This window comes from Podarcis gaigeae (genome assembly GCF_964106915.1).
Source record: "Podarcis gaigeae genome assembly, chromosome: 14".
Lineage (NCBI taxonomy): Eukaryota > Metazoa > Chordata > Lepidosauria > Squamata > Lacertidae > Podarcis > Podarcis gaigeae.
The window spans coordinates 4,955,382-5,241,129 of NC_139690.1; the positions used below are offsets into that span (position 1 = coordinate 4,955,382).

At 44.0% G+C, this 285,748-nt stretch overlaps 8 protein-coding genes and 3 long non-coding RNA genes across 87 annotated transcripts in view; 7 read left to right on the top strand and 4 right to left on the bottom strand.

The window, feature by feature from the left end:
* Positions 1-370: 370 nt before the first annotated feature.
* TPM1 (tropomyosin 1) lies at positions 371-34,236 on the top strand (the record flags this gene model as incomplete). Of its 22 annotated transcripts, none has more annotated exons than XM_083712876.1 (10): positions 1,372-1,909; positions 3,452-3,577; positions 16,692-16,825; positions 18,675-18,792; positions 19,284-19,354; positions 20,597-20,672; positions 22,091-22,153; positions 22,683-22,752; positions 24,804-24,882; positions 33,240-34,236. In XM_083712876.1, the coding sequence occupies exons 1-10, from the start codon at positions 1,796-1,798 to the stop codon at positions 33,364-33,366; spliced, it is 978 nt and encodes a 325-aa protein (XP_083569002.1). In that variant the 5' UTR covers positions 1,372-1,795. The 22 variants fall into 22 exon arrangements, 21 of the variants coding, with proteins under 21 accessions (XP_083569012.1, XP_083569002.1, XP_083569010.1 ...); XM_083712884.1 differs by lacking the exon at positions 33,240-34,236 and adding an exon at positions 27,355-27,619; XM_083712874.1 differs by lacking the exon at positions 24,804-24,882 and adding an exon at positions 3,156-3,281 and having other exon boundaries at positions 1,606-1,909.
* Positions 34,237-36,634: 2,398 nt separating this feature from the next.
* LOC310831828 lies at positions 36,635-37,765 on the top strand. Its single transcript, XR_014557999.1, has 2 exons — positions 36,635-37,060; positions 37,163-37,765. It is a non-coding gene; the product is annotated as an uncharacterized lncRNA (long non-coding RNA).
* Positions 37,766-39,606: 1,841 nt separating this feature from the next.
* LACTB (lactamase beta) lies at positions 39,607-50,704 on the top strand. 2 transcript variants are annotated; one of them, XR_014557932.1, is made up of 7 exons: positions 39,607-39,882; positions 41,022-41,088; positions 42,592-42,782; positions 43,118-43,448; positions 45,519-45,684; positions 47,934-49,009; positions 49,178-50,704. XR_014557932.1 is itself a non-coding variant. In XM_083712723.1 (6 exons), the coding sequence occupies exons 1-6, from the start codon at positions 39,622-39,624 to the stop codon at positions 48,496-48,498; spliced, it is 1,581 nt and encodes a 526-aa protein (XP_083568849.1). In that variant the 5' UTR covers positions 39,607-39,621; the 3' UTR covers positions 48,499-50,704. The 2 variants fall into 2 exon arrangements, 1 of the variants encoding a protein (XP_083568849.1); XM_083712723.1 differs by having other exon boundaries at positions 47,934-50,704.
* Positions 50,705-51,148: 444 nt separating this feature from the next.
* RPS27L (ribosomal protein S27 like) lies at positions 51,149-59,243 on the bottom strand. Its single transcript, XM_083712966.1, has 4 exons — positions 59,064-59,243; positions 56,689-56,797; positions 54,384-54,494; positions 51,149-53,062 (listed from the first exon to the last, which is right to left on the bottom strand). Exons 1-4 carry the CDS (start codon positions 59,226-59,228, stop codon positions 53,034-53,036), a joined length of 414 nt encoding a protein of 137 aa, XP_083569092.1. The 5' UTR covers positions 59,229-59,243; the 3' UTR covers positions 51,149-53,033.
* Positions 59,244-64,343: 5,100 nt separating this feature from the next.
* RAB8B (RAB8B, member RAS oncogene family) lies at positions 64,344-102,233 on the top strand. The gene is made up of 8 exons (XM_083712948.1): positions 64,344-64,594; positions 89,061-89,121; positions 90,292-90,352; positions 92,273-92,350; positions 93,148-93,237; positions 94,958-95,023; positions 95,687-95,737; positions 98,298-102,233. The coding sequence occupies exons 1-8, from the start codon at positions 64,471-64,473 to the stop codon at positions 98,388-98,390; spliced, it is 624 nt and encodes a 207-aa protein (XP_083569074.1). The 5' UTR covers positions 64,344-64,470; the 3' UTR covers positions 98,391-102,233.
* On the top strand, positions 73,654-80,377 carry LOC310831836. Its single transcript, XR_014558010.1, has 2 exons — positions 73,654-76,018; positions 76,159-80,377. It is a non-coding gene; the product is annotated as an uncharacterized lncRNA (long non-coding RNA).
* Positions 102,234-112,338: 10,105 nt separating the features above from the next.
* Positions 112,339-148,481, bottom strand: CA12 (carbonic anhydrase 12). Of its 4 annotated transcripts, XM_083712866.1 has the most exons (11): positions 148,413-148,481; positions 137,422-137,454; positions 132,020-132,040; positions 128,654-128,836; positions 127,303-127,445; positions 124,773-124,868; positions 123,754-123,817; positions 122,605-122,762; positions 120,339-120,465; positions 113,825-113,912; positions 112,339-113,441 (listed from the first exon to the last, which is right to left on the bottom strand). In XM_083712866.1, the coding sequence occupies exons 3-11, from the start codon at positions 132,021-132,023 to the stop codon at positions 113,363-113,365; spliced, it is 942 nt and encodes a 313-aa protein (XP_083568992.1). In that variant the 5' UTR covers positions 132,024-132,040; positions 137,422-137,454; positions 148,413-148,481; the 3' UTR covers positions 112,339-113,362. The 4 variants fall into 4 exon arrangements, with proteins under 4 accessions (XP_083568992.1, XP_083568993.1, XP_083568991.1 ...); XM_083712867.1 differs by lacking the exon at positions 137,422-137,454 and having other exon boundaries at positions 148,413-148,477; XM_083712865.1 differs by lacking the exon at positions 148,413-148,481 and having other exon boundaries at positions 137,422-138,047.
* Positions 148,482-169,066: 20,585 nt separating this feature from the next.
* On the bottom strand, positions 169,067-170,838 carry LOC310831826. Its single transcript, XR_014557997.1, has 2 exons — positions 170,300-170,838; positions 169,067-169,923 (listed from the first exon to the last, which is right to left on the bottom strand). It is a non-coding gene; the product is annotated as an uncharacterized lncRNA (long non-coding RNA).
* A 27-nt stretch (positions 170,839-170,865) lies between these two features.
* USP3 (ubiquitin specific peptidase 3) lies at positions 170,866-212,779 on the top strand. 3 transcript variants are annotated; one of them, XM_083712729.1, is made up of 15 exons: positions 170,866-171,781; positions 187,221-187,281; positions 188,014-188,145; positions 193,526-193,609; positions 194,482-194,563; positions 196,069-196,151; positions 196,873-196,986; positions 201,610-201,723; positions 205,478-205,624; positions 206,765-206,871; positions 206,961-207,038; positions 207,190-207,308; positions 208,282-208,343; positions 208,508-208,575; positions 210,026-212,779. In XM_083712729.1, exons 1-15 carry the CDS (start codon positions 171,691-171,693, stop codon positions 210,097-210,099), a joined length of 1,416 nt encoding a protein of 471 aa, XP_083568855.1. In that variant the 5' UTR covers positions 170,866-171,690; the 3' UTR covers positions 210,100-212,779. The 3 variants fall into 3 exon arrangements, with proteins under 3 accessions (XP_083568855.1, XP_083568853.1, XP_083568854.1); XM_083712727.1 differs by having other exon boundaries at positions 171,041-171,781; positions 208,282-208,395; XM_083712728.1 differs by lacking the exon at positions 170,866-171,781 and adding an exon at positions 186,816-186,911 and having other exon boundaries at positions 208,282-208,395.
* A 152-nt stretch (positions 212,780-212,931) lies between these two features.
* Positions 212,932-222,114, top strand: FBXL22 (F-box and leucine rich repeat protein 22). Its single transcript, XM_083712931.1, has 2 exons — positions 212,932-216,042; positions 220,756-222,114. Exons 1-2 carry the CDS (start codon positions 215,708-215,710, stop codon positions 221,099-221,101), a joined length of 681 nt encoding a protein of 226 aa, XP_083569057.1. The 5' UTR covers positions 212,932-215,707; the 3' UTR covers positions 221,102-222,114.
* HERC1 (HECT and RLD domain containing E3 ubiquitin protein ligase family member 1) overlaps positions 222,018-285,748 on the bottom strand; it is a 112,328-nt gene continuing 48,597 nt past the window's right edge. For 4 of the 50 annotated variants that reach the window (XM_083712312.1, XM_083712301.1, XM_083712291.1 and 1 more), the window contains 53 exons: positions 284,784-285,052; positions 283,995-284,210; positions 283,113-283,233; positions 282,720-282,957; positions 281,850-282,037; positions 280,255-280,410; positions 279,888-279,994; positions 277,176-277,286; positions 275,715-275,891; positions 274,687-274,926; positions 274,001-274,084; positions 272,420-272,943; positions 270,817-271,592; positions 268,290-268,488; positions 267,619-267,779; positions 265,294-265,410; positions 264,555-264,786; positions 262,693-262,817; positions 261,879-262,078; positions 259,271-259,539; positions 257,750-257,802; positions 257,450-257,650; positions 256,754-256,928; positions 255,507-255,777; positions 253,702-253,915; positions 252,172-252,431; positions 251,730-251,857; positions 249,784-249,911; positions 247,901-248,101; positions 247,011-247,141; positions 245,977-246,176; positions 244,542-244,656; positions 244,069-244,215; positions 243,744-243,845; positions 242,437-242,610; positions 241,208-241,501; positions 240,166-240,231; positions 238,709-238,834; positions 238,029-238,167; positions 237,223-237,404; positions 236,227-236,382; positions 235,379-235,501; positions 234,149-234,251; positions 232,711-232,880; positions 231,369-231,507; positions 230,808-230,977; positions 229,857-230,047; positions 229,423-229,588; positions 227,686-227,762; positions 226,521-226,773; positions 226,102-226,254; positions 224,841-225,146; positions 222,018-222,658 (listed from right to left, as the gene is read on the bottom strand). In XM_083712312.1, the coding sequence (XP_083568438.1) occupies positions 222,473-222,658; positions 224,841-225,146; positions 226,102-226,254; positions 226,521-226,773; positions 227,686-227,762; positions 229,423-229,588; positions 229,857-230,047; positions 230,808-230,977; positions 231,369-231,507; positions 232,711-232,880; positions 234,149-234,251; positions 235,379-235,501; positions 236,227-236,382; positions 237,223-237,404; positions 238,029-238,167; positions 238,709-238,834; positions 240,166-240,231; positions 241,208-241,501; positions 242,437-242,610; positions 243,744-243,845; positions 244,069-244,215; positions 244,542-244,656; positions 245,977-246,176; positions 247,011-247,141; positions 247,901-248,101; positions 249,784-249,911; positions 251,730-251,857; positions 252,172-252,431; positions 253,702-253,915; positions 255,507-255,777; positions 256,754-256,928; positions 257,450-257,650; positions 257,750-257,802; positions 259,271-259,539; positions 261,879-262,078; positions 262,693-262,817; positions 264,555-264,786; positions 265,294-265,410; positions 267,619-267,779; positions 268,290-268,488; positions 270,817-271,592; positions 272,420-272,943; positions 274,001-274,084; positions 274,687-274,926; positions 275,715-275,891; positions 277,176-277,286; positions 279,888-279,994; positions 280,255-280,410; positions 281,850-282,037; positions 282,720-282,957; positions 283,113-283,233; positions 283,995-284,210; positions 284,784-285,052 (10,010 nt within the window). In that variant the 3' untranslated portion in view covers positions 222,018-222,472. Of the gene's footprint in view, positions 222,659-224,840; positions 225,147-226,101; positions 226,255-226,520; positions 226,774-227,685; positions 227,763-229,422; positions 229,589-229,856; positions 230,048-230,807; positions 230,978-231,368; positions 231,508-232,710; positions 232,881-234,148; positions 234,252-235,378; positions 235,502-236,226; positions 236,383-237,222; positions 237,405-238,028; positions 238,168-238,708; positions 238,835-240,165; positions 240,232-241,207; positions 241,502-242,436; positions 242,611-243,743; positions 243,846-244,068; positions 244,216-244,541; positions 244,657-245,976; positions 246,177-247,010; positions 247,142-247,900; positions 248,102-249,783; positions 249,912-251,729; positions 251,858-252,171; positions 252,432-253,701; positions 253,916-255,506; positions 255,778-256,753; positions 256,929-257,449; positions 257,651-257,737; positions 257,803-259,270; positions 259,540-261,857; positions 262,079-262,692; positions 262,818-264,554; positions 264,787-265,293; positions 265,411-267,618; positions 267,780-268,289; positions 268,489-270,816; positions 271,593-272,419; positions 272,944-274,000; positions 274,085-274,686; positions 274,927-275,714; positions 275,892-277,175; positions 277,287-279,887; positions 279,995-280,254; positions 280,411-281,849; positions 282,038-282,719; positions 282,958-283,112; positions 283,234-283,994; positions 284,211-284,783; positions 285,053-285,748 lie in introns of all 50 variants that reach the window. The other 46 variants (XM_083712281.1, XM_083712319.1, XM_083712270.1 and 43 more) reach the window with 32 other exon arrangements.

A 285,748-nucleotide genomic window follows, 5' to 3' on the forward strand; every position in this document is an offset into this window, starting at 1 on the left:
TATTCATTTTAACCTTGTTGCTAAAACCACTTCGTTTCAATCTGACATCATTTTAACATTCATTAATTTTACAATATTTCTTCAAATAGTCTTTAAATTTCTTCCAGTCTTCTTCCACCGACTCTTCTCCCTGGTCCCGGATTCTGCCAGTCATTTCCGTCAATTCCATATAGTCTATTACTTTCATCTGCCATTCTTCCAGGGTGGGTAGATCTTGTGTCTTCCAGTACTTTGCGATGAGTATTCTTGCTGCTGTTGTGGCAAGCTGCAGAACTCTATAGCCGGGTCAAGCCTAGGCATTCTTACCAGAGGTAGTAGCCATGGTGGACATCAAAGCCAGGTTGTCCTGATTCCAGATCCGTTAATCCAGAACATTTTTGTCCCTGGCTTCGCCCACCATAGGCATGCAGCCTGTGGAAGGTTATGCCCAAGGGAGTGCAACCCTCAAAAAAAGAAATTGCCTTCCCTTCCTCTATAGAGCCCAGCTCTCTTACCTTCAGTGCCACCCTCCCAAGATGAGGTAGATCAGGCTGAGGGAGGAGCGGCCCAAAGATTCATGTTTTATAGGTTATAAATGCCATATATAATGACTTTTGTTGTAATTGTGATGCTTAGCTTGTTTTTCATTGCTGCTTTGTTAATAGTGTTCCATAGCTATTAACTGGTTTTTCAAAATTTTATTATAAGTATAATTTTATTGATTTCCAGTACATAACAATTACAAAAGGGTGGGGAAGGCAAAATCCCAGCTTGCCTCCCTCCCCACTCCAGGACCAATCAGTCTATTTGAGTTTGCCAAACTTCAAGCTTTGATTTCGGTGGCTGCCTTCTTCAGGGTTATCAGTAAAGAATTTTATAAAGAGATTGTAATTGTTTCACTGATGATTTGTTAATTATTTTATATGGTTTATGCTGTACTTGAGAGGTTCTGTTATGCTGTATTCTTTATTGTTTGCAAACCACTTTGGGATTCATTTGAATGAAAAGCATCTAGGAAATACAATCAATTAATCCAAGGGAGTTGGAGAGCTTAATGGCTTGAATCTGCCTTTGAACCCGCTTCCCCCTGAACTGTATAAAGGTAAAAAGAGCCTGGGAGGGGGGCGTCCATCGTTTCCATCACCCTCTTCTCACAAGATGCCCCAAAGGACGGGAAGGCGCAGGGCGCGCTGGCCACTTGCGCTCGGAGGAATCTCCCGCTTCCGACGGCGGAGGTGGAAGGCAGCAAGGGGCCAGGCAGAGCCCAACGGCCGTCCAAGGCGTGGTGGTCTTCCCTCGCCTCCTGGGAAAGCCGTCCAGGCTGCTGAGGGCCATCCTGGGCCGCGTCTTGGGGGAAGAAGCAGAAGCGCCGTCGGGCCGCGAGGTTGGACGGAGGCTCCCCGGCAGCAGCAGCGGCGGCTCCTGCCGTCTCGCCCCGTCCCTCTTTGCCCTTATATAGGCATCTCTGGGATCAAATGGCAGGGAGAAGAGAAAAGGATGCGGAGAAGGAGAGGAGGAGGGCTGGGGAGGCGGGCGGGCGGAGGAAGGGCGGCGCGAGCCCTTTCCCAAAAAAGTATTGGATGTCTCCAGGAATGCACTCGGCCCCCGGGGACGGCGGTACTTATCTGCCCGGCGCGACTGGGGAGGCGCTCGCACTTCAGCCCGGCCCTTCGTCTCCGCGCAGCCCAGCCTCCTCCAGGAAGGCAGCTCCAGACGCAGCAGCAGCCAGACGCACAGGTCCGCCGCCGCCGCCGCCTTCGAACCGGGACGTTCTTCTTCTTCTTGCCGCTGACCCCCGACCACCGCCGCCGCCGCCATGGATGCCATCAAGAAGAAGATGCAGATGCTCAAACTGGACAAGGAGAACGCCTTGGACCGGGCCGAGCAAGCCGAAGCCGACAAGAAGGCGGCCGAGGACAGGAGCAAGCAGGTGGGCGGACGCCCCGTCGGGGCCCCGCAGGGGAGTGGAGGGAGTTTGGAGTGGGGCTGGGGAATGTGGGGAACCACCCTCCGAGAAGGCGAGGGGGGCGCGCCAGCAAACGACCCTCCCGATTCTCGACGTGTTTCCTCCGGAGTAAGGTCCGTGGATCTCCAGGAGGTTCCAGACCGACGGGCTGCCTTCCCGGGTTTCTGGAGTGCTTTGTAAGAAAGAGGGCGCGCGGTGGGCCGTCGAGGAAATTTGCCCAAAGTTGGGGGTGTCTTTCTTTTTTGCCCCTGGAAGAAGCTGGGCTCACGGGAGAGAAGGGACCCGCACCTCCTCCTGAGGAAAGCACTTGGCTGAAGGGGAACACTTCCGGACGGTGGCTCGACAGTAGCAGGCCCCGCTCCGGCTCCCAGGTCGTGGAGGAAGAGAAGCAGGGTGTGCCCTGGGACTTTTTGACAAACGGAGTCACAGGCCAGCCTGCCAGCTTTCTGAGCGTCAAACTAGTTTCACTGCAATAAGAGGCGCAGAAGCCCTACAGCAGGACCAGAAGCCTCTTTTCCCAGAAGTAAAATCCCATGGGGGTGGGATTTTACTTCTGAGAAAAGATGCAGAAGGCCAGGCGGTGAGGCTGCCCATTGGGCTCAGGGGCCCTGATCCTGAGGAGGCATGCCTAGAGGACTGAGCCCACAACCTCCCTGTGGGAGGAAGCCCCAACGTTCCGTTCTGCTTGACTTCCAAGTGGGCATGAGGGTCCTTGCCATCAATCAGCCCAGGCCAGCTCAAGCTTGTCATGACTAAGCCCCACTGAAAATAGTTACTCACAAATAACTTGTTTTGTTGGTTTCAGCAAGATTTACTAGTGACTAAGTATAGCTGAATTGGGGTAGAGTTCAAATCAGGGACTGTCTCCCACCCCACTTTTTTAAAGTGATCTCCAGAGTGGGGTTAAAAAATAAAAAGAACAACCAAACCCTCTAAGTCAATAACTATAGCACAGGGTGTTGACTGGCCTGTGGATGGGGCTGAGTCCACAGCTCAGATCTCACATGCCACTTGGTTAATGCCTTTTCTCCTGCTTCTGGTCTTGTCTGCCCATGTGATGGAGACTTTTAAAAATATTGTGCCCGCTAATTCCGGGGTGGGTGGGAGGAATCCAAGAGGGTGGCTGAAGGCAGGGCAATGTCCCTGGACACAAATGCATCTGAGTGTGTTGTCTGTCTCCTCCTCTTTTGCCTCTAACATGCGTGGCTAGTTGGAGGAGGACATTCTGCAGTTGGAAAAGCAACTGCGGGCCTCTGAGGATGAGAGGGACCGGGTTCTGGAAGAGCAGCACAAAGCGGAAGAGAGCCTGCTGGCTGCGGATGAGAAGGCCACCAAGGTACCGTGCTGAGAGAATGCTAACGGTTCTCCTTCTCTCCCTCTTTCCTCCTTCTCTCCTCCTCTGTCCATCTGTCCTTCTGCACCTGCACCTCTCCTGTGCGCGATCACCTTGCCTGCTGCACCCCCTTCTCCCACACGTCCTCCCTGCTTTCCCCACGCCACAACCAGCTGGAGGATGAGCTGGTGTCTCTGCAAAAGAAGCTGAAGAGCACTGAAGATGAACTGGACAAATATTCTGAGTCCCTGAAAGATGCCCAGGAAAAGTTGGAGGTGGCAGAGAAAAAAGCTGCAGATGTGAGTACCCTTCCCTTTCCACCATCACACACACCACTAACATTTGGGCTGCCAACAGCCTATGCCATCTCTAAGGCCACCCAAGTCCATCTTCAGGGCCAGACATCTCTTGACATGGGCGGATGGGCAGGAACAGACCATTTTCCTTGCATGATGACAGTCACCCCATCACCAAAGAGCATGGGTACCATTTGTTCATTTTTGGTACCTCCAAGCGTGTGAAGTGCTACTGCTTCATAACCAAAGGGGAAAGATGTCTCTCGGGGGTCAATGTGTATTGATATACATAAAACAGAGAAGGGGTGTAAATAATTAGGGTTGTTGAGTTGAGGCTCCAATGCATATAATGGATACCCAGTAGGTTACCAAAAGATGTCTGTGCTTAAGGATTTGAGGGTACAGGTAGGCCAATGATTCTTAACTTCCAAGCCATCTTCTGGTTTTGAAAGTCAGAAGGTTTGTCAAGAAAACTACAGCTGTGAGAACTCAGCCCGGAAGGTGATACTTGCTGGGTCTGCAGTCTGCAGGAGATAGATCCAGAGAATAAGCATCGGGGTTATATATAGCTCAGCACTTTATATGGTATGGGTGAGAGCTGCACCCTTTGCAGCCTCTCATTCCGCCCACCTGTCTACCCCTTGATGAGTATTAAATAGTCCCATGCATGTAACTCTCAGACATTTGTAGCTCCCCGTCCATTACGGTGCAAGGGAAATTCTTTCCAAGTAAAGACGTCCTCCCAAGTTTAGAGCGAGTGATGCACATCCCAAGCAGATGATGTCACTTATATTTCTCTCATTTGAAAAATGGTAGCATAACTTCCATATACATAAGTGGTTTTAGAAAGAATGGGCAAAAGTGCGGTGTTAAATGAAGACGATCCAGTGCAAGTTGGAAGACAAACTTCTTTCTTATTTCTGCTCAGTCCATTGTGTAGGATTAAAAAAGAAAGTCTTGTGCCCAGGAATCTGTTTGACTTAATTTCAGCCATAGAACCACAGAATGACTCTTCGTCTCAGAGACAGGCTGCGTCTAATCTGCTTCAGATGTGTTTCCCCCGTATGTGGCATTCTATAGATGGAAGTCAGCATTCCAGCCAGCCGGTTTATTTAACTTGTTCAAAGGAACCGCATATAGATCCAGGGGAGATATTCCTTATAAGGAAAAGAATGCAGACTATTTTGAAATGGCTTGTCTCAGATGAAGGCTGGGGAGAGCTGAGAAATGCTACTGGATTCTCAGAAGGAGACTCTTGCCATTTGCCTTTAATTCAGAAAGCAGGCACATTGGCTTGCAAATGTTGAAAGGAAAGTGAGAGCTCCTTCCCCATCTTTTCCCATCCTGTACCTTTTAGGTGTGGGGTTTCTTTTTGTAGAAAGCAGCAAAAGGAGATCCAGTGCTGATTGATCTAGAAGGCCAACTTGCCTAGAGAGGAAATAATTTCCTGGATTGATTCAGAAAAATGCTTAGGGAAGGACGGATGTTAAATGAGTGTGCATGAGGAAGGGCTCCCTGGAGTGAGATCACCTTTACCGGCTGGGATTGGGCAACTGCGGGGACATTAGTCATGGGCAAAGCAGACGGCAGTCAGCCTCCAAATCACTTCCTTTGAGACACACTGGTTTGCCTGTAGTGGGAGGGAACGGCTTAATGAGTAACTTTAGGGTGTTGCTATCCTGTTCCTGCGTGGCCTCCTCCAGTCAGCAGAGTCTTGGCAGGTGCCCTTTTACTGTAAAGGTGTGCCCTACTGTTCTAAATTGTCACAGATCCTACTTTCAGAAGCCTTCACTGCCAGAAAGCTGTAGTACAGGCAGCCCCATCTGAACTTGCTCTGCTTTGAAAACTATGTTTGCTATCAGGAGAGAGAGAGACAGACAACACAGAGAGAGAGAGAGAAAGAGAGAGAGATCAGTACTACTCGTGCAGCATGTTGACTCAGGACGAGTCCCACTGAGTAGATTGAGTGGGGTGGGGCTTGCTGGCTGGTAAGTGTTTAGGGATTGCAGCCTTTCAGCCCAATCCTATACTATTATACTCAAAAGTAAGGTGAGTTGAGTAATCTGGGGCTTACTCCCCAGGTGCTTGAAATGGCAGCTGAAATCTGCCTGTTCTTCCATCCTCCACTTCTGCCCTGAGTGCCTGTGTGTGTTTTGAAGACTTCCTCAGGAGGTTTATGGTAATCCAAAATGGCCATCTGTGGGGAGGGGGGTTCCTCCCTCCCAGGAAGGTGAGCAGGCCAAGTTCCTTCTGGCTTCTGAACACAGCTTTCAACTAAAAATCCATTTGGATGACCAGAACAATATTTTTCATGTGCCGACCTCCGTAGGATATAATTCTGAACATGTTGAACATCCTGTCTTGTGGAAAGAAAATTGTTATAATGAAGAGGGCTAAGCAGCTTCTCTCTTTAAAAAAATACCCTCCTTGCAGACTTCTCCATTCATTTTTAAAGCAAACAATTGAAGCTCAGTTTAAATATGCAGCTGTATTTAAAAGCAGAAACATCTACATGTAGAAACAACTAGTGTGCCAGAGCCACATGTCACAGACTGGATTCCTGGCGTCCTCCTGTTGCTCACACAGTCACCAGAGACGACGCACCTGGTTGGGGCTGAAAACCTGGCAGAAGTTTCTGTAGATGCTAAGTGCTCAGTCCCAGCCAGGTAGGTTGTCGAATTACTGGGTTTTAAATATATATATATACCTGGTGTCATGCTTAAACCAGGGCTGAGGAGGAGCTGATTCTGCCATAGGCCAACACCCACCACACCCAACTTGGCGACTCATCTGACCAAGATTTGAAGCCAAAGTTTAACTGAAGTTGCAAATCCTAGTCAAATGGAAACCCTGGCTAGCCCTTGTCATAGCTCATATCAGGAGATAAGGCAGGAGGGAGGAAACCACTCCCTGTGGGCGAGCAGAAAAAGAGAAGCCCATAGCTCAATGGCAGACACCCCTGGCTTTTGCATGCACAGTAGTACCTCGGGTTAAGTACTTAATTCGTTCCGGAGGTCTGTTCTTAACCTGAAACTGTTCTTAACCTGAAGCACCACTTTAGCTAATGGGGCACCACCACAGCACGATTTGTTCTCATCCGGAAGCAAAGTTCTTAACCCGAGGTACTATTTCTGGGTTAGCGGAGTCTGTAACCTGAAGCGTATGTAACCTGAAGTGTATTTAACCCGAGGTACCACTGTAGAAGTTTGGTGATCTGGTGTCCCCCTCCCCCAGGTTTTGAACTAAAACTGCCATCAACTCCAGCCAGCTGGGCACCAGACTGGCAAAGCCTGCTTTAAAGGATCCTTGCCTGAGACCTTGACAAGCTGTTGCCAGTCAAAGACAGCACTACTGGACGAGATCAGGAATAGGCAGGCTTTAGGATCCACTTTCATTTTTTTACCAAACCCCCAAGACCAGCCAATTGGAGTCAGTTACAAGAGGCATCCTTTCGGTATTCTCCACTTGGTTCTGCAATCAGAAGGAAGGAATGGCGATGGCACAAGGCATCTCCTCTACTGCCCTTCGACTCTCCTCCACTGTGGTTTTTCTGGTGGTGCCAAGAATCCCCCTGTGCCTTGTTGCTATGAAACTCCTTGGAGATATCTGGAGTATTTTGGACAGCACTTTAGCATCCTGCTGTCACTAAGCCCCCCCTGTCCTAGAATGACTCTGGAATATGGAGTGTTCAACTCAAGGCGATTCTCTGGTTTGACATTCCCTGTGTTTCGGCCAGTATTCTTCCTAGTTTTCTCCAGCCCAGCAAGTCCTGCTCCTTCCCCCTTCCTATTTTCTCAGGGGGAGAAGCACAATTTTTCCATTCCATTTACATTATAACACAAGCATGTTCAGAGCCAATTTAAAACCTCTTTGCTCTTTCCCAAATAGAAGGTTGTAAAGTCCCCTTCCCCCACCGAACACACCTAGAGTTGCACAGAGGCCACAATTCTGTTTGCTGCTATCTTGAACAAGCATACTTGTCAGAATTCATGCAAGTTCTCTAAGCCTTCCCTGCAAACATAGACCAATATAGAGATGGTAATAATATTGGTCTACCTTGCAGGACTCTTGTGAGGACTGGTGAGATGAGGCATGTGAAATGATTTGAATGCCAGCAAATGCTAAGTGGCATTAAGGCCACAATCCTAAAAACCTAAGCAGCTTTGTACTGAATCAGACCCTTAGTGTAGAGACAATACTGAGGTAGATGAACTAACTGGCAACAGTTCTTGTGGGGTTTCAGACAATAGAAATCCCAAAGCTATACCTGGCGGTGCCAGAGATTGAACCTGGGGCCATCTGCATGCAAAGCCACTGAGCTCCACCCTTCCAGACTGAGGAGTAATATCCATCAGACACAACAGGATTTGCTTCTGAATAGACATGCATAAGATTGCACTGCATATCTCCCATAATGGTTTCCAGAAACGTAGACAAGCACCTTTCATTCTAATAATAATAATAATAATAATAATAATAATAATAATTATTATTATTATTATTATTTATTATTTGTACCCCGCCCATCTGGCTGGGTATCCCCAGCCACTCTAGGCGGCTTCCAACAAAGATGAAAGATACACTAAAATGTCACATATTAAAAACTTCCCTGAACAGGGCTGCCTTCAGATGTCTTCTGAATGTCAGGTAGATGTTTATCGCTTTGACATCTGATGGGAGGGCGTTCCATTTCATGTCCTCCCATTTCATTTGCATTGTTATGGTGGCCTTTTCGCAATCTCTGTTGGTGGGAGTCTGCCTTGTTTTTGCATATCTGGCTCTTGCTAGGTAGCCTGCTAAACAATTAATGCTGGGAATCTTTAGCAGGCTCAGTCCCTGGCAACTACTTCCTACAGTGCTATTGTGACAGCTGGCTCAACTCTTTAGATGGTTTAAAGCCAGGAAATGTTGCTGTAGTATCACTTTGAGCCAAAGCATCTGTCCCTGGGAGACAACACCTTCCACCTTGGAAGTGCTGTGAATCTTTGACCACCAGGTGGCACTTGTGCACCTTTTCTGGAAAGTCTCCATTCACTTCCACCCTCCCCCTTTTCTGCTGCAGCAAGCCCCCAAACCTCTCACCCATTCCTGCCCCAGGGCATTTTGCCTTAGTACAAAGAGGAGAGAGAGGCTGGGGCAGGGGCAGTTCCAGGAGAACAGGCCTGGGAAAAGCCGCTTAGTCCACCACAGCACAGGAACAGGGCCAGGTGACCCTTCCTTGCTACCCAAGCAAGAGTCATGTGGGTCAGGGGGCTGCATCTTGGGAAACGCGAGATCCGGCTGCATTCAATACCAAGTTCTCTCATCTCGTGTCAGAGATATTCCACTTCAGGTAGCAAGGGAGGGCTCACAGGACAGGATTGTTCCTCCATGTGCAAAAATGGTTAATATATTTACTTGGTTAATACATTCCACTACTGATACAAAAACATCTAGATAGCTAGTACGCCCATGAAAACAAGCTAAGGCATAACCCTGACATGCTAGATTTATTGAAGCAGGGATTAGAGGTGTTTCTGAAAGAGCATCCCTCATGCAAGCTTGACCTGTCCAGAGGTTGCCTGCCTCTTCAGGGCCATTCACTGGGGAAATATTTGGGTACTCTTATGCAGAGAGGCAGGGACGCGGGTGGCGCTGTGGGTTAAACCACAGAGCCTAGGGCTTGCCGATCAGAAGGTCGGCGGTTCGAATCCCCGCAACAGGGTGAACTCCCATTGCTCGGTCCCTGCTCCTGCCAACCTAGCAGTTCGAAAGCACATCAAAGTGCAAGTAGATAAATAGGTACGGCTCCAGCGGGAAGGAAAACAGTGTTTTCGTGCGCTGTTCTGGTTCGCCATAAGTGGCTTAGTCATGCTGGCCACATGACCCGGAAGCTGTACGCCGGCTCCCTCGGCCAATAAAGTGGGATGAGCGCCGCAACCCCAGAGTCGGCCACAACTGGACCTAATGGTCAGGGATCCCTTTACCAATGCAGAGAGGCAATCAAAAGCAGATAACGTAGCATGATCCCAGAAGTGTTTACTCCACTGTAAGATTTTGTGGGCCTTGCAAAAAAAGTATGTGAGGAACTGTGTCTGCATGCAAACTGATCATGGACATGCTTGTTGTTGTTGATTAGTCGTGTCTGACTCTTTGTGACCCCTTGGACCAGGTGTACTCAGTAGCAAATCCCACGGCTTTGAACTGGAGCTGGACTCACTCCCGAGGAATTCTAGGAAATGAATTCCACTGGTTTTACAATTCCACTTGTTACAATCAAGGCGGATATATATATATATTATTGATTTTTAAAAATTAATAAGGCGAGAGGTTTACTTCCAAACTAACAGTGTAAAAGGGGTGGAGGTCTCCACATATAACTTTGGCGAGGAATTACGCAGCGCGATCCGCAGCGCATTTCACCCGCAGGAAGTCCCGCAGATCTCGGTGATGCTGGTTGGGCTTGAGCGGTTCTTCAGGCGCTGAAGATGCGGCCTTGAAACGACTGCGGCTTACTTGCGAGTAAGTGTCCGCGCAGCCCACTGCAGGGCAGGGCGCGGCTCCGCGCCGAGACGCGGCGTCTCCTGGCGGCGCAGGTGGGCGCTGGCGGGGCCGGGAAGGCGGACTTCCGGAGGCGGCGAGGCGGGAGGAGCCGGGGTGGGCGCCGCCTTGCCTCCTGGCCCTGCGCCGCGCTGCTTGCCGGTCGGCCGCGGCCCGCTTCCCCTTCTGGCAGCCTCGCCTCCTTGCTCTCTCCTGCGGTGCCCATGGCGGCGGGGCTCAGCTCGCTGGAGGCCGTGCGCCGCAAGATCCGCAGCCTGCAAGAGCAGGCGGACGGCGCCGAGGAAAGGGCCGGCCGGCTCCAGCGGGAGCTGGACGAGGAGCGGGCGCTGCGCGAACAGGTAGGCGGCGGCGGCGGCGGCGGCGGCCATCCCCCGAGCATCGCGCCGGGCGCCGCATTCCCAAGGGCGGCGCCCGCCCTTCCTGCGCCTTTGCGCCTCTGGGGAGCCTCGCGCGCTTCGCCGGCAGCCCCCGATCCAGCTCGCCTGGGAACCGGGAAGACGCGGAGCGCGAAAGGGAGGGGTCTTTCTCTTTCCAGCTCCCGTCTCGGATTTCTAGCAAGGAGGGACTTGGGGAGCCCCGCTTGGAGTCGGGAGCCCTTCCATCCCGGAGACAAGAGGGAGCCCCGTTCCCCGCCGCGGGCCTCGTGCCCTTCGCGCTTTGCAAGGCGCGCCCCGTAGGAGCCTCCCCGAAGCTTCCTCGGGAGACAAAGGGGGCTGCCGGGGATGCTGCGATGGCCTCGCCTCGGCGAACAAAGGCGGCGCTTTGGGGAAGTTCCCCGCGAGAAGCGAGCTGGCCCTTGCAAGGGGAGCCTGGCGCGGCGCGGCTTCGACCGAGGCCGAGGAGAGCCTTGCAGGAGTCGCTTGGGGCTCAGGCTCGGAGAGGAAGTGAGTTACCGTTTAGGATTGCTTTGCGCGGGGTGGCGCAAGGGGCAAGTCTGCACCACATGCCCCTGAAAATCTGAATTCGGGGCAGCGCAAAACCCACCTTTACACCTCTGGGATGAAGAAGGCGGGGCTCTGGGCACAGCGAGGGGGTTCTAAGTGTTTGCTTTTTTAAACGGAGTAAAATCCATGCAAAACAGTATGGTTGTGAAGGACATGCATTAATGTGCACACTTTGATTCCGGTTTATCCGGACTTCCTTGTAAGCAGCAGAAATTGGCATGCCAGCCTCATAGCCTACCCAGAAATTTGCCTGATGCCAAGTGGGACCATTGGAGCATCTTGGCTACAAGGGCTCCCCAGGGATTTGCGCAGGAGGTTTTCCCAGCTCTGCCTGGGCCTGCTAAGGATCGAACTTGGAAGAAGGGGCTGAGCTGCTGTTCTTTCCCCCTCTGAGCTAGCGCCCTTCCCTAAACTTGGGGGGGGGGGGCTGGTAGGTGAGGCTCAGAGACTTAGTCAATGCAAACCAGAAATCGTTTAAAGCTAAGCAGAGACTTGAATTCCTCCCCAACTTAAACCCAGTGTCCAGCCTCTGCACCCTATTAACTTTTCTCTTTAAAATGTTGGGGGATTTGCTCCCATGGGTGTAACGAGGGGGGCTGCACACACCCCCCCAATCAAGTAAATAAATAAATAAATAGAAATAACTAACTGACCAATTTATTTGCAGATACCTTGGTTCTGCCCCTGCAACAAAAGCTTGCCCCCGCCAAAATAATTTCTGGCTCCACCCATGTTTGCTCCCAAAGTAGAAAGTGATGGTTCCTTCATGTGTGTGTGTGTCCCTCTCTGTGCCTTTCACAGCTGATGCCACTTAGAATCATAGAATGGGTTGTGGATTTGAGCCCCACGTTGGCCAAAAGATTCCTGCACTGCAGAGGGTTAGACTCTAGATGACCCTTGTGGTCATACAGTCCAACCGCCTACAACGCAGGACCCACAGCTAAAGAATCACTGATATAGGTGGCCCTCCATCCCCAATGAAGGAGAGACCACCCCCCTCTGTGCACATCTTGCACTGCACCCAGCCTCAAAAGGCAGCTGAACATTCATTTTGGAATGTTCCCAATACAGGGTCACAGTATTGGGTGCAAACCACATTGTGTGTTATACCTGTGCAAATTTGTTGACCAGGGGGGTGGGGACCCTTTGCCCCTCCTTAAGTTGTTGGATTCCATTCCCCCATCAGCTGCAGTCGTCAGCAAGGGCAGGGATGATGGGAGTTGTAGTCGGGCAACATTTGGAGGATGTTCCGCACTCCGGACTAGAGTTCTTTCCCAATGAACATCAGAAGAGTCCTGCTGCTGGATCAGATCAAAGAGCATAAGAATAGTTTTGCTGGATCAGGCCAAAGACCCTTCTGGCCCTGCATCTGTTTCTCACAATGGCCCATCGGATGGCCGCATCCTGCAGAATGGAAACATCATCTGCCCTACCAGTTCTCTTTGTAGGCTAGCAAAAAATAGCAATAGTAAGAAAAGACTTCTGCAGAGCAGATTGGCGCATGAGGGGTGCTGGTTATGGGAAAACATTTCCCTCCCTCCCCCCTTCTCCCTGGCCAATGTGGGAATGAAGGGGGCTGATGGGGGAGGGCCAGACCATTCATGCACCCCCATGGCATTCCTTGTTGCCTGCCAGGGGAGTTGCTCAGCCAAACTTTGGCGCTCCAGGTGTTGCTAGAATACTGCTCTCCACCTTCCCTGAACCCTGGCCATGCTGGCTGCCAGGTTTGCTGGGTGATGGCAACATCTGGGGGTCATTGCTCCTGCCCTGGCTCTCCTAATCTGGGAGAATATGCCCCCACCTTTTGTTGTGTCCTTTCTTGGTGTAAGTAATGGCTTTGCTACTCGACACCACAACTCCCTGTGGCAGATAATTCTGCAGGTTAACAGTGTACTTAAAATGACAAAACTCTCCAGAGATTCCACTTGGCCATCATTACTATTGAAAAAGACCCCAATTTGTGCACTTTCCTGCCCTGCTTTTGGTGCAACCTTCTCTTCAGGTTGTTAGTGTGTGGTTGTGCTGTCTGGGCTGCAAATTCTCAAGCGTGCTGTCTGAGATTCACCCACAAAAGAACTCCGCCTTGTGCAGGTGCAACTGGTGACTCAGACATCATGGAGGCCTGGGTGATGGGCAACTTCCCTGAGCACTGCTAACCAGTTTCCTTCAAGCTGTGATCCTGTGTTCATGGGAATAATCTCCCTTGACTTCTAAGTAAATATGCATATTGATGTTGGTGCCATTTTTTTTAGAAAAACCAATGTGAACATCTTTGAATCTGGTTTCCTTCGCTACAAGGCTGAGTTTCACATGGCTGCCATACGCAGGGTTGCCATACAGGTTTTCAGATCAGGACTTGGGTTTTTTTTGTGGGGGTTAAAACACAAGCTGGGGAAAAAGGGGCACCTGCAACAAAATCTTCAGGATGCCAGCAGCTCCCTCCCGCCTCCATTTCAAGCACTTCAAACACTTCAAACACTTCTCTCAATGGATCCTGGGAACTTGTAGTTTGCTAAGGCTACTGAGAGGTGTTAGGAGAGTGGTTTAACAATCTCTCTTCTTGGGGAACTCTGGGAGCTGTAGTTCTCTTGAGGGGAATGGGGGGTCTGCTCACAACTCTCAGCACCCTTAACAAACTACAGCTCCCATGGTTCTTTGGGGAAGCCATGGCCATGAAAAGGGATGTATAGTGCAGGTGGGGCCTTCATTGCTATTCCTGTTTGCCTGCTGGGATCCTGCCCTTTTCTCTGCAGCAAACATTTAGTTGGGCAGGTGCCGTGTGGGGAGGATGCTTGACTTAAGGGCACTTGACCCACTTGTTTGCTTGATCACCATGCAAAGCACAGGGAGGTGGGGATGAGAAGAGGAGGGGCAGGGGAAACCCGGAGCCAGGGCTGCTTGGGGATGTGGGCTCTAGATGGAGCAGGACTCCATCTCCTGCCGTCTCTGACCATTGGCCATGCTGCCTGCTGGGATTCCAGGTTTCCCCATCCCTGACGTAGATGGTTTTGCAATTCAGGCCACAGTCCTATGCCTGGGGGCTCATCTCAGCATCTGAAAAAACGTTGCTTGTTAAGGAAGCCTTGTATGTATATTTTACATTTTTCTTGCTTGCTTGTTTCTCCAAAGAGACTGGAGGCAGCAAATAGACAGTAGGAAAAACAGATTAAAGCAAACATGATTCATTTTTTTAAAATAAATAAATAAATCCCCCAAAGCACATGTTCAGATCAACCCATTTAACAAATTCCGGCAGCATGAAAATAATGTAGAAGCCATCCTGGGGTGGGGGTGGGGATATATAATCAACCCAAGGAGTTTTAAAGCCAAGGTCATTTAAGCAAGTCCACAAAAGTTGATAGTCTGTAAAAAATGTTGTTTAGCCTGCTGCAGAATGGCAGTGCCGGGCTGGAGAGCAGGCAAGCGCTTAAAGGCCAGGCTGTAAGAAATGGCCAGTGTATTGTGCAAATTCCAAATCCTGTGAGGATACTCCTTTAAAACACAGAGATCAGGTAACTAGCAGAGTTGTTGAAGGGTAGTCTCTGCAGGGTGGAGGGTGCCTTTCCCTTCCCATTCACTTCAGAATGACGACTGGAGGGGGAGGGAAATAGTTGCTGTCAAGCCCAGCAGCAATCATTAATCCCTGGTCTTCTCATAGTGAAACTATGAGCAAACACAGACCAGAAACTTGTGTTTATCGGCTAGCCCTGGGAGTGCCCCTCCGGTGTCATGGGTAGTTTTCTTTACCATATAAGGAAAATCCCTGCTTTGCAGAAAGAGGGGGGAAAGGCGGGGGGGGGGGGGAGAGAGCAAGGCCATAATTTTGGGACTTTCAAGGAAACTACAAGCAAGCCTCTGCTGACTTTCTGCTTTGGGAACAGGAAGTGGGATACTGACCTTTAATCACTGCAGACTGCAACTGGGTTGAGATCAGTTTTGATGTAATTATTAACTGGGCTGCCTAATCGGTTTTTTTCCACACTTGAGACCAGGGTTGTTTGCCAGTTTTCCCCTCCCCAGAGATGAAAGTGCTGTAACACTGAGAGCCTCAGAAAGCACACATGGACTCTGCTTTAGCCAAGCCAGCCCAGGAAGTAATTCTGTGCAGGCCCCACCCAAGTGAACAGGAGCTCAGTGCATTGAAATGTGGCGTCGCCCTTTTGACTTCCAGAAACTTGTATTTATTCCTGATCTTTTTGCAGTGGAGATCCTAAGCAATAGTGGGGCTTTTGCATCAAAAACCACAGCAACTGAGTTTGCAGAAGAGCATGAAAATGTGGCTTAGGTTGCAGTCCTAAACCCACTTCCTAGTGAGTAAGCTCTGTTGCACACAGTGGAGTTTCCATCAAAGTTGACACGTCGCTGTGAACTTGTGGAAGTATTTAAAATTAGGTAGTCTGGTTTGCTCATATTTCATGTTAGAATAAAAATTGTAGGGAATGACATTCCTTGTAAAATAAGGTGTCCCTTGACAAGTTGTATAAAAAGTATTGAACTCTTTCCCCCTCCCCGATAGGATGATATTTGGCACGTGGGCCACCACAAGTTGGGTTGGAGCTACTGACTGGTGCCCTTTCTGGCACAGAGGATCTGAGAGTGCAGGCCACTTCCCCATGCGCTGTGGTTTTTTCTCTTGCTGACTTAGCTGTGGATTCAGCATCAGCCCAGCCCTGGAGAATCAGCCAGGAGTCTGAGCTGTCTCTTTGGGTCGTGTCCAGGACTCCCAGAAACTCCCATGGCCTGCTTATGCCCTGCAGAGACCCCAAAGCTTTTCATGGGGGAAATGCATTTCCGTCCTTACTCCATGATTTGAGCAAAGAGTCTGGAAGTATGTCAGGCTGGTGTGAAGGAGAAGACAGCTCTCTGCCCCAAGAAGTTTGAAATCTGGAATGATGGTAGCCAACGTGGTGCCCTCTAGAAGCTGTTGGATCCCTAACTCCTATCTGCCCCAGCCAGCATGACCGGTCAATGAGGATGGTGGGAGTTGGGGGTCCAACAACATACAGAGGGTGCTGTGTTGGCCACTTTTGATCTAAATTTTGGAAGCAGGAGGAGTTGCATCCAGGGCAGCACACCTGTAAAGGGCAGTTGCTGGGCCTCGTCTCCCCACCCTTCGTGTTCTTGCCCTTGATCTATAAGACCCATGTAGTTCCTTCACGTTTTAACTCTAAAAGATGGGGGGTCCATTTCCTTTGACTGTCTATAAGTGAAAGTGGCTCTTGATCCCTCAGTGAGTGAAGGATCAGACTGCCTGAGGTGTATCATGAAGTAACTCGCATGAAAAGGAAAGAGTTGAGAAATATTCTAACAGATTAGGCAAGTGGTGATGGGGACACACATGGCCACAGTCTGCTTTTTTAAAGAATCCCCTACTTTAATAATTGGTTGCTTATTCTCTGCTAACCCCTCAAAACACCACTTTCCCCTATTTTGTTTCTGTCTGCTTCTCCCCAGCCTGGCACCCTCCAGATGTTCCAGACTTACAGCTCTGGGGGTTGTAGTCCAAAACACCTGAAGGACGCCATGTTGGGGGGGGGGGGAAGCTGGCTGAGGTCTCCTTTCCTCTTCACAGTGTGCTTCCCAACCACCTCTTGGGCTCCCTCAAAAGTGATGGTGTTTTCCTTTCTCCGCAGGCTGAGAGCGATGTGGCTTCTCTGAACAGGCGTATCCAACTGGTAGAGGAAGAGTTGGATCGTGCCCAGGAGCGCCTGGCAACAGCCTTGCAGAAACTGGAGGAGGCTGAGAAGGCGGCAGATGAGAGCGAAAGGTGGGGATAGCCCTCCAACTGTTGTCCAATCTCAAAAAAAACCACACCTCAGTTGGGAGGCAGGAGCATAGCAGCTGTTGTGGCCTGGCCTGCCTTTTAGCCTCGGCTGTGTTGGGCCACGCACCCTAATGCACAGCATATCTTGGCAAGAGGGCACCTGAATGGCATCTTCACACATCCATATCCTCCCAGAGTTCCCTGAGAAGAGGGATTGTAAAACCATTCTGGGAACTGTAGCTCTCTGAGGGGAACAGGGATCGCCAAAGTGCTCTCAGAACCCTTAACAAACTACAGCTCCCAGAATTCTAGGGGGGGGGGAGGCCATGACCTTTTAAAGTGGTATCATTGTGCTTCAACTCTATGGTGTGAATGTGGACACAAGCATACATACATGCACACACACTCTGACATGGGGCCCAGTCCACCAGGGTATTATTTTATTAAATTTCTCCAAATTTATACAGTTAACTCCCCCTTTGTGTGGCATGCATGACCACTGAGCCGCACACCATTTTCAGCCCCAGAAGCATGTGGGGCTGGCTTACACAGTCCTCTTGATGCATACAGTGCCTCAGAACGCCACCTCTGTGCAAACGGGAATTCCATGGACACTGGCTCTCCCCCCCCCCTTTTTTTAAAGCAAACTAGCAAATAGCCTGTTGCTGTAAGTAGCTGTGTGTTTTGTGAGCAGTTCAGACCGGTGGGTTTGGCCCCCTTGATTCTGAGGGATAACTTTAAATCTCCATGGGAAGGGGAGATAGTGGAGGAAGTGCAGAAGTGCGGGTTGTCCTCCCTTTATATAGAGTCCATGACGTATAGCCACGCAAAGGCGGTGATCGCCCAAAGATTAAGGGATATTGCGAGACAGGAGGACATAGCCCGTGTGAAACCTGGGCTGTTTCTGGGGGAGCAGATGTACCGAGCTGGTCCAGCTCGCTACCTGGCGGATATCCACTACGTGGAATACCGCAGACTATTTACCGCGGCTAGGCTGAATGTTCTTGACTCGGCGGTTCTGAAGGGAAGATATGGAGGAGTCCCATATGACCAGAGATTATGCCATTGTGCGTTGGGTGAGGTAGAATCCACAGAGCACATTTTAATGAGCTGTCCCTTCTACAACGATTTAAGACAGTATCTTATAACCCCATACTTACCCCAGCTTAGTCCCCGACAAAGAGGAAAGCAGACAGCATATCTGCTAAATAAGTCTTCTAGGAAAACAACTTTGTCAGTGGCTAAATTCCTTTTCCTGGCACTCAAACGTCGGAAACGTACAATTGAATGCCTTGATGTGGGTTATCTGTGAGAGGTTTAGTGCTGTGGCCCTACCTTATTCATGTACCCCTATGATGTTTTAGTTCATAATTCTGTATTGTGTTTTATTTCTGTGTTTTATTTCTGACTATCGGTCGAATAAAGGAAATTGATTGGTTTTGTGAGCAGAGGCACCAAATTGTTCTTTCCCATACGAGTGAGTGGCAGCCATACATGTACTAGATAGTTGGACTATCTCGAAGTTTAATTTTGGTACCCAAAAGTGCAATGAGCTAGAGGGGGAACCAAAATTTCAGCCCACCAGTGAGGAAGGTACTTGTGGGAAGTTTCTAGTCCTTAATAGTGTTTTAGAATTGTTGAAACTTCCCTAGCCAGAGCGATGGCTGCAGAAGATTTTGGAGGCAGGTACTTTATATCCCAGGACTATCCAGGGAAGCATAAGTTAGGCAAAATCAAAGAGGCCGTGCTGATTTGCCTACAGGTCACAGAAATAACTTTGGGGGGGGGTGAGGGGGAGCAGAATTGTTGAGACACAAATGGGCCTTCGACCCTTGTAATTTCTGCCTTCCAGAGGAATGAAGGTCATTGAGAGCAGAGCCCTGAAGGACGAGGAGAAGATGGAGATCCAGGAGATTCAACTCAAGGAGGCCAAACACATTGCAGAGGACGCCGACCGCAAGTATGAAGAGGTGGGTACTTGAGCGCAGCCGGGGGCCCTTGGGAGGTTATTTGGTTCGGCTGCTGTTTCCAAGGAGGATCAGTGAGTAGGGAGACTTGAGATGCTCTGCAGAAGGCATGGGGTGGCAGGGTGACCCACTGAGAGACAGCGAGGATCTGAGCGGAGAAGCTTTGTGGAGGAAGCCCACAAGAGCGGGGCGGAAAGTGATGCCTTTTGCCTAGCAAGCATTTGAGAGAGTGTGCTGAAATTTCACAAGGGCAGGATCGCTGGGAGTTGTACCCCACCTCCTGAAGCTGGAGACTTGACCTTGGCTTCCTGCCTTCTGAAATGGTCTCCCTCTCCACCTCCCTGTCTCAAGTATGAGCAGCACAGTTACTTGGGGCAACCTTCCCTGACCTGTTGCCCTCCAGATGTTGTTGGGAGATGATTCTCCATCACAGTCTCCATCTTGCTGCTGGGCCCTGAGCCTCCCCCCTCCTTCTGCTTTCCCCATTGCTATAGGTGGCTCGTAAGCTGGTGATCATTGAGAGCGACCTGGAGCGTGCGGAGGAGCGGGCTGAACTGTCAGAAAGGTAGGGGCCACCGCCTGGCCGATTAGAAAAGGGCTCTGGGGTCCATGCGGCAAGTGTGATGTATGTTGCAGTACATGAGTGTCTGGTGCGGGACGGCTATCTTCCAGCGCCAGCTGCGGGGGTCTGCTGCATGCCTTGGCACGCCTGAGTGTGTGTGTGCGCGTGTCGTTGCGCCTGCGTACGTCTGTGCGCTTCCGTGGTGTCTGAATCGTTTCCTCTGGGGGCCTCTCTTATTTGGTCTGGGTCACTGCATGCTTTTTTACTCGCACACGGATTGTTTTGTGAATGGCTCTTGTGCATTTTCATGTGTTCACTAACAGCCAAGCCCGACAGCTGGAGGAACAGTTAAGGATAATGGATCAAACGTTGAAAGCATTAATGGCTGCTGAGGAGAAGGTACTGGAGACAACATACCTCTGTATCTGTGAACCGAATGATCAGGTTTTTTTAGCTGCCACCCAAATCTCCTGGCTACCCTGACCTTCTAGTTAGATGCCTCTTAGCAGTAGTGGCTGGATCTCCCCTTTATCCTTCTCCTTCCTCTCCTGTGTTTGCTTTCTCTCGTCTCTGGTGTGGATGCCGGCGTGTGTGTGCACAGGTGTGTGCTTAACCTTTTTTGTAGCTGATCGAGCCCCAAGAAGAAGCTGAACCTCCTGGGCTGGTTGAAGAGTTTTGTATAAGTTAGCCCTCAGGTGTTCTGGACTACACCTGCCGCTTGGGCTGTTGGGAGCTTAGTCCAAAACATCTGGCATTGGCAGAATAAATAATTCTGAAGCAACCTGGCTATTTTAAAACCCACAGTAGTGCTTGTACAAGTCACATCTCCATTGGCTCCTGAGTGCAGAAAGAGAATTCCATGGAAAATCAAGACAAAAGATTGTTGCAGCTCTGCAAACAGTTTGAAACTTGCCATTTTGGCCCTGCTGAAATGTGGCAGCATTCGTTTGGGGGCCTTTCCACCAGGGACTCTTGGCTCACCCAACCCAGAGCAAGTGTGTGATGGCCCAGTAGCATAGCAGATTTGTGGACAATATTTTTGAGTCCTTCAAAGCAACTTTGGGTTCTGCGATTAATTTATCTCTTTGATCTCAAGTGGGTTCAGCTTCTTTCAAGGCCCTTTCTTAAGCTCTGAGATTCAGTTTTCATTTTTCTCTATCTTTTCTTCCCTCTCTTTCCCTCCCTCCTCCCCCAATGACTGTTCTTCCTCTTGGCCCCCTTCCTCCCTCCATTCCAAAATAATAGCAAATGTGCTGAACTTGAAGAGGAGTTGAAAACTGTGACCAACAACCTGAGGTCGCTGGAAGCTCAGGCAGAAAAGGTATGGTCTAGCTGTGAAAGGTGCAAATGTTACATGATGGGCTTTCCAAGCCACTTGTCAGAATGTTTATTCTGAAGTAAGTCCTGGCGCCTCCAGTGGGGAATTTACTTCCTGAGTACTCTTTTTAAAATATTTTACTTGCCACTTATTTCTGATGCTTCTAATCCCACATTCACACCATACAATTAAAAGTACTAGGGTACTACTTTAGACAGTTGTGGCTTCCCTCAGAGAAATCTGGGGGCTGCAGTTTCTTAAGGCTGCTGAGAGTGAGACCCCTGTTTCCCTCCTGAAACTACAATTCCTTGAGTGGCTTAATAATCCCTCTTCACAGGGAGCTCTGGCAATTGTAGCTCTCTGCAGGGGAATAGAAGTATCCTAGTAACTCTCAGCACCTTTAACAAACTATAGCTCCCAAAATTCCTTGGGAATTCCATGACCATTTAAAGTGGTATCATTGCACTTCTAATGTATGGTGTGAATGTAACCTTAATCACCCAAAGCTCCCAAGGTGATACTTGCAGTGAATACAATACAGATTGGATGGGTTTTGAAGCTACCTCAGATGACTCTTTCCTCTACTTAGCTGTGTCCAGAGGGCTGCTGTCAGGTCTTGGGCAAAGAAGCACATTTCCATGTCCTTCTGTTTTGAGATCTGTTTAACTGAGAAGTGTTGGGGATTGAACTTGAGATCTGCAAGCAAAGCACTGCTCTCTCTACTGAGGCCTACAGTAAAACAGAACTGTGAAAGCATTCTGTAATAAAACAGTATAATGACAGTTTTGTTTAGGGTTGCAAAGTGGATTTCTTATTACTATTCTAAAAAGAGAGAGAGCGCAACAGTCACTTGTTGCCAGATGAAAGCTGTGTGTCTTTGACCCTTTAACTAGATTTCTGAGAATCGGCAATGGATGCTTTCAAGAACAGACTGTGACTGTGGCTTGTAGCATTATGAAGCTGAACAAGGAACCCAATAGGCTATCTTTTAATCATCATGTGTCAGGAGTTCTGTGCTGTAGTGCAAACTTCTTTCAATATTCCCGCCCTCCCGGGCATGAGAGAGATTGTGCAGTCCTGCAGATACAGCTGGTTTGAGCCAGAGCTATAAGCCAGGGTGGGGAGCCAGTGACCCAGGCAGGGTGGCTAATGGTCAGTGGTGCTGGGATTTGGGAGTCCAGCAATATTTGAAGGGCCATTCCTGTTATAAGCTTTTCAACTGTTAATCACTTAGCTTACAACAGGCTATTGCTTGGGCTTGCACAATGAAACCTGAACACTTACTCCTGGCATTGCAGTTTTGCTGGTTTCCTCCCATGCAGTTATTTTTAGTGGTTTTTCAATTTGTGATTGTAAAGATATTGGATGTTGCCACCTCAGGTCTGCTCAGTTGACCTTCCTTTGGTCTGCTTAATCTACAGTACTCACAGAAGGAAGACAAGTATGAAGAGGAGATCAAGGTCCTTACTGACAAACTGAAAGAGGTAAAAATGCCGCTGTATCCTTGGGACAGAAGCCACCCCTCTTCTTTTCCCTGCAGCTTTTAAGAGATTTTGGCCAAACAGCATGAAGAATCTTATTTCTTGCCCAAGTGGAGGGCACGAGAGCTTTGCTCTGCTCTTGGGAAACTTCCATTCTGATCAGAAAATGTCCTTTGTGGTCTCCATGTACTAAAAAACAGAGGGCTGCATCCAGTTTTAGGCCATTGATTTTGGGTCCATAAATTTTAATAGTTCTACTCTGAGCATAATGTAATTGGATGTCACCTATAAATACAATTGTCGCCCTGGGCTCCCTACCTTCCTACCTTCCTTTGGTAGGAAGGGCAAGATACAACATGAATAAATAAAAATAATTGAAATGCTATATTGTTGTATTTGGAGCTGGTTTCCCACTCTGTTTTGGAAGATTCTCCTGCTGCCGCCACCCAGCCTTTTTGCACAATGCAGAAGCTTTCCTAGACCTTCCTTGTGCTTTTTGACCATTGCCTCTGTGTGTTTTCTTGACCTCCAGGCTGAGACCCGAGCTGAGTTTGCAGAGAGGTCGGTAACTAAGCTGGAGAAGAGCATTGATGACTTAGAAGGTACGTTTCTTTATTTGCATCCCTTGCTAACCTGAGACAGCAAACGCCATCTTTGAAGTAGGCACTTACAGTGGACAATTGCTAATTTTTGGTCAATACTGGTAAGCGTCTGCCGTGGATAAGTGCCAGGCAGCAGAGGTTGGGAGACCTCCCTAGCATCACTGTGTCTGGAACGGAAGGGACCACTAGGCAAGGGAGGCAAGGGAGGAAGAAGATTGCTGGCTGAACTTGCCTTTCATGAACAGGAGGGGACACAGGTGGCGCTGTGGTCTAAACCACTGAGCCTCTCAGGCTTGCTGATCGGAAGGTCAGCAGTTTGAAACCCCGTGACGGGGTGAGCTCCCGTTGCTCGGTCCCAGCTCCCGCCGACCTAGCAGTTCAAAAGCACACCAGCGCGAGTAAATAAAGAGGTACTGCTGTGGCAGGAAGGTAAATGGCGTTTCCACATAGTCAGATTTGACAGGACTTAACCTTTACCTTTAACGCATGAACAGGGCAGATGAATAACAATTGACTGAAAATGGGGTTTCAGAATGTTTGATAACTGGCTTTAGACAGAAAGTTTTGCTTTTGCCTCTTTCTCTTTTGTCTCTGTCCCTTTGGTGTCTCAAGACTTCATTCTCTTGAATATTGAACTCTACTTCCTCCTCCTCCTCCTCCTGGTCCTTCTGGAATATTCCACCGTAAAAAAAAATGAACAAGTCAGATAGGAAATACTATGAGTGCCTTAAGATCACTGGCTGAAAATGTCAGCCAAGAGAGGCATTGCAGTTGCTCCCATTAGGAATGTTGCAAGTTGACATAGTTTTCTGATGGAGATGATGAATGAAGGTCAAGACAGCCATTTGGTGGCACCTACTGACTCCACTGTCAGCGACATTTGAAGCCTTGCTTGTGTGTTAATGGGGAGCATCTGTTTAGCAGTTACATGACCGTTTGCTTCCAAGGTCTTCACAAGTCCTTGGAATTTTCTTCTGTGTTGGTTGAACACTTGGGGAAGTGGAAGTAGTTGCTGGAGAGCCTTCCCTCAAGTCTTCCTGTTCTTGTTGGGGTGTGAGGCCTGACCCTGTTCTCATTCTGTAGGGAACTGCTGCGTGGGAAGGGGTTGTCTGCTGTTATACTGGAAGAATGTTTTGGACTTGGACTTTGCCAGCTTGTGTGTTCTGGTGCTTCCAACAGGGAGAGGGTGGAAGGGGTCTTGAGGGGCCTACATCTCTGGGGGAAAGGAGGAGTTTGGTTTCAGAGCCCCTTGGGCCTCAGCGCTATTCTTTCTGCTGAGCCAATCTGCTGTCTGACCCTGTGACAGTGGCACCAGGTCCAAGAGTTCAAGCCCCATGATGCAATGACAGAATCGGAAGGAGCAGTAGGAGAGATAAGGACTTTGACAGGTCCTAGAGAAAAAAGTTCCCGCTGGTGAAATGCTGGTGCCCCAATGTGTTTCTGGTAGGAAAGCCTTCCTTAGGTGGGACTGTGCAACTTCTGCTTCAAGCTGTGTCTAGGCCACAGACTTCTCCAACCTGGTGCCCTCTAGATGCTTTGGACTACTTAATACCTCCCAAGCCAGCACAGTTGCATCATGCTGGAGCTGATATTGTAGTCCAGGCATCTGGAGGGCACTGGCTTGGAGAAGGCTGGTCTAAACTTTACAACTTTTGGCTGCAGAGATGGAACAGCTCAAATGCATGTAGAAAAATAGGAACAAGTTTTATCCAGGTTTAATGGAAAGCTAGCATCTAGGAGAGTTTTTGCAGTATCACTTCGGTGTTTATTTCCCACCATTTGCTTGCTGAGGAATGCTGTATTGTTGTTATTTCTACCCACATCTAGCAACTCCACCGCTTGAATTCTTTTTGAACCCATTTGACTCATCTGTTTTCTTTTGCTTTCTCTCACACCTCTCCTGTGCCACACGCTGCTGCCTTCCACACACCTCCAACTCTCCCCTCCTGGCTGCCGTGACTTCCGGACGGTGTTTTGCTTCCACATCACCCTTGGTCACTGCCTCCTCCTCCTCCTCCCACTTCTTCTGCCTTCCCCTTGGTGACTCTCAGATGAGTTGTATGCTCAGAAACTCAAGTACAAGGCCATCAGCGAGGAGCTGGATCACGCTCTCAACGACATGACTTCCATGTAATTGGCCTCTTGTTTCTGCCTGCCCCTCTGCCCCCAAGGCGCCTCGCTGCTGCAGCCTTGCAGGTTAAACTGGCTCACTCTTTAGTGCAGGGTTGACCTCTTAGCACACCTGGTGCTGGCATGGCTGTGGTCTGGTGGCAGCATCTAGGGTAGGGGAAAACATTTTAAATAAAAGTAAGCTTCCAACCTTTAAAATCTTGGAGAGTTTGTTAAATGTCTCCTAATAATTTCCATGCCAGTTTCGTGGTTTCATAGAGCACAAGGCATTCCTAGTCAGCAATAGATTGGCTGGCAGCCAAATTCATAACACAATTATTGGCAATCAGCTGTGAGGTCCCCCAGACACCCAGTGCAATTCCTTTTGCTGGGCAGCTTACCAGACTCTCTTAACGAGAGGGAAATTCAATGGTCTTTGAGCGTTTTCTATTGCAGTAAAGAGTGGGCAAGTTTCATGCTTGGATAGTTGAATTTATCTGACATTCCTACAAGGCTCATTTTTACCTAAGTGTGTGTCCATCCTGCTCTCTCCCTACACCCTTTTTGGAGTGTTTCTTCTTCAAGTTCTCTTCTGTTGCAGCATTTCTAAAGTTCTGTTCCCAAATTTAGTAAGTTTTTACGGTTGCATTCCTAACCTCCACTGCTAGGAGATGAACTCAGTTGAAATTAGTGGAATGTACTTCCTAGCAAACATACTTCAGGTTGGATAATCTATGCTACCTGCGGTCCACCTGCTTTTAAAAACAGCCACACAATTATTGGATCCTGCTTCTCAGTATCATTTTGCTTCACTCTTTCACGCATTCCTGCTATGCAAGAGGTTCAGTGTAGTTAACAGACTTTGGTGCATGTTGCTTTAAGAGAAATAGGGGCTGGAGATTCAGGACAGACATGCCTCTGAATACCAGTTGCTACAAATCACAAGTGGGGTGAGTTGCTGTCTTGCACTGGGATCCTGCTTTGCAGATTTCCCATAATAGGCCTCTGGTTGTACACTAGGAGAACAGTGACATTTTCCCATTTTTTCAGATTCTCAGAACATGGCAAGGAGTTTTAAAGTGAGAGATCAGGTGATCTTAGCTTCCTTCACCCCCCCCCCAAAAAAAAATTCAGCTCAGGATGAGTTTGCAGTTTATTGCAGTCCATATATCTTATTTCTGTGGAGAGATCTTGGGGGTTTAGGATTGGTGTAATCCAGCGGCCAAAGGGAGCTGCTGCTTTCACACTCTGCCTGCTTCCCACTGGTTGGGCATGGTCTAAAGTTGGAATGCAGGTTTCTTTTAAATAATTATTTCCTAGTTAGGGAAAGGAAACAAAGGCATAGAAATTGCTTAAATAATGTACCATCAGTGCTGAGTCTTAGAACACCTAAGTAGCCCATAAAACAAGTAGCCCATAGATAGTGGAAATTGCTGGGAGTTTGAGTCTGTGGGGTCGATTTGCTTTTTAATGTCTTAGAAATGCTGAGCAGAAGTCAACTGTCCTGTACTGAGAACTTGTAACAAGAAATTTGCTAACTTATTTAAAAACAGCAAAAGGGGAAATCTCAACCTACTTCCCAAATTGCATGGCTAGCTTCTTTGCAAAATTTCAGTACTTTTAAATTTCTGCATATTGGCTGAACATTGCACACTAACACAATAACCTTCTTGGCTAAAGAAAGTAGAGATTTTTTTCCAGGTCCTGCCTGAGAGGGAATTTGGAAAAGGCAGGTGAGGAAGTTGGATATGCCTGGCTTGAAATAGCAGGTGTGTGAATAAGGGTCTGCCAGCCTTCTCCACCCTGCTCTGGCCCCTGCGGTGTTCGGCTCTAGCTCCCCTTATTCCTGGCCGTTGGCCATTCTGGCCGGGGCAGATGGGAGTTGGAGACCAGCAACATCTGGAGAGCGCCAGGCTGCTTTTGACTCTTGGAATGGTGTGTGCCCAGAGTTACTCTGAATCAAGCTGCAGAAATAGATGTTTTTAAGACCGTTTTTTGTATATGTTTTGAAAGTGAATATTAATTGTGAATATTAAAAAGAAATACCTGCCAAGAGTGCTTGTGGAGGCAATTGGCTTTTTCCCTCCAACGAACCCTGCACCCCTTACACTGACGGTCATTTTCTTTGTCACCCCAGTCACTCTAAAGTGGGGGGGGGGGATGCAATTAAGACGTCCATGAGCTCAACGTCCCCTCCCTCCCAGGCTGATTGCATAAATTTGTCATGATGAGCAAGGCATGTTCTGAGTGCTGTGTTTGGAGGTACTGAAAAATGTTGGCTCTGGCAGCCCCCCACCCCACCCCAGTTTGGGAGGGCTGACAGCCCCAGCTGTGAAATGTGTCATTACAGCAGGAGCAGCCCTCTGATCAAAGCTGGCTTTGTTTCTCTGACCTGTTGCCTCTCTCCTGTCTTGCTCCTCCCCCTTGCTGCTGCCTCTTCCACGCCATCCATGATGCCATTTTTTTCATTTCCTTTCTTTTATCTCTGTGCAGATAAATGTCTTTGCTTCACTCCTCCAAAGACACCTTCATCACGCTGGACAACCCATCTTTTCCAAGCTGCTGGCTGTTTCTCAGTACACGGTCCTGTCCTTCTCGCCCAGTTTCCCTTTAACCTTTTCCTCCTAGCTCTCCCTTTGCTCGCAGGACGTGGGGTGAACACTGTCTCTTCCTCTCTCCTCCCTCTTCTGTGCCTTTTCGACTGTACAGAAACTGGCCAACCTTCAGTGTAAAATAAAAAAAGAATCCCACTGTGTAAGCTGTATCTCTTTTGCTATTTCTTTTATTTATTTCCATCATTTCAAGTATGAATAAAATAAAAAAAACCTGCTTTCTCGCCATTAGGGATTTATTCTTACTTTCTATTTTAGTTTGTTTGTTTTTTTTGCCTCTCTCTTCCACTCTACCCTCCCCCCTCATCCCATTTCACAAACCTCCTGTCTTTAATCCAAGAATGCAGCATCCGTAGTGTAACCTCCCATTGTTGGATGGAAAAAGGGTCTCCTTTTTAAAGCGAGTTTCCTTTTTCTTCCTTGACTTCTCCCTCCCTCTTAGCCAGGTGAGACAATATAAGCTGGATTCTTAAGAAGTATTTGTTTAAAAGTGTGGGCATTTGGAAGCCTGTCAGCTTAGAACTAAGGGTCTCTGCATATGGTGAAAGTCCACTGTAGTCAGGCTTCTGTGTGTGGACGCTCTCAGAACTGAGTGTTCGGAGAATCTCAGCTTCCACTTAAAAATAAACATGGTTCTAACCCTTATGATTCTGGAGGCGATCGAAGGGGAAGGTGGCAGAACCACATCCAACAAAGGAAGCTGAAAACCCAGATTGAGTAAAGAGCTGAGGCTGAGAAAAGTCCTCTTTAATAGGCTCTCTCCTCTCTTCCCAGCTGGTCAGTTACAAAGTGTTCATTAGAAGGTTTTTGAACATATATTTTTCACATGTCACAGGCTGAACTCATATTGGTTTGGACCATCGTGGATCAGTCTGTGGTTGGGGAATTGCCCAGTGTAGCTGTTGGCTGGAAATATTTCCCTACTGGTGAAGGTGTTGGCCAGTTGGTTGCCAGGGTGGTATTTGGCTTGCAAAACGGTTGTCTTCCTCTGAAGACCTAGGCAGACCAAGCAACTCCAAATCTGCAAGAGTGATCAAATGGAAATAAGTCATGATACGGACAGGACAATAAGAAAATGTGATGATACGTTCAATACAATAATTGTTTCATCTGTGAAAAATGGAAATGCTCCAGAATTAACTGGTGGCTAGCTGGCAAAATTTGATTTTATTTGAATCCTCATCATAAGCCATTCATGTAATGTGAAGATAAATGAGGAAAGCATAATCCTCATATGAGATGAAACATTGCTAACATTGCAGTCCTGTGAATGTCTGCTTGGAACTAGACCCAGCTGAATTCAGTGTTGCTTACTCCCAAGTAAGTGGGTGCATGCCCACTTATTTGAGAGTAATCCCATTAAACAAATTTGTAATCAAATTCTGAATAGCTATGTACAGTTGTTCCTTGGATCTCGAACGCCTTCGCTCCCGAAAGATTGAAACCTGGAAGTAAGTGTTATGGTTTTCAAACGTTCTTGTGGAATCCGAATGTCCGACAGGGCTTCCAATGGGCTACAGCCAATCATAAGCCACGCTTTGGTTTTTGAACGTTTTGGAAGCCGAACGGACTTCTGGAACGGATTCTGTTTGACTTCCAAGGTACAACTGTATATTGTGTTTCATGTCACCGGGCCAGTCTTATTTATTTATTTGTGACATTTACATATCATCAAGTAATGCACATCTTCTGAGATGCTTACAGTAGAAGTTTGCTAGCTGATGAAAACTTGCTTGAAGACCTGCATGCTTTCCCAGGGCCCCAGCTTAGAATAATAATAGATATTACTGGCTATGGTGGGTAGAATTCTACAGTGGTTTAATGTTTTTAAATACGTATTTTATTTAAAGTGTATTTAATTTGTTTGTTTTTTGTTTTTTTTGTAAGTGCTCTGAAATTATTTGGAGGGAAAGTATGTATAGAAATAAATGTGTATAGCAGTAAGACAAAAATATGAATACAAATAAAGTATATCTAAAAGGCATTCTCACATCAAGAATGCACCCTCTAGATGTTTTGGAATAGAACTCTATTAATCCCCAGCCAGCAGGGCCAGTTCTGGGGGCTGATGGGAGTTGTAGTTCAAAATATATGGAGAGCACCAAGTTTGGAAGGCTGCAACAGGCCTGCCCTTTCTATTAGCACCCCAACACTAAGCTGCTCATTGAGAGTCCCAGCAACCAAAGCAAGAGAAATTGAGGCTGGTGGCTTCCTCCATAGCTATTGGAAATAACTGGTCCATTGGAGCATCTGTACCTTGGTTTGAGAGAGCCACTTGGACACATATTTTACTCATGTACATGATACTTACAGATGTATGATCTCATTGATACACGCCAAAGGACCCAATGAGTTGGTGAAGTTTCTTGTGAGAATTGATTCTACTTCATAATACATGGATGGTTTCGTGGTAGCACAAATTAATTTCATCAATGAAAATGGACATGTTACCAGTTTTATTCTGTTGTTATCATGACTTATTTCACTTCTGTGTCACACTTTTGGTACTGGGCTTCTATGTTTGTTTAGTTCGCTGGTTAACCATAAATGTGTTAAATGTTATTATTTTTATATACTTGAAATATGTTGAGAAAACAATGTAAGGGCAAGCCTTAGCCTCTCCATGGTCATTTATGTATTTAGCTTGTTCATCGCCTTGTATCAAAATCTCAAAGCAACATGTTACGTAAAAGAATCAGGCCATACAGCTCAATGCCAATAAATTACATATAACAATTACATTACAAATTACCAATAAATTACTTAAAGAAATAAAAGAGCAGCTGAAGGACTGAAAGTCATCACATCAAACGTATCTCCCGGCAATGATTCCTGTGGTCATATTCTGTCCAGTGTAATATTACCCAGTTTATTTACAAAAATGCAGTCTCATAAACATACGCATATCTTATGGGATATTTGAGGTTGTTCTGGGGATAAAAGGAGGCAGTGAAGAGCTGTTCAAAAACTTCTTTTTGAATGATGCATTCAACACCCTGCCCTTTGGCTAGCCACTATAAAGAGACCATAATGGGATCTTTTCATACAAGCAGGAAAGCCTGTCTCACTTGGATCTTATCATAGAGGTTTCTGGGTGCTCTCTGTTCAACAATGGAGCTGGCATGGGTAGTGGTTAGAGTGTTGGACTTTCAGGGGTCAGCAAACTTTCAGCAGGGGGCCGGTCCACTGTCCCTCAGACCTTGTGGGGGGCAGGACTATATTTTGAAAAATATAATGAATTGAAAAAATAACGAGTTCCTATGCCCCACAAATAACCCAGAGATGCATTTTAAATAAAAGGACACATTCTACTCATGTGAAAACACGCTGATTCCCGGACCGCCCGCGGTCCGGATTTAGAAGGCGATTGGGCCGCATCCGGCCCCTGGATCTTAGTTTGACCAGGGTTCAAGTTGCTGCCTCTCAGCCTAACCTCACAGGGTTGCTGTGAGGATAAAATGGAAAGAGGGAGAACCCTGTACACCATTTCAAGCTCCTTGAAGAAGGTGGGAAAAATCGGTGGGGAAAAGTTCAGAGAAATGTGTCTAACGTGTGTAAAATGTGTTTGCGTTTGAAAAGGTGAGCCACAAATAAAGTCCGGCTGCAGCCTTTACATTGCCAGGAAAAGGCCACAGCCTCCTAGAACATCAGGAAGCTGCTATAGGGCAAGGCTTCTGTTCAAGGCTCTGGAACAGCTCAGAGGTGTGGAAAGCTGGGATGAATTATGGGACGGAAGATTTTGGTTGGCCAGTGTGGGAAAGACTGTCTTCTGAATGGTGCCCCAAACCCTGATACTTGGCCGTCTCCTGGCCTGCCACCCTTAATGGTGCTGCCGAGCCCCGATGCATGCTATGCCACCGTCCCCCACTGCAGAAAGGAGTGGTGGTTCTCCAGTTTATGAACAGTCATCTTCTAACGTGGTTATTGCCGGGGAGCGCATTGCCCACTTTTGACGGTAGACTGTTCTTCCTGGCTGGTGTTCTGCCATGCCTGTAACAAGAGCATGAGGAACCTCCAGCTGTTACTGGACTCCAGCTTCCATGTGTCCCAGCTGACTTGGCTAATGGTCAGGGCTGATGGGAGTTGTAGTCCAACAGCATCTGGGCCATCACTAACACTGGACGTGTTTGAGCTTTTGAAGTCTGTGTTTCCATCTCAGGATTGCTCGAAACTCGTGCACTTTTCCAATGCCTTTCTGGCTACTGAGCTGTCTGCATGGGGTGATTTTTCTGGTTAATTTTTTGGTCTGTCTCTAACCTTCTGTTCCTTCTGCCTCTTCCTCCTTCTTTTTTCTCCTGATTCGCTTGCTGACTTGCCCAGACCACCTCTACCAGCAGCTTGAGCAAAACCGCCGTCTAACTAACGAACTAAAGTTGGCCCTGAACGAGGATTAAGCTTTAGTAGGAACCAACCCTTTCTAACAAATGTGCTTGTGATTCAGTTGATATTGAAATATGCAAGAGACCTGTGCGAGTAAGAAATACTTTGGTGATTATTGGAGGTGAAACTGGCTTGACTTAGGAACATTTTAAAATTTCACCGATCAGTTGTGCTCTGTTTAGAATTTTTCCTTTATTGTTCAAAGGCCAGCTATACGCCTGGTGATAATTTTACAAACAAAGAGGAAACCAAGCAGCCTTCCTCTTAGAGTGGAGTAACACACAGAGGTGGGAGCGGAGAGAACTTGGAAACCTGAATCTTTTATTTAAAAGATCTCAAATCAAATGTACTCCCAGCTGCTTATTTGGAATCTGAACCCCATGAGTTTGAGTCCTGGTAAAAACAGCTTTTGTTTATGGGTTAAACTACCCACCTAAAGAAGAGGCCATTATTGAGAACCTCTGGTCAATTTAAAGGTACGCTTGCATCATAACAAGGTCACTGTTACTGTTGGGTTGTATGTGGTTCTGCAGTTTCTGTGCTTATGTCAGCATCACTGAAGCGTGTTTAGTGGCTGTCCTACAAAGTGTGCATGTAACAAAACTAAGAACTGTTGTAAAACTCTTTCTTTCTTTCTTTCTTTCTTTCTTTCTTTCTTTCTTTCTTTCTTTCTTTCTCTTTTGCGGGGGGAAGTTGGAAGGCTGCTGTAAAAATAAGTCAACTGGGGTTTTTTTCCATACAGTCAAACTGGTCCCCCCTCCCGGCTTTCATTTTCTGGTAGTTGCTAAATATCAAATGGGTAAAACTGCTTCTGAAGTCCTGTCATCAGCATTTTTAAGAACATGTTTGCATTTCCTCCTGGACTTTCCCTGGAACTGGCGGCCTGACATTCTTTTGTACCTTTCCCTATTACTATTTTTTAAAGAAAAATTAGAAAACTCATTGAATTGAGTTGGCAGCCGTCATGAGACATAAGGTTGATGGGTTTTTTGGTGCCACTAGGATTAAAACAAAAAACACTCCCCGAAGTTGTAGCTTAACTTACTCTGTTTAGTTCCCCCCCACCACCTGGTTCTTTAGTGTTATGTTTGATATGATATGATATGAGCCAGGTGTCTTTGTGCCAAAAACAAGTCCCGGGTCTTGGCTGCTGCCTCCTTTGATGATGGACCCAACAGATAACTGGCTTCTCATTTGGCAAAGGTGTTTTTGGGCTGCTGCCTGCTCTGAAGTGTGTTGCCTTTGTCACCGCCTAGTTTATGTTAATCCTAATATGTCGTGGTCATGCACCCTTCATGCTCATTTACAAATGATATTTGCCTGTGTACAATTAATATAAAGCAATGACATTTTTTTTCATAACTTGACTTTTCTAATCCAAAACAGAGAAAGTGGCACATGCCAAAGAAGAGAACCTCAATATGCATCAAATGCTGGATCAAACTTTACTGGAGCTAAACAACATGTGAAAACCACCATAGCTGCGGCCACACCACTGTCAGCTTTGTTTTGATTTATTTTTTCACCTGCTTGCCATGAAACCCTGAAATGTGTCTTTATTTTATTACTGTCCCCCCATGTTGCTATACTCACAGGTCCACTTGCTAAACCCCAGGCATGGAGTCAGGGAAAACAACATATATACACATGTATATGTATATGTATGGGGTTAGGCTCCATGTGGCTGTGAATCAGCTGTGCCATATTCCTGGCCCTAATGTTGCCTCCGTTTTGTAGAATTCAGTGCTGCAAATTGTGTGCAGCCTTTGCTGGGGGGGGAGGGGGCAGGTGATGGCAGAAATGTTCTCTTCCACCTGTCCAGCCAACTTAGATATTAAACAAAGATTGATGTTAGAAACTCCGGAGAGGAACAAGGAGGGGTGTGTGTGTTTGACATTCCTTGAAACTAAAGGTACTTGTGTGGTCCTTTGAATGGTATTTCTTTAATCTCAGCGGTTTGTCCAGCTCAGTAATTTGATTTCTTTGGAGATGCCTCAAGCTGCAAAGGTTTGGCCTTTGCATTTGAGAACAAAACAGGTCTGTAGGCTCCATTTTAAACTATTTAATGCCTGAGTTGAAAACGTGCAATTTACAGCTCACTACAAATGGTTAGGCAGCATTTTGGTCTGCAAAAAGTCATTCCATGGCAGTGTCTTAAGATCCGCTGCACTGGGGAACAAACCAAACATTTTTCATCAATGGATTCCAGTTGTTAACTCTGTTTTTGTCTGAAACTCAAGGGAATCAAATACATTTGGTATTTGCCACATGTTTGTTTGACACACTTTTTTTTAGCAGTTTTAAAAAAAACGTATCTGTATGTAAACATTGTATAATTGATAATAGAATAAAAGAACAAGCACTCTAGGACATTTTGTAAAAACATGCTGCCTTGTGATCTTTATTTTCCCATCTTACGGGTTTTGTGCATGCAGCTTTTCTGTTATCGTGATGGAAACGGGAGGAAGGGTGTCATCGTTCCAGCACTGGCAAGACGTAGGATGGAAAATGGGGGTTCCAGCAAACTTAATCCTCAACTTCAGATCCTTTTAAAGGTTCTATCAAAAATTGGGGGGGGGGGGAGGAGAGGTATAATGCCTAAGTGAAAAGTAATTTGGGGGTGGTGGTGAGGAGTCTGCATGAAGCATGGATGAGTGCCATGCACCACAGTTCACATATTCACCACAATCCAGCAGCTTTTTAGTCATGGAGAGGTGTCACCCATTTCATGCATGAGTCAAGGCAGATCTGGAGACCTTATTGTATGCTTCAAGTCCTCAGCAGTGAATTGGGGGTAGGGAAAGTAGAGAGCCTGCCTTTCCCCTGGAGTAAAGGTGGATGCTGCTGAAGCAAGTGTGTTAACAAGGACAGATGGAGAAACTAAAGGCTCAAAGTTGGGCAAGGGACCTGTGGTTCTCTAATTATTATTATTATTATTATTATTATTATTATTATTATTATTATTATTATTATTTATACCCTGCCCATCTGGCTGGGTTGCCCCAGCCACTCTATATGTTGCTGAACCAAAATTCTCTATCAACCCTGACCGTTGGCTGTGCTGCCTGGAGAATAATGGATGTTGGGAGTTGAGCAGCGTCTGGAGGGTCACTGGTTCCTCATGGATGATGGAGGATTCCTAAAGACAGGCACTCACAGTGTTGAGTTGCAATTCCGTGCGCACACATCACCCCAGAAAATGTCCTACCTCTGCACCCCTAGAAAATATTAGCTGTGTGTTTTCTATCATACTGCTAGAATTTCCAGGAAGCCTCCAGGAAAGGGAGCAGGAACATTTTGTTAACTTTTAAACCAAAGCACCTCAGCTTTCCATGGTGAATGTAGGCCTCCACCTAAGGAGGCGGCTGCTATCCTGCTGGCAAGTATGGGTGGTTTTTATTTTACTTTGGGCACTTCCTATCCTAAGCCTCTGACACCCCCTGAAACCCTACAATCCCAGAACACACTAAGCAGCAGCTTGGCATTGAGCCCGTAGGAAATCCTTATTGGATCGGTGATCCGATCAGCATATCAGTAACAACATGAAGAGTTTCTACGAAGCATATGGCTTTCTGTTCTATTACATTCTTTGGGGAACATTCTGAAGAAGCCCTTTCACAGAGGAAACCTGTAAAACTTTCTTCCTGAATTCATTGCATGAAGCAAATATTGAAAGTTGAAGAGTTTAAAGTCAGAAGTATTTCAACATGGGGCAGTTAATTTCTGGAATCAGTGAGGCTGTCAGCTCTTTGGGCAGTTTGGAAAGACAGCTTTTTGGGAAAAGGCTCTTTTCTTTCAGTACTGGAAATGCTGGCATCATCATGCCATTTTCTTACAGTAAGGAGTACAAGAGCAGGATTAGGAGTAGTCTACCCAGATCTGCCCCCCACCCCAGTGTTTTAGATGACACCTGCCTGTCTATAATTCTTAAGTGCCAACACACATTCCATTTTTGTATCTCTGAACAGCAGAATTCAGATGTTTTGAACTTAAGTTCCTCAGCCCTGACCACTGGTCATGCTGGCTGGACCTGATAGGATTTTGATTTAATATTTATATGCTGCTTTTCCAACAACAAATGTTGAGATCAAAGCGGCTCACAATAATCATAATAGCATTAAAAAACAACAAACTATGAAGGTAAAAAAGTATTGGAAAATGATTTATAATGAACTGAAAAAAATGTTTAAAATTACTCCCCCCCCCAAAAAAAAAAAACACAACCACCTGGAGTGCTTTCTGTTGCGGATAACTCGGACTGAAATCCCCAGGTGTCGGAAAAGTTTATTTTTGTATGCAACAACTGCAGCCCATGTTTTGTTAGTCCAAAAATGGAAAGTGAGCGAGGTCCCAACTAAAGAAGATTGGCAATTTAAGTTGACAGAATATGCACAACTTGCAGATTTAACATATAGAATAAGAGAGCATGAAAAACATACATTTAAATAAGATTGGAAAATGTTTATTGAATATAGGGAAAATAACTGTACAGCTGAAAATGCTGGCACCATTAAGATAAATTCAACAGAGTAAATAATTTTTCATAGATGTAATAGTGGAAAACCAATTGGAATAGTTATTGTAAAATATGCAGGGATGTAAGATATGCAAAATGAACCATGGAAAGAGAAGAAGGGAAGTCACTGGATACGTTAAAGTATGTAAAATGTTTATTTGAAATTGCAAAACAGAAAATTTAAAATAAAAATTACACACACACACTGCAATCACTATATTATCAAACACTAACATAAAGCAACAACAGATAATAACAGATAACATAAAGCAACAACACACAATAACATAAAGCAACAATATAAAGTCATAGTAATTCAAATTATTACGAAGAGCTGCTGAGCACCAACCCTGTGCAGATGAGATTCTCTCTCTGGGAAGGGGCTTCTCAGGGCACCAAACAGCATATTTTCAGGCATATCTGCCATATTTCTTAATCTTGACTTCTTTTTCACCTTGTACAGGTACACAGCAGTTGGTGTAGGCATTGCAGAAGGGGCTTTCTCAGTGGATTGTGTGCCTGTTATAGTGAGGGGGAAGTTGCCATTTGAAGTTTCGGTACCAAAAGGTATTGAACTGGGGCTTTCACAGACAGCTTAGGAACACAAATAAGGGCAAAACTCCCAGGAGACCAAACCAGCAGTACTAGTGGTCAGGGTTGATGAGAGTTGCAGGCCCAAAACATCCTGAACGTGCAACTTTGGCTACCCATGGCATAATGCAAATAGGGCAAAGGAAGAGTTATGCTTATTTCCATGCTGCTTGGAAACTGATCTCCCCAAAAAAGTCCAGAGCAAAGTCTGAGCCCAAGAAATCATTCCACCACGATTCAAATGGAAAGGACTATCAACACAATGCAGTCGCAGTGGCCTAGCGTGGAGGGGGGCACGTGGCCACAGGCGCATTTTGGGAGGGGTCGCAACGAGGTGCCCCCACGACGGAATCCCTCATTGAGGGAAGCATCGCCCAGCTTTCAGGGTTGGAAGGGCAGCAGGGCTGGCATCCGGCAGGTGAGTGCACTTCCCCACCTGGCTGACTGGAAGGGTGTGCGCCTCCCCTGCTGCGTCCTGCTCATTTCTCCCTTCTTTCTTGCGCTGGAAGAGCAACATGAGGATGCAAGAGGCAGGCGTGCTTCCAATTAGCCCAATCCGGTTGAGAAGGGTGTGCGCCTCTCCATCAGCGTCTTCCTCATGGTGCCCTCCAAGCCCTGGGCACTGGGAAGGCAGTCTCCACCGCTGTACATTCAATAATGTTGCTGTAAGTAATCTGCCAAAGTAAAATGCTCTTAAGTGAATCCAGACTTTCTCTGTGTTGGATATGAATTTGGCATTTGATAAATGACTCTGTTTTATTAGGAAAATAGTAATGAGAATTAAAACAACAAATGCTGAAATGAATCCCACCTGGTCTGCATTTGATTGCACATCTGAAAGTGGTTTGGTCTGGCTTGGAGCCCAGCTCCATAGTTCAAAACATCACTGGACACGGGAAAGGATGCAAGAATTTGTTACTCTATATTTCCTGGATTCTGCACTACTTTATGGTACAGAATAAATTGTTAATGGCCAAAATAATTTGCTCCCATCCTTGGTTTTCATCATTGCTCCACCTACTTGCCCACAGTGCGGCCTTATTTCAGTTGCTGAGTTTTAGACTTTAAAAGTAATGGGTATGATCCACCAGGATGTTCATTTCAATGGAGCTTGTTCAAAAAAGCATCCCAGTGAACAAAGTCCAAGATGGAGACAGTTCTGGACATTTTGGAGCAAGCCTGAGGCAGAAAATCCAAATGGTGGTTAGTATATAATAATAAATTTAAAAATGAACACTTAGCTGCCTTTTAATAGTACTCCAAAATCTGCTGCGGTAGGTTGCCTCGCTCTGCCTAATGGTAAGTGAAGTTTATCAGGCAGCAGGAAGAAAATGTGTACATACTCCGTTCTCCCAGCGTCTAGACATTGTATAATCCCTGACCTGCTGCCTAATGAGACTTGGAACCTAACAGCAACTGGAGGGCCACAGCCTCCCCTTCCCTGCTTTAAATTGCTATTTAATGATGGCTTAATAATAGCTGTCACTCCAGCTGTCACCCTCCAACATTTCTCAAATGAAAATAGAGACGTCCTACCATACCCTCCAATGAAAATAGGGATGTCCTAAGGAAAAGCAGGACATTCCAGGATCAAATCAGAAACCTGTATGGCTTCTGTAAATCTGGGACTGTCCCTGGAAAATAGGGACACTTGGAGGGTCTGAGCTGAACCTGCTTTTCAGGGTTGTGAGAGTAAAAGGTGGATGAAGAATTGATTGATTGAATTCATATTCCATAGCACCACACCTGCATTCTGTAAGATTCTAAAAAGTTTCAGTTAAAATAGTTACAAATAAAAATCAGACATGATTTCAAAACATTAATCCAACAAGATTTTTAAACATTAAGCAAACAAAAAGCCTGGGTGCTCCCTTGAGCTCATTGGAGGGTAGGTGGGATAAAAATATACAATACGATACAATAATCTTTATTGTCATTCTCCCTTGGAGAACAACGAAATTGAAAAATCTACACCAGATGTGGGTATGTGGCTGTCTGCACATATGAGTGTTTTTGTATGCAACGTTTGGGAGGAAATAAGATGGCAAATAACAAATTAAATATTGATGTATGTAATTTTTATTTCTTAATTATATTTAGTGGTAGTATGGCTCTACTGTTTTTTGTAACATAAAATCATTCAATAAAAAATATTTAAAAAAGAAAAGAAAAATCTACACCAGACATTCAAAGCAACAAGCCTGCTATCCCAGCTATCCCAGCCTGGTTAACCCCCTAAAAACTCTGTGATACCCCATAATTAAATACAATATACTCCCACAGAGACTACCTTACGCTGCGTTTAAAACCCAAATCGCATTTGGATAAAAACCTTAATAAATCTAAAACGTTGGATAATTCTAAACGTAATAGATGAATGGGACTGCACACTCAGGAGATATGTTGAGTATACTAAGCAGGAAATAAAGAATATAGAGGGGCGGCTGGCTGTTTGGCACAGTGAGAATCATATGCGACTCTCCGCAGGGATAAAACAAGCCCCGCAAGACTCCGCTCGATGCGCTCGATGGGCTCCTGCGCTGTCTGATTGCGGGCGGCTCCGCTCGATGCCCTCGGGGGACTCCTGCTCCTGCCTGGCGCGTCTCCTAGCAACGCGGGCCTAGGCCGGAGCCGGGCGAGCGAGGCAGCTCTTGGCCGGCCATGCTGCGAGGGCTGGCGGCAGCGCGGAGGGTCCTGCTGCCCGTGAGGCGCCCGGGGAGCGGCGGCCCGCGGGCGCCATGGAGTCCGCCCTCTCGCGGGAGCCGCTGGCGGCTGGGCCCCGTGGGGCTGGGGCTGGCCCTGACGGCGGCGGCGGCGGCGGCGGCGGCTGTGGGGAGCGAGGAAGAGCGGGAGGGCCCTCGGGCGGAGAAGGGCTTCGCCCGGGCCGTGGCCAGCAGCAGGGACCTTGTCCAGCGCCTGAAGGTGGGAAGGCGGGGAGGGGCCGAGGGCCAAAGTTTATGCCGCCGCCGCCGCCGCTCGGTTTTGTTTTGTTCTAAAGGACCGAACGGCAAAGTTCTGAATTTACATAACATAAACTATGATAAAAATTTAGTCTGTCTGCATGGGATGCCTTAAATGTGCAGTACAAGTCTATAGAATCAGAGAATTATAGAGATGGAAGGGAACCCAAGGGTCATCTAGTCCAGCCCCCCTGCAATGCAGGAATCACAGCAAAAGAATCTGGCAGATGGGAATCCAACCTCTGTTTAAAAACCTCCAATAATGGAGAATCCACTACCTTCTGAGGTAGTCCATTCCACTGTTGAACAGCTCTTACAATTATAAAGTTCTTCCTATGGTTCAGTCATAATCTCCTTTCTTGGCATTTGAATCCATTGGTTCAGGTTCCTGCTCTCTGGAGCAGCAGAAAACAAGCCTGCTCCATCTTCCAGCCTTTGAGATATTAGAAGATGGCTATCAGATCCCAACTCCCTCAACCTTTCTTCATAAGGCTTGGTTTCCACAGCTTTTATCATCTTGGTCACCCTCCTCTGCACCTGTTCCAGCTTGTCAATATCCTTAAATTGTGGTGCCCAGAACTGGACACTTACCCAGTTGGAGTCTGACCAAGACAGAATAGAGCATCCTCATGAGAATCTTCTGCTCACTTTGCATCCACCAAATTCTGATTAGTCTAATTCTAGACCACCCTTAATCTGAAGATTGCAGGGTCGTTTACAGCATACTATAAACCCCTTGCAATAAAAATAAATAAATCTTTAAAATCATATTGACGTTAAACTAAACTAGCACAAGAGAAAGGTCCTCAAGACTCTGAAGCATATGCAGCCCTGGTGGCTCCAAAGGCCTGAGTAAATATATCTGATAACTAACACAGAGAATAAAATTGTGATCCAGTTAGCAAAATTTTGGCTTGGGGAAGAAGGAAGAGGGTGGTTTCTTCTCCACCTCCATTGATGTGGGCAAGGGTATGTGGCTTTAATGGAATTAAATGAGATTTAAATGGTTGTTGTGGGGGGTTTTAAGACACACTCTTAGGATTGGCGCATCAGAAGGATTAGGAAAATTCAGAAAGTCAAAGTTGTATTTTATTCCAATAGGATGAAGTGGGAGCTCCTGGAATAGTAGCTGGAGTTTCTGTAGATGGCAAAGAAATTTGGTTAGAAGGTAAGTGAGGATTAATGTGTTTTTATTGTTTGTCAAAGACTTCTTGCATGCAGGGGCAGGGGTTGTCTTTATATTTAAAAAAATATATTTAAGATTATCATTCATTAATATAATTTCTATAGCTCTTTTGAGGATTCAGGAGGGAGGAAAGCTATCCAAATACAAAATTTGAGGAGAAACGTAAGTTTGTGATGGTTTGTGATGTAAGTCAGTAAGTCACACATACAGGTTTGTTATGTATAAGTCAGTAACGTTCACATGATGGCTGGCTGGCTGGCTAGCCATCTTCCTCATAGCTCTGGAGCAACAGTATTCTCCTGCCATGCCTGTCAGTTATAATTCTGCTATCATTTGGCTGCTAGCAGGAATGGGGTGGGATCGTGTGTATCTCAATTCTGGGCTGAGCTTTTAAAGTTTATGTGTAGTCTTGGCAAGGCCAAATTTATCAATTTTTTGAAATTTCAAACCCTCATAACCCAAAAACAGGATGAGATAAAAAATTAAAAACTTGAGTTATTGGACCTTCTCTTATACTACTTATAAGAAACTGAAACAGAAAGCAATATAAAATGGTAAGGTAAAAGTCATTGGATCACTTGACATGGAATACCCCCTCACAATCTGAGACCTTCATACCACTTGCATAAATATTTGATGTGAGAAAGGAGTCGCAAAGGTTTTTTTGTTCCCCTCACAAGAGTTGTAAAGTTGATGAGAGTCATAACAAATGTGCCCAATTAAGACTTGCTCAGAAAGTTCTAATAAACTGACTCAAAACATTCCCTCTTGAAGATGTTTGCTTGCCACAGGGAGGTGCCATCCCTTAATCCTGCTTGGGCAGGTCTAACTTGTACTGTGACCTGTATAATCACTTCTCAGGACAGCAAGCCTTTATTTGAACTCTGATACGTTGTCTCTTTTCAACTTTTCTCTTCCTCTCTCCAACTCCAATTAGGATCTTAAATGGCATCTATGTTTGTGTTAAAAAACATTTGTTTCCTTGGGTTCTTTCTAGCCCTCTCATGCAGCTTCAGAGCTCAATGTGGTAGCCATTCACCCTTCCTAGACTTGATAACTTTGTATTGATACTGGAACAAACATGTTTGCCACAAACAATATCTCTTATCATGGATGTTAATGAAGTGCTGCTATTCATTTGATGTGCAAACAGACCAAAGCTGCATATTATGCCAAACTCACATTTGTCTGTCTTGAGAAGAGGAAATTATCAAAAAGTCTTTGAGAAGTCTTAGGCTGCATACACACCAACCAGTAAAGCATGTTGCTTCCCTCAAAGAATCCTGGGAACTATAGCTTATCCCTCATAGAGCTACAATTCCCAGCACCCTTAACAGTTTCCAGGATTCTCTGGGGGAAGTAATGTGCTTTAAAGATATGGTGTGTACGCAGCCTCAAACAACTTGATCTTTTAGTTTTCAAAGAGCCTGAGGCATTCCAGTGCACAAAACACCACTTGACAGTAATCTGCTTATTCCCTTAAAGGAATGGGTTATGCTGACGTGGAGAACCGTGTGCTCTGCAAGCCAGAGACCGTCCTGCGAATTGCCAGCATTAGCAAACCTCTGACTATGGTTGCTGTTGCAAAGTTGTGGGAGGAAGGAAAGCTGGATTTAGATGCTCCAGTGCAGAAGTATGTTCCAGAATTTCCTGAGAAAGAATATGAAGGTGAAAAGGTAAATGAGGCCATTCACCAGCGTTAAGCGGCGGTCTGATGGAATTTCTTGGATATCCAGTCATCTGTAACATGTTTAATAGTGACTAACACATAATAACTCTCTTGTTAAGAAGAATGAAGGACATGTAATAGGAATATAGCTTTCTTTATTGGGATGGGGGCATCCTTCTGTTGTCCTGCTGACTTTAGCGAGGCTAGTTAAGTGTCAGCAGATCAATGGATTGTCATTGACAAGTCCCCACCCCCCACCCCGAATGTTGGAAAGTTTTTGTTGATGACAGCATGTGATATCACTCCACTGTTTACTTGAGCTGATGTCTTTTTAAAATGTAGGTCACCATTACAACAAGACTGCTCACTTCACAGTTAAGTGGGATTCGCCATTATGAGAAAGATATTTCCAAAGTAAAAGAAGAGAAGGAAAAGGCCAACAGAACCCTGAAGGCTACAAAAGATATCATAACATCTGACAGAGAGAAAGAAGACAAAGTCTCTGAAAAAACTGACTTTGCTAAAGCCAAGCCAGAACACGAAGGCAAACCTTCCAAAAGTGAAAAGAAAAAAGCAGAGTTTGAACATAAAGAATATTATTTGAAAGAAAAATTTGATAATGTGATTGATTCACTGAACTTATTTAAAAACGATCCTTTGTTCTTTAAACCAGGTGAGTTGTACATTTAATCCAAACTGCTTAGTACAGCTGTGTTGTCAATATGCCTTATGGAAGCTCACATAACTTGGTTGTTTCAACATTACTTTTTCATGGAGAAAAGGTTTGACTATCTTTGCCTACTCCATTTTCATTTTGAAGTAGGTCTTTATTTCTATACTCTTCCTCTTTTAAGTTTGGTATCTTCCACTGTTTGCATGAAATATATCTATGTCTGTTCTGTGGGGATCTGAAGGGAGGAGTAAAGCCCCATTCTTTCATGCAGAGGGTCTCTGCTTAGATTATTACTATTTTCTGGTGTGGTTGAGAAAGACCATGGAGAACTGCTGCCAGTCTGTGTGGACAGTCTGGATCTAGATGGGCAATAGTCTGACTCTATATAAGGTAGCTTCCTATGTTCCAAAGAGTGAGTATACAGTTGCAATCGAAATTATTCAACCCCCATTGCAAATTGGTTTATTATCAAAATTTACAGACCTTCAGTTGTTTGCAATGAGCAAATCAAACACATGGATGTTCAACACAATGGATGCTTCAAGTGGTCTCCCCAAATTGAGCTAAAACTACAACTTAAACTGGTTTCTCCAGTCTCACTATTATTCAACCCCCTGAATAGAATCACTCGCAATAGCACAAATACAGCTCAAGCACACCTGATGCAACTAATCAAGGACCACCACACTTCCCCATCCTCCGAGGCTTCTCTCTCCTTTCTCAATGAGCCTGGGCAGCCCCATGACTTGCTGGTTCTTCGGCGATGGTGGTGGTGGGAAAGCGGTGTGCCAGGTATGGAAGGCAGAGAAGGAGGGCCGAGAGCGGCGGAGGCAGCGGCGAGGCTCGAGTCGCAGTGCTAGCGGCCTTGCTCCTCCCACCATCGCACAAAGGCACTTTGTTCTGCTTTGATAGGTAGCATGATGCCTCCCTTCCCATCAGAGCAGCCTGATCCCATTCCTACTTGCATGCAAGCAGGAGGCAGCTGGGATCCCTCAGCTGGGAAGGGAGGCTTCGCACTGCATAAAAGGAAGATCCCTGCCCCCTCCTGCTTGCACTCAAGTAGGAGTTGGGATCAGGGCTGCTCCGATAGGCAGCGTGAAGCCTCCCTTCACAGCTGAGAGATCCTTGCCCTGCTCCTGCTTGCATGCAGCCGGCTGAATAGTTGCTGGGGTCATGGAAGGTGGAGGCAGCCCGGAAGCTGCATCTTAGAGCCCTTTGCACCACCTGAAGGCAGCCAGGCGCTCCCCAGCAAACCAACAGGAAATGAATCAAAATCACAAGACAACATAAAACAAAACTGACCCTGACCCTAGCCCTTATTCTAATTCTTACCCTAAACCTAACCCAATCCTAAAATTAACCCTAACCTTAACCCAGAAATGGTCTTGTTAGATAGAAAATCACTGGTGGGATTTGAAGAAGGCAGTTGCAGAACGCAAACCCAAAATATTACTGAACTGGAGACCATTGCTCCTGAGGAGTGGGCTAAGATTCTCAGGAGTGCTGCCAGAAGCTGCTGTCTGGCTATGCATCTCTTTTGCAGCAGGTCTGCAAGAGGCTGCTCCACTAAGTACTAAAGATGCTTGCCATGAAGGGGTGAGACTGGAGAAGTCATTTTAAGTTGCAATTTCAGCTGAATTTGGGGAAACCACTTGAAGCATCTGTTGTGTTGAGCTATTTCAATTGCTTTGGTTTGCTCATTGCAAACAGCTGAAAGTCTGTAAATTTTAATAATAAACCTGATTTGCAATGGGGGTTGAATAATTTCGATTGCAACAATATTTCAGATATGTAAATCCCAGAAATTTTTAATATTACGTTTAAAAGTATGAGAAAGAGAGCAGCTTGTTATATTGAGAGGTGTTTATTTAAGTCCTACACTTTTATGTGCTGAAAGAGTTACCTTTATACAGTTTAAGACTTAGAGTTAACTTAATAAAGTACATTTTTTCAACTCTCACATCTTCTCAATCTAAGTAGATCCCTCTTTAGGGGACTAAGCACCAGTGGTGTGTAAAATGCTCACAGCATAAACTGTGTATAAAATGTACCTTTCTTCTTCCCTTCAAGGTAGCCAGTTTTTGTATTCAACTCATGGATTTACTCTTCTGAGTGCTGTTGTGGAGAGAGCCTCGGGTCAGAAATTCACAGACTACATGCTGAAAATATTTAGTGATCTGGATATGTTGGCAACAGGACTGGATGATAATGAGCCCCTTATATACAACAGAGCGAGGTAAACTTCCATGCAGTCATGTCCCGTGGGCTTGCAACAGTTGCTGTTCATTTGTTTTGGCTTAATAAAATATGTTCTTTGGAGTATCCACAGCAATCTGGGTTCCACTGACACTGACAGAAGCACTTGTGTATCTTTATATGGCATGTCCCCTCTGCAACAGCCTTATTTTCTCTCATTCACCACTGAGCAGTTATTGGCTCCGTTTGAGTTGTGCATAGCTCAGTTTTCCCCTACCTTGTGCCCTCCAGATGTTTGGGATTACAACTCCCAGCAGCATAACCATACTAAAGGACCCCTGGATGGTTAAGTCCAGTTGAAATAGACTAGGGGGTGCAGCGCTCATCTCCACTTTCAGGCCGAGAGAGCCGGCGTTTATCTGCAGACAGCTTTCTGCGGCAGGTGGCCAGCATGACTGAACTGCTTCTGGCACAATGGGACATCGTTATGGAAGCCAGAGTGCACGAAAACACTGTTTACTCCCTGTGCCATATGGCCATGCTGTCGGGGGCTGATGGGAGTTGTAGTCCAAAACTACAGGCACCAGGTTGGGGAGGGCTGCTTTAGAACAAGATGAAGAATTAGTAGTTGGTGCAGGTAATAAGACACTGCCAATTCTTAAAATTTAGTTAAATATTGAGTTAAATTCTGTAGAAACACTTTAAAGTTTGGAATAGCCCTGATGAATGGTTTCCAATAGTTCCCATGCCTTGGGTACCCTTCTCTCTCTCCCCCCTCCATAGTGCCCATTCAATGATCCCCAGATGAGCAGGAGTTTTAATTACAAATTATTAAGAGATCAGAAGCAATATGTTGTGTTAATCAACTGCTTAGAAAAAAACTCCCTCACCCCTCACAAAAAGAAAAAATGGCACAGCTATTGCTGTTAGAAAGTATAGACAATTTCCAAGGGACATGTCACAGGGAACATTTTAATTGTGGATGTTTAGTGTTAAGAAGCTAATATTTTGGAAAAATTGTTAGGGACAGTGACTTGAGGAAGATGGATAAGCCCTTAATTTTTATAAATGAAAGTAAATCATATGTAGCAGTTCACATAATTCCAAGCAAAATTAAGGGGACCTGATAAGCTTAATGTAATGCTTCAGCATGTCTGGGAGTGATGTTCTAAAATCAGAGTTCACTGCCACCTTGTGGTTCTCTTTGTATTTACATAATCCAAGGCTGTGAGATGATAGTACAGTGGAACCTCGGGTTGCGAACGTGATCCGTGCAGGAGGCACGTTTGCAACCCGCAGCACAGGTCGCTTCTGCGCATAGCACGATTTAGCGATTCTGCGCGAGTGCCTAAACCCAGAAGTAACTCATTCCCGTACTTCCGGGTTCGGGGTGGTGTGCAACCCAAAATCACATAACCTGAAGCGTCTGTAACCCGAGGTACCACTCTACATACATTTTTTGTAGTTATACCTTTTTCAAAGAGCCAAGTATAAGAAGCAGAGTGAGTTTTGCCCTAGATCTAAGATCATAATACAGCCAAGTTAACAGTGCTTAAATTTGTTCATACCTACAGTTCCACAGCCCTCGAAATTCTCCAGTTTCTTACGAGTTTCCATGGCTGGCAAGCTGTTTACTGGCATTTTTGCTGTGTGTCTTTTAATTCAGAAAGCTGTGAGGAAGGGTTCTCACCTAGATTTCAAATTTGGAGGGACCGAGTTCTGAGGCATCTTCATTACTTTACAGTGAAGTAGGGCTGGCTTTGAATGCATACAAAAGCTTTACTGCTCAAGAGGCTCATCAGTGTACTTGGAGGTCTAGCCTTCACCAGTACAATGATGTGGCTACAGCACTGATAGCCTTGTTTCCTTTCTGCTGTTCTAGTGCAACTTGTCCTCTTACCTTTCATAGTAAAGCAACTCCATGCTGAGATGTGGAACCAAGCAGTGGTGAATCCAGCAAATAGCTGAGTGGTGCTTGTTAATTGGGCAAAGCTTCCCCGTTTGGAAAAAAAACATTGCACTGGTTATCACAGGCATAGGCAAACTCAGCCCTCCAGATGTTTTGGGACTACAACTCCCATCATCCCTGACCACTGATCCTGTTAGCTAGGCATGATGGGTGTTGTACTCCCAAAACATCTGGAGGGCCAAGTTTGCCTGTGCCTGGGTTATCGCCATCTTTTGCTTTCTTCTCGCGTGCAGTTTCTGAAGCTTGCCTATGGCACATTTGAATGAAATAGTTGCTTCCTTTTCTTTGTGGATGACCATCCTTCTTGCTTCCCCCTCCAGGAACTACATTCACAACAAAAAAGGCCGTCTGGTCAACGCACCCTACGTGGACAACTCCTACAAGTGGGCTGGTGGTGGCTTCCTCTCCACAGTGAGCGACCTTCTTAAATTTGGCAATGCTATGCTGTATGGCTATCAACTTGGACAGCTGGAAAACCTCGCTGCTGGACTCCTTCCTGGCTATCTCAAACCTGGCACTGTAGCGATGATGTGGAGGCCAGTTCCAAACACAAAAGCACCTGGGGACAAAGATGTTAAATATGGGATGGCCTGGAGTGTGGTGGAGAATAAGCAGGAATATGGCTTCTGCAGGCGGCAGCGACACTATGCCTACCACACAGGTGGGGCAGTGGGTGCAAGCAGCGTCCTGCTCATTCTTCCTGAAGAGCCAGACTCTGCAGCGTCAAACAGTGGCCCACTGGTGCCACCCAAGGGTGTGGTGGTCACAATTATTTGTAACATGCAGTCTGTTTCCCTTAGCAGCATTGCCTTAAAGATTGCAATGGAATTTGAACAGGATAAGTTGACACAGCACACTGTTAAAAGCAGCTCCTTACAGGATTAAACAAGATCCCAAAAGAAATGTGGAAAGCTATATATGCTGACAGGTGTCCATAGCACTGAAAGCATCATATTGCAAAGGCATGTCCCCATTCTATGTTGGTTGTGCTGCATTCAAACTCGCTACTCAGGGAAGCAGCCATGTGGGTCAAGCAAACTCTCATTGAAGGTATTTCTCGGGTGCAAGTTGCCAAAAGTGTGAGCAGTGGTAACTTTTACCACCCAAAGCCAAATCTAGTTGCCAATCACATCATTTCACTTCTTCATTCTCTGATCTTAATTGAGAAATTGACTTTTAACTTTCACTGTTGTATTTGAAAGATTGAGGGGGTAGGGCTGGGTGATGCCAGCTTTTCAACATTGTGATGTACCAGCCAAACATCCTGATCCGACGATACACCATGATGTTGAAACAGAGGAAGGAACAAGCTGCATTGGCCAGGAGCTGAGGCAGCTTGTTCCTCTTGCCAGACACTGGGGGGTGGAGGGAGTCAGCCAGACAGTGGTAGCCAAGTGCAGAGTCTGTCAGGATCTGTGTGTTTGCCTGCCTTTGCCTTCCCCCGAGCAAGTAGTCGCACTGTGTCTTTTCTCCTGGGGTGAAAGACCACTCTGGGGGGAAAGACACACCCCACCCTCCTGGGTGAATGCAGCCAGGTGGTAGCCAAGCGCACAGAGCCTATCAGGCTCCTTCCGTTTGTCTGCCTTCCCCTACACCCCAGTGAGCGTGCTGGGTCTTTACTCCCGTGTGACCAACCTGGAGGAAAGATGCAGCTCACCCTCCCAGAAGAAAGCAGCCAGGTGACAGAAGCCAAGTGCCCAGAGCCTGTGATGCTCCATTCACAAGGCTGCCTCTGCCTTCAGCCAGAGCACGGTGGCAGTTTCACCCGGCGGTATATTGCAAGTGAAACCACCGCTGCTCCTGAGTCCCTCTGCCTACAGCACATGGCTGCAGCTTGTTTCTCCTTCGGCACGCTGGGCACTTGGGAGCAGCAGCCGTTTCACTCAGAATATACCGCCTGATGAAACTGCCATCGCAGTCTGGCCCTCATATTGGTCTTGGGCAATGTGTTGATATATCACCTAGGTTAAAACCCAGGGGATGACTGCCACAGGCACTGCTTGACTCAAGTACAGTTGTGCCAAGACATCAGGAGAGCAACAGAGGTCTATTAATCATGCAGTGTTTTGGTTCTACTATGCCTGCTTGTGGGTGCCAGCTCTCAATAACGGACAGAGAAAGGCAGCAGGGACTGAGCTGCTAAGAGCAGCAATTCCCATCAGCCCCTTAGGGACAGTCAAAGGACCTCCTTCCCCTTCTGGCTGGAACCGTTAGCAGGGCTCAACCCTCCACTTCAGTAACATTGATACAATGTACAGAAAGGTACTAAATCCTGAAGTTATGGTGGGATTGACTTTACAAGAGACTCTTTAAGTTTATGTCGGGTGCTGCTATTTTGCTTTTAATAGTTTAAGAACTTGCCCGCCCAGTAATAATTTCCTAGACTTGAAGGTAGTCGTGTGTGTGTGTGGAATTTTGATGTCATGTTTGCCTCACAATAGCAAAATTGTAGTTGGTTTCAGGTAGGCATGGTCACAATAGGCTGCCAATGTTGCTTCCTGCCAGTCAACACTTTACTGCGTGTATTATTTGTGAAGTGTAGGAAACAGCCATTTGAAAGCTTTAAGAGAAGTTTACATTTATTTAAAAGCTTCACTCCTATGTGCATCTACTTGGGAGTAAGCCCAGTTGAATAAATGAGACTTGCTCCCGAGTGAATATGCATAGATTGAGGCTGCGCCTGACATTTTTTCTTGCTCTTCTCTAGAAAGCATATCCAAGATGGTCCTTTGTTGTTGTTTTATTAGCCTAGAATTCCTCTGAGAGCCTGGTGCACCATCTTCTTCACTTTTTTAGTCATCCCTGCTAGTTGTAAGAGTGGAGTCCTGGGGCTGATGGGAATTGTAGTACAAAACTTCAAGGGTATGAGGTTCAGGAGGGCTGGCCTAGGTGCTAAATGATTGATCTGTCACAATGATCCTTATATAAATCATGTTATATGTTTCTTTTTCTCCTGCCCCTGCCTTTTCTCCAGCGATCTGAAATTTGGCTGAACTAATTATGCTTATGTAAAATGACTATTTGGATCCTTTTATTATTGACTAGCCTTTTTGTATGCCTTAACCAATAAATACTTTATGTTGTTGACGAAGTTCAAGTGGCTATGGGTGCTACATCATGTTCAATTGCATTTGCCCCCTTTTTGGCAAGAGGTGTAAATTCTGGAATCTGGGACAACAGCTATCTTGCTTCCTTGTAGTTTTAAGAAGTGTAGAGCAACATTTGTAAAAACTGCATGGGGATGACAGAGGTATAGAAGGATGGGAAAGTAAGACAGTGGGGGGGGTCCTTACCTGGAAGCTTCTTTAAGAAGCCCCTCATCCACTGTTAGTCACAAGAGTGTGTCATCTTGAAACTTTTGAAATAGCCCCTAAAGAAGCACAAAGTTTCTTTGCTGGGGCTAAACCTACACAAATTGGTTCACAAATGAATGTGTAACTACAATTTATACATTTACCTAAATTAACAATTCCTTGGATAAAGCAAGACAGGTTAACTTTTTAAGAAGTGCAGTAAGGCAGCTCACACTTTCAGATTTCATATCAAGCAGTTTATTGATTCTAATGCAGAAAAATTAAAAAAGCACAAAACACAGCTTTAGTTGAGGAAAGAGACAACTACTGATCAACTAAGACTCTTCAAACTTGGAAGGAGGCCTGTGTACCTCTAATGATGGTTTTGAGACTTATGTTCTGAATATTACCAAGTAAGGAATAAGACACAGGCTGTAGTAATTATGATTAATCTGCAGTGAATTCTCTTAATGCCTGATAAAATACTCAAACCAGTCAGAAATGCAACCGCCATAACACCAATCCACAATTTAGTACTCCTTGCAGCAACTTGCATTTCTGGTTTAAGTACTGTGGGTCTACTGACATTTGCTCTACTGACCAGAACTAGTGAAGTGCATGTCATTCTGCTGACTATGCAGTACAGGCTATAAAGAGCAGTTCAAGAGGCAGAAAACAGTCTATAGAATCATAGAATTGTACTGTTGGAAGGGACCCAAGGGTCATCTAGTCCAACCCCCTGCAATGCAGGAATCTTTTGCCCAACTTGGGGCTCAAACCCACCACTGAGATTAAGAGTCTCATGCTCTCCCAACTGGATGATCAATTTGAGAACAAGAACATTAGAAGTTGCTGTCTACTAGGTCAGTCCATTTACCCAACTAGCTCACTGCTGCTTCCTCTGACAAGCAGAGAAGCTCTCCATCTTCTTTTCCTTCATCTGCTGTCTGCATGCAAAGTATGTGATCTAACACTGAACGGCAGTGCCTCCCCATAAAAATAAAATCAGAAAAGTTAACAAGGACACTGCATTGTATCAACAGAGAGGCACACAACAATGCAAGCCGGTTCTGAAAACGTTTGTCAAGTGCTGTGCAGTTAGTTGACCAGCCAGGAAATAGGATCAGCACCTTTTGTGAACTTTTCCTGGGCAAGACTACCAAAACAATAAACCAATAGGAACCTAGGAAGCTGCCTTACACTGAGTCAGACCATTGTTCCACTTGGCTCAGTAATAATCCTTTTCCTGTGGCCTCCTCGGCCTAATCTCCACGCCACATTGTGACACCTCTCTCTGCTGGCTTCACAGCAAGAGTGGAAGCATTCATAGGCCTATCTTCCCTGCATTGGTCTGATTCTGAACTGGTGCTCTTTTTCTATAGGAAATAAGAAGAATGGAGGAAAAAGGAGGGATCCTTGTGGGTTTTTCTGAGACCAGAGCACAGCAATGGCGTTTAATATATAATCTTGAGCTTTTGCATAAACGGGGAGGGACATCCCAAATCGTTTGAGGAGAATTGGGATCGAGGTGGAGGACCCACAGCTGGAAGTAAGTAAAATTACTTATCTTAATATAAATTGTCTATACTGACTGGCAGCAGCTCTCCAGGATTTCAAGGGGTCGTCTCTCCCGGCCCCACCTATGGGTGCTGGGTACTGCATGCAAAGCAGATGTTCAGCCATGGAGCTACAGTCCTTCCCAAGTACCGGTAAGCGATGTTTCTTCTTGCTTTTATTCATTTCAGTGGAGATTTGCAAATCAGAAGTTCCAAGAAGACTAGGCCCTATAGCTGCAAAACCAGCAGGGTTAAAATATAAAAACTGTTCCCTTCTTATGAAGTTTTTTAAAGACTGGCATTTGAATTTCTTCACCATTGTGATCAGCTGGTTGTTACTGCAAAGAAAAATGCACTAAATGCATTCAAATGACATAATTAACAGCCTTATTCATTCAAGGTTCATTGTATAATAAAAGCTATAAAAATAGAGTTTGGTTACCCCTAAACATATACACAAAATCTGCACAAAACCCCACCCCACAGCTAGACATAATTAACTTGCTAGATTAAGCAGCACTGTCAAACATAAGGCTTCCAGTGGTATCATTTACAGCAGCACAGGAATTCTTCAGTGTTGCTTTCTTCTAAATGAGCAACCTGGAAAGAAAGAGCACCATACATGAGATCCAAAGAGCTTATAAAGACTGCAGACAATGACATGAATATCAAACCTCCTACTTGTAAAATAACCCCAGATGTTTGTGTTTGTAAATATCCAAGTGTACAGAGTTTCCCTTGTCAAATTGTTCTCATTGGGAAACTTGCATTAATGCTTATATTATTTCTGTCTCCCTGTAAGGATTCCCCCCACCCCCTGCCAAAATGACTGATCTTTATATCATATTCTCAGTTCCCTTTAAAGAAATTCAACTCTCACTGTCCCCTACCTCGCCATCCTAGTGCATTATCTCCCATAATTGAACTGCACTGAGTTAATTTACCTTTAGAATATTTTTACCTGTTGAAATGCAGAGTAACTTAACAACTAGGAAATCTTTCAGTTAATAATTTTAACTTCAACGGCACCTCTGGACTTAATAGTTCTGGGAATTTTGCCAAGCTGCAATTCTGCCAGTTGAGAACCTCGTTTAACATTGAACCCATTTGCTCATATAGGTTTTTAAGAGCCCTTGCATTTGTGATTCAACTTTAGCCACACTAGAATGAACAGAATTTTAAGAAATGGCGTATTCCCCTGACCTTCCCTCCAGACTAGGCAGTGATCAGCGGCAATTTCTGCTAAATGTGTGTGGACAGGTTGGCATTCCAGAAAACTTGGGTCTTCTAGCCAGCCACTCGCTACATCCAAGGCCCTGCCTTATATATGCTTATCCTCAAGTGCTGATGCCCCACTTTTTGTTTCTGAGAAGAATTTTAATGCTGTGTTCTAAATTCTGCCAAAAAACAACAGCCCTACCCTTCAATGGTTGAAGATGTTTGAGTATATTTCCAGATGCATGTCCAATCATTAACATTAAAGCGGTTTTGTGACTGAGCAAACCAATCTGCCACATACCGAGTCAGACCATTGATCTATCTAGCCCAATATTTACTCTTCTGTCCATTTCAGGCACAGGTTTTTCTTGGCTCTGCTACCCAAAAGCCATTAATTGAAGATGACAGGGACTGAAGCTAATACTTTATGCATGTGTTGAATCAATGAACTATGGGTAATCCCTATGTCTCTAGAACAGCCTTCCCAAATCTGGTCCCCACCATATGTTCCTCATAAGTCCCAGCCAGCAGGCTGGGAAATTCTGAAGTCTACAAATACATTAGGAGATAAAATCAACAATTTTTTTCAAAACATAGACTGCCTGAATAAGCTGCCTGTGTTAATGAATACTAAGGTCATGGCATAAATGGTGTATCTGCGCAGAAGAAGCCTGATTAAAGGAGCAAGGTGGTTTTCCCCTACCTTCTGTGAGTCTGGCTTTGCCTCCTGTTGGTTGGCACAAGACAGTCGAGCATCCTACACAGGGCACCACTATCTGAGCATGGCTGAATACTGTGGTGATCTTGTAGCATCCTGAATTTTAAAAAGCATGTATTTTTCATTCCAATGGACATACACACTGATACTACACTGAGTGTCCAACATATTACCTAATGCTAGACTGGGATGTCAAATAATGTGCATTGCCCTCTCAGGTCTTTCTTGCCTCTGTGTTACAATTAGTACACGTGAGTTGGTTTTTTAAGGCCACCAAGTGCTGTCCATAACTGTGCGGTACCTTGAATCTGGGTCTCTTCCCCTGTACAACTTTATTTAATTTCATAAAAATAGACATGCTCTGAAGTTGTTCTCAGAGTGTGTGCCAATGGTTAGACAGTCAGTGTATTTCAGTTACAGTGCTCATTTATGAAGAGAAAGGAAGAGACTCTTAATGTGTTTCTCAAACCCATTTGCCCATGAGAAAAAAATAGGTTTTTGTACATGTGTACTGGTGTCACACAGATGTTTACAATTGCAAAAACAAAAATACAGTGGTACCTCTCGTTACATACGCTTCAGGTTACATACAATTCAGGTTACAGACTCCGCTAACCCAGAAATAGTGCTTCAGGTTAAGAACTTTGCTTCAGGATAAGAACATAAATCGGGCTCCGGTGGCGCAGTGGCAGCAGGAGGCCCCATTAGCTAAAGTAGTGCTTCAGGTTAATAACAGTTTCAGGTTAAGAATGGACCTCTGGAACGAATTAAGTACTTAACCCGAGGTACCACTGTAGAACTTTTCAAAGAAATGCAACAAGCTTCATACCTTAAGAAAACCAAAGGGTGTATGTATGATTTTACAAACAATGTTTGGCCCTACTGTTAAACTGATTGTAGAAATAGATGGCAGGATTGTAGTCACCAACAAGCTGAACATGAGTCAGCAGTGTGAAACTGCTTTAAAAAAGACTGATGCTATTTTAAGCTATATTAATAAAACTATAGTCACAAGAAGTGACAGTTCAACTTTATTCTGCACTAGTCAGACCTCAACTGAAGTACTGTGTTTAGGTTTGGGAAACACAATTTAAGAAAAATTGGAATGAGTTCAGAGGAGGACAGTGGGGATGGTCAAGGTATAGGAAATGACTGCTATGAGGGAGGTTGAAGTACTGGGTATTGTTGAGCCTGGAGAAGACAGAGACATGATCATGCTCTTCAAATACCTGAAGAGCTGATAAATAGAAGATAAAGATTTGTCCTCTTGCTGCAGCAAGTGAGAGAATGTCAGATGCAACATTTTCATCCTTAGACAACATTTAGCCTTAAAAAGCCAATTCCAGAAGCAAAAACTAGATATGTAGGCAGCAGGCTGAAAAATGTAATAAACCTCGTGTACGCTTAGGAGTAAGTCTCACCAAGTTCAGTGGGAATAGATAGGTATGCAAAGGATTGCAGCCTGTAAACAACACTGGTGTACTTGGATAGCACTTGGAAAATGTTTGATACACACACACACACACACACACACACACACGCAGTATCTCCCATTAATTACACTTTCAACCTTTAGGAGGAGGAAACTATTTCATCAACCTGACCTTTTGAATAAACTCTTCTGATAAGTTGCTCCAGTGTTTCAGTAATGAAAGTGAAAAATGAGTCGCGCCAGTGAATGTTACATTGCCAGCAGAACTGGCAGAAACCATTGCTCAAAACTGCAAAAGGAAATAAGTACCTGGTTTTTCCTTAAAGTAATTCCCCTCACAGCCTTTATATTTAAAGTTTTATGGCCAATGAGATTTATTAAAAATATTTGCTTATGAGACTATTAAATTGTCTAGTGTTGGATAAATAACCAATCTTACAAATCAGGGATTTATCAAGACCATTGAACATTTTTTGTTATGGATACAGGACTAAATTAATTCTTCAATAAATGAGCATTATTTATTGCTCATTGGGATGTTGAAGCAGGTAAGGCAAAAAGTAGAATAATTACAATTCATTCTCAAGGAATCTACTTCTTTTTTATTCTTGGGAACTGATAAATGATAAAAGTAATGAAGAAAATAACACAGATCCACTGCATGTGCCTTCGCAGTACTTTTACTCCAGGAGAGAAGAGGTTAATACGCAAATTCAAGTGGCAGACCATTATCTCTTATTGCAGTCTTTGCCAATCTGGTGTCCTCCAGATGTTTTGGAACACCAGATTGCCAAAGGCTGTCTTACTACAAGTTTTCTGTGGTCCTTTACAGGAAAGAACACTTTAAAGAATAGTTACCTGGACACTTGACATCCATGAAGTAGGAATTTGGACTCTGGACCAGACGTTTCTTTTTGTGTTTTCTCTTTTCCTCCTCAAGGGATGGGTGAACTAAGTCTCTGGTCAGCTGTGTGAGATATTAGGGAGTTATTGCCATGAGTACAACAAAGCAGTTTGCCAACTTTGCTGAAAGAGGCGTTTACTACTGAATATTATTAATTATAGTTGGTTTTTTTATATATATCTCGCTTTTCCCTGCAAGGATTATTTCATTTATATCCCACCTTTCCTCCATGGGACTCAAGGTGGTGTACATTTAATCCCCACAACAACTTTGTGTGGTAGGTTAGGCTGAGAGGCAGTGACTGTTCCAAGGTCACCTGGTGAGTGGGAATTTGAACCCTGGTCTCCCTAATCCTAGACCACCTATGTTGGGTATTTCTCTCAAGGTTCCCCCAAACCATTTAGGTGCCCAAGCCACACAAATCCAAATGGTAACAACACAGGGCACAATCCCCCATTACAACAGTTGGGGACCCAAAGATCCCCAAGCCTGATCTTTCTACTCCTCACTCTACAATCCGCAATGGCATCCAGCCTGTGCCCACTGCCTCCTCTGGGTACCTCTTCCCACCTTTTCCACCCAAAACTAACATCACAAGAACACTCCTCTTATGGGTTAGAGCAGTGGTTCCCAATTAGGGGTCCACGGAGAACGCGCCCAGGGGGTCTGCGGCCCCATTCCTTGCCGCTCCAACTAAATTTGTGTTATTTTTGTATGGCAATAACACAAACTTTATGGTCTGTTTTAGCACTGTGCAATTTTTCAATATATTGGCCAAAATCGGTTTTGAAATCACAGTGCGATGAGAATTTTGACCTGACAATACATAGCAACATATCAAGGTACTCTCAATATCACATGAAGCTCTCAGCTGATTTGAGAACAGGGCAGCTTATCTTCAAGGCACCATGGCACTACCATCCCCTGGCATTGAGGCGGAGCTAGTCAGCAGGAAGCAGGAGTAGCCACAGTGGAAGTGCATCTTCGCTGAAGGCAGCTTGATGTGACTCCATTTCCTCTCCTCCCTCCACCCATCCTATCACCACGGCTGCCCCTTCCCTTCTCCCCCACGCTAATCTCTCATTTCAGACATTGTGATATATTGGAATATTGTGATGTTTAGTTGCTGATATACCACGATGTTGAAAACTAGGTATCACTCAGCTCTAGTCTGGTTTTTAGTATACCTAAAATCCTTTGCTTATTAGATGCTACCTCATATTTTGTTCAGAAAATTGCTTTGTAAAGGTAACTATCGGCTTTTGAAAAATAGGGGGTCCTCAGTAATTAGCTAATTGGGAACCACCCGGTTTAGAGTATTCGCCATATGGCAACAGCCTTTGTGTGCTGAATTTGCTCAATACTATATTGACTTGGTTGTAAACAGAAGGAGTCCCAGATCCTGGAAAGAGTGCATTGAATAACAAAAAGTCGGGGGGGGGGGGGGGGAGAGATGTCTCTCCTTGGACAGCCTGTTGTGGATTCTAAAATTAGCCACTGTAACACCAGTAGGTGCCTGTGAGTGGTGATGATGAAAGGAATAAGCTGACTCTAAAGAAAAGAACTTTGAAGATTACCATCTGTCTGCACCAAGTGCCTCAAAATGCAGTATGGGAAAATTAAACTGAAAAGCAGACTAGAAAACTGTAAAATACCTGAGCTAGATGCCAAAGTGAAAGGAGGCCACATAGTACTCCCTGCACCACCAGGCCATCTGCTCAGTTATGTAGCTATATTCCACCTATTCTGACAATTTTGAGGCTCCAGGGAGCTCTGGTGCTTCCACCAGAGTGATCCACACACTGCCCAGTATCCATCCCCAGGTAAAGAGTAACAGCTGGACCCTGGCTAGGAATCCATATGGCACATCGCATTAAAGGGGAAGAGTGTGGTGGTGGTGGGGAGACAGAAAGAGCTGCCTGGCTTCGCAGCTGGCCTGTGGCCAGGAGTCCGTGGGTACCGGGAATTCCTCTCCGGGGAAAGGGCATGGGTCGGATGATCCCGGTGCTGGGTTTGGGATCAATGCATACGACCTGTCATGGGGGCGGAGGCGTTGATCGTGGCGAAGTGTTTGTGTGTGTGGCTATACCTGCGCATAAAGCAGAATAAGTGCTTTTTTTTCCCCTACACCCCCCCCCACCGTAAAAGTCCTGATCCACCCCCGCCCGTAAACAGAGTGGAACATCCCACCCACCCCTTCTCTCCTATTAAGTAATGGGACAAGCCGCCCCCCGACAGGCAGAGCCGAGGGGGCTTCTCTCCTCTTTCTGCCCCCTCCCACCCATTAACCCTTGCCGCGCCGCCCGCCTTCCGAGTGGCCCCCACTCACGGGCATGGTGGCGCCTCGCCGCTGCTTCTCCTCCCTCCGCGCCAGGCGAGCCAGCCTTTCCCTCCCCGCGCCCCCCAACACGCGCAGATACAAACACAGGCGCGTGACGCAGGCGAGAACCCCGCCCCTGGGGCGCTGCGGGCACGCCCACTTCCTCGAGACCATCTAGGAGCCCATGCTCTATGGTTTGGAGAAGGGCGTTTGGGTTTTTCCAAGGCGCGGCTTCCCCTTCAGAACCAGCGAGTCCCGCCCCCCCCCAAAAAACAGTCCTCCTGGGTTGTCAGGATTCAACGTCAAACCGTTAGCCGCCATCCATCCTCCAGATTTCTTTTTAGCCATTTGAAAAGCAAATCTCAAGGACTCTGGGAGTGTCCAGGGGCATAATAAAGCTGGCCCCGTGCAAAGACATTGCCTTTACTATGGAGCACATCTGTGCATATTACATATAGGGACATTTCAATAATATTCCAGAAGAGAGATTTAAGGGGTCTCTATTTCTTATAACATATTTTGATAGGACTAGAACAAAATTTCATCTGAGGTTCCATCAGTCCAGTAAAGAGAGGAGGCAAGCAGGCAACAATCTCTAAAAGCAGAAAAATAGAGTACTGTCTTGAATCCTTCTTTAGAGCTAATCAAATATACAGCTGCCTTAAGAGTCTGTTTCCGGCTCCTAATTGAATAGTGTTTGCAAAGCAGAAATATAGAGGAAACTGAGATACGTTCATTTTGTTCTTGGGTTATTCCAGTCTGATGGTGTGAACGTTTATCAAAGCCTAGCGTTTTTGGAAAAAAAGGCAGTGCTTTGACATGATTGAACATCTAATTACATACACACTTACCTGGGAATAAACCCCATTAAATGCATGCATAGGATTGTGATATAATACATCAAATAGTTCTCTTCCCTCCTAATCAAGAAAGCCCAATATTCTGGGAGAGGGAGGTTTTAAGTTATTTTTAAATCGTTATTCATAGTGGTAGGGGTGGTTTCTCCAATCTGATTATTTATGTTTGTCTAAAACAATTAACCTATTTAGTTTTAGTGCTCCATTGTCAGACCAGTAATCTGATTAAGTCTTACAATAACCACTCAAAAGGTTCTATTTAATTACTCCCAACCCCCCATTTGGGCACTGAAATGAAGAAGCAGAATTACCTTGACCACTTCCTCTTTGTTTATAAACGAACAGGCTGAGCTACTATCTCTTAACTTAAAAAAGAGTCTTTTAAAATTCTAGAAATTGAACAATGACACAGATAACATATCGTGAACGAGAGGCAAAAGGGCACAAGATCTTACATTACACAGCAAATGTGCTGGCTGACACAAAGTTCATTTGCCACAATTCCATTTTCATATGCAAAGGGAACAAAGGTTAGTTCATTTATATGTTTACAACTTGGAATAAGGCAAAGGTCCAGGGTCTAAGATGCTATGCAAAACACTATCTTCTTAATTTTAAATGCTTTCTGTTTCCTTCTCCTTTGTATTTTTCACTTTTATTTGTTTATTATTGCATGTATACCTGACCTCTCCTCCATGGAGCTTAAGTTAATGTACATGGCTTTTCCCTTCACCAGCCCTGTGAAGTACATTAGGCTAAGTGACTGTGTCTGACCCAAGGTCACCCAGTGAACTGAGTGGGGATACAAACCCAGGTCTTCTTTATTGCTTTCAAACTGAAACACTCCTATTCTCTCTTTTGAGAAGAAGAACATCTGTGGCACCTCCATATGTTGCCGAACTCTAACTCCCATAAGCCCCAGCCAGTATGACTAGTGGTCAGTGATGATGGGCCACAGACCTTCCATCCCTGGCCTAAATCCCTCCTATAAATTGGCTTGCTTGTTTCTTTGTCTCTGGAGCCTGTAGGTGCTCTGCTCTCACAGACCCTCCAAGTGCCCCTATTTTCCAGGGGCAGTTCCAGATTTACAGAAGCCATCTCCATTTCTGATTTGATCCCAGTTTTCCTTGTGGTTGTTGTTTAGTCGTTTAGTTGTGTCCGCCTCTTCGTGACTCCATGGACCAGAGCACACCAGGCACTCCTGTCTTCCACTGCCTCCCTCAGTTTGGTCAAACTCATGCTGGTAGCTTCGAGAACACTGTCCAACCATCTCGTCCTCTGTCGTCCCCTTCTCCTTGTGCCCTCCATCTTTCCCAACATCAGGGTCTTTTCCAGGGAGTCTTCTCTTCTCATGAGGTGGCCAAAGTATTGGAGCCTCAGCTTCACGATTTGTCCTTCCAGTGAGCACTCAGGGCTGATTTCCCTAAGAATGGATAGGTTTGATCTTCTTGCAGTCCATTGGACTCTCAAGAGCCTCCTCCAGCACCATAATTCAAAAGCATCAATTCTTCGGCGATCAGCCTTCTTTATGGTCCAGCTCTCACTTCCATACATCACTACTGGGAAAGGTAAAGGTAAAGGTACCCCTGCCCGTACGGGCCAGTCTTGACAGACTCTGGGGTTGTGCGCCCATCTCACTTAAGAGGCCAGGGGCCAGCGCTGTCCGGAGACACTTCCGGGTCACGTGGCCAGCGTGACAAAGCTGCATCTGGCGAGCCAGAGCCGCACACGGAAACGCCGTTTACCTTCCCGCTGGTAAGCGGTCCCTATTTATCTACTTGCACCCGCAAGTGCTTTCGAACTGCTAGGTTGGCAGGCGCTGGGACCGAGCAGCGGGAGCGCACCCCGCCGCAGGGATTCGAACTGCCGACCTTTCAATCGGCAAGTCCTAGGCGCTGAGGCTTTAACCCACAGCGCCACCTGCGTCCCCTACTACTGGGAAAACCATACCTTTAACTATACAGACCTTTGTTGGCAAGGTGATGTCTCTGCTTTTTAAGATGCTGTCTAGGTTTGTCATTGCTTTTCTCCCAAGAAGCAGGGCTTTTCCTTAGAACGTCCCTATTTTCATTGGAGAAATTTTGGAGGGTATGGAGTTATGCAACCCCCGAGCCAAGGGGATAAATAGCTATAAGACATCTGAAGGAAGCCCTGTATAGGGAATTTTTGTAATGCTTTATTATGTTTTTATATACAGTATGTTGGAAGCCACTCAGAGTGCCTGGGGCAACACAGTCATGTGGGTGGTATAAATAATAAAGTTGTTGTTATGGAATAAAAGGTAAAGGTAAAAGACCCCTGTGAACAACTCTGGGGTTGCGACGCTCATTTCGTTTTACTGGCTGAGGGAGCCAACGTTTGTCTGCAGTTTTTCCAGGTCATGTGGCCAGCATGACTAAGTCACTTCTGGCGAAACCAGAGCAGCACATGGAAACGCCGTTTACCTTCCTGCCGGAGCAGTACCTATTTATCTACTTGCTCTTTAACGTGCTTTTGAACTGCTAGGTTGGCAGGAGCAGGGACCGAGCAACGGGAGCTCAGTAATCAGAGAAATCTTGGAGCATATGTGTAGGTGCTGTGGTGCTGTAAAGCCAACCAAACTTTGAAAATGCTATGATTCTGTGGGAAGTGCACAGACATCGTCCCCACAGAGCTTTGGTGCTGACATTCTTGGAACATTGCATTCCTTGAAAAATCAACAATGCCACTGAAGAAAGCATAAAAAGACAACAGAGAGAAATCTGAAGGTGTGGGGCAAAAGTTTAGGTCTTTTATCAACAGAAGGAGCATGGATGAGAAACCACCAGAAACTCATGGACTTTGTAGAGAGACATGTTTCAGAGTCATTTTCTGGTTTTATGGCTAATTTAAATTGATTATATCTTTTCTAATTTTTTTTTTTGTAACTTCATTGCACAGAAACCATGGTGTGAATCAGTTTATAAAAGTGTTGAAATAAGTAATTGCTTATTATTATTATTATTATTATTATTATTATTATTATTATGCCCTGCTCTTCTGGCTGGGTCACCGCAGCCACTCTAGGCAGCTTCCAACACATTTAAAACAAAATAAAACATCAAAAACCTCTGGATACAGGACTGCCTTCAGATCTTTTCTAAAAGTTGGGTTTTTGTATTTTAATTGTGTACTGTCTCTTAGAAAATCTAAAAACAAATGAATTATAATGAATTATATTTGAATAACTTTTACTCTGCTAAACCACTGAAATTAATGTCAGTGATTAAGTTATATCAGTGTCTGTGAGACTACTCTAAGTAAAAGTTAGTTGAATTCAACACTAATTTTATTTGTATACCACAACATCAGCACCAGATTTAGGGTAGTGTAGACCAGGGGTAGGCAACCTAAGGTCTGTGGGCCGGATGCAGCCCAATCACCTTCTAAATCCGGCCTGCAGATGGTCCGGGAATCAGTGTGTTTTTACAGAAGTAGAATGTTTGCTTTTATTTAAAATGCATCTCTGGGTTATTTGTGGGACATAGGAATTCGTTCATCCCCCCCCCCAAAAAAAAATATAGTTCGGCCCACCACATGGTCTGAGGGACGGTGGACCGGCCGTGGCTGAAAAAGGTTGCAGACCCCTGGGTGGACAGTTCCCTTGCACAGGGTGTTGAGCTGAGGGGTCAAAAATTATAATAGTAATATGTAGTAATATTTTTTAACTCTGTATTTAAATGGATCATTATATGAGGCTGAAGGTGAGGGAAAGGGTTTCCGTCTGCACAACTCTTGGCAGAAAGTCAAGACCAACAACTCTTGGCTCCTTTTCTTGGGCAAATGTTTTCTTTTCTAAGTGGCACTTCTAAGAATCATGTAAGTAAGAAACAGTGACTGAGTTTGCTTTTCCCCCTCCCTTCCAATCAATTTTTATTCTATCATGTCTTTTCAATCATAAGTCCGAAGGCAGGGACTCCTTTTCTGAGATCTCTGAGATCCACTTTGGGGGCTTGCTTTTTAATTATTATGTTTTTAAAAAACATTTTAAATAAATGAATACATTTGCACTCGAAGTGTCACACAGGAAACAAATCTAACCACAACAGTGCAGTGACAATGCAGATCAAAATTATTTGAATTATATACTTTTATTGATAATGGTATGTCTTTATTAATTATTATTCCCCCCTCCAAAATATAACTGGACAACAACGATTCAGCAATTAGCAGTTTGTTGACATTTCTGACTTTGCACTATATTACTAAATAATATGTACATAATAGTATGGGTTCAGTGGTACGAATCCCCAGCACTGCCCGCCGTCCCTCCCGGCCAGGCCTCCTCCCTCCCGCCTTGGAGGCTGGGATTTCGACAGGGGCGATCGCGATCGCTTCCTACAAGCAAAACTGGAAAAGTCCCGCAGAAAAAACTACGACTCCCAGAGGCCATTGCGCGGGCGGCGAACGGGGAAGGGAGCAAGAAGGCGGGGCTTTAGTCGTCGCGCGCGCCGCTCGCCTGGCTGCCCCGCCCCTTCCTGTTCCCCTCCCTCCTGCTAGTTCCCCCTCCCCTCCGGCTCCGGCCGCCAGTCGGAGCGAAGATGGCGAAGACCTACGACTATCTCTTCAAGCTGCTCCTCATCGGCGACTCCGGCGTGGGCAAGACCTGCCTGCTCTTCCGCTTCAGCGAGGACGCCTTCAACACCACCTTCATCTCCACCATCGGTGAGGCGGCCTCGGCCTCCCTCTGAGGGGCGCTTCCTCAGGCAGGCGCCTCGGGCGGGGGGCGGCTTCCCCGCCTCACGGAGCGCAGGCCCGGCCCCCTGGCGCCTCCGGAGGCCGGCAGGCTGGGTCTTGGGGGCGGCGGGGGCCACGGGCGTCGCCGCGAGCGAGCGAGCGAGCCGCTTTCCGTTTCCATTTCCCTTCCTCTCTCGCGCCCCGCCTTGTCCCTCAGACCGTTTTTTGAGGGTGGAATTGTGGGGGTTTCTTCGCGCGACGTCCTTCCCGCCCCCCCCCATTCCGCCTCCTTCCCGGTCCCCGTTATGTTGCGATTGGGCTTCGGCGGGGCCGCGGAGGCGTTGATCCGGCGCTGGGGGCGTGAGAGGAGCGGGCCCTGCGCGAGTCTCCGGCCCGTGACGCGGGTGCTCCTCTTCCTCTCCGCTCTTCTGCCGCCCCCCTTCGCCGCTTTGTTGTGGAGATTTGTGCTGGAGGGCGGAGAGCGCCTTTTAGGCGGGGATGCTTTCGCCGCCTTAGCGCTGGGACGGGACCCTTTTCTCAGATGGCCGCCCCGGAACTGGAGATCTGTAGGTGCCCCTTCCCGCCCCCGAAGACGCGCCCACGGACGCCCACCTCCCTGCCCCGGAGAGAAACAGGTTCGTTAGCCCGTTAGGCTAACCCGCTTTCGGCTGCCTTGGAAAGCGCTCTTTCCAGCGACCCCGCCACCCTTTTGACACTCTTTGGAGTGCATCTCTTAACCCGTTTGACACGCCTAGAAATGTCGCCATCATCAAATGTCATCTTGGCCCCTGTTGGGCGGGGCGGAGGTTGGAATAGGCACTTGTTTGGGGACATAGGGAGGGATTTGTCACACTGTTAAGAGGCAAGGTTGGAATGATCCTCCTGCAAGCTGTTCTGTGAGTGCTCCTGACCAAGAGCAGATTTTGGGGAGGAGAGGGGAGGTAGATACGTGCTGTTGCACTAGTGGGAACCCTTGCACCGACTTCCACTAGCATGATTTATAAAGTGCCAAAAACTGCTTAGTCCAGTGGCATCGCGTGGGTTGTCAGCACCCGGGGCAAGGCAAGTAATTTGCGCCCCCTAACCCGTGGATTTTAGCAGGGGGCGGAGAGCTGCGAGTGCAAGCGCGCGCCCCCCCCCCAGATGTTGCGCCCAGTGTGGCCGCCCCCCCTGCACCCCCACGCTACGCCACTGCTTAGTCCTGTACAGAAATTATGTCATTTGAAATGACATAAGACATGCTCTCCGTCTACGGTTGTGGCATGGGAAAGTTGTGAAGGAAAGGGAAGGAGAATCAGACCTAGGTGAACAGCAGTCAAAATTGGCCACAGGAACTTGTCTAGCTGTGCAGGAGCTCTGATACAGTGGACGACTGGAATCATTTTTACTCTGATAGCCAAAATGGGGAAGATAGTGATGGATTTGAAGTTTACCACTAGTTGATACTTTTGTTACACATATCGTGAGTGAGTGGTTGCTAGTTACACTGTTAAACTACAGTGGTACCTCAGGTTACATATGCTTCAGGTTACAGACTCCGTTAACCCAGAAATAGTACCTCGGGTTAAGAACTTTGCTTCAGGATGAGAACAGAAATCGTGCAGTGGCAGCAGGAGGCTAAAGTGGTGCTTCAGGTTAAGAATAGTTTCAGGTTAAGAACGGACCTCCAGAACGAATTAAGTACGTAACCAGAGGTACCACTGTATCCTTTATGTGCTATCTCGCAGGATGCCCATATTGCTAGGTGTTTTATATGCTCAAGTCCAGCTTCACAAGTTAATTTGTTCTGTCTGCTCCCTCCTCCTGCAACACTTGAAACACTTGTGCATTGATGCAGGTAGCAAGCATGGTGCCCTCCAGATATTGTAGGCAATGCTAGTTGGGGCTGATGGGAGTTGAAGTCCAACAATATCTGGAGGACATCGCATTGACTATGTCTCATAGAAACTTGTAACATCTAGGTGGCTGTTCTGTGTCTGATTTAGAATACATTATATGGCCAAGTTTTGAGTCTTGTTTCCTTTTTTTTAAAAAAAAAACCTGTAGCTCACTGGCTAAATATTGTGTTCAACTACCTGCTTAATACTATGCTGTTAGGCTATAACCAAAAAAGGGAGTTGACTGAGCCCTTGACAGACCGTCTTGAATGGCTACTATGACAGATTGGCAGGTTAAACATTTTGCAGGCCTGCCTTATTCTGATAGTTCAGAGTGGGTAACATGAAACTTCCTGTCTCCCACATAAGGTGTGAGGAATCAAAGAGGAAAAAAATATTTTTAAAGCCAGGGGCAGGCATAATTCCTGTCTGCCCTGACCATAAGCATAGGGCTAGGTACCAAGAACAAAAGAGAAGTAGAGTTCTGCTAGATCAAAGCAAAGGTTCATATTGTCCGTCATCTACTTCCCAAGGGAAACTCACAAGCAGGACGTGAAGACAACATAGTATTATGAGAGAGGGAGAGAAAAAGCAAAACTCTTCACACTATGTATAATTTGATATACCTCTATGATTTCTCTTACTTGCCTTTTTTATTTTTATTAACAACAAAGTTCCAAATGTTGTAACCTGTCCTTATGGGTAAATAGTCCCAGCCCCCTAATCATTTTGTTTGCCCTTTTCCAGCTCTACAATGTATTTTTTAATTTACAGTCATAACTCGTGTTGCGTTAGGTTCATGTTGCGTCTTTTCGGCTTGCGAACACGGCAAACCTGGAAGTGTATACTTTCGGGTTTCACCGCACACGCAGAAGTGTTCTGCGCACTTCGTGCATGAGCAGAAGAGCTCTATTGCGCTCCATGCTTGCACAGAAGCGCCTCTCTAGTGGACTTTTCAGGGTGCAAACGGCACACCAGAATGGATCGTGTCCGCAACTAGAGGACTGTACTGCAACCAGGACTGTATACAATATTCCAAGTAGGGGTGCATCATAATATTTGTATAAAGACTTTACAATAGTGGCAGTATTATATTCAGTCTCTTTTGTAGTGATTCCTAGCATGGAATTTGCCCTTTTTGCAGCTGTTGCACATGACAGTGTAATGCAAACAAGCAATTGTGCAGGTTCCTGAAGCAAAGTCTGTGGTCCCAATACTTCTCCTCCTTCAGCCCCGCTACCTGGGACTAAGCCATGGTTCATCTTAACATTACATCTGAATCTGGGCTTGTGGATTGTCTCACCCAGAGAAACCGCAAGCGGTAAGCTGAGAACAAATCTTCATTGCGCTTGTGGTTTGTCTGGACTGAGACAAACCATGATTCAGGGTTTGTATATAACACTAAGCCAAACCATGGAATAGCCTTGGGTATCAAGATGGCAGCAGGAACATGCGAGGAGTGCAGTGATCTCAGTCTTATGCTCATTCACATTAAGTCACAGTTTAGCTTACTGCTGCATGCATGTAAAATTCAGATTTTGATTCCCCTCCCCCCCCCACTTTTCACTAATTTATCTTGAGTTGCAATTGGCATTTTGTTTCCCGTTTTCCCAAAATTGGAGAGTTCCTTTTGGAGCCCTTTACACAATGACACTGTAGGTCATTTATGGATTTTAAAATAGTATTGATCCTGCCAAATATCCTTTGGTGACTCTACACCTTGCATCTCTCCATTTTGAGAGTTGCATATTTATTATTACTCATTGGTTCCTGTTATTAAAAGTTATTGATCCATATGGGGATCGCTTCCATTCACAATCTTCTTTTCACTCTGAAATTTTAATGAGACAAGACTTACCTTTGCTGAAGCCATATTGATGAAAGACTTGTTCGTAAATTTTATATTTAACAATTTACCTAGAACTGATGTTAAGCTAATCAGCTTGGATCCTTTTTAAAAAAAAACTGATTTTACACTGGTTACTTTCTAGAATGGTTCTATCCAAGTGAATAATTATTTTCTTACTTGGAGTGACGTCCTCCTTCTGAGATGTATATTCTCCATGATGGCAGAGCAGTTATTGCCCTGGGAGTGGAACACATTCTCAAAGGCCTTGTCACATATTTGAATCTCTTTCAAGTTCTCCAGGGCATCCCCATGGCCACAAAATTATACTGTAACTGTGCCCAGCTGTTTGAGGCACAGGACATAGTGGTGCTTGTAATCTATTGTTTGAAAAGTAAGAATAGAGTAACACTTTTTCATTAAGGTATTATTACAGTGGTACCTTGGGTTACAGACGCCTCAGGTTACAGACTCCGCTAACCCAGAAATAGTACCTCGGGTTAAGAACTTTGCTTCAGGATGAGAACAGAAATCGTGCTCCTGCGGCGTGGTGGTAGTGGGAGGCCCCATTCGTTAAAGTGGTGCTTCAGGTTAAGAACAGTTTCAGGTTAAGAACGGACCTCCGGAACGAATTAAGTTCTTGACCCGAGGTACCACTGTATTTCTTTTGTCGGTTATACAATATTAAAAACGCTTGTATGTACCCCGCTTTAAAGCAGATACATCAGAGCATTTAAACAAAGAAAACTGCTGTAATGCCAGAGCATTTTCATGACCAGAGGTAATAGATTACCATAAGTGATAAGGGAGTAGGAACAGTCTTAATGAACCTCTGAACAACCTGCAGGACTTGGTTGTAACTTGCACTATTTTCATTTCACTGTTTGAGTAGCTGCTAAGAAGTCAACATTCAGAGGTCTCATTCAGCGCAAGGCATTTTACAGGTGTTTTTTGAAATACTTTTTAAAAGCAACATTACAAACAGTTATGCCAAACAGTAGACAATTAAATCATAAGCAGGCAAGACATCAAGACCACATTATTGGGGTCAGAAATGCCCAAGGTTGTGCTCTCTAGATGTTGCTGGTCCTGGACTGCAATTCTCAACAGCCCCAGCCAGCATGGCTGTAGTTCCAGTAATATCTGGTGGCTCTACATTGGCTACTCTGAGACAGCCCAGCCATAGTCATTTATAGGAAGCAGACTATTGAGCTCATGCAGCAGCTTTCCAGATTTTCAGATGGGAGCCCATTTCAGCTCTACCTGGAGATGCCAGGAATTGAATTTCAGATCTTTTGTATACAGAGTATGCGCTCTACCTCTAAGCTATGGCACTTTTGGAGTTTGCTCCCACAATAGGTCACAATGGTGATCAACTTGGATGGCTTTAAAATAGGATTACAGTATACAGATTCATGGAGGATAATGCTACCAATGACTACTAGCTACTGTTGAAGGAAGTATATCTCTGAATCCCAGTTGCTGGCAATCACAAGGAAAAGAGTTCTTTAGTGCTCAGTTTCTGCTTGTGGGCTTCTCATAATGGGCATCTGGATGACCATTGTGAGAACAGGGTGTTGGAATAGATGGGCCACTGGCCTGCTCCAACTGCTGTGTTCTCCAGATGAAAGGTTTTTACTTTCAATGGGCCCATTCCTAGGGTTGAAATTCCCAAAAGATTCTGCTACCACAGAAGAGACATGACATTCACTCATTGAGTGAATAATGGCACCCTAAACAAGCCTTCCTTAGCTGAGCTCCCTGTCGGGAAACAGTTGATTCAAGGAAGGGTGTTCTTTTGTTTCTCAGGGAACTGTCATAGTAACTGTTCGCTAACTAAACTTTTTGAATGCTGAGTGTACTAAAATGGTCAGGAAATGGAAGAAACCACAAGAAAACCTGCTCAAGCTGTGTGTCTTATTAAGCACTAACTAGCTGCAAGAAACCAAGCATAAGCTGGAGTTTTCTTGTGTTCTGAGGCTCTGTGGCTTTCTGGCCCTGCTGGTTTGTTTTGTCAGGATAGGAAGATACATTGGCATTTGAAGCTCTAACACTTTGAGATTGTTCTTCTACACTGATTGTTCTTGAGTTTTAATTACTATGCTTAAGTAAATTGAGTTCCTGCATGGTGAAACCTTTATTATGTACTGTTCTGTCTTTCTGTTCATGTCACATGTGCTTGTATTTTCATGTCTATCAATTTGATAGTAACACCTCCAATTGCAGAAATGTGCATTTGATTTTAAATAGTTTATTTAGCTGGTTTTCTCAGATAAGATAGAATTCTCACATGCATAGACAGGAAAGAAACTACAAGGCATTTTGAGTGTTGTATATGAAAATTCCTCTGAGGCTATAATCTTAGAGTATTACTATGCCACCTAAATATTTTAAATGTCTTCAAAAATAGTTGAGACATTTATTAATTGAAGGTCAGTGGTTCCCTGGATAAATTTGCCATCGTGTCTAGATTTTAAGTTTTCTATGCACTAAAGGCAGCACTGTCAATGTGCCATGAGGCTGCCTTTAGAAATCTTCCAGATGCCTGGGCAGCTAAGAAGGACTTCACTTAAGATTTTGTTCTTTTTCTTAATTTATCTGAATGCCAGGCTATGCCCAAACTCTACTGGTATGCTGTTTAGAAAATTTTGTTGGGAGCCTAAAAGACAGTGTACATTTGCAAGTAAGTCACCTGACTGCTCAGTACTTGATGAATTACAACTGAATGTATGAATTGACTCCTGCATATTATACTTATTTGGTGGAAACCATTGATCAACTTTCAAGAGATTTTATGCAATTATATAGCTGCCTCTGTACATGATCTGTCAAGTTTCACTTCCTCTTTAGAGGAGAACTGCGTAATGGCAATAATTTCCACTCAAGGAAGCTGTAAAATCCTGACTGCAGAGTACTTGACTCAGTTATGTTTCCGATAAACATAGCCATTTGCAGAGATACAAAAGGAGATTATTGCTACAGATTAATAAAGTGTAAGGGAAATAGGCAGGGTTGTAAGAGCATGAGACACTAGCTTTGAGCTTCAAAATCCAAGGGCGTCCTCTTGGTAGTTCCTCTGCACCCAGAGGCTCAGGGTGGTGGCAGCCCAGGAGAGGGCATTCTCTGTGGCAGCCCTTAAGCTTTAAAATTTCCTCCCCACAAAGGTGTGTATTGCACCTTCATTATACTTCTTATAGAAGTATATTTTTATTTTTGTAAGTGCTTTCAAACTGTTTTCAATGTGGTATCTGAATGTTGTAACCTGCCCTGGGACCTTAGGGTGAAGAAACAAATAATACTGTTGCTGCATGGTATATAGAACATAAGAGGATACCTTCTGAATCAGAACACGTGCCCAAATAGCCCATCGTTCTATTTTCAAAATGGTCTTTGAGAAGTGCATAAGCAGAACATGGGTCCAATAGCTTGTGATCCTCCGCAGCCACCACTGTTCAGAAACATACTTTCCATCTGCTAATCAGGGTACAGAGACACACATGTTTGATTGTGGTATCATAGTTCTTATCTGTGTTAGGCTTGAATTAATCTATTGCTATGTGATGTTTGTCAGATTAAATGTGTTGGGTTTTATAATACCCAGTGAGAGAGTTGTTCTCTCCAGAGATTGTTGGATTTCTTCTGCTGGCAATAGTAACATAGCAAATTTGTGGGTTAGCTTTCTTATCCACTGGGAGGAGTTCAAATTAAATGCAGAAACTTGCTGACTATGAAACAATATTGGAATATTTACATTCTTATCCAAGATGATATCAGTATCTGGCAGTGTGTCCACAAAGGCTGTTTGTATGTCAAATGACTGGAACAGATTATTATTTTTTTAACAGAGTTTTTTTGCCTCTGGGTTTCATTCTGCCTGTCTCTAGTTTGTTTGATTAAGATAAACCTTTGCATTGGAGCATCAGCTTCTAATAAACAATAACAAAAACCCCTCGTATTTTGGAAGACAATATAAAATGAAGGAGAGCTGTAGTAATAGAGAGACTTTGCTTTAGAAATTCCAGTTTAGTATGATAGTGTCATACTTAATTTAAACTTATAACAATTCTTTGGTAGTGTATTGTATCATCGTATCTAATAAGTCAAGCTTTTTCCTCTCAGAATTGTATGAAAAAAATCTGTCAACTGCTGATTCTGAACTTTCAGTTTGAGTTTGAAGGACTTCATAAATTAGAAAACTCATGAATTAAAACAAGCTTCTCAACTATTTTTCATGATTGTTGTTGTGGTTGTGTATTCAAATATGCATCCGTTTTTCTCTGTGTGCAGAAGATAGAGGCATTTGAGATGCTTGGTGGTTTTATGACCATGTCACAGAGACAAGATATTTGGCAGACTCCCAGACTGTGCTCTTGAATCAAATTCCTGAAGATGTTGTGCAACATTTAGGAATACATTTCCAACATAGCCCTTAGAATGTTGCTTGCTTAGTAATTGAAACAAATCCTATAGAAATCCTCATTAGTATCATTTGAATGTTTGCTCAGTAATATTATTTTAATACATTGTCTTTAAAATTAATTATTTCTGAGAGAAAATGTTTTGAGTTTTTATCCATTTCACACCAAGCTTCCAAGCATTCTGTGCCAGGCCTGGGGTGATGGAAGTGGGAGGAGGGGCAGGCTAGGCCACTTGGTTTGCGATGGCCTATCTTGGCTTTCTGTTGTAGAGTATTGTATTCACCTTAAATAGCTTACCATTCCACAGCCATGTTAAAATGCTAGTTTAAAACGGCTTCCATGTTATGCTTATAGACGCAGTGCCTCTGTGCTATTGAAATGTGAACACTGCAACTCCTCCCTTTTATGTATGTTGACAGGTCTTTTGGTGAAATGGCTTGGGTTGAATGGGAGAAGCATCTGCACCTTTTGTCTTCCCACATGACAGATGTCTGAAGGCATCATCCCAATTCACAATTGGCAGATGGAGCTTTCTTATATGCTGCTGTCTCATTTGACTGACATGGAGACAAATGTCTTGTTTAAATATCAATTAACACTTAATGACTTTAGGAATCAGTGCAACTTCTGACTGAATAGCATATGCTCTGAGGAACTTACTGTGAGCCAGATGAAAAACAGCTACCATACCTTGATGCCTTTATGTTCTTCAAAATAAGTATTTTTTACACATTGTTATTTGATGGCTGGATGTGGATTGAATGTGTTCTTCTTAAGCTCCTTGCTGAGTTTTCAAAGCAAAGCACCCTACCCTAACTTTAGATCAACCTCTGATTGCAGGCAGACTTCTGTTTCTTGGAGACTAGCAGATAGCATTCTCCAGTTCACCATTATCTATGGAATTCTGTAGTTTAATAACTTTCCTAACATCAAGACTCCTTAGCATATGCAGTGTTTGCAACAAAATGTATATTAAGTCTTGAAGACTCTTACACAGGACTATCCAACCTCCCAGTTATTTGCTTCTCACCGACTTCTTTCAACCCTTAGAAAGGGACATAAGTTAGGAACTGTACCTGGGAATGATTTTGCTTTGCATTACTCTGTGTGTGGCTTCTGTGCGGACAAGGAATGCTTTGCCTCTAGCTGAAGGTAGCCTCTGAATATAAGGTTTGCCTCCAGTGATTTACCATTGTTATAACTGCAATATACACTTGTCTATATTGAACTGAACTTTAATATCTGGCTGCCTGAGAGATGCTAGCAGGTTTGCAGTTTGATAAACTGTGAACATAATTTCCGCCTAAAGGGTATCTTTTTAAGCCATGTTTTGCTATTTGTTTGGGGCACATTAATGTTAACTGAGTTGACATTTGTTTGCATTCTCACTTGTGGTGTGATTTGGTTTTTAGGTGGACTTTAGAACATTCTAGTTGGGGAAGGAAAACAAGTGAGCTGGCTGCATTATTCTCAAATCTGCTAAAGAAAAGGGAGAAATATTTTCTTCTGCTTCCCTTTCTCCTTTTGTCTGAATAGATTAACATTAAAGGTGGGGTGGTGCATAAATATTGCCTTATCACAGCTGCTTGTTGGCTTGGATTTGCTGTGCTGTGGAATTACATTAGGAGAACTTAAAAAAAAATGTACTTTATATTTGTGAGTGCCATGCAAGGAACAACATGCCAGTGGGACAATTCTGAGGATGACATATTTTGAGAGGCAAAACATTAAGGTAGCAGTAATTTGTTTGCATTCAGAACTGAAATTTAAAAACAGAGAAATTAGTATGGAGAGCAAAATAAACTATTGGAGAAAATCTGCCACTTAACTACTAAGACAATCATTTTGTAAGTCTTTAAACAACAGGTGACTAGACGATTTCAATAGCCTTCCTAAGGCAGGGAATACCCTGATTTGCTATTTAGGTTTTAGGTTTCCTTCTGTATCTACCTGGTAATAGTCAAGTGACTTTATCCACTGTGGCTTAAATTATCCAAATTTAGATAATGGCCAGGGCCTGGAAGAACTTTTAGGCTTCCTTGAATCTCAGTTGAGAACAGTGAGGGGTCAGGGAGAGAGAACAGTTAGTCTTGACTGCAGGTAAACTTGAGGCTTATGGGCCACTTAGACAAATAGACCCCCACCCCGCCCCCATTACATATGTGTGTGCTAGGATTCTCTTTAGAAATAACTTTGTACATGCTAGTACAGTGGTACCTCGTGTTACAGGCACTTCAGATTACAAACGCTTCTGGTTACAGACTCCGCTAACCCAGAAATAGTACCTCGGGTTAAGAACTTTGCTTCAGAATGAGAACAGAAATTGCGCGGCAGCCGGAGGCCCCATTAGCTAAAGTGGTACCTCAGGTTAACAACAGTTTCAGGTTAAGAACAGACCTCCAGAATGAATTAAATTCTTAATCTGAGGTACCACTGTAATGTTAATGCAGGGAACGACTGATTTATGCATTTCCAATTGACTTGTGCACCATGGTGACCCAGAGCTGGCTGGAAAAGGGGGTGGGGCAGAGACGGAATGGGCTTAGGTGCACTCTGACAACACATGGGGGTAATCTTCAAAATTAGCCAGGAAGGGCGTCTGACAGCTCCACCACCTGAAGGTGCATGCCTGGGGATCATTGGATCATGACTTTTTTTTTTTGCACACTAATATCAGATCCTGTAGAATTTTATCAGTTATGTTTTATCTGTACAATTGGACTGAATTTCAGGAACCAAAATGCTTTTTCTGAGCAGGAGCAGTAAACGTTATAGTTAATTGTTGTAGCTTTTCATTTGCCCCACCCCATTGCCCTGCTCACAGTTGTGAAGAATATTCTTATGATATCAATGGTCCATGTCACCATTAAGAAAAGGAGGTCAAAATAAGTCAGTATATATGTGGACTGTCCCTGGATAAAGTGACTTTCCTTTTTAAATTTCTCAAAGTTCTTAACCTAGCTCAAGGCTGTCATCTGAACTAGCCAGATGTTTAACAGATAATCAATCACAGTCAGTCCTTCATTTGAAAAATAAGACTTTGGAACCGTATTTCCCTAAAATGGCAACTAGACATTCCATTTTGGCAACTGCAACCTTGGTTTAAGGAGCCTTTTGGCACCTAGCTTATATATCTGAGTTTCTAACACTGGCGTGGGGGTGTATGCAAATCGGTTGTTGCCTGTATAAGAACATTGATCCTACAGTTAATGAGCATTGCAGAACTATGACACTCCCCCTCTGCTCTCCTCTTCCTGCATGGTCTAGATCAGTGTTTCCCAACCTTGTGCCTCCAGATGTTTTTGGCCTACAACTTCCATCATCCCTGACCACTGGTCTTGCTAGCTAGGGATGATGGGAGTTGTAGGCCAAAAACATCTGGAGGCACAAGGTTGGGAAACACTGGTCTAGATGAGAGATAAAAAGTCTCTGGTTCTAACTTCACATCATGGTTAATAATCTTGGTTTCATTGAATGAAACATAGTTTAACACTAACCACAGTTTCAAAATAAAGAATGCTCCTCTCAGTGCACAAACCCATGGCTTTCTCATGCAATACTAAATTTTGTGTGAACCAAACCAAACTCTAAACTGAATCAGTGCCCTCTACTAGATGCAGTGAATTTAAAGATGGTTTCCTATGTAAATTAAGAACCAATTTGATCATTGACCGTACATAAATATTTACAGCCTACTTACTCAACATAGGTATTTCATTTCTACCTCATATGTTGCTCTGATCTGCGCAGTACCGGTAACTATCAGCCCTTGCTTTGACCTATCAGTCATGGGAATTTCATTTTTGTTTGCTCCTTTCTTTTTGTGATGGCACGGCTGGGCCAAGGCAGAAGGAAAAGCAGACAGGAGCAATATTGGAAAGAGGGAAATATGGAATTGTCTAGTGTGCACGGTGTTTTTCCACACCTAGTGATACCTTCTGGTTGTAAGATCCTATATACTGTAATAATAATTTAATGAAATTATTTATATAGATATGTTTTAAAATCTATTAAGCAATGTTATGTTCTAAAATTAGTAAAAAATAAACTTGTATTTAAAAATTATACAAAATATCTCCTTTACCCCTTCTATAACTAATGTCCTATTTAGTTGTAAATTAGTGTTGCCTAGTGGTTGGATTTGCACAATTTAAAATAAAATGTGAAGTATATCAATAGGAAACTTGATTTAAATTTGCTTTTTTTTCTTGCAGATTTAAATTATGAAATGTAATTGTTTCAAATCCCCTTGACTGGATTTTGCTGCAAGCAAGGTGGATTTCAGAGTTGTTTTTGGAGCTCAGCTGTTAAAAATGGAAGAATGAGATTGTCTGCAGTGTGCTGCTCTGTTGTTTATTCGAATGGGATTTTATAGGGCTGCTTGGAAGAGGACAGATGAGCCAGGCTCTCTGTTTAATCTGTGGACTGGAGAGGTGGTCTTCCTCCTGATAATATTTTAATCTTATCTGTTTAGTCACTGTTTATAGGTTTACTAAAGGGGGTGAGGAGCTACCTCTGCTGGGTTTAAAGGAGGAAAGCCTCCAAGACCAGTGACAGCCAGCACATGTCCGTCTGAAAATGAGCACTTCTTGAAAGTGAAAATTCATTCTCTGCTGGAATGGAATTCTGTTCAATTCCCTGTTAGCCCTATGAACTTCATATGGTTGCATTCCATACGGCTTATGCAATGGACTTCTCACAGTGAAATCCTTATACATCTTAATGAGAAGTTATTTGCATGCCTGAATTTCCCTGAACAATGATCTAACTGTTGGAAGTTTGCTGTTTGACTTAGAATAGTGGCTTGTAACAATTGCATGATTGATAGCTTGAAGAGACTATTTCTGTAAGTAGTCAGGTTAGCAATTTATTTCTTAAAGGGACACTGATACTAACAATAACACTTGAATTGGTTTAATTTGGCCTTGCTATCATAGCAATTCCACTTATGGCCGCACTTTTTTGTATATTAGCATAGCTAGTGATTGCTTCTGCCGCTGGTACATACACCTTTGGTACGAAATGCACACAATAAATGATATTGGATTGCTCCCCTGCATATTTTGGTATGCCTTGAAATAGAAGTATGAATTGGATATATCCAGTCATTTTCCTTATGTCTCCTTGAAAGTAGAAGGACCTTTTCAGGGTGGGGAGAGGGCCTCTTCTGACCCTGAACCTAAAGATCCATTGAAGCTTTGGCCATCTTGAGCTGTGAGGAAATGCTTCCTTCATTGCAGTAAATGATTTAGCATTTTATTCATGTTTATGTCCCTGCCAGAACATGTGAGATGTGCTCTTGAGGTTTTGTTCTAATTTTGTCATTGGGACATTTTCGACAAAATGACATCTGTAAAGGACTATATGAAACTCTCAAATTAGTTATTTTAGTGCTTTATTCTGGAGGGTCCTATCACCTACCTGCAGAATCTTGAAGCACCTGCCAGCATTGCTATACTTGCTTTGACCTGGTTAGTGAGTCCTAAAGTGCACAAGAATAGAAAGTGTGCACAAACTCTTTCTCCTTATCCACAGCAAGCTTAATTATGGAGCCTATCATACTTCACCTTTAATCCTTTTTGAATTCAGACCTTTATAATGTCTACTCATGATGGTACAAGTTCAGTTGTATGGATCTTCTGGAACTAGTAAACAAGCTAATTGAGGCTATGGACATTGACACATTTGGAGCAGTTGGTGGTGGTGGCAGAGGTTCTGCATGGAGCTTGTGACCTCAGCGTCATCATGTGTATGCTGTTCTCCCTTCCACTCTCCAGGACCAGGTGCAGGATTGTGGGCATGCTCCTAATACCAGGTAACTTTTATGTTGGGTCTCCTGTTGCTGTGTATGAGCCCCAAGTTACTGTTGGAACTACTCTTAAAATTTATTCTGGTCTTTGTATTGAAAGCTGTTAAATAGGCTGGAAACAAATGTTAAAGTGATACTCTCCTTGAATAGTATAGGAATTTACACCATCCTCCTTAAAACTATCCAGCTTTTGTCTTTTGGAAGGGTTCTTGCCTATTAGTCGCATACAGTAAGTTTTTTTGTGTATCTATCAAAGAAAATAAACCTGTATTTAACCCAGTATCCTTGCCTATTATTTGGCAATATAACAGGGCCAGCAGGTCATGATGTGTATGCTGAATTTGCTTCCCTCACTAAAAAAGGCCACAGTCATTGGATCACATGCTAGTTATCTTTTGGTGCTTCTATTCTGTCTGCTTTGGGTGAAATTGTTTGCATATCCATGAAAATGCCAATGGATATGTTTTGGGAAAAGAAAGCCAAAGGTTAAAGTTCAGGATAAGTTGCCTTTGTGGCTTTGCACAGCATGACACTAGTATGTTGCAATTGTACTCCACCCTCACAATATTATGAATGTACCTCCCATAAGCATTGTGTTCCTCATATCTCTAGTTTTTTGCACAAATAAGGATGTGCATAAGCAAGATTTAAAATTTCTTTCAACTTTAAAGAAGGGAGGCTGAGCAATCTCATACTTTAGGAGTTTAGAGGCTAGTGTAAACATATTTTTAAATATGGAGGTGTAATAGAGGAAATAAAAAGGGAAATTCCAGGCACTAGACTTGATCCTTGGAGTCCAGTTTTGGTGCATTTATACCTTTCATCACTTTCACAAAAGACTCATATGCACATGTAACAACTTGCAGGTATGTCTCTACATGTCAAATTTTAATCCCTGGACTGTAAAGTCAACATGATCCCCTCAGGGTTTTCCCTGCTCACCCCTTCTTTGGAGGTTTTTAAGCAGAGGTTGGATGGCCTTCTGTTTTAGCTGAGATTCCTGCATTACAGGAGGTTGGACTAGATGATCGTTAAAAACACGGAAAAGAAGGCAAAGGAGAATCTGGGGAAAAAACATTAGGAATCAAAGAAGAGAATAAAGTAAAATATCTAGGAGTTTGGCTTACATCTAACAATTTAAGTCTTATTCAAGATAACTATGAAAAAAAATGGACAGAAATAAAGAAGGATATGGAAAAACGGAACTGCATGAATTTATCTATGATGGGAAGAATATCAGCAGTTAAGGTGAACATATTACCAAAAATGATTTTTTTTATTTCAATCATTTCCGGTGATCGCTAACACTAATTGTTTTAAACAATAGGAAAAGGACTTAACAAATTTTATATGGCAAGGCAAAAAAGCCAAGGATTAAGTATAAAATACTAATAGATGACGGGAATAGAGGGGATTTCTCGCTTCCCTATTTGAGATTTTACTATGAGGGTGCATGCTTAGTGTGGATAAAAGAGTGAGCGGAATTAAAGGATGTAGGAACTCTGGACTTGGAAGGATTTGACCTAAGGTTTGGATGGCATAGCTATTTGTATTATGATAAGATCAAAGTACATAAGGGTTTTTTAAACCAGGTGACCAGGAGGAGAGTGTATAATGCTTGGGCAAAACACAGAGAATTGTTACAAAGGAAGATCCCACGTTGGATATCTCCAATGGACACGGTTGTGGTAAAAAAGAATTGAACATGGAGGAAAACTGGGGAACATAAAAAGACCTTCTTGAATTTACAGATAAATTTGTAAGACTTTAAAAAGAAGTGATAGGACTTGTCACAGATTGCTTCCAGTATTTCCAAATAAACAAGATTTTTAAAAGAGACAAAGAAAAAGGATTTGTAGAAGGTGGATCGGAATTTGAGAAAATAATATTGGGAAAGAACAAAAAAAATATTGAAAGTATACAGAACTCTACTTGAATGGGAAACTAAAGATGAATCAGTGAAAAAGGCAATGATACACTGGGCGTGAGATTTCAGATATAACATTGAACTTTTGGCATGGTTAAAATTATGGAATGGCACCATAAAAAATTTCGGCTGCCTATGCAATTCAAGAGAACATCTTCAAAATGGTATATAGATGGTATCTTGACACCAAATAAACTTGCCAAAATGTACAAGAGAGGATCCAATGCATGTTGGAACCATCTAGAAAAAGAAGGTTCTCTATATCATACGTGGTGGCAATGTAAGTATGCAAAAAAATTATGGGAAATGAGGAACTCAAAAATATGTTTAAATTTACCTTCCCTAAAAAACCAGAAGCCTTCTTGCTGGCAATAATAGGGGAAGGTATGTCTAAGAAAACAAAGAACTTATTTTTATATGCAACTGTGGCCGCAAGGATAACTTATGCAAAAAAATCGAAAGAAATTATTGATCCGACAAAGGATCAGTGGTTGCAGAAGTTAATAGAGTTTGTTGAGTTAGCAAGCTTGATGGCCAAAATAAGAAATTATGATGAAAAGAAAACAAGAAGCAAGTGAGAGCTTTTTGAAGAATACTTAAAGAGTGGTATCAAGGTTAACTGGCAAGTAGGATAAGCCTATGAGAATTAGTAGACAAGACAAAGGGAAAGAAAAAGGAAATAATAAAGTGGGGGGGGGGGAGAGAAAAGGTAAGGAGTTGTCTCTAAGAAAACTAAGAATTTGAAAATAGGATATCAATGGAAGATAAGTCAGGAAGCCTATGTAAGACTAAGGCAAGACTTGTATGGATGTAATGTGTAAAATGGAAAATGAATGCGCGCACACAGACACACACTTAGTAGGCCAGTTCAATATATCAGTATATTGTTTAAAACCGCTATTTAAAGAAAATCATGATAACCTTAAAAAAAAAAAGACCTGGCAATTTACTGTGAATCAAGCAGGGTATTGGAGAAGCTGGGGGAAGCCTATGCTTTGTCCTGTGCAGCTCTTGCTAACTTGGCGCAAGCTCCTCTCTGCCTCCTGCAGGCAGCGAATCACAAGAACTAGCTGTGGCTGAAATGATTGAGAAACCACATGCAGCGTTAACTCCACCTCCAGTTTCCCCTGCCTATGGCAGCAGCCGCAAGTCTCAAGAGCAGCCTGGCAAAAAATCCAGAATCTCTGCAGCCAATCATCTGGTAGGTTGCTTAAGAATGCTGCTCCATTACTAGTCTGGACTTCTGGAGCCACTTTTCTCCTCCTGTTCCTCCTCCTGTTCTCCCGTCAACATAAACAAACCAAAAAGAAGCACCTGCACTGGCCTTTCCCCCCATCTCTGTGTGTGCACTGCTTGTGGGAGGGCAGTGGGTGTTGCGTTTGTTTATGTGATTGTGATTGTCTCCCAGTCTTTCTCTCTCTCCATCGCCAGGTTGGCTTTCCTGAGGGAGCAGCTCCTAGCTTACCAGTTTGATTATTAACAGAGCCAGTCCAGCAATCACTGTGGACTGAGCTCTCTCCTTCATTGTAAAAGAAAGACTTGTTCTGTGTGAAATGCTACTCTTTCCTCCCATCTGTGTTTGGGGGGGGCAGCGGGTGGGGGGTGTCTCTCCCCTGGTGTTTGGTTTTGCAACAGAGCAGCTCCCAGCTCACTGGTTTTATGATTAACTAAGCACAGAGCCAGTCCAGCATTCACCGTGGGCTCTCACCAATGGTTGCTTTTCATAATAAAAAGAAAGACACTGCTCTGTGCTTGAGACGCTACTCTTCCCCCCCCCCCATCTGTGTTGGGGTGGCAGTGGGTGGTGTGTGTGATTGTCTCTGTGTCTCTCTCTTCCCCACTCCCCAGGTGTTTGCTTTTGGGACCGAAGCAGCTTTGTCACCCTCTCACACATTCAATCAAGACTCAGTGTTGAGTTATATTTGAATATCTAAAAGTGTGACACTGAATTGCCCTTTTTCTTGTTTAGTACGTAATGTAATTCATTTTTTAGGGAACATTCTCTTACCTTACTGATGATGTGGATGAAATAAAGGGGGTATGATTCCTTCTACAGTTTTTATTTTAGAAAAAATATATGCTAAGTTAAACATTATTGGTAGTAAGTAGTAAGTTGCCAGGTCATTACCACATTCACTTCTACATAGCTTCAGCCTTCTTTCACATATCATGATATATCAAAATATCGCGATGTTTAGCTAGTGATATAAAAAATCAGATACTTCTCAGCTCCCATTGCATCTGCTAGCACTTGCCCAGCACAACTTTTCAGAATAATTAGGTCTTTAACATTCCCAGTGGGACAGCCAAATTTAAATACGAATTTGACCCATAGCTGTGAGGCATTTGCGAGTTTTTTTGCGGAGAAAGTCACTGCTCCACCGTGACCTCCCTGCCAATTTGGATACAGTAATAGAACTGGAGGCCCCTCTACTGTCCTCGGGTCCAATATTGGACTATTTCGACTGGATACTCCCTGCCGATGTGGACAGATTCCTCCGAGCTGGAAGGCCCACCACTTGCCTCCTCGACCCATGCCCGTCTTGGCTGATTAGAGCATGCCCAGACGAGGTGCGGGTCCCCCTGGGTGAGATCATCAACTTGTCCCTTGGCACAGGGACATTCCCAGGGGAGCTGAAGGAAGCAGTGGTGTGTCCGCTCTTAAAGAAAACATCATTAGATCCTTTAGATCTATCCAATTACCACCCGTTTTTGAATTTTTCGTACTTGGGTAAGGTATTTGAGAGAGCGGTTGCTGAACAGCTTGGTAGGTTTCTGGAGGAAACATCGGCTTTGGATCCATTCCAGTCCAGTTTTCGTCCTGGTATGGGACTGAGACGGCTCTGGTTGCCCTAACAGATGATCTCTGTAGACCGAGGTGGGTCGGGACTGTTGATTCTTTTAGACTTATCAGCAGCCTTCAACATGGTTGATCACAATCTTTTGGACCACCGCCTTGCTGACGTGGGGATTCAGGGCACAGTCCAACAATGGCTGTGTTCCTTTATCTCAGGTCGGGGACAGAGGGTGGCGCTAGGGGAGGAGATGTCATCGTGGCACCCCTTGGTATGTGGAGTGCCGCAGGGCGCAATCCTTTCCTTGATGCTTTTTAACATCTTTATGCGCCCCCTTGCCCAGATTGTCTGGAGTTTTGGGCTGGGTTGTCATTAGTATGCTGATGACACCCAGCTCTATCTGTTGATGGACGGCCATCCTGAGTCGGCCCCGGACACACTGACCAGATATCTGGAAGCTGTGGCTGGATTACTGCGTGGGAGTCTGTTGAAGTTCAACCCTTCAAAGACAGAGGTCCTCTGGCTGGATCAGGACGGCATGGAGTTGGGGGGCCAACTCCCATCTCTTGCAGGGTCTCAACTTGTGCCAGTGCCTTCTGTCAAGAATTTGGGTGTAATCTTTGATGCCTCCCTCTCCATGAAGGTGCAGGTTGCAGCTACCGCAAAGGCAGCATTTTTCTATCTCCGCCGTATCAAAAAGTTGGTCCCTTACCTTTTCCCGCCCTGGTCTGGCCACAGTGATCCATGCGACGGTCACCTCCAGGCTTGACTACTGTAACTCGCTCTACACAAGGCTGCCCTTGAAGTTGTCCCAGAAACTCCAGCAGGTGCAGAATGCCCGTGGTGAAGCTCCTTACGGTGTCCTTGCTGGGGGACCACATTCACCCAGTGCTTTTCCAGCTGCACTGGCTCCCGGTGGAGTACAGCAAGTGTTCTGGTTTTCTAACCTTTTTTTGGCAGCTGAACGTCTGATGCGGCTTCCACTTGAGTGCAGGAAGCTCCTGCAAGCAATTAGAAGTCATGCCTTGGTTGTCAAACATTTCAGAAGTTAAACGGGCTTCCGGAACGGATTGCGTTTGACAACCAAGGTTTGACTGTATTAACCTTAAGTTCTTTCTGACAGAGGGGCCGTCACACAGCTGAAGATGGGAATGGATTTATGAGAATTAGCACCAAAAGCCGTCCTCTGTGGCTACAAATAAGATATGAAACATGCCTTGTAGTGGCACCTTAGAGATGAATAACTTATTGTGTCATAATTTTTGTAGAGTAGAACCTAGTTCCTTAGGTGCAATATTGTCCTTGTTGGCTGGTTATTATTAGTTTTATGTGTACACAAATCCAGAAAAGGTTTGCAAACTCTTATGATTCTCCTTCCTAAAATGGAAGGGTGCAGTAGCACTGTCGTGTTTCTGTGCAGATATATACACTAGCATAATCCATTCAAAATACCAGTCATTACTATCTTATTTTTCTTGAGATCCTAATTTAACATCTGAAGAGACAATGGCTTTCTGCAGTGGGGAAGATAATCCCATATCTTGATAGATCTATCTTTGATCTTGCTTAGCAGAAAAAGACATCTGAGCAGTGTCTCATTAAATCTTGACTAGCCTGGCTTGATACAGCTTAATACCTGAAGCAGAAAATTAAATCACAACCCCTTTCATAATTAATACAAGACAGAAGCCTCTGGAAAATTCTACAATGGGGCTTATGTGGGAGGGAACTTCTATGTTTTTCTGCAGCTTCCCATTCATTTCAGTTGTAGCTTGCACAGGAAAACTTGCCTGTGGATTCTGCTCTGTTTGTGTTTGGTCCAAATGTGCCCTAAGTCTTCTCTTTACTTTGATTCTTGGTCAGTCCACCTCTGCTTGGGCATAATGTTCCTCAGTAGCATTTTCCAGACTTCCGATACCTGAGGCAGACTGTTCAGCTGAGCAGATAGTGGAGGTACATTCACTCTTACGCATACACCCTGAGAAGTTTAGTGCTCATAACACTCACTGTGTTTCTCTGGGCATGACTCCTGATGTGAAAGGGATTTGCAGAGAGGAAACATGGGTTAATTCTCAGGGTAGTTCAGTTATATGACATCCCTGCCTCATGAGTAGTTGCAATATTTAATCATACCTGATGCAGACAGAGCAGTGTTATCTGTCCTAGTGTCGGCAAGGCTAGAGTACTGGATCATGCAGAGACTTAGGAAACAGATGTCTTTGTAGGAAGGTACCTGGGCTTGCACAAACCTTTTAGTTATTCTTTATCCTAATGCAGGGGTCTGCAACCCGCGGCTCCGGAGCCGCATGTGGCTCTTTTACACCTTTGCCGCGGCTCCGGGGCGGATACTAGTTAGGGGAGGAGGCGCATTGTGTGCCCCGACACTCCCCACTGTGGCGGGCGCTGTACTGGCTGTGACGTCGCATGGGGGCAGTGCGTGCGTTAGTCACGCACCGTCCCGACGTCACCTTCCCGCCCGCCCGCTACATTGAAAGGGGGCATGTACGCTGGTCACTGCATTGAAAGGGGGCATGTACGCTGGTCACTGTTTTGAAGGGGAGTGAAGAACACACAAACACAAAAAAGGTAACTTGTTAATTTAACGTTTATTTCTATGAGGAGGTGTAATTCTGAGGGGTCAAACAAAGAAATAATAAAAAAGTGACAAAAAAGTTATTTTTATAATGACGAGTTTTGCGGCTCCCAGTTTTTTTTTCCTTCGGAAACGGGTCCAAGTGGCTCTTTTTGTCTTAAAGGTTGCAGACCCCTGACCTAATGGCATATCAGCAGTACTGCCATGGCACACAAGCGACCAAAGCTTTCTCACACTAGTGGGGATGGGAAATTCAAAATATCTCTAGCTGCTGCCTGGCTAAACTCTGAAACCTCCTGTATCATGTTCTTCAGTGTGTAAAGTTCACTTTAGAAACACTTTATTTCATGCTTCATGCAACTTCTGCAGCAGGAAGCAGTCGGTCACCAGACCTGTGCTGTTGATGGGTGCAGCAGCTCACCACTTCCTGTTGCTGAAGTGAGGAAACAAAAGAAACGTCAGCGGGTGGCTCATTCTAGCCACTCATTAAAAGCTGCAAGTAGTTGTAAGACTTTCATTGCTTCCATGAAGAGAGAGAGTGTGTGTAAAAAAAACAGCAACCCACGAACCCTGTGTACATTTCTCAAATTTGAACAGGAATTTAGTTAGTGATTGCAACTGCTATGTTATGGCACACATTACATTTAGAGTAAGAGAATTTAGGGGTTGCATATAATCTATGCACACCAGATGTAGGCTTAAACATAAGCTTGTAGGCGCCAGTCCTTCCTATGGGATGGAATCTTTTCTGTGTGCAGGAGAAAGATGTTTTAAGCAGATAGTTCTTATCTCTAGGTTAAAATTCTCAAATTTGCTATAAATAAGACAACAAGAACCCACTGACAGCATATGAATCAATATGGCTAACTTGACACAACAACCCACCCATGCAAACAAAACTCACTCACAAAACTGTAGGCAACCACCCATGCCCTGGGCCCCCCAACCTCTCTCAACACCAATGAAAACTTAATACAGTGGTACCTTGGGTTAAGAACTTAATTCATTCTGGAGGTCTGCTCTTAACCTGAAACTGTTCTTAACCTGAAGCACCACTTTAGTTAATGGGGCCTCCTGCTTCCGCCGCGTGATTTCTGTTCTCATCCTGAAGCAAAGTTCTTAACCTGAGGTACTATTTCTGGGTTAGCGGAGTCTGTAACCTGAAGCATCTGTAACCTGAAGCGTCTGTAACCCAAGGTACCACTGTAAATGAATAGAAAGAGAACCTACTGACATGAAACTGACACAAAAACCTTGCACATATACCATATACCCCCACCTTGCGCTCTCTCCCCAACTATCTTTCCCCCCAAACTTTTACTGCATCAAAGTCTCACATTGAATATAACTGATCTGTAGAAAGGACTTTACAATCTGAAAATAAAAACAATGTATGTACTTTTGCCACCCCAGGAAATCTTTGATAAAGAAACAATTTAAAAATTGCTTTAAAATTGGGGTGGACAAGTCAGGACAGCCATCCAGTAACTCTCAATGCTATGTCTACTACAGTGGTACCTTGGGTTAAGTACTTAATTCTTTCTGGAGGTCCGTTCTTAACCTGAAACTGTTCTTAACCTGAAGCACCACTTTAGCTAATGGGGCCTCCTGCACTATTTCTGGGTTAGCGGAGTCTGTAACCTGAAGCGTATGTAACCTGAGGTACCACTGTATATTAATTGTCAACAGCAAGTGGACTGCCAAGCCAAGTCTCAATTTTTCTAATTTAATTATCATTAAACTCTCACATGCGTTGCCATTTTGTGCTGATTACTGTGATGGCAATGGTTGCTGTTTTGAGTATGTTTATGAAAGGCAGGATATAAGTTAAACACTCATTGATCAGGGGGAAAGAGTTCAAGACTTTACATATCAGTCAGGAGTTGTGGGAGGAAGAACACACAGGAAAAGGTGGAACTTAGCAACAAAAGTGAGCTGTTTTGAGTGAAATGTCATCTTTATTAGCAGAAGCCATGTCAAGACTCTTGTCTGATGTTAACTCTTCAGTTATATTTTTTGAAGTTACCGGTAACTTCTCATTTTAGGTCTTTCTGGAGTAGTCCAGGGCTCAGAAATTTATTCCATTGCAACAAATGGAATACCGTGTTAGCTTCAGTCACAGTACAGAAAATGTCTATTGCTTATTCCATTTTCATTCTGCTATACTACACATTTTATCTGTAATACTGTTCAGTATTATTAAATGCAAGCTCTTCATGCCCTTGACAGATAAATTTGTACAATGGATTTTAACCCTGGGAATTCTTTGGAACTGTTTGTTGAGAAGCATTGATCACTTTATTGGGGGGGGGGGGTAGGCTCCATGGATGCATTTGGAATAGGTTTAACTCTGGAGGTGGTTAGTCACTTCGTGATGTGTAAAATGACTGCCTTTTGGATTCTGCATGACTAGAAAGCAAGTCTGCTTAGACTTACATATGTAGCTTTAGGAAGCAGCCAGATCTGTTTCAGACCCACTCTGCGTTTTTCCAGTTCTACTCATTATTCAGAACCAAATTAAACCTGTTAAAAACAAAGTTCTTTCCCCCCTCCATTCACTGTAATGGATATTTTTAAAAGAGCAATATAATCACCAGTTGCACAGAAGTGGATGAAAGTTTGTGAATTAAGCCTGTCAAGTTGTAGGCACCCTTTACCCTTTTTTGAAAAAATGAAATAGTTTTCTGCCAGATTTGGATTTCATTTGAAGGTATAGTCACCCCTTCTCAGGGGATGAAACCTGTTAAATTTCAGAACGATATCTGCAACAGACAGGCTTTACTCTTTAGAGGTGGGTGGAGTAGGAACCATAGGGTGGGGTGGGGGAGTCTATGGCTCTCCGGGAAAATCTGGGGCAGAGAAAATGTCATCACAATCCCCAGCAAGGAACAACAAGAGTCACTGGTAGGAGTCAACTTCTGTCTACCACCAAAGTAGGGTTACAGCTGCTTCTCCACAGAAGAGGCAGGAAAGTCCCATTGTGAAAGTGAAGTTCCACTCACACTTCTCCGGAGCCCAGCAAGTGTGAGACTGGAAGTCCTCTTTCATATAAAGTAACGCTGAGAATTCTAAACTTCAGTATTTACAGAGTTCTCTCTGCCTACCACGATGATAGACAATATCTAATTTGAGAGCAAAGCAGCAGAAACCTGCAGAATCCTAAATAACACAAATCTATCTTTCCCACAGGAATTGATTTTAAAATCAGAACAATAGAACTAGATGGGAAGAAAATCAAACTACAGATATGGTAAGTTTTTTAAAAATGCAACTTGCCTCTGGAGCTAGAGGCTTCAGATCATGTTTGTAAATTTCACACTCCTAGTAAAATCATAGTGCCTTGAATGTGACAACCAGTGGCTGTAACATCTGGGTACTCCCACTGATGACAGACAAACTTAGTTCCCTCCCAAGATTGTTAAAGAAGCATCCTGTATGTACTCAGCAGACAGCATGAGAGGATCTCCCCACACAATATAAAATCAGCTCCACTCGTCTACCTTCCTAGCAAAAGAACGTAGAAGCTGAGATCACTGCACTTGGAATGGAAAGATTGCACTGATAAAACTGCCATTTAATTAAATGCATACAGTTGGGGGAGATGGTGCACATGGATGAAAACCAAACTGTACATGTAAGGGCTGTACTTGGCAGTAACGTCTATTAAAAGTAAGCCTTGCTTCCAAATGTGTCAGGGATTTAACTATAAAACTACTGTCCAGATCAGCCTTCAACCTGGTGTTTTGCAGATTGTACTGGCTAGGGCTGATGCAGGTTGTAGTTTGTAACACATGAAGGGGTTGGGAAAGGCTAATCTAGAACCTTCTTGCTTGTAAATACAGCTTGCATAACTTGTACTTTGAATGCAAATGTATTGAGAATGAGGCTGTAACATTTTGCTTAATTGTACTTGTCCAACGTAGAATGTAATTGCAAGGCACTTGTAGAATTGTCACATTTATTTTTAAATTGTTCAGCCCAGACACTAAGATCCAGCGCCGAGGGCCTTCTGGCGGTTCCCTCATTGCGAGAAGTGAGGTTACGGGGAACCAGACAGAGGGCCTTCTCGGTAGTGGCACCCGCCCTGTGGAACACCTTCAGATGTGAAGGAAATAAGCAGCTATCCTATCTTTAAAAGACATCTGAGGGCAGCCCTGTTTAGGGAAGTTTTTAATATTTAATGCTGTACTGTTTTTAACATTTGATTGGGAGCCGCTCAGAGTAGCTGGGGAAACTCAGCCAGATGGGCGGGGTATAAATAATAAATTATTATTATTATTATTATTATTATTATTATTATTATTAATTAATGGAAAGGTCCTCATTAAGGGCATTGGTATTGGATGGGGGTGGGGTGTGAGCACTGAATTCCTCTCCACACCCCCCAACCCCCATTTCTTACATCTGTTTTGGTTTACAGGGATACTGCTGGTCAGGAAAGATTCCGCACCATTACAACTGCATACTACCGAGGAGCCATGGTCAGTGCTCTGTTTCATGCATAGTTTTTCAACTGTTATAAAAAGATATCAGCATCTCACTTTTGATTATCAAGTATATACTGTTGAAGATAAATATTTGGCCTTGCTTGACAGAAGAGCTGTTTCGTGTATCTGTCTTCTAAAATCCTGTTTCCAAACATCATGATGGGAGTAGTTTTTCACAGAAGATTTTAGATTTTGGACCAGAGCTCTCCAAACTCTTCGTGTTGGTGACACACCTTATTTAGACATGCATCATTTTTGTGACACAGTATTTCAGTTTTACTAGCAAACTAACCTCTTTCTAGCCCTGGGAGGAACATTCGTGCACATACCTACACACTGCAGCCAACATACCAACATGTTTGTAAAGCTGTGTTTTAATCCAACACCCAACACCCATCCAGTGTTAAAAATTCAGATATATAAGCTAATTGCCCAATGACACCCTAAACCTAGTTTATAGTTGCCACAACAGAATGTATAGGCACTATTTGGGGGGCGGGGATAAAATTGTTATTGTTATTGTCGTCGTCATCATCATTTCTGTACAACTTTATATTTTAATCAAAAGATCTCAAAGCAGTTTACAGCACAATAAAACATCAAATAAAACAATCCAGAATAAAACAAATTAAAGCTTCAAGAAAAATATTTCAGATCCTTCTCAAAGTGGCATTTTGTTTGCCCCATATTTATTTACCTACTTAATTTTTATAGCTGCCCCATAGCAGAAGTACTCTAGGAAGGCAGTATGGTGTAGTGGCTAGAGTGTCAGACTGGAAGATCATGGTTCAAATACCCAGAATCATGAAGCTCACTGGGTGACCTTGGGCCAGTCACAGCCTCTTAACCTGCCTCACAGGATCGTTGTAGGGATTAACTGAGGAGGGGATGAATCATGTGCTCCTTGGAGAAAAAGGTGGGATATACATGCAATAAATAAGCTATTCTGCTTATCTACCGTATTTTTCGCTCCATAAGACGCACCAGACCATATGGCACACCTAGTTTTGGAAGGAGGAAAACAAGAAAAAATTATTCTGAATCCCAGAACAGCAAGAGGGATCTGGCTTCTGGGATACCGTGTGGCTGTTCTGGCTTCTGGGATAACCGCGCCAAGCCTCTTCAGGGCAGCAGGATGAAGGCTTCCCTGCTGTGCGGGGCTAAGGCAGAAGCCAGGACAGCAAGCGAGATCACTGCATAGTGATCCCTCATGCTGTCCTGGCTTATGGGATAGCCGCGTGCAGCCTCTCCCGGGCAGTGGGATGAAGCCTCCCCCTGCCCGAAGAGGCTGTGCGCAGCCAGGCGTGTCGCTGAAGGGGCGCTGCATAGAGAGGGAGAACTGCACAGCGCCCCTTCAGTGAAGCTGGAGACGGAACAGAAGGAGACCCTTCTGTTCCTCCTCCGGCTTCCAGGACAGGCGCATCGCTGGAGAGGTGCTGCACAGAGAGGGAGAGCTGCGCAGCGCCCCTTCATCGAAGCGGGAAAAGGAACAGAAGGGGCTCCGTTCCTCCTCCCGCTTCACTGAAGGGGCGCTGCGCAGCTCTGCTTCTCTCCGCAGTGCCATTTGCTCCATAAGACGCGCTCACATTCCCCCTTACTTTTTAGGAGGAAAAAGTGTGTCTTCTGGAGTGAAAAATATGGTTCTTAAGAAAGCTGGAGGGGTCAGCCAGATGGAGATGTCAGACGCCAACCTGGCATCCAAGGATCTCCACATGGTCACAGTTGGACCCGTGCCAGTTGCAAAATGCACCTGGCATCTGAGGAATTTCTATCACTGCTCCCATCATCCCTGTTGGCTTCAGAATACAATTGGGAACTGTTTCCTGGTGGTTGGTTTTTCCATTAGTATCTGGTTGAGCCTTTGGCTTGAATCCAGCAGCCAAGCACTTACGTTCTTACTCTGTTTTTTTGTAGGGTATTATGCTGGTTTATGATATCACAAATGAGAAGTCCTTCGACAACATTAAAAACTGGATAAGAAACATAGAAGAGGTATGTGTCTATAGGGGAACAACCAGCTTTGAGTGCTAGCTCAAATTTCACCAACATCATCTCTTAAATTGCACAGTGATGAGGACAGCAGCTGCCATGTCAGTGGGAAGTGGGGGCAAAGTGACTTTGATTCACTGGTAGGATTCAGGTGAAATGTTTTTACAGGATATCAGGTAAATCCACACACAAAAAGTGGTGGAGGGAAGAATAAACTGATTCAGACTGCTTTCTTTGGGCAGTATTAGATGAGGGTATCCCCCGCACCCTGATGGAATAGAGATGAAACAAGAACTTGGTAATAAAAATGTAATGGTGTATATTGGTGTATAAAGGTGTATATTGATGGTCTATCTACTCTTGATCATACATGGTTGGATAATATTTTAATTTTTATGTTTGAATAATGGCACTTAGAGATCCCTTTCTAGTTGTTGAGCATTTTGTTAAGGTCTGGGCTAAACTTTTATTTATTTTCTCACATAGCTGAAGCTTTTTTACCACTTGGTGCTTATTTAACCACCAGCATGAGGCCCTGCATTTTGACACAGTAGTCCTTGCTCTGTTAAATGAAGCCATGAAAGTTTAAAGGACAGAGTTAAAGGAAGAGATGGTGTCTCAAGAGATGAATTAATCAGACAATTCTTCATGAGCAAAAGATAGCTGGTTTTATTCTGATATAATTAAAAATGTGTGAATTTGTGCTTTGTGTTGCCTCTGAATAGCTTAGTTCTTGTTATGTATCTGGCATATCAAGATTTTGTGACTTGGCTGTTTTTGCTGTTTCTCCCTCTGTTCAGCATGCATCTTCAGATGTAGAAAGAATGATCCTGGGTAATAAATGTGATATGAATGAGAAAAGACAAGTTTCAAAAGAAAAAGGAGAAAAGGTAAATCTAGTTTCATCTCTCTGGATATTTTTTCACCTTCCTGACCTGATGCCCTTTTCTTTCTTGCACCCAATTTCATTTTGAGGCAATGAGTGATGCAGAAACAAAGTGTTCTCAATACTGATTTGGGGATGGTCTCTGAGTAAGCAGGTGGCGCTGTGGTCTAAACCACTGAGCCTCTTGGGCTTGCTGATTGGAAGGTTGACTGTTTGAATCCACACAATGGGGTGAGCTTCTGTTGCTCTGTCCCAGCTTCTGCCAACCTAGCAGTTTGAAAGCATGCAAGTAGATAAATAGGTACCACTGTGGCAGGAAGGTAAAAGGCATTTCCATGTGCTCTGGTACTCATCACGGTGTCCCATTGCACCAGAAGCAGTTTAGTCGTGCTGGCCGGAAAGCTGTCTGTGGACAAATGCTGGCTCCCTTGGCCTGAAAAGTGAGATGAGCGCCACAACCCCACAGTCGCCTTTGACTGAACTTAACCATCTAGGCATCCTTTACCTTTCTTTTTTTCTTTTTTACCCTTGAGACAGAAGTTTTCCTTGAGCATCTCAGAATCAACATTACCGAGATGAAATATTCATGATAGGACTGTAGGTCATAATATGCTAACCATCAAGTTCATCAAGTAGACGAGCTTAAATCACAGGAGTTTAAATACCCAAGACTAAAGACCTGGCAACACAGATAACAAGCAAAAGATTCAGGACATGAGACCCTTGAAAGCCCCACGACCATGCAGGCTGGACAGTCATTAACTTTAATTCTTATTTTGTGAATAGACAACAGTTTTAAAAGGTGCCAGTTGAAATCAACTGTATGTTCTCACTTCTACTGTGGTTGTATCTGGGTCACAACCCTTATGTCCTGAACCAGTTTTGATTCTGTTTAGCTTTAGCATTAAAACTCAAAAGGTTGAGGTTTGCCTAATGCAGGCTTGAAAACTAACTTCAAGGACTCATTAAAGTAGACTTCAAAACCAATGCAAGCCTTTAACATTCTGTTCAGATCTTAATCTGAATTGAAAGGAATGCCTCTCCCACTGGAGTTAATGGAGTAAAGCTATGATGGAAAGGGGCAGGGAGGGAAGATCTTACAAACCAGTTCAATGGAAGGAAGCTGCTCTGTTAGATTGCTGGGGTGGAAGGAATGGGGGTGGAATTCTGCAGATGATGGGCAAGAGAAGACAGTTTTCCAGTACCTCAAATTGGCTCAGTTACTCAGGTAATTTCCAGTTTTAATTCTAGAGCATCACTCATTTCTAAGAACCCTTAACTGGTGTAAAACACCATTTGGTGTTGCTTGCCATACTGGATAGTATGCTAGCATCTTGGCATATTTTAGCTTTTCAAAATCAATGAAAATGAAAAAAATAACCCAGCAGGTAACAAGTAAATGCAGAGGCTGAATTCCAGAGGGACACATGGTGCCTCCTCTGTGCCCACGGGATGCTTCATTCCAGCGCTGGTGCCCAAATGTATTCCAAGAGGTGAGGCCACCTAAAGGGAAAATGAGCCTGTTTGTGCCTCATCTACACGGACCTTTTGCACATTGGCCCCTTTGGATTCCAGTGGAAGAATGTCAGCTTGGAGGTGATAGAGATGGCATTGACTTAGCTATAAATTCTGCTTCCTGCTTTTTATCAAGCTGTGGTATAGTTGGGCAGTTAGAAGTATCCACTTTTTAAAACACTAATGAGTTCTTATTAACACTTTTGCAGTTAGCAATTGATTATGGAATCAAATTTCTGGAGACAAGTGCAAAATCAAGCATAAACGTGGAAGAGGTAAGAGTAGCTAACAACCTGGTGAACACCTGGTGGCTAAAATATTTTCTGATGTTGTGTTATAGATGCATTAAACAAAGTCCTATGCTTACACAGATGCTCGTGTGTGGTCTTCTGCGGTGGGGTTCAAATCTTAGTTTGACTTGCTAGCCAGGGATTATATGTATGGCCACTAACACCTTGCTGAGTACTCTGGGGAAGCAGCATGAGTCCTTTGTCCCTCTTTTGCAGTGCTTCCATGGGCATGGGGAAAAGTGGGAATCACTTATGTGATAAAGCACATGCTTTGCTGCATGCAGATGGGCCCAGGTTCAATCCCAGGCATTTCCAGCGAAGAAGATCAGGTAGCAGGTGATAAGAAAGACCCTTTCAGACCCAGAGAAGAACTGTTTGAGCCAAGAACATCGTATTAAGTGGGAGTGCTCAGGGGAGTCCATAAAAGAGTGCTTTTACTTTGAGGCATGTTGAGGTCTCAAAGATCCCTTTTAGAAGCCAGTTCCTATAAGACCCAAAGTTTAATGGGACAAAGATTTTTCAACTCCAATAAAGGAATTATTGTACTTTTCATTTTTTTAAAAAGTGCTTTGCACTCTTAAATGCGTAAGATGTGATGATTCATTTGTGGGGGGTTTCTTACTACTCTCCCTTTTTCCTTGGTTCTAGGCTTTCTTCACCCTTGCACGGGATATCATGACAAAACTCAACAAAAAAATGGTTGGTTTCTCTCATTATTTGTATCTCATAATTAGTATGTTTTCTACCAAATTCTGAGATTCAGAGTGGTGTTCAACTATGTTTTACTGTGAGTCAACCCATTCAGATTAATGAACATGGCTAAGTAAGGCTTTTTAATTTCAGTTGGTCTGCTTTGAGTAAGAAACTTAGTTGAATACCATCCCCACAGTTTTGCCAGGCAATAGTAGCCAGCAAATGTTTTGTATTTTCAAACATACCTCTCTTCTCCAAAGAGGTGGGATCTTGTCTGTGATATGCTGAGCTTGGGAGGTGCTGGGGGCTCCTGTGAACCTGAACCCAGCAGTGACAAGCTCCCATCTTCCTCATTCTGGAGTTGAGATAGAGACTTGTCCTTCTTGGGCTCCTCTTCACTCTGGTCAGATGCTTCCTTGCATGGCGAATCCTTGACTTTGTGCAGAAAGGAACTCCTTGATCAATCTAATGCTTTTTGTTTCATTTGGAACTGGAAACAACATTATAGCATAGAACAAACTCAAAACAAAGGAAGTTCTTACCATTGTTTTGTGTACATTTTGAACAAATTATGTAGTGTGCCAATGTTGCACATGGCAGTGGGAATATGCAGATTACATTCCTTTCCATATGCTCAAAAGCAACATTCTGCACAGTTTCTTCTCAAGATCTACAATTAGGAGGCCCCTAGCCAAACATTTGTAAAGCTTGGAACTGGCCTGCAGTGGTATTAGAGCTTATCTGGTGACATCCCACAGGTATTTTGTTTAACCTTTTGGCTTTCCACATCTAAATGGCTGCAGCTTGTCTTCCTTAGAGGACTCTCTTAAGTGCTAGTGAGTTTGCAGTTGTGTCTTTAAGATGCAAGTCAGGCACCACAATCTGAAGAAGCCCTGATTCCTGCCTCCACCCTCACAGTGTAATATAAAAGATGTGCTACAACATTTGCTTTTTTAATGGGAACTTGTGCACACATCTTCATGAGGCCTTTCCATTAAGTAGTGAGCTCAGAGAGAGCCTTGCCATTAAAACATTAGATCTTAGGTGCATTAGAGGTGGCAAAATAGAGCATGCAGGTCTGAACCCTTGAGCCATCCTCCAGGAAATGCTCCTGCACAAGCCTTGCTGAAACACGTGGGAAATGTGCAAGAAAACAGAAGTATGTAGTTCCCATTTCTTTGAAAGAGGTCTACTCAGGAGAGTTTCCTGCCACATTGTGATCTGTTAAAATCAGATGCGGTGCTCTTTGAATTTGCCATTAGTTATTCCCCCAACTGCTTCACTTGTCTTGTACTGCAAAGGGATGCAATGTTGCTCCGGTTTTCAAAACCATCCAGTAAGCTAGATTTCCTCCTAGAGGGGAAAGAGGCCCCAGTTGTCCTGCTCAGGGATTGTCCCATTTGGAATAAGGTTTTCTCACTTGACATGGAACTGCCTTTGCCTCCTGGGCTACCTTGATTGTACTGACAGCCAAAGACCCACCTTTGAGGAAACTTGAACATGTCTGATCAGTCATTTTTCCTAGTTTGCTGCACTGTAAATTCTGAATTAATTTGTATGATGTTTTAAGGCCTTTTTTGTATTTTTTTGGCTTGTCTGTCTTCCACCCTAATCTGCTAAGGGAGGAAGGCCAGGATTTAAATGTAGTGACATAAAGAAAGCAAGGCTGTCCTGTGTGGTGTCCATGTACAGGAGGCATAATCAAGCTGAATCCTCTCTAGCATGAACTTTAGGAATGGAATTTGCACATGAATCTGCTGCTGCTCTTTTGCAAAGCTCCTTTTCACTACAGTGAGGCAGGCGTATTCATTCTTTCATGATTTCCCAAATGCCCGGTAGCTGAATCAAAATTGTGGAGTCTTACACCTGAAGAGGTTCTGAGCACCCACACACCCTGGTGTCTGCATGAGTTTCTGTTCTGGGCATAACTTCAACAAGCACGGAACAGTGACTCATGCAGGGCTGCAACGGGCATCCACCTCTGAGGGCAGGTAACTACTGCAACTCTGTATAAGTTGTGATTAAATGCTCCAGATAGGGAGAATTATAAAGCCTAAGCAAAGGAGGAGGCATTATTAGAGCAGTGAGGTGTATAGAGCAGGGTGGTCCAATGCATGGCCCTCAATACCTTTTTTGGCGACCCTCACCAGCGTTTGATGCCTCTTACACACACACACACACACACACACACACACACACTGCTGCCCTTGTGCTGCCTTCCCAAAGCTGGGTAAAAGAGAAGCTGGGTTTTGGGAAGGAGGCATGTGGGCTCTAGAACCCTGACAGAGCCTGGCGCCTTGCTTAGCTGGCTTTGGGAAAGCAGCGTGAGAGCTGGGAGGGGAGCGTCAAATTTTCCAAAGCACTCTTCTGTGCCCTGTGTGGGGTCAGCTGCTTGACCTCTTGTTTTGAGTATACAATCGTACAGTGTATGATTTATGTACTAGTTTTTCATTGGATTTGAGTTTTGTTTGGACGGGAGGCAAAAAAATCCAAAGGATTTGTTCATTCTGCGACAATAATGCACCTTAAATCGTCATCTTCTTCTTCTTCTTATGTCTCTCCTTAGAATGACAACAGTTCAGCAGGTGCAGGTGGACCAGTGAAAATAATGGAAAACAGATCAAAGAAGAGCAGCTTCTTTCGATGCACACTGCTTTGATGAACTCCTAAGAATAGACTGCAGCATACCTAGAGAGAGAGAAAACCCTTTTCCTGCTTCTCTGAAAGCACAGGCTCACCTGGCCTCAGAGCTGTTACCACCAGGCTGCTGCTGAGAGCTCTGTTTGAATGTAGAGTGTGCTAAACCAAGAGAGAAAAGGATTTTGGTTCGCTCTGCTTCTCAGCAAGTCGGGCTCCCTCTTCTCAAACACGGAAGCTGTGAAGTTGAGAGACACATGTGCAGGAGCTAAATCTTCTTTATTACTTTGTTTCACCGCCTGCTTCAAAAGCTGCTAAGTTTTTCTTTGCACACTCATATTTGCCCTCTGTTGCCTGCTAGAGCACAGTCTTAACACTTGTCTTTGCACAGCTTTCTTTCTTTCTGTTCTGGTAAGCATTCCCTAGCATTTCACCCAGCTGTAGTATAAAGGGATCAGATTGGGTCCCATACTGAATACAGAGGGCATGGCCGTAGATGCAGCACCCATGCTCAGAGGGTCACCATAGAGCCAATAGAATTCTGCATACAATTATTCATGGGCATCACAAGAGGCCCTTGGAGCTCTGTGTGCTTCCTATATCCCCAGCCAGTTGCCCTCCTCAACTCAGTGTAATTTACTTGTGCTCTGTCAAGGCAAAAGGGAGGGCTAGATGGCATGTAGGCGCAGACCTCCCACCAACACCATGGCTCCTCATACTGCCTTGTGTACTTAATAAGAAGGGGCAGGAGGGCTGAAAGTGGCCTGGAATATGGCCCTAGTATTTTTCTCAGGCATAGAAATATGTCTGCAACATAAATGTGGTTTTGTAGCCTGGTGTTGGAAAGCTTAACACCCCAGGCACTTACAATTTCTATTTGGGCTTGCCACTTTTGTTTGACAGATACACAGATCTGTTTATATGGAAAAGAACTTTTTTTCTGAATGTATGGTGTTGAATTTCTATGTACAGAAGGTGTACTGGAACCACTTACAGTATCTCTTACATCAATCCAATTTCACTTCTATTTCATGCTGTATTCAGTTGAACTGGAAGGCACTCAGTTCTCTCTTGAATGCAACTATTCCTGTATATAAAGGTTCCTGTTTCAGCCTGTTGAATATTAATAGAAAAAGCACACACAACATGTGTAACTATCCCCTCTAGCTTTCAGTCCCTTTTTCAAAAAGCATAGTCACTGTCCTCCTGATATGACCTTCCATGAATCTTGAGGCAACTGGTGTTGGTTCAGACATTTAGAACAGATATAAACTTAGCTGCCTTTCTCATTTAACTGAGACTCCCATACCAGCCTATTTCACCGCTATTTAAATTATTTATAAAATGTTGAGTTACTTTAAATACAGGTGCTTTAGTTCTATTGATGTGCCAAACATGGACCTTTGTAAGTTAAAACTTATCTCAACACAACCTTGATGACACCCCAGCTCCATGAGCTGCTGTTGTGTAACATGTCCCATTAGCTAGCCAAATAGGCACACAACGTTGCATCGTTTTAGAGGGTCAAATGTCAATATAATTCTAAGCATATCTTGCGTCATTCAAGGTGAATAGGTTGGCCACTGGCACTCTGTAACATAACATTGGTTGAGCGGGTTAGAAAAAACATTCCTGTGGAGTTGTGAATTTTTGCACACTCTTCCTACCCCTCTGTTTATAATCCTAACAATATTGCTCCAATTACCTCTTGGATTGCAGCATCTGGGTTGATGCATGGAAAGAGGAGTGTATCCAACAGGAATATTAAGCAGCAAAACACAAAAATGTCTGATTGCTGTAGGTCCCATGCTTGGGCTAAAGTGTTGTGGTTCTTGCTTTATAACACAAAGTGCTTTTGTGGGGGCAAGTGTGACTCCACCCACGATGAATGTCCATCTTTTTTCCACATCTGACTTCTTTGTATTGTAATCTGTATCTCAGGGGGTTTGTCTGAAAGCCAAAACTGACAAGTTCTGTGGTTCCTTTTGGCAGATTTTCTTTGCTTATGTTTCCTCTTTGTTGGCATCATACTTCACATCTTGGTTCTATGTACGAACATTTAGTCTCTATGAACTTCCCTTTGAGAGAGCCTGTAACTAGTTGAATTTATATAAAGTGCTTCTTGAAGCAGCAGCAAATTGGGGTATCTACTCTGTTTTATTTTAAAAAATATCTTGCTATTTTCTTACTTCTAGCTGTGCTAAAATGTACATAATTTGAGTAAGACCATAGGAAATTCACTTTAAGATTGGTGTAAGGATGCCACACACAGTTCACTTTCCCTCATTGTTAATATTGTTAATATTTAGTTTTATCCTGTCAAAATATTAGTGACAGAATAGTCTGTTCCCTGCTGAAGTTCTGAAAATATTTGTTTCATACGGAAACAACTTTAGTCTTAAGGAAATGTTGGTATAGCCTATGCAGCAGTATTAAGTGCTATGGCTGCACTTCAAACTTTTCATAATGGTTGATTTAGCTCATTTTTCTACAAATAATATGCCTTGTCGAACTGCATTTTACAGTGTAAATCAGCTGATTGTCCACGTCAACTTATTTCCTTGAGTGCTCGAGGCAAACAGGCAAACTATGATGGTATGGGGACTGCCTTTGCCTTCATTGCCTGATGCAAACATTTCTTACCCCAGAACAAGTCTTGTGTTGGGTGTTAACCCTGCAAAAGACAACATTCTTCCATTTAGCTAATAGTTGGTTTAGATTCCCCAACTGTTGTCTTTTCTTCATGATACAACACATTTAGCCTTGCTCTGCAGAACTCACCCATTTAAATGAAGGGTAAACCTGGATACGCTTTCCAGAGCAGAAAGCATACACTCTCTTTCCATTCTTAGTTTTTTGTCGTTTACTACTGACTTTCTAAAAAGAGAGTGCAATTTTAAAACATGCATCTGTGCTTAGCTAAACTTGTTGATCCATCAAAGCATTGTCTCTCCTCCAGTTGACATTTTATAGCTTAATTGCTTGGTTTTAAGTTTCATACATCTGGTTAGACTTGGATTCCTGTGTGGCATATGAAATATAATCTCTTTTTGAACTTGGTGTTCTCTCTGTACCATACTTGTAAAATACTTGCTAGCCTTTTTTGAGAAGTGTTGTTTTTTTAAATAAATGGGGTATTTACCTGTCCCAAGTGCATTCCCACTTCTCACTTACTTGCAAATTCAATGAATAAAGTCCATTAATTCTGCTAGCCAAAATGGATGTTGTGTTAGACTTCTTTAAATTCTGCCATCAACTTGGTCTGTAACAACTTGAGAGGCTTGTGACAGTAAGTTAATGTGCAAACGTGTTTGGTAATTATGGAAAGGCTTGATTTAGAGTGAGTGCAATATTTGTAAGGCTAAAGACTGAAGGGACTAACAGTAAGTCTGGTGTCACCATCTTCTAGTCTTATGCCTTTCATTTTAAAATACATGTCGATACAGGGCTTCTTAGATAAGTTCCCCTAGCTTCTGGGGAATTTGTAGTGTGTTCCTATGGCCTTACAAATATATTTTTCTGCCCAAATATCATGTTTCTCCCTTGAGCTTAACAGTTTTAATGAGACATACCAAATTCTGAGAAATAAAGCATGATCCAGAAGAGCCTAATTTTTACATAATTATTCTGCCACGTGTGAAGCACATATTATCAATACTCCAAAAGCATAAGGTGGAAAAGCTCCGGCAGATAATGTGAACTTGTCATGTAGTTAACTTGTAAACTTAATCATTAACTGTGTATTGATACTGTGTACAAACGAACAAAAAAGACAAGGGGGAGGGGTATTATTTCAAGTGAACTCTTTTATAACTATGTGCGTCTCAAATAAAATTACATAATTAAATGTTAAGTTTTTATGAAATATACAGTGTGATCAAACAAGTTCTGTAGTGCGTTATCATTCTGCCTGATGCATGCTGTTGGGAGTAAAAAGAGGTAAGAGACAACTGTTTCCTGAAACTGAATGGATTGATTGAACACCCTTTGTTGAATAATTCAGGGCCATATCTACAGTATGCTTAACCCTGATCACGCACAATTTTCAGAACTACACTCAGAAAAAGTAACACATTAGATCTACATCCCTGTCCAAATGTTGAATTACAATGCGCATCAACCCTAACTCTTGGCTGGAGCTGATGTGGGCATTTGGAGAGTCAGAGGTTCCCTATCCTTTGCCTACTGTGTCTCCAAGAGCTTTCCCCTCTAGCCTTGTCAGGAGATGCCAAGAACTGAGTCTGGGACTGTCTATGTCTCTCAGCTACAGACTTCTCTCTTCAATCATCTATGAATGAACTGTTTCCTGCTTCAGTTTATTCCAGTGTGAAAATCTGTAAAAGGTGACTGACACAAACATGGTCTCCAGCTATATTTCATTCATATAAAGATTCTGCTAGTACAGTCACTGCTGGTTTGAAATACAGCAGAATATTGTTACTTTTGGTGAACAAAAGGATAACCTTTTGCATATTCCATTCATATACAAAGCTGCTCAGGGAGCATGTAGCCCAGCTGAATCCTCAGATAAGCGGCTAAAGTTGGAGAAGAGTGGAAAGGAAAACTGGCAGACGTTTCCATGCTTGCTGCAAGACTTCTGTACTAGGATAGCTAGTACTTGATTGCAGCCTATCAATATATTTTGTTTTGCTTTCACTTCCCTGCTCTTTCTGTTAAATTTGTTTGGAGGCATTCCCATTTTATCTTGGCAATAATCTTGTTTAGGTTGAGTGTGAGAGTGACCTAAACAGCTTCATGGCTGAGCAGGGAGAATAATATTGTGTGTTGAGCTTAGAACTAGAGAGAAGCGTTTACACTGACTTCTAAGTGTGAGAGAGGCTGCTATCTTTACTACTTAATCCCATGTGTTTGGTTCCCTTCTGTAACACAGCACCAAAGTATCCCCTTCCAGCTGGTGAAGGCTGCCTGCCAGAAGTCAGTGGTTTGAAAACCCTCTATTCCACAACAGTAGCTTATCTGATATTAATGTATTGCTAACCTAGTTTGGGCCTAATGAGTCGTGTTACAAAGGACAAAAGGCATGCTTGCATACAGTAGGAATATCCCTACTCTGGTAGGCTTGAAGACTCATCCCCTTTTCTAAAAGTATCGTGCTCAGGGTTTTTTTTTAACCCTGCCAGAACATCTATATGAAGCTTTGGGGAGTGGTCATTAGGAGTTTGGGGCTGAGGTTTCATGAGTATATGGCTGAAACCCTTTTGTAGAGCAGGGATGTTTAAAGGTTCTGGACTTGGTTGGTTTGACAGCTATGCCTGTTCCTGAATAGGAAGAATTTGCCTACTTCAGTCATGCATTGGTAACCTCGCAGATAGTGGCCACAGCACCCCATCCCACAATTATGTATTTACAGCACCCCGGACCTACCTGGCTACACCATTCTAGCAGCATTTAATTAGCTAGGCAGGGGGGGGGGGAGTCCAGAGGGAAGGAGGTCAGACATTACAGCAAGTATGATCCCATAATAAAATTTATAAAATTCTATCAGTTCAAGCATATATTCAAAAGGCATATTATTATTATTCACGACAATTACAATAATATGAACCGACCTGGACCCGTGATCATCATCTGAGACCCTTCATGTGCCTCCTCTGTGAGAGGTCCAGAAGGTGGCAACCTGAGAACAGGGCCTTTTCTGCAGTGGCCCGCAAAATCTTTAGGCGCCCAGCAAAAAGATGTCTCTTCAGCCAGACAGTTGGCTGATTAACATTCTATGGCTTTTAAATGTGTTTGTGGGAGGGAGGTTAATGGCTTGTTTTTGTTTTATTATGTATTTTGTGTTTTCTGTTGCAAACGGCCCCAGGAACGTCAGATGAAGAACGGTAAGTAAATAACAACAACAACAGCTATATAGCTGGGATAGTCAGAAGCGTATGCGACTCTTAATCTCAGGGTGGTGGGTTTGAGCTCCACATTGGGGAAAAGATTCCTGCATTGCAGAGGTTGAACTAGATAACCCTTTACAATTATATTAAATAATTGAAATGGCTATGCTTACATGACACATTTATTGTAAGTCGTCTCTGTTTTGTTGGATTAAAATTAGATTTTTTAAATATGCAGCTAGGAGTAATGTACACATCTCTGCAAGCCATTTCCCCTAATAGAATGCATTATTGCATGTTGTTTTCACTAATATCTCCATTTCTAGGCATACTTTCCCCTAACAGATGCATTGTGGTTGGCTGGAGAACTGCATTGAAAATTAGGATAAGTGCAAATGTTGAAGGACAGACATGTTTCACATGTTTTGGAAAGTGTGAACTGGAGAGATTCTGCTTTAAATATGTTCTGGATTGAATTCCCCCTCTATCCTCTTGTCAGTCGGCTGAGGTGAGGAGGCGAGGTCTAAACCGATAAGCGGCAAGTTTTGCCCTACTCGTTGCAGAGTTTTCTTTAGTCAGCCTTTGTTAGAACCAGATTTTGTTAAAAGAACACAGTAAATAATATTCAGAAAAGCAAACTATTTATGAAAGTGCTTCTGCACCACTACAAATCAAAGTGGGGCTGTGTATAACAATAAAACAACATAAAACATAATTTGCACTATCCCTCCTTTTCTCCAAGGGAGCCCAAGGTGGTGGACCTGGTTAGGCTGCTCCCTGTTTTATCCTCTCCACAACGCTGCAAGGTGGATTAGGCTGAGAGACCGTGACTGGCCCAAGTTCACCCAGTGGGTTTCATGGCTGAACAGGGATTTGAACCCTGGTCCTAGTCCAACACTGCACCATAAATGTCTTTTGAGCCATACATCTCCATAGGTTACATTCAAATAATAAATGGATCAAACAAGCCCATTTTCCTACAGACTTGTCAATGTGAAAATTTACATCCCTCCTATGAACTAAATCTGCTGATTTGCCCATTTCTGCCATTATGTTAAAATGGTTTGCAAGGTGGTTGAGGATAAAAAGCAACAACACTTTAAAACATTTTGGAAAATTTAACATGCTAGTAGGAAACTGCAAGGGATGGTTTCAGGTGAGACCCCATTGTGTGGAGCCCATGAATAGTACAGGGGCATGGCAGACGCTCCACACACTGGGATTGCCAAGGGCCTGCGTGAAAAGTCTACAGAGCCCACGCCAGGTTATCCTAGATGTGTCTTGGGATCTTTCCTCTTTGATTTTTAGGTTTGTTTTTATATTGCTCCATACCTGGCTGGGGATATATTTCACATTTATATGCCACTTTCCTCCAAGCAGCTCAAGGTGGCACTTGTGGTTTTCCACATTTTCGGAGAAAAACCTCACTGAGTTAAATGGGACTTAATCCCAGGTAAATGTGTTCCACTGTATTCTTTGGGGGTGATGTCTGTGGAGAAAAGATGGGGTGGACAGGCAATAACATGGGGCTTCCAGATGTAAGTGCAAAGCGTTGCCACATTAAAAAATTATCATAATAGTTCTTGTTCTTCCACTATGCACTAAAAAAACCCAGATATTTCAGCAAAATTCTTAGTCCTAATTTGTCAAAGTTTAGATAAGAATATCTTTGCTTTTTGCTCCATATAGGATTCTGCCACTAGATGGTATCAAATTGCTTCCCCTTGAGATTGCCACATCCCCTTAGTGTTTCAAAAGAAAAACTAAATGGACCCTGTGTCTTGAAATACACATATTGCTACTGTTGAGCAAGAAGCTACAGTTAAAAAATTATCTGCAGGTATATGCATAACTGTTGATCTCTGCTATTTCATTTTGCAGTGTGTATAAGTGAGATGTTTTATTTTTTTCACTCAGGCAATTCTTTTTGTTCCTTTTGACATTACTTTGGTATATTCTCCCTTTAGCTGGCTACAACTATACTGACTTTATGTTAGCTTGTAATGTTTCTGTTGTTTCTGTCTTAGTTGTGTGTCAATTAGTCTACTGCTTCTATTTATGTGTGTGGCAAAAAATGTATTCTAAAAATAATTTAATTTTTGATATCTATGCAACTCTAGAAATATTCCCATATTACATTGGTTGGCTGATGTTGGAAGCTGAACGCTGAACAAAAAGACAGAATACATTATTGTGGTCTTACACACAGCTGCTGCAGAGATAGCCACACACAATTTTGCTGCTTTATGAATGTCTTCAGCCCAGTTCTAGTGACTTTTAAAAACTTTTAGCCTTGAAACCCCTAAGAGTCTTAATTTACAATGTATTTGTGAAGTGGCTCATCATAAGCATGGCAGCTTGCTTTTGCTTTTGTTTTATGTTGGTGTTATAAGAATTAGATGTTCAAAAATGTACCAAGCAAACACATACAAATATGTACCGTAAACCACATGTCTGAAACCCACAGAAAAGTCCTGAAGCAATTTTCTCTTTCACAAAATGACCTCAAATATTTCTCTACAAGGTCGAAGTAAATGGGGAAAAACCTCCACATTGTCTCTGTGCTCACAAATCCTGCCTTAAGGGCACATTTAAGATGTGAATAGGATGAACATGTGACCTGGAATCGGGAATTAAGTAGTTATAATAACAAAAGAGTGGCCAAAACCCAGATAATGCAATCAGGTAACCTGCCAGACAGGAGATAACACACTCAGGATTCTGTTTTAGACCGCCCCTTCTGAGATGTATGTATGATGTATTGGGGGAGGTGGTCCTGCGCTACACCAATTCTGTGTTGTATGTATGATGTTTCTGGGGGTGGTCTGGAGTTTGAGGGTGGGCAATTTCCAAAGTCTATATAAGGGTGGGCACACCTTTGTTCTGGGTTCCTCCTCTTTCCTGCTTGTGGTGAGTGAGGACCCTGTTGCAAGAGTTTAATAAAGATCAGGCTTAATAGCTGGGTGGTACTGTGGGTTAAACCACAGAGCCTAGGACTTGTTGATCAGAAGGTCGGCGGTTTGAATCCCCACGACAGGGTGAGCTCCCGTTGCTCGGTCCCTGTTCCTGCCAAACTAGAAGTTCGAAAGCATGTCAAAGTGCAAGTAGATAAATAGGTACCACTCCAGCGGGAAGGTAAGTGGCGTTTCCGTGTGCTGCTCTGGTTTGCCAGAAGCAGCTTAGTCATGCTGGCCACATGACCCGGAAGCTGTACACCGGCTGCCTCGGCCAGTAAAGTGAGATGAGTGCCGCAACCCCAGAGTCAGCCACGACTGGATATAATGGTCAGGGGTCGCTTTACCTTTTAATAGCTGCTTTGCTTTTCAATATTCTCTGACTGGCCTCTGTTATTTCTCCTACCAATAGAGAACCTACAAAAGGACTCTATATGGGCTCTTGGGTACCCCATAAGGGAAAAGGAGCAGGTTTTCCCCTCATAACATTGGCATATTGTCATCATAATGTGATACAAACAAATTATCTTGCTTATTCATAATCCATTTAATGAACTCCCTGTTTTCTCTTTTAATTGGGTGGTGTGGCTACTTTCCAATAATTACTTTGAGTTAGGGTGTGGAAACTCAGGCCTGAAGGCCAAGTGTAGTCCTCTAAGGTGTTTGGCCCTCAAAGCAGTCCCAAGGTTGCCAGCCTTGTTCCACACCCTTCACAAGTGCAGTTGCCCAGCTGGAGACAGAATTGTAGAGTTAGGAGGGACCCCAGGGGTCATCTAGTCCAACCCCCTACAATGCAGGTATGATGGACAGCAGAACCAGACCAGAGTCTGAAATTCCCCCAGAGGGCTGGAGCCTCTCTCTGATTAGCTACAGAGTCTGCTAGCCACAGGGCGGGGGGAGCAGCACTTTGCGGGGCAGGGGGGAAGAATATAAATGGAGCCATTTCTGAGGGAGAGAGTTAGATAACAGAAGAGTTAGTAACAGAAACTGAAGCGTAGCAACTGATTTTGAGTAAAGAGTGGTTAAGAGAAGCTGTGAGACATCTTATACTGTAGTTAAAGTAAACTTCTAACAGACAGTATGCAATTCCTGACCCCACTTTGTTTCACAAATTTCTTTTTGCTTAATAAAACTTTTCCTCTTTGCTTGATCAACTCCTGCCTGAGATGGTAAATGGTAAAACTTATGTGACTGGCATACAGAGTGTGTGCTATATTTAATTGGGGTCAGTTAGCGGGGTGAGTCCACTCATTATTAATTGGTAGTGTTAATGGAGAAATCCGAGGGCTCTCTTGGACAAAAACAAAGACACCAACCAGGATAAGTTGGAGCAAAACAGCAGCCTGTAGGCTTGGCCTTTATTGGATACTGTCGCGACAGGACTCCCACCCGCAACAAGATGAAGCAAAATGGAAGCCCAGAACAAAAGAAGACCCCAACTTTTATTAGTTACTAATCCCCCAAACTCTGGGACGCGGGTGGCGCTGTGGGTAAAACCTCAGCACCTAGGACTTGCTGATCGCATGGTCGGTGGTTCAAATCCCCGCGGTGGGGTGCGCTCCCGTCGCTCGGTCCCAGCGCCTGCCAACCTAGCAGTTCGAAAGCACCTCCCGGTGTAAGTAGATAAATAGGGACCACTTACTAGCGGGAAGGTAAACGGCATTTCCGTGTGCGGCTCTGGCTCGCCAGAGTAGCTTTGTCATGCTGGCCATGTGACCTGGAAGTGTCTGTGGACAGCGCTGGCTCCCGGCCTATAGAGTGAGATGAGCGCACAACCCTAGAGTCTGTCAAGACTGGCCCGTACGGGCAGGGGTACCTTTACCTTTACCTTTAATCCCCCAAACTACACTCCTAAGACGACATGACAACTACATCACAAAAAGGAGGGGTTGAGGGAGGAGTTGTGGTGGTAACCTGAGTATCTTGTCACCTGGCTGGTTCCTCCTTTCGCCCCTCCCCATGAGTACTTTCCTGGTGACAGAGGGGAATTTGCAGTTTCCTGCCCCCCCCCCAAGGAAGAGCTGATCATTGTCCTGTGTTCCAGTCCATGCTGAATCCACTCCTATATGCAAGTTCTTTATGACCTTGATGGTCTTCTGTCTAGGACCATCAGGGTTGGCATAGCAACTTGGCAGGGCCTCCTTGTATGTGCTGGTATGCTCAAGGGATTATAGCTGGCCTGTATCAAACCTTCCCCATTTTGTAGTCCTTCCTTCATGGAGTAAAATAAAAGTGAAATGGTGCAGATCCGATGTATGGTTGATTTTCTATGAATTTATAACAGAAGCATAGCGTATGTTGTAGTAGTAGTAGTAGTAGTAGTAGTAGTAGTAGTAGTATGTGTGTGTGTGTGTGTGTGTGTGTGTGTGTGTGTGTGTGTGTGAAGTTTGTACAAATTGAATGATTGGGGGGGGGGGGCTTCCTGCGACAGTAGTAAGCGTTGGATCTGCTACAGCAAGAATCCCAACTAAAGTATCTATGATAGATGAAGGTATCTTGAACTATAATAATGCCTCTTGCTTTTCTGGATGGAGAGGTGTTTGTATGTGTCCAGGTGTGTGTCTGGAGTGTGGATGCAATATATCCTACTGTACAAAGGTAAGAATCACATCTGCTGCTTTGCACATTTTTAGCCTTTGGCCCCGTCATGGGGGCCTCGGGAAGCTTGCCAATAAGGGAATGCCCTAGATTATTGAAAACTAAGGCTGAAGGTTTCTAAAGCAGTAACTGTACACAATTGCATCTAGGCTCTTAATTCCTCTTTTGCAACTTCATCTGAATTGCTTTAGTGCTCTAAGTATAGTAAGACAGTGAAATTCGAAATCCCAGGCAACTGGGAGCTGTCTGATGTGCCAGCTGTAGAAGCATTGTATGGTGGGAATTAGTCTTCTTTGTGGTCTGACTTCAACAGCAATTTGCCCTACTCCTATTTTGGTTGTGGCCCAGCTCTTGAATAATATTTGTGTGGAAGTGTTTTTTGTAATTATTGCTATAGGAGGTACACATGTGGAGGGGGGGACACAACCTGTCAGAACAAGACATATCTCTGTTTACATTTTTCAGTTTTCCTGTCAGCTTCACCCCAGGAAAATTAATCCAAGTGGCCAATTCCAACATTTGTGTTTTGGGGCTGAAAGCAAATTCTGTATCAGATTCAATATGGTATATAATGTTATTCCCTCAGTATGTGAACTCGGGCTATATAAATACTCAACCAGGCATGAGAGAGGACCAAGCTGCTGTGCAGAAATGCAGTTGTGAATATGTCCAAGGGGTGTGTGAAACTAGTCTTTATTTTACCCAGGTCAACAACCCAGTTTGGCACCCCCCCACACACACACCCACACACACATTTGCATACACTCACAGGCTGGAAGCATCAAAGCACCTCTGGAGGCTTTACCCAAGGCTGGCTATAGCTATGGTCCAAGTGACAGCCCCCCTCCATGACCCACCAACTAATTAACACTATGCATAATCTACCAGATGGTGCATCATCACTGCAGATAGTGACAGCAGCCACGAAATTAAAAGACTCCTGCTTCTTGGGAGAAAAGCAATGACAAACCTAGACAGCATCTTAAAAAGCAGAGACATCACCTTGCCAACAAAGGTCCGTATAGTTATTAAAGTCATGGTTTTCTCAGTAGTGATGTATAGACGTGAGAGCTGGACCATAAAGAAGGCTGATCGCCGAAGAATTGATGCTTTTCAATTATGGTGTTGGAGGAGACTCTTGAGAGTCCCATGGACTGCAAGAAGATCAAACCTCTCCATTCTTAAGGAAGTCAGCCCTGAGTGCTCACTGGAAGGGCAGATTGTGAAGCTGAGGCTCCAATACTTTGGCCACCTCATGAGAAGAGAAGACTCCCTGGAAAAGACCCTGATGCTGGGAAAAATGGAGGGCACAAGGAGAAGGGGACGACAGAGGACGAGATGGTTGGACAGTGTTCTTGAAGCTACCAACATGAGTTTGACCAAACTGCGGGAGGCAGTGGAAGACAAGAGTGCCTAGCGTGCTCTGGTCCAGGGGGTCACGAAGAGGTGGACACGACTAAATGACTAAACAACAACATAATCTACCAGAAAACACAAGAACACCACAGAGAGCTGTAAACTTAAGCATGCTTCACTCTATACTGAATTGTGGCTCATGAATATTCATTTCCTTATATGCTTAAATTTGTGGTCCACCAGACCTGGAGGCTCTGAGCAGCTCACAAAGGACATCCAGCACTGCCCTGGCCAGTGATGATTGACTAATTGAAATAAATTCGCCCCTTCCTTTGTTGACAAACAAGTAGGTCTTAAAATACTTCTGAAAGGCCCCCTGACTTCAACCCTGGCCTCTCTACGTTAATTCTGGAGAAATTAACAGGGGAGATATGATGCTGGGACTTTATAGCCAGCACCTTGAATTGTGCATGGAAAATAAGAGGGCAGAGCTGCAGACGGCAAAGCACCAGTGTAAGCTGCTCCTGACTCACTAGTGGGTGGACTGTACCACTGCCAGGAGTGCGGGTGTAGTCCACCTCAGGTGCAAGTCCCCATTTAATTAAGAATGGAGGCCAAGCAGTCTCACCGACATTTTCACTCGTGTTTCTGAGATATCATGGAAGACACAGGATGCCAATGGTGTAGTCACTGAAAGATTCCAGTTGTCTCCTTACTGTAATATTATGCACACTTGCTCATGGGTTACCAACATTGAAATAAGTAGAAGTTACGTCTGAGTAAATATGCTCAACCTTGCAAGAACAGAGAGTACAGCTAGAACAAACTCAGCACTCACTTCCAGCTGGCATTGCAGGGGGGGGGGGGGGCTTGATGGTGGCAGGCCACCTGACTTTGAGAAGGTTGTCCATTAATACAACTGATTTTCTTTGTTGCTAAACCAATGGGGTTCCCCGGAACGCAGTTTGAGAACAAGCCCTAGTATGCCTTGGGAGCAATCACGGTAATATCTGCACTATAAGGGCTGCCAGGCACTCCTTGCTATCTGGGTGAAAATCCTTGCTGAGGATTACATGAGCATCTCCTGGTCAGCTGAGAGCTCAGGAAATACAGGAAAACATTGCCTGGCTTCTATTCAGGAGAATAATTTTGTCTGATATATTTGTAAAACGGTAAATGATTGAAGACAAATGGGAGTTGCCACAAAAACTCTTAATAAAAATGTTTATTACATGCTGCTATATAAAGTTGAAATTACTGATTAAGTATATATTTTTGTTTATTTACAAATTTGTGGCTTCTACCTGTTGTCACTAGCAATAACAACTAGGAGGAAACAAGATTTCTCTAGCCTGAACCTAATGGAGCTCATTATAGTCTCAGAGGAAATGTGAGTTTTATTTGACCTGTTTTATTTGAAAGTACCTGACCCCTGACCTATAAACTGCTTAAAACTGGCGCTGGGAAACCTGCATCCAAAGCAGGTTTTCTATCCAAATTTGCTCATTTTCCTCTCAACATTTCCCACTGTTCCAATTCTATTACTGACACGATCTTTCAATCTGTCACCAATAATGTCATCTGCTCCCTAATACAGGTGATTCCTTAACATTAGCAGCACTGGTTTTCTGATAGGGGGAGGGGAGTCACATTTTCATACACATGAAAAGCTTTCTTCAAACTATAGTACTTTTTGTTACAGGTAGGTAGCCGTGTTGGTCTGCCGTAGTTGAAACAAAATAAAAAAATTCCTTCCAGTAGCACCTTAGAGACCAACTAAGTTTGTTATTGGTATGAGCTTTTGTGTGCATGGTATCTGAAGAAGTGTGCAAGCACATGAAAGCTCATACCAATAACAAACTTAGTTGGTCTCTAAGGTGCTACTGGAAGGATTTTTTTTTATTTTATAGTACTTTTTGTTAGCCTTGCTCATAAAGCTCATATTTGAAGTCATAACATAAACAAAGTTCAACACAGCTCCTAATATGTTGTTTGGTACACTTTAGAAAAATATTTTTGGTGGGGGGAGGGAATATTAAGGCACATCTCTGTTGCACATCTACTTGAGAGCAAACTCTGTCCTTTCATATTCTATTGCACAAAGGAGAACAGCTGAACATGTCTCTTGTTGTGCTCAGGCAAAAACAACCCAGCAGATTTGAGTGATAAAGCAAGAGATAACAGTGCAAATGTTTGAGAAAGTAGTGAATGAGTGGCTACTAAGGTAACTCAACAGAAGCTTATGCTTTGGAAATATTCTCCTCTTTGCTGATCGCTGGCTTGTAAATGACCCCTTTTTCTTCCCTTGTTTGTTTGATGCTGAAAGGCAGAACAACTGGGTTAGTCAAAGCTGAAATTGCAATTGAAGAATATCAGCAATTATTTTAAAGCCCTGTTATATTGTTCTCTGAATTGAAGTCATGAAAGCATGGACTTTTCCTACACAGACAATGGTTAAAGTAGACGTTCTAATCTATTGATGCTATAGTAGGGGGTGGTTTGGACTCATGGCCCAAATGGCTCCAGTGGGGTGGGCAAGGTAAGGACACTGGGAGAAAGATAATTTGTGTGGTACAGTACCAGAGTAAGTCTGTAGTAAGACTACTGAAATTGGTTTCATCTGCTAATTGTACAGGACAATCTAGCTACAGAGAACCATGACTCTAAACTAACACCCCATGGAATGACAGTAACCGTCTTACCTCTTCTTCCTTCGAATCAGCCATAAGGCTACCACGAGAATGAAGACACTGCCAAGACTACTGGCTAATACAACAAATGGAACAAAACCTAGGGTGGGGCAAGGAAGGAGAGAGAAGCAGGCAGTTATGAGTAAAACATTGTAATTGAATAACTTGTCCCTAACCTGTTGTGATGCTATAATTGCCTTCACTCTTAGCAGCCTGTACTGAGGCCCTCAAAGGAGAATACAGAGTTAAGTACTTTTGTAAGTACTTCACACGGTGCAGTGTTAAACTATGGATTTCACCCATACAATATATAGTGATAGCTGCCAACCTGGATGGCTTAAAAATTCGACAAATTCATTGAGGATAAGGCTATTAGTCATGACAGTATATTCCATCTCTATTGCCAAAGGCAGCCTCTCACCTCAGTTTCCCATTAGAAAAATAGGAAAAATAATGATCAGCCATTATTTGATAAATGCCATGGATAATAAAACTAAACATGACTGCCCACAAAGCATTAAAGAATACAAAAGTTGCTAATTGGAAGTTAGATTGTTGGGTTTGACAGCCAGTACCTTAGAAGAGGGCACTATTGACAAAGCAGGCAGTCAAGCAAATGCAATTACATAATTAACTGAGATTGAAACTTAACTTCCATGCAAGACAGAGAGAAGCAGTATTACAAAAGATATTAGCGGTACATTTCTACTTGTGCTTCTCCCTAACTCCTAACTGATGCTTCATAGACACTATACATTTTAAGCACATCTCTACACACACACAAAAATAATAATCCTGGGAACTGTAGCTAACATCTCCCAGAGGTACAATTCCCAGCACACTTAACAATCTACAGGTCCTAGAAGTGGAGAATGTGCTTTAAATATATTATGTGTACGCAGTCTCAGTTGCATATTACATTTTCCAATCTAAGCACAGGGTGACGTCCGCACGTGATTTTCCTGCAAATATGCAATGCACACTTCTCAACAGGTCTGTATACTTTAGTGTGCAAGTCATGCATGTGACCCAATAAGTCACTTTTATATCCAGAATCAGGTATTAGGAATGGCAGACGTTACTCATGTCTGGACAACAGGATATTCCAATTTCTAATTTCTAATTCTAATTTCTAAATCGTACAGAGGAAATTGAAACTCTAAGCCAGTTGATGAACATGTATGAAATTGTTTGTCAAGACTTGATAATACTTTGCAGGTACTCCATATGTGATCAATCCTGAGTGCTCTCGTACAGGCAATAACTATCAAGAGGACTGATTGGAAGAAAGATATTCTTGTGCTGAAGCATAATATGAGCACAAATTTAAATGGAAATAGGTACCCCTAGGGTCACCTGCTAGGAATCCAAATGCTGAAAAATATAAATATGCCAAATCATTTCCTGTCATCAACAGAAAGGAGTTATATTGGAACAGGCAAATAACTAACTGCATGCAGAGCCCAGGCAGTAATGAGACAGTGCTGACAAATGCAACCTTCACAATGTCAATTAGCAGCACAACAAACACAAATGCTCATGCAGCAACCACCAGTACTAGAGAAATGAAAGTCTAAACAGTGTGTTCAAATACTGCCAGCCAAACCACTGCAAGCATATACTGTGTTGGCCTCTCTTGTTTCTGGGCAGTGGATTTAGACATACTGCTTGCTGGACTTTCATTTCTACCTGTCCAGATGGAGTCTGGATCCAGAGACTCAAGAGTTTCCGTCATCTTCCATCTGTTAGGCTGAAAGTTAATTGCAGCAGGCATCTTCAGCATCCCCCAGAGGTAAAAATCAAAGAGAAGTCCAACAAGTGTAAAACAAATGTCTCTCAAAAGCTCTTGACTGGCTTGAGAGCCACCTGCGATCTTTTGAGGGTTTCACCACAAGGAAGCTCAGAAGAACCTTCAGCAGAGCCAAATTGATACATACTTTAAAACAAATGCATTTATTGAATGCTAATCTAAAATACTTTTAGGTGGTGTACCTGTTCCAATGCCCTCTGCTAAATGTGTGGATTCACAAAACATTCCTTCACCCCCACATTACATTCTAGAGAGGTAGCCCTGTGAACTGGTTGTGGCAAAACCAACCCCCCCAAAAATGTGTAGCACCTTCAAGACATGCACATCTATTTTAGAAAATGCTTTTCTTGGCCATGTACCACAATACTCTGCTTTTTAAAAGTAATTTCTCTTGTGGGGAGAGAGATGCAACTTATTAATCTATCAAGTGAAATAAAAAAAATGGTATGGATGCCTTTTTGCTGTATATATTATGCAAATATAATATACTATAGTGGGATCTCAGATGAATCTAGAACCATGCTCCTGGGATTCTACCTAGAAAAAAATAAAGCAAATAGTCAATTTGAAAGTGACAATCCCATATCTGTGTTTTTTAAGTAATTCTGAAATTCCAGCCCTCGAGTGCCAAGCATTTCACCCTTGGCCCATCCTTTGTTTTCTGTTCTTTTCCTTCCACTGTTCTTAATTTAATAAATAGGGATAAAGACTTCTATGATCATTAAGATCTGCCATATTGTTATTAATTCAGAATAGTTGTCTTAGAGATATAGACCATGAAGCATTGGTGGGATTGCTGACACTTGTCTTTTTTATAATGCTTCTTGAATATGCTTTAAAAATTGAGAATGGGGTATAGGATGCAGTGAGGAAGGCCAATTGTAAAGATTTAAGGATATAGCATAGATTACAGAGCCAGACTGGGACCATGACAGCTGGGTTCACATCCCACAGCCAGGAAGTTCACTGAGTGGCCTCTGGAAAGGCATTCTTTCAGCCTGACCTCTCAATATCATAATGTTGTTTTACAAATCTATGATGCAACTTGGAATCACTTGGAATCCTGTGTATAGTTCAGGTCACTTCACCTGAAAAAGGGGGGAGGGCTCGTTTAATCTCACTGTAAACAAGTGGTACAGTGACAATAAAAAGTATTTTTATTTCTATGTTGTACCGCTGGAAAAAGGTTCAGAAAAGGGCAGCCAGGAGGCTCAAAGGGTTGGAGTTACTCCACTGTGAGGAAAGGTTACAACATTTGTGGCTAAAAAAAAATGTTTAGACTTTACAGAAAATGTGAGTAAAGAGGGACATGACAGAAGTGTATAAAATTATGCATGGTGTGGCTTCTCTAATACTGCAACACAGAGACATCCAATGGAGCTGAATGTTGGAAGATTCACGACAAAAGTACTTCCTCACAAAGGACATAATTAAATTAACCCCTTTTGAGGTAGCAAAAAAGGTTTGTGTTAGGCTTCTAAAGTGCTACAAGGCTTGAGTGTGAGGGCGCTGCAACACTCAGGACCGTGTGTGTGTGTGTGTGGTCCAGCTGAGTTGAGCTGATAGGAGGCAGGCACTGTACCTAAGCTGTAGGCGCATTGCCCATGTTAATTCCCTTCTGGCACATATGTATGTGTGCCATCATCATGTATGTATATATATGCAAAAGTAACCTTGAGCATATAGACTGGCACCTCCCCCCACTAGCAGAGTTATTGTCCCTTCAACTGATGTATGACAGACAGGAATTCAGCAGGTCAGAACCAGCATTGTGAGTCTTATTCCTTGGAAGGCTGTGGGTTTTTAATTCCCACTGTTAACTGTTTGAAAGGGTTGCAGATCCCTTTGTGTGCTCTCACTGACTTGAATGGGACAAGATGTGTATACGATTTCAGACTTGAGCATGCTTGGATTTGAACTTGGTGGAACTTACAGCTTGAACCATGCACAGTTTGAAGTTCGAACTTTGAACTATGCGTGTTTGTTTCAAAGTAAGTCCCCCTGGGGCAACTCAGCTAGCCCTCCCCCTTCCCCTGTATTTCATCAGCAGTGTCCGTGTATAATAGCATGGTCCTATTCAACTGAGAAATGATGGAGACTATGAGCTTGTCAACATCCTTTTTGACACATAGTACCTGGAATTTAGATTTTACTAGTAGCATGGCCTACTAAGATGCTAAGAACGCTAATTTTCTAAGATCAGTTTTATTTTTGCTCCTTTGAATGAAGGATTCTGTACAAGGCAGAGCTTAGAGCAGTCTTTATTACAAATCCATTATGTGACCAATTGAAAAATACAATATATAATAAAATTAGACAATCTATTTGCCACCTCAACGCTCATTATTTCAAGAACCACTCACTGCTTCTTTCTTTAGGGAGAGAATAAAGAACCTTGTTTACAGAAAAATTAGCCATCTTTTGCCTTTCCTTTTCAAACAAATTTAAATTGGTGTTAATTTCTAAGGCAGAACACTGAGAATGTCAGATCATTTGGGACCTTTTCACACATTATGTCGCAACGAACTTAGGACTGTAAATGTGTGTACATATGATGGGGAACTCCAACCAATTCTGATGCTCTGTGCCTGTATAATACACATGTGTGCTCCATTCACATGTATATGTAAAGGTGTACATGCTTGACTGGGCTTCTACAATTGAGTTCCACAGAACAGAGGCAAGCTCAGCTTTCCCAGTTTAGTGGATTCTTAGGTCTGTATACACAGATCAGAGCACATCTCTGAGTGTGTTGTGGGCTTGGGAATGGGCTCTGTATCAGCCAAGAATCTAAGAACAGCACACTCCTTTTCTCATGCAAACATGTCCGACATTGACACACAGGGCCATCATCCTCACCATGAAGGGGAGGCTATTACAGAAGTCCACCCAGAGGAAACAGCTTTTGGTAAACATTTATGATAGAAGCAGAGAACTTGACTTGGACCTGCTTGTTTTGAGTTGGGAGACTGGCTGGCACTACTGGGCCCTTGGCATCTTGCCACAATTTTGATACCCTAGATTTTGACTATGTCCCCACCAAAGTTGCCACATTATGCACTAGATTTATTCTGCATCCCAGATATGAACTTTCAAAGAAATTAACAATTTTGAGCAAAGCACTTAAAATATACCCACAACATTTTATGGATACCGTAGTGCTTGCTTGGTCTAGTTAAGTGCAAAGGATAAATGAAATGTAGCTTTCATGATATAAAAGTTTGAAGGCCCATGAAACATCCTGGGTTGCGAAAGGAAATCTCCCTGTATTTCTTTCTTCCTTATTTCCTGTCTTTGGGAGGGTCAGCTGTATAAACTACAGCTTAGTTTATAAGTTACATGCCCTAGTTGAATAGCAAATGGGCAGACCAAGAGTTCCAGCCTGCCCAGCACAGCATAGGCTTAAAGACAGGGGTGGCATAAGGCAAGCACGTGTCCCTGAATGTGCTCTCTGGTGCACCTTGCGCATGAAGTCTTCTGCCAGCTGCTTGGTTCATGCTCCATGTAAAAGCTTTATTGGAGCATTTGACTGCTGTTTACCCTGTCAGTGCTATATAAATAATAAATAAGGTTTGGGGTTTCCCCATATGATTTTAGAGTACTACAATTTCAGACCTCTTCAGAAATCTAGTGGAGAATCCCTCCTGAGTTATTTATACAGTTGCAGGAAACTACAGCTGCAATTCTATGCAGAATTAACAGAATAAGCTCCTTTCGAAACAGTGGCTTATGAAACATGGCTTAAACATGCATAAGACTGCATTATGTATACTTTCTTTGCTGTAAAGCAACAAAGTTTGCAGTTCAGTTTGCAGAAAAGAAGCCCTGTGACAGTAATAAAAAACATTACTGATCCACAGTAAAATACAAGGCTCCCCCCTTTTTTCTTTTTGACAGAGGTCATTGTTGCATTGATTTGCCAATAATTTAGAACCATATAATAATCTTCAGCCAATTATTTTTGCCTCACATTTCACTTCAGTCAGATGGCTAATTTTTCCACTCATGACGGTGGGTTTTTTAAATCAATCCAGCGTTATGAGTCTTTTTATTACGTGTCAAACTCATTCTCCTGAATGGCTTCATCGGATCCTTTGAAACTCCCCAGAAAGTGTCTTCCTGCAATGCAAAGTTGTGGTTCCTTTTAGATGCAGATCATCAGATAGCAAAATATCCTTGTCCGCTGTTATATTCTGCCGACGGCTCACAGGGGCCCAGATACTCAGGTTCCCAAAGAAAGCTGTCCACACCGCCAGGTTTACTTAAAGGAAAAGCAAACTCACAACCCCTGCTTCCAGCACTCTGTGGGACAAACTCCACAACAAGGAGATGGCTTGTCCGCACCCAGGCAGTGGCACAAATGCTTTTTATACAGCAGAGCAGCCCACAGGTGGCCATGATCTCCACCACACCCAAGGTTATCTTGAGGATTCAGCTGGTGCCAGCAAAGCTCCTGGACCACCTCACCTTTGGTTCAACACATCCACTTTCTGGTGCTTGTTGCAACTTTAGCCTTTTAGGAAATACAGCCCGGCTGCCCCAACAGAAGGCAAGATAAACAAACAAAACAGTATTTAATGACACCCCATTTCATATCATGTTAAGGGGGAATGCTGCACACCCAACAAACTGTTCTTGGCTTGGAAGTGTCTCTGGTGCCATTTATAAAACTCTAAACTCTGCATAAATTTGAAATTCGAATCTTCTGTTGCTTACCTTGCCGGAAGGACACAGAAACCAGCCTTTCATCAAACTCCTGGACTCTCCTATAGTTGTTCACCATTTCAAGAGGGGCAGGGTCACTAGGCTGTGTGCAGTACAGAGTGCTTTCCAGGGCCAGCAGCTATGAGCAAAGCACAACAGTTTTAAGGATATCACAGTGGCAGGAATGGAAAAGCAGGCTTTCCTTCCATCACCAGTCCTTGTTACAGTTGAGACATTTCCCCCAGTATCTAGCTTTAATGTTTCTGTAGCTGGGATGTACTGACTCTACAGTACTAGTTAAAATTCAAGCGACTGAATTCTCCAATCTGTTAAGGTCACTTGGAATTCTGATTCTGTCTTCTGTACCCCTCCTAGTTTAGTGTCATCTGCAAATTGGATGAGCATCCCTCAAGTCCCTCATCCAACTTGTTTATAAAGATGTTGAACAACAATGGACTCAGGGCAGAACCCTGCAGCACCCCACTTGTCACTTTTTCCCAGGATGATGAGGAACCATTAATGAGTTCTCTTTGGGTTCAGTCCACCAACCAGCTACAAATCCACCCAACAGTTAGAATCATAGAATCATAGAGTTGAAAGAGACCACAAGGCCATCGAGTCCAACCCCCTGCCAAGTTAACTCATTCAACCCACATTTACCAGCTTCCTTGCAAGAATATCATGGGGGACTTTGTCAAAAACCTTACTGAAATCAAGATACTCTATGTCCACAGCATTTCCCTGATTCATCAAGTTTGTAATTCCATCAGAAAAGAAATGACTTATTTTTGAGAAACCTATCCTGGGTCTTAGTAATCACAGCATCCTTTTCTAGGTGCTCACAGACAAACTGTTGAATTATCTGTTCTAGGACCTTCCCTAGTATCGATGCCAAGTTCACCAGTCAGTAGTTACCTTGGTCTGCTTTTTGCCCTTTTTGAAGATGGGGACAACATTTGCCCACCTCCAGTCTACAGGGACCTCACCTGTTCTCTTAACATGCAAACCGTTAACAGAAGGAAAATGTGGAAATGGCAGTATGATTTCCAGATGGAAAGTAGGCACTGTGAAAAGCTGGAAACCTCAGGAAGGGAGAGGGCTCTTGTGCTCAGATCCTGCTCATGGGTTTCCCACAGGCATCTGGGTGCCACAATGAGAACAGGATGCTGAACTAGATGGCCCATTGGCCTGATCCAGCAGGTTCTCCTTATGTTCTGTAAAGCAGCTGCCACAGCAGACTTGACTAAGCCAGAGTCTTTAAGAGACCTGGATACCCCCACAATTAAGGAGAATTTGCTCTCTTACTATGTTTGACTAGGGCTGTTTCAAATAGCCACATATGGGGCTTGTATTCAGTCTTGACAGCTTTTTAAAAAAATGTCAACCCAGATCAAAGGTGGGTGTTCTAATGTGGTTGAGTGCCAGCGGCAGAGCATGCCTTCCCAGTGCCCGGTGTACACGTGCCCGGGGGGGCAGGGCTTGGCGGGCACCAAGAGGAGGAGGCAGCAGGGCAGGTGTGCACCCTGCCAGTCAGCCAGGTGGGGGCTGCACTCACCCGCCAGATGCCAACTCAGTGAGGGAGAGGGGCGGCGAAGCCACCACTGCCTCTCCTCTCTCCTGCTTCCGCCCCGAGTCAGGCCTGCCCGCAGCTGTGCCCTTCCCCTCCCTCTCGCCTAGCCCATGGGCAGCCCTAAAGAGAAAGGGCACCTCATTGCACCCCCTAAAAAAATGTGCCTTGGGCTATGGCCCTCCCCCATGCTGTGCCACTGCTGACTGCATTGCCTGGATTGCAATTTAGTACATTACTGCTTATCCTTCAGGTGGTTTGGTTTGGTTTTGCAGAGGATACTAGGTCTGTGATGGAATGTGTGGACAACCATTTCACTATGGCTGCATTCAACACACGTTCAGGTCTTACCCAAGTTTCTTAAATGTGCCCCAAGATCTCTTGGGTTGCAACTCTCATATTGTCCACTGACTGCTTGCACACACTGATGACAGAACAATTTCATTTCATTTTTCACATTGGGTCAAATGAATTAGCCCTGTCTGTATTTTCCATGTCTCAAACACTAGGGAGGAAGTTCAGTCTTAATCTTCAGTTTGAATCCAACACAGTAAAGCTAAGATGGTAGATGGGAGTCTAGCGTGTGCACAACAGCAGTATCCATAAAGGTGTAAGTAGGTGGGAAACTCAGAAGGCAGGTATACATTTCATGCACAATTACTGGCAAGATTACCAGCTTTAACTGAGAACATATGTTTTATAGACCCTTGCCTGTTCCTCTGAAATTTGTACTGGCTTTCGAAAAACCGTCCAAAGAACACTTGGGTAGCAAGGAGGTGTGGTCAGGGATCCTTCATAGCGGTAATATTCATCCAGTCTGTCTGGGAGCAAATCTTGGACATTGAAACCCGGGATGAAGGCTTCCTGATCTGAAAGAGATCACCCTTTTTTTATTAACTATATTCTTGCCAGCCCAACTCTCAGCATATTTTTGGATGCAGCATTTCCTTAATTCTTTACTTTGCCCTCTTTTCCATTATTCCAGATAAGCAGGTTTCATTTGTGCATGCAAGAGAATGAGCACTTTCACCAGTCAGTCCCCCTGATGCTGTGCATCTAGCTAGAAAAGCAAAGTGTTCTGCTCTAAAGGTCACAGCTATGACAGCCAATCAGTGTGGCTGGCTGCTGCAAAACACGTACTTTGCTGAGCAACAAAAGTCATCATGACACATGCTCAACCGCAGGTTAGCTAACTTGTCTAGGACAGGGGTGGGGAGATGACAGTGAGGCAGACAACAGGGTGGGTGCACAACAATGGTATTGATGGATAAAACAAGCAGAATGTATTTTGTTACGCTGCTTTTTTAATTTTTTGTTTATGCTGCTTTGGGTTATCACTTGCTTATAAACAATTCAGTACCACATACAGCAAACCAGGGGGCGCGGGTGGCGCTGTGGGTTAAACCACAGAGCCTAGGACTTGCCGATCAGAAGGTCGGTGGTTCGAATCCCCGCGATGGGGTGAGCTCCCGTTGCTCGGTCCCTGCTCCTGCCAACCTAGCAGTTCAAAACCACGTCAAAGTGCAAGTAGATAAATAGGTACTGCTCCGGCAGGAAGGTAAACGGCGTTTCCGTGCGCTGCTCTGGTTCGCCAGAAGTGGCTTAGTCATGCTGGCCACATGACCCGGAAGCTGTACGCCGGCTCCCTCGGCCAATAAAGCGAGATGAGCGCCACAACCCCAGAGTCGGCCACAACTGGACCTAATGGTCAGGGGTCCCTTTACCTTTACCTTACAGCAAACCAACCTCACACCGGTCTCTAATGAATTAACCTGCACTGCAAGTACATCCTAAATTGACAAAGTCTTCTGATTTGACTGCTTAGGGATGCAAAATTCCAGTTGAAATCCTTTTTCCTACCTTTATATTTCACATTCTGAAAATGACTGAAGATCTTTTCGAATGATGGATTGAATGCACCTGTCTGTAACAAAAAAGGAGAAGATTTATTTTCTAGCCATTTTAATTCTGCATAGTTTTAGGTTCAGCAAGTACTTGCAGATCTTTATTAGGCACCATTAATGGTAATGGAAGAGGAGAGCCCACCAAGGGGCAAAATCCACCAGGAAGGTCTCCTGCGCAAGAACACAGTAGCACAGCTCCCATCCACTTCAATGGAACTTGAACAGGAGAGCTTTGGGTGGATGGTTTCCCCATGTTTACTCAGTAGGGAAGACCATGTGGATGTTTTGGGCACCCAAATGTTTTGGTCTGACCTTGTTGTTTCAGTTTACGCCATCATTTGTTGGCGATATAAGCCTAGCCACAGATTTAGTGGGCTGAGGTCATTTCTTTTCAGGGCACAAATACATTTGTGTTTCAATAACCCCAGAGCTGCTCTCATTAGAATAATGGCATCTGGTGGTGAGTGATTTCTTCAACCACATTCTAAAATACTTAATAGCCATGATTATAGTTCACTAAACCATTAGCAAAATAGCACTGGAAAAGCAACCCCAAACATATTTGGTGACCAAAGCATACTTTGGGGAGGGAGATGATGTTGTTTGCATTGTAAGACGTATGAAACAGCTTTTAACAGGGCAGCAATCCTTCATCCACAAGGGCAGGCAATCAAAAGAGCCTTGTCTCCTCCTTTTCCCTGTGTCTGGAGCAGGGGAGGGGAACATGTGGCCCTCCAGATGTTGATGGGCTACAACTTCTGCTATCGCTGAGCATTGGCAAGTGTGGCAGGGGCTGATGGGAGTTGGAGTCCAACAACAACTGGAGGGCCAAAGCTTCTCCAGCTCTGGTCTAGAGGGACAAGCTTTGAACCTGGATAGAATCATCAACTGCCAAGAGCCAGATAAGACCCTATTATATTAAACCTCTGGGTGCACTTCAATTTTTGGACACTTTTGAGGGAAAGAGCCCCTTACCTCAATCAGGATTGCCAAGACTGCCAGTCCATCTGATTTGTCCATTGCTGAGTTCACGTCCAGATATTTGTCAGAGTTGTAATGTACGATGTGGAGCTTCAGAGGGGGAATAAAATGGCAAACACCAACTGAAGGCTTAACCACTGGTGGAGGAAGACAGGTGGGGGGGATGCGGTGTGCACTGGGTGTCAGCTGTGAGGGCGGGTGACATAACTGCACCACCCCCCACCCTACGCTCGCTGCGTGGGCAGCGGGCCATTAGGGACGATGCTGCCACAGGCAGCTAGCGGCACCCCCCCCCCAACGCTCGCAGCAGGCAGCTAGGGATGCTCACCATATGGGCAGCTAGCCCCGCCCCTGCGCTGCTCCAGGTGCCGGGGCAGGTAGCTCCACCCCTGGGCTTAACAAATTTACAAAGCTTGCAAAAGATAATCTGATTTACTGGATGCCTCACTGCAGTATAAGTTGCCTGATTAGGAAAACTGACTATATATATATATATATATATGCCTGAAAGCACCAGCATGCTGGATTTCACACACCCCAAGCCTGGCCTAGTTATAATAGAACACAGGTGCAGAATTTGGGGCCTGGGGGCTTGACTTGGCCCACCAGGTTTCCCCATTTGGCAAGTAGTGGGGCAGGTAGACATGAGGCTTCAAAAGAACAACGAGCAACAGATTATTCCTTTGCAGAGACCAGATGTGCTCCCCTCCCCTTCAGCTGATGTGTGGTAGGAGTGCGCCTTGCTCAAGGAGGGGAAAGCGGTTTCTATTCAATGTAAACCACTTTCCCCTCCCAGACTCACTCTTTGAACCTCCGAAAACTGATTTTCAGAGGTTTACGGAGCAGTGTGGAGCTGCTTGCAAAGGACTTTAGCACAGCATTTTGTGAAATCACTGTGATGTCTGGTGATTGACATGTGGACAGCCTTGCCCGCTTGTCAAATCTGGCACGCTGGTGGAGGTGAGAGTAAGATCTGGCCCACCAGTCAGAAAAGGTCCCCTATCTCTGTAACAGACCATCAGAATTACAGCATTAACTACGGAAGTGGCAGAATGGAAGACAGGGGAAATTTGTCTGATGGGTACAGTCCACCAAGAATATGGTATTTTAATGAGGTGGCTTATGTGGGACAGCTTCTGGGCAACTTGGATGCCCCCTGTTAACAGCAAGGAATATGGGATGGGGAAGAGTGCCAACATCACACCATTAGGGTTTTCTGCCTCAGGAACCAAAATGTATTGCTACAGCCTTGCGCTCTCATTCCCTTGTAATTGACCTTGAATTATACTTTATGGCAGGCATCCATGTCTTCTGCTAGACTTATAATTAGTGAAAGACATGAAACAGCTTTGTGGTTGTGAACTGAAGGAACTGAACATAATGGCAATTCTTTGTGGTGTCCACAGAACAGTGTCATAGCTATGGGGGAGGGTAGCTAGATTTTTGCCCCAGGTGAAGCCTCCAGAGGGGCGCCATTGAGGTTCCCAGCCTCTCTCTGTGTATGCATGCGTGTGCACAAATGAATAGGTGTGCGTGCCAAACTGAGTCTTTGACCCAGGTGAAATAAAGCCTAGTTTGACGCCTGCATGGAATGGATTGTGGTGCTCTGTTCAGATTGGTCCTCCCAGGCAGTTCTGTAGAATAAATATATAAACTAGGATTGCAAAACATATTAGCATATCTGGATCAATCGGCAGTTCTTAAGAGCACCCTCATCCCAGGGTGGCCAATGTGGTGCTTGCCAGATATTGGTGATTCCTGATCTTTGGTCATGCTGGCTGGGACGGATGGGAGATGTAGTAAAAAAAAAAATAGTTACACTTGGCATAGATTTCTCCCTGCTAACAGATATGATAGTTCACCATGTACTGAATCTTTAAGGGAAAAATATTTTTCTGGTATCATTTGGAACTTGTTTGTGTTATGATCTGGTGCTACAAGAATTGTAAATGTGCTGCTTAGAGAAGGTGGGGCTTGTAGAGAGTTGTTTGTCCTGAGGAAAAGTATATCAGGGAATGAAATAGAATACAACTTCTTGAAGAGCTAATAAACATTTTTTATTATTAAAGTTGTGAAACTCAAAATATATTTTTCTTTACTTAATAAGTTTGATTAAAATATGTATAAATATGTAAGTTTGATTAAAATATGTATATTTTACTTAATCTTTACTTAATAAGTTTGATTAAAATATGTATATTAAAAATATTAGCTGCTTTTCCATGTGAGAAAAGGTCCTAAAAGTGGCACACAAAACTTGTGATGAACAAAGCCAGCTGTGCTGTGCAGCAGAGGGGAGCAACTAGCAGTCTGCTTCTCCAGCCTCATAAGGAAAAGGAAAAATAAGGCGGGAAATTTAGTGTATTTTAATCTTGCCTTTCAATTTTAATTGTTGTTGGATCTTAACTGTAAATTGTCTTGAGTGCCCTTTGTAGGGCCAAAACGTGGCATAAAATGTTTTAATAAATAAATTAATAAATAGATATCTGAAAGGAGCAATAGATTGAATGCCTCAAAATCTTACTTCAGCAGCAAAATGCCTCCCACCAATTGTGTGTTCAGATCCTTCCTGCTTGTTCCGGTTTCCCCAGTGTAAATGGAGCTGAGCGGCAGAATAGTGGGAAGGGAGGCTCCGGATGCGCATGCTTTGAGAAAGACTCATTCTTACTAGGAGAGGAGAAGATGGGAGAGGGAGACAACACGACATGAGAGTATTAAATGCAGAGGCAAAACTCAGTGCAGGTCCACGACACATTTTTACATAAAATTGCATATGCTAATTTATATGTACAGAGGCAAATGAATTCTGCCAGTTCTGATCTTAGATGTAGCTTCCCAAGTTAGGATGCAGCTCAGATTGCTCTCACCTTTGGGGGCAAGACCTTAAACTGAGATCTACATTTAGGGCTCCTAGTAAAACACTGGCTAATATCACAGTCCTCAAAGGATTAATGTTGGGATGTTAATGCATTTTAAAAGGGTTATATTTCACACTGGTGCAGAGGCAACAAGAAACTTTGCAGCCATTGAAGGAAGAGAGTTATTTTTTAATCAAAGCTGCTGCAAAAGGGAATAATTCACAATACTGTAAAGACATTAAGGAAGTTCAGATACAACTTACTATGTGCATATGGATGGAGATTACTAAGGAAGGAAATTCTGAATATCATGTGCATTTTTGTTGGGATGAAATTCTGAATATCATGTGCATTTTTGTTGGGATGAGGAAACTAAAGGGATGACAAACTAGCAACGTTTTGAAGCATCCTGTTCCTCTGCTAGTTGTATTTTTCCATATTCTGACTGCTGCCACTATCCAGAATATGAAACAAAATACTAAATGCAGCTCATCCCTCTAAACTTGGAAGAAGAACATTGTACCTTGGTTGCCAAGCCCAATTTAACATGCTAGGTGGTTATTATTCACTGTGCTTTGGTGAGAGTTGTACACCTTGTGGTTTTAGAGCTATTTCGTCTATTAGTAGCACTGTATTAAGACCGTCGTAATCGTCACCAATAGCAAGTCATTTAACTTGTAACTGAGGTTCTTTGAGTGGCCACTTGTGTAGACACACATATGGGTACAGAACCAATATGTGTGACAACACCTCCACACAGGAGGGAAAACTAGATCCAAAGTTATGTGCCAAAATAAATAGGCAGTGTGGTGAAGACTGTAAACCCAACCAAATCCTACCTATGCTGATCCCCAAACATCTACAAAATGGGAATAAGGCTGGCCTATGTTATCTTTTTTAAAAAAAGAGAGATAATAAATTATTAGAAAGTCCTGTACAAGTGCTAAATAGTATTCTTTGTCATTATGTAATGATAGTAATAGTTCAATTTTCTCTGTCCATGTTAGCCTCCCTTACCTGAATGTCCATTATTGGTCAAAATAAACTCCTCAGTGGGGGAGACATTGTAGCCTTCCAGTTCTATGGGCAGAAGAGTTGAATCATACTGGAGAACATCATTGTGAAAATCAATTGGAGACTGGAATACTCCTCCACAAAAGGGGAACATCTTGGGCCACACTCGCTCCCCATCAGAAGAACCTCAGGGAGACAATAAAGGAATCCAGATTCGAAACACAGGAAGATGCATGGCACAGAGTCAGACCATTGGCCTGTCTCGCCCAGTAGCCTTCAGCCCCTACAGACATTCGAGAAATACCTTGAACTCAAACATCCATTTAGGGACCCATTTGGAAAACTATTGTAAGCAAGTGAAAAGGCTAGCAGGATTATTGTAAATTCAACAGTATAATTTAGATTAAGATATAATGGGAAGGGGGAAACTAGATGGAAGAAATAGAATATGCAGCTAATTTTGAAAGTACAATGACCCATCGGAGGAGGAGAAGGCAAGTCGTTGGATGTATTGTTTTATATTTACCAGAAGCCAGAACAACAAGAGGGATTGCTGCACAGCGAAAGCAGCGATCCCTCTTGCTGTTCTGGCTCCTGGGATAGCTGCGCAGCCTGCATTCGTTCCATAAGACGCACACACATTTCCCCTTACTTTTTAGGAGGGAAAAAGTGAGTCTTATAGAGCAAAAAATACGGTAATTGTGGAAAATGTGTACCTGAAAATTTGTTTGTTTTTTTAAAGAACCTTGGACATGTAAATAAGCAGGTATATGTTGTCCTGGGAACTATACAGACAATTGCTTCTTGAGACAAGCCTTATGGCCTGCCCAGTGTTACGCTCATTCCATGCCTTGAAAGGGTTTGAGCGGTTTCCCACCACTTCTCCCCCACTTTCTAAGAACAGGTCTGAGTGGTTTTGCCCTGCAGCTTTCCCTTGAAAACCCCACTCTTTACTGCTGAATCGGAACAACCAGCAATCCGCAGAAAACCTAATTGCCATTTGTTCCAATTCAGTGGTAAAGAGTGGGTTTTCCGGGGCGGTGGGAAGTAGCGGGCCAGATGGATGAGTCCTTATTTGGATTAGGAGCAGGGAGAACCTAGGTTCAAATCACTGTTAAGTCATCAAACTTACTTTGTGACTTGTGCCCCTCTCTCTCTCTAAACCTGGCCCCTGGCCCACCTAGTGGAGTTGTGAGGATAAAAGTGGAATTGTGAGAATAAAAGCTCCTTGAAAGATAAACACTTATTGGCAACAACTCCCTCTCCTCTCTTTGCCTTGCCAGCAGAACAGAATTGTCTCTTGCTGCGCCCTCTGCTCCAAAGACCACCACAACCTTGCCCTGACCTGTTAGAATCACATCCTGTAGACGAAACACCTTTCAACAGCAATGTTATATACCTGAGGTGCCTGTGTGTGCACGTACACACAATTTCTACGCCTTTAGAAACAGTGGAATGGGTTTAAATGTGCAAAGGTCTCCTGCAAGCTTCCTACATGGAGGGCAGGACCTGGGGTGGGGGGAGCTCCTTATCTGACTCAGATAAATGGAAATGTCCTGCAGTAATAAGGAAAAGGAATTGAGAGCTGATGATTGCTAAAGTAGGACTGGGAAACTCTTGAAGGAGAGAAACAAGCAGCTTCAGCAAGTCATAACTCTACACAAAGATGAACTGTGTGGGGCTGGGCAGCGGAGACAGCAAACACTCTGCATCATTTCCCATGTGACACAAAGGTCTCTTGAAAAAAACAACAATTCCAAGACAGATTTCCCCTAGGGGGAAATTGTGCCATGTAGCTATTTCGCTTTGGAGGCTATCTTGAAGCAATGCACCTCCCTAAGTGTGTCTTACAAGGTCAATTTCCCTGTGGAGAGAGAGTATGATATGGGCATATGTGTTCATGTGTGCTTTTAATATCTGCATATTTACAAATATGAAAAGCACAGAGGAACAGCCATGCACTCAGATAGGGCTTCTCCTGTTATTGAATATTCATCCTAATTTGTCTTGCACAAAGCTTACACTGAGGGCAAACAAACAAACAAACAAGATAAGATAAGATAAACCTAAATTTCCAGAAAGCCCTTCTACCCCTCCCACAAAATACTGGAAGTGACCATAGATATCATGCCTGTGTATAAACTTGCATCGGTTCATCCCACATGCAAATGGCACATCCTTGAAGCCCCTTAGCCAGTTGAATAATTCAGACTTTGCTGTCTTCTTTGCAGCCACATTCCACCTCTTAGAGCAGGGGTTGGCCACATGCGGCCCACAAAGACCGTTTTACTGGCCCATGAGCCACTCCCAAACTGAGCCGCCCACTCGGCGAGTCCCCGGTGCACTGTGCTAAACTAGCACGGTGCGGCACTGAGCAGTGCCGGAAATTGCATCTGTGCATGTGCAGATACTGGAAATCACATCTGCGCATGTCCAGATGCCAAAAATAACTTCTGTGCAGGAGTGATTTTTTATGTCTCGGCGTGCACAGAAGCGATTTCCGGCGCCGTGGACATGCGCAGATATGATTTCTGGCATTGCGCTGCGCCAGTCCGGCCCACGGACGATCTCCGTAGGAGTGATCCAGCCCATGGCCAGTAAACCTTGCCGACCCTTGTCTTAGAGTGTTTCTACCCAGCAAAGCAGGTAAGGGATGTCCAGTAGCTAGTAAACACCAGCCATCCAAAGTCAGTAAAGAACCTTTTCCAGCTCTTCACTTGACACAACACATTAGGATTTCCATTCCTGGGCTTTAACACAAAGTCCTTGAAGGTGCTGTTTTTCTAGAAAAAGAGGCACCGGAACTCACCATGAATAACTCCCTTGTTGTCTTACAATGGCAATGGTGCCAGAAATGAGTTCCTGCAAGTTCTGGGTGAAAAAAAGCCCTGGTCCTTGAGACTCAACATTAAGGAACTAAACACAAAGATGTTCCATTTATACAGCACAACGTTGTCGCCACACAGTACACCTTTGCCACCAGCCAGCCGCTGCCTTCTACCCCAGCTCATTTTCAGATACTTGTGTGGCCTGTCACCTAGCAGTGGCCTGTTAAGTTCTACCTTCACTTACTTTTTTGGTCAACCAGTTGACCTGGTAGTTAGCCAAGTGCTCAGCCCACCTCTTTGAACAAGAATTGATTTCATGTGACACAACATGTTCCTGTGATATCTGTACCACATCATGGCATCACGTGCTGTTATCACCTGATGCGCCCTGTTGTTTGGGTGAATGGAAGGTATGTAGGCATTAGATCAACAAAACAGATCCTGCTATTAACTAAATGAGACCTCCCTAAATCTAACCTGACATTAAACAAATAGGATAAAGAATTACAATTTAATGTATTGACCTAAAGTCACTACTTACCCATGTAAGACCACTTGGACCCTTGGAGGAAAATAAAATAGATACAACTTAGAACACATACAAAATAAAGTACTATAGCTAAACATGTGTATAAAGGTATAACATATTATACTTTATAATTAACTAGAAACTAAGAAATTCAACCAGAATTCAGTTAATTCTTTCTCTCTCTCAATCAATCTGCTTTTCCCATTGAATGATGTTGTCAGGACTGCCGCTAGGTCCCAGCTCACAGAGGACCAACGCCCAGTGGATGTTATATACAAAAGTCTTTATTAAAGTTTAGTTTCCATTTCCAAGCTCTGGGCGTGCAGACCCACGTCTCGACGCTAGACCAGCTAAGTCCCCTCTGACTCACTGCTCCACCCACACCAGTTTAAGATTCTAGCCCGGCTCCACCTCTTACGCTGTTCTTTCCTTCGCTGGGTCCTTCTGCCCTCTGGGGTTCCCTCCTTCCTGGACTCCTCTGACGCTGAGCCTCCTGAGTCTTGTCCCTCCCTCTGGCGGGCTTTAGGACCTGGCTCCCTTCCCAGGCTCCCCGCTGTGCCGCGCTCCTGTACATTTGAACTTGGCGCGCGCGCCCAGCCGGTGACTTTCCTTCTGACCGTTTCCCCGCTTCCTGATGTGGGCGTTGCCAAACCTGACTCCTCTCCTCCCTCTGGTGGTGAGGACACTGGTCCCGACTCCTGGGACTCCCCCTCCCCACTGTGCTCTGGTGGAGAAGCTGGTCCTGATTTCCAACTGCTGCTCAGGGACTCCCCGCTAGCCCCTTCCTCCTGGGGCTTCCCCCCTGGAGCCCCCCCCCTCGCTCTGGCCACCGGCGCTCCCTTCTGTGAGTCCTCCGATTCGCTAGAGAGGCTTGTGGAATAACTCTGGCCACTGTCACTGCCTGCGCCCCCCTTGTACTCCTCCTCCTCACTCTCCATTTGCTCCCCCTCCTGTGTCTCTCCTTCTGAACCCTGACAGATGTCTTCCTAAGATTGTAAACCTGAGAGTTGGGACTATGTTTAGTAATTTGAAAGCTGTTTTGTGCTAAAGAGCTGTTTTGTGCTAAAGAGTGGGGACCTTAAACGAATGAAAGAATGCATGAATAAATAAATAAATAAATAAATAAATAAATATTTCCTCAGAAATAAATCCCAAACCATATAGTGCTGCTTGCTCACATGTATGTGTGCATAGAATGACAGCCTTATTCCTTGACAGTGAACTCTCTCTCTATCACACACACACACACACACACACACACACGTACCTAGCAATATCCAATGCTCGCCATACACAGAGCATCACAGTTTAACTTGTCCATTAATTTCAGTGGGTCTGTTTTGAGTAGGATTGAGTACTTAGGTCAGCCTCCATTACTGAGGACTGGAAATGTTGCCAATGTACCACCAATGTTTAAAGAGGAATCTGGAAGGATCCTGGAAGTTATAGCCCAGTTAGTTTAATTACTGTCCTGGGAAAACTGGTGGAAAGTTGGATAGCTCAATGTAGATGATGACTCAGTGTGATGTTCAACACTTTGAACTGAATGTTGGAGTCCTGGGTTCAAATCCCCACTCAGCTATGAAGCTGAGTGATTTGGGGCCAGTCACTGTCACCCAACGCAGCCCAGACCAGACTCATCCATTGTGAGGATAAAATGAAGATGGAGGAGAACCATGTATGCCACTGTGAGCTGCTTGGAGGAAAGGTGTGGTGATGATAATGATGATAACGATGATGATAAATAAATAAATCCACTGTAGTCATCTTCATGCAAGAACAGAATGAAGGTTGAGGTATGTTCTCTCTCTCTCTCTCTCTCTCTCTGTGTGTGTGTGTGTGTGTGTGTGTGCAAAACCTCTCATACTTTGGGCTTTTAAAGGTTGTTTGCAGCAAACATCTTGTGTGCATGGCGTACGTGAGAAGAAGGAGCAGCCAGTGCCCCTCCCTCTCTCCCTTCCCACAGAAACCTCCTAAGAACACACAGGTGTCCCTGCCTCCCCCTCCTTTCACAATATAACTTCTGTCTCTTGTTTCAACAGCAGAACTGGTGTGCTTAAGAGGGAGCAACCAGAAGGTTTTTGTATTAAACACCAAGGGCCTTTACACAACTGAGATACTACTCTTACTGCCCTTCTTTATTTCTTTGATTCATTATTTTAAAATTTCTAATCCCTCTCTCCAGTTAAAACTGCTCCAGGCATTGAGCTCAGTGTGCTTTGGGCTGTTGCAACTTCTTTCTTTAAGCAAAGTGTGGAGGAATAAGAGCAACAGAAGCTGTTAAGAATTCACTCTTTTTCACACAGCAGCATTATTCAGCAGCTTTTGAGTTTACAGTGAACACAGCTCAGTTTCTGTAGGAGTGTGTTTGGGGTGTGTGTGTGTGTGTGTGTGTGTGTGTGTGTGTTGTCTTTTCCTAGACTAAAATATCTTCAATTAGTGTAACTAGCAGCAAAACAAATAGGATTTTCAGTGGCCCCTACTTGCTAGGGGTTGTAAATCAGGCATGGGGAGCCTATTGCCCTCCAAATGCTCTTTGTCTGCATCTCCCAACCCACCACCTCAAAAACAGGCCATGTCTGCTTCGGCTGGTGGGAGTTGGGAGTCCAACATCTGGAGCAACCCTGTTTTACACATCATCAACCCTATTCTGCCTTTGGGGAGGGGGGAGGTCTTGGAGCATTGCCTTCATCATTTTGTTTCTGTCCACGCACTGTGCAGCTCAAGGTAGTGTACGTGCAGAGGCCAATTTAGGGGAATGTGACCTGTTTGGTCGCCCTGGGTGTGGAACCGTGGGAATGCCACAGGGGTGCCGCAACTATGATGTGGAATGGAACGTGAGAGGAGGTGGCGGCACAGAGCGCTGCTGAGATTTGAGTCCCCAAGGTCCTCCACTGCGTCTGTGGTCCACACATTTTGAGCTCACAACAACCTTGTGAGGCAGGTGAGGCTGAGAGATGGAGACTGATTCAAGTGAGCTTCACAGCTGAGTGGGAATTTGAATTTGAATTGTCAGGGGCAGCCAACATCGTGCCCTCAAAATCTTGTATCCAACTATCTAATCCAGGGGTCAGCAAATTTTTTCAGCAGGGGGTGGTTCACTGTCCCTCAGATCTTGTGGGGGGGCAGACGATATTTTGAAGGGGGGAAAAGAACAAATTCCTACGCCCCACAAATAACCCAGAGATGCATTTTAAATAAAAGGACACATTCTACTCATGTAAAAATACACTGATTCCCGGACCATCCATGGGCCAGATTTAGAAGGCAATTGGGCCAGATCCAGCCCCCGGGCCTTAGTTTGCCTACCCATGATCTAATCATTTGCCATGCTGGCTGGAGCTGATGGGAGCTGTAATTCAGCAGCAACAGACCCCCTCTGCTCTACCATTATACCACACAGGCTCCTTTTATGACATTTCCTTACTCACAGTTGCCATCCTACTGATAGGATGCCTGTCCTATCTACTTTCCCCAGACCAATAGCAGTTAAATATCTGTTGGATGCATTTCCCCCAAGCACTTATACCTACAAGCACACACACGTGAGCACTAAGGCAACATGCTGCAGTGTCTATCATTGCACACACTTCTTATGCCAGTATTTTCAGCTTCCAGTACAATCACCCTAAGTTCTTAATTCAGCACAGTGTTGTGTTGGTGGTTAACTTTATTACCTGCCCTTCACCAGGAGATCCCAGGGCAGGTTGCAACAACTAACTTTGGAATTAAAACCAGTTGAGACAAATCACGGGAACAGGGACTATATCTTGTAGGAGCTACAGGTATGAGCTGTGAAACAGGCTAGCCATTCTCCAAATCTCACAACCAACCAACCAACCAACCAAGCCCAGGTTTACCTGCTGTCTCCAGGGTCCCAGCCAGAGGGCCTTTCTTTCCATCACTACCTGTTCCTTTTCACTGTGTAAGTTAGGGTTACCATACATGCAGAATTTCCCGGACATAGCCAGGATTCAGCTGTTGGAAGGTGTCTGGGTGGAAATTGCTGAAATGTCCAGGAAAATCCATAATGGCAATACTGTGGGAATAAATATACCCTACAAATGTATGGCAACCCATGTCAGAAGTGTAGATTTTGGCCAAACGCTTTATTACCATATTGGCCTGAATATAAGCCTCACTTTTCCCCCAAATTCCAACCATAAAAAGTTAAATTGTGGCTTATATCTGCGAACTTATGGTATGCATCCAGGAGCGTGGGGCAAACAGCACCAGAAGTGCGGCAAAGCTGACCCACCCCATGCGTAGTCCCCCCCCCCGTCCTCCCCCCCCCCGTCAGGGAAGGCAGAGAGGGAGGGAGGGAAAACGCAGTGCAGCTCCCCCCCTCCCACTATGCAGCCAGGAGCAGCAAAGATTGGAGCGGCTTATATTCAGGGTCCCCCCCACCCCAATTTTAAAGGTGCAGCTTATATTCAGGTGCGGCTTATATTTGGGCCAATACAGTATTTATTTTTTTTACAAGAAAAAGCTCAACAACTTTTCTATACGGATTTTCACTTTTTGAAATATGGCAACCCTAGTGCAAGAGCTTTTAGGAACCTTGGACCACTGTTGTCTTCTGCTTTTGTTTTGTTTTGTTTTGTTTCTATCTGTGACTGTTCTAAACTGGTTTAGATTTCCCATTTTATTTTGAATTTTATGGCTTTAACATTTATCTTGCTAACAGTCCAACAAACTTCACTTATTTGGGCAGGATAAAAATGTAGTGAATACATAATGAATCAATAAAGAGATGGCCTTAAGCAAGCTGCCCTTCTCCCACAGTGTCATCCTCACAGCACATCTGCAAAATGGGCATATTATTACTAGCCAACCTGACTGGGCTGCTGTAAAGATGATAATACCTGTGAAGAAGTTTAAAACACTGGTGTATAATATTATTAGCACAGCTTGTGTGGTCTGAGCTGTTGGTCATTCCTGCTGGTTTCTGCAGTCCCTCCAGGAATATATTCTTTATCAATATTTCTTAAGGATGCACTGTAAGCATTTGGGTACTGCCAGCAAGCAAATGCAAACACTTGTCTTTTGCATGCACTTAAGAACATCAAGTGTGGCCACTAAGACTTCTGATAACTTCCAAAAGAGCAACTGTATTGGTTTCTTGAAGAAAAACCAACAGTCCTGCAGCACCTTAAAGACTAAACAATTTATTAGAGCACAACTTGCTTTCATGCAATAGGCTAGAGTCCACTTAATCAGCTGCCTGGAAAGTTGTTCTCAGCAGGCTGGGCTGTAGTGGCTGGGTGGGGGAGAACGGAAAAGGTAGATTGAAATGGTAATAAAATGCAAAACATGCAATTCGGTTAGTGCTTAGCTTCCCAACTGCCACATGCATTACTGCTACAGTACTTTGGGAACAGGGACAACAGGAAAGAAGGATGGAAATGCATTACCGTTGACAGGTGCTTGTGCAGAAAGGTGAGCCTCTAGGAAGAGAGAGAGAAGAACAACTGCAGTTGTGGCCGACATATCCAGGGAAGCCTTTTGACTCCTATGCAATTCACACAGGGCAGCCTGCCCTTCCTTCCGTGGAGCAAGCTGGCTTCAAAGAGAGACACACGTACACCACCAGACACTCCTGCTAATGACTTACGGGCTCTCCACCCTGCCAGCCTTCGCTTCTCAGCAGCTCAGCCCCCAAACAAATGATGTCAGGGATGGACCTGCCTCCCTGGTCACATCTCAGAGCTGCAGAGCATACTTAGTGTGCTCTGTTTGGGAAGCATTCTGTTTTTATTTGAAAATGAAACATTGCAGTGTACAACTCTTGGGGGAAATCTCAGCCCTTGCTCATTAAGTTCAGCAATGTGCCTTTTATTTTCAGGCTCCACTTCCCCTACACTAAACTCACTTTTGGGGACCCCAAACCAGCACCTCGGAGGCCAAACTAGGCACACCTTCCATGGTATGGAGGCAGTTAATATGCACATGTGCCCGTCTCACAAATGTGCTTGCCTGGTGGTGGGAAGCAAAAAGGTGGTCAGTGCTGGAAAAGGCTCACTGAGGGCACTTGGCACAAGAACACTCCCTCCCCCCAATCTGGAATGAGGCCTGAGCCTAACTGAAGATTACTGGGGAGAGGATTGAACCTGGCACCTTCTGCATGCCAAGCATATGTCCTGCCGCTGCCTTATGTATCCTCCCCCCCAACTGAGAACTTGACATACCACCTTCACATTTTCAAGAACACTCCAAGGGCTCTCCTCCTTGTAAGGATTTGAGGAGAGAAGAGAGAGAACTTGGGAGACCACATTATATAGCAAGGCGGTCCAACTTTTCATAGAAAGTGGACCACAAGACAAACGGTAAATTAAATTTCCATACTGTAAATTAAGGTAAGGTAAAGGTAAAGGTACCCCTGCCCGTACGGGCCAGTCTTGCCAGACTCTGGGGTTGTGCGCCCATCTCACTCAAGAGGCCAGGGGCCAGCGCTGTCCGAAGACACTTCCGGGTCACGTGGCCAGCGTGACATCGCTGCTCTGGCGAGCCAGAGCCGCACACGGAAACGCCGTTTACCTTCCCGCTAGAAAGCGGTCCCTATTTATCTACTTGCACCCGAGGGTGCTTTCGAACTGCTAGGTTGGCAGGCACTGGGACCGAGCAACGGGAGCGCACCCCGCCGCAGGGATTCGAACCGCCGACCTTTCGATCGGCAAGCCCTAGGCGCTGAGGCTTTTACCCACAGCGCCACCCGCGTCCCACTGTAAATTAAAGTGTTTGTAATTAAACACACGGGACGCGGGTGGCGCTGTGGGTAAAACCTCAGCGCCTACGACTTGCTGATCGCATGGTCGGTGGTTCGAATCCCCGCGGCGGGGTACGCTCCCGTCGTTTGGTCCAAGCGCCTGCCAACCTAGCAGTTCGAAAGCACCTCCGGGTGCAAGTAGATAAATAGGGACCGCTTACCAGCGGGAAGGTAAACGGCGTTCCGTGTGCGGCTCTGGCTCGCCAGAGCAGCTTTGTCACGCTGGCCACGTGACCCGGAAGTGTCTCCGGACAGCGCTGGCCCCTGGCCTCTTAAGTGAGATGGGCGCACAACCCCAGAGTCTGTCAAGACTGGCCCGTACGGGCAGGGGTACCTTTACCTTTACCTAATTAAACACACAATTAATAGATTTAATTATTAAACAAATTTGATGCAGAGAAAGATTATGTTCTTTTGTTAACAACACATGACAACAATATTTTGTAAGGCCTTAAGGTGTTTTTTTCTTGAATGTTGCTGAAGGATGACTAAAAAGGCTTCGCAGGCGCATGTAGCCTGCAGGCTGTGGTTTTGGACCACACTGTTATACAGACTTTAGTAGGGTGGCAATGGCTACTCACGGAATGAGGTGAAAACAAGATAGAAGAGAGACTGGACAAAGAAGGTCTTGTAAGGATCTGGAGCTGGTAGGTATAACTTTTTATTTCGAAGAAGCCCCACAAGCCACAGGTGCAAGATCCTCTATTTTCAATAATACTAATAATACTAATACCAATAATATTAATAGCCTGTCCATCTGACTGGGTTGTGTATTCTTGCATGTGGCACAGCCGGTGTGCTTGGTGTGTTTCCTTCTACTAAACTGACGCACTCCTGGCGCTGGGCCACCCAAGTCCCTTCCCACCTCTCACTGTAGTTTGCCATAATTGGAGTTGATCATAGGCTAAGCCTGTTAATGATGAGGATTTTCATCTGATTATGTTTGATCTAACCATGTCTTGCTCTCTGACTTTTTCACCCCAGCCTCTCTTCTAATCTTTCCTCTCCAGTCTAGTTTTCAGACAGAGATCATTTTGCAGCAGAAGGGGTGCTTTTATTTGTTCCTTTGTTCTTTTAAATGTTTACAACTGGCTTTTTTATCATAATCCTCAAAGGTGGGTTCATAACAGTGTCTGTTTCTCTCTCTCTTAAACTGCAGTCCTATATATTCCTACTCACAATTAGGTCCAATTGTTCTAAATGGAACTTCCTCCAAATCAAATGTGTAGGGCTACAGGTTTAAAGTAGTCCCATCTCAAATCAAGAGTTGTTTAACATTTATGGGGAGCAGTAGCTGTGGTAGCCCCTGAACTGTATATATAATTATTTTATTTCAGAATACTGTAATGCATTTCTGTGGGAGGCTGTTACCCTACAATGGAGGGTGGAATAAAAACACTGACCCTTCAGCTGGATAAATGCATTATAAACAAATGCACTGCACAATATGCACATTATAAGTGCATTGTATCCCCTGACAGTCCTAAAGCTTTTATGCTCAGGAATCACACAGAGCCTGAGAGCAAGGCTAGCCCAGATCCCCCAAAAAAACAACCAGCCGATTTACAATTAAGGACTGGGAACATTCCCCCCCACCACCACTTGAGACAACGCATAACAGACGATTAAAAATGCACAGTCTTAAAGAGGGGCTCAGAGCCCCCAGTTACCCTAGGGAATCTTAAATAAGATCCCAGACTGAGAAAGACAATTTTTGCAATTTTACAGTTTATGTTAATGAAATATACTCGGAGTCAAGAGTTGATTTCATGCTCTTTATACAGCTCATAATGGTGAGGAGGAATGAAAGTTTCCCCAAAGTATCTGCTTTATATACATTATTTACACAATGGGCTGCACGTGATTGTCTAATTCCGGAATTCTCCTGTAGGCCAATCAGGTTGTGGATTCACTTCCATCTGGAGCTGGATTGGGTGGCTCCTGCAGACCAATCATACTGCTGCATTGTTCTAGGACCAATCAGACTGCTGCATTCTGAATCCTATTGTTCTAGGACCAATCAGACTGCTGCATTTTGGATCCTACTTTTCTAGGACCAATCGGACTGCTGCATTTTGGATCCTATTCAACTCAGTATATAACAGTTAAAAGTTGCTGGTAGGCAGCTCTCTCTCCATTAGAGAGCTGAAACATGCCCACGCTGCCCCTCGCAGGAAGACACAAAACGTGTCCCTGAAACCTTGTTATCGGGTTTACAATACAAATTACAATATGAACAGCAGTTCCAGAATATCCACTACACCAGAGGCATTCAAGATTTTTGAGTCCACGACTCCCTCGACCAACTACATTCTTTCTGTGGCACCCATTTGGGTCTCAGGAGTCCAGTTATGTCACCCCCTGCGTGTCAAGATGGCAGCCTCTCTCCCTTTTTCAAACACCCTCCCTTGCGGAGTGTTCCCTCAGCCTCCTCTCCTCTCTCCTCGGGAATCCTCTGGGCAGCTGGTGCCCCTGGTCTCTGAGCTGCCCCCAAAGAGAGGTGCCTCCTCACACTGCCCCACAGGGACCTGGGAAGCACCCCCTGGCCAGTGTTATTCTAAAGCAGCAATGCTGCAGCAAGCAAAGGCTCTAGCAGCTCAGTCTGCTGCTTGTGGCTGGAAAGCCAAACAGGAAGTATGTGACTGTTGCCATGAAAACGAAGGGGCAGTCCATTCTCCTTACTGAGCACAGGATGTGAGCTCAGGATGTGTCATATGACCTGTACAGGATGTACATGGGTGGAGTTTGGTGTTTTTCTCTCTGTTTGTTGAAGAGAGCAGACATCTTTACTGTATGACTGCTAAAAGACACAAATAAAGACATGTAGATACGTTTCTGTCTGTGTCTGATTCCCCTCCCTGGGGATATGCAGGGAGGAGGAGAAGCAGGAGAAGCAGTTGGTGTGTTTTCCTCACAGCCTGAGGAAAATCGCCGGAACGGACCTCATGTATGTTTTATTCTGCCGGGAGTCGCCGGACGGAGGTCTAAGGAATTCAGCCGGTGCCTGAATAGATAGGCACATACCTCTGAGACGGGCTAGAATTCTAACAGTGGTAGCAGAGGATGGTTGCTGTTTTCATCGACTTCTGCATCAAAAAGTGGCCTCCATGGAAGCCTGAGGTGAGAAAGCTGATTCTCTGCAGCCAGAAGCTGACCAGAGGAAGCTGACAGCCAAAGCAACGGAGCCCAAAGGTATGAGATTTCGGGCTTAGAAGAGTGAACGCAGATTGAGTTATTCTCTGCTTCACGGGGAGCAGTGTATGCGTAAAACAGCTCCGAGACAAGAGCTCTGCATTCCAAACATTCCTGTGGTTAATCCTGTCCAAGGAAAAGGAATGCTGTTGCTTAGCAACGAAGGCCAGTTTCACGAGAGGGCTGGAAGTCAGGCTTTGCCTCGGAGAGGCAAAAACAAGGTTTTGTTTTGACTTAGGCCCAAAGGAACTGTTGGAAAGGGACTTTCCAAAGCGGCCAGTGTTATAGCTGCCAGGTGCACAGAGTGTAAACAAGCCAGCTATTGGATTTTAGAGGCTTGTGTTTGAGAGTCAGTGCAAGGACTCAAAATGGATGCCAAGAAGGGGGGAGGCCTGCCTTCTCCAAGCCTCCTGACCAGTGACAATTATGCATCTTGGTCTATTAAGACGAAGGCCTTGCTGCAGAATCAGAGACTGTTTGGGGTGATTGAGAACCCCATCCCTGCAGCACCAACACGTGCTTGGGAGTCACAGGATGTGAAGGCCAGAACAGCTATAATTCTGTGCGTGTCAGACTCTTAGCTTATTCACATACAGCATTTACAGCACGCGAAAGATGTTTGGGACACGCTGAGAAGGACACATCAGAGAGATGCAGGTTCTTCAGCGTTGCTGTATTTTGAGAAGCTGACCAACCTGAGGCTTGCGCCTGATGGAGATGTTCAAGCGCACCTGACGGAAATGAAATTTCTGCGTCAGCAGATGGTGGAACGCAATTTCCGTCTGGATGAGGAAGTGTTTTGCTTCATGGTGATCAACAGTCTGAATCGGACTTACAAAACAGTTGCGAGTCAGCTGGGGTCTCTCCCAGCAGCTGATCTAACGTCGGACAGGGTCTTTGCCGTGGTTCTTAATGAACATGACAGACTTGCCGCCCTGGAAGTCAAGGACAGGGGGAGACAAGAACGGAGTTCTGACACCCCCGCTGCTGTTGCTACTGGAGAAAACGCTGTAGCTTTGAACGTTGTCCGATGCTACAATTGTGACCAGACTGGGCATCTTCAGCGGTACTGTAAGAAGCCACGTCAGAACAGAGGAGCCAAGGGAAGCTCCACAAAGTCTGAGGCATCAGACAAAGGTCACACCAAGCCAAAGGCAAAGACTGCAAAGGCTTTGATGTCCCTAAAAGCCACACCAGAAGCGGGGAATTTCTTTGTCATCGATACTGGAGCCACAGTTCACATGACAGGACACAGAGGACTGTTTTCTACGTTTAAGAAGCAAAGCTTCGCTGTGCAACAAGCCAACGGTCAAGAGCTGGAAGCCACCGGAATTGGGACTGTGTATCTTAAAAGTCTGAACTTGACTATAAACAATGTATATTTGGTTCCAGAGTTGAAGTACAATCTGCTCAGCGTTTAACAGATTGCCAAGAAGGGACTAAAACTGTCCTATGATGATCAACACTGCGAGATCTACAAAGATGGAGAGTTGTATCTTTCTGCCAAAGAGAAAGATGGACTGTATTTGTTGACATTTGATCAAAGTGATTACATGGAATGTAATTCTTGTGATTCTAACATGATTTCTTTTGCAGGTGTAGCCAAGGAGAACACCAAGAAGGTGACCTCGAGGGTCAACAGGGCATTTCAGCGGGTGTATGCTGATGTGATTGGTCCTTTAGCACCATCTAGAGGCAATGCAAAGTATTACCTAATATGTGTTGATTCTTTTACAGGTTTTGTCTGGATTTATCTTTTGGAGAGACCGAAAGAAGCCTTAGAGAGGTTTAAAGAGTTTTGTGACAAGGTCAAAAATATGCATGATGCTGACATAAATTGTCTTTGCACAGATGAGAAGCCAATTTTTCTTTCACAGGAGTTCCAGAGGTTCCTGAAGAAGAAAGGGATAAGACACAAACTTGCTAGTTCCGAAGAAGCTTGGAACAGATGTGTTTGTGTTAGGGTGAACAAAGAATTGCAAAAGGGAATGGAAGCGCAATTGCTAAGTTCACATCTGCCACATGAGTACTGGGCTGAGTCGCTAATGTCATTTTGTTATACGTGGTTGAGAAAGTTTTCAAAAGAGTTGGGAAGTTCTCCTTTTGAGAAACTGTTCCACAGAAAACCTTCTGTTGCCCATTTCAAGGTGTTTGGGTCTCATGTGAGGACAGAAGCTCCAGGTGGAGTAAAGAATGCCAGAGGCATTTTTGTGGGTTATGAAAAGGGTCTCTACAGAGTAATTTTGTCTGAATCTGGAAAGGTGATTCTCACAAAATTTCTAGAGAGTGCTCCTGAACAGGAGAGAGTGATTGTTCACACATTTCCCACAGGAGATTCTGATGATTCTGATGATGATGATGATGTTGATTTTATTGAGTTCAGTAGTACTGATGATGACAGCGATAGCTCAGACAGCTCAGTTGTCACGGTCATTGAGAGGAAATCTCACATAATGACTAGACCCTCAGAAGAGGAGGATGAACCACTATTTACAATTGGTACTGGTTCTCCAAAGAGTTCAGAGGCTGAACCAGAAAGTAAGGGAGAGCAGCACCTCTTACGTAGGTCTGAGAGAGCAACGAAGGGTGTACCACCCAAGAGGTATTCACAAGAGTTTGCTAACTTAGCTGTTGCTGTTGTAAACGACCAAGGTCAAATTGAAGCTGTGTCTGAGTCAGAGACAAAGGCACAACAGAGAGTTGCTAACCAAGGTAATGCAGAAGCACTCATTCCTTGGAAGTCACACAACCAGAGAGGTACATTGGTAAAACCAGTGGCGGGTAGTTCCAAGGATGGAACTGAAACAACAGGGGAATGTTATAAGTATAACAACTGTTTGTTTTCTTCTCTGGATGACGCTTTGCTCGCAGCACGCATTGATACTTTAGGGGGAGTATGTTATTCTAAAGCAGCAATGCTGCAGCAAGCAAAGGCTCTAGCAGCTCAGTCTGCTGCTTGTGGCTGGAAAGCCAAACAGGAAGTATGTGACTGTTGCCATGAAAACGAAGGGGCAGTCCATTCTCCTTATTGAGCACAGGATGTGAGCTCAGGATGTGTCATATGACCTGTACAGGATGTACATGGGTGGAGTTTGGTGTTTTTCTCTCTGTTTGTTGAAGAGAGCAGACATCTTTACTGTATGACTGCTAAAAGACACAAATAAAGACATGTAGATACGTTTCTGTCTGTGTCTGATTCCCCTCCCTGGGGATATGCAGGGAGGAGGAGAAGCAGGAGAAGCAGATGGTGTGTTTTCCTCACAGCCTGAGGAAAATCGCCGGAACGGACCTCGTGTATGTTTTATTCTGCCGGGAGTCGCCGGAGGGAGGTCTAAGGAATTCAGCCGGTGCCTGAATAGATAGGCACATACCTCTGAGACGGGCTAGAATTCTAACAGCCAGACCCAGAGGCATCCTTCACCCAGGGAGCTTGTATCCAGGGCTGCTGCACAAACAGCTGTGCAAGCCTTTGGGAGGCAGAGACACAAGAGGGCATCAGAAGAGGGAAGGAAAGAAAAGAGGGACAGAGGCCAGTGTTGCCCATGGCACTCCTGACCAACATTCAAGGCACCCCAGGGTGCCATGGCACGATGGTTGAAAACCACTGCACTACACCATAGCCATATTAACTCATATTTTGCTCAGGACTAACATCAAACAAATTACAGTTTATTCACTTTCAGGAAGCTTCCTGCCAATCTAATCCACCAAACAGGCTAAGCACATTGTAGGCAAACAGAACACAGTCCTTCCTTCCCGCAGTCCTAAAGATGACACCAAAGGACCTTTCCACAAGGGTGAAGTTTGAGCAAACAGTACAGCAAGCGAGCCATAAGTCCGGCAGTAAATGCCTGAAAACAGGGCTACTTTAGCCCCAAATGAACCAGCTTATTTACAATGAGAGAGTCCTAAGCTACAGATTTTAACCATTGTCTTTCTACTTATAATCACTTTCTGGAAACTTTCTACAACCACTTGCAGGAAACCTTTCTATGACCACTTTCAGAAAAACTTCCTGAGGACCTTTTGTCCCTTCTGCCACAACTCACACCTTTCTCTTCCTGACACTTCAATCCAATAGCCTCAGACTGGAGAAAAAAAAACATGAACCAGCTTGGGAAAGTTCCTGGGTAGCAGGGGACTGGGTGGGTATCAGACAGACATCAGTTTGTAATCTGACAACATATTAGGTTTCAAAGCTAAACAAAGCAACAACAGCCATGTGAATTCTGGGTGTGTTCAGTTATTAGTGTTACCAGAAAATAGGGGGGTGACTTCTGATGGCCCAACTCCCCAAATTTGTTACCGGTCAGAGATTAATGAGCTGAGGCAGAAATCCGGTGAAAGCAAAGCTGATCTTTTATTATCTGTTGCAACAGAGTTATCTCCCCTCCCCTGACAGAAGGTGAAGGACCCCGAACAAAGAAAAAACAACTCTTTTTAAAGGTTTGCATTTTGGCATGGAGGACATCCCCTTTTGCAAACGTCAGAAATACATCACACGTAAGAGGCTCAGGCAGGTCAAGGTGTGACAGTCCTGAGGATTAGCAAGTTGGTTCCAGATCCTTGGAGCAGTCACATGCCCAAAGCCACACAGTTCAGCTAGGTCAGGACAGAAGATGTTTGGGCCTCTCGTAAAACACTTGGTGCATCGGGGGGGGGGGTTGGGGAAGAAAGCACAGCACCATGGACTCTCCTCAGGTTCCACGTTTTTGCTCGCCACAGCTCCACAGGTGGAATTTTGGTTTTCATTAAGAGCTCTACCCTTTGCAGACATCCTCATCCACAGTATGCACTGATATCAGTTTTATACCATGTTATTTATTGTATCGAAACATTTTTTTCTAATCTACTGCCTGGTTCATTAAGCACACCTTTTTAGTTGATCAAAGTTTGGCTTCTCAATCTGTCTGATCAATCAATTAAAATTTACAGCCATGTATACAGAACCACATGCCAGAAACACCTTTTAAAGGGTTGCAACAAAGTTTGATTCAGAGTAGACATATTAACTTATCGCCTTTTAAAGGGTGGGGGTGTTGTTTTTGCTTCTTACTATTTTGTTTCTTACTTTTTTGGTTTTATATTTTAAACCACCCTGTGATCCTCAGATGAAGAGTGGTATAGAAATACAATCAATCAATCAATCAATCAATCAATCAATAAAACAGTCATGTTCAGTAACTTAAGTGCGTAATTAATGCTGAGTAAAACTTAGTTGAATACCACAATCACTTGGGAGCCACATTTTGCATTTCTTTAAGCTTGACATTATTCATTCTCAAATTATTCATTTGTCAAACCGTGATCTGTGCCATTTGACTCTGGAATGCCATTCATTTTCAAACCTGACCACAGGGGACCAAAAGGCTTGTTTCAGTCTCCAAAGCTGTCTGTGGGAACACAATATGAAGTTCCAAACCATGTCTTCAGGCTTCCATCAGAGGGACACATCCGGATTCCCACAACAATCAGCTCTCCGCACCATGTCTTTAGAGAGGGGATGTTTGTTGAACTGGTTTATCTGTCAACTTATTGGGACAAAGGTTTGTTTGTAGATTCAGAACATGCAATTGTGTTATTGCAAGGGTCACAAGCTCCCACACTGCAATGAAAGTCCTTTTCTCTCCACAACTGTGGTATGCAAGGCTTCCCTATATATCATTTTACAACATTTCTTCTGGACACAAAGATACTTGTCCTAGACGCTATCACCAGAAAGTGCCCCCTCCCCCTCTGCTGCCACTCCTAGCAGGCCATCTCAAGAGCCATCCATCACACCCTGCTCTCCTGAAGCTCCCAGAGGCAGCTGGGCTTGCTGAGGGGACCTTCATGTGGCTCGTTCCCCATTGCTCAGATTGGTCAAACTCCCACTTGAAGACCCTTTGGTTGCATGGTTGCTTATTGTAAAGTCTGTACTCTCCCTCATCTCCTCGCGTTGACTGAAAACAAAACAATCCATGGCATAGGCAGTGCCGGAATTACACTTAAGCTAAACAAGCTATATCTTCGGGTACCACACACTTGGGGGCCCCTAAAAAATTAAAGGAAAAAAACACCTGGATGTACATGTCCAAAATATATGATAAAAATCAAATAAAATAAAACCTACATACACCAACAGTGTTGTGTGTCATGTAGGCTCCTATGATGTAAGTCATGGGCCCCGCCTGCTAACCTGCTCCTAAAATGTCACTGGTTTGCTCATTTCTATATATAGGGTGCCTACATTCTGCTTGTCTAATAGTAGACAAGAGTACTGGACTGAAATAAGCATAGACTCGTTGCTTGGAAACATGTGCAAATGGCTTGAGATACCTGTTAGGTCCATCAATTACCATATAGCATATACTCAACACAAAAAAACAGCAACCATTTGTTGTGGACAAAGGACAGCTGGACATATAAAGGGCGCCATCACCTTCAGGGCTCAGGGCCTCATCAAACCTAATTCCGGCCCTGGACAAAGGCCGCCCAGCTTAGTCCGGGGACCGGGCGCAAGGTGCCTGCCTGGCGCGGCCCCTGTGCGTTTAAGTCTCCCTGGTCTGGCCCGGGGGGGGGGAGGGAAGCTGCGTCACTGCCCCGTCTCCGGCCCCGGGAGCAGCCGGCTCCTTCCCGCCCGGCCTCGGCTCGGCTCGAGCGGAGAGGCGGAGGAGCGCAGCTGCGCCGGCCTCTGTCGCGCGCTTCCTTTGGCGCAGTCGCAGCTCCGCTCCTGGCTCAGGTCTGGCCCGGGAAGCCGAGAGGAGCAGCGTCGCGGGAGCGCAAAAAAACGTGGGTGCCCCGCTGCCCCTTTCTGGGGAATGTTGTGGGCGCTGGAGCAGCGGCGCCTAGGAATGGACAATAAAACATTAAGGAACTTTTAAAAGAGAAACGCGAGAGGGAAACCAGCAAGCTAATAGCAGACAAGAGAACGGGACTGAATTAAGCATCTAAAATATTGTGAGCCGCCCTCAGATCTTGTGGTGAAGGGTGGTACAGTGGTACCTCGGGTTACATACGCTTCAGGTTACAGACTCCGCTAACCCAAAAATAGTACCTCGGGTTAAGAACTTTGCTTCAGGATGAGAACAGAAATCGTGGCGGCAGCACGGCGACTGCAAGAGGCCCCATTAGCTAAAGTGGTGCTTCAGGTTAAGAACAGTTTCAGGTTAAGAATGAACCTCTTAACCCGAGGTACCACTGTATATAAATCTACACGCGTCCAACCTCAAAGGAATCCAAGCAGCAGGGAGGCCAAGGATGCCCATCGCCACCTGCTCCATGAGACAGCCCTGAGCTGGATAAGGTTCTCCATGTGGCCAGCCAACTGCCTAACCAGTAGAAAGATAAGCAATCCTGCCCATGGTTGGAAGCCAGTCTACATCTGTGGCCTTGTATTACTGGATTCCACTTCCCAGCAGCCCCAGCCAGCATGGCCAGGGATGATGGAAGTTGTCATTCAGCAGGTTAGATCATAAGGAAAATAAAAAGCACAAAATGGGAAGCAATAAAGTAATCTCAGTTAAAAAGCTCAAGTGGGGTGGATGGTGGACAGCCTGGAACTGGAAAGCAAAGCAAGCATCAGGCAGCTCTGCTTGGGAAAAGCATTCCATAAATGGGGCTACCACCAAGAGGGCCCTCACCCAAGTTGCCCCTCCAATGATGATCTCAGCACAGAGGCAGGCTGGTGTTCGTTCAGGTATTCTGTTCCCCGCACTTGGAGACTTTCAGCACCAGTACTTTGAGCTGTCATTGCTTAAGACAATTGCAACCAGCCACCCTGCCCCCTCCATCCACCCTCATCTCCCCAGTCATGCAAGCACTCCTAGACATGGCAGTTGCTTGCAGCTGAATATCTGATGCTCAAGGTGGGCTTTATATGGAACACAAATCATAGGGATGCACTGGTGAAATCACTATATTTGCTCTGTCTGCGTGCGCTGGAGAGGCTGGCCGTCTAGTTAAAAAGGGAGCAAGTGAGGTAAGAGAGAAAGGATTTGGATTTCTCACACACTGTGCCTGGCTATCCCTCACCCTGAAGCTGGATCCCTCCATAAATAGCCTCTTCTGTAATAACAAAGCTGCTTCTATTGCTTCAGCTCTTTTTTTGCTGTTGTTGTGACATGCTTTTTCTTACCAATGTCACAAGGGAAGCTGAGAGGCACTGGGCTCATCCACACTTGTTGTCCCATGATTTCTAGGCATGAGTCCCCAAAGTTTTTCTTTTTGCATGCCAAGGCCCTGTGACCCACTCACTCCCTGTATGATGGAAGAACCATACAAGACAGCAGAATATAGGTTTTGGGTTCAAATAGGTTACAACTTTATTGGATACAGATGTGAACAGTTTGGCATAGGCGAAGCCATTTAATCAACTCTAGCCCATCTGCTGGGAGTGTATCTAAGGGGAAACCACAACATGGGGGCCCCTAAGACTTACATCAAATAGAGGCACCCCCTAAGGGGTCCCCTCTGGAGGAGTTCTATGTCCCTAACCCCCATCTGGGCGTTGGACAAACGCAACCCCTCACGGATCCTGTAAATGGAATACCCTTAACCAAGGTAACCCTAATGTCTCAACAAATGAAACTGACCTATGGAAAATGTACCTTGAAAAAAGAGGCATTGCGCATACCTTTGTAAACCAAGAAAACTTTAATAAAAATATTTTTTTAAAAAACAACAACCAAGGAGGGGCAGGTGGAGGCTACAAACTCCCTCCAGGCTCCAGCCAAAACTAAGGCTTACCCAGTTCCTAACCTCACAAAGAGTTGTGATGATTGCTATGAGGTAGGTGAAAAGCAAATGGCCAGTGCCAATTTGCCAAATGGAAAAATTCCTGCCTGTCTCCGAATATAGCAGCCAATAATGTCTATAGCAAGGTCTTAGTATGAAAGAAGAGCACATGAAAAAGGGGAGGAACGGTGGGAGATCCAACAGAAAAACTGAGGAGGAATGCTGGGCTTACCTCAATTTGTTCCCCAGGGGACGAATCCAAGCAAGGCCCATTGGCTGGTTGAGCCCACCCCCTGGGGAATCCCTGGACCCAGCCCTGCCTGCCATAGGCCAATCTGCAGGCAACCTGCAGCCCTCCCCAGCTGGCTGCTGGATCACTGACCAGGCTCATGGTTAGGCCACAATGCAGCCTGACCGTTTAGGGTAAGTGGACTTGTCCTGCCACTTTCCCTGGGAAAACCTGCTGACCCAGAACAAATGTCAATCAGGTTTTCTGCAGATTAATGTTTTGTTCTGATTCAGTAGTAAACTATGGGTTTTCCCAGGGAAAGTGGTAAGACAAAATAAAAGACTCTCAGACCCATGCTGAGAAATCACAATGCAAGCAGAAAAAAATCCTAGGACAAAAAGTAGTGTTGATGAGCCCCCAAGGTCTGCTTTTTGCTAGGCGACCATAGGCTACATCTCTTGGTTGATTGCTGCTCTTCTTAAGGGCATTTTAGCCTTGAAAACCCACCACATTGTGAAGCTCCTGTTCAGTCACAAGAGCTAGAGTCCCGTTTTAGCAAGGAGGGAGGGAGGGGCTGCTCAGTGCAGAAAAACCCTCTGTGTTTGCATGCAGGACCCCTTATTGTTGGTGTCTGCTGAGTTTTTTGTTCTTGGGATAAGACAAGAGGCAGGTGGTGGGTCAGGAGGAGTTTGGATTGGGTTGACCTTCCTGTTAACACAGTGTCCGGGTCAGGCTCATTTCTAACCAGCCACTTGAATGCAGGTAGTGTCGGCAGGTTGGCCTGGACTGTAGTGAATTAGGTAGAGAGAAAACTGGGTTTGTACATTTTGGCTCCGTGTTTTAGGAAGAACCAAGAGAGAGGTTGCATTATTGGTATCCTGGAGTGCCAACTCTTCCTAACTGGCTTAAACATAGACTGAGGGTCTTCTTTCTTAGACCTAAGAAACGGTTCCTTTCTCTCAAAGGCTCTTTTGAGGATTCAGCTGGTGATTCGCCAACTAGGACATAGTGCATCTATGTACACCCAGGCAGCTCAGCTGTGTGCAGAGGGGAAAGTTAGCACCCCACAGGGGTTCTGTGTATCAAGTTAGGGTCGCTAGGAAGTGCTGTAATGATTTTGCCAAATGTCGGGTCCTGGGGATGTGCGAATTCTCCAGAGATGGGGGTGTGGTCAACATGGTTTCTAGTTTTGGGCCAAAAGGTCTGTCCCTGTCCGAAAGGATGGGATAAATGGAGTGGACTGTGGATTTAAGAGAGTTCTAGTATAATACGTTTCTATACTCAGTGCTAATACTTGCACAAATGACTATGTGAGCCATGTAGGGCCCCATTTTAGACAGGAGGACCACAATAGAACCTTCTCCCAGTTCTTTTGCATGGCAATCTGCATCTGGTGCTAATAATTCAGGCCAGGTGGCTTTGAGCAGCAGGTTACTGGACACAGCCAAGCACAGGAGAGGCAGGTAGTTTGGGGGAGTGCACGTAACACATTTGGGAAGTTGGTGTCCAGCTTCTCTCCTGGTCATCAGGCTTTCCTTAGACTCGGTGGAGGGAGATATGACTTCTAGAGACTGGGATGTGAATAGATTGAGAAGGTAGACAGTGGTGCCTCTACTCAGTGCCATTCAGTATGTTTCTCCCACAACAGAACTGAGCATGTGGATACAACATTGAGACTTGGTGGGATCACAACATTCCCTTGCTTGGGTTCCTGCAACAACTGGTGGGTCTGTTACGGATTTTAAATTTTATTTTTAATAACAATAAGGTCAAGGCAGTGAGGTGAACTTCTGGGTGCTAAAATCTATATTCAGTATGTCTTCCTGCTTACCAAGTCTTCGGACTGAAAAGGCCAAAGCAAAAAGCTTTTGATTCTGAGCAAAGGGGCTGCATGAATGGCTTTACAAATGGTGACCCAAAACTTAATGTGGCTTTCATTTGACATTTCCACGGCTTTTCCAAAACAAACAGCAAGGGAAACCTAATCCCACAGCCAAGGCACCTTTGCCTTTTTATAGCAGGGAGCAAAATATGGGTGGATGCTGAAAGGTAGACCAAGTTATTCATTTAAGGTTTGGGGCTTCTGGCAACTGTTATTACTAAAGTGTTGCTTGGTTAAAAATGGGCTTTGATGAAAGGCTTGCTGTGTGGGTCGGCTGGAACTCTCAAAGGAATGGATTCTGGCACCTGCCTGTGCTGAGGCATGGGAGGTGGCCAGGAAGACTCTGGTTCGCTCATGAGCACAAATGGACATTATTTCAAGAAACAGAGCTCTGTGAACAGGAAAGACACATTCTTCATAGTCACTGCAAGTAAAATAAATTGCTCTAACTGGCCACAGTTCCGCTTATTCAGATGAATGGGTTTGAGTGTCCTTAAATCTGTTTAAGGACACTCAAACTCATTCATTTGAATAAGCTTATGTGCATTCAATAGTACTGGATTGTGGCCATTCTGTTTATCTGATATTGTTTTACTGAGCCCACTTTTACTGTTCTTTAAAAGTCTCTAGCTGCCTCTGATCCTATTTCTCCCTATTTTTACATTTCACAATGCATCATCATCATGATGTCAGGGGCTAGCACTGTAATTCTTTAGGGTTCAGTTCCATATCCTGGGTTGAACCCTAGTGTTTAGCACGTCAGTGTAAGGTGAATGTGCACTTGTATATTTCACTCAGTACAGCTGCACAAGTATAACGTAAGGAATTGTGATAGCATTTTATAAGAACCAACTCGAACTTTATACAGAGTAAGATGGCTGCTGGGGTGCAAGGAGCAGCAGTGAGGTGTTGGGAGACAGCTGTTTGTGCCATTCTCCCTCAGGTACTGTGGGGGTTGCTGTCCTGTTGCCAGCATTGAAGATTCAGCAACCAATTAGACAATTCACTTTTTCTTCAATGCAGCAAACAAGCACCCACTTCCCTTTGGAATCAGTAAAGGAGGAACACACAGCATGCAGCAGACAGTGGAGTAGAAGGGAAGAGCCCGGCTGCAAATCGTGACATGGCAATGGGGTGTATACAAGCGCATCCCTATTTGCATCCATGAAGCGCTGGAGGAGAGATGCAGGTTTAGGATATATTGGTTTTGGCACAGGTGTTCTGTGAAAATTGAGCTAAGACAGATTCTTTTTTAGAACGTGTCTTGACTTGGAGAACTGAGTGGTTTCAACTCCATTGGAGGAATGTCAGCTAGCATTTGATTCATGTAATGTGGATATAGTCCAGCTGCTCCCATAATCAATTGGGCTGTTGTCACATGGATATCCAAAGCACAATGTGGTTTCTGATCTGTTGTGCTGTCATGGAATAGTGCCTGGTCTTGTGGCAAAGGTCTTGTGGCCCAGCAAGTGTTTACTGATGACTACAGCAAGGCTGAAGAGTCTGGTTTGCAGGGTTAACCACAGGGAAGCACCTCCATTAGTGTTTATTCTGATCTCCAGCTAGCCCCCTTTCCTCACCCCACAGATCTTTCTGCACCCCAGCATGCTAGTGACAACTAACACTCTCTTCTCTTTGCAGCCTCTCTTCATTTTTCTCTCCACCCCCCATCTCACAAGTCTCTGCATGGCTGAGCTTTAGGAGAAATGTCCTAATTATCAATTATCAACAAATTATCAATTTGTCCCTTGACACGGGGACATTCCCAGGGGAACTGAAGGAGGCAGTGGTGTGTCCACTCTTAAAAAAAACTTCATTAGATCCCTTAGACCTATCCAATTACCGCCCAGTTTCAAATCTCCCATACCTGGGTAAGGTAATTGAGAGAGCGGTTGCTGAGCAGCTTGGTAGGTTTCTGGAGGAAACATCGGCATTAGATCCATTTCAGTCCGGTTTCCGTCCTGGTTTGGGGACGGAGACGGCTCTGGTTGCCTTAACAGACGATCTCCGTAGACAACTGGATCGAGGCGGGTCAGGACTGCTGATCCTTTTAGATTTGTCAGCAGCCTTTGACATGGTCGATCATGATCTTCTGGACCACCGCCTCGCAGACGTGGGGATACAGGGCATAGCCCGTAACTGGTTGTGCTCTTTTATCTCTGGTCGGGGACAGAGGGTGGCACTAGGGAGGGAAATGTCGTCGCGCCACTCCTTGGTGTGTGGAGTGCCGCAGGGCGCAATTCTCTCCCCGATGCTTTTTAACATCTTTATGCGCCCCCTTGCCCAGATTATCCGGAGCTTTGGGCTGGGCTGTCACCAATATGCTGATGACACTCAGCTCTATCTGCTGATGGATGGCCACACCGACTCGGCCCCAAACACATTGACCAGATGCTTGGAAGCTGTGGCTGGATGGTTTCGTGGGAGCCGATTGAAACTAAATCCTTCGAAGACAGAGGTCCTATGGCTAGGTCGGGATGGCATGGGGATGAGGGACCAACTCCCTTCTCTTGCGGGGGCCCAATTAGTGCCATTGCCTTCCGTTAAGAGTTTGGGTGTAATCCTTGACGCCTCCCTTTCCATGGAGGCGCAGGTTACAGCAACAGCCAAGGCGACATTTTTCCACCTTCACCGCATCAAGCAGTTGGTCCCTTACCTTTCCCGCCCTGACTTGGCCACAGTGATCCATGCGACGGTCATCTCCAGCCTTGACTACTGTAATTCGCTCTACGCGGGGCTGCCCTTGAAGCTGTCCCAGAAACTCCAGCGGGTGCAGAATGCTGCAGCGAGGCTCCTCACGGGATCTCTGCCACGGGAGCATATTCACCCAGTGCTTTTCAAGCTGCACTGGCTCCCGGTGGAGTACAGGGTCAGATTTAAGGTGCTGCTTTTGACCTTTAAAGCCCTTCACGGCCTAGGACCCTCGTACCTCCAGGACCGCCTCTCCTGGTATGCCCCACGGAGAGCCTCAAGGTCCATAAATAACAACACCCTAGTGGTCCCGGGCCCTAAGGAAGTTAGATTGGCTTTGACCAGAGCCAGGGCCTTTTCAACTCTGGCTCCGGCCTGGTGGAACGCTCTGCCTCATGAGACCAGGGCCCTGCAGGATCTGATTTCTTTCCGCAGGGCCTGTAAGACAGAGTTGTTCCGCCTGGCCTTTGGCTTGGAGCCAGTTTGATTCCCTCCCTCCCCCCCCTCTCTCTCTTTTCCCCTTCTTTTCCTTCTCCTCCTGCGATGAGGCTACATTTTAATATTTTAATGTTCCATTATTTTAATTGTTGTGTTTTATTTTTGTTTTTAAGTTTGTAATCATTCATCTTGTTTTTATTATTGCTTGTAAGCCGCTCTGAGCCCGGCCTTGGCTGGGGAGGGCGGGGTATAAATAAAAAATTATTATTATTATTATAATGGCAAGAGTTGTCCAACGCTAAGTTGCCTGACTGCCTTGGGAGGTGGAGGTAATTACTTCATTTGCGGTAATTAAAGGGAAGCTAGGCCAGAGATGCTGTAGTTGCCTTTCTGCATTGCAGACCCTTCATGGAGGAAGGGGCTTGGACTAAATGTCCCTTCCAATGTCCCAAATGACCAAATGCCCCATTTGTATGATTCTGTGTTTCCAACTGGAAAGTGCTGCCAACTTTACCAGGCACCCCTGGATCCAGAGAGAGGAGCAGCAATGCAGGCACAGGCATGCAGGCATTCTCCCACCCCACTCCCACATTAGGTGGGCTTAAGCAGCCCTTAGATGTTCCCACAAAGATGTGAGAAAGGACTGCAGATTCAAGGGGTCCTCAGAATGGTGCCAACCCCCCTCCAAAAAAAAACCACACGGTAGGATGAATGCAAGCTGAGCTGGCTCATGTTCAAAAGAGGCACCATTACTGGAAACACCCGGGAACTTGGTGGGAAAGGCTGTGAATGGTGGCATGGCTGGGTTGGACCAGTGAGGCCCTTCCAAACCCCTGGATGCCTCAGCCAGGGCCTGATTGAGGATTTGAGGATGGGGTTGTAACTGGCCTGCTTTAGCACCAGCAGTGTCAAATGTTTCAAACACAATACAGGGAAGAGCTGACTGATGAGTTGGCTAAACAAAGAATTGAACCAACACAGTCCATGCTGGCAGCCCCTGTGGTTTACAAGGAACACATGGCTACAAAAATAGCACCGTCTGTAAGAGTATTTTGGCAACAGTTTTGTTTAGGATAGAGGAAAAGTGACCGGGTTTGTATATAGGTGCAACTCAGCCAACTAAATGGCTGGTGTGTGGTTTTTAAAGGGAATGCAACATTCTTCTGTCTGTCTTGAATATTTTGGGTTCTCTTTACAGCATGTTGTACGCTGAAAGAAAATTATATGAAAATGATGTACCGGTGGTATCTGACTCCTACTAAGTTATCCAAAATGTATAGAACAAGCACCAATATTTGTTAGAAGTGCAAAGAAAGGGAGGGTAGCTTTTATCATATGTGGTGGTCATGTAAGATAACAAAGTCTTTTGGGAATTGATATATAATGAATTGAAAAAAAATGTTTAAAATAACATTTGTTAAAAAACAAGAAGCATTTCTATTAGGAATTAAAGGTTCCGATATCCCCAAAGACCAGAAAAGATTATTTATGTATGTGACAACAGCTGCAATGATGCTACTAGCCCAAAGATGGAAAGAACAAACAGTACTGACCAAGGAAGAATGGCAAGTTAAATTGCTGGAATATGCTGAAATGGCAAAACTGACTGGGAGACTCAGGAATCAAGAAGATAATGTCTTTAAAAAAGAATGGGAAAAATTCATAACTTACTTAGGAGACCATTGAATGAATGAAACTTTATTTGCGTCAGCCATAGGCCATAGCAACAAAAGAACATTGCAATATACACAGAACAGAAATAAAAAGGCGATTATATAAAACACAGATTATATAAAACACAAATAGTGGATTTCTGATTGCCCCAGCTAAAAACCCTGCAACCTTTGCTGTTACCTGCTCATCTTGATCTGCCAAGAGAAAGGACACTGTGGCAGTGGTTGGGTGACCCGGAATGGACAGTAAAAGATGGGTGATAATCTCATTCCTCAAGTCTTTATAAAGAGTGCAAGTCAGAAGGGCACGCGCCACCGATTCGGTGCTGCCATCTCCACAGAGACATAAGCGTTTTTCGTGTGGAATCTGTTGGAATCATCCCTCAAGTACAGCCAAGGGCATTACATTCAATCTTGCGAGAGTAAAAGCACGTCTATATTTTGGAATTGCTAGGTTATGCAGATAGGGCGCCAGAGAATCAAAATGGGAAGGTGGATTTATGGGATGCCTTTCTCTGGTGTCATTACAGATAAGGAGTGAGCTGTACATAGCAAACAAGCAAAGGGGAAATGGCTGCTGAGCTGCACCCACCATTGTGAGGCCTGAGGTGATGCCTCTCCAGCTGCTGTTATTGGCTGTGGACATCCTGTGATGTCACAAAAGCACATGGAAGCTCAGTGGCTATACAAAAGCAGCCCAAGGGGAAAGCCCAAGGCAAAAGCTTGAAGAGGACACGGTGGACAACAGCTGTGTTATTCAGTACTTGGTGGTCTCCTTCCGCATGGAGGGGAAGTGGCAAATGGAAGGAGGCCATCATCCATCAATAAGATGCTGTGGAGCAACGAGAAGGTAAGTGTACCTGCTGAGCAGGACCATGGCTTGAAAGTGGCAGATATCCATGGTTGGAAGCTGGTAATGGACCTGGCAGAAGCTGTGATTAGCCCGGGATGCCGCAGGGCTCAATGAGGCTGAAGTTTGTGCATGTAAGCTGGTTGAAATTCACCTTCAGAAGGCCATTGACGAAAGCTGTGTGGATATTTGTGTGTTGACGCTGGGGTAAGTATGAATGGAGAGATTGGACATAGGTCACCCATCAGACATGGTATGCCTGGGAATTGCATGTTCAGATAGCGGTGTAGGCTGCCCTCCAGGCTCTGGGCGAATGAACCACTGGATATTCATGGGTGGAAGCCAGCAGAGGTTGGCAGGCTGACCAGTGGAGGTGGCTGAATGATAACTGTTGAATGAGGGCCATTCCCCTCACCATATCTGTGTTTGCCTTTCATGGATGCTACAAACCGACGAGGCTTTCCCCGAAAGCAGCAATGAAGGGAACAGCAGAGCTTAAGCAAGCTATCTTTTACTTCTAAATCAAGGTATTTCTAAATGCATCTAAGTAACGTTCATGACATTCCCCTTTCCACTACCAGCATGGGAGGCCATGCAGATGCATCCCTAAGCAGTTGCTACCGGCTACAAACTTCCTGTGATGTCACAAATGGACAGGGTGGCTGAGAGGGAGGAGGAAGTTACTAGTGGGAGGTGGCTGGGGGAAGTGAGAAACCCCAGTAGAAGGTTCAGGGCCAGCTGGATATGCATAAGTTGAATATGGGCTGACTCCCTTCTGACTACTTGCGTTGCCAACATTTTGTTCTCTCTCTCTTTTTTAAAAAAATAGTATTTATTCAAATTTTAAAGATTACAAAGAGAAACAATAAAAAATAAAAATAAAAAAGACATAAAAAATACAAACAATTAAAAAAACAGATCAAACCTTTACATAGCTTTCTTTTCTTTACTTATTTCCTTGACCTCCTCACACCTCCCTTTTTTGTATTCTAGTTCAGTTAGATGTTTCAGCAAATCCTTTCCAGCTTTGTTTTTATCCTAATAATTTATCTTAATATACTGTAATTCTCGTCTTTCACCAATTAATAAATCAATTTTAACCTAATCCTTTATATAATTTCTGCTAAAACCACATTACTTCATTCCAACAACCTTCTAACATTCCTTAATTTTGTAATGTTTCTGTAAATAAACTTTAAATTTTTTCCAATCTTCTTCCACCGACTCTTCACCTTGGTCTCGGATTCTGCCAGTCAATTCCGCCAGTTCCATATAGTCCATCACTTTCATCTACCATTCTTCCCGGGTGGGTAAATCTTGTGTCTTCCAATACTTCGCGATGAGTATTCTTGCTGCTGTCAACATTTTGTTCTCTCAGGGCTCCTATACCTGTCTTGCCTAGATCGCAAGTAATTTGAGAGAATCAAAGCAACATAAAACAATGCAGGCATTTAGGAAATTACACATCGAAAAGCTCAGAAAAATTCCGAAGCGAGAAAGGAAACTCTCAGATCTTTGCTTAAATCTTCTAAAAACAATTTTATAGCTGCTTTCTCAAATGCAGCTCCAATAACCAGTATGGGTTGACATTTATTTGTGCAAAATGCTCTGCACAACTGCCAGCAAATTAATATATTTTACATAATTACTATTAAAGATATATATGCAGAAACAGCCGTGTGCACCTTGATAAGAGCTCCAGCCCTTTAATGGTTCCTGCATTTCTGCAGAGCGCCAAAAACTGTGCTGGAGACCATTGTGAACAAATAAAAATGTTAGCTGGACTTGTAAAGAAATGAAAAATAAGGATAATTTAGAGCGATGAAAACTGTGGAGAACGTAATTGTCAGGGGCTCAGGAGCAGAGGCACAGGAGAGGGAGGAAATGGAGAGCGAGGGGGAGGAATCTGAGGGGAGCGTAGGCGGTGACAGTGGTCAGAGGGATTCCATGAGCCTCTCCAGCGAATCGGAAGATTCACAGAAGGGAGCGCCGATGGCCAGGGCAAGGGGGGTGCCAAGGGGGAAACCCCAGAAGGAAGGGGCCAGCGGGGACTCCCAGAGCAGCAGTTGGAAATCAGGACCAGCTTCCCCACCAGAGCGCAGTGGGGGGGAGGAGTCCCAGGCATCGGGACCAGTGTTCTCACCACCAGCGAGAGGAGATGAGTCAGGATTGACCACGCCTCCATCGGAGAGCGGGGAAACGGTCAAGAGGAAAGTTACCGGCTGGGCGCGCGCGTCAAGTTCAAATGTACAGGCGAGCGGCACAGCAGGTAGCCCGGATAGGGAGCCAGGTCCTAAAGCCCGCCGGAAGGAGGGGCAAGACTCAGGGGGGTCAGCGTCAGAAGAGTCCAGAAAGGAGGAAACCCCAGGGGGCAGAAGGACCCAGAGGAGGAAAGAACAACGGAAGAGGTGGAGTAAGGCTAGAGTCTTAAACTGGTGTCTAGGAGGCGGAGACTCAGATGGAGCTTCGCCGGTCTAGGTTCTAAGACGTAGAGTTGCACGCTGCGGTTTGGAAATGGAAACTAATCTTCAATAAAGACTTTTATACGTTATTACTGACTAGCGTTGGTCCTCTGTGAGCTGGGACCTAGAGGCAACTCTGACAGTAAGCTCCATCTCAAAAAAATAAAAATAAAACCTCGCAACGTGAGTGGACGCAGCGAGGGGCGAAGATTGGTGCTTTGCGAGCTCACGAAGGCAGGACAAGATGAATACCGAACAACAAATAACAGCCCTGCAAAACGCGGTGGCACAACTTAACTCGGAAGTACTGGCATCCAGGAAAAGGGAAGAAGAATCCGCTGCTGTCTGCAAGGATCTGCAAATCAGGTTGGAAATATTGGCTAAACAGGGGGCGCCGGGAACCAGACCAGAGGGGATTGGGCTGGGAAAGAGAGGAGGCAGCCTTGTGCCGCATTTCGATGGGAATCTGCAGCAGTATCCTAACTTCAGAGCAGACGTGGTTTTTGCCCTAGATTTGCTGGAGAAGGACTTTAGAGATGAGCAGGAGAAAGTAGGCTTCATACTAACGCATCTCCACGGAGACGCTAAAGCATGGCTGCGGAATCTGTACCGAGATAAAGATCCAGCCCTCCAAAATGTGAAAGCCTTCCTTAAGGCGATGGATGCGTGCTTTTTATCAGAGATTGATGTAGATATCGCCAGGAAAGAGATACATGGATTGAAGCAAGGCAGAGCCACTGTAAGGCAATATCACTCCCGCTTTTTTGCTTTGGTCAACGCACTGGGATGGGAAAAAGAGTCAGCTGCCGTCAGGGACCTGTTCTGGGAGGGGTTGAACGGGGCTGTGAAAGACGAAATTGCGAGGGGGGAGCGACCCCAGACCACTAAAGACGTGATCCAGAGAGCGCTGACGATTGGGGTGAGGCTGGAGGAACGTTCCTGGAGCAAGGACGAAGGGCGTTGGGGACGCACACCAGCAAGAGCACCTCCTTTCTTTCCCAGGGAGACAGCGCACGCTCAATCCACGCCCCCATTGGGAGGGGGAGAGGAGCCGATGGAGTTAGGTGGTGCCAAGGCTCAGTCAGCAGCCAGAGCCCTAACGCCGGGAGCAGTCAAACCGAAGCCTCCTAGAGGGAACAGGAAGTGTTACATCTGCGACAGTGCTCAGCACATGGCGAAAGAGTGTCCCCAGAGGATTCACAAGCACACTGCAGCCTCAGCGACAGTTACAGAAGTAGTTCAGCAGAGTGCACCACAGCAGGGAAACGACGGAGTCTGGCTGGAATCAGAGGCACTGGGGCCCAGCCAGACGAGTCAGTGAAGCAGTCCCCAGGGATCTTACAGCCCACAGACCCCCTCCCACCCAAACCAGTGGTGCAACTCACGGCATCGCTTCAGCTGCCCACTGGACACACCATGGAAGTCCCTATTACCATTGACTCTGGCAGCAATGCAGACTTTATAGGAGTGGATTTCGTCACTCACCATGGCATAGCGCTCCTGCCTGCCACGATGCCTCTGAAAGTGGTAACAGTCGACGGCAGGGAGCTGCTAGGGGGACAAGTGGTACAGCAAACGGCGCCAATGGTGATGCAAATTGGGAATCACCGCGAAATCATCAGCTTCAACGTCACCCAACTGTCAGACACTCCCATAGTGTTGGGCATGAGCTGGCTGGACCAGCACAGTCCGGCATTAGCATGGTACCAGCACCAATTGACTTTCGGCTCCTCCTACTGCGCAGAACGCTGCATCCTGACTAACCAGGAGGATGAGGGGCAAGAGGATGCTCCACAACTGCGACTAGGCATGCTGCAAGCAGTACCCGACAAGTACAAGGCGTTTTTGGAGGTCTTCTGCGAGAAGGAAGCGGACAAGCTGCCTCCCCACAGGCCCTACGACTGGAAGATTGACCTCCTGCCGGGGGCGACGCTGCCGACGGGGAAACTGTATTCCATGTCTGAGGATGAAATGCAGGAACTCAGGGAGTTCATAGATCACAACTTGAAGCGGGGATTCATCTGAGAATCCAAGGCAGTGGGGGGCAGTCCCGTGTTTTTTGTGAGGAAGCGGGACACGCCCCAAAAGAGGCTTGTAGTTGATTACAGAATTTTGAATTCGAAAACCAAGCCCACAGCCTTCCCCATGCCCAAAATCGATGACCTGCTGGCGACGGTGAGGAAGGGTCGCATCTTTACCAAGTTGGATCTACGCGGAGCGTACAATCTCATACGCGTGCGGGAGGGCGACGAGTGGAAGACGGCCATGTTTACGCCGCTAGGCACCTATGAATATAGAGTTATGCCTTTTGGATTACAAAATGGTTCCCACTGTTTTCAAGCCTTCATGCACCACGTCTTAGCGGGTCTCCTCTACAAGAAGTGCGTCTGCTTCCTGGACGACATCCTGATCTTCTCGGAGTCGCTGGAGGCCCACGAGAGAGATGTCAAGGAAGTCCTGCAAAGGCTGAGGGAGCACAGGCTTTATGCCAAGCTGGAGAAGTGCCAGTTCGACATGACGGAGGTGGATTTCCTGGGCTACAAGCTGTCCGACAAGGGGCTCGCCATGGACAGCGCCAAGGTCTGCTCGGTGCTGGACTGGAAAAGCCCGCGCAATTGGAAGGAGGTCCAGAAGTTTGTCGGCTTTGCCAACCTTTATCGCAAGTTTATCAAGGGTTTCGCTATGCGGACGGCGGCCATCACCGACACCCTCAGCTCCAAGAAGAAGAGGTTCATCTGGACGGAGCAGGCGGAGCAGTCCTTTCAGAAGCTCAAGCATCTCTTCGCGTCCGAAGAACAGCTGCTACATGTGAACCCCAGCAAACCCATGAGGGTTGAGACGGATGCCTCAGACAGAGCCGTGGGGGCAGTCCTGTTGCAGCGAGATCCGCAGGGGGACTGGAGGCCGTGCGCTTTCTACTCCAGGAAACTCAGCAAGTCGGAGCAGAACTACACCATCTGGGACAGAGAGTTGCTGGCCATTCATGCAGCATTCAAGGCGTGGCGGCACTTCCTCATCGGAGCCAAGCACACAGTGCAGGTCCGCACGGACCATAAGAACTTGGAGTACTGGCGCACGGCGAGGTTCCTGAACCAGAGACACATCCGCTGGGCGGAGTTCTTTGCAGATTTCGACTTCAGGATAGAATACATCCCGGGAGACAACAACATCATGGCGGATGCGCTATCCAGGAAACCGCAGTATCTCGAGGAAGAGGCACCGGCGGCAGCCAAGCACATTTTCGCACCGAAGGCGTGGGCATGCGCCTCAGCCACGGTGGACCTGGATGCAGTACGTCGCGCGCTGCAGACGGACTCCTTCGCACGAGCCAAGATGGAGGAGGTGCGCAGCGGCACAGCGAAGGACGATGAGTTCCAGATACGCGACGGACTGCTCATCCGCAAAGGGGCCCTCTATGTGCCGGGAGACGACCTTCACGCGAGAGTACTGCAACAGTTACACGACGCGCCCAGCGCTGGGCACTTCGGCAAAGAGAAGACTGTGGAATTAGTAGCCAGAGACTTTTGGTGGCCCAAAATGCGGGGAGAAGTCGCGGATTACGTCAATAGGTGCGACACCTGCCAAAGGGCCAAGCCAGTACACAGGCCGCCGGCGGGACTGTTGGAACCGCTACAGACCCCGCTCGAACCGTGGGAGAGGGTGGCCCTGGACTTTGTCACTGATCTGCCCAGCTCGAGGGGCAAAACAGCAGTACTCGTGGTAGTAGACTTGTTCACCAAGATGGCCCACTTCATTCCTTGCGCGAAGGTGGCCACAGCGGAGCAGACCGCCAAGCTGTTCATAGACCACGTGTTCAAGGTGCACAGCCTACCACGGTCTATCCTGTCCGACCGGGGGCGCCAGTTCATCTCGAACTTCTGGCAGAAGCTGATGGGCATCCTGAACGTCAAGGTCAGCCTAGCGTCAGCAAGACACCCGCAGACTAACGGACAAGCGGAGAGGGTCAACGCCATCATGCAGCAGTACCTGAGATGCTACGCGAACCAGCAGCCCTTGACCTGGGTGGACTACCTACCGCTGGCCGAGTTTGCCTACAACAACACGAAACACGTGTCTACGGGGGTGACACCGTTTTTCGCCAACAATGGGCGGCATCCCAGAACCTTCCCGGGTTTAGAGAAAGTGAGGGAGGGGGAGCCGCAGGGAGCAGAGGCCTTGGCAGCAGAGTTACAGGAGGTCCACGAGCAACTCCGAAGGCAGTTAGAGCTAGCTAAACACGCGTACAAAATGCAAGCGGACAGACACAGGAGAGTTGGGGAGGACATCCGGGTGGGGGACTGGGTCTGGTTGGCAGCCCAGGCAGTGCCGGCCAGATCGTTAGCTAAGAAGAAGCTCGGACACAAGCAGATAGGCCCTTACCAAGTCGAGGCACAGATCAATCCAGTGGCCTTCCGGTTGACACTCCCGGAGGGATCCAGAATGCACCCGGTCTTTCATAGATCGGTGCTCACGCCCTACAAGGCACCTCACAGGTTTCAGGCGCCAGGGACAGCACCAGACCCGCTCAGGGGAGCGCCCATGAAGGGGGGGTCACCGAGAGGGGAGCCACTCAACGAGGCCACAGAGATTTTAGACTCGAGATGGGGGGAGGAAGGGATTGAATATCTCCTTGCCAGGGAAGACACCCCGGTCAGCGCTAACAGGTGGGTACCGGACTATGCTGTGGAGGAGCAATGGCTCAAAGACGAATTCCATGCAATTTTCCCACACAGGCCCATGCCGGCAGATTATTTTGACGAATATCTTTTCACACCCACACTCTCAGCCAGCACGTTTCAGGGGTTCTCTTCAGCTGAGGACACGACGCTAGAGACTAGCTCTCCAGAGGGATCGCTCTCGGGGTTTGGCACAGGGGGCTCCTATTGGTGGGAGGATCAACCTGAGGTGGGGTGGCGCAGAGAACTGCCGAGAGGGTCATTGCACGCAGCATCACCCCAGGCGACAGGGGAAAAGGGGGTCATGGGCAAGTTGGGGGAAGATCCCGGGTTCGAACACACCGCCCAGGAGATGGAAGCAGAGGAGATCGCCGTCGACGAGACCATGGAGGACTTCCCGGACTTATCCGGCTGGCTGCACGCCACGGGGGACGAACTGTATCCTGCACTCACCCCCACAACACTGGAGCACCCAGAACCCGCACCTGAAGAGGGGGAGGGGGGAAGGGGGGCTTCGAGGGGGGGATGGATGTCAGGGGCTCAGGAGCAGAGGCACAGGAGAGGGAGGAAATGGAGAGCGAGGGGGAGGAATCCGAGGGGAGCGTAGGCGGTGACAGTGGTCAGAGGGATTCCATGAGCCTCTCCAGCGAATCGGAAGATTCACAGAAGGGAGCGCCGATGGCCAGGGCAAGGGGGGTGCCAAGGGGGAAACCCCAGAAGGAAGGGGCCAGCGGGGACTCCCAGAGCAGCAGTTGGAAATCAGGACCAGCTTCCCCACCAGAGCGCAGTGCGGGGGGAGGAGTCCCAGGCATCGGGACCAGTGTTCTCACCACCAGCGAGAGGAGATGAGTCAGGAATGACCACGCCTCCATCGGAGAGCGGGGAAACGGTCAAGAGGAAAGTTACCGGCTGGGCGCGCGCGTCAAGTTCAAATGTACAGGCGAGCGGCACAGCAGGTAGCCCGGATAGGGAGCCAGGTCCTAAAGCCCGCCGGAAGGAGGGGCAAGACTCAGGGGGGTCAGCGTCAGAAGAGTCCAGAAAGGAGGAAACCCCAGGGGGCAGAAGGACCCAGAGGAGGAAAGAACAACGGAAGAGGTGGAGTAAGGCTAGAGTCTTAAACTGGTGTCTAGGAGGCGGAGACTCAGATGGAGCTTCGCCGGTCTAGGTTCTAAGACGTAGAGTTGCACGCTGCGGTTTGGAAATGGAAACTAATCTTCAATAAAGACTTTTATACGTTATTACTGACTAGCGTTGGTCCTCTGTGAGCTGGGACCTAGAGGCAACTCTGACAGTAATGATATGTAGTTTTAGAAAAATTATGTTAAGGACCCTTGCAGGGGATGGGGGAAAGTCATGGGATTCAGAGAATCTCATATATGGATATGGTAAAAGTTTTTTCTTTTTATTATTTTGAATTTGTTCTTGTAAAAAACCAGTATTTTTTTAAAAGAATATTTTGGGTGCCCTTAAAAATGCCAGAGTCAGAAACTGACCCAGAGTCAGAAACTGACTGCTTGATGATGACCTGGACCTCCTCTTGGCCCAAGACCTGGGAGAGCAGGCAGGGCCCCCTGTTGCTAGCCTTAAAGACCCTATGAATTTGGGGGGGGGGGGGCTCCTTACGGCCGCCTCCAGAGGATCCAATCTAATTGTCAACAGATTCCCAGCACATTTAGATGGAGAGGCTGAGCCCCCCCCCCCCCAGCCCTCAAGAATGCAGATTGAGAAAGGTCCAAGCTCAGGCTGCAAGTCAATGACAAAATCCATGCCTGAAAGCCCAGTTGCTATGTTGCTCCAGAATAAAGGGCTGCTCATGAGTAAGGGTTCTTCTCAGGAGGAAGGATTCTCTGCCGCTAAGATTGAGGATAGGTGGTCCCTCCTTTGAGCCACCTGGTTGCTGGAAAGGTAAGACCTCTGGCTCCTGAGCATAGCCAGGACAAGGACACCCACTTGTCATCATCAGATTCGGAATGAATTGTATCAACAACAGTTCCTAGGCAGCCCCTGCAAGTGCGCACTCTCAGGAGAAAATGCTGGAAACCACGAGAAGCTTCCAGAAGAGTGTTAACTGTGATGCAAATTTGTGAGTTCACAAAACACAGCCTATCACTCAGTTGGGTTGCCAGATGTGTCACTAAAATGTGCCAAACTCATCACCCAAGTGACCTCAATGAGCATTTCAATTTCAAGCGTTCTGATTATTTCTACTTTTAGCTAAGTATTTTTATTTATTAACTTGATGGGGGAGCAGCTGCCCCCTGGCTACACCCATGTTCTGGTTCTCTAACTGTGAAACCTGGCTCTTTTGACTTACACTTAGATTTGATTTCCTCATTTGCTTAGTCCTAGCCTGTCTTCTCTCTTCCTTTATTAATACGATATCTTTTTCATTTACCTTCCCAGTTACTTAGAATACTGTGTAAAACAGGCATAGGCAAACTCGGCCCTCCAGATGTTTTGGGACTACAATTCCCATCATCCCTGACCACTGGTCCTGTTACCTAGGGATGATGGGAGTTGTGGTCCCAAAACATCTGGAGGGCCGAGTTTGCCTATGCCTGGTGTAAAAGCTGATTATCAGAACAGAATATCTGAAAGTGTATTCCAAAACCAGAAATTTCAACTTACCAAACAGTTTTCAATGACTTCAGACCATCTCGTTTTTCACGGGTTACCACTGAAAGATGCAGAAATAACAGCAATGCACAAAGAATTAGTTTGTTGTTAAGTGAAGGCACTTGTGTCTAAAAAAAGTATGAGTTGTGGTGCCCCCTGGTGCTCAGCAGTGGAAATAGTATGGGAGAAAATGTATTTTCTTTGGAGACCAATGCCCACAGCTACCATGCTTGAAAGACTTCAAAATTAAGCTGCTGGAACCGAAGGTCCTCTCCTCGGTGTTATTTCAAAAGGTCACTTCCTCCGCTGTGATTGTATTGGTTCTAAATATACATCACTTTCCCACAAAAAACTACCCAAGGCAGTTTACTTGGTGTGTGTGTGTAGCTCAGTGAGAAAACACTTGTTTGCATGCAAAAGGTCACAGCTACTCCAGGTAGGTCAGCATAATTGGGTGGGTGGGAAATCCCTGTAATGGAAGGGGAGGCAAGTAGAAATCTCTTAAGCCTTATTTATTTATTTATTTATTTTTACACAAAAGTGCCTTGCGCAGTAGGCCAGTTACACTAAAAAGACTGTCCAGTAATGCTGGACCCCTACTGTGCCCTCTAACAAAGATGGATTTTTGGACCCTAAGCAAATATTTAACCAGGGACCCTGAGATAGCATCTAGTATACTTAACTTTCTCCAGGGCAAAACAAAACTTCATCAACATTGCTCTCCGCTTATAAACAACCAGCTCTCTGGATCTGAGCAACCTGCATTTCTTTGGCATCCCCTTCTGTAGCATGAACCAAGTGACTTACGTTCATGGGAGATTTTACATTAATCCTGCAAGCCTGTAACAATATTTGCAATATCCCAAAGCCAAACTTTATGTAGTTTATTAAGAATGAAGAAAAAAGGAAGATGACACCCTCCTGGTCAGCGTCTACATTGAAGTTCTAAAGTCTGACCCCATCCGAGAGATTTATATAATTTGAACCCTTAGCTGGCGGGTCTAATATATAAATTCCTCCCACCTGTTAAGCTAGTCCAAAATACAGGGGCCAGCATACTTAATTAACTCTGCAATTGCACTACTACTGGCAGGCACTCAGCCTCTAAGCCGGGCCATGTGGATCTTCCCAAACCCTGCTGCTACTTATTATTAGAGCACAAACAGTACGTCAAAACAATAAAGCAAACCAAAAACGGTTGACAATCCCAAAGAGATTGTACCAATAAGCAGTGAGGTGGTTGGCATTCATTTGTCCCAAGAGACAATGAAGCGTGCCTCCAGGGGTGAAGCCAAAACACTGTGTTAGCAACATTGAAGTGACCTCCCTGGGGCTCAAGCCTGGGCAGTGCGTAGGAAGGTCCTGGGCTGTCTGGACATCAGTCTCACTGATGTGGTCCAAAGGAAAGCAGAACAATACATTTGGCAGCAGCCTGTCTGCAATAGTTGTTGGACCGAGGCATCCAAGAGGCCATCCAACTGTCTAGGTGACTCCACTCCACGTAGTGTTTACTCCCCAGCCTCTCTCTCTCTCTTGAAAATATCCCAAAAGGCATCAGAGGTTTCAGATCAGATTTTCCTTCTCCTAGATTGGCAACTTTCCCAGGTTGATGAGTCACATTTCTCCCTAAGCAATGAGGAAGAATTGTATAAACCAATTGACCTATCTCCTCTAAATACAAAATTTTCCCGGCATAGGTTTCCCTTACAATTGATTACAGTGGTACCTCGCAAGACAAAATTAATTCGTTCTGCGAGTTTTTTCATCTTGCGATTTTTTCGTCTTGCGAAGCACGGACTTTGGAAAAGCTTCAAAAATCACCAAAGTCTTCAAAAACCTCAAAAAGGCTACCACACCGCGTGCTATGAGTTGCTCCTTGAAGTCAAGTCGCAACTGCACCCCCTGAATGCACGGTTTTAAGGAAAAGGAAACAAACTTGCAAGACAAAGGAAACAAACTTGCAAGACGTTTTCGTCTTGCAAAGCAAGCCCATAGGGAAATTTGTCTTGTGAAGCAACTCAAAAAACGAAAAACTCTTTCGTCTTGCGAGTTTTTCGTCTTACAAGGCATTCGTCTTGCCAGGTACCACTGTACTTCAAGACTTGATTACTGCAGTGAGCTCTATGTGGGGCTTCCCTTGTGCTTGATCTGTAAGCTGCAGTTTGTGCAGAATCACTTCAAAATAAAACTTTTATAAAGTAATTTTTAGATGGTACTTGACCCCCACTATGCTCAAACAGTGTGGCATAGTGGTTAGAGTGCTGGATTAGGACCTGGGAGGGCAAAACACAGATCCCTATTCACCCATGAAGCCCACTTGGTGACTTTGGCAGACACTCACTCTCGGCTTAACCTACCTCACAGGGTGAAGTGTGTACGCTAGGTTGACTTCTTTGGAGAAAAGGAGGGATATAAATGTAGTAATAAATAAGATCATAAAGTCATATTTGTCAAGGTTCAAATGATGTGTGTTGTGAAGAAATGCAAGTGGGTGTCAGGCACACCTCACTGGGGACATCATCAGCAACAAAAATGTTTGTTTTTGTGTCTTCTGCTCAACCCCTTTCATTGATTTGTTTTAGCTGCTAAGTTATTCAGCTGCTGTTTTCTACTTTTGGTAACTTTAATTACTAACTGGATTTTACTGGATTGTGCATGTGTTTGTGTGGGAAATGTGTTGATAATCATTTTCAGCTACCATTATAAGGCGACCACTAGCAGCAATTGCGGAAATTAATAATAATTTAAAAAGGGAAAAGTTTGATGGCGATGCCTTCATCTCAGGATTAGCGCAAGGCGGCAGCGATGGCAACGAGGACACCGCACGTTTTCTGCTCCGTCCCCTAGCGGCGAAAGGGGGAACAGCAGGAGCTACGTAGAGCCGTCGCTGGGAAAGCCGAACTAGGCGGTGGGAACACAAACCCGGAGCCTGGATTCCTTGGCGAAGCGAGTGGTGGGGAAGGAAGGGGCGGGGCCTGAGCGCCGTCAAACTCCCCGAGAGACAAAGCCAAGAGCCGCTCATTTCCGGTTCCCATTCGCGCCACATAAACAACACCAACAGGCCGAGCGGGGAGCTGCTCTACCCGCCCGCCCCCCCCCCGCTAAACTCTGCCTTTTTGGGCCGAGGGCTCCTTTCGCCTCGCCTTCCCGTAACTACGATTCCGGAAGCTCCGTGAGGCGGCGGGAGCTCTCGAAGTTGGGGGGTTCGAGTGGTCCTCCGAGACTGGGACTTCGCCTTGAGAAGCGGCAGGAGGAAAGGGCCGCCGCTTGTGAGGAAGACCGCGATGGCGGCCGGGCGGCTCGAGGGTTCCCGGGCGCTGAGGTGCCGGCCGGCGCAGGCGCAGTAGCGGCGCTACCCCGCGCGCGCGAGAAAAGGCGGAGCGAGCGCTCCTCTCCGGGCCCCGGCCTGCCCCCTCCCCCCCCCCGCTCAGTCCCGGCCTGCGCTTCGCCTCGCCCGCCTCACGTCGCGCCCCGGCCCTTCGCAGCCGCCGCCATGGAGTGCCCTCACCTCGGCGCCAGCGTCTGCCTGGCGCCCGACTCGGCCAAGTTCCCTCAGGGCTCGCCCTCCTCGTGGTGCTGCAGCGGTGAGTGGGGGGCGGGGGGGGCTGACAGGCACCTTCATCTTCCTCGCTCCCCTCCCCCTCCCCAGACTCCGCTCTCCTTTGTTCCAGGGACACGTCCAGGCCCTTCGCCCGCCCGGCAGCTTTATTTAAACACCCGTCTCTCCAGCTCCCCCCCCCCCCGGCAACAAAAAGATCTCTGGGATTTTGCTCTTCCCACGACCCCCTCCCTCAGTCGTCTCTTGAGTCCGCCCTCTTCCTCCCCAACCTTATTCCGCTTCACTGTTGCTTGAGGGGCCTTCGCCTTCTCTCCTAGCTTTGCCTCCTCTTGCCCCCCCGCCCCGCCCTTTCCTGCACCTTACACGCCAGAGCAACAAAAGGGGGGGGGGGCAGCAGCCTGAAGAGGCACCGCGTCTCCCTTGGTCTTGCTGGGGTTTCTCCCTGCCTTAAAGTTGTGGTAACCCTTGACAGGCTCTGCCTCGTGGCCGTTGCCTCACTTTCCCAGTTCTGTGTAAGATTTCCTGTTCCTCTTCTTATCCCCTCCTGGTGAGACTCCGCATTCAGATTCTGCACTCCTGATCCCATTAAATCATTTTCTCTGATCTCTCGGTATTCTCCCACTGTCTGTCGTGTGCAAACAACAGTGCATCTCCTTTTCCTTATGCTGCCTCCTTATATAACTTCCCACCCCAAATCCTGAGCTTGTTTCTCATTTCCTTTGTGGCCTTTTCCCTCTCTATGGTCCACTGATGCTAAGGCTGGGGGGGGGGGGGCAAGGAAAGGATGCCTGCAAGAGGAGCAGGAAGTCTTCGATTACAGACCCTTTCTCAGCAGGGGACCATCCTGGGCTGGAGATGTTGGAGGGATCACATTTTCTACTCTTTTTAGAAAGATGGATCATTTGAAGAATTACCTCCCAAAGCTCAGGATATGTAGTTTTTGCATTCATCTATCCCTGAATGTTTTTGCAGGCCTCATTTTTCTCCTTCCCATTTTGTGGGTTCAGGAATGCTTGGCCTCTACAGTTCTGTTTTACAGTTTTGTGGGCTCAAGAATGCTACAGTTCTGCCTACCTTGTATTACTTTCTTAGAGAAGGAAGTCTAGCAGATGTGATCCTGACCATGTGCTGGCAGGCAAGGCATTGTCCTGGAGAGAGGAGGTGGCCAAGGGGTTTGTTGCCTTCAAATGGGAAAGAATGCAGAAATTTCTTTCTAGCTTCTTTGTTCCAGTGAGAGAGCAGTAGCGAGAAAAACAAAACCCACCAAAGAGTAGGCTGAAGAGGCTGTGTTGCTGTTGCTAACTTTGCCACAGTAAAGATTGGTTGGTTGGTTGCTGAAGAGGCTGTTTGTGTTTAATGTGCTGGAAGGTGCCTCTTGTATTTTTGAATTTAAGCCATGTCAGTGTACTGGGCCACAGTATGCTGGAAGGTGGATATAGTGCAATAAAACATATGGGGAGGGAAAGTTTCAACAGGAAATGCTGGGTAATTTGATTCCTCTGTGTGTACACATGGCCTCAGTCAATATTTACATAATTGAGATGTGTGTTGTGGTGCAAATGTAAGATTTTCCATGTTTGGCCTTTTGTTCATTTCATGGTGGTAATAAACATTGAGACACTTGCTTTACATTTTCAGTACGCTCATGGAAACCGAGTACTGTATGTTGTGTTCAGTTGTTTCACTTTGAGTTCTTTTCATCTTTCCAGTAGGAAGTAAATCAATAGTAGGGTGCTTTACAGTGTTTCAGCTGTGCTCTTGTAACTTCTCTTTTTCTCTAAAATGTCTGAGTTGTACTTGAAAAGCCTCTCTCTTGAATTTGCAAAACTCAGTCGGAGTTTTGCAGTTCAATGGGTTGTGGATTGCATCTTGTCACTAAAGTGAGGAGACGTTCTAATGTTGTTTTCTGAGGTTTCGTTCTATGGGGGAAAAGCTACATGGCTGCTCTTAAGTGTGTTGTGTTTGAGAGAGGCTATTAGCTTGCTTGAATCTCCTGTGCAACTCCATCCTGGAGCTAAGGTGTGGGTAGGTACTACTGCTGCCTTTGGCTAAACCAGTTATATTACTCTGTAAAACATGCAGTGTTAAAGCAGAATTTATTATACTATGTGATGTTACAGGAGAACTAAAGTGTAAATGAAAGCACAGAAAAAGAAAACAACTTTGAGAAATATGTTTACAAACTTAGTCATAAGGGGTGTATCTATTAGCTCAGGCAAGCAAATCTGTTAGGCAAGATCACTGGCATGAAGTTCCTCTTCCTCAAGGAAGGTCAGAAAGATAACATTACCAAAGGTGAAGGTAGTAAAAAGTGTCAGTATCTTGCAGATGATAAAAGTATACAGTGGTACCTTGGTTTAAGAACAGCTTAGTTTATGAGCAACTTGGATTAAGAACGCTGCAAACCCAGAAGTAGGTGTCTTGGTTTGTGAACTTTGACTTGGAATAACAACATGTTTTGCTTCCTTTTGAGTGTGTTCCATTTGTAAATTGAATCCACCGTTGCTATGGGAAAGCATGCCTTGGTTTAAGAACAGACTTCTGGAAGGGATTAAGTTTGTAAACCAAGGTACCACTGTACTGTGAGCTGTCTTTAGGGCCTGACAAGCTAGTTGTCTGCGTGGAAGTGTTACTTGCCCCTTGCAAATGGCTTCCTGTAAGTCTGACGTTTGTATAAATATCCTGACAATGATTTGGGGGAATTTGCATTACTGTAGTTTGGAAGATGTTACAATTGCACCCTAAAGAGTACAGTTGAAGTTGCTGTTTTGCTGAGACAGGGCCAGATACATCTTTGTCTATTGTAAATGTAAATTAACATAAGTGCACTTACACAAATGCAGGAATGTTTTACAGGATGCCAGAGTTTTTCCATACGCTTTGTTTGATAAAGCTCCCCTCTCATTACCACCTTCCCCTCCCTGCAGTCTCAGCCCTCCCATGGTTCTTCCAGTCCATAAAACATCAATCATGCTTGTAACACTCTAGAAAGGCCAGGAGCTTATGATGTACTGTATTGCAATGTGAATTTCCAATAGACTTCTCTCTCTCTGTGTGTATGCATATATATGTATGTGTGGCTGTTACACTTCTTTGGGAATACCCTGTTGAACAGAGTTCAGCAGAGGAGGACAGGAGTTATTTTTATTTGTATAATATACTATAGACATATAAAGGGAACAAGTGTGGGAACTTTCCCCCTGTCTTTTTGTGTTTTGTATTAGAATTATACAAGATGACAAATAATATATTCTGGGTTGGTTTGTAAACATTTCTAGTGAAAACAATTTTTCTGCCTATATTGGATGTCATTAATTGGGCATTCTCTTTCTCTGCTACTGCTGTTCTTATAGTGAGACAGTAATTTTAACCTCTGCTGTTCTAAATTCTTATTTTTTGCTGTTTCTTTATGGTTGTATTTTACTGCTTTTTAAAGCATTCATTATAATTGCTCTAGTGCTGTTTTTAGATTGTAATGAATTTGTGATTTTATCTTGTTTTAATTCTACTTCATATGACATATAGAGAACTATAATTGAATTGGGAATCTAAATATAGTCAATAAAGTTAATGAGCACAGTTGTGACTTCATTCCTTGGCACTGTTTGTGATGCTGTACTTATTCCTCATTTTTGTGGTGTTTAGAATAAAGCTTTTGTTTAACCGGAGGCCTCCAAATTATGTCCACTGATGAGACTCGCCATGGGATCCACCTTCGGGCCAGTGTTAGAAACTGAGATATGAAAGCTAGAAGCTAAATGGCACCTTAAACCTAGATTATAGGTGCAACAATGAATGTCTAGGTGTGCTTTTTAATAACAAGAATACAAAGCTGAAAAATAAATGAACTGCAGCTAAAATATTGTGTTCATTTTTCACAAGGTCCAGTCCTCATCTGAAGACTGCAAAAAAACAAAAACAAAGCCATGCTTCCCCTGCTGGCCCCCCTGATATTCTTAAGAGGATCTCAAAAAGGTCCTCCCTTCTCTCTACTCTGCAGACAAGCCATGGATTCTCCCTACACCCTCTTTCCCTCATATAAATATATCTTTTTGGCACTACAGTGGTACCTCGGGTTACATACGCTTCAGGTTACAGACTCCGCTAACCCAGAAATGGTACCTCAGGTTAAGAACTTTGCTTCAGGATGAGAACAGGAGGCTCCATTAGCTAAAGTGGTGCTTCAGGTTAAGAACAGTTTCAGGTTAAGAACGGACCTCCAGAACGAATTAAGTTCTTAACCCGAGGTACCACTGTACAGTTAACACATATTAAAGGCCTATACAGCTGATGGTAGAGACACCCACCTAGAGTGTCCTACAATGATCCCACTCCAAAAATTGTTTTGATTTTAAGCATCACTGTGAGAGTCTGAAGTAGATAACACTTTCAACATGTGCTACTTAAACCATCATAACTAACTGGCTAGTATATTTAAAATTAAAAGCATGTCATACATTAAAAGTGCATTAAACAAGGCAGCTAAAACCTAAACAAAACATATTGAGTTCAAAAGAAAAGTTTTCAGGTCCCTGATCCATGCATATTTTACTTGAGAGGAAGCCCCATTGAACTCAATTGGGATTTACTTTGAGTAACAGGTTGAAAACCCTTTCCCCCCATAGTGGTGCCCAAATTTCTTCTTTTGTTTCTTATACATTGCATTTTATTGTATTACAGTTTGAATTCCTTAACATTGTAAAGTACAGTGCATTAGAGTTGCTAAACAGAGAAAAATATTTAAATGGTCCACCAAGATGCTCAGCAGTTTTCAAGTGCACTGTGGATGGGAAGTTAGAAAACCACCACTCCTGTCTAGATCATTCTCCCTAGTTCTCCTTCCATCTCCCACATGTGTGAAATTCCACCCAAGGTTTAATTTCTCCTGTGCAATTAATTCTGTAGACAAGCCCATTCCTCCAGCAGTTTCAGTGAAGGCTGATGGGTGGGGGGAGAGTTTCGTAGCTCTCTTGAGGAAAGAGCCAGACACGGCAGTGAGAGCTTTGCTCCCTGCCCGTTTTCATTGGTAGAGACAAGATGGGAATGAGATGGATGGAGGGAGGAAAAAGGCAGCTGTACTCCTAGCCTAAGGGCAGCCATTCCAAGGCTTCTGAGAGGGAAACACTGCCTTTCTGTAAGGCCAGCTGACAGGTGGAACCTATCAACTTACCTGATGCTGCAGCAATCTCTTGGAAGTCTAGCGGGAAGGAATTTCTCCTCCCAAACCCTCAGCAGTGGCAGTTTTAATATGAAATATTAGGTGCTTCCAAAGTTCAGAAACTGCTCGCATTTATGAAATTCCCTGTTGTAAAATGATGCTAGAACAATGGGAGTTTCGAACACTGCACCCAGTGAGAGGTAAGTTGGGTGATTGTGCTATTGGCCCACCTCATGGCTTAAGTGAAAATTTCACATGGCTTAAGTGAAAAAGTGAGTCCCGTCCCCCCCCCCCCCAAATTCTAGCCTGAAACTCTCCACTAAGCACTCACTTTAGCCACTTAGGACTTGCTTGTCTTGCCTATTGGAGAGACTTGCAGTTATAGCAGGTAGCCAATGAGAGAAGCTTTGTAATGCTGCTTGATTTGACTAGGACTGCTGCCAGTGTTCAAAACGCCCATTGTTCTAGGTGGATTTTGCTACAGGGAATTTCATCAGTGTGAGCTGTTTCTGAGCTCTGGGCACAGTACTGCGCCTAAAATTTCAGATTAAAACTGCAGAGTGGAAGGAAAGGAGGACCCTTTTCTGCCTCCCTACTTCCAGCTATTCTCTGAAGACTGGAGAAGAGACCCTCTTAAGAATATTAGAGGGGTGGGCAGGGGAAGGAATAGATCATTTGAAAAATGAACATAATATTTTAGTTGCAGTTTATTCATTTTCAACTTTGTATTCTTGTTATTTAAAAAGTGTGCCTAGACATTCCGCTGTTGCGCCCATAACCTAGGTTTAAGGTGCTATTTAGCTCCTAGCTTTCATATCTCAGTTTCTAACACTGACTTCTGCAGGGCTCAGCAGCAAGCATCCTTCATGAGTAGCCATTTTAACATATGGTAACCATAACAAAATAAAATGATAGTGGCATTTTTGAAATATAGGCATTTCATTGAGAGTATTTGCTGGATTAGTTTACAGGCAGGCCAACTCAGCTCTAATCTCTTGACTAATAACAATGTCTTCAATTATTATACTGAATATTTATTATGCTTTTTCAATTACCTTTTTAAAATGGGAATATTTATTGTGTTACCAGCTTGACCCACATGGCTGAAGGTTTTTGGCATAACTGGACGTTGCCTGGGAGACTTACTCTCATCTAGACTAGAGTAAGAGTGATTCATTCTGGGGCAGCTGCTGAAGAGGGGTTCTTTGTATGCCTTGTTTGTAACGACTCAGTGTATAGATCATAGGGCTGGAAATATATGTTAGATGCCAGGTTGCCATAGCGATTGAAATTTGGTTCTATTGCAGTGCTTAGAAAACTATTCTGTCAGCTTGTGAAAATCTTTGCACATGTACCCATTCTTGGTTATAAATGATACCAGAGGATGATATGTACACGACTTGTCAGTTGCAAGTGGTCATAATTCCTCTGTCACAGCAACTGTCTTTTGAAATAAATCATTCTTATTTTTATCTGTTTAACAAAATTTATATACTGCTTGATTATAAATAGAACCTCTAAGTCATTTACATAAACTAAAACAATGAAAGCAAACTAAGTTAAAACATAATTAAAACAAACTGTTAAACTAAAAGCAGATTTAAAACACATGTCAATTTCTACATGTCAGAATATTTTAATACCTTATTTCATCTTGGCTACACAGAGAAGTAGCTCAGTGATACTGTGGAAAGCTCTGATACAGTTTAGGCACAGTTTATCATGTTAGAGCCAAACCATGGTTTGGTATCCCTACTTAGGTGCTCCTCTCACATGCTCAGATTTCCTCTTATTTGAGAAGCTTTCTATTTGCTGTGATAGCTGAATTGGGAAAACTAGGGCTTCTATAAATGGCAGCTTGCCTCCAAACAAGAACTAGAAAGTAGTTTGAAGTTGAATTTGAGGTTATTATTTCATGCACTCTGGTCATTAGCATAAAATTGCGGTTGAAGCTTTCCTGTAACGAGCGTGCAGTATGAAAAGGCAGAACAAGCCACAGCTAAATGTCAGACCTATACCTTTGCTTCCCTCGTAGCTGGCCCAATTTTATTAGCAGGGTTTTTTTTTATTATGATGTTTGGCATACATTCTTTATTGTTTATTTTAAATGTAGCATGTGATTTTTATTGTATTGAGTTGTAAGTAATTCTTTTCAAAAATGAGACCCTTAAAGTAATTCAGTGATACTGGAAAATGATCATCCAGCCATAGGTGTGTGCAGGTAAGGATTGCTGCATCAGTGAAATGCTGCTTTATCCTCTTTGTGTTTTGATTTGGCATTCATGCTGCTTTTTAAAACAATTTATATATTAAATTTTCAAATATACATTTTCCACCTTTAAATATACAACAATACATCCAATGACTTCCCATTTTTTCTTTGTTTTTCCTTGTATTTCCAAAAGTAACTGCATATTCTATTTCTTCCATCTAGTTTCCCCCTTTCCATTATATCTTAATCTACATTATACTGTTGAATTTACAATAATCCTGCTAGTGTTTTCACTTGCTTACAATTGTTTTCCAAATATTCCACAAATAATTTCCATTCCCCTTTATACACACATTCTTATTGTTCTTTTTTCCTTGCTGGCTAGGCCTGCTAGCTCTGGAGAGTCCATCATTTTCAGTTGCCATTCCTCCTTCTTTGGAACCTCTCCCACCTTCCATTTCTGAGCTAACAAAGTCTGAGTTGCTGTCTTTGCATCCATAAATAGCCTTTTCTATCCCCTGGGTACCTCTCTCTGTACCATACCCAAAATAAATGCTTCTGGTTTGTTTGTTTTTTGGAATATTCTTGTAAACCATTTTTTTTCATTTCATTATAAATCCTTTCCAAAGCATCATTAACTATTCGAATGACCACCCATATATGACAAAACGTTCCTTCTGCTTCTTGACATTTCCAACAGATACCTGTTTCACTTTTAAACATCTTTGCCAATTTACTTGGAGTTAGGTACCATCTATAAATCATTTTCATATAATTTTCCTTCAATGTGCAACATGCAGTAAATTTTAAATCCGTCTTCCATGTGGCAATCATGCTTCAAGGTAGATTAGGGAGGGGTTTGTGGCCACAGTCCAAGTGTGTACTTTCCTCCTCCTCGCTCATAAGTGCAAAAACAACTTTCTGTGTTCTCGCTCAGCCAGTCCTGATATCATCTTGATTACTGAATGGAAACCAGGCCTCATCTGGGTATTTGCATAACTTAAGGGGTATGACATTGGGTTTCATGCTAGGGTGGAGTAGAAGAAAAACAACTTTTAACGAAGCACTTAAAACAGAATAATAAAGAATACATTAATAAGCTATCTTTATTTTTCTGTATCTCATTGCTTCTGTTATATACATTTTCATGATTACTTCAGAATTTCTGGTTACCTGGAAATGCAGGCATGTTTGGTTCCCTGTGTCAACAGATCTTGTTAGTCTCTACGGCTTCAGAAGATAGTCTTGTTTGCTCTTAGTAGACAGGCTAGGTTTGATGAAAAGGGAACTATATCATATACATGAATTAGTAATGTTTATATGTAATAGACTTGAAACTTGGCTGCCATCCGCCTATCTGCGTAGTTGTTTCTCGGGTATTGGCTTAGCTGCTGTGGCTCGCTGCTTAGGGTGACTGTGTCAGCAGTAGAATGTGGAATTTTTCCTGAAGGGATAAGTAACCTTGAAGGCACAGAGTAAAGGGAAAAAGCAACCACTAAGGGAGAAGTTCCAGAGGAAGAAAGTATCTTGCTCATGGGCAAGGAGTTGGATTGCAGGAAGAGACTTGTGAAGTTGGAAGCCGAGAGTGCAGTGAGGTCAGTGGTCAGAGTTGGAGGACAAGCAAAATTCAATCATTTAAACTAGCCAGTTGTTGCTTTAGTGCAGGTCTTTTAGTTCTCTAAGAAAATGACTAATAAGTTCTTGGAGAGTGGTGAGTTGCCTTTAGAAGTGTATTGTTTAAAGCTACCTTGGGCATTATCTTCAGTCTCTTGACTCAGCTGTTCTCTAAAGCCCATTTCCTGTTTGTCCTAACTTGACTTTTCTCTTTTCTTGTCTATGAGTATGGAAGCTACAGATAACTTCTTACTCACCTTCAACCCTCTTTGTACCAGCCTGGGTTTGAATATGATATCTGAGAGGTGGTACCCAGTACATATGGAACGCGGGTGGCGCTGTGGTCTAAACCACAGAGCCTAGGGTTTGCTGATCAGAAGGTCGGCGGTTCGATTCCCATTGACAGGGTGAGCTCCCGTTGCTTGGTCCCTGCTCCTGCCAACCTAGCAGTTCAAAAGCACATTAAAGTGCAAGTAGATAAATAGGTACCTCTCCGTCAAGAAGGTAAACGACGTTTCTGTGCACTGCTCTGGTTCACCAGAAGTGGCTTAGTCATGCTGGCCACATGACCCGAAAGCTGTCTGTGGACAAATACAGCTCCCTCGGCCAGTAAAGCGACGTGAGCGCCGCAATCCCAGAGTCGTCCGCGACTGGACCTAACGGTCAGCGGTTCCTTTACCTTTACCTTTACCCAGTACATAGCAGACAAAAACTGAGAAGTTCTTGGTTCGAAAGTCATTGCAGCTGACTAAAAAATGATAGGTGATCGTTGGCAAGCCACTGTGTCATTGCTTCAGCCCCATCCCCCTGCAACATACACATAATAGTGTCTACTCCACAGGGTTACTGGAATAGTTACTGAAATAACATGTAAAGTGGTTTGAACATTTTGCTTTTATGAATTGCTTTATATGCCCCCAAAGTAGCTTGCAACAAAACCAGCTGAGACACAATCAAACAAATGCATTCAAGAAGCAGAATAAAATGGTCAAAAACTTAAGAGCAAATGAAAAGCTAAGCAGAATAAAAAGATCTCAACAGCTCACCTAAAGCTTAGAAAGGAGGGAGCCAACTGAGGGGCAGACTAAATGTTGTTTATAGGGTGAAATATTTTGCTCTTTAAAAATAGAGCAGTTAATTCTTTGCAGGGAATGGCTGTGCCCATTGTGTAAATAAGGAACAAGCATTGCAAACTCACTTCAAGTTACAAAGTTGTAAACAACACTATTCTCCCTCTTCTGTTATGCAATGGCAAACATAGTTTCCACATCCCCAAATTAACAGGATGTTGAAGAAAAGAGACATATGACTCATTTCAGATGGCCTTATGGCATCTCAAGATTCTTTTTGGCCAAATCCTTCCTATATGAATGTCTTTCATAATACTTGAGGCCATTCTAAAAATACAGCTGGGTAAAACTGTAGGTAATTGCTGTTGCAGACACTTTAGCTAAAACTTGCAGAACAGTTCTGTTTATTTCTCTTTAATGTGAGCTGTATAAAGACTCCCCTTTTCATACAAAGAAGAGCTTTGATTCTGTAAAATTGGCTTGATATTTTCAACATCTAGATAGATACTAAGTTCAGTTTACAGGCATAAGTATATTACTTTGCCTCTGAAGGCTTCTCTGTACCTAGAAGCTGGAGTACTAAGCAGTCAAGCAACTCTGAACAATGGTTTGCCTGAATTTTCAGAATTCAGACATCATGCTTGGGTTTTAAGCTCTAATTAGTGCAAACTATGGTTTGGTTGTATGTCTGAGTTGCACCAGCATCTCACCACAGTTATGAAGGCTTATTTTTCAGGAACTATAGCTGTATGCCATCAAATACACTAATTGGGCTGTCAGTGTTTAGAGAGAGTGGCTGCATTTTGTAGCTTGCATGGAACTGAACCTAAGATTTCATGGGCATATTTCTTAAAACATCTCTATTCTAGCATAGAATATAATTGTGATGATAGTGTGGCCCCAAAATGCAATGTTTTAGACGTTATGCCGTTATGCCTGGGCTTTGAGGAGTGCTTTGACTCCTTAGGATGTTGGAGGCTGGAGATACAAGAATAAAGATAATCTAATTCAGCACCATCCTCTTGTCGGGAGGACTCGCTTATCTTGTTAATTGCACAGTGAAAGCCTTCCATGGATCATGCAGCCTCTGCTTGTGACCAGCACCTGTTTGCTCCCAGGAGAAAAACTTGTGAAAGAATTACTGGATTGCAAGTGAGCTGGGATTGGGCAAAAATCTTTGACAGAGCTTCTTGTGGCTCTTGTGATTGGAGGGGGCAGAGAGAGAGAGGGAGAGTGCAAATGCAGATAGCTTGCTCCATGGGGCAGGTTCACATGCTCATCATTGGGGGGGGGGGAGGGAATGTAAGGGATCCCATCCCCTTGCTCTCTACTTTTCAACTGAAAAGAACTTCTAATTGCTTTCAATGACTATCAAGTTTAGAGGATTCTCCCACGGCTTGTAGGTAAGTCTTTCAGTGTCGTATGAGTTTGGGATTCGTGTCTCATCTTGTAAGTCAGACAAGGGAAATAGCTAAGCTATTTGACACTATGATTAGCACAACAGCTCACCTTCTGATGATTTAGTTTAGTGCAAAAGGCAGCCTGTGTGGATTTTATTTTCTTGTTTTCTTTGGGAAGCTATGTGGCTACATTTGGGGGTGGGAGATGTATGGCAGAATCCTAATAAATTAAAAAGTTGGTTATTCTGCTGCAAAGTTTTGCTGAGATGTACCATTTCAAAATACAAGTAAGAATAGCATGTTTGAACACTCTTTCCTATAAAAAGCATTTTGCATATATAAAACATGCACGCTCGGGACACAGTTGCTTTTTTTTTATTCTGTTGTAATGGAGCAATTGAGACAAGTTTTTCCTTTTGTCTGGGGATAGGCAATAGCTCAGTGGTAGAGCATCTGCTTTGCATGCAGAAGGTTCTTGGTTCAATCCTTGGCACCTCCAGATAGGACTGGCAGAAATCCTTATCTGGAATCCTGGAGAACTACTGCCAGATGATGCTTTTGCAGTGTCAGGGAAATTCAGTGGGCTTGTTTGGGTGAAGACTGTAGCACCTTTAATGAAATAGACCCACTGCAGTGTTCACCGAGAAGCTTTGGCCGCAAAGAAGATGCCAGACTCACTAAAGAAGGTACTTGATGAAATTGTCCAGATTAGTAATTTTATCAAATCTCAAGCTTTGAATTCTAGGATCTTCTCAAAATTGCGGGAAGAAATGGGAAGCCAACCTAAGCAGTTACTTTTACATACAGTGGTGCCCCGCAAGACGAACGCCTCGCAAGACGGAAAACCCGCTAGCCGAAAGGGTTTTCCGTTTTGGAGGTGCTTCGCAAAACGAATTTCCCTATGGGCTTCCTTCGCAAGACGAAAGCCCATAGGGAAATCTCCGGGACAGCGGGGAAGCGCAGCGCGTCTCCGAAGGCTGGCGGTGGGGCGGAGAGACCTCCTCCCCCCGCCAGGCTTTGGAAGGCTCCTCCGAAGGCTGGCGGTGGGGCGGATAGACCTCCTCCCCCCGCCAGGCTTTGGAAGGCTCCTCCGAAGGCTGGCGGTGGGGCGGAGAGACCTCCTCCCCCTGCCAGGCTTCGGAAGGCTCCTACGAAGGCTGGTGGTGGGGCGGAGAGACCTCCTCCCGCCGCCAGCCTTCAGAAGGCTGCTCCGAAGGCTGGCGTCGGGAGGAGGTCTCTCCGCCCCACAGGCAGCCTTTGGAAGGCTGCTCCGAAGGCTGGCGGCGGGAGGAGGTCTCTCCGCCCCACAGGCAGCCTTCGGATGGCTGTCCTGAAGACTTGCGGTGGGAGGAGGGTTTTCCTTCCCACCGCCAACATTCAGATTGCTGTTCTGAATGTTGGTGGTGGGGAGGAAAAACCCTCCTCCCACCACAAGCCCCAGGAACAGAGGAGAAGCGCTGCGTGCCTTCCCCTCTGTTCCCGTACCTGCCCTGAAGGCTTGCGGTGGGGAGAAAAGCCCTTCTCCGCACCGCCAGCCTGGCAAGCGGTCTCCATAGGAACGCATTAATTGATTTTCAATGCATTCCTATGGGAAACCGTGCTTCGCAAGAAGAAAAAACTTGCAGAACGAATTAATTTCGTCTTGCGAGGCACCACTGTACAGGAGTGCATTGGCTGTTGGGGGGCGGGTTATTGAAGCAATTCTTTGAGTTATGTGATGAAGTACGACTTTCTTTGACAGATTCAAATTTCCATGTGATCAGTTGAGCAACTTTGCATGGTTTTGTATGCTAGCCTACTTAGCTGACATTTTCACATACGTGGAACAATCTCAACAGAAACCTTCAAAGTCGTGATTTGAATATTTTTTATGTTGAAGATAAAATTGAGGCAGTGATTTTAAAAATTATGGTTATGGGCAAGCTGAGTAGAAGGCGGTAGCCTCACTAACATCTCAACACTAGAGACATTTCTGGAGGCCACTGACGAAGAATTGATACCGAAAGTAAAACATTACATCACTGAGCACCTGCGTTATTTAGTGACTAGCTTCAGCAATTATGTGCACCAAATCTGGATTACTGCATGAAATCCTGAAAACTTGTGGATAAGGAATCCTTTTGAAGGGTGATGTACAACGAACAACTCTTGTCTGCGGAAGAGCAAGATGCACTTGTTGACATGACTTGTGATGGTTCATTGAAATCATTTTTCAAAGAATGTAGACTTGACCAATTTTGGGTGAAGGTTTTTGCTGATTATAAGGTTTTAGGTGGAAAAGCTTGCTTTCAAGCATCTAGTTCCCTTTTGTTCCACATATCTTCGTGAACAAACATTTTCATTGTTTTGTTTTATGAAGAACAAGCATAGAAATCGGCTTGATGTTGAACCAGATTTGAGAATAAAATTGGAAATACAGAACCGGATGTTGAAGGAATTGTTTGGGACAAAAAGAGGCATGATTTCTCCCATCACATTTAGGTTTAGCGTTTTTAACATTTTGTTGGGAGGTATCTCTCTCTCAACAATAGTAGTAGTAGTAGTAATAATAATAATAATAATAATAATAATAATAATAATAATAATAATAATAATGGTTTAGAAGCTGCTAGAAATGTCAGAATTTGTTTACATGTACTAAACATTAATAAAATCAAATTTGTCTCTCCCCAACTAAATATTTGCCATTTTTGTGTGGAAATATCACAGATTTATGGTCTTTTTAGCATACTTAAAATCTTTGCTTATTAGGAGCTACCCCACATATTCTTTAAAAAATTGCCTTGCACAGGCAGCTACCATAGAGTTATCAGAAGTTTCAAAAGTAAGGGGTCTGTGGCTTAGCTTTTGAAAAATAGGGGATCCTCAATAATTAGCTATTTGGAAACCACTGTTTTATCTGTGAATGAAGTCGCTGACCTTTTCCTCAGACTTAAAATTAGTTATTGTAATTTGTGATATCAGAATCTCAAGTGATGTGATGGCCACTGTATTGCGGTCCTCATGGATTGGCTTTGGAGTCAAATTGGAGATTGTGACTAGTGCTGTTTCTTCCTTTCTAATGTACTTAGTACATCAGGAAAGTGAGTGACTCAGATCTTCAAATCAATCAAAGCAGGAGTGGAAAATCCTTACTGACTACCCACTAATCCCTATCCCAATCACTGCAGAACAGACTGCCCTCCTTAGAAATGTATGGCATCCGATCTTTACCATATGGCTTGCTTGCTTTGGTAAGTTGGTTCTAATCACACTTATAAGTGGAGTGCATCATGCCAACTGCACCTCAGTGCTTCACATAACAGGATTTTATAATAAACAAGTGAAAGCATTCCATTTTTTAGTTTGGTTCTGGTTCAGTTGCTGATTGTAGATGTTCCAGTTTGGTTCTGGTTCAGACCAGCAAAGATTTAGTATCCAGTTTAACTAGTGTTCGAAATCTGCCAGGCACATTTTGTGACTGGCATGGGTCCAATTGTGACAACATGGAGATCTCTTTAAAATATAAAGCAGTATAGATATGATGTTGGTATAAATTTCACTGCAAAAAAATGGCACCTAGACATTCTGTTGTGGCAACTGTAACCATTTAAGGTGCCATTTGGTGATTAGCTTTATATACCTGAGTTTCTAACACATTTAAAATACGGTAGATTAGTTCAGGATCATGTCAGAAAACAAGTGTTCATATTATGATGCAGGTAAGTAAAATGTAGAACATATGATTGTGAGAAATATACTGATGGAAAATATATGTTTACATTTTTAAATAACCCACCCATTCTCCAACTCTCATATACTGTCCACCTTTATTCTGTCAACTTCCTTCTCTATAGTTTACAGGAGCTACCTACTACCAATCAGTTGATGTTGTATAAACATCATTGTGAGAAATGTTGTATTTCATATTATTTCTGAAAAAGAGATATTTGTAACTCAAAAAACTGGCTTATGTGACCGCACCACACAGTCTCTTTAACTCAACTTCTCTATTTTTTCATGCTTAACAGTGTGCCGATCTAATAAAAGTCCTTGGATCTGCCTGACTTGTTCAAGTGTCCACTGTGGAAGGTGGGTATATCTACATTTAACCCCTCCTGAAAGCATATTTAGGTAAAACATGTTTTAAAATGAGAAGACTTAGAGTTTTTCTCTTCAATTAAAATGACAGGTAATCTGGGCAGTATTTTTTAAAAAAGTCTCTTATCTGAGAGTTGCTGATGTTTTTTATTGGACTGAAACCATAAAAAGGCCGTTAAAAATGTACAAAGGTGAATGTATGCTTATTCTGTTGGAAGACTTCCAAAACCTACTGGGTATCTGCACTTAAAATCTGCCAAGTACCATATTTTTCGTCCTATAGGGCGCACCGGCTCATAGGACGCACCTTGGGTTTTATTTTTTGGGGGGACGAATAAAAAAAAAAATATTCCCCCCCCCCCCCAGCCGCGGCTGCCGCCCCAAGCCTTGCGGACACTCGCCAGAAGCCCGTGGGCTTGCAAGACTAGCGGATAGCTTCCTGAAGCCTGGAGAGCGAGGGGTCGGTGCGCACCGATGCCTCTCGCTCTCCAGGCTTCAGCGAAAGCCTGCATTTGCCCCATAGGACGCACACACATTTCCCCTTCATTTTTGGAGGGGGAAAAGTGCGTCCTATGGGGCGAAAAATACGGTAATTTAACATTCAACAGCCCAACCTAGTTGATACTGTTGCAGTTGTTCATACAGTATGCTTTCTTGAGATGCGCTAGGCATTATCTTGGAAAAGGAGGCTCTTGAGAACTTGCTATCCCCTCTTCCTTTCAGATATGTGAATGGGCATGCAAAGAAACATTATGAAGAGGCCCAAGCTTCATTAGCTAATCACAAGAAAACAGAAAAGCAAGAAAAGATTCAACACACAGTGTGCATGGATTGCAGTAGTTACAGTACATACTGGTAAGGTTTTTTAAAGCATATCATCAGTTATTAGTTGTAGTTTATATTTTATGCTTTATGCCTGTTGAGAGTGCTTCACATTATCTTGGCAATACCTTCAACAGTCCTACGAGATAAGCCAGAATTATCCCAATATAGCAGCTGGTAGGTGTACACTGAGATGGTGGTTTATCTCAGGCCTTGTGGTGGTAAGAACTGAACTTGGGACTTCCTAGCTTACAACTGATTTTCTTAACCACTACGCTATACAAGTTGAACAGTTTCCTTGTTTTTTATTTCTATGTTCATCCCATCTTATCGTGAGGCTTTGGGGTAAATAATGAAAGCAGCAACCTTCACCTGTATGGAATAACCTTTTGCCCAGTTCATTTCAATTTTCTCACCCTTTTGCAGAAGATTACACTCTCACTCTCTCTCTCTCTCTCTATATATATATATTTAAGCCAAAGGCCAACTGAAAGAAGGAATTTTTTTTACAAACCACTGTAGAGTTAATTTAAGAAGTAATTCAAGGAGAAACACCACCTCAGTTCAAACTGGTGTTTGAATCAAGGTTTGCAATTTTGTCTTGAAGGACAAAACCCAGAAATCTGAGGCGAGGGAGTGTCCTGATTGGAGGCTCCTTCTAGACTTGTAAATCAGCATTATGAATGTGTGAGCAGAGCCAGTGTCATGTTCCAATCTCAATCAGGTCTTTGTCAAGTTTGGTTTGAGGTCTATCTCTTACATGAGAGCACGTATGCTTACATACATAGCTGTCCTGAATCTTCACATGTCCAAATTTTATGGCAGTGTGATTGCTATCCAAACTGCCCCCCTTTTTTTGGTGAAAGCCTAATTTGCATAGGATTGGTGTGGTTCTTGGACTGCTTCCACTCTTTAGCTAATCTGTATATCTTCCTTACATGGTGGGGGCAGATTGTGTAGTTATGGGTCATGCTGATAGCAGTCAACCCTTTGTGAGTATGACAGTGTTGCCAACATGCTATATATAGCAGCATTCTTGGGCCTTTTCCTCTCATGTTGTCAGTGAGATGTTATAAGCCTGACTTGTGAGTTAAAAGCAGCTGTCCTCTCCCCATCCCACTCGCCTCCCTTGAGGCTACCTATGCCCCACTTACTAAGCTAAACATACCCAGTTAACTCAGTCTGTCTTCATTCATATGGCTTGCTTTGTAAACTCCAGGGAAGTATTATACTGGATTAAAATACCACATATCTGTTTAACTATAGCCATTAGAAGCCAACCAAAACAGAAAGGATACCATGCCTTGAAACCATGTTTGGGCTCAGAATTTGAGGAAAATATACAATGAAAGAAGTTCACAGCTGTACAGCAGCCATAGAGAATGTCTCTTGATGACACAGCAGAAATGCAACTTTAATGTTCCAGCTCTCTGAAAAGTACAGTTTAATCTCACTTATCCAGCTCATTATGCATTCTAGCCTAACTTTTGGTCCTAAACAAATTGGTGTGTGGAGCTGTTGAAACTAATCCTTATTGCCAGGGTGGTGGTGGCCAGCAAGATGAGCATTTCAGTAATGTTTCTTTGTTTTTAGAATTCCAGATAGGTCTTTAAAGGGGATTTTGAACCTTGTATTTAGTAGCTGATTTGTCGTACTTTCATCTCCTCTTGTTTGATTTGCAGTCATTTCTTGACTTTTTCAAAGGCTTCCAACACACAGTGCAATTGTGGTTGTTCCCCTTTCCAGCAGAAACAGTGTGCAGAGGTGTTGAGCCCTTCCTATATTTAACCACTCTTTCTGCTGTGAAGGTAAGGCTATGTACTTGGTAGTGTTATAATCACAGAAAAGCCAGCAGTGTAAGCAGAAGCAAAAGCAGAATTGCAGTTAGCAGGTTAGTCATAGTTGCACTGTACTCAATAAATAGCAGGAATATAGATCGTGGATGTCTAATCCCATTATCTCACTAAAATGGTTAATGCTTGGCTCTAATGTTGAGAAAATATTGTATTGGGATATGTAAAGTTTTGTACTTTAAATATGCAATCCATTAAAATTTGAGCTATAATAATAATAATAATAATAATAATAATAATAATAATAAAAAATTTTATTTATATCCCGCCCTCCCCAGCCGAAGCCGGGCTCAGGGCGGCTAACAACAATCAAATAATCAAACAGTCAAATAATCACACATTCTAAAAATATTTCATTATAAAAATTAATTAAAATCAAATTGATGGCAACCAATTAAGCAAAATTCTGTGCAGGTTGCCAGAGGAGGGAGTCAGGCTGCGCCCTGACCAAAGGCCTGGTGGAACAACTCTGTCTTGCAGGCCCTGCGGAAAGATGTCAGGTCCCGCAGGGCCCTAGTCTCTTGTGACAGAGCGTTCTACCAGATTGGAGCCGCAGCCGAGAAGGCCCTAGCTCTAGTTGAGGCCAGTCTAACCTCTCTGAGGCCTGGGACCTTGAGGATGTTATTATTTGCAGACCGTAGGTTTCTCTGTGGGGCATACCAGGAGAGGCGGTCCCGTAGGTACGAGGGTCCTAGGCCGTATAGGGCTTTAAAGGTTAAAACCAGCACTTTAAACCTGATACAAAACAATAACCTTTTTTTAAAAGCAAAAGCAATCAAGTTTCTTGTGGTACCTTCAAGACTAGCAGATTTATTCTGACATGAGCTTCCATAGGCTAGAGTTACACCATCAGATTCTTATCCTGCCTTACAGAAATGTATACTCATGGTAGTGGTGGCCGGGGGTGGATGTGGAATTGGAAGCAAAGATAACTGATTTCCACCTCCACCTCCGTCTACTATATGTGTAACTGAGGGTAACACTGAATGCATCTGATGCAACGGTTTTAATCCATTAAAGTTTATGCAGTAAAAATTTGTTAGTCTTTAAGGTACCATATAGCTGCCTGACTGTTTTTGCTGCAAGAGATTAACATGGCCTCCACTCTGGCTTTTTTTTATTATTTAAGGAATGGAAAACTGCAGAAGCAGAAGTAAATTTTTGTGGTCATATTAGATTGAATTTTGCAGATAACAAATGTTGTCAATTGATGCTTAATTCCAAAAAACATGTAATCATGATTCATGCAGATGACAGGTAGTGAGATCTCATAAGGGGCATTATAAGGTAAGGATTGATATAAGCTAATACTGCAGGGAAGGAACAAGCAGAAAGTGAGATCAGATACTGGAATGTTTCCTTGAATTCGTGTTGAGAACCTTTTCCATTTTAAAAATATACCTATTATATTTTTAAAAATCTGTTTCTGCATTCCCAAGTGCTGGATGCCTCCCTTTTTATAATGAAAAAGTCTCTTAAATGACTAAAGTACTCTGATGTAAAGAAATCGGTTGAAGTGGCAGCATACTGAGCAGCACATGCCATTGTGTTTAGTACTACCAACTCTGGGTGTTGCCTGTAGGGCAGGCCTGCTGCATGGTGCTGAGAGTCAGTACTGATTGTTCACGACTGCATCTCTTGCTTAGGAAGGTGACAGTAAGTAATTTTATTTACGGCCATAGGAAGGTGACAGCTATAGAGTTTTTTGCAGTCTTGAGCTGCTGAAGTGTAGGAGTAGTCCAGGGGTGGGAAACATTTTCTGGCCAGGGGGGCCAGTTCTTTTATCTCCCCTAATCCTGGTGGGCCAAAGTTGACGGTGAGTGATGCTTCCCTTTGAAGCCCTGATTGTGAGAGTGCAGCTTCAAACATTTTCTTCTCCAAAAAGGCTGCTGCTTGTCCACTGTGAGAACAGAATGCTGGACTGGTGGGGACATTGGCTTTTCTTATGTTCTTAAGTTATGTAAACCTGCAACCAAGTGGCTCTATGAAGCAGTTTCCCCTCCTGTAAACATCTCTCTAGTGATGCGTAAAGGTGGGGAGAGAGACAACTTCAGAAAGTAGTTTGGCAAGCCACTTTAAGACAGTCACTGCTGTCTGAGCAAATAGGAGCAGAAGAGCTGTCTTAAAGCCTTTGGGAAAGCCTCATTGAAGTAGCTCCTGCGGGCTGATACTCAGGATTAAATCCTGCTGGTTTGGCTGCAGGATCTTGTTCCCTGCTGGAAACAGGATCAAACAGCTAGTGTTTGAAACTTCATTGTTCTAGGTGCATTTTGCAACAGGGAATTTACTTAGTGTGAGCAGTTTTTGAGCTCTGGGCACAGTACTGTGCCTAAAATTTCAGATTAAAATTTCAGAGTAGAAGGAAAGGAGGACCTTTTTCTGTCTCCCCACTTCCAGCTACTTTCTGAAGACTGGAGAAGAGACCCTCTTAAGTATATTAGGTGGTGGGTGGGCAGGGGAAGGAATAGACCATTTGAAAAATGAACATAATATTTTAGTTGCAGTTCGTTCATTTTCAACTTTGTATTCTTGTTATTTAAAAAGTGTGCCTAGACATTCCATTGTTGTGCCCATAACATAGGCTTAAGGTGCTGTTTAGCTCCTAGCTTTCATATCTCAGTTTCTAACACTACACACAGCCAGTGTAGGATTAAACCCTATCCTCTCTCTCATCCACTGACATTATAAGTGATGTCCTCTGATAGGCAGGGGTGTGTGGTTTGAGGGAAATGTCATTGAGGACCAAATTGGATCCACCCTTGGAGCAGTCACTTTTAGTTAAGAGGAAATACATACTTTGAACTTGTATTTATCTTCCTAATACAGTGGTACCTCTGGATGTGAACGGGATCCGTTCCGGAGCCCCGTTCACATCCTGAAGTTAACACAACTCGTGTCTGCACGTGCGCGGGTCACGATTTGCTGCTTCCGCGCATGCGCGTGAGGTCATTTTGAGTGTCTTAGCATGCGTGAGCAGTGAAACCCGGAAGTAACGCGCTCCGTTACTTCCAGCTCACCGCGGAACGCAACCCAAAAATGCTCAACCCAAAGCTACTTCAACCCGAGGTATGTAACAAACTCTGGTAGTGAGTGTTGAAAGTATTGGCATGCTTGAGGGAGCTCCCCCCCCCCACCCCAAAAACCTAAGGGGAAACCCCCACAACAATCCCTAAATAGTCTAGTCATATGGCAAACAGGGATGGAGAATGGAAGAGTGCCCTGCTTATTGTATCCTGGAAGTGGGCACAGCTGGCTGATAGGAACTGTGAATAGGAAAACTGCTTCTGCTATGCGGGTGAGGCTACATCTCCCCCCTCCCCTGTAGGACCCACTTGCTTGCTTCCTTTTTCAATGCAGCCTGCTTAGATCATAAGGGCAAGACAATTTCTGTACCTCTTCATCTGAAAGGAGGTGGTGAATACAGTTTGCATTTTAGTTCTCTTAGCACCTAACGTTTTGCTGTTTAGTTCAAGAAACCCATATTTGCTCAACATAAGTCTTATGGTGGTATGGCTGTGATAAAGTCTGTCCATTTGCTGATTAATGTGTTCTTACTGCAGTTATCGCTGTGATGACTTCGTAGTCAATGATACCAAGCTTGGCCTGGTACAGAAAGTCCGAGAGCACCTCCAAAATTTGGAAAAGTAAGCTATATACTTATATGTGTCTTTCTGAAAGTGGATGTTGCTAGTTTAGCATTGTGATGCCATTCCTTTTTAGTAGTTTGTCCTTTGTATGTGAAAGGACAGCATGGGTGCATGCTGAAAATCTAGAGAGGCACGCTAATTGACATGGAACAAAATCCACTGGGAAATTCTCCTGGGTAGGCTTCACTGTAATAAATAGGAGCTGTGCAAGAGCACACTGTGGTTTTGTATAGTTGCTGTTTATTTCTGTGAGCCTTGCATAGCAGAACTTCCTGGTGTACTGTATCCATACGTGGGTTGGCCTTCCCCTGTGCTGCATTAGTGGTGCCAAACACCTGTCACCACAGTGGGCTTAAACTGCAAAAGCCTGCTGCTGGCCTGGAGTCCATTGATGGAAGTCTGTTGAGGTTCCAGATGTAGCATACTTTCAGTTGACTACTTTGGCAAGCTTAAGTTTCATGTTTAGAACAATGCTTGTATGAGCAGAGATGGACTCTTGTGGGGATACTCTACCAAGTAGCCTTTGATCAAGAAAGTGGAGTTCGTTATTTTAGATCAGAAATTTTAGTTCTAATTGGGGCATGCTCAAGGGTGCCTGCTGTAGCATAACCTAATCAGATTAATTTGGGTATTTTATAATTGCATGCTATTGAAAATAGAATAGATTTGAGTGTGTGCTCTGAAATTATTTTAAGATGACTATTTTGTATTATAACTTCTATAACCAATGATCAGTCTCACTGTTGTATGTAAAGGAATCATTGCAAATGTGACTATGCAGTTGTCAAGACATTGTGGCCAAGATTATCTTTGGTGTGTTCTCTTTAGATTTCTTAAGATGTCTTAACCAATTTATTCATTTACTACAGTTCAGCTTTTGCAGCAGACCGACAGAGGAAAAGAAAACTTCTGGAAGACTCCTCCCTAAACAGCAAATTGTTAAAAATAAATGTAGGTACAACATAATTTTGGAGCAGATTTCATTAATCAGTGGAGCTCATTTAGTAAATGTCTTGGTCTGTTAGCATACCTCTCTAATACACTCTTGCCTGCTGGTTCTTGAGTGACACTCCAGTGTTGGTGAGGCACACACTTTTAATTGTGTATTGAAATAGGCTCATTACCTTACCTCCAAAGAGGTCACTATTCTGACTGCCCAAAATATTTTTAATTTGAAGCAAGTCTTATTCTTTAGGGTACCTGATCTTGAGCTACCATTCTGTTCTGAGCATGTGGAGACAAGGATGACAATCTTTTTTCTATCAAAGGTCATTGACTCACCAGGTGGCCAGTCAATTAATAGAGATCCCAGTTGATTTTTTTTCTTGTGAATTAACGACCTGCGGGGGTCTTTTTAAAAGTCTCTCCCTCCCTCCCTCCCAACTCCAAGATTTCTTAATGCTGCAGGCTAGAGTAGAACTGTGGCAGCCTTCATTTCTTTGCTGGTGCTCATACTTGCCCAAACAGGGCAAATGAAATCCTTCATGCACTGCCTCCTTCTTGCTAGTCATGGAGAAAAGAGGGAACAGCTTTCTTGTCCCAGCTGCTTGCAAAAGCAGTAGAAACACCAAGTGCATGTGATCCTGCTGATAAGGGGAAGGGAATGCAAGAACCATTACAGTATCTTCTCACTGCTGCTGTCGCTGTCGTGGCTTCTTTGCTGGGCCTTGCACTTGCCTGTGCAATTGGGCACTGTGCCTCTGCCTGCTCAGGGAGCCTAGAGCAGGCTGTGGTGTCTGATAAGGCCTGGAGAACCCTTTGGACTGGGGGCAAACTGGCTGCAAGTTTCCCAGACATGGCCTGGAGGAAAGCTGGGTTCAGCATCTATTCACTCCTTCATTCTAAAATTCTGCCCTGCATAATTTCCTAAAGGAACCCAAGCTAGCTAAGAGATCAAATGGCAAAACAAATAGCAAATAAAATAATTCCATGCTTTTAGCATAAAGCTCCCCCATGTGATCTTGAACAGCATATCCTGCTCTCAACCTAGCATACGTTACATGCAGAATCGAAAATATTAATAAAGAATAAATACTATTTTGCTTGCACAAGTGGACCTAATAAGAGAAGTCTTATTTTTAATGTATTATCTTATATTATTTATTATCTTATTTATTTATTATCTGGGTCACTGGTGGTCTCAGCCCAGCCAAAATTAGGTGTGAAAATTTGGGTGCTTTGTTCCTCTGGTGGGCACACAGCTGTTCCACTTGTGCAATTTGTGACATCCCTTTCACAAGCTGTGTTAAAGCTTTATGGGTTTGGCTCGAATCTATCCTTCTGTGTGTTCTGAATTCTGTGTGGCATACTCTCATTGGATGAGGGTATTTATATGTAATACTTTTAAAACTTGATGTAGGCATGTAGCCCTCTGTTTCAAAGAAAGCAGGTGGCTGGAAGATGATGTATAGCCTATTGTAAGATGACTTGTTTGCCTTGATGTCTCTGGTTCACAGGGAAGCACAACAGCCCTGTGTGCTACAGGCCTTCGGAATCTGGGTAACACATGTTTCATGAATGCGATTCTTCAGTCACTCAGGTACTCATTGCTATTTTTAAAAATCCCACTTCTGTAATTGGCTTCTAGGCTAAGTGTTATTGTGCACCCTGTGATGTATTGAGAGAGTAGGACAATTCACTGAGGCTAAAATATGTGCATCTGAAGGGTCTCTCTACACCCATAAGAGCAAATTTTGCAGCTCCATTTATGTCAGTTTGCATTCCCACCAGTGGCATATCTAAAACTGACAAAACCCTGTTACAGATAGGTAGCCGTGTTGGTCTGCCATAGTCAAAACAAAAAAAATTCCTTCCAGTAACACCTTAAAGACCAACTAAGTTAGTTCTTGGTATGAGCTTTCGTGTGCATGCACACTTCTTCTTCTTGGTATCTGAAGAAGTGTGCATGCACACGAAAGCTCATACCAAGAACTAACTTAGTTGGTCTTTAAGGTGCTACTGGAAGGAATTTTTTTTGTTTTGACAAAGCCCTGTAATATATTTGCAAATAAAACTCCCTGTGATGTTTGAAAAGAGGATCCGTAAGACCGACCTCTTACTGTGCAGTTTAATTTCAAGTGTGTTAACATGCAGGTATTTGAGAGGCGATTGTAGAATGTTCAAGTTACATCTGTGTGTGCGCTTTATAGCTGCCCTACAGCTATTCATTGCTGGGTTACAAAGAAAACAGTTAAATCCTTTGGTTTCTTTTCTGTCCCTCTTGGTACATATTTCTGGTTCACATCTCTTTCTTTCAACAGTAACATTCAGCAGTTCTGTTGCTACTTCAAAGAATTGCCGGCTGTGGAGCTTCGGAATGGGAAGACTGCAGGCCGGAGAACTTACCATACTCGAAGCCAAGGGGATAACAGCATGTAAGTCTAAACACAGCATGTATGCCTATATACATATATATATACAAACAGCACACATCGTGTTTATCTGTATCCTTCCATAAAACTATAGAGTTGGAAGGGACCCCGAGTCATCTGGCTCAACCACCCAGCACACAAGAATATGTGCTGGTGATCAAAATGGGGATCAAAACCTGCAGCCTTGGCATTAACAGCAGCACGCCCTAACTACTAAGCTATTTCCACCTGTAGCACAGGACGTGAGACGTTATCAGTAATACCCTGTGTATTGGCGCAATAAGTACCATGCTCTAACCACTGAGCTATCCAGCCTGTAATGCTGGGGTGTGTGGTTGTTCCATATGGTTGTTCCATCTGCATCTTGCAAAGGATCATAGAACTGTAGAGTTGGAAGGGACCACAAGGGTCATCTGGTCTAATCCCCTGCAATGCAGGAAACCTTTTGCCCAATGTGGGACTTGAACCCACAACCCTGAGATTAAGAGTCTCATGCAACGCCGACTGAGCTATCCAGCCACACGTGCCATCACCATCCGGGGATCCGCCACTGCTCCAAGCCCCATGCAGGGAATAAATCAGCACATCTGGCTTTGTCCATTGAGCTATGCTGACTAAAGGGAGCGCCTTCTATACCAGCGCATAAACTCACGCAGGCCCTATTCACGCTTAAATGCAAACGTTTTAACGATGCAAGCATCCTATGACTTAAAGGCCCCAGCATTTCTTAAAAGGCTCACGTGAACTTCACCTATAGACCCAATATACTAATAAATACATGCAAACCCCACTCATGCTGAGAATCAGGCGTTACCAATCATACGTGCATCCAGTGCCTTAAGAGCCCCATGAGATGCTGCTTCAAAACATGGCAGACAAAATGTAAACCCTGAAATTTAAAATCTGAGATCTACAGGCAGCCACACAAATGGAGCATTTTGAGAATCGGGCACAAGTGCTCCTACAACTAGGGCAAGACCCACTGCTGGCATTACAGAAAGCACTAGTCATAATATGGTGCTGAACTTACCCCCCAACCAAGATCCAGCAGTGTGGCCACATGAACGCAAAATGGCGCCTGCCACGTGCGAGTAGCAAAGCTTGAGAGGGGCAACTCCAGCGATGGGGTCCATTGCCTGGGTGCTCCTCCGAAAATGTGACCAACTGCAGGCTAAAGCGCTGGCGTGTCCCTGTGCACTTCCAACCCTTCCAAGGGTTAAAGGACTCTGGTGCTCCGCCGCACCTGGAACTTAAGCTGACTCCAGTGCTCGGCTCAGATGAGCTGTGCCTTGCTGCCAGTGCTCCTCTGCACTTGGGGGGCTCCTCTGACTCCAGTGCTTTTACCCAATTGTCCCACGACGCTCCTCTTGCTGTGTCTTCTTAGTCTTCTTCCGAAGACGCTCTGGGGACAACTGTACTGCTGGTATCGGTTCTGGCCCCCTTTTCTCCTTTTGGACTGCTCAGATGCAGTCCTCTCCTCCTCCCTTGCCCTCCAAGCCGCTGCAGATAGGGCAAATTTGAATTTGGGTTTGGTGGAAACCCAGCAAGTACCGTGGTGACCAAGGGGTGGAGCGGCGTGGCTTTGGGAGGATGGCGGGGCCGTGCACCAGGCCCCAAACCTTGCCCACCTCCAGACCCAGTGAGCAGTCTATATCCTCATCAGTTATTTATACTCTTGGTTGTTAATATTTTCTGGTGTATAGGATACAGTTCATGGTGTTGCTGTCCTGTGAAGTTGGCACTGTTAATTCTGCTACCTGCATGTATAGGATGGGAAACCCTTTGTGAGCAAGTGCATGATTTCACTCAAGAGCCAAAAACCTGTATCAGCATCTAATTTGAATTTGGGACACATGACAAGCCATTTATGTGGAGTTTCAAAAAAGAACATAGAGATCTTCTAGATGGTGGACTTCTCAGAGAACATATGGGATTGGGTGGCTAGGTAAATATAGGAAAAAAAACAAAACACATAACATGGAGCAAGGGGGAGCAACAGAGGTGCCAACTTGTGAAGGAGATGGGCCAAGGTTGTGTGTGGGATCGATTCATGATTTTGGAGGAGGTAGGAATGCGGTGGCAGCACAGCATCAATGGCTGCTGATTCCTCCTTCTGCTGCCACCCCTGTCTGGGAGCTGCTTCTCCTCTCCTTCCCCTCGGTGGCAGGAAGAGAAAAAGGAGCTGGCCACTGAAGGCACACTGTTCATGGCCTTGATTTTTCAGAACATTGGGGGGCACCCCCAAAAATATTGGGGTGTCCAAAAGGATTGGGTCCCCAGGAGTTGGCACCCTTGGAGAGGAAGATGGTTCACTGTGTATTCTTGGCATTGGAAATTCAACCCAAACCAGCAAAAAGAGAACTCGTCTCATGCAGATTAATCTAGCCGTGGTGGAAGGGCAAATTACAAGAAGAACAGTACGCTTCTTCTATCCTCTTCCATTGGGCGTGCAGTTTCGTGAGGGACGCATATGGAGTGGTGAGGGACACCTGCCTAGCCAGCCAGAACAACCAAGTCAACCCTGGCGATCAATGGGGTGACAGATGTCTTAGCCAGATCACCCTCACATCCGATATAAATGGACCCTTGAGCACCATGAACTAGAGCAAACCTGTGTTTTCAAATATATTGGAGTCTTTTTCAGTGAAACAGTGACTTGGAGGTGGCACACCAAGGTGATGAAAATCAGAACGCAGAGAGTGACCAGGGCTCTGAAGAAGTTTTACTTCATGAAGGGCAGGAAACAGTTTGATCCCACGCTGAAAGTATTTGGCAGTAAAGTGATCCCTCAAATGCTTTATGGAGTCAAAAACTGGGGTGAGGATGAGAGTGTTATTAAGGGGTAAGAAACGCTACAAGACCAATTTCTCAAGAGATTATTTTCCCTGCTCAAGGGAACAGCAGTTGCACTCTTATGTACAGAAGCTGGATGGCCGACGTTAAGTGCAAGAGCGGACCGTACCAGATTTAATTACCTGAAAACAACTCCTCCATGCCATGCGAGCGCTTGCCAGCCTTGTACTATGTGGAATTGGAGAACAGCCAATGGTGGAAATCTAACAACCAATGTAACTTGAATTCTTATTATTTCCACGAGCTAGAGGAGATTATATCCACTGACAAACGTCAATTAAGGGATTGGTGTCATTGGACAGAATCACTACGCAATCTGCAAGTGATCAAATCCTCTAAATGTTCTCCCTGGTTCCCCCTTCTAAAAACAGTCCCTTTTAGAGCCAGTCACCGGCTGAATCTCCGGCCAGCCTCACTAAGAATCACTTTTATCGAACTGCATTTTCAAGCTATGCCCTTCGCCCTCTTGGATGGACAATACAACAGGGTATACTGTAAAAAGGCAGACTATATGTGGGCAACAGCAGGTGGACAACATCTTGCACTATTTACTATATTGCCCGCTATACACTGGACCTAGGAGGCGATTTCTCACCCAGCCACCTGTACAAGAAAGCTGTCTCTCCATTCTATAGCTTCTTAGTGATGCAAACACTTTAGTGACTCGCAAAGTTGCCATTCTTGCTCTGGTGGCCAGAAAGAGCAGAAAGAAGACCCTGGACAATATAGCATTGGACTGTAAGGGTGACACAGAGATCTAAACAGAGACTATTATTTGTGGCGAAGCATCCCTTTATCTGTGTATTTATTTTTGATTCAGATTTGTTATGGCCAATGGATAGAACAATAAAGTTATTTGGACTGGATTACAAGAAGAAATTCATGTAATCCACAGCTATCATGAATGGTCTTAGAGGAGTCTAATAATCTCTGTGGGGTTAGGAATGCCTTTTCCCACAGTGCAAGGAAATGTGAGCTGCTGCCCTCACAGCTGAGGAGCAGAAAGTGGTGTCTATGGATGTGGTCTCTCTCTTGCCACCTGATTGAAAATTCCCTGTTCTACCCAGTAACCTGAGATGGTCAGGAAAGCCCTACATTCAACTAAACACGATACAGCCTGGTTTGTTAGCTAACTTTCTCTCCAGAAGAGATTCGAGCTCTGAAAAGCCTCAATCAAATCACATTCGTAGTCTCATTTTTCCATCTGTGAATTGAGAATAACACTACTTTGTTTGTAGGACATCCTGGACTTAGAAGGTCATGACTTAAAATTTGGCTGGCACGCATGTTTTTAGTATGGGAAGGTGAAAATTTATAAAAGTTTTATGAACCATATTCTTAGGAAGAATCTGTATAGAGTTTGGGAGAAATATAAAAATCTTCTGGAAAGGAAAACACTTTTATGGCCATCTCCTATCGAGGCTATTAAAATTAAGAGAATTAATATGGATAGACAGTGCACACTTTACAGGGGGGGGGATGACCTAAACGGAAATCAATAGAAAATGTAAGGAGCCATGTTACAGATTAATTACAATACCATCAGGTATTTTTTAGCCAATTTAAAACATTTTTATTAAAGATTTCTTGGTTTACAAAAGTATGTGCAATGTCTCTTTTTTCAAGTTAAATTTTCTACAGATCAGTTTCATTTGTTGAGACATTAGTGTTACATTAGGAAGAAAAGAGGGAAAGGTGGAGGGGGGCCATGGTAAGTGGGGGTGGGGTTGAGTGGCAATGCTTCTATTAAAAACTTTCAATTTTCTTCCACAGTTCATTGGTAGAAGAGTTTCGGAAGACTCTGTGTGCTTTGTGGCAAGGGAGTCAAACAGCCTTCAGCCCTGAATCATTGTTTTATGTTGTTTGGAAAATCATGCCAAACTTTAGGTAAGTCCTATAAGAAAAGGAGGACTGCTGTTAGCAACTCAGTGACTCTCTCCAGAACGATGGCATTTTGTTGTCCCTGAATGCAGTGTTACCTTGCTCTTGAGAGCTTCTAGCTCTGTAGGAATAATGCCCACTGTGTGCCAGCAGGCTCTTATTCTTCCAGTATACAGAGGAAGCAGTGTTAGTGGTTTTTGAGTGTTTTTGTTGTATTTGAGGTCTAGCAGAGCCAAGTCATGCCAAGTTCTTAGTCTGTGCAACATGGCTTAAGTACCTGACAGAACCCAAACCTTTGCTTTTGGCAAGGACTGTGCTTAAAAATGTACAGCTCTAGCAGATTCAAGCAAACATACTGGGCAAAACTTCCTTGATTCTCTCAATATTGAATTCGTTTCTGTCATTGTAGTTATAAATAAGTGCTGCAAAGAGAATAAATCTATGTGCAATAGGAATTTTGCACCCAGGCTGTCAAAAAGAACAGTTCACACAAGTAAATCCAAGTGTCATTCCTCTCCAAGGTCTCCCTGTCCTGGCCCCTGAACCTCTTTCAAAGGAGCACTGAACCCTATTAGGATTAATTGTGCAGAAGGTAAGTTGCTCCATATTTTCAGGTAGTAAAGATGTTCTGTTGATGTATTAATGCCTCTAGCAGTGCTGAAAAGATGCTCTGAATGCACACCCAGAGCCTGTGAAGTGAGAAACCCAGCCCATTCCTTTCCTTCTTCCAGTAACTGTGTTTCTATCCCTGGCTGATGAGAATCAAGGAAGTTTAGCACCAGTAGTTTCAGGCAATGGGCAAAAGTCATAATCCTGCTTCCTACAATACTTTTGGCCAGTTATCCTCCTCAACAGTTGTTTGAAGTCAAAGTAAGAGCTCTGCTCCCTAAGTTGGCTCCAGCAGATTTTCAGCACTGTGGGTTTGTTTGCTTTTAACAGAAAGGGATGTTAATGACAATAAATATATTATGGTACTCGAATGCATTTCATCAGATGGAGGAAATGTTATCCTTGGTTGGCATTGCAGGTATATGTATACCCATGGGAATCAGAGAGTGAAAAAAGTAGACAGTGAGATCAGAGGGAAAAGAATTTGAAAAAATACATACATGGACAATTACATAAAGTTTAAATGTGTGAAAAATAACCAATATTCATAAAGCATTTTGGCATTGCTAAGCTAATATAATATGGGGGGGACACCTTGCCATAGTCTGTCTTTTTTGTTTCCCTCTGGTCTCTTGTTCTTTGCACTCATTGCCAATTGAGACTATTACTTTACGCATCTGAGGAGCTGGACTCTCACGTCTGTTATATCTTTAAGGCGCCATGAGACTTCATTTTTGCTCTGATAGACTAACATAGCTCCCCCTTTCTAAAAGAGTGTTGCTGTTGCTCCAGCTCTGTGCTGATTCAAGCATGTGACTGCACTGAAGAGTCTTGTTTCTGAAGCAACCTCAGATAAGGGCTCTGCTTGCAGTGATGGATCTACAATTCTGTCTCTTCCTCCCGCCCCCCAGCAGTATTCTAACATGTGCAAGTCATCATTAGATGCTCTATGCTTGAACCCGCCTTGAGTTAGGCTGAGAGAAAGGCTGTTTGTTTCTTGGAGACTTTACAAATATTTCCATGTTGAGAAAATATGAACAATATGGACCAAACCTTTTCAGGTGGCTTTGTTTGGCATGCACATTTGAGAAACTGCATGCTTGGAAGGCTTTTCGTGAGCAGTTTAAAGTTTGTTTCCCATTTTTCAAACTGTGGGTAGATCCAACTCAGGCCCAGGTTTCACGGTCCTCTAGCCTCGCTTCCCAGTCTGAAAAAAACAACTCAGAGGAAAACAATGAAATCCTTAGTGAGATTGTCTTGATTAGGAATGTTAACGATTCCAGATAATTTTAATAGCACATATAATACCTTCTTGGCCAAGAAATATAATTGTATAAAATCCCGTACTGGACTGTAAACACTGACATTGCTTAGAAGCTTTGGCTTTGTACAAATTTCAGGCGAATCTGGTGTGCCATTTGTTTGTTTAACCAATTTATAGACTGTCTAATATATATATATTTAAAAGCTGCTAAGTAGTTTTACAAAGTAGAAGTTATAAAATCAAAAGACATCAGAAAGTAAAACGAAATACATGCCGTCAATAAAAATCCAGTCAAAACCCTGAAATAAAATGCTGAGCAATGCAGTCTAAAAACATAATTATATATTTGCTCTGATTAGAAAGCTAAACAGTATTTTTTTTGTTTTCTCTATTGATTTCTTACTTGTATCCCTGGGTAAATTTAAAAATGGATTCATATTGTGCACCAGGAAATGACCCATCTAGACAATGAGAGGCTTCTCTACACGTTTTTATCAACACATTTATTTTATTTTCCATTCCTTCTCCTACCTAGGTTTCAGTGTCTTTTTCTCCTTCCCCCAAGTCAGTCCTCATTTTGCTGTTCCGTTTTTTGTTTTGTTTTGTTTTGTTTTTTGGTACTTCTGCCAACCTTGGGGATACTCCAAAATGTACTGATATGTCCCTGTTTTGGGTCTGGTGGTGCTGTTCTGACTCAATAAGTGCATTAATTTTCCCATTGAATGCTGGGAATGGGACACACAATAAGTAGCAAGCATTCTCTGGAATTGGGTGGGTGCACTGGATACTGTGCTAAAAGCAGAACCCCAGTTTTGCTGCATGATTACAGCAGCCGCCATAAAATGACATCCAGTTGTAGTTAGAGCACACAAGAGGCAAGAGAGCAGTAAGGATATTGCTATTATAGGCAGGTAGATGCCGCAGCAAATGTCCACATACAGGGGATGTACACTATTCAGTTGATTATTTTTGTTTTGTTTTCCTATATCTCAGTTGGGCAACCCACAGGCCCCATAGCACACCCACTGACCCACTCTCCCTATTTCTTCCTGTCAGTCCATTTTCGGTTCATGCTGGTTATGGGTGCTACAGAGCTGGCTGCCATGTTTTCTTACATTAATGTGCATGGGCACAGGGGTGTAGGAAGGGGGGCGGTCTGCCCCGGGTGCCATCTCTGAGGGAGGTGACAAAAAGGCACCCTGCATGGGCACACTTGTCAGCCTGGGCACTTTCATGAGGAAACATTGCTGCTGGTCCTGGAGAAGCAGGCAGGATATCCAGGAATAGGTGGATTCCTAAAGTGGCAGCTGTTGCGATGGGGTGCTGGTGGTAGCCAGAACTCATTCCCCAACTTCCGTGTGTGCTTGGTTTACTTTTGAAATAAAATATGTTCTCATGTGTTAGGGCTACAGTACAATATTAGTTCATATTGCAGATCATTTGCAATGCCTGCAGTGTGTTCATTTTAGAGTTGTTTTCACAGGGTTTTTAAAATATATAAATGTCCCATCCTCTGTCTTGAAAATAAACCATTTAGATAAAGTAAATTGCACTACAAGTACAAAACTCCCACTGCCTTCACAACCTTACCACATTGGCATATTTCAAAATGTGTTTCGCATTGCTGGACTTTCTTTCAGCTCCAAATGAGTTTTGCATTTGAGCTGTTGTAGGGAAGCTTGTTGGCCTTTTGTTTGGTTGTAAAACTACAGGGCCATATATCTATCTGTCACAGTGGCAAGAATGATCACTCTGAGCCTTTTTTATTATAAAGTGATGCATCCAATGTAATTGAAATTTCCTGGTTTGTAAGCCATGGCATGTAATGTGAATTATGTACCAATGTAAGTAAGCAGTCTGTATATTCATTGATGTGTTTGTGTTAAGGGGCTACCAGCAGCAAGATGCCCATGAATTCATGCGTTACCTTTTGGACCATCTGCACTTGGAACTCCAAGGAGGCTTCAATGGTGTTTCCCGCTCAGTCATCTTGCAAGAGAATTCGGGTCTTTCTGGTGGCAGTAGATGCTGCATGTAAGAAGAGAGGTTTTTAATCTGGTTTCCTCAAACCATCATATCTGAATTGTAGGGCAGAAAATGCAAATTATGTAGTTTCTAGACAACAAAGATTGGGAGTGGCCGTGGGCAGAAGTTTGTCAGAAAAATGCTCACACAGGTTGGGAGCCAGCATGTTAGAAGCTGGCTTTGGCTTGCAGCCTCTGATCATGCTGAAGGCAGACTCCTGGGAGCTGACATGTTATCCGCAATGGATAATTATTTCCCACCGCAGCTGATGCACTTTATTGGTGGGGCAAGCAGAAATTCCTGGCAAGTAGCCCAGCATCCCAACTCCCCCTCCCCCATTACCATGTGCCATTTTTTTGCGTCATGTCCAGTTTCCTCACATTGCCCTTTGTATTCCAGGAGGTGAGGTGACACATGGGGAGCATGTCCCTTGGAAACATGGACCTCTTGTGCCAAGTAGATGAAGTGGGAGAGTGGCCAGTTGAATGGAAGCATCCTCATCTGCTGAAGTGGTGCTTCCATGCCTCTGCAATGTGTCTGCCTTTGAGGGATAGTTGAAGGGTTCAGCCTTTTGAAAGTAGGGACATGGGTGCAGTAGCCCTCTCCAGCCCTTTCCTGATCCTAGAGGTAGAACAGAGCCATCATCAATAACTAGTTGCCATTGGTAGCCTTATGTCCTTCCACAAATTTCTTTAATCATCCTTTAAATTCATCCAAGTTGGTAGCCATCACCACATAGGCTGGAGTTCCATAGCGTAACTGTGCACTCTGTGTGTGGAAAAAGTACTTTTCTTTTTTCTGTCCTGAAACTTCCAGCATTCAACTTCATCGGGTGTTCCTGGGTTCTGCTGTTATGAGAGAGGGAGAAAAATGTTTTTGTACAGTATACTCCTTCTCAACCACAACTGGTGCTTCTTCATTTATTTATCTGGGGATACTTTTTGCCACTTGGACAGAGCATAACATTTATGTTGTATTTGGGGCAATATTAGTAGCTCCATTTCTGAATGTAAGCACCTTTCCATATCTGTTCTAAGAAACTTAGATGACCTAAAGGATGTTTTCAGCATGGCTAGAGGCTCTTGGTGCTAGTTGAATGTGACCAGCTGTGCAGTGCTGACCCTTTTCTCCTTGTAATGTTATCTTCAGAAATGGCACGTCTACTGTTGTCACAGCCATCTTTGGAGGCATTCTGCAGAATGAAGTCAACTGCTTGATATGTGGGACTGAATCCAGAAAGTTTGATCCATTCCTAGGTAAATAATGCATCTTGAGAAGTTTTATGAGCAGATTTTATGTTTTTGACATTAGAAACTAATTTTGAAATTGCTTGTGTCTTCTTTAGACCTTTCGCTAGATATTCCAAGTCACTTCCGAAATAAACGTAAGAACCAAGAAAATGGACCAATGTGTACATTACCAGGTAGGTGGTGGTGTTTTTTTAAGCCCTTGCCATCTGCATGTATCAATTGCCTTTTTTGCCTCTTTCATCAGTATTTTTATTTAGATCATTAGAGGGATGAGTCAAAAAAGCAGAGGAACTGACTTTAATCATGTCAATTCAATTGTTCTAGATTGTCTTCGCAGTTTTACAGACCTGGAAGAACTTGATGAAACAGAGCTCTATATGTGCCACAAATGTAAAAAGAAGCAGAAGTCCACCAAGAAATTTTGGATCCAGAAACTACCAAAGGTGAGATCTAGGAGTTGAAATTTGTAAAAGATTATGGATCTCAGCCTTCTGCAAACTGGTGCCTCCCATATAATTTGGACTACAGCTCCTTGTTTGCCTCAGCCAGCACAGCTGGGTTTAGAGATGAGCAGAAACGACTTACCTGATAATAAGCAACACTCAAGATAGAACAGACTCAGACAAGAGGAATTATTTAAAAATTAGGATTCAAGGGACTGGAGTTTTAAAGGAAGGGTCTTAGTGAGAGAGTGATTTTGATTGGCATAAGGAGATATTCATATCACAAGCAACCCCCCCCCCCCAAATAAAACCAGCCACCACTCTTCCAGTGTTACTGCTGCTAAGAGAATGAACTAGCAGAGGGAAATGGAAAACAGCGGCACAGGTCTGTCATATTACTTTATCATCCTTCCTATATGATTGAAGACATTCCTTCTAAAGTCATTCTTTGGTTGGAAGTTAGAGCTGTCAGTCACAAAATGCACTTCTCTTTCATGCCTGGCCTTTTCTATTATGGAGAGCTTGTAGAGAAAAGTTTGAACTTGTTGCCTGTTCCTTGGAAGCTTTGGAAGAAGCCTGATTTGCTTCAGAGAAGGTCCAAATCTCTTCAAAACAAGCCACTTTGAAAGTGCATGCTTTGACCAAAGTGAATGCACACCCCAAACCTGAAGCGGGATGTTGCTTTAGTGTTCATTCTGCGGTAAAATAGCTTGTATCTCAGAGCCGCAGAACTTTGTCGTTTTTGCTACTACATATGGACCTTTTGGGGGGAGGAGGGGAAATGTTTTATTTCTGGAATTTTATCTTTAAGCAAACTTGGAAGTTTCTGCTAGGATCATGTGGATATAAATGTGACAGCTACTTTGCTATGATATGCTCTTGACATGCAGAGGAGGTAGCAGGTCAAAAGTACTCCTCCATTAAGGAATTTGTGGCATGTCCTTCGGCTTATGTGCCATTTTCAATTCCACAGGTGCTGTGCTTACATCTAAAACGCTTTCACTGGACAGCTTATCTGAGGAACAAAGTGGACACGTATGTTGAGTTTCCCCTGAGAGGCCTAGACATGAAATGTTACTTGCTAGAGGTACAGTGACTTGTCACGGGGAGCTGCTAGTCAGGGGCTCTGGAATGCTGCTGGGAAATTCTCAATTCCTCTTTTCTCTTGTCTCTCTTCCTTGTCCCCCTCCCAATTGCAGCCAGAAAACAGTGGTCCAGAAAGCTGTCTGTATGACCTTGCAGCTGTGGTGGTGCACCACGGTTCAGGGTGAGTATGATTGGACCCTGAAGGCTCTTTTTTCCTTTCTGAGTTGATGATTGAAAGGCTTCTCTGCTGTAAAACCTGCATCACTCCACTGGGAACCAGGCATTAATTGAAAAAGAGTGTATGGGAACGACTGGAAGTGGTGACTAGAGAGGGAGCCTTGCTATGTCAACCTAATCTATGCAGAATGACCTTGTTAGCTTTGCTAATCTTGTTAATTCCCATTTTAAGTTTAACAAATCAATAAAGAGATGCAACGCTTTGCCTGAAATTATTGTCTGTGGTCCTGATTGAAATTTTATACTTCACAATCTTATTTGAGTTACTTAAATGAAATGGAAATCCATTTAATTCCTACGTGAGAGGTAGCTGGTCACATTTGATTTTTTGTTTAAAAGTGCAGTCATCCAGGTGAGAAGCAGCTTGTTGTCAGAGGAGCTGTTATTTTTTTTCAAAAGGAGAGCTCTCATATCTAGAAGACAAATACCTCTTGATCTAGATTGAAGTTAAAATAAATTAACACGCAAAAAGATAATTCAGAATTAGAACTATTTAAATGTGGTTTGGGATCTTGGTTCTTTCCCAAGACCCTGAATGGATTACAATCCAGCTGGCTTCACATTATATGGTCTGACTGTAACTGACCAGGCTACACTCTCAAAAATGATATAGGCTGATTAGTGACTGGTCTGTTAGACTTGGGCCTGAGATGTGGGTTCCACTTGCTACGTGGCCCTGGGCAAGTCCCATGACCCCAAAAGGGCTCCTGCTTGTAGCAACAGAAAAAGAAAATGCAGTGCTGAATAGCCTCTGGCAAAAACAGGGCCGGAGGTTCTTCCTGAATAAGCCAACAGCATCAACTAAATAAGTCATATTTATTTTTCTCTATGACATGGGGAGAGGTAGCCACTCTTGCTTCATGCACCAGGCATTGTGGAGACCCTAGCTGGTTGATTATGGGCTAAACTGCTGGCAAATTTAAGGAGACGGTCATTTTCCCCCTTGGCTAAGTAAGTGCTGGGAATAGAAGTAGAGAAGTATTCTAGTCAAAAAGTAAGGCAGTGAAGACCAAACTAATGGAGAGCACGCCCAATGGATGAGCAGGCAGGACTGAAGAGGTGCAGACTTTTCCCAGTGGATGCTTCAGACTTGCATAAGCCCAGCCTTGAGAGAGAGCAGGAGGAGAGAACCTCTTCCACCAGCAGGCTGCGTTTATCTTTGCATGGCTATGTGCCTAAGGCTCCTGAGCATTAGAAGACATTCTGGAAATGTTTCATATCAGTGTTTGCCTTGGATGTATCCAATGCAGGAAAGGCAGTTGAGGCATGGCAAGTATTTTAAGATGAGGGAAATAGCTATAATCAGGATCCTTCCCCATGACCTGTTAGCCTTATTTTTAAAATAGAAAGCAGTGAGTTAATTTCCCTCATGCTATGTTTCTTGATGTTCTCAGGGTTGGCTCTGGACATTATACAGCCTATGCGACTCATGAAGGCCGATGGTTCCATTTCAATGACAGCACCGTGACGCTGACTGATGAGGAGACGGTGGTGAAGGCCAAGGCTTACATTCTCTTCTATGTAGACCGGCAGGCCAAATCAGCATCTGATAAACTTTAATACCTCTTCCTGCCCTGTGCATATCAAGTCCATCAGACAAAACATTTCCAATCCTCCACAGATACTTGATCCAAGACTCTTGATTTCATTGTGCACTTTTCATTTTTTTTCTTGTGGGTTCTGGTTTTATTTTGTCAGTAGTAGAGTATTTGATTTGTTAACATGGACACAAGCTAACTGTTGTTAGTCATACCAGGAAAAAAAAACCACCTCATTTGCTACTTCAACCCAATTTTTATATATAGTTTCAAGAGCTACTTTAGTTGTTTGACTTTGTATATCATTGTATATCAATGTTGGAGTTTGCTTTCTGAAGGCACATTTACATCAAAGAAACTTGAATCCTTCTAATAAGCACATTTGTGTACCTAATTATGAAATAGTCTGGAGGCTTTCAGCTGCTTTTTTTCTTAAGATCAAGGACTTGTACCAAACACTTTATGTGTGGACAGTTGTTTGGCTGCCTGTAAAAAGAAAAGGAGTGTATGAATTGTGGCCTCATTCAACAGGCCATGTAATCGCTGCTACTCTTTGTCTATGGAGGCTGCTTTCTTTCAAAATTCTCTGTACTTTAGTAGCTGGCTTCATTGTTTATCATAGGAATTTGCTCCATTTTTTCATTTCTCCTTTAAAGCAAGAGGAAAGATTAGTGTTCTACAGCGATTAAACTATAAAAAGGTGAGAAAATTCAGGATTTGCTAGTCTTTCCATTAAGATTAGAACTGTGTGTATAATCCATCTCGTAATACTATCATGCATCATTTTGTCTTGTGATGCCTTGAAGGTAGAATGGAATAGGTAAAATTGCCATCCCTGTATCATGGAAGCAGCAGTCTTGGGTGACTGCAAATGTAGAGACTATAGTCTTCACTAGTATTAATAATCCCTGTTGCAGCATTGCAATCCTGGGTTCCTTGTTGGCATTTCTTTGCTCTGCATCTTGTGGTTTGTTGCTGCAGATTTGGTTTACAGTTGTAAGGAGCCCAGCCCAGCAGGGATTTTGGCTCTCACTGACTAGTTCAAATGAACAGAAGGGTGCTCTCTTGCAACTCTGGCTATTTTGAGGAGAGGCTGGCCCCCTCAGATTGTGCCCATGTGCTTTACACATACTTGATTGCTTTTTCACACACCCAATAGGAAATTATAGCACCATTTTGTGGTGCTATGCTCACCCCAGGGTTTCAAATTAGAGAAGAGAATCAGGTCGCAGGAGTTTGTAATGAACCTCAGTGATGCCCAAAGGGTCCATGGTAGGGTTATGATCAAGTTCCCTGGGATTATAACCCTGAATTAGCATCTGCTTAAGTGAGGAGGCAGAGCGAAAACATCAGGTCACATTATGTGCTATATTTCCTCAGCACCAGCTCCTGCTGGAATTAAGGAGGAAGCTTCAGAAAGTAATGTAAATGTGCCTTTCTTAAAAATTGGCTATGATAAATAGCTGGGTCTGGTTCTCATTTCTCCCCTTTCTCTTCCACCTTTTGCCTCCCTCTTCCCCTCCTCCTTTTTTGTCATGGTATCTTTCCCCTGTGTGAAGACCTTCTTTCTTTTTGGAATGTGGCAGTTGAAATGCAATGCACTTACTTGTTCCTGTTTTTGAAGCCAGCTGTGCGGTGGCTCAGGCACGTCAGTTTGGACAAAGAAGCCTTTTCCTAATTTAGCTCCACCCACCCCTGCAAATGCAAATGTCTAATCAGTGAGTTGTGGCAACACAAGTTATTTCTCTTCCTGGTGGAGATTTCCTTATCCGCTGGATTATACTCAGTGAGTCGTGTCAAAGTGACAGATTTGAAGCAGTCAAAGTGTGTACTGCGCCTGGATTAGTATTTTATTTTTACCCTTGTTTGTATAACCTGAGTCTAAAGGGGAGGGTGGGGGGACTTTTTCAGTTCTGCCACCTCAGCTGCCAGGTGTAGCACTGCCAGCCAGTGACAGTTATGGGCAGGAATGTGCAGCTGGTAATATAGGTAAGCACTAGAGATGCTCTCTGAAAAAGCACTGGCTTAGTTCACGCTAGTTATCAACACTTCCCAATTAAAGGTTTCTCCCCTGTGTAGTTGTTGGGAACCATGCCCTGTCTTACCCCCCCTCCACCCACCCCATTTCCTGCAAGATGAAGCCTGTCTGCTTCACAAATGGTCCACCACCACCATCCCAAAGGTGCTCTGCCTAGGAAGTTCTGTTGATGGACCAGAGTGTTTCCATTCCACAGACAAAAGGATTAGGCAACTAAGACCCAACTACAAAGGTAAGAGGCAGTCAGACTTTCAGGCACTTGTGGTGACTGGTTGGAAATGGCAGTGTGGTGCTTTTCTCTCCCCCCCCCCCCCCCCCGTTCTCTCTCTTTCACTCTCTCGCTCTCACTGGAGTGGTGATATGCATCTTGAATACCCTTTGGTGCCTGCGTGCATGAGAGGGGCCTTGGGGTTCTAGTGCCATAGCTGTGATTGTTTGCCATTAAAATATTGTGTGTAATCCTCGGTGAGGACTGTTGAGCATTTCGGAAGGGGATTGTTGGCCACAATTCAAATTCCTTCATAGAACATATTCCTCTGAAAGATTTGCCATTAAAGTCTTTTCTCTCTGTGCTCATTGTGTGAGAATCGGTTTTCCTGAGCTTCTGGAAGAAGAGCCCTTTAATGAACTAGATTTACATTTTTGATCAGGGCAAGTAAGAATTGACAGAAGTTTCTGGAAAAGCTCCAGGAAAGCTGCCAGGGAACGTTTTGTAAAAGCTGGTGGAACAGGTTTTTTTCAAGGCCGGAACTGGATCATACTTATATACCAGGATTGCCATACTTTGAAGAGCAAAAAAAGAGAGGACACATTCCTTAGGTTATCCTCCTAAGGAAACATGCATACATTTAAGTGGTTAACATTTTATTATAGCACAATCACGTATCAAAATATGTACAATTACTCAAAGAAAAACAATATCCTAGTAATGCTTTGAAACTGTTGGAATATAACATTTAAACCACATTAAGTAAGCTTTCTTTATTTTTTAATCCTAAATATTATTTCTAATACTTTTAGGTCATTGGGAAATCTTCCAGTGTTTGTGTTCATTATGCAGAACATGACATACTTCAGTTTTGTTTCCTAAATGTAAGCCAAAAATGTTAGATTCCAATCAGCTTAAAGCACTGATAATTTTCCAGAAAATTCTTCGCCACTGCTAAGTTAAGGAGGGAGACCAGAAGGACCGAGAGGCCACATGCCCAGGGCCCGATGCAGCCAGGGGGGCAGGGGAGAGGCCAAACTACAGGAGCTGCGCTCCAGCAGAAGATCCTTTGCGGCCTCAGAGCCTGACTTCTCCTCCCTCTTCTCCCCCAGGGATATGCCTGCCTCCCTCACTCTGGAATCCCATGCTCCACACGGACAAACGATGTTTCCTTCTTCCCTAAGTCTGACCAGTGGAGGGTGGTGTGGAAGAGGAGGAGGAGGAGGAGGAAGTGGCTTTGGCTTTGCGGCTCTAACCTGCCAGCCAAAAGCACACTAGCTCCAGCAGGAGCCCGGATTTGACAGCTCCTTTTTGCTGCCGCTTCTCCCCTGCTGCGTGCACAACTCCTCGCTCCAGCCAGCCGCCAAACCCAGACATTTTGCCAAATTTATAAATTCTGCCTGGAGAGAAATTTTGACCATGAAAAAGAGGTCGTGTCCAGGAAAAACCAGACATATGGCATCTCTATGTACGCAGAGTATGTTTGGCTAAATATTTCTTGTAGGTTCCTCCCCTTTGCAGACTCGATACAAAGATTGCATTATTTCTTTTAGTCAGCTGTTGTGTGTTTGCATCCTTGATCATTTAGAACAGCTGTGTGGAGCCTTTCTGTAGAACAGCCCCTGTCCAGTCAATGACGGCCTCTCATTCCCCCAGCAGGGGTTCTTGGAAGGGGCTCCAAGAGGAACGGCTTCCTTTCATTTCCTTTCTCTTGTACCTCCACTGAAGTTTCTGTTCCTTTTTAAGGGAATAAGTTTCACTTGGGGCTATGGGTTGTGCTTCATGAAGAACCCAGATGGGCATTTGCAGGGCGTGTGGTCAGTGTGTCAGACTAGCCCATGAGTGACCAGGGTTCAAATCCCCACTCAGCAGAGAAGTTCCCTGGGTGACTGGGCTACATCACGATACAATAATCTTTATTGTCATTGTCCCATGCAGCACAACGAAATTGAAAAAATCTACACCAGACATTCAAAAACCAACAAGCCAGCTTTCCCAGCCTGGTTTACGCCCTAAAAACTCTGATACCCCATAATTAAATACAATATACTCCCATAGAGACTTACACTGCGCTTAAAAAAAAATCATATTTGGATAGAAACTGGGTGCCTCTGAGGGTAAAAAGAGGGCAAGACAGTTTCTTGAAGGAAATGTGAAATATAGATGCAATAATGAGTCAAAGAGGACACAGGGAGCGATACGGCTGCCTCTCCTCAAGATGCAAAGGAGCTGAATGGATTAATTTTTGCCCAGATCTTTTCTTCTCACAGGCTGGGTCTGTCTGTCCTTGGAGATGTTTAAATATAACAAAGGCCAAGCTGGAGCCTTGGGTGCCAGAGCGGGTGCCTTAAAGCAGCTTCTGGCTGGCAGTAGCTCGTCACACCCAAGCAATGGGAAGGTGGGCTTCAGTTCTGTAGTTTGCACCCAGGCAGGCAGCAAGGTAGGAGGGCAGAACTACTTCACAAATGACTGGGTGAACCTTTTAACTCCTAACCAAGCTCAGAGCTCTCATCATTTCTTGGAAGTCTCTGGAAATTTCCTCTACTTCTCATCTCTGTTTAACCAAATACATGAACTATGTAGCTGAAGTGTCCCATTCTGCAACATGATGAGACCTTCACAACAAAAAATAACAGTACCTGCCCCCCCCCCCCAAGCTAGCAATAACCACTCCATCATTTGCGAGCTCCTGACTTTTAAGTAATGACTGCATCCAGCTGTTGTCTAGCAAACTAGGTGCTGCTCATCCAGGGCTTGGAAGCAGAGAGTCTTAAACTTGCATTGTAGAATCTCAGTGGATTTATGTAGTGCGTAAATCTTGGCTGTCTCCCCCATGTGGGCTGCCTTTGGTGCACAGCCATTCTTTGAAATCAGGAGCTGCCCTGGTATGATGTGAACCAGCTTCGTACCTTTTACAGGGGAAGCAGTGGCTTTATCCATCATGTGACATAAACAGAGGGGTGGGCTGGGAAGCGCTCTAAACAAGCAGAAACCACCTCCTAAACATGAATAGTCTCGGAGGCAAATAAATCCTTTTAAGGCAAGATTTGACTAAACTAAGCCATTTTGCTCCTGCTCTAGCCATTCCACGGGGAGAAGAGACTGAGTCTGCAGCCAGCCTCCCCTTGATCCTTGCCCTTTTTTGAAACGCCTTTGCCAGCTGGCAGCCAAAAATAGCTTCCATTCCACACCATATTAGTGCAAGAGACCAGAAGTGACTTGGAAGCCGTTCAGGCCTCCTGTCTTGTTGCTGAAACATACCATACCTTCTCCCTACAGCCACTCCGTGGCAATGCATATCACACAGATGAATTGGGAATGCCTTCTGCACATCTTCTCCTTTTTGGATAAAAAGAGCAGGAAAAATTTAGCCCAGACTTGTGTTAAGTTGTTCAGGGTCTTTCAGGATCCCTCGTTATGGCCTCTGCTGCATTTTCATTCTCCTGCAGAACTGACCAAGAACAACTTTGTTCTGGGACCAGCCTTGCGCCAGCTCTCCATCTGCTGGCATTCCAGCCAAGTCAAAGTGTGCAACGTTGAGAACTGGATGAAGAGCACCTTGCAGCAGAACATCTGCAAGACCCACGAGCACATAGTCAATAACTTTTTACAACAAGTTTGCAACAGGTAAGTTCTTGGGCTGTGAAATGCTTCATAAAACGGGTGGCTTCTGTGATAGATGGGAGTTGCATAGGCTGCAGTTGTACGATCTGATTCCTCTTAGATTTTCTGCGGTTTCGCATCAGAATCACAGTACTTTTGTTTACATGCATTTCTTGAGTACTCTTCAATCATTGTAACAGGCAGTACAACACAATATTTCTAGTAGGGTTCTTCCTATTCTTATCCCTTATTTCCTCCCCATGGGACCATTCCAACATCTTTGTAAGGTGAAAAAATCAAATCAGGCATAGCAGCCTTCTATGCTTTGGAATTTCCAGCATGTGCTTTATATTGGCCAGCTACTCCAAGCAGTTTTCAAATGCATGTTATTGCCCTCCAGCTAAAGCAAACGAATTTTGGGCCCCTCCTTCATTTCACTGTAGGAAGATTAACTATTGATAGCCTAAGACAAGGTACAACTAATTCCACAGCTGCAAAAAGGTCACTCCTTCCAGAGTGTGGGAAAAATACAAAAACCTGCTGGAAAGGAAAACCCCTCTATGGCTTTCACCCATAGAAGCAATCTCCTTGAAAAAGGAAATATGGACTGAGACTGGGCAACACAGTTTTTGAACTTTACAGAGGCAAAGATTAATAAATATGAGGACATTACAGAAGCAGGGAGGGACTAGTTAAAATTGAATGAAATGTTCAAAATCAAAAAAAATGGTTTTATGAATCAAAGCTCACAATTTGAAAGGGGGTTATAGAGAACACAGAAAAATAGATTTCTAGAATGTATAAATTGTTATTAGAGTGGGAAACAAAATATGTGCTGGTAAAACCAGGAATGATACACAAGGCAAGGGATATAGGAATATAATAGTGAACTGAGTGCATGGGATAAACTATGGAACTAAAATTTACTGCGTGTTATACATTAAAAGAGAATTATTTGGGGAAACCCAGCCAGATGGTGGGGTATTATTAATAATAATAATTTAAAAAGTATGAAAATGATATATAGGTGGTATCTAGCACCTAGTAAGTTGCCGAAAATGTATAAGTCAGAACTAGATACTGCTGGAAGTGTAAGGAAAATTGAGGTACCTTCTACCATATGTGGTGGACATGTAAAGTAGTGAAAGGCTTCTGAGAGATGATTTATAATGAAATTATTTTTGGGGTGAAAAGGTCTTTTATAATAATACCAGAAGCTGTTATTTTAGGAATAATTGGTTCAGGTATACCCAGTGATCTGAAAAATATTTTAATGTATGCAACAACGGAAGCCTGAATGGTGTACACTAAAAAAATGAAAGGAGGGCACAATACCAACAAAGAAAGAATGACAGATGAAATTAATGCTAGACTAACTGATAGAATAACAGCAGGAACAAAAAGCCTTTAAAGAAGATTAGGAAAAAATTGTGGAGTGTTTGAAAAATTATTGTAAGCAACTTAAAATGTTAGCAGGATTAGAACAAATTTAGCAGTAAAATTATAAATGGAGGAAAAACTGGAAGAGAAAGAATAAGGAGTAATTAAAATATGCAACAGTAAAGGAGAAATTGGAATGAACCATGGAAGAGGAGGAAGGAAAGTTGACGTTTAATGTAGGGTTTGTTGATAGATTCGACAGATAAACATTCGCACAGTAGTTATTGCATACATGAGTACAGTTTGGTATTTCCTAGGTATTTGTTCTAAGAAGGCTTCTGATTTCTTTTGAGCTTAAATTTTTTTGAGTTCGTTATATGCCATCTCCCCTTTTTTTGGACACATTTACAATTCCACCACATATAAATTAGCATATCCACTATTTCTGAACACTTCCAACACAAGTTGGATCTTTTCTTGTACATTCTAGAGATTTTACTGGATGTCAGAAATCATCTGTAAGGTCATTTTCTGGATATTCTCTTTAATTGTGTAACACGCCAAAAAAATTATTGTCTTCCAGTTTCTCCCATGTAGATAGCTCAATATTATGTCCAATATCTGATGCCCAATGTATCATTGCTGCCTTCACTAACTCATCTTTTGTTTCCCATTCTAATAGGATTTGGTATACTCTTGGTAAGTTTCTTGGTTGCTTCCTAATAGTGTGCTTTCAAACTCTAACCCGCCTTCCACAAACCCTCTTTCTTTATCTCTCCTATATATCTTGCTTGAGTATACTGAAACCAGTGTGTGACTACTCCTGTTAGTAGCTCTCAATTTTTGAGTCTGGTAGTGTCATCCTTAAATTCCAGTAAGTCCTTATATGTCCCCCATTTTTCCTCCAGATTGATCTTTTATTGCTACCACCTCTATTGGGGATACCCAGCATGGGTTCTTTCTTTCTAACAGGTCTCAGTACCTACTCCATACATTGTGTAGACTTCCTAATCATATGGTTGAAGCAGCCTTTATGTACTTTATTGTTGTTGTTTAGTCGTGTCCGACTCTTCGTGACCCCTTGGACCAGAGCATGCCAGGCACTCCTGTCTTCCACTGCCTTCCGCAGTTTGGTCAAACTCATGTTGGTAGCTTCGGGAACACTGTCTAACCATCTCGTCCTCTGTCGTCCCTTTCTCCGTGTGCCCTCCATCTTTCCCAGCATCAGGGTCTTTTCCAGGGAGTTTTCTCTTCTCATGAGGTGGCCAAAGTATTGAAGCCTCAGCTTCACAATCTGTCCTTCCAGTGAGCACTCAGGGCTGATTTCCTTCAGAATGGAGAGGTTTGATCTTCTTGCAGTCCATGGGACTCTCAAGAGTCTCCTCCAGCACCATAATTCAAAAACATCAGTTCTTTGGCAATCAGCCTTCTATATGGTCCAGCTCTCACTTCCATACATCATTACTGGGAAAACCATAACTTTAACTATATGGACCTTTGTCGGTAAGGTGATGTCTCTGCTTTTTAAGGTGCTGTCTAGGTTTGTCACTGCTTTTCTCCCAAGAAGCTGGTGTCTTAATTTCGTGACTGCTGTCACCATCTGCAGTGATCATGGAACCCAATAAAGAAAAATCTCTCACTGCCTCCATTTCTTCCCCTTCTATTTGCCAGGAGGTGATGGGACCAGTGGCCATGATCTTAGTTTTTTTGATGTTGAGCTTCAGACCATATGTTGCGCTCTCCTTTCACCTTCATTAAAAGGTTCTTTAATTCCTCCTCACTTTCTGCCATCTTGTCCCATATACAGATTTCTCAGGAGACAGATGGGGTGATCAGGCACTCCCATTTCTTCAAGAACTTGCCATCATTTGCTGTGGTCGACACAGTCAAATGCTTTTGCGTAGTCAATGAAGCAGAAGTAGATGTTTTTCTGGAACTCTCTAGCTTTCTCCATAATCCAGTGCATGTTTGCAATTTGGACTCTGGTTCCTCTGCCCCTTCAAAATCCAGCTTGCAATTCTGGGAGTTCTTGGTCCACATACTGCTTAAGCCTGCCTTGTAGAATTTTAAGCATAACCTTGCTGGCGTGTGAAATGAGTGCAATTGTGCGGTAGTTGGAGCATTCTTTGGCACTGCCTTTCTTTGGGATTGGGATGTAGACTGATCTTCTCCAATCCCTTTGGCCACTGCTGTGTTTTCCAAACTTGCTGGCATATTGAGTGTAGCACCTTAACAGCATCATCTTTTAAAATTTTAAATAGTTCAGCTGGAATAGCATCACTTCCACTGGCCTTTACTTTAGTTTACTCTTGTACAAATAACTGTGCCAACCAAACCTCAAGTCATATCCTTCTAAATCCAGAGTCCTCGCATCTTTAAATTCCACCCACTCCTTCATTCATACCAGGCATGCTGCCTCCTAATATTTTTAAATCTGGGAGGGGAAATCCTCCTCTACTCTTCTCATCTATCTATCAAAATTTTGTACTTGATCCGGTTATAGAATACAGCTCATGAAGCCAGAGACCGTAGCACACACAGTTTCTGATGTGTATAACCTGGCTCTGAATGTTGCTCTGTGTTCTTCAGTAAAATTTCAATAGCCTGAGCTTGTGGGGTAGAGTGTTCTACGCAGCCAATCTGAGGTCTATCAAGCAATTCTCCCAACTCCTGGAGCAGCTGAAAGACGAACAAATATTAGGGCATAAGACCCTTACATTAACAGGGTCCATTCACACAGATTGGTATTGAACAGCAGAAAAGCTTCAGTAGCCAATCTGTGTATGCACCCTCCTCTTAGGTTGCTGAATGGTGAAGTCTTCCTAAGACTGCAAGGCAGAGAAGTAGCCTCCATGCACTTGTGATGGCTATATTCTGCCTCTAGCTACCAGTTATGAGGAAACATCAGGAGGGCTTCTGCTCTCTTGCTGGGCAGAATGCAAGCAGGGAATGCTGTAAGATGATAGGTCTGTGGTCTGATCCAGCAGGTTCACCTTTGCATGACTTTACCTCACTTAAGTTGGAATAACCTTCCCAGTATGTTTAACTAGCTTATATTTGATATGTTCTAAATATTTTGAGGTTAGCTAGATTATAATATTGGGAGATGCTGCAGAGGGATATTCCCTATTGGTCTGATGCTGCAAATGCAACAGTTTTGTGGAACCTAATGGATTAAAATTTATTCTGGCATAAGCTTTCTGGAGCAGGGAAAGGGAATTCATGGCCCTTTAGCTGTTAGTATAAATAAAAAATTATCATCATCATTACCAAACTTCAGTGGAGTGAGGGGTAGAGGACTTTAGCACTGTGTGGCTTACGTTTTACTTTTCTAACCTATAGCATTCATTCTTACAGATGCCCCAACTTGCTGTCTTTGATGCTGTCTGGATGTGGCCATGTCACAGACGACTGTATCACGCTGCTTCTGATGAGCTGCTCCTGTCTGAGCACTCTACAACTTGAAAATTGTGTCCAGATAACTGACCGGACTTTGGAAGCTGTAATCCTCTACGCTACATCTTTAGAAATTTTACATGTGGACTTCTGCAGGAATATAACTGAGGCTGGTTTACAGCAAGTCCGTAAAAATCGGCCATTGCTCTCTCTAAAAGCAGAGAGAAGTGCAGACATGATCCCAGACAAAAAGCCAGGCAGCAACTTGCCTGCAGAAAGAGCGTTCAAGAAGCTGCTGTGGCACTAAGCCAAGAGAGAAGCTGCCGGGCTCTGTGCTCTTTCTGTTGTGAGATGGTGACCATGCGCATACAGTCACCTGGCTGTTCTCATGCACAAACTCACTAAATTGTGAGAATGGCAAACCCCTGGAGTTAGGTACTCAGAACTAGCAACCTCACAGCTGACTGAAAAGTTTGCAGAGCCAGAGGAATTTGTTAAGTGGGGTGTGTGGGGTGTGGAACAGTTCCTGATGGTTTGGGAACATTAAGTGTTCAGTTTCATAAAGTGCTTTGGCTTTTGTGCTTTTTTTTTTTTTAAGGTTACTTAGTAAGATTCAGTAAGAACCCGCTCTTCATGTTGTGAGAATGCATTTTTTCCTTCATTTGGGCAGGGAACAACTGGGTTCCTCCAGCTGTTTGACACCAAGCTCTTCCCTGACCATTACTAGCCTTGGGCTGGTGTGAGGTGGAGGGTCCCAGCTGCTTTATTTACTGGAATCTCAAAAATATCTCAAAAACTGACAAAGGAAATTGCTACCTTACAATGGCTTAAACCGTGTCTCTTGGTGCAAATCATGTAAATCTATTAACTGCAATTCTTCACTACTCTTTACTTTTATACTACCTTCCTTTGAAAGCCCTCTCAGATTACCACTCCTCTGGGACTGTAAGAAAAAGTAGCATTGCATCCACAGTTGCACAATTAAGACTAATTGTTGAGCCATAAGACAAAAGTGAGTGAACAAAGCGCATGTCCTGTTTTGATGTTCCAGCTCTCATTGGAAGTCCTGTAGTTTCATGTGCCAGATTACAGAAGCCTCCATCCCAGTTTCAGCTGTCAACCTCATTTAAGGAAATTACTATGCTGTGGAAGACAAACTGGAGACCCAAATGGCAAGCCACAGTTCTGGGTCAGCACCATGTCAAATATTGACAAAACCACAGTTCAGTTCTTGAATTTGCTTTATTTTCTCTGCATAAGGAACCCTGGACAGGCATTTCAAATTAAAACAAAAATAAATATATGAATATTCATGTAAAACTGTCCTTTCTAATGAACAATTATACACAATGTACAACTCTTCATGTTCACTGGGAGGGTTTACAAAATGTACGATTCCCAACAAAAATGCACCAGAAAGGCTCCATGCAAACTTATCAAAAGTGAACAAAAATATGGGGGGAGGGGGAGGGGGAGAAAACCCTTACTGATCTCACTTTTTGCATTTTTTTTTGTTTACAGTCACAAAAAAATAAACACATCTAAGGTTTGTTACATTTAGAGTAACTAAAAAGGTGGCAGCTGTTTATGTTCCTAAAACATCTATTGTTACCATAAAATGGTGTCAACATTGAAATCTGACATGGGCGAAAAAGGCAGATGATTTTTGTCCACAGAGTTAATAATCTGTGTCTGAGCCCTCAGCGTTGTCCACATTTCGGGACAGCATGTAATTGTCCATATCTATAGACCTGCAATTGTTGATTGCATAGCGCAAACGCTCGGCCATGATTAGCTGACTGGAATAGGGTGGGAGCCTCAGTTGAAAGAAACAAGTCTGTGAGGTAGGCAAGCTGTCGTAAGGCTGTGGAGAGGAAGAGAAAAGAAGACGGTTAAGCAGAAAAGGAAGCAGCCTAGGCTGCTTGTTTTTTTAAGAACCCTCTTAAGAGTCAGAAAGGCCCAGCCAGGCAGGCTCCTCTTGGCTCCAAGGTCCCTCTTTCCCAACATTAACAAGTGGCAAGGTGAGAGGAAATAGCAGGTAACACTGTACAGTGGTGCCCCGCAAGACGAATGCCTCGCAAGACGGAAAACCCGCTAGACGAAAGGGTTTTCCGTTTTGGAGGTGCTTCGCAAAACGAATTTCCTATGGGCTTGCTTCGCAAGACGAAAATGTCTTGCGAGTTCCTGCGGGTTTTTCCCCTCCCCCCCTTTTCCCAAGCTGCTAAGCCTCTTAATAGCTGATCCGCTAAGCCACTAAGCCGCTTATCAGTTGATCCGCTAAGCCCGCTAATAGCACTAATCCACTAAGCTGCTAATGGGCTTGCTTCGCAAGACGAAAAAACCGCAAGACGAAGAGACTCGCGGAACGGATTCTTTTCGTCTTGCGAGGCACCACTGTATTTCCAGTTCTGTGCAATGAAGACTTTCAAACATACTTGGATCCTGCAATGCTGACAGAAACTTTGGGGGCCCAATATTTTTTATTCTTCCTGGTGTTAATGGTATTGTTATTGTTGTTGACATTAATATTAATATTCAAGGGGGAAAATACCTTCCCTTGAACAATCCCAAAGCTCAGGATTCTTCTGCTCAAGTTTCATCTGAATCCAGTGTTCACTTCTAAAAACCACTCTTCCCAGAGTTTGCATTGGCAATGCAGGGACAGCTCAGGCAGGTATCTGCCTCCCATCCTTTCCTCCCAACTCCCTCACTTTGCCATACATACTGGAGGACAGAAGCTGGCAGAGGAGTGTGTGGGGACCAAGATAGCCAGCCTGAAACTCATGGGGGGGGGCAGTGTTGAGTGTGGGATTTCCAAACTGGAAATATGATTTATACCACCTCTCCATTTCAAAAAAATACACCCTAAGAGAGATGCCTACAGCCCAGCTTCTAAAGATCACTTTCTATTCCATGGCGAGATCTAGATCCATCCTATACAAAAACAACAACTAGCTGTCATTGTGATAGGAGGACAGGAAAGACACCCCCCACCCCACATTCTCCTGTAGATCCCCATCAGAGGCCTTTCACCAACACCACACATCTCTCACCTCCCCAGTGGTTCCACAAACAGAACACAGGAGGAAAAGATCTCAATGGAACCAATAGGGGCTCTACCACTTAAAAAAAAAGAGCTCCCAAGTCCAACCTTCCTTGTGGGCTGGTGTTTGCTGCCCCATTCCTCTGCTGGGCAACTTCATTAGTCCTTTGAATAGCTACGTTTGGCACATTGCACCATCAGGTTGTGCTTCACCACAACTGGTTTTTCTCAAGGGAGCCTTGTTTCAAGTGAGAATTGAATGCCTTCATCTGCAGCATGGAGGAGGGAACCTGTGAGGGCCTCCCAAATGTTGCTGGGCTCCAATTTCCAGCAGCCGCAGTCAGTATGGCCAGTAGCTAGGGGTGATGGAGACAGACAACATCCGAAGGACCGCAGGTTCCCTGACCCTGATCTAGAGGAAGTTCTTCATCCACTCTCCTGCACAGGCTTTGTCAGTTCAAGATTAAAGGTAAAGGTAAAGGTACCCCTGCCCGTACGGGCTAGTCTTGCCAGACTCTGGGGTTGTGCGCCCATCTCACTCAAGAGGCCAGGGGCCAGCGCTGTCCGGAGACACTTCCGGGTCACGTGGCCAGCGTGACATCGCTGCTCTGGCAAGCCAGAGCTGCACACGGAAACGCCGTTTACCTTCCTGCTAGAAAGCGGTCCCTATTTACCTACTTGCACCCAAGGGTGCTTTCGAACTGCTAGGTTGGCAGGTGCTGAGACCGAGCAGCGGGAGCGCACCCTGCCGCGGGGATTCGAACCGCCGACCTTTTGATCGGCAAGTCCTAGGCACTGAGGCTTTTACCCACAGCGCCACCCGTGTCCCTCAGTTCAAGATTAGCATTTACATAAACATTCTAAGTCAGTTGAGCCAGATCTAGTAGGCTACCTTCAGTTTCAATATTACTTGTTCAAAAGTTTCAGTGTCTAGTGATTACTAGCTTTCTGTTGCCAGACTAAGACAGGACAGCAATAAAGAGGAGGAAAAGTGGGACCTTACCCGGTCGACCTTCATTATTTGGAAACGCTGAGAGATATCCGCTGTGTTAGCTGGCAGGCGAGATCTTCCTGACACAAATCTCATGAAAAGGACACGCTCCTCATTCGAAAACTCTTCCAGGGTGTGCCAGAACCACTGTACCAGCTGGTGCTGCTCATCAACCTCCCTGTACCGTACAACCTTCTTCAGAACTTCCACAGAAATTTCTGGCATTCCGCAGACCATCTGCTCCAACTGCTTAGCAGTCAGAAGAGAAAGCAAGGGGACCGGGACGATCCACGACATCCCTTCTCGCACTGCAGCCACCTGCAGCCCAGAGAGATGGATTTCAGTAGATCTCTACTTTGCAACTACACAATCCAAAGTACAGTCAGTGAAAACACATTTTGGGATGGATAGCTGGTAGCTCATGTAACTAAAATACATCTTCAAAAAGAGAATTCTAGGCCAGAAATGGTGTGACCTTGTGTGTAACTACTGCAGTGTTGTTAAAAGGCGCCCCCCCTTTTTTGCTGCTCTAGCTTTGGGGGCGGGGGTTGTATCTATTTTAGATATTTTTGTGATTTGTGTGCAAATTGTTCAGTTTGGTTGTCTATTTTTTAATAGTTATTTATGACTTCTGTTGTAGCTATGTATTTCAAGTTGTAAGCTGCCTTGAGCATGGTTTGAACAGTGTAAAGGTGGCATATAAATAGAATTATGTACGTACTACTTGAGAAATACAGGAACACTAGATTCACTGTCAATGATAAAGTGATATTCTGAAAAAGGATATGCATTGAGTTCCGCATGTGTTTCATAAGAACCAGGTTTTATGGAGTAAAAAGAGAGAACTATATTCTTGCAATTGTAGACTAAAAACACTTTGAAGTAGCATAGTGTGTTGTTGTTGTTGTTAATTTCATATAGTATGCTTTTGAGCTTCAAAGAGCTCACTGACAGGAAGAACTAGTCTTGATGTGGAACTTAAGAGCTTGTATACTCCAACAGCACAGATTGGACTAACCGTGAGGTATCTTGCTAAATCCACTCTACCATATCATTTAAAAATATTTTTCAAAACTATATTCCGGATGCATCCAGATGAGAGCCTATTTGACTATAAACTTTCAGAGGGCAAACCACTGCACGCCTGGATGCAGCAAAGTGACAACACAAAAGTCTTCATAATAGAAAGCAGTCACAAAATGAGGGGAAATTTTAAATTATCAACAGCTATTGAAATAAAGGAAAACCTTATAAATACATCTGAGATTCTCACCTGACGGTCAATTTCATGGAGTCTGTACTCGATGGCCCTTTCCACGTACTCCTTTCGGTTTGAAAAAGTAAGTGGGATACTGTTCCCACCAGGGATTATGGGAACCATTTTTCCATCAGCACTCTGGCCAACAAATGAATCTAAAGGAATCATCTAATTGGAAAGAAGAACACTTTTAACACTGGAGTTGTGGCCAACCTTCCAAAATGTCCATATTTATCATTTCACTACTACGCATGGACTGATTTCCACCTTAGCCTAGATTCCAACTCTGCATCCTTTTTACTTCTCATTCTACAAGTGCCCCCAAACTAAGTATATGACTTTCAACTCCAGGGCCATGATCTTGCATGGCAGCATCTAGTACGCTGACTTCAGGAGGTGGAAACAGGTGGACAGAGGCTTACTGCTTATCTTACCTCATGGAAATTCTCTTCCGTAATCCCACTGTCTTCAATGTGAAGAATGCTGTTGAGGGTTTGCACATAGAGAAGATCCACCTCCTCCAAGTCCTCCAGAGTGAGTGGGATACAGCACAATTGCTTCCAGACCATGGGAGCCAAATGAAGATCTAAAGGCTTCTTGGTACGAATGGCCACACCCATCAGAATGCCCAGGAACTTGAACTGCATCAGATGTTCATCTGAGCAGGCAGAAGGGTTGAAGAGGAACCTTGAAAAGATACAAGGCACAGGAGTGATGTCAACACAGAGGCTTCACTAGAATGGTTACCCAAAGAGTCAGGATCCGAGCGTGTATCACAGGACTCAAGGGACTCTGCATCACTTAAGTGCAGTTTTGTGCCCAGAGATAAATACAACACCTGCTTGCCCACCAGCTCAAATCCTTGAGGCTGTCATGGGCCAATCTGGTGGGGAATCTTACACGTAGCAGTAAAAACTCCAAACACAAACTTGTTCAAATTATTTTTGAAGCTATTTGTGGAATATGCCCTGAAATCTGGCACAAAATAATATGAATAACCATTTTTAACATGCTGAAGTTGAAGTAAGTTTATTTTATTTTCAATGTTTTTATGCCATTCCATAAACACAAGATCAGTGTCCTTTGATTCTGCCATGTTGAGCTTATCATGTGACTGCCTCAATACGTGGGGGCATTTTACTGCATTATGTTCTATGAATAAGGGATAGTTTTGTTTAAGACAACCCAGTCTCTTCTGGTTCAGTGGTGGAGTAATTTTCATGCAAACACCTTTTAAAGTGTTTAAATGAACTTTTATCCCAACAGCATACATAGCTGCTTTGCATGGCACGGGTTTGATCTACAAGCTGCTGTATAGTTCAGAGTCTGGGTTCTCTGACACTGGGTTGCAAATATATCACTAGAGGGCAGCTGCAGATCCAACTCAGGCAATTAAGTTCAGAATCCTGATTGCAATTAGGTGGCCTTCATCCAGTTGTCTACCTTTTACAGTCCAGAGCCAACATCCAACATTTTACTTCCCTTAATACCTAGGTGATTTTACTAAGATCACAGGGACTTCCCTCACTCATTTCAACAGGGCCTGCCTTGAATTCAGAGACTAGCAGCCTTTAAAGAAGAGAACACCTTGCCACTTACCGATCTCTGTTGTAGCCGACTTCAGCTGTTGCGTTTGGGGAAGGAATTAGGAGGTCTACCACACCAGTTTCGAGTTCCTTATAAATTAAGAAAGAGGGACGGAGAGAGAGAGAGAGCATTTAAAGCATTATCAAATCTGCCCAAGCATATAAAAGTACATGTTTCCATACTAGCTACAAGAAAAAGGGCCTTTGTAGACCTCACACGCACAAAATTAGTGGTGATTTGATTTAGAGAAACTCAGTCTCAGTGCTTCCAAACTGAATCATGGGACAGGCTTCATTTTCATTAAAAAATATTATAAAACTGTAATTCCATGCTAATGCATGGCATGCTGTAACTATGGAGCAGTAATAGCAGGTAGTGCTATTAGACAGGAATGCCTGGCGTGCTCTGGTCCATGGGGTCATGAAGAGTTGGCCATGACTAAATGACAACAACAACAACAACAACAACAATAGCAACTGCTCAGTCCCTGCTCCTGCCATCCTAGCAGTTCGAAAGCATGTCAAAGTGCAAGTAGATAAATAGGTACTGCTCCAGTGGGAAGGTAAACAGCGTTTCCGTGTGCTGCTCTGGTTCACCAGAAGCGGTTTAGTCATGCTGGCCACATGACCCGGAAGCTGTACGCCGGCTCCCTTGGCCAGTAAAGCGAGATGAGCGCTGCAACCCCAGAGTCAGCCACGACTGGACCTAATGGTCAGGGGTCCCTTTACCCTTTACCTTTTTAAGGTCCACAATAGACAGGGTCAATACAAAGTATTTTTCTGGCTGGGAAAACGCTTGCTGCACCCACAAGAAGCCAGAATTTACAAGGAGCAAAATCCAACAAGGAAGTTCTCATGGATGTGAGCCAGAGCTGTAGAAGCAAACTTCTCTGGGGTGGGGCCATGTGGTCTCCTCAAGTAAGATCTCTCTGTGTTTCTCTTTGCTGCCTTTAACAATACTGATTATTCTGTAGGAGTATTGGATCCCACATGGTGCTGGTGCACCCCACCTGACCTTTTAAAAACCTCATTTTAACTATGTTGAAATTGGGTTTAAAATCTTTTTAAAAATCATTGGCCTGCCCCCTTTCAGGGACAGATTTGGGGTGGGTGGCCCCCAAGGTGGTCCTGAGCTAATCAGCCTGTTCCAGGGAGCAACAGGGCAGATCTGGGAATCTGTGCATAGCTCTGCTGAACAGTCACCTATTTCTGGTAAACAAACAGGGCAGGGAGCCTCCATATGCAAATAGCCAGTTGCAGAGATTATGGAGTTTCCAGAAACACCTTATTTGAATAAGTGCAGGTGTCCCTGGTTATGAGGAGGGCAGATCCCACTGAGAAGCAAGCCATACCTGCCCCCTCGTGGGGATGCCACAGAGTGGCATGCAAGAACATGGGAGACACATTTCTGCTACCTGACTGGCCAACATTATCTCAGCCTTGCTGCTTTCAGTCCCATGGAAGGTCCTCTTATCATAGACTGCCACACTTTTTATTAGATCTATATAGCTATATAAAACTACGGATTTGTTAACCTGCAAAATATCCTCACTTCACACATTTCAGAATCCTGCCGTGAGTAAAAAATGCTGGACTATAATATCACCTTCCAACCCAACAAACCCATTTCCATTCCAAAACAGGGTGGCATTTAATTCAGAATTTTCATCAGGCCAAGGACACATGTGCAGGAGATAAGATTTTGAGGAAGAAACTGAAACCATTTAAAACTATATTGAAAATCAAATACCTGGCACATTTCAGTAATTGTGTCATCAAAGACACCGCCTGCATCATCAGCACCTTCCCCCACTAATTTCACTTTCCAAGCACGAGAGGGCAGGCGAAGGTCCGATGCATTCAGCTTCACAACTTGCCTTGCAATTTGAACAAAAATAGGCTTACATTTCCGACCTCTGTGGGGGAAAAAAATCTGTTAACTTCAACCAAACTTGCTTGGAGCAAAACAAACTACAAGTACTGATTCAGATATGAGGCTAAGCTAAACCATGACTTTGCTTGGGGTTGTGTAGCAGCAGGACCAGAGGGGAGAGCAGTAGCTGCCGTCTTTGCTCTGGGCACACACACGTTTGCCCAGTTGCACCAAGCCATGGTTTTGCATAGTGTTCCATGCTGTCTGGGTCCCTCCTACAACACCAGAAAGAAAGAAAAATGCAGCCTGACCTTGTTGAGATCCTTTTGACGGTTATCTGTGGCCCATAGTTTTTCCCCTGAACCATGGTTTTTCCAATGGAGCGGACCATAGGGAGGGTGTAAACTCTTGGTGCAAGTAACGGCCTCAGTTGTCCTTGAACAATCCCCCAGGTCCCAGCATTGTAATGGGATGTGCTGTTCTGTAAGAAAAGGAGGACCGCCTGCTTGAGGTCAACAGGCTCTCCAGCCCCAGTGCTTGCTTCCCTCCCTCAGAACAGCGGACTGGGCTGGAGTCCCTGCTGCTCCTGAAAGAGACACCACTGTAGGAGCCACACACAGCAAACATCCCCTTCACAATACTGGCAAACCAAACAGCAAGTTGCAGGAAGGGGGCTCCCCCCCCCCCAGCTTAGCCCCTTAACTCAGCCGGCAGCCAGTTTTCCTCTATGGAGTATGAGGCAAAGTGCTTCTTGGACTGGGCAGACCAGCCTCTCTGGACAAGAATCCTGAGGGTGGAGGGGCTGAATTGCACTTGACCTCTCTCTCCCCCACCTTCCATTGTAATTATGGTGACCTCCTTAGAAACGTTGCGTAGGTGTAATTTATTTCCAAGCCTCACTTTCCATTTATATATTTAAGCAAAAATATTTAAAGATATTGACACTTCAAGACTTGGCTTTGACACCAAAGGGTACAATCCACAGAAGGTTTGCCTATATGAGCTTTCATGATGTGAGCTGAGGTTGTGCAAGAGACAACACAACTGTGCACCTCCACAGCCCCCAATCACACAAGCAGAGCTTGCAAGCTGCCCAATGGGTTAGCTCGTTCTTTTAGGGAGGTGTGAGTGGGATGACTAGCTGCTAAAAAGATTACTACACACAAGAGATTATGAACCAGTGTAACTAAGGTTGTATTGGAGTGAGATTTTATAAGCTTAAGAATACACCTGTGACAAGGTTATAAATTATGGAACTTTACCTGGTTATTGGGACTGAGATTCAGCAACCTCCATGAGGAGTACATGAGGTCTGAGAAATGGTACAGCAGTCTCAGTCTTGCCCTCACGGTGTGGATGCTCACTTCCTTCAGCGCCCCATACTGAGGCGGGATGGCATCTGGCAAGCCAAGCTGCAAAGGCACTGAGACACCTGCCATCGGAATTAAGAGAAGGGAAGTGTGTGATCCTGCAGCCTCAAAGGCCTTGTGCATATACAACCATTTCTGACAGACCTGTAATGCCAACAAAATGGCACTGGTGGATCTTCAAAGGGAAAAGGACAACAAAGTGCATGAAAGCACCTTTTTGTCAAAATATGACACAATATTATTGCTCATAAATCATATTGGTTGTGTAAATTACCACTAATTGGTGCTATCTCATCCTGCTCCTCTGTCAGCATCAAAAGTCTCAAGGACAGAAGAATCAGGACTCATGTAAATATTGCTTTGCCCCCCCAGCCTGGGATTGGCACTGCAGGGAAACGGCCAATACAGTCCTTGGCTGTCAGGTTCACTCCCCGCCTCAGCACCCTTCTTTACCTGGAGCTCGTGGTGGAACAGGTGGAGCTGTCCATGCGGCACTGTGGCATCGCCCTGCTGAAATCTGCCGGATGCTCTTCCCTTGCAAGAAGGTAATCAGAGTTGGCTCCCGGATGTGGTTGGTATGGCCCAGTCCAAGCTAGAAACCAGGAAGAGATTTGGAGAGAAGGAGGACTTACGTAACCCTCTAATGCATGCAGAAGAGCTGTCAAATACACAATTGGAGTTCTGGACTGGGAGCAGATGGACAGGGAGATGCTACATTCAAATAAATGTGTCTCCTGGTTCAGGCATTAGATTGTGTGTTTGGTGAAAGGTGGAGGAAGCAAAGGCTCATATACCTGGGACCATTCCTTAATCTCACCATGCAGAAAGGTTTTGGGAATAAAGTAGGGACAGTAATCTAAAATGAAAAAAGTTTAACTGAACATAGGTTGTTTTGTGCGTGTTCAATTGGTGTGTGACTGCTGGTACATGAGCCATTTTGGGCCTCAAAAGGGGGAGGAATGGGGCAGCGGTGGAATGGCACTGGAGCAGGCTTAGGCGTGCTCCACCAATGCACACAATGACCCAGAACACTGTTACCATAAAGCACCAATGCAGCAGCAAGCAAAGGCTGTAGCAGCTCAGTCAGCTGCTTGCGGCTGGAAAGCCAAACAGGATGTTTGTGACTGTTGCCATGGGAACAAAGGGGCAGTCCATTCTGTACTGAGCACCGGATGTTAGCTCAGTGTGTGTGTCATATGACCCGTACTGGAAGTACATGGGTGGAGTTTATTCTTACTGCTGTTGAGTGCAGACATGTTTCTCTGTACTGATGTAAGAGACAGAAATAAAGGATGTAAACAGATTTCTGTCTGCTTCTTTCCCCTCCCTGGGGATATCAAAGGGGAGAGAGAAGAAACGGTGTGTTCCTCTCACATCTGGGAAGAATCGCCGAGACCTCGCCTGCTTATCTGCCGGGAGTAGCAGCGGGGAGGTCGACAAGGAATATCTGCCGGTGCCTACGTTGTGGCACATTCCTCTGACCCAGGCAGAAGGTTTTGGGAATAAAGTAATCTAAAATAAAAGAAGGTTTAACTGAACATAGGTTGTTTTGTGCGCGTTCAATTGGTGTGTGACTGCTGGTACATGAGCCGTTTTGGGCCTCAAAAGGGGGAGGAATGGGGCAGCGGTGGAATGGCACTGGAGCAGGCTTAGGCGTGCTCCACCAATGCACACAATGACCCAGAACACAACCCCTGTGCAAATAGGGAGTTGCCTGTATTTTGCTCTTTTCATTCAAATGGCAGAAAAGGGAAACTTTTGGTGGTCAAAATTAGACTCTTCTCCTTCCACAGACCTGCCCTTCCGAGTTGCTTCCCCAGGCATAGACGTCCCCAGAGGCAGAGAGAGCGAGAGTGTGTTCTGCTCCAACAGCGACATCTTCAATGAAGACTCCTGACAGAGCTGGAACTTGCTGTGGACGGTTGTGGTTGCGGGCTCTCCCTTCTGGCAAGCCGATCAGCCGGTCTGGAACAGTGCAAAATCTGGTCAGGTGTCACAGGAAACAAGAGGGACTTCAAAGGGCAAAAGCAGAAAGAGAGAACTGTGGGCCTCTGGTCAGATTTAGCCTGGAAAGTTTTTCAATCCCAGTCTGCGGCCTCTCCTTAACCCCACTATCCTTGCCCTGCCTCCCCCAAGTTTCTCCTGTCTCAGTGCAACTCCCACATCTGTCCACCACCAGAGAAAGAGAGAAGAGAGAGGAACAGCAAGCAAGCTTGAAAGCAAATAAAGCTGATCACAGAATCCCCAGCAGCAGTGTCTCTCAGAAAGATGCTTTAGCCACCGAACTCTGAGGTTTGGATTCCAAACTGGTACATGCATCCTTGCTTCCCAGTCTTCTCCATGCTGTTTGATCAGGACTGGCCCTGCCATTAGGCAGAGTAAGACCACGGCCTCAAGCAATAGATGTCAAGGAGGCAGCAGCCCCCATAATCACCCCAGCTAACCTTCTCTGAGCCCCCTCAGCCAGGCTGCTGCCCTCAGGTACAATGAAGGAGGATATCCCATTCCCACTGTTGATGTCTGAGGGCCAGTGTGTATGTGGGATTCTGTATGTGGGGTGGGGGTAGGTCATATTGCCATTTCCCCCAGGCAGCAAAATGGTTTGCTGTGAGCTGAAGGAGCACATGGCCTTTTTATGGTGGGGGGGGGGTGGGGTAGGGAGAAGAGGAATGGATCTTTGTGTGTTTGTGCATCTACTGATGGAGGGAATAGGTGATAGAAACAGTGTGGGGTGATTCTGACCTTGTCCATCACCTGCACGCTGCTGCCACCCATGAGAGAGCTAGATTGCAGGGCAGGTCCTTTGCTCCTATCTTGAAAAAGCAGTGTGTGACATTGGCAGAGCAAATGCCTTTTGTGATCCAATGTGCATACGCGGTAAGTGTCTCCAAAGAGACTGCAAATCCCACCCCAATTTGTGCTCAGATGATGTCCAGAAGAATTTTCTGAATGCTTGATCATTAAGCGAGCCAGTTTAACACACAACACATTGTTTCATTTTGAGGCTAAAATCCATTTGAGAAGTTTTGACAATCACTTTCTTACAATGGCATAGCATCTCTTTCCAGGCAGACCACCCTGTGACTTCTAAGCCCTGTGATCCTTGGATGAAGGGCAGTACAATCAATCAATCAATCAATCAATCAATCAATCAATCATGGGCTGTGGGAGGATGGGTGCTCTGAAGTGCATGGAAAGTTTGCAGTTATTGAGTAAGCGCCAACTAAGCTTACCTTGGCCAAATGTATAGACATGCCCGTCTTTCGTCAATGCAACTGAAAACTGGGTCCCACAGGCAACCTTTTTTATTCCAATTCCACAAAGAATATCTACTTTCTATGAAAAAAGATTAAAAGGTAAATTACTGCCATACTTTAATAACAGATCCACAGTGAAAAAACAAAACAAAAACCAGACAAACAGACAGTAGTTCTCAAACAGAAATTTAGTTTATTACAATATTTATAAACCACCTTTCAGGGCACACTGCAATTCAATCTCAATTCATTTTAAAGTTCCAGCATCATACAAGTATATCCTTCTGCCCAATGGAAACAGAACTGCTTTGCATGCAAAAGCGATTATGTTGCATTATCCTAATCTCAAAACTACTAAAACAAAAGCTGAATGCTAAAAGACAGAGGTACTATGTGTGCCAAGGTCTGGAGACCCTGTTCTGGACAAGGTTGCACTCCCCTGAAATGAGCAGGGGGAGAAGACTCTAGCCTGTAAGTACCACTCCCTCAGAGGTGGATCTAGCATCTTCACTGTACAGCTTCGAATAGATGCTTTTATGTGGACCTTTGATACCTTAGATATGTGTTTTCAGAATCCATTCACCCTGTTCCTGTGAATAGTATATTTTAATTGTTTTAAATACTGAATTCTAAATTGTTGCAACTCACCCTGGAACCTGCCAGAGCAGGGTGGGTAATAAATTTGATAACAATATAGCTCCAGTATTTGTTTTTGTTTGCATGTTTAATCTGGGATGAATACACATGCTTTGCATGACTCTGCAATGGCAGGCCGAGGTCTCAGATACTGAACTTGATTTTATGGTTCTGGGGTAAGAATTAATGGATGTTGCAGATATAAACTACTGTTAACCAATACTGTATTTTAGTTTTTGTTGTCTTATGTGCAGATTAATTTATCACTACCCTAAATGCCTTTTAACTGTGTACTTGTGTTTGTTAAATTAACTTTGTCAACTAAATGAGTTTTCTTTGGAAGCAAGCCCTGTTACATTCAGCAGACTGACTTCTGGGTCAACATACAGACACTCAGATATGAGCTGGGTTACTCATTTGAACGTCCCACTTTGAGACCCAAGGAAGGTAAATGCAAATCAACAAGTTCTATTACTATAACAAAAAGACATAGAGAAAGAAAAGTATTGGTGTGTATTCAGAACATGCTTTTAGAGATATTATGGGAGAAATTACACAGAGGATGCTAACCTGTGGTGAGGATTTTGCAGTTGAGTTTCCCAAGCCCAGCTTCCCGTAGTCACCATCACCGAAAGCCCAAACCATTGAGCCATCTGTGGACACTACTATGGTGTGGTTTAGCCCACAGGCAACCTAGTATTGAAGAGTTAAACTTGTAATTAGGTTTCTACCGAAAACAAAAAGTCTCAACTAACAGCTGCTTTGGGAAGAGGTTTTAGGAATATCACTGTAGCAGGTTCTTCCCCAGCCTGCTTTCAGCAGGAGTAGCAATGACACCACAACCAGGGCCACAGGGGAGAATGAGCTGCAGCAGGCACCAAAGTGAGGACGTGGGAGGGCCTCTGTTCAACATCAATGGCCTAACTATGCCACAAGACATCAGGCACATAAGGCCTACCCCAAGGGTGGTAGAGAGGGCTGCCTCAAAAGCTCCAGGGCAGTTGCTCTGCAACCTAGTCACTGTGTAAACAGCAGCATTTTAAAAAGGCTAAGCAAATGCTGATGCTGCTGACCCTACAGATATTGGAATCCTCAGAGCAGCTAAGTATCTCAACCAAGACACACCAACATTCCTTCAGGGAGTGCTGGTGGCCATATTCTGATTTCAAAGCACCTTGTACACAAAGGTGGAGGTAGAAATGTGAGCTACTACACGTGTAGAGTTTTTTGGGGGGCAGGCTAGTAGTGGATTGTTGCTGCCTGTACACGTGCTTTGAACTACCTAACATTAAAATATGGGAACATGGTTGGGAAGGAATTTCCTCCTTCAAATTCCAGCCTGTAAAGTAGAAGTGCCTGTGGGACTGTGACCCAATCTGAGAGTGCAGTTATACACATGAATGCAAATCAAGCCTGACCTCTCCTATCTGATAGCCTTCTAGTGCTGTCACTCTTTCAGGAAGCTTCTTGTTGGATGTGTTTCCTAATCCAAGTCGGCCATAATCCCCATTTCCAAAGGTAAACAGTTTGCCATCTGCAGTCACCACAGCTGAATGCTTGAAGCCACAGGACATCTAGGGGACAGGGGAGGGGAGAGTGAATCAGAAGATCTTATGGTGAATGTCCTTTTTATTTATGAATATATCCAGAAATATTTAGAAACAGGGTCTGCAACAGTATACGACTATGTTATTTCCAACAGAACACATGGCCTCAGGGCTTCAAGAAAAGGAAGGTGATGGATCTGTAGCCTTCACCCAAGGCACTCATTGTCTTTAGCTGTAAAGCCTTTTCTCAGATTTAGAAAACGTCTTCTCTACTTACTGACTCAAACCTTTGGAGAATGTATCTTATGGATACATTTCTCAATTCCAGGACTGCATTTTAACTTTTGGCCCATCTGTTATAGTTTTTTTGGGGGTGAGAGGCAGTAGCTCATCGGCATGGGACCTGCATAAAGTGGCTTATGAACATGTTGGAACAACGTGGTTTCCACTCTCAGCAAGTGTGGGCTCAGGTTCTACATGCAGATATTCTGCCTTACTACAATGTAGCAGGCTTGATGTATGCTTGATGTTTAGGCAGGATTGCCATGTTCTGACATATGCATCACATGGTGCATTTCTCTGTCCCAGCCCACTTACTGGCTGCCACCAACATGAAAACAATAAGGGGACACAGAAGGAAAGAATTGCTGAGAGAAGATTGAGAAGTGGAGTGCAGCTTTCAGTTGTCAGTCTGTGGCAGGGATAACACACCTAGTTCTATCCCAACCAGGTAAAAGGAAAACTTGACTCATTACCCAATGGTCCTGAATTCAGATTAAAGACTCCATTAATGCCTAAAAGAGCAACTAAGTCGATGCGACATCTAATCTACTTTAAAACTAGGGAGAAATAACTGTTGCCTCAAACCTGCACCACTTCTTCTCCTTGCAAAGCCTCTATTTGTCTGGGTCGGCGCTGCCGGTCACTGTTTCCATGGCCCAGCTTGCCATAATCTCCATCTCCCCAGCTGAAGACTTCACCACTCTCTGTCAAAGCCATGGAATGCCCATCAGATCCGCAAGATGTCACCAGCTGGGTCACAACAAAACCTACAGCACAAGGAGGAAAAAAGTGTCCGAATTATCCCAAAGCATACGCAGCTTGTTGAGCCAAATGACCAAATAAGGCACAGCAGCATCCAGCAACCTGGTGCCCTTCTGATGTTTTGCACCGCAACTCCTATCAGCCAAATGAAATGACCGCAATTCCTATCAGCCCCAGCTAGGCCTTTGAGCCTATTCGCATTCCCCCCCAAGCCCATTTTCCCTATTGTGTAACATTAGGGGACTACCACCTAATGTTGTTATAAAAGTGCATGAAAAATGCTTTGAGCACCTAAGAAAGTGATTATTATTATTTCAGCATTATACATAGTTTTACTTGATCTGTTGCTTTGGAAAGAGATTTTAGAAATATCAGCAATTAGGCTTTGTAAGGTATCCCACCAAGCAGCAAAACAAAACTGATTTGTCAAATTTGTGAAACTGACAAAAAGTGCTCAATGATTTTTGTTAAAATAAACCTATAAATCATGCCAGGACATATTGCTGCCTATTAAGCCCCCAAAATGAAATGCTGGTGTCCCAACGAAAAGTGAAACCATCTCAGTCTCATCAAATTAGTGAATAATGGGTTATGTCCCACATTCAGTGGATATATTTTTTCCTACTCACCTTGCAATGCTGAAATAACAGTAAGGACGTGAAGATCATCTGAGTTCCCTTGTCCCAGCCGACCATAACTTCCTTCTCCACAAGCCAAGACTGTTCCATTAGCTTGGATCACAAACGTACAGTTCTGGCCACAAATGACCTAATGCAATTAAGGAAAATGGAAAATACATAATTAAAAAAAACAAAACAAAAAAGATCCCATCCACCACTAAACAGGCACAAGCACAAAGACAGTAAGCTGATCTGTTCCTAATTCACACATTGACCATAAGCAGGGTTAAAATCATATTTGGAAAGGACCTCAGAGCACATCTAGTCCAACCCCCCCCCCCCCGCTGCTGTTGCAGGATATAATAACCACACGTAAACATGTGAGGGAGCAGGGCAGCACTAAAGCCTACTCTCAGAAACCTGAATTGTGCACCCAAGTAACTTTTTATTGGCTCTTACAGACTTAGGCATCAGCACAGCCTAGTCTCTAGAGCTTCCTTGTTTATGAAAAAGGTGGCTTGTATGCTTTGTGGTTATTTTGCTTTGCAGAACTTTCCTGCTGTTGTGTCAAATATGCTCCAACAGCCACTCCAGCCATTTATGGAAAGCGAGGCAACTGCTGCAGAGGCAGACATAACGCCTCCTCCCACTCTCCCTCAAAAAGTGGTAAGGAAAGGCTTCTGGTTTACCTGTTGAGCTTGTGAGAATGATGGTGCTGACACAGGCACCATGACATTTCGTCCAGCCTCAGCTAGCTGCCCATGCCTGCCGGCTCCCCACAGGTACACGTCACATTTTCCACCAAGGTGCCAGTCCTGAGGATCAACATAAGAGAGATTTTCAGAATGGATTACTGGTTACTTATTGTGAATGACCTTTCTTGGTTGACATGTGGATGTGATTCACCCAAGGTAGGGACATGTGACTAGGTGATTTGAATGGTTTCCTTGTCTTGGTTCTTCCTTCAGTTAAGTCTGTGGCCAATCTTCTGATAAGAAACACTGAACTGGAGCTGCTTGATTTGACATGTAGCGGACACTCAGGGAAAGCTGCTCCGGCACCCGAAGGCTGTTTGGAAGCCTTTTGATTAATGACATTGATGTTTTTTTTTTTATAATATTTTTTATTAGTTTTATGAAATACAGAAAAAAGAATAAAGAGCATATTATAAAAGTAGAGAAAGAAAGTTACAAATTTTCTTGTTCTTTTTTCCAAATCTACTGGACTTCCCCGCGTCCTCCCAACCCTGCATTCTCTGTGATACATAACATCAGCAATTTGTTAACTTGTTTCAATACTTATTGTATCTTTCATTTTATCATGTTACCCAATTTCAAATGTATTATAACCCAAATCATGTACGTTTTCATTTTAACACAATAAAGTTGTTTCATTATTCTATCTCTGACTTCTTGTACCTTAATTTCCATTTCTTTAGTTTAACATTACTGAAGCTAGAATTTCCTAAAAGGTGCGTTTTTTAACATTCATACAACTTATAATGTTTTTCCAGATAGTCCTTAAATTTTTTCCAGTCCTCCTCGATTGTTTCTTCTCTGATTAATGACATTGATGCAGTGGCGTAGCATGGGAGGTGCAGGGGGGGCCGGGCGCACCTGGCGCAACATCTGGGGGGGGCGTGCACTCACACTCACACTCGCAGCTCTCTGCCCCCTGCTAAAATCCACGGGTTAGGGGGCGCAAATTACTTGCCTTGCCCCGGGTGCTGACAACCCACGCTACGCCACTGCATTGATGTACTGTGTTTTTTTGGCATACAAGCTTACTGGACTGGCTGCCAGTCAGAGCCATTTCCTTTATGCTGGGGAGGAGAAAAAGAACAAACTATTTATTTTTGAGAGAGACAGAAATACAACAGGGGGAGGGAGGTGGACATGGAAGCTAAAGGGGAAAAAGGCGGAAAGCAACCTGAGCACAAATGAAGAGAGGAGAGGAGTAACACTTGCTTTGGGCGAAGGCAGCGACTGAACTAAAGGAGATGCCAAGAGAAGGAGACTGCATTCAGATGACCTGGTCACATGTTCCCACCTCAAAAAGTACAGGACATAAACTCTCAAATGGATGCCTATCAGAGAAAGGGATCACCGCATTGGGCTGCTTTAAACACACCATTCACTATACTAACCTCAGGCCGTGATGTTGCCCAGGACATAATCTGCTCATCCATCCCATTGATCCATTTGCAGTTATTCTACAAAACATGAAATTAATTATACTGAGGCTAAATGCGTAAGCTGTTCTCCATCCTTCCAGGACAGTTCTTCTCCCTCTGTCAGAAGAGTAATTTCTTTATGTTTCAAAAGCCTACCAAATGGTGCTTCTCAAACTGTGGTAGGCCCCAACGTATTCCTGGGTGGGCTGCGCAGTGATGAGCTTCTTTCTCCGCAAGAACTGGAAGCATCAGGGCATGCACAAATACTTTTGAACTTCCAGTCAAGGATGCTACTCTCTCTCTCTCTCTTTTCTCTTTCTCTTTCTCTTTCTCTCTCTCTCTCTCTCTCACACACACACACACCATTTTACACTGAGCATGGGTGGGCTAGCTGAGGTAGCCATTGAAAGAGCTGCTAGACTTGGCTTTGGTGCAAGCCAATCAACCAGCAAATTTTGGGTTTGTAAATGTGGGATTAGCTTACAAGTAGATCCCAAATGTTTATGCAAGTTTACAGGTGGATTCCACTTCAATTGTTTGAGAAGCACTGCTATATAACTTATTTTCTGGAATGGAGAGAGAGAGGAGTGTCTGAAAAGGAAGAATGAGTGAGTGAGTGAGTGAGTGAATAATATTAGCAGCAGGATCCCATCCTTCCTTCATATCCTGACAGTTCATATATAAATTCCCAATAATCAAATTCCTCAAGCATCCTTATCGTCAACAGAGAAATGATAATACTGACCTGTCATAAAGGGCTCTTAAAAGCATCTCAATATGTCAGGCACTTGGATAATTAAAATATTTATTATGATGATGATTATTATTATTAGGCACAAAGCTGGGGTTGTTTTGGGTGATATTGCCCTGAAAATTTATTCTAAGGGTAAGTGGGGAGGCAGGTGTGCTGCTGTTTTGGTGCCACTGAAACAGTACTAACTCTCTTTGCCCAACCCTGGCAAGTGCTCCACTGATATTTGTAAGTTTTGTCACACCACCAACCTGCATATCTTACCATAAGAAGGACTAGTTCATCCTCTGGTACAGGCTCCAGATCTGGGACCGTAAAAGACTCTGGAAAAGTGGCTCCTTTGGCCAGAGCCTCGGCAGCTTTAATTGTCGTCGAGAAGCACTCCAACCAGGCCCACTCCGTTGGGTTCCAGGTCAGAGGATCGGGGAGGCAGGTCTGGTGATGAGGTGGGACTGGTGGGCTGCACAGGAGCTGATCCAGATGAAGCCCCACAGCCAGCGAAGCTAAGCATTGCATATATGGACTATGAACAAGCTGGTCTCCACAAACTACATGGGGCTATAAGAGAGGAAAGCCAACATTTACAAAGTCATGGAGTGGGTTAGTCAATCTAATCGCAACTGGCACTCACTTCCTAGGTTCTCTCCTGCTGCTGCCACCACCACCACCTCTGACTTTTAGGAGCTACTGTCCACTAGCAAAAACTCACAGCACAACAGATGATACAATCCATTGTGCAACAAAGTCGCCAGCAACCTGCTTATGCCTTCTCTAGCACAACAATGTTTTGCCAGAGAATACTTTGCCAGCTATATTGCTCTGTGACTTTAATTTAGGACTACATTGTATGCACCAACATATTCATTTGAAAGTTGACTGTGTGAAGGTTGCTGGGGTCATTTAAGCAGTTTTAAGTACATCTTTGTGTTCTCATTTCTCATTTCTGAGTCCAACAATGAATACAGGCTTAGTTCAATGAATTATCAGGCCTTCTTGGGGACACACACACACGCCACAACTAATATCACACCAATAATGAAGTTCCCTCACTCTCCATGTTCCCTCAATTCTTTCCAAACATCTTCTTAGGAAAAGGATTCAAATGGTCATAAGATGACATCTTACGGATTGATACAATCAACCTACATCAGTACACACAAGCTAACTTCCATCAGCTTAATGAAACTCTTATGAAATCAAGCATTATACAAAGGAAGCTATTCTGCCAAAAAGCAACATAAAATTGGTCAAATATTTTGCCCATATCCCAACAATGCCAGAGAATAGTAATTTCAAGGCTCTCTTTTCATTTCTTAAACAAATACTGGAGAACCAGAAGTGTGTGGGACATATTATTTCATGCAAGGTAAGATAAGCATTTCTGCTCACATCTTGTGTTAAAAATGTTTTGTTAAGCACTATGCACAGTTAAACAGCACTTTGCAGCTTTCTTGAATTACTAACATGTCACCTTATTCAAGTCCTCCTCTTACCTTTTCATAAGCATACTGTTCCTGAAGCATTATGGGCAGACGCTCTAGGAAAGCCCTCATGCAAGGAGCCATGTTTAACCCAAGAATCCCCTGTTGTTTCAAAGCAGTCCTACAGGTTGCAAGGATATGGTTGGAAGAGATCCATTCTGATGTGCAATTCACCACCAACACATCCTGAACAAAATTCAAATATGTCCAATTCAGGAAAGAAAGGAGAAAAACAGCTTGCTTAGCTTTTACAAACAGATAGAAGCTTGATATAAATCTGGTTTTGTTTACTTTATTATTTGTATTTCATCACTGATTTTATGTTGCTAATTGCAAGCATTCCCCTCCCTTTTCTCCCTTCTTTAATGTATCTGTTATTTTAAATACATTGAGGGTAAACAACAAAGAGTCTTGCGGTATCTACCTTACAGACAAAACATTTATTCTGTAGCAGAGGTTTCATTGGCAACAGTCCATTTTGCCAGATGCACGAACTCTTAGTTTGAAACGGCAGAGTCCTCAGCATGTTTTCTCAGAAGTAAGGCCCACTGTGTTCAATGGAGCTTACACTCCCTAGTAAGTATGTTTAGGATTGCAGCCTTGCAGCACAATCCTATACATCTCCATTCAGAAGTAAGTCCCATTGAGTTCAATAGGGCTTATTCCCAAGTAAATGAGCGTAGAAATGCAACTTGATAAGTTTTTGAGGTACCACAAGACTTCTTGTTGCATTTAAGTAACACAGATTCCACCTCTAGTGTTTGCCATTAAGGAGATTATTATATATTGCAATATAATGATGCTCAAATGTGTTGATAATCTGTTAATATAGACTATGTTAACAATATGGAAAACAGCCCTCTTCTACTAGAAGAAAACATTAATTACTATGTTACTATTTCCAATTGTATTTGCTCCACCAGTAGTAAGAAATTACAAATCTCATTATTTGTCAGGCAAGACAAAAGCAAGTCTCTGCAGGTGTTTTGGAAAAGGAGAAGGAGCATCAGCACTACAGCCAGATTCTTCATTACATGCAAATTTAGACTAACTATTCCATGTAGCAAGTCTGAAGTCAGTTGTCCATTACTGTACACTGCCAGTAATTCCTGTACAAACTTTTATGAGATACTGGCTGAGAAACAAGTTTAGTTCATTGCTTGATTCAAGTTCACAGCTGTCACTAGGATGGCACACTTGGTCACCCACAGGACTGAGCACACACAGTCAAGGCATGGATTAAAAACTTGGGCTAGCCCAAGCCCACAGAGGAGAGAAGATGGGCATTCAGAATTCCATTCAAACAAGATGAAAAATACCTTTGATCTACTAGAACAAGCAGCTACTCCAACCTCAGGGATCCATACGGTTGTCTGAATGGCTCCAGAACCTATCACAACACTCTGTAAAACAGATCCATCCTAAAGGAAAGACAGGATAAACCCACAAAAGCTGATTACTTAAGCTCAGCTAATTGTTCTCTCGTGGCTACATTCAGGTCATCAGTAAAATAACTTTTAAATATTTCCTAATCTTTAGGGTAAGTGCAAACTTGTGTGCCTATGCAGGAAGCCTAAAAGGGCAACAACATGATTACAATGAATGAAAACAAGCTTTACATTTCCTTAAATAGTGTTTGCTTACCCGTAAAGACCAAATGTTCACAAGCCCACCAAGTCCACCTGATACCAAGGTTAGTCCATCAGAACTGAAGGCCACTGTCCGAACAGGCGTGATATGCCCTTTCAGCTGATAGATGCACTTCGTTTCAGCTACTTTCCTGTATGCATCCTAGAAATTAAATATCATCATTAGGGCATATTTTGTATTAAAAAATACATCAAACATTTTACTACTCTGCACTTACCTTCTGCAGCTCCATCCCTACCCACCCAAAAATATTTGGAAACACAACAGCAAGTATTTTTAAATATTACAGACAAATGTGTGAATTGTTTGTTCACTCCCAATCATCAGCACAATCTAGGTCTATTTTGCCTCTGTCACCCCAAGACAGATGCCTCCCTAAATCAGATATTGTTGCTTTCTGGACCACACTCCTCCTAACAAGTAAGGGAAGGATCTAGATTCCTCTTGCTACCGAGGGTTCTCTTTACCTTGCCATTGGCTTCCTCATCCCACCATCCTTCTGAACAACACAGACTGGATTGCAGTAAGACCAGCTCATCTTGAGGAACAGTCCAAACACAAAGCAAACCATTCTGGCATCCTCTAAATAAAAATTAAGAAAAGCAATATTGAAGGGCCACAATTTATCAGTCAACAAAGTAGGGCAAGTTGGTTAACAATATAATCATGTTTGTACTAAAGGTTTTGCTTTTCAGTCTCCGGAAATCTTGCAAACTGCCTTCTCAGAATTTTCCCTATATTAAACAGATGGCAGAAGACAGGAGTCCACAGCAGAGGGGAACAACGAGATGAAGCCTGTCTCTCCTTTCATCTGTTGCCTGCTTTGAGGATGTGGGGGGAAGGTACATCCAGAGGATGGGTTCTACTACAGAAACATGACACAGGTACGGGGAGAAGATGATAAAACTGTGAACACCGTGTCCAAAATTCTGAAACTATGGGGCCATTTTGTACTTTTATATTTAACAGAAAGAATGCAGAACTATTTAGAATCACAGAATCATAGAACCATAGAGTGAAGGGGCCCCAAGGGTCATCTAGTCCAACCCCTTGCAATGAAGGAATCTTAATATAGAATCATAGAGTTGGAAGGGACTCTATTTGGAATTTAAAAACAAAACAGAGGCAATACAGAGTTCATCCATTTGGGCTTAAATAATAACTATTTTTTAAACGAGTAAATAGGAGTATAGCATCTAGATCAAGGGAAGTAATAGTGCCACTGTATTCTGCTCTGGTCAGACCTCACCTGGAGTACTGTGTCCAGTTCTGGGCACCACAGTTCAAGAAGGACACTGACAAACTGGAACGTGTCCAGAGGAGGGCAACCAAAATGGTCAAAGGCCTGGAAACGATGCCTTAGGAGGAACGGCTAAGGGAGCTGGGCATGTTTAGCCTGGAGAAGAGGAGGTTAAGGGGTGATATGATAGCCATGTTCAAATATATAAAAGGATGTCACATAGAGGAGGGAGAAAGGTTGTTTTCTGCTGCTCCAGAGAAGCGGACACGGAGCAATGGTTCCAAACTACAAGAAAGAAGATTCCACCTAAACATTAGGAAGAACTTCCTGACAGTAAGAGCTGTTCGACAGTGGAATTTGCTGCCAAGGAGTGTGGTGGAGTCTCCTTCTTTGGAGGTCTTTAAGCAGAGGCTTGACAACCATATGTCAGGAGTGCTCTGATGGTGTTTCCGGCTTGGCAGGGGGTTGGACTCGATGGCCCTTGTGGTCTCTTCCAACTCTATGATTCTATGATTCTATGAAATGCAGGGGGAAATGTCCTAGAAATCCATCAAAAAGGAGGCCTGTTTTTGTTTATGGATAAAATAAGCCTGAACTACTGAAAAGGATTACCAGCCAGTACAAAGATGAACCAAAGAATTAAAAGCAAAAGGTCAACTTACGTTGCCAGCAGGAGCTGTGGTTTGGGGCCTTTCCCTAGAAGGCTGCACCAGGCTATGGTGTTCACAACAGCCTGGTGAGGAAGCAAGTACAGCTGTCGCCAGCAGCTCCCCATGTATCCCCAGAGCTTGACAGACTCTTCCTTGGCACAAGTCATGAGCATCTTGCCAGTTGGATCCCATTTCATGCTGACAATGGTGTCCTGAAGAATTGGAGGAGCAAGAAGGAAATACACTGAAGTAGGGCTGCCAAACGTCTGGGATTTCCCAGACATTACAAGGATTTGAAAGGAAGTGACGTCTGGGGGGAATTTCCGGAAGGCGGAGCCTTGTCCTGGATTTTTGGCAATCACGAGAAATCACATTTTTCATATACTTTGGGGTTTGTCTTAAAAAAAGTTCAACAACTTTTGCGGTGTTCTGGTTTTTACTTTTTGAAATACAGCATCTTTACATGGCATGAGTGCTAACTAAATAAACCCATTTGAAAAAATAACTCCCCCTGTTTAAATAGATGGATGGGGAAGCTAACTTCTAAGAAGAAAGAGCAATTGGAAATGCTTCTCTAGGTCCAGGGCGAAGGTATATGACAGACTCCAGATTGGTGAATTTGCCGCCTCCCCTGTGAAAACACTGCAAGGGCCCACAAATACAGAAATGGCATCTTTGCTCCTAAGATGATTCCCTCTTCTTTCCCTGCTCTCTGGCTGCTAGCAGTTGCACTTATACTTTGCTTCACAAAGATCATTTAAAAAGTCATCAAAAATTAAATGACAAATAATGCAAAGGACCACTACTTTAACTGGTGACCTTAATGACAGAGGACGACATGACTTTATATCTGTGTCATTAAGTAATAAATTACTAACAGCAATTAGAATGCAATGCAATTTCAGAGTGAGCAATGATTTCCCTTAAGAGTACGGGCTGGCCTTTTGAAAGAGTTGTCTCAGACTTGTGCACATAAACTTAAAGTTTATTTCAATTCTCAAGAATTTGTCTGGGGGAAGCAGGGTGATGATAATGCCTAGCTTTACCTTGTGTGCATCCACTAAAACAATTCCTCCTTTCTCGAGTGGCTCTTTCGTGCCTATCAGCAACTTTCCATCCATATAGCCTATTGCAAAAGGTTTGTCTTCACTAAACCATGCAAGGCAAGTAACAGACACTAAGGAAACAAATAGGAAAAGATGGATAAGCAAGTTATAATTTGCAGAATTTTAATTAAACTTCTTTGTACTGGAGAAAACAAGAGCAAAGCTGAATAAAGCGTAGGGGGAAGTGAGTGAGTGTGCATGCGCAGGAAAGGAAGCTCTTCTAATAATACCTATCTCTTCCAATTGTGCTACACAATTTACTTGAAGACTACTAAGTGCCTAGAAATTTTCAAAATCAAGGACTAAGACTTACTAAGCACATCAGGTTTTTTTCACAGATATGGAAACAAATGTCCACATTTTTCTTTAATAGGCAGTCATAAATGTTCAGAGCTGAGCATATTGCACACCATAGGGCATTAAAAAACATAAATCCATCAGGCGTGGCCTTCATGAATGACACGAGTGAGAAACAGAGATCAAGTTCAGGCTGGCTCCTTGCAAGTCATGATTTTCAGAACAGCAACTGGCCTTGAGGACATGTGCTCTATCCCTTGCGCCTATCGTAAGCAACTCATCCTTCCCAGCATTAACCTTGAAAAGGGCACCAATGCAAATCAGAGTTAACCACAAATCAGATTATTCCAAAACACTAGCTGGCATAACCACTAGCTGGCATAAAACCATGCAGATTATGGTTTTAACTGAAGGTTAACTGAAGCTTGTGATTAACTGTCAAGACAAGCCTTCCAAAGCATTCTAAGCTTTAAAACGCAACATTTTTTTTTTTAAAAAAACCACCTTACAACATATCAGCAGCAGCTACTTACCATCCTTTCTGTAGCAGTGTTCCAATTCAATTCTGTGCATAGCAGAAACATCTAAAACTTCAATAAGTCCAAGAGATCCATCCATGCGACCTACAAGGAGTGATTCTGGAGCTTCTCCTGTCCATGTTGCAGCTGGTCCTTCTTCTGGCCATGCTAGAGCAGACACCCAATGTGGCTGAACATCCAAGAGTCCTTTTCCTCCTAAGAAAGTAACATGCACCTAATTTTTCTCTATATTTTAATACCCACTGATTTCCATAATCCCAAAAGATGAAAACACATCCAAGCACTGTCACTTCTGTAGCATTCTCCCCAGCTAGGCACTGCCAAAGCCCTCTGGTAATTTTAACCTGTGATTGTACAAGCTATCAGATAGCCCATTCAAAGGCTCTTTTACACAGCAGGAGGACAGACTTTAGTTTGCTGCTGGTTGAGGATACTTGTGGCTGGGAATCCCAAAAGCTTCCCCCTGCAGGTGTCTTGAAGGTTTGCCCCCACCCCAGATGAGCCCAACAGAAGTTCCAGCATGTTTCAACCCAAATGTGAACCCATCTTCAGTTATTTATCCTCTTTCTCTCAGCTGCTGTTCCAAGCAAAGGTTAATTTTATTTAAAATCCTTTACTTGGCATAGCAAACCACACATTATCAAACAGACACCGTATACAAATTGTGCAAAATACGAGCTCAACATAACAAGGTTTGTCCCAGTCAGATCTTTAACTCCAGAGAAAATCAATTTGCATAAATAATACAATACAACACTACCACATCACCAATGAATTAAGAACCACTAAATCTCTTTATAATGGCCCAGTCTTTCTACAAGGACAGCACTCAAATATTCAGCCACTCTTAAAGTAATTTGATCATTCCTGTCTGAGAGCAGGTCCTGAACCATGGGTAGCATAGAATTGAGGCTGTTGAGTTGTAAGGCCTCTAATAATTGTCTTCAGGCATAAATGCCAAAATCACAAGAAAAGAAAATATGCTCCAAAGTATCAGGTTCCTGTTTACTACATGTGCAGAGACGCTCTGATTCTGGGAGAGCTAAATATCTTCCTCTATCATCGAGGGAAACATATTAAATCTGGCTAACATAAACAGCCTGCACAATTCATGAGTCTTCAGATTTGTCATGTATCCCTTTTGAAAATCTCTACACAAAGGGAGATTTAAATAGAGAGGAGAGCAAGTGTTGTGCTTTGCAACCTCAAGAGTGGAGAGAACACTTTTTTCTGTAAAATTCTTCCTGATAAAAGGTTAATTTTAAAAACCACTTTCGCTGAAGAAGAAGCTGCTGCCAATCCCAGCTTTTTTTAATAAGACTTCAAAATCTTAGATATCTAAACATTCAAAAGTGCAAAGTGTAAAGTGGCCCATGGATGCAGGGGAAGTTTAAAATTATTTGGATTTTTAAATGAACGATACCTATTAATCATGCGCTAGATACCTAAATTAATCAGATAGCAAGTGGTGCTACACACCTGGTATTATTGGCCCAAAAAGTACACAGAATTATTACTTTGCTTTTAAAGACAAACTACTCTTGCCACTATGTGATCAAGCAGGACCAGCCCTACCATTAGACAGAAGGGGGTGGTTGCCTCAGGCAGCTCACTTTGGATGTCACTACTACTTTTATATTTATGATTGTATTTCTATTCCCAAAGAAGAGGTGCTTATGGGATTTCAGCCCCCGGGCACCATAACAACTTGTTCAGCTTTGGGTAATATGCACCTTTGTTTTATTCCATTTGCTGTTCCACTCTGGCAGAAAAATGTATCAGGCCAGTTCTATAATCAAGTTACATTCTACCCATCGCAATGAGGATGGCTCCTTCTGATGGCAGGTATGCAACATTCAATTTTGTGTGGCTCATACCATTAACTTGCCATATGTTCACCATCTTCTCCAGGGCTCCAGCCAGGTACTTGCCACTGACACTCCAACAGGCAAGTGATAAGCTAGGATCGCTGGGTGACCCCAAGTTCTCCTCTTCGTCCCCTTCCCTGCAATATAATTTTAGCTTTCAGTTAGAGGAACGTAGAAGGTAAGGCATATTTGAAACAAGTCAGTTTCTCAAGCAGATCACTCTATGTAAGCCATACAATTAAGTGGCTCTCAATCATTGGTCCAGCTTTGATCATACCTTAACAGCAAAATCATTTTGGAAAGGGTATAAATGAAGCTCCACTCCAGACACTATTATTCTTGCAAAACCTAAACCCATGTATTGTAACAGCTACGGCAGGGATAATAAACTTATGGTTTAGGGACAATAAACTTGTACATATTTTGTCAGGCTGCAGCTCCCATCATACCTGACCACTGGTTATGTTGCTTGGGACTATTTTTCTAGAAAAAGAGGTGCTGGAACTCACTATGAACACCTTCCTTGTTCTCTTAGAATGGCAATGGAGCCTACCTGGAAGTTGCCAGAACCCACCTGAGAGGTGCCAGAACTGAGTTCCAGTGAGCTCCAGCTGAAAAAAGCCCTGGTTGGGACTGGTGGGAATGCCCTATCACTTGCCTATGGGCTATTTTATGGCGTGGTAGGGTATTCAATAAATCCTAAGGCAAGTACAGTCATCACTTCCCAAACTGAGATATAAATACTGTTCCAAGCTTGCATCCTGTTATTAAGGCTCCAGGAGCTTCAGTCTGTGATAAAGCCAAGCCAGTTTCCCTGTTTTACAATCACTCTTGCATAGGGACCCTCATGCACTGTCACTGTGACTATTACACTGTTTCCTGTAGCTAGCAGCAGCTTTCCCAAGAAACACAGCTTCACTGAGGCTCCTTTGCAACACTTGGACATGATGCAAGATATGAGTACTTTTCTAAGCTGTTACACATTGATCACCATACATCCTGCAGCACCCACATCCAATTCTTAACATAGCTAAAAAGAATAAAAATGGGATGTCAATGCTTTAATCAGTACAAACTTTCTGACAGTAAGAACTGTTCAACAGTGGAACAGACTCCCATGAGAAGTAGTGGACTCTCCTTCTTTGGAGGTTTTTAAGCAGAGGTTGGATGGCCACCTCTTATGTATGATTCCTGCATTGCAGGGGGTTGGACTAGATGACCATCAGTGTCCCTTCCAACACTACAATTCTATGGTTCTATGCGCGACTTAACACCTTAGTCTCTAGGCAGTGTACAGTATGGCTTAAAAATACAATAAAAATAAAATCAGTTAAGACTAGACATAAAATAAAAAATAAAATAAAATAAATAAAATAAAATAAAATAAAAATATCTTCAGTAGGCACTGTTAAGTTCCACAGGGAGGAGTGCTATCTGAACTCAGCTGGGAGGGAGCTTTACTGAGCTGGGCCCACAATATTGGTTACATTGTCCCTTGTGGATATGAGCTGTGCATCCAAGCTATGAGTGATCAGGCAGAGATATGAGCAGTCCTTAAGGTATCCTGGACCAAGGACTTTGTAAATACATTTCTGTAAGTGCAGGGGAGAAGCTGGTTGCAAGGAATATCCCATACCTTTGGGAATCAGAAGGCAAACTTGAATGCATCTGAAAAAGGCTGTTTGTCATGGTTACAATGTATATAAGCATTACGGGAAATCAAAGCAAAATGGCTGCCATTAAAAGAACACACACAACTCATGTTTAGCAAGCAATAGTATTAATATAGATTAATAAAATGGGATAGAGGAAATGAAGTTGCATTAAGCATGTAGAAAATTGAATTTACAAAATATGCATTTGAATAGGCCCTCGATAACTCTCCTAGCTAATATTTTACCTACAAAGCTGGCACATTAAGCTGACTGAATCTAAAATCTCAAAGGATCACTTACAATTTGTTGAACACACATGTTTGTTGCAATGAGTACTGCTTCTTCGTAACATTCCACACCCGAATTGTTCCATCATTGCCACTTGTTGCTAATAGCCCTTTTTTGTTGCACCAAACACATGTCATTACCTACAGCAAACAACAATAATTGTGAAGTTACAAGGCAAGCATTTAAACGTTTGTACGTCAAAATACAAGTAACATGCAATTCTCTAATGCAGCCTTTGTCAGCCTCCAGATGTTTCAGACTACAACTCCCATCAGCCCCCAGCCAGCAATGGCCATATGATGCTGGGGCCGATGGGAGCTCCGCTGTACTAATCTACAGCTGTGCCATGAGAACAAGTCCCATGCTTACTGCACAAGACAGTAGTTTAACAAGCACCTCTTGGAGAAATGCCATTTAAAAAACAGTGATGTAGATATTCTGAAAGGATTATTACCCTGTTCTGGTGAGCCTCCAGCTTGATGAAGGAGCATTTGCGCAGATCCCCACCCATATCTGCAAGGGTCTGAGGGCTGGTTTGATTATCTCGATCTTGAGCTGCAAGAGTTCGGACAAGCTGCTGAGCAGCCCACTGCCTATGTTGCGAGGACAACCTTGAAGAAAGGCAGCAAGCTGCTAGTGCATTAGCCAGCTCCAGAGGGCCTACAGTAGAAGGATCATAGGAAGGATGGGCATACAAATGGGCAATTATACCTGCTTAGACAAAACAATGAGATGATGTCCGGATGAGTGACAAGAACAGATAAGGTTGAACATTATTACCCACAAAACAAGAATGGAAGGAGGACCCAGCCCACACATCTGAAATCTCCAAGGAGCTGAAAAAAACTCAAGTTTTCATGTATCCCCACTCCTTCACTCAGCACAAAACTGGTATGCCTTCTCCACCTGTTTCCCCAAGAACGTTGCTAGAGCGCATTCAACACCATACACACTCCCCTTTAAAACATTTCTCTTAGTATGTTAGAGCACAGAGTGCTCAACACCATGTTGAATTGCAATGGCAATTTTGCACTGGAAGAGACCTGCTTAACCAGGCCCAAGGCCTTTCTAGTCCAATATCCCCTTTCCCACAATGACCATTCTTATGGGCAGCCTACAAGCAGGCTATGAGGACAATAAACTTTCTCCTTCCAGCGTTGTCCCCCCACAAGAGGCATGGAAGTAATACACAAGCATCGTAACTAGCAACCATTGATAGCCTTCTCCTCCCTGAATTTGTCTAAACCACTTTTAAAGCCATCCAAGCTGCATCACTACAGCTTGAGGATGCAAATTCCACACTTTAACTGTGCACTTTTTGAAGAAGGAATTCCTTCTGCCTGTCCTGGATTCTAACAGTATGAGAATCTAAGTTTTCCTAAACTGAAAATCCCCCAACATAACCTTCCCTCATAGGAGTTGTTCCAATCCCCAACCATTTTGGTTGCCACTCCATGGCTGTAGAATATCCCTTTTGAGATGCAATGACCAGATTTGCAGGACCCAAATACAGCCAGAGCAGGTACAACACTGCCAATTGCTTAAGGTGCCTCTGCCATTTTTTGGAGACCCCACCACTGCAGCACAACAGCTCACTTCTCTTAATAGGGTCCTCCGCCCTTTATGCGAATTTTCCAAGAGGCAGGGTTCTATGGTGAGGAGTTTGGGAAGGCAGGTTTTAGTTATGCATGCTTAACTCTGGGTCCAACTTACTGATTTTTAAAGTTTTAGAAAATAAGTCCATAGCCATTTTACCACTCATTTCAATAGGTCAAGAATGTTTCATTTCATGTGGCTGTAGCTTACTTTTCCTTCCAAAAAGGAAAGGCAAAGCAGCCAACAACAACAGAGGAAAGCAAATGCCATAATACAAAAACCAAAAAATATTCTCAACCTTTGTCTACCCATGAAATGGTGAGAAACACTAGGGAGCTCTCATTTCTGGTGCCTGTACTTAAAATGATGCCCTGTTAAGAATAAATACCTTTCTTTTCAACTTCTGTTTTATCATAATTTGGCCTCAGTTTGGCCCCCTTGTCTGCCAACAAGGCTACTAACGCTTGAGTCACAATAAAGTTGGGTGATGTTACAAGCTTATTCTCTTCTGCTATTCCTCGCAGAAAGCTTGGCAGGAATTTTCGTTGCACTGGATCATCCACTGTAGTCAAATTGACACCAGTTGCTGCGGAAATCAAGTTCTAAAAAACGAGAAATGAACAAAACACTGTAATAACCAATATAAGTATTTTAAATTATACACACCATTTCCACTGTACAGATTTTTTCAAATAAATGCAGACGCCTAAAAGGTAGATATAATTCTAGTTATTAAGCTGTGTCTATTAAGGAGACGCTATTGCTACATATTAGGCCAAAGGCCATTAACAGTGTTGATTTAGGGACAAAGTGGGGGGGGGAGTATTTACATGTCAGCATTCACATGCAACAAGTCAGACCTGGTTTACCTGCAATGAGTAGTGTGTTGATACATGTTGCCTGATCACATTGCTGGTGGCTGTTCATCAGTGGTTAGGAAGAAACCAACCATATCCCTTGCTTTAGATACAGTGGGAAAACAAGGCTTCCAGGTGTGTTTATCCCACTCACAGCAGAGCAGGAGTAATGTGGAAGCAATCAGGCAGAATGCACCACTACAAGGCCTGTTCCAGATAAACCACAATTAGCCAGTAAGTCTTACTGTTATGTGTGAATACAGCAATGGATTGCTCTTCCATGTTTATCTTTGGAGGAGAACTAGACTGGATGAAATTTCAAAGTTAAGAGAAGTGACCTCAAATGTTTGGGGGGGGGGGGACTAAGCCCTGTGGCACATGCTCTCCAGCCATATACTTCACTGTCACAGAAAGCAAGATTGTTCATTACCTTATTGGTTCCAGAGTTTAAAGGTATTATGGACTTTGTGATTCAAATAATGTTCAATTTAAAAGTAGTCACTCTGCAATGCATAAGCACACCATGCTCCTTTTATACCAGATGCCCATTTTCAAAATTCTCATTTTGTCTGGTGTTATGAGGTTATTGTTAAGTATGTTGGTTATCTAACATACTGCATGTTAGTTATCACTATTAATGTGACATAATGGTTAGTCTATGTACATTGCCCACTGCATGAAAACTAAGCCAACTTGCTCAAAGTTTTATAACAACAGCACTCAATGCCAAAGTCAGAGGAGCGGGAGAAACTGGGTATGGTAATATACCAAAATAGGATTACTCACTTCTATAAAGGTAAAGGTAAAGGTACCCCTGCCCGTACGGGCCAGTCTTGACAGACTCTGGGGTTGTGCGCCCATCTCACTTAAGAGGCCAGGGGCCAGCGCTGTCCGGAGACACTTCCGGGTCACGTGGCCAGCGTGACATCGCTGCTCTGGCGAGCCAGAGCTGCACACGGAAACGCCGTTTACCTTCCCGCTGGTAAGCGGTCCCTATTTATCTACTTGCACCCGGAGGTGCTTTCGAACTGCTAGGTTGGCAGGCGCTGGGACCGAGCAGCGAGAGCGCACCCCGCCGCAGGGATTCGAACCGCCGACCTTTCGATCGGCAAGTCCTAGGCGCTGAGGCTTTAACCCACAGCGCCACCTGCGTCCCCCTACTTCTATGCCTTGCACCAAATCTCCTAAACCCCATTTCCCTTGGAAATACACAATATTTCAGATATTTTCTTTTTTAAAAAGCAATTATTATATGCCATTTCTTGGGATAACTTCAGCAATAATAGATTTAGTACCAGAAAATAAAAACCCAGAGCAGAAGGATGGTTGATCCTACCTGGGTACACAGTTGAACCAGCAGTTTTGCAGCACTTGGGGTATTTGAAGCTAAACAACCAACAGCTGTGCTCAGATAGGCCAAGCAGGAAATGGGCTTGCTCATTTTGCTATGCACTCCTCGAGATCTCTCGGAGGAACCGGATACAGTACAGGGACTTGTGGAGAGGCCTGCTCTCCCTGCTGCAGCCAGGCACATCAGTCGGACCAAGGTTCGGATATCGGTTAAACCCAAGGACTCAAGCCCAGCTGCAAGACTGCAACTAGACCCACTGTTGAGGAAAAAAAGGTAAGTTTTTTCTGCCTACTGACACCCCACACAAACACAGCATTCACATTTCAAGGCATATATTATACATTGTAGTGGTTATAAAAAAACCCAAAGGACTGCAGCTCAGTGGTAGAGAATCAACCTACAGGTTGGGCTAGAAATGTTCCCTGCCTCAAACCCTGGAGAGCTGCTGCTAGTCAGGGTACACAATATTGAGCGAGTTGATTTGACACAGTACAAAGCAGCCCCTATGTCTCTAAACCGAGTATAGGATAAAGAGTACAGGTTACTGTTTTTCTGTCAAGGAGAATATTAAGTCAGTCCTCAGAAAGTCAGTGTCAGAGCAGCATACCATCATTATGTCTGCACTCAGGACCAGGGAAAGGAAGGAAAGGACACTGGCAATCCACATCTGTTTGCTGCGGATGCAGGAGAACATGAGCCCTAGAAGTGGGAGGTGCCTCCTAGTAGCCCTGCCCCCTGGTCAAATTTTCCTTTGTTTCAATAGACTGTGAATGGAGAGTGTCCCCACATTTGGACCACTGGATAGAGCAATATGAGGGGTGGCCAATGTGGCACTTTCAAGATGTTTAGGACAACAACTTTCATCAGCCCCAGTCAGCTTGGCAAATTGTCAGGGATAATAGGAGTTATAGTTCACAACATTTGGGTGGTACCATGCTAGGTATCCCTGAGGCATGGAGAGATTGCCAGTGTTCAGAATTTTTTCTTGTTAGTAAAGAAAAGGAATTATCTAGAGAGGGAAAACTTGCTTTGAAATTAACACGTGGCTACTTTGGAAAGCTTGCACCAAGATGGGAATTAGCCCTACTCTCCTTGTGTTATCTAGCAGACTTTTTTATCATATTCAAAAGTTGCTTAGTTTCTATTTTGCTTTGGATTTTGTCTCAGATAACACCACAAGCTAACAATCACAGGGTCATTGTTCAAATCAGGTCCGCTAGAGCTTGACAAACCTGACAGAAAGGAGTGAGAGGGCTCTCATGACCATTGTTCTTGCCAAGAGGACTTGAGCTGCCGCCGTCACCCTTCTTAAAGCCATAACACGGTCGTGTGGATTTACCAGAGCAGCAGCTTGTTCTCCCAGAGTAATTCTGCCAGAAGAACTTTTTTCTATGGAGCCATGGCAACCTTGAATTCAAGGAGTGAGAAGAAAAGGAAGCATTGCAGCATGTGCAAAATTATACCCAAATAATTCTATGTTTTGCAAGTCACCTTGAACATTTTAAATAAAAAGTTAACTCATCAATGTTTAAATGTTTTTTAAAAGTGACGGCAGTTGCAAGTGTGAATTCAGAAGGTTAACCTGCACTTTCCCCAAGGACTCAAGTGACAGAAACTGCACAAAATAAACACAATGGGTCATCTCTCATGCTGAGGTTAATGCTGGGCAGTTCAAAACCCTCTCTCACTCCCGTTACTTGCAGCTCCTTAATGGGGGGAGGGAGATGGGAATAAGTGGTTTTGAAGTTTTCCTAGCTTTTGATAACACAGGAGAAAGCTATGAAAAAACATCTATTCCAAAGCAATAGTACCACCACCTAAAAACAGATGAAGCCAATTAATTTGGCTGCAATTTCACAGTGAGTATGTTCAGGATAATGACAAAGAAAAAACAGTGCAAGGCAATTATTTCTCTATGTAAAGTTTACCTATTTGCATCAGTGTTTCCTCCATACTATTGGTGGCTGTGACCATGGCAACTGAGGCTCCCAGTGGATCACTATCCGGGAACTGAACAGGCTCAGGTACAATACGACGATCATTCAACCCAAGGGGTCCAGCCAACAGTTCAAATTCCTCTTCACCCGTCAGCTTTTCATCCTCGTCAACATCCAACATGTCCCAGTCTTCTAGCATGAGAGAAGTAAATTGCAGTTAGGTATAGTATTTTAAAGCAAAACTTGAACTATGCACTGGTGTCATCTGAAAAGACCTACATAAAGAAGTACCTTCATAGACACTGTCTTGCTTGCCTATCAGGTCGGGTGCCTGTCCTTTATATCTGCACCAAAAAGAGAACACAACAATCTGCTGTTAAATCGAACACCCCATCTTTTTCTTTTTTTAAAGTATTGTAGTCTTTTCTTGATTTTCTTGTTGTTGTTGTTTTTTTGTAAAAGGCTTTGAGTGTTTTCTCTTTCAAAAAAATCAAGTGATTAATAACTTTTCTGAACTAAATGAATAAATAATATTAAGAAAGGGGTGAGGAACATGTGGCCTTCCAGGTGTTGTTGGCTAGCTGGGGCTGATGGGAGCTGGTCAACATCTGGAAGGTCAGAGGCTCCCAACCCCAGGTTTGTGAAAATTGAATTATAGCTAACTTGTCTGGGAAGAAACAATCATTTTGATGAAATATAGATTCCTCTTCAAATTTTCAACAGTCTTATCAAAGATGCACCACAATATCTTTTGAGATGCACTCCAGAATCTTCTGACACTACCAGTTCCAAGTTCCAAGAAATAGCTGGGCCAAAGAACTGAGAGTCTGTATGTGATTTTGTGTCAGGCATTGAAACCCAAACTCTGTATAAAGCATCAGATTGAAATGCTGATTTTGAAAACATTATCTTAACAGTGTAATATTTGATTTCATAAATTATTTTAAAATGTGACAATTTTATTCTTCTCCCTCATGCAAAGAAGTTACACAGGACTTCATCAGCAGCCCACATTTGAAAGTCTGGAACAAACAGGACTGCCAATAAGTTTTGAAGCTTGTGTATTTCTAACCTTCCTCCATATGGAGGCACCCTTCTATCAAGTCAAACCACTGGCCCCACCTAGCTGAATAGTCTCTACTTCTGGACAGAAAATTCATGGCCCTCCAGATGTTCTGGACTCCAGTTCTGATCATTCCAGACCATCAGCCATGCTGACAGGGGCCAAAGGGATTTGGAGTTCAAAAATATTTCTCCATCTCTGCTCTAGCAATGGTGAGATGCTATCTCCTCCAGATGTTGCTGGATTACAACTTCCATCATTCTCCATTATGCTGACTGGGGCTGATGGGAGTTTGAGTCCAACAACAATCCTATTCTTTTTGGCAGCAGCTATCCAAGGTCTTAGACAATTTGTAAACAATATTGGACTATTAGTCAGTGTAGACCAATACAGTCTACTCTGACTGGCAGCGGCTTTTGAAGGTCTCACACTAGGGTTGCTGGGGATTGGACCCAGCACCTTTGCCATTCAGAGGATATGCTCTGCTTCTGAGCTGTAGCCTTCTAATGATGTCAGGGGGACCCTGTGACAGGGGTTAGATGAGACTTGACTTGCCCAAGGCTACCCAATGGAGCTTTCTGGCCATGCAAGGATTTTAAACCAAGCTTTCAGTATCCAACCCAACACTCTAGTTACTGTACCATATTGGCTCATGAAGTTCAGCTCTTTTATGATAAGTGCTTCCTTTTTCCTTTCCTTTCTTTCTTTTTTCCAGCAAAGGGCATCACAGGCTACACAGTCTTTGGTACCTTTCCGAGGAAGATGTCTTAGACTTGCTCTTCAAGGTCAAGTATTTTTCTCGGCAGCTGCCACACAAGAGGTAATAGGGATTCCCACTTCCACATTCGCCACCAAACCATCCATCCACATAGGAGCCATTGCTGCGGTAGCCCTGCCGGTTTGCGCTGCGCCCACAGCCAGGGTGGTTTCTTTTCATGTGTTGATTGAAGCTGACAACGCTGGATTCACACAACTCACATACTACCACTTCTTCTCTGTCTTCAGATTCACAAACATGCTGCACAGTGTAATCATGCAGTTATAATCATGTACACACAGAAAAATCTAGTATTTCTATTGTATTTTAATGGACTGTCATAACCACAGCTGACTCAGCAGTTCTCAGTTGCAGCTTATTATGGAAGCAATTAAAAAACCCCTGGAAATACAGTGGATTGTCATAGGTCAACCTTTGCATAGGTGCCCTTCAGATATTTTGGATTACAACTCCAATAAGTCCCAGCCAGGATGGCCAATAGTCAGGGATGATGGAAGTTGTGGACCAAAAAAGCTAGAGGGCACTAGGCTGGCAAAGGCAGCTGTAGGTGAACAACTTCAAATATATTAAAGTTAGCAGTTCATACTTTATTGGCGCCTAATGGCATGAACCTTTCTTTGACAGGGTCAAAGAAAAATTCATGCCAAAAGTTCAGTCAAAGTCTAAAAATCAAGAGTCTAATTTTCTGCCTATAAACCCCAAGTTTCTTGAGTTTTAAAAAATGGCCTACAGATGCTTAATTCACATGCTCTGCATACTTTGCAAAACTGTGCAAATAGGTTTTACAAATTGGTTTGCTTTCAGTTTATTTTATGAGGAACTCTTAAAGAAAAAGTGGGGGGAGAAAACAGGAAGGCTTGCTGGTTTTATTGAACAAACAAATTCACCCTGATATTAGCAGGAAAAATACTTTTTTCCCTAGCTCTTGCAATTGAAAGGAAAATCCTAAAGTAAGAACTGCTCAATACATTTAGGCAAAATGAGGATGTAGATGGTGGTAGAATTCTGGACTGTATCACTACAACTGCAAGGTCATATTTCTGGGGGAAGGGTGGTCCATAAAAAGCTTCCTTCACTTAGTAAATTAACTCACAAGGAAGAAAAGCTTAGCATCTTTCTTCCTGATGAACTAATTTACTATAAGCATAGAGCGTTCAAATACCTGAGGCCAGCTCCCTGAAATTTGAGGCAGCCTAGTTTGCCACCTCATTCTGTTTAATGTGCAGATTGGCTCAAAAGCCTCATCAGTCTACAGACACTACTGCAACTATTTACTTTTCCTTGAAAGTGATCAGAGAGCACCAGAACAGAGAAAGTCAGACCCCCTAGTCCATCTAGCTCAGTATTGTCTACACTGACTGGCAGTGGCTTTTTAGGGATTCAGGCAGGAGGTCTCTTCCCACCCTACCTGGGTATGTCAAGGATTGAACCTGGGACCTTCTGCATGCAAAGCAAGTGTTCTACCACTGAGCTAAAGCCCAATAAATTTGGGTGCATTTGTTAGATCCTAATTCAAAATAAGGGCAATTATGTCTTCACTACTCAAGCATAGCACTAGACATCTTTAAAGCCTATGGTTTTCAGCACCTTCAGCAAGATGCTAAGCCAAAGACACCTGCTTACTTGAAGAGGCAGCAAAACATATATGAACACTGCTGTGAAAACATCAAAGCGCACAATGATCATCTCAATCTGAGAAGCACTGTTGCATCGAAACTATACAGGATATTGTAACTAGAAGCAATTTAGCATATTCCCAAAGCATTAAACAAGGTACAATCTTCAATGAATTTCTCTCACACTGGAGAGCTCTTGCATAGCCGTCATTCTGTTCAAAATAAAAGTTCTACAACAGCCTTCCCCAATGCTGGCCTCCAGTTGTTAAGGGTAACCACGCTGGATGAGTTCAGGGGGAGCTGTAGTCCAAACCACCTGGAGCATACCAGGTTGGATAATTATTATTTAAAAAAAAAAGAAAGAAATGTACTGTTCCAATGTAGATAATTCCAGCTGATGTTTGGGGCTGCTCTTTGAGGCTGATTTTTGGCCGTGTTTGGATGACTTCAAGCCCCAATTTGTCCCAGCCATGACTTCACCCGCCCCACAGATGACATCAAACATGACATCAGGTGTGGGCTAGGTGTGCATGGCCAAAATGGCCTGCCTGGGGGCAGGGGTGCTACTTGGGCCTACAGGCCAGAGTTTCCCTACCCCTGATTTAGGGGAATATTAGCCACTCATCATCTCTGATGAATGAAATCATGCAACTGTCTAAGAAACTTTTTTACAGCTTGCCTGTTTTTCCTTTAAAATGTCAAGTGACTTAATTAGCAGAAAAGACAGCTGGCAAATGGGAAAGCAGTCAAAGTAAAGAGAAACTGTTTCACATGAAATGTACCAATGAGAACTACATGACGATATTCACTTGTGCTGTTAAGAGCCTGGAACCATCCAAATAAGGGTTAGCAGCAATAATGTTAATAGGTAATGCATAATGTTATTTCATTTCCTAGAAAGCAAGTAATAAGCAAAGCAGCCCCAGCTGCAATCACACACACCCAGGTAGGCCAATCCAATACCTCCGGGATCCACATTCCTAGAATGTCATTATCACTGGCAAGATCCTGCCCAAACATGGCTTCCATGGCTTCATCATCCAAGTCAATTTCTAACTCCTCATCCAAGTTGAAGTCATACAACGCTCCAGGGTCTTGTGGCAAGGAGATCCCTTCTCTCCGGCTCTGATTCCTGTGCGCCTGTACAGAGCGGTACAATCCCGCTTAAATCACAGAGAGAGAAAACAAGCACACAGTTTGTTTTGCGGGTTAGTAGTAGCAGTACGTGCTAGCTACGGTCAAAGCTGCAACTTAGCAAAATGGGTGCTGTGATGGATAAGGACACTTAACCTGCAGGACCTCTTAGGAGAGATGTCATTCACTCTTCAAAGTGAGACACACTGTGCTACTCTCATTCACTGGCCAACATCAGCACCACCAGGCCCCAAAGAATAGATGTCATTCACTTACATGGGGAAGCAGGGGCAAATATAAGGACTATACTTGGTCCCCCGACTCCAAAAGCAGGGCTTCCTTCCCTAGCCCCAACAGTTTGGGTTGATGGCACCTCAATTGACATTGTCACACGAAACTTATCAGCCACCAAAAATCTTCATCATTTCTATGCAAGTCCCACTCTGGGTTCTGTTTCTTAACTACACCATTCTGACAAGATTAGAAACTGCTCTATTATACACACACATATGAAAATGTTAACATACACACTGACACATACAAGGCTAGCAGAACACATTTAAAGTTCTGTGCTACAGAGTACATGCCCTCTTCAGCAGGGATGAAAAGAAAAGGGTGTTGAAAAATATTTTCAGAAACCTACCAGCACGGGCTAGCAGCGTCCGAGCAGCTAAGTCAAATTTGTGCCTCCTGGTCACTGCTGACCGACCCCTTGAGGTGGGTCCACTTCCAGATGCTGCATTTTCTACGTGTTCCATACTATCATGGCTGAAATGTACAAAAAGTTTAGAAATATTGAAATGTGTCAAGTATTCATTAACATTAATCCAGATTGGACATCGGACCAAGAAGGGGGTAATGTTTATATTGCCTAAGCGCTTGTTGTAGATAGCCTAACTCTCATAAAGCATAGAGGCCTTGATTTCTACTAAATTAGGTCCCAATCGCCAGTTATTTGCTCCATTGTAGGACTGCTCTAACTAGAACTGGAGAAATGTATAGCTCTGCTTTTATTTCTAACTTCTGAATGTATAACTCATAATACGCTCAGTCACTTTTGCTTTACCACAGATTAGGGTCTTTATTTAGATCAGGAATGTGAATGCATTAGTTCTTCTACTGTGAAAATTGATCTCCATATGCTTTCTTTCTTGTAATAAACAACTTGGTGTCATTATGCTTGTGGAGAGTAAGTATAAGTTAGGCACATGTTAGAACAGCACTTGACTGATCTCTCTCTCTCAAGCGACAGGTTTCTGGGGTTCTTATGTAGGGAAGAGACATATAATGCTTTTTGTGTCTTGCCTCTTAAGACAGATTTTTCAGAAAATATTTGAGAACAGAAGAGCCCTGCTGAGCTAGTCACCACTCTATTTCTCACAGCAGTCAACAAGCCTGAGCTGGCTGTGGCTGACGAGGCTTGTAGTTCCAAACAGCTGGAGAAACCTGATTGGGCAACACTGCACTGAACCATTGGTTAACAGGCCTGGCCTCCATGGGTTTCTCTAATCCCATCTAAGATAGACTGATTTTAAAAAACTAATGCATATTTTAAAAATAACCATATTGCATATTTTAATAGTAAACATGGATGAGAGCCAACAAAGTGAAGCTCAATCTAGAAGCACTGTTAGTGGGTGGTTCCCTAGACCAGATGGCTGGGAAGTTGCCTGCTCTTGAAGGAGTGGGTCCTTTGCTGTCACTTGAGGCTCAGGAGGCCTCACTGATGCGGAGTGCCTTCTATTAGCTTTGACTGGTGGCCTAGCTGTGCCCCTATCTGCACAGGGATAGCCTAACTTTTGTTGTCTATGCTTTGGTAACCTCTAGGTTAGATTACTGCAATGCGTTATATGTAGGGGTACCTCTGAAGACAGTTCAGAAATGGCAGCTGGTGCAGAATTTGGCGGCTAGGCTGCTCACCGGGGCAACATGGTTTGAGCATATTACACCAATCCTGGACTGAATGAACTGGCTGCCAAATAGTTTCTGGGCCCAATTCAAAGTGCTAGTTTTGACATATAAAGCCTTAAGCAGCTCAGGATTACAATACCTCAAAGACCACCTCTCTCCATATGAACCTACCTGGACCCTGAGATCATCCTCTGAAGCACTTCTTCCTGTGCCTGTTCCATGAGACGTCTGGAAGGTGGCAGCATGAGAATGGGCTTTTCTGGCTCCCCATGCTCCCCCCCCCCAGGGAGATCTGGCTGGCGGCTTTATTATACATCTTTAGGCACCAGGTGAAAATGTTCTTCAACCAGGCCTTTGGCTGATTGACATTTGATGCCCTTTTAAATGTGTTGTGGGAGGGACAATTATTGGTTTGCTTGTGTTCTATTTTTTATCATGTAATTTTATGTTGTCAGTCACCCTGAGATCTATGGATAAAGGGTGGTATACAAAATGAATAACTCAAATAGTTTTGCGCTGGGGAGTACCATTGTGGGGAAAACTAATACTTACAGTCCCACTAAGGTTTGAGACCTGAAGAAACCAACATTTTACCTTTCACTAAAACCTTCCTCCATTTCAGTGGCATCAGCTGAAGGGATGTCACCGGGAGACTGCAAGTAACATTGATCACTTGACTTCCCGCTGCCCCCAGAAACTACAGTGCCATGGAGGGAATCGGCTGTTTCTTCTGACTGAGGGTCTTCGTCTTCCTCATTCCCAGGATGCTCTATCATCCACATTGCTAAGACTGTAATGTTTTGAGCATCTGCTTCTCCTCTTGCACCTAAGAAAGAAAAATCTTATGAAATGACACCCAGTTATGAAAACAGGAATGCCCGGTTAGAAATGGATAAGAATTCAAAAAGTTCATGACAGAAACTCTTTCCAAAGTTTTGTTACATGCAGCTTGATAGCTGATGCAACAGCCAACATCCAGAGCATCTTGCCTTCACCTCTTTTAAAGGGCAGTCCCTCCTTCTTACAACTGCAGAGAAAAGCTTGAGTGTGCTTGGAAATCCGAAGAAACCAAAAACTTTTGGTGGGTGGTTGTTCAGGACCTTCTACTATTTGATCCTGGGCTCTTATTCCTTGAGCAACTTCAAGGGAGTGCTTGTCCCCATTACACTTTACAGACTAATATTTGACAACAAAGAGCAAACCCTTTAATGAAAAAGAAAGCTATGACACTTCAGAGCCTAACTGGCTTGTTACTTGTGCTCACTCTCACACATGCTCTCTCTCCCTCTCTCTCTCTCTGACAAAGCATATTCCTTGACAGCAGAAGGATTACCTGTGGCTTCCATTGCTTTCGCAATCTGCCGTAGGGAGAAGCCCATTTCTAACAAGGGCACAGCAATAGCTGGTGGAGGAGGGGAAGTTGAAAGGCGGCTGCTTGGGTCCGACAAAGCTGTGGATTGCGGAAAAAGAGCGATTGGCAAATCAGCACCATCTCCTTCATAATTCATCCTGCAACTTAGTCAGTCAGGCTACAAAATTTCAAAATCATTTATTTTGGCTGCATTTCCCCAAACACATACATATTTGTATGCATTTTTTCCTAATATGCTTAGTCTTGTACATAATTGTACAAAGTTCAGTTACATCTTTTTGTTACTACAAAAGGGGGGGGGTAGTAATATCTTCCACATATCTGCCAATGAATGTTTTAGTATTAAGAGGTTAAACCATTAGTATTCCCTGGCATTGACGCCTTGACCAGCTGAGGGTACATACAGTGATAGTAATCACACAAATTTCAGTACGGATATGGAGAGAACAAAACTGAGTTGCTATAGTTGCTATATATATATATATGCTTTCGTAGATTTTCACGGGTACAGGAATGCAGGTTTTGGTGTCCTCGGGTGTCTTCCCGTGTAAAAGTTGGGGTGTCTAGGCGACGTTTCGACGAGGTCTCACTCGTCATCTTCAGGCTGGTGCTTTCGGCTTCTTGTTACTGGAACAGAGCGGGATCTCAATGTTTGAGTTCCTATAAATACTTTTGCACCAACCAAAAAATAGCCAATATCCTCAGAAACCCCAAGGATAAAATCCAGTTGGAAAACCAAGGGATCTATGAAATACCCTGCAAAGTCTGCCCAGCCACGTACATTGGACAAACAAACAGACGAATAAATGCACGTATCGCAGAACACAAGAATGCCGTCAAAAAAGAAGAAAAAACTTCCTCTCTTTTCCAACACATGAAAGAAACAGGACACGAAATTAATTTTGCAGATTCCAAATTGCTCTTTAACACGGAACATCACCACAAGAGAATAATCATGGAAGCCATCGAGATAGAGAAACACCCTCACAACATGAACAAGCGTGACGACACATCCCGCTTGCCAGACATCTGGAAATTAGCCCTCCCCACAAAAACTGACACCAGATCCAGAGGCACACAGAACGCCAACACCAATCAACCACACCAGACCCAAACCCAGACCCTCTCCACAGATGAATTACTGACACCATCCAGTAGCCAATCCATGGTGGCACCTCCGGATGCTGCACCCCCCTGCAATCCCTACACAGATCTGGCTGACATAAGCCACAAAACCACAGCTCGCCCCTATACACGAAGCCAAGCCAAAGCACAACTAAGTGCAATACAGCCATCTTCTCAGGAAAACTCTTCACAAAGTTCAAGAGGTCAAGACACAAAGACTTTAGCAACTAATCCACACCTAATGACCCACCTAAGTGGTACTCAGGATATCACTCAAGAAATCACTCAAGGTATCTCTCAAGTAATTAAGGAACAAAAGAAGAAAAGGCACACTAGCCTGGGAACTTCCTCTCTGCCCAGAACATTGGAGGCTAGACCAGTGTTTCCCAACCTTGTGCCTCCAGATGTTTTTGGCCTACAACTCCCATCATCCCTGACCACTGGTCTTGCTAGCTAGGGATGATGGGAGTTGTAGGCCAAAAACATCTGGAGGCACAAGGTTGGGAAACACTGGGCTAGACACCACACCCCCTCTACAGTATTTATAGGAACTCAAACATTGAGATCCCGCTCTGTTCCAGTAACAAGAAGCCGAAAGCACCAGCCTGAAGATGACGAGTGAGACCTCGTCGAAACGTCGCCTAGACACCCCAACTTTTACACGGGAAGACACCCGAGGACACCAAAACCTGCATTCCTGTACCCGTGAAAATCTACGAAAGCAAATATATATATATATATATATGGGACGCAGGTGGCGCTGTGGGTTAAAGCCTCAGCACCTAGGACTTGCCGATCGAAAGGTCGGCGGTTCGAATCCCTGCGGCGGGGTGCGCTCCCGCTGCTCGGTCCCAGCGCCTGCCAACCTAGCAGTTCAAAAGCACCTCCGGGTGCAAGTAGATAAATAGGGACCGCTTACCAGCGGGAAGGTAAACGGCATTTCCGTGTGCAGCTCTGGCTCACCAGATGCAGCTTTGTCACGCTGGCCACGTGACCCGGAAGTGTCTCCGGACAGCGCTGGCCCCTGGCCTCTTGAGTGAGATGGGCGCACAACCCCAGAGTCTGTCAAGACTGGCCCGTACGGGCAGGGGTACCTTTACCTTTACCTTTATATATATATATATATATACACACCTTACTAAGGCAATGGACAAAACCTACCTGTCCGATTGGCAGGTCTTGCAGACTGAGAATCAGGAGAGGTCAGTGATTGTCTCCTGCCTACTTCATCAGAAGGAGATGTTGGCAAAGAGGATATGGGAGGCGTTTGGGCACGTCTTGTTGGGAGTACAGTAGTAGTTGGGTAACTGGAGAACATTTGCCTTTTAAAAATATATAGATAAAAATGGTAAAGCAATGGATAGCAGTGCAAGTCATACCAACAAACAAGATAAATACCTGTATTTCTAATATTACATGGTGATAGCTGTAACCCACCAATGGGATATGTATGGATGTCAGCAAAAGTAGGACCCGTTCCTCACCATCTCTCCTTCCTAAACAAGCCTCCTTCAAATTTAAAAGGAGACTTGAAAACAGCCTGAGGGTTCAATGGGCACAAACTATTTTTTGAGTGCTGACAACCCAACTCAACACTATTATGTCTGGCACCATTAGTCAGCAAGTAAAAAACACAGAGTTTTATTGTTGAAAGTAGGAAGGGAACAGCCTTTTATAAAAAGATATACTGCTTCTTGCTACTCTAGTTAAACAATTTGCAAACATTTTCAGAAAATGAAATCTATTTTTTGGAGAAAACTGATCAAGATACAAAATGATTACAAACTTGGCTGGATTGTTTATGAGAAGCAAGATCAGAAGTCAAACCATACCTAAGAAGGCTAAGAGGCAAAACACCAGGGGACTCAGAGGCAGGCACAGTTTCGGTATCAGTCACCGGAGTGGTGGCAGTTGTTGTATCTTCTAGAGAGCTGCTCATGAAAGATGTCGTACTAGAGGCTGAAGGGCTCGTCGTCACAGGTGTCTGGGCCTGCTGAGCTTGGTCGTTTTCTTCTGCTTGCTGGTCCACTTCTGCAGAACAATTTAATGTTTTTCCATGTCATTTAGCTTTTAAAAAAATCATTTATGACTTGCTCCCTATAAAGCACCTTGAAGCAATTTCACAATACAACAGACACATACTCAAAACAATGGCATTTACAAAAAGTTTAAAATATTGTGTACATTAAAAAATCAAATCTAGTAGAGACACTGATTGGAATAAAAATATAGCTATACAAATACGCTTATTTTTACAGGCAACTGCAGCACACCTGGGACTGAATACCTGTGGGCCTTCTGAAGGCATCATCTTAGCAAACATGGGAAATAGGCCACTTTGCCTTCTCCTGCAGAACTCTCCTTACATTCTCATAAGTGGTTCTAAAGTTTTGATTGTTGAATGAAGGGTTGGGTGGCTGATATTTATTCTGTTAGAACATGCCATATCACAAGGAACGATCCCTTCAGACCTAAACTTTATGGAGCACCCTTCTTCCTAATATATGAGCTGATGCTATCATTATTCATCATTCTGCACTAATTAAAGGTATGCTTATTTGCCCAAGCTTTCAGAGGGGGCCAGCTGAAAATGAATTGACTTCTTTTTGGTGGGGGGCGTGTACAATGATATTGTACATTTTTATTTTAAATTTTAAATTGTTTTTATGTAAATTGTGTTGCTGTAACCTGCCCTAGGATCATGAGCTGATGAAGAGGGGTCTAGGAACCAAAATAATGAATAAACAGTAAATGATAATCAAGTATTCCAGCAGTAGCCAGAAAGGTATCCTTGGGACACTCCAAAGCAGAATGTGAAGCCAATTGCCACCGTGCCCCCTGCCAACTCCCCACATGCTCTAGCACAATGCAGGCAAATGCTCCTCAACTGGAGACATGAGTGCTGAAAGGACAACTGCAACCTTAGCTCAGAACACAGACCAGGGGGATTCTTTGGCCCACCCTTTCATTCACTGATGGGTTCTGTGGAGACAGAAACATCTCCAGTCCATCACTGGAGAAGCCTGAAGACAGCAGCCATGTGAGAGGCCTTCAGGGGAAAACAATGATTCAGGGCAGGACAAGATGGAACAATACTGTGAGTACAGGAGATAATTGCTGGGTAGGAGGTGAGCACTTTTCCATATCCTGAACACATTTTCACAAGTTGTCGTCCCCCCCCCAACCATGCATCAAAACCAGACCAGCTTGGGGGGGGGGGGAATTTGCAGAAGGCATTAAGTACCTTCCCTTCTGCCATTTCTACAGGAGTACTGCCTATGATGACCGGCAGCAGCTCTCTAGAGTTTCATGTAGGGGTCTTTCCCAGCCTCCCCCTGGAGATGCCAGGGGCTGAACCTGGGGCACTCTGCTTCCAAAAGCAAATGGCTTTACCACTGAGCTGCAACATTTCCCCAAGTGGTTGCAACCACTTTTACCCAGACATCTAGTTCCACCCACATACCTTATGTTGAAACTGCTACTCAAGACTAGTAGCAGTTCTCCCAAATTCTCAGGCAAACAGATGTCTTTCACAGGTCCACTACCCAAGCTCCTTACAAGTGGTGATGCCATGGGGTTTTCTGCATCTAAAACATATACCCTTGCACAATAGGAACCACCCTCTACCATATAGAATTAAATTCAAATAACCAAAGAACTTTGTGATGTACAGGTAAAAGGGGGAAATTTCGTATGATTATTTGTGCAAGCACACTCAAATCATGCTATGGTAGTTCACACTATTGTTAAAACACTGATGCTCTTCTAGAGGAGCAGAGATCAAGGGAGGAAACTAGGGAGGGTCACAGGAGCTGCTTTGTCTCCACAAATCTTTGTCATGTGATGTGATCCTACCACTCCTAAGTTGTGCAAAGAGTGAAGTCATTGTTTGCAGACACCTCCTGCAGGTTAGCCAGAGTATAAAGAGTAACTGCTATCTTGAACTAACTAGAAGAATTTTAGAAAGCTGTCATTTAATGCAACAGCCAAGCTTATAGTTGTTGGGTTTTTTTAATGACTCCTTAGTTTTCTTTAATTAAGCTAAAGGACATGGAAAGTGAATGAACAAGGTAAGGCTATTGGTCAGCATGATAACAGCTACCTTTAGTTATGGCAGAGACCAACAAGACAGACTGACTAACGCAAAGCAAAGCAAAGCAAATGGCTAGGGCACTGCACACCAACTGCTGTTCTTGTACCAGTGTAGCACCACAATACACAGTATCATACTGGCTCTGCAGGAACAACATAACAGTATTGCTGGCTTTTCACAGGCACAAATATTAGGAAAAGGGTATCCAGCTACCAGCGTAATTATGTTCAAATTAACATCTATACACTTGCATAATTAAAGTGTACCTTGCTTAATTTTGCTGCCACACTGGTCCTCCAACAGCCCGTGAACCACTAATTTGTAGATCATTGCTTGTGCTCGTTCCAAATCAGCCAGTCCTAGTGCCCTCTTGATAGGTGAGCGCATGACTGCCCGTTTCACCATATGGCGCATCAAGAACTGCAAGGCAGCACGCATTTCCACATCTTCGTGAACAATGGGCGAACTCGCACAATCAGAATTATGGCCACTCTCTGCCAGGACCTTTGGTATCAGTAACAATTCAGCATATTTACTACAACTAAGGAGAGTGCTAAGCGATTTCATAGCACCAAGGTAAAGATAAGACAACTGCACTGCTCTGATTTCTGATTGTACAGCATCATGATTCTTGGAGGCATGTTCATGAGTCTTCCTTTTGCCTTCGGCATTTGGATGCTGGCTCTCCACACCCAAGGAAACAGATTCTAAGGAAAACGAAGCAATTTCATTTTCGGATTTTGAACTTGTAGCTCCATGGCCTTTGATCTCCTCAGTGCTTGGCACTGACCGAGCATCTGATCCAGAGTCACCTTCTGTTCTCTGGTCAACATCTCCTTTGTCTTCTGCATCATGCTTGTGTTTCTTCTCGTGTCGCTTGACGCTTTGCTTCCCCATGTCTTCATGGATGCCAGTCAGGAAGGTGAGGTCCAGCAACACAGTGGCTGTCAGTCCACGGAATCTTGCAACATCAAAAGGCAGCGGTTCGCAAGGTTCCAGATTATACAATGGCGTGTCACTAGGCGACCAAAAAGTTGGGAAGCTTTAATAAAGATCAGAATGACACAGGAAGAAGCAAGTGAGGGATAGACAGGAGGAAAGCACGGGAAATAATGTAGGCAAAATAAGACATAAAATATATTTAATCAAAATCTAAATGAATTGACAGTCTAAAAAAGTAAATGTAAACCGGGGGGTGGGGGTGGGAGGGAATGAGGGTTATGATCAGATAATGGGGAGAGATGATACTCAGTGCAGAAGGTAACAAAAAATGAGTGTGCTGTTTCAGACAAAACAGTTCATTCCAAATACCCAACAAAGGTAATCATAAAATACTGAGGGAGTTTTTGCTATATTAGACACGTTTGTTTTGGAAAATGTTTCCTAATGGATGAAAGCACCCTGGGATCTCAACTGGGTTCTGGCACTAAGTAGGGAGGTGGCATGCCCCCTTAGATATTTTCACAAAATAAAAATGCAAAACAAAAACTTAGCAGCACTTTAAAGAGTTAAACAAAAAAACTATTCTGGCAGAGGTTTCTGAGGGCTCACAGAAACTTAGCAGCACAAGAGATGCCACAAGAGATGAGTTACTCTCTAAGGTGCCATAAGGCACTTGATACCATCGTTCAGACATTACTTAGCTTATAGTCCAAATGTCATAAATAACACTCCCTAATGTTACAAAGCAATGGCCTTAAAACCCACAGTAGCAAAAGGTTACAAGAAATTTATTTCCAGGTTGAGCTGTCTGATATTTAACTAGCTACTAGTATTAGCAACTACTATCTCACATTTTAAAAGTCAGTGACATTTCCTAAGCACTAACAACTGGCCCCTTGTCTAACACCAATACTGAAAACACTGTACCTGATTGTAATCTCAGCTTCGTCCCATTGCACCTTGGCAGACGTGCTGCCTTCTTTGACCACTCCAAGCAAGGTGGCATGCCGCCCAGTTTGCCTGTGAACACAGCGGCCTCCAACTCTAAGTCCAGCATCCACTCCGCCAATCACTGCCAGGACTGGCCACACCTCCACACACAAGGTCTTCAGCTGGAGCTCTGAGAGATCTGCCAGCCCATGCCGACTGCCATGTCTGCCTTTCTCCTCCTCCTTGCTCTCCTTCTCCTCTCGTGCTTCATTCTCCTCTCGGCTTTGAACAGAGCGACTTTTCTTCAGTTTCTGACCTGCCTCTTTAAGGCATGCTTTGAGCTTGTGCAGCCGCTCCATCATTTTCTTATTGATGCAATGTGTCCACCGGTCTGTTCGATGGAGGATGCGGATAAGCTGAATTGTGGCCTCTGCAAGCACGGCAGCAACAGGGCTGCAAATGGGGTCTCCTGGCAGCAAATCCCTCGGGGTGCCACGCATCTGCATGTCACAGATTTTTACCTATGCACACAGACACAAAAGGAAATTCACTCAGCTGGATTCTCAGGTTTTTGGTAAAATTTATTTGCAATTAGAAATCTTCTAAATGAATCAGAAAGGGTTTATTTTTTGTAATTTCCACCAATATTGCAGGTCTGCTACAAAGCAGACTTCTATGAGCTTTTGTGAGAGGTTGTAGCAATGAGGAAGAATTTATATTGACAAGCACATGTGAGTCAATTTTTGACATCTCAGTGATTCTTCCATGCTGTTACAGATGATTTCAAAATATAGAAATATTTACAAACACGTAACAAATTATTTAATTTTATATCCTGCCTTCTTTCATCATGGAAACCAAGGCAGAATGCATATGGTTTCCAAGCACTGACCAGACCCAGATCTGCTTAGCTTCAGCAAAGGCCTTCAGACCACACCCTGGGACATTTAGGTTTTGGAGGCCGGTTATGAAGGTGTGCTTCTCTGTAGACGTCAATTCTCATCTTCCATCATGTCCCAGAACTCCATCTTAGCAGAAGTGGAGCAGAGCGCAGGAGTATTGAGAAAGCTCTGTGGATACAACCTTCCCCCTAATTTGCTATTCCTGCCTATGTTGGACTTGCGAGTGCTCTCAGCTCAGCAAGGACAGTAGGACAAGTTGAGAGATGTCAAGACTGCCCAGGCTTTTTATTTTCCCTGACCTGCCAAGCTTGCTGTATCCAAATGCTGACAGGAGTGGGGAAGAGAGAAGAAAGGGGCTACAACAAGCTTGGCTGAGGGTGTTGGGGGGTGTTGTCTTCTTGCATGCAAAGGAATCCCTGATTCAGCCCTGGCAAAAGAATTTCAGATAGCAGGGCTGAAAAAGACTTCTGCCTGATACTCTGAAGAACATCTATCAGTAGCAACATAAAATTCTGTTTAAATAGACCAATTCCATATAAACATGTATGTATGTACGCGCGTGCGTGCACACACACACAGAGCTAAAAATGCTCAATTTATTCCACATATTATACTCATAGGCCCTTACCAAAACAGCATATTAATCTTCGCCACTATTGCTAAATATCCAGCTTACCTTTTCTCCAGGATTACTGCTATAAAACATCACACATGGGTATAATTCTGCAGCATCCACATCTTCAAAGGCCAGTTTTGGTTCCTGGGGGGAGGGGGGGGGGAGATAGTAGACAGCAAACTGATTATGTCAGTCACCAATTTTGCAAGGAGCACTTCCTTACTGATTACCATCAGGTCATGCTTCATTTAGCATCAATTTAAAAGTTTAGATAAGCCTTCCCCAACCTGGTGACCTCCAGCCATTTTGAACACCATCACCTATCAAGCTCAGCTTGATGCTAGGACTGATGGGGGCTTGACGCTGGGGCTGATCTACGACATCTGGAGAGCACTAAGTTGCCAAAGGCTGGTTTACATTATCACTGATGAAGAACGTGGTCTGTTCAGTTGTGGCACTTACACTATAGAATTTGTGTTCCCCCGAGGTCAAGTTGACACACTCTCTACCCTTCCTTTCAAAATTTAGAAAGATTTGTTTCATTGTGCCCTTTCATTTGATTCCAGTTCAAAAACTTAGAACTTTGTGGTGGTTTGTATTATGCCTTTGTTTTGTCTGCTGTACTGCTTTTTTGTAACTGCTGATTGAATGTTGTTTTACTGTTGTGAACTGCTTTGAAAACCATTACAGGTTAAAAAAATTTAACAGTATACAAATATCTTAAATAAGCAACAGAAGATTCATACTTCTCCATTTTTTCCAAAGGAGATAGTTCTCGCTTCCATATCCAACACACATGTTATGAAGTCCCCTTGGGTAAAACTGGTCAGTGTCAGCGTCTGCTCTCCATTATGGTAGAGATTGCCACTATATGCTCGGTACAGCCACATGTCTGAGGTAGTGCGATGGTTAAAATCGTGAACTGGCCAACGAGACACTCCAACGCATGTTCCTTCATTGCCTCGATTTTCCTTCACGATATAGAACTAGAAGGTGAAGAAAAACCATCAATGCCCATGGGCTACTTAAAACATCACGAAGCACAAAGACATATAAAAGTAATGGGGATTTGAAGAGTCATTTCAACCCTCAAATTAATCACTATTGAACTGGAAAGGGGAGGGTAGAGGCTCAGTAGACCCACGGACATCCAATAGGCTATCTTGTCAAGGTGTACTTAGCAATTATTTTAAAACAGCAATAATCTTTTATCTCTATCATTTTGGGGAATAAAATATTTGAAGAAAAATTAAGTATTCCACAGAATGATGAAATCAAAAGGATTGTTGTTTTAAGATCATTGTTAGGTGGAGCTTCTGATTATTTCTCCCCCCCAAAAAAATATTTAGATTTGACATATGATTTAGGTTTATATCTGGCAGAATATCCCATAAAATTTCAGAGTGTCCCGTGAGCCTCTCTCTTCCCCATGCAGTTTACCTGGCCTCACAAGTCTTTGCAGAAAGATATAAAATCTAGTGCAGGCAAAAGTATGCTACTGATCTGTACTGCTCAACCCACAGGCTTAGAGAAGCCCAGCAAATCATGAACAAGACCTAAAAACTGTGGATTCTGGAAGTCCAGCTTGCAAGGGTCAGAAATCCTGTGCAAATCTAGGGAACAAATTTAGGCAACCTGAAAAAAAATGCCATTAGAACTAGAGTTCAAATACATTCCCCCTATTTTGAGCAGTACAGTTTGTGGGTTAAGGACACAATGGGTTTATCTATACACCTTGCTTCATCTCTATTTTTAAACTGGGCTTTCTACATACCTTCCACTGGTAACACCCAGAAGTGACTCCAGTGGATGCTAATCCATATCCCTTTCCACCGCTCCCATGAGTTAGGATCTGACCATTCTCTACTAAGCAGCACTGAGCCTTCTCAGGGTCAAACGATACTTCCTGTATAGGGAGATTTTCATCTTCTTCTTCAGACTCACCCTGTTTCTTTCAAAAACAGAATATAAACACCTCACATTATGCTCAATTAAACAGATTGGGGGGGGGAGCACAATCTAGCAGTAAAAAAAGGGAGGTAAAAGATGTATAAAAATACAAAATACCTTTTTCAAAAATAACCATAGATACAAACACTCCAATGTTAAAAACTTGATAAACCAAATCCCATATGAGACTGTAGCGGACTCACCCCACTAACTGCCCCCAATTCAATACAGCAGGCCCACCACACAGTACGCCAACAAATTTCTTCCATTTACCACAGGCTATCTTGTGTGGGGGTTGTGTGAGGGGAACTTTGTTTCAGGGAGTCTCAGGCAGGAGTTGATCAAACAAGGAAAGTTTTATTTACAAAAAGTGATTGGGGAAACAAAGTTGGGCTAGGAAGAAGTTAACTTTTACTTAAGCTAAATATAAAGATGTCACAGGCTTAAGCACAGTAGTATATGCACATCTTTTCTTAAACTTCAGTTGCTAAATATCGGTCGCTGCACTTCAGGTAAATGTTCCAGTTTTTGGAATAGGTGGTGAAATGCTTAACTCAGTTTCTCTTGTTCCTTTACTTGGTTATGACAGGTCTTTTAGTTAAATACTTTGGACACGGCACAGCTTCCTTCACGGCTTAATGCTCTGTTTCGTGATCTGTTTCGTCATTTACCCCCTCTCACTTCTGAGGTATAAGAGACTCTGGGATCCCCTCTTAACTGGCTTGGGAGTCTTCTTTTCCTAGAAGAGCTCTCCCCGCCTGGCAGGAAGGAGACGCAGGGGGTCTGTAGTCCCACAGCTTCTCCCTCCCCTGCTCAGACTCAGCCCTCCAGGCAACTCCTGTCTCCTCACACGGTCCTCATCTCTTCAATATGAGGCTCCTTCCTCTAGCTACAGATATTCTCCTAAGAGCGGATGCTAAACTCACATTTGAACCCACTCTCTTGGACAAATCCATTCCTAATCCCTTTCTCCCATCTCAAACCAAACTCAACCCTGTCTCGCTCCAGCTCTTTCCCTTCCCTATCCCTATCTCAAGGCTTCCTCAGAAGCTGCTCCTTTTATGTGCCCCCCCATTCTGCTCCTCCCCCTTCTACAGCCAGCTGACTTTGTAGCCAATCAGAGGGAGGCTCCAACCCCCCCTGGTGGAACTCTGAGGGACTGCATCACCAGGACTCTGCTGTCCGTCACAGGCCTTTCAACATGAGCCAAATACGTTTCAAGACAAAGGACTTCATCAGTGGCTGAAAAGAACATTATGAAATTGATCAGAATTAAAGCTTGTACCTGCAGCTTCATTTCTTTTTCTTTCTCCTTGATCTGAATTATGTGCTTGGCTTGTGCAACAGGACTTTCCCACATACAATCAGACAGAAGGGAGAACAACCGATCAATAACCTGTTCAGGAAACATGATTGAAGAACATTTAATTCCAAATAGTCACAGGTAATTTTTAAGGCTGTATTTCCCATCCTGCTTACACTACAGATAACAAAGCAACCAGGGGTTTGAAGCAGGCAACTGAAAACAGTTTTCTCTTCTTTTTAAAAATACACCTCTGAAAACCTGTGATTTGGTGCAATCCAGGTCTGATGAAGTGGCTATGGGGCCAGGAAAAATACCTCTGCCTTGTTTCCTTTTTTATAATTATTGGGGGGGGGATACTCCCATTACCCAACCCAAAGGCATAGTTCATACAAGCACTGAAGTGGAGAGAAAGTTGCTAATATCAATATGAAGGAAAATGTTAACACAATCATATATTAAGGAATGTGGCAGAAACAGTTCGTCCTATAGCATGTGTTTTTTCATGTGTTGAATGAATGGCCACCAGTCCACCATAAAAGTCTCTTGGGCATTTGATCCTCTAGCCACACAAAGGTTTTGCATCACTTTTCCAGAAAGTGCTATGTCCCAATTTACCTTATTCTACTGTTGTACATTTAAACCCTTTGGTTCTTTCCAATTTCTAGCTATCAATATTTTTTCTGCCATTAACAAGCAAGCACGCAGGTGGGGCTGTGGGTTAAAGCCTCAGCGCCTAGGACTTGCCGATCGAAAGGTCGGCGGTTCGAATCCCTGCGGCGGGGTGCGCTCCCGTTGCTCGGTCCCAGCGCCTGCCAACCTAGCAGTTCGAAAGCACCTCCGGGTGCAAGTAGATAAATAGGGACCGCTTACCAGCGGGAAGGTAAACGGCGTTTCCGTGTGCGGCTCTGGCTCGCCAGAGCAGCGATGTCACGCTGGCCACGTGACCCGGAAGTGTCTCTGGACAGCGCTGGCCCCTGGCCTCTTGAGTGAGATGGGCGCACAACCCCAGAGTCTGTCAAGACTGGCCCGTACGGGCAGGGGTACCTTTACCTTTATTATTTAATAACCATTGGGTTGTTTTAGGAGGACTATTTTTACAGGTTTTCCCAGTATTTTTGTTATTTCTACAAATATTTTATCCCAGAACTGGGCAACTTTGGCACAGTCCCAGCACATGGAGGATGTGAAGGAAATGTGAGCTGTACATCCCCCCCCCCTTTTCCAGGTGAGCATCAGTTATCCATTTTAGCTACTTCTGTAGGCATTAAGGATCATTTTGGTATTGTTTTCAAATAATTTTCTTTTAATCTAGCTAAAGTTGTTTTCGTAGGACCTCTGGCCTTGTGACCTTAGGCAGCCATGGTCACTTAGAGGAGACTGTTGTATGTTGGGCAGATCAATAATCAGATTGTCAAAAAAGCAGCTTCATTATTTTCAGGCTGTTGCTGAGAGCTGAGAAGTAACTTTATTTACTTACAATTTTCAATTATTAACAAAAAAAAAAAATATTTCACCAATCAAACAATAATTCTGACTTTATAAATCTCGACTTCCCTCCCCATCTTTCTGTAGTCCTTAAAATAATTTTATCTTTCCCTGCATATCCCAAATCGTTTCAATCTATTATTTTTATTGCTATTATCTGTTATAACAATAGTCCTGCTAATGTCTTGATCTGCTTGCAATATGTTTGTAAATATTCAATAAACCATTTCCATTTCTTAATAAAAAATTGTTATCTTGATTTCTTATTATTTCCATAAGTTTTGCCATTTCTTCATATTCCATTAGTTTCTGCAACCATCCTTCTCTCATTGGGACTTTTTCGTCTTTCCATTTTGGGCAATTATTATTCTTGCAGCTATAGCTGCATAAATAAATAAGTTTCTATATTGTTTAGGTAGCTCTGATCCCATTATCCCCAAAAGAAAAACTTCTGGTTTTTAAACAAATGTTATCTTAAACATCTTTTTCAGTTCATTATATAACATTTCCCAGTAAGCTTTAATCTTATTGCAAGACCGCCACATATGGAAATGGGTACCTTCTTTCTCTTTACAGTTCCAACACTTATTTGACTTTGCTTTATACATTTTTGCCAATCTACTAGGTGTTGGGTAGCATCTATATAACATTTTCATATAGTTTTCTCTTATACCATAGGTAAAGGTAAAGGTACCCCTGCCCGTACGGGCCAGTCGTGTCCGACTCTAGGGTTGTACGCCCATCTCACTTAAGAGGCCAGGGGCCAGTGCTGTCCGGTGACACTTCCGGGTCACGTGGCCAGCGTGACGAAGCTGCTCTGGCAAGCCAGCACCAGCGCAGCACACGGAAACGCCGTTTACCTTCCCGCTATAAAGCGGTACCTATTTATCTACTTGCACTTAAGGGTGCTTTCGAACTGCTAGGTGGGCAGGAGCTGGGACCAAAAGACGGGAGCTCACCCCGTTGCGGGGATTCGAACCGCCGACCATGTGATCGGCAAGCCCTAGGCACTGAGGTTTTACCCACAGCGCCACCCGCATCCCACTCTCTTATACCATAGCATGCTGTAAATTTCATATCCATCTGGGCTGAGAAGTACCGGTAACTTAAACCGAACCACAGTTTCTAAGATGCAAATGCCACCAAAATGGTCACTGCTGCACACACAAAAACTTAACACTTTATAATACTGTAAAGTATGAAGACCTGAGCCATCTGGTCATCCTCCACACCCGATTCACAAGCAGGCAGCACAGCTTCCAGAACATGTAGTGCAAGCAGCCTGGTCCTCAAGTTGCCAACCAAAGGTACACCTAGAAATGGGACCCAGAAAGAAAGTTGGTACTACCAACACATGCTAATAACATATCAAACAAAGTTAGAACCCAGTGGTGTGTCTATAAAAAGGTGTCAAATATCCAGAATACACAGGATAAAATGGGCCACCAACTTAAATACACAAAACATGTATAAAAAGTTTCTGTAATTATTCATTTGATGGACATGATGCAAGCTTGTATCTCCAAATGATAAACACACTCCCACTTCAAAAACAAAGACCATAGGACCATACCTGAACAACATTTCTGAGAAGCTATGTTCAGCAGCACCTCTGTCCACTTTGGGGATGCCATTTTGGACTGAATGGCTTTTGAAGAAACCACCCTTCTAAGAAAGACTAAGAAATCGCCTAGATGCAACTCTGCAGCATGCTGTTTTCGAAGAGCCACTGTGGATTTAAAACAATAAAAATTATTATTGCAAAAAGGAAAGGGATTCATATTTTCAAAAGGCCTGATTTGCATATGCTCTGCCTGGAGAGTGCCTAGGAAAAGATAACCAGCTGTCTACCCTACCTTCTGCCAGCAGGTGTCATTGCTGTTTTGCAGCCAAGTGATTAATCCGCTCTGCTTTTATTGTCCACTGTCTTTATCACTGTTTAACTTTTTTTATTGCTTTTATATAAGGTGCCCTGAAAGCTTTCTCAGCTGAAGAGCAGGGCAAAATTATTATTTTTTAAGTAAAAGAACAAATAATACACAACAAAGGAGTATCTTAACCTTTTGTTGTGCAACAAAATTCTTCTTACATTAACTTTATTTCTGCTCTCTTGGACCAAATTTAGATTTATTCCATTTCATGGGTGCCTTTTTCTGTACCAGAAGAGAAAAGGTAAGCAATGATTTGCAAAATAGTTCAATAAGAAGCATCAATAGGGGCTGCAGATAAAGATTACAACAGAGGTGGAGAGACAAAATTCTCAGCAACACTTATCAAGTCCCACCATTTTCTATAGTGGCAAAATGTAAACAATGCCCCCCACTAATTCTGACACTGCTTGTGAAGATGTTTTCATGTTTACATTGTCCACTCTCATTTGTTCTTTCTCAAATAAGATCATTTGCCCTCAAATGATCTCATCTCATAGCAGTGTTGTTCTGTTCACCACATGATAAACATAGTTCACCACTGAGAACATAGATTGTGTAATTTGGATTTACGGATGAAGGGTGGAATAATAATAATAATAATAATAATAATAATAATAATAATAATAATGAAACAAACAGACCATCTAATATTTATATTTACTTGGAGAAACTTAATTGTGGTTACCTTTTCTGTACTTCTAACAACTAGGGCAATATTGTCAACATAGGTCAAGCTGTCATCTTTTTTACCTTTGCCATTAGCGTGCATGTACAAATCCCATTAATTGTTTACTGCAATAAGTTTCCAGTGCATAAAACAAAAATATAGATGTCTCTGAGGAATATTGGGGATGTGGGCTCTTTTTTATAGCGCAAAGCATGGAAACAGAGGGTACATGCAGGTCCCGCCATCCAAATACAATGCTTCCCAAGAAATCATTAGTTAGGTGAGTATTCACATAGCAATCTGATGATCTGCACTGTTTCCTATGGGAACATTTCTAATCTGTGATTTGTCCGATCACATATCCTCCCTCCAAGGTTTCTGCCCAAAATGGCTACTGCCATCCACCAAACACAAACAAGTAAGGAAGTGGGCAAACTCCAGCTGTTCAGATATCTGAATCAGCCATCCATGTAGTGAGTTTGGCTCTACATTCCTTCCTCCCCTATTCCCTGCCCCAGGAACTCTCTTTTCTTTAAAAAGCAAACCAACAAAAAGCCAGAATGAGATTACCTCTGAAGTCTTTCTTCTCACTGTCTCCATTTGACTCTGCCTTTTTTTCTTCCTCCTCGCCATCTTCTTTTTCCTCAAATGATGCCATAAGCATTACACCAGCTTGGGACAACAGGTTTTTCAGCTGACTACACAGCAGATCCAGCAAAGACTGGACCACTTTGGGACTCAGTTTATCTGCATAGGTTCTGGGGGGTGGAAATATGAAGATCAATTAGCAACTATGTGAAGAGGCTTGGCATTATTAGAACAGCTTTGAATCTGTAGAACCCTGAGGCTTTTGCATTAAAAGAAGCAGATGTGTTGTGGGGGGCAGATTTCATGTTCTTGGGCCTGAATGATCCTTGTTACAGACTGGCACAATAGTCACTGGGCCAATGGTTTTCCCAATGGGACAGAGAGGAAGGACTGTATTTTCAATATGTTGTAAAGGGAGAAACAAAACAGCAAATGGGGGAGAGGGAGAGGTAGGGGTGTGTGTGTGTCTGTGATAGAGAGAAATTTTAACAGGTAAATTATATTCAATTAGAGTCCATCTAAGTACAGCAAACAAATATTAACACATCACACCAACAATTCAACTTTATAGTCCCAGTGCTACTTTCTGAAATATTTAACTGTACAAATTCTAATTGTTGTTAAGGTAATGCTGAACTGAAATGAAAAGTGAGTTATAAATGCTCGAAATAAATAAATAAAAACTGTTTCCCAACTGACTAAGGTTTTATCATATCCAATTTACTACTGAGTTACACTGCAAGGACACTGCTAGTCTTGAGGAACTAGGTATGGGGAAAATACTGCTTTTAAAATATTTGGGAGAGCTGAGAAGATGAATGATCATTCAGAAAACAGACAGTTAATACTTACCCTGTGGTAATAGCTAGGATCTGAAGTAATCTAGTGCTGGCTACTTTTAAAGCTGTGCTGAGCTGGGAAATGCCACTTTTTGGCAAGAGCTGCAGTGGCTGACCAAGCATGGTGTCTGTTCCACATAATTGCGACAGGACATTTAACAAGCCGGTGGAAATAGCCAAGGAGACATCAACTGGCTGGTAGTGAACACTCAGGGCGAACACAGTTACCAACAGGAGACGCTGCTGTGCCTCTAATACACACATGTACACAAACACACACCAAAATATAAAGAAAATACTTAGAGACTGTCCCCATTTCAAGTCTGCTCAGAAATAGAAAAAATAATAATACAAGCAAAATTTGTCAGCAGCAAAAACACTTGCAAGATGAATGTGATCCTCTTACCTATGTGATGTTTATTTGCTTGGAGGGCTCTTTCCAAAGTTGCAGACAATTGCTGATAGATCTTGTGCACAGCCACTTGGATTTCAGTCTGGATATTTCTCTTAGCTGCCCTGATGCCATCCTATGGAAAAATCAAGTACTGTGAAACCCATCCATATGGCTATGCACTGATGTCATGTTACTTTTTAAGGTATTTACCATGTATAATTCAGGAACTTTTCCAATTTTATGAAAGGTTGCTAGTTTAGCATTGGCTAACTACATTTAACTCCTTTCATGACTTGCCTACTATAGGAAACAACTAACTTTGCAATACACAGTTGTCAACACTATGTGGTTCCTATCATTCGGAATCTCACAACACTAAGAAAATGTTATATTCATAGGATATGCACATATTCTGCTTCCAGTTGTCTTCTACAGTGTCTATTTACATTAGTACACCCCATTCCAGCCTTTAATCCACTATCATTCCCTCTATATCTGATACTCAGAAACTCTCCTTTATTTGAGGTTTTAAAACAGAGTTTGGATGGTCATCTGTCAATGATTCTTTAGCTGTGATTCCTGCACTGCAGTGGGTAGGACTAGATGACCCCTGAGGTGCCTCCCAACTCTACAATTCTATGATTCAAAGATTCTAAGTGCCACTGCTTATGTGGCCAAATTGGCACCATCTATTTTGTATAAATAAGCTATCATCAGGCTTGGTGACAACCCTAAAGCTTGCAGAATGACACCCCCCACCCACCCCCACACACAATAGGAAAAGAACCCAGGGACCCAAAACAATACAGCACGTTGAGAAGTTTTCAGTTTTAGACATGGTCTGCTTTAAACTCAGTTGACAGAATTCCAACGTTTGGCCAAAGCATCCCTTACCTGATAATGATGCAAACGGATACTCTCTCCTTTGGAGCCTGCATGTCCCACAGTACCCAAGCCAAAGCACCCAGCCAGGAACTGCAGCCTCACTGATGTGAGAAGCGAAGAGGACTGAAAGCCTGGGCCTTGCCGGCTTCCTATGGACAGAGTGCTGCCTTTTTCTTCCATCCCAGAAAGCAACACCAGGATCTGATGAAGTGCCTCCAGCCGCAACTAAAAAAAATGTGTAAAAATAGTTTGCATTTTACCCCTTGGAAGACAAAGTCCTTCAAGTGCATTGATACAAATACATAGTATAGGCCTGTATGACCCCCCACATACAACAGATGAAAGTATTTTAGGAACAGAAGAACAATCAAGGAAAATAAAGGAAGAGATGTGGGGAGACACTTCGCTTGCACAGCCAAAATTGCTTTCCAAAAGCAACCCCTTCCTTCCTTCCTGGCTGCATATGCACAACCCCACATGCAATATGTGTGCATTAGGAACACCCATACAATCCGACTGACTGACTGCTATAGACTGGCATGTTGCTCCTTTGATGCCCAAGCAGGAAGAAACAAACATGATGTGCTTTGGAGGTCACACCTACTTCCTCCAAGGCATGCAAGTGATGACAGAGAGGCCATTGCACACTCATGCATCCTAGAACCTCCCTCTTGTTAAGTAACCTGAAATGATTGCCTCCCCACAAGTTACAGTTGGGCAAAGCATGTAAACTGATAATTCAAAAGCATCTTTCATTCTACAATTATTAACTGGAATATAGGTAACTGCAATACACACCTCTGCCCTCTGTTGCTGCTGCTCCATTGCGATAATATAGGCCTGGGGGCTCGTTGACATGCTTTCTTCAGGCTCCTTGAAGCCTGGAGAGCTTCCCACATCTCCGCTTACAAAGCTAATAACATTTTCAATCAGAGTATGAACTCCAACAGATTTTGTAAAATCAAAATCGGATTCCCCAAACAAACACATAGAGCTATACAGCCAATCTCTGTGCTTCAGCCGAGTCCATGAATCACTTAGTGCTTCAATTGGGCTGTGGACTGCTCCTAGAAACACACAACAAAACTTCATAAATTCCAATGCAGTGATTTTAAATAACACTGACAAGTAGTATTGAATGGGCAGCTTTGCAACAGATGGTAAAAGGTATTCCTATCATCTCATGCACACAGTTAGCAAAGTATACTATTATTGAAGGAAGATAACTTCAGCTATGTTTTTCTAGCAGTAAATCCTCAAGCAACATAAAGAAGAAAATTAAAGGCAGAAGCCACTCAAACAGCTGAAAGCTTATATACTGAATAAGATGGTAACACAAATAAAAGAAATCAGAGAGTGGTTGAAGGAAAAGAACAGTCTGCCACAAAACAAACTGAGCACTCCATTTCTTCTTTAACATTCAATTGTAAAGCAAGGATTGTGACTGACCAGCATTATTACACTATTAAGGGCAAAGCAGGGGGATGATACATAGCTTGCTCTGAATGAAAACTTTACGCAGGTACAGGAATGGGTAAAGGGCAAGTAAACGCACACAAATTATTTCTTTTCTGCCTTCCTTCCAAGCTGATTTCTGTTCATTTGGTGTAATATAGCAAACCTCCTTTTGAAAGCATACCACCTGTGGAGAGTCCGATTTCAAGGACTCTCCCACACCCAAATTTCCAATGGGACTGCAAGCAGTTTCTGGTCCCACCCAAATTGCTGCATATGTTGATCAGTTAACTCATCTGGTAGCAGCA

Bases quoted from the DNA above. Each gene is read 5' to 3' on its own strand.
- LACTB (XM_083712723.1), top strand. From the start codon at position 39,622: ATGCTGCGAGGGCTGGCGGCAGCGCGGAGGGTCCTGCTGCCCGTGAGG. The intron at 39,883-41,021 runs GTGGGAAGGCGG...TTATTCCAATAG, and splicing joins ACCTTGTCCAGCGCCTGAAG to GATGAAGTGGGAGCTCCTGG. The intron at 42,783-43,117 runs GTAAATGAGGCC...TTTAAAATGTAG, and splicing joins AAGAATATGAAGGTGAAAAG to GTCACCATTACAACAAGACT.
- RPS27L (XM_083712966.1), bottom strand. From the start codon at position 59,228: ATGGTCTCGAGGAAGTGGGCGTGCCCGCAGCGCCCCAGGGGCGGGGTT. The intron at 56,798-59,063 runs GTGAGTGGGGGC...TATCTCACACAG, and splicing joins GGCGAGGCGCCACCATGCCC to CTGACCAGAGACTTAGTTCA. The intron at 53,063-54,383 runs GTAGGGGAAAAC...CTTTCTTTCCAG, and splicing joins CAAAGCCAGACTCACAGAAG to GTTGCTCATTTAGAAGAAAG.
- RAB8B (XM_083712948.1), top strand. From the start codon at position 64,471: ATGGCGAAGACCTACGACTATCTCTTCAAGCTGCTCCTCATCGGCGAC. The intron at 64,595-89,060 runs GTGAGGCGGCCT...TCTTTCCCACAG, and splicing joins CACCTTCATCTCCACCATCG to GAATTGATTTTAAAATCAGA. The intron at 90,353-92,272 runs GTCAGTGCTCTG...GTTTTTTTGTAG, and splicing joins CATACTACCGAGGAGCCATG to GGTATTATGCTGGTTTATGA.
- CA12 (XM_083712865.1), bottom strand. From the start codon at position 137,497: ATGTCGGCCACAACTGCAGTTGTTCTTCTCTCTCTCTTCCTAGAGGCT. The intron at 127,446-128,653 runs GTAAGGGAGGCT...CTCCTCTCCTAG, and splicing joins GACCAATAATGGACATTCAG to TAAGAATGAGTCTTTCTCAA. The intron at 123,818-124,772 runs GTAAGGGGCTCT...TTTTTGTTACAG, and splicing joins TCTTGGCAATCCTGATTGAG to ACAGGTGCATTCAATCCATC.
- USP3 (XM_083712727.1), top strand. From the start codon at position 171,691: ATGGAGTGCCCTCACCTCGGCGCCAGCGTCTGCCTGGCGCCCGACTCG. The intron at 171,782-187,220 runs GTGAGTGGGGGG...CATGCTTAACAG, and splicing joins CTCCTCGTGGTGCTGCAGCG to TGTGCCGATCTAATAAAAGT. The intron at 196,152-196,872 runs GTACTCATTGCT...TTCTTTCAACAG, and splicing joins GCGATTCTTCAGTCACTCAG to TAACATTCAGCAGTTCTGTT.
- FBXL22 (XM_083712931.1), top strand. From the start codon at position 215,708: ATGCATATCACACAGATGAATTGGGAATGCCTTCTGCACATCTTCTCC. The intron at 216,043-220,755 runs GTAAGTTCTTGG...TCATTCTTACAG, and splicing joins TTACAACAAGTTTGCAACAG to ATGCCCCAACTTGCTGTCTT.